The 288,358-nt window shown below is 28.0% G+C and overlaps 2 protein-coding genes and 1 long non-coding RNA gene across 3 annotated transcripts; 1 reads left to right on the top strand and 2 right to left on the bottom strand.

The window, feature by feature from the left end:
* Positions 1 to 32,328: 32,328 nt before the first annotated feature.
* Positions 32,329 to 36,585, bottom strand: LOC129966355 (homeobox protein HMX3-like). The gene is made up of 2 exons (XM_056080776.1): positions 36,093 to 36,585; positions 32,329 to 32,852 (listed from the first exon to the last, which is right to left on the bottom strand). Exons 1-2 carry the CDS (start codon positions 36,583 to 36,585, stop codon positions 32,329 to 32,331), a joined length of 1,017 nt encoding a protein of 338 aa, XP_055936751.1.
* Positions 36,586 to 105,496: 68,911 nt separating this feature from the next.
* On the bottom strand, positions 105,497 to 179,094 carry LOC129967007 (uncharacterized). Its single transcript, XR_008784337.1, has 4 exons — positions 179,041 to 179,094; positions 122,390 to 122,609; positions 114,028 to 114,160; positions 105,497 to 105,564 (listed from the first exon to the last, which is right to left on the bottom strand). It is a non-coding gene; the product is annotated as an uncharacterized LOC129967007 (long non-coding RNA).
* Positions 179,095 to 179,270: 176 nt separating this feature from the next.
* On the top strand, positions 179,271 to 240,504 carry LOC129967149 (T-cell leukemia homeobox protein 1-like). The gene is made up of 3 exons (XM_056081842.1): positions 179,271 to 180,493; positions 205,357 to 205,609; positions 238,205 to 240,504. Exons 1-3 carry the CDS (start codon positions 179,854 to 179,856, stop codon positions 238,488 to 238,490), a joined length of 1,179 nt encoding a protein of 392 aa, XP_055937817.1. The 5' UTR covers positions 179,271 to 179,853; the 3' UTR covers positions 238,491 to 240,504.
* The last annotated feature ends 47,854 nt before the right edge of the window (positions 240,505 to 288,358 follow it).

Below are 288,358 nucleotides of genomic sequence, written 5' to 3'. Positions count from 1 at the left end.
TTTAAAATTTCTAACAATGATTCATTTAAACTCTTTTTTTCGTATTTTACAAGCGCTTCTTATTTTGTGGGACAAAAGGTTTTTTTTTTAATTTTTTTCCCCTGAATTTTTCGTTTGGGGCAGATAATGTCTTTTGGAATCCTTAATTAGCTAATTTTCAATAAATGTCAATCCACTTAACATGCAATTTCCAATTCCTAACTTTGAACTGCTTAAAAAGTCGGTTATACAACTTTTAGCCTAATTAAACTAAAGCACATATATAAATTATTTCAGCTCATTAATTTAAACTGTACAAAATGCTGTTTTGGAATTTCATAACATATCATTGAAATATTCATTGGTATTTTAGTTTGCATTTTTCTATAGAGAACTTATACAGCAGCTGTTGGTATTTTTTTTTTTGGTTATTTGTTAATTACTTAGAAAATAAGCCTTCTTATATCCATTATATGTTGTGGGGTTCTGCCATTTTATCTTTAAATGACTCTCCGAAAGTCTTTGGTTGCTGATACTTGCACTGACCATAAACACCTTTGGGGCAATGGCTATACAACAGTGAAAAAACACTGCAATAATAGTGTTTTGAATATCTTGTAAGTTGCCTTTGTAACTACGAATTATAATTCCATAGTAGTTTTGCAATTTATGAATGTTGACAGGACATTTTTTTTTCTTTCACATTTAGCGCATTTGTGGATTTTTTTAAAAAAAATCTTTGAAGAAAAGTCCAAAATTCTCTAATTTTTTTTATACAATCACAATTTTTTTACGAAATTCCAAGCCATAAATTCCCACATTATATGCAAAAAAGGCTGAAATGAAAAAGTATTCAACGCTTAGGTCAGTTTCTCTTTTGGAATGCCACTTTTGGTTTGTTATAATAGTTATAACTTTTTATAATAACATTATAACAATCCCCCCCCAAGATATTTGGGTAAGAAAATGGCAAGTTATTTTTGAAAGAGCCAACGGGAGTGTCTCTCCAAAATATTTTCGCATACCCTGTTATAAATTTGTCATATTATTACCTGCATGGTATTATTGGTTTACAACAATTACGAAATATTAGCGTTTGGCGTCAATTTACTATTTTTACTGAATCTATCATGTCATCCTTGGCGAGTTTCTTGATGATTAATCCATGGCTTACGGTTAGTAGATTTCAAAATCGAATTCATATTTTAGATATGTTTTTCTCGCCCGTTTGAAACAAAGATTTGTCGCAAAAGTACATTTAAAGTCACAAAAATCCCATACCAAATTTCATATATTTAATTTATTGCATTTTTGAATTATCATGTTTAAATGTTTCTACAAGTGCAGGCCGATAAACTATCAAATTGTTGTTGGATTTGGCTCACAATTTGTCAAGTGTCCAGGCTATAGATTTAAATATGTGTACCGAATCTTATTTATCTAGCTCCCTTCGTTTTGTAATTATCGTGTTAACTTTTATTCGAACAGCTACACAGATGAACTTCCCCTGAACAGATTTTACACAAAATGTGAAAGATATCTGCAAACTTGGTGTAAATACTGTATACCAAATGTCAACCATCTAGCTCAAGGCGTTTTTGAGTTATTTTTGTCATAGGCAGACAGACGGACTGAATTTGGAAATTAGAATGGTCTGAAATGTGGAGATTTGTCAAGATTTTGAGTTCGAATTTTTGACGATTACCATACTTTTCCCTATTCTACGTATACGAGGAAGTAAGAAAAAAAAAAGGGCTATCTAAATAAAAGTATTTAATATACCTTACTTTATATGCACCTGCTCTAGTCTATTCCATCCGGTGAAGATGCCTTCGTTTTCAAGTTTCTGCACTTGTATGGCTTAGTTTAGTTATATTAACGTCCCGTTTTAACACTAAGCAACACTAGGGCTATTTTGGGAAGGACCTCGTAATTTTGAACCTTGGTCAGATGACGAGAACGATACCTGAGCTGGCACACCACACCAGAGGGAGAATGTCTGGCCTCGACGGATTTAACGGGCAGCAGACTCCTTTAGACGACGTTTCTTCGGTGGAATCGGGTCTCGAACCTGAAACAATACGCCTCACGAGCCGAGAACCTACCACCAAGCCACCGCGGCCCACTGCTCTTGTATGGATTTCACGATATATTATTAATTAAAGAAATAATTGCATGAGATTTAATAAAAGAAACTAATTGCACGAGATTAAATAAACGAAAATAATTGTACGAGATTAAATAAATGAGAATAATTGTATGAGATTTAAGTAGCTCATACGAACATTTGTACAGTATATGCGTCATTTATTTTTTAATAATGAGAGTATGCATTTGTAAGAAGTTGGCAATAAATAATAAGTCCTTCGCTCAGGTAAAGATCTAGCATGCAACTTTCAGAAGGATCCGTTAGGGTAATTAATGGTGAATTGAATAGTGGCTACGGAGCACATCAATGGGAGTTTTAGCGAATTAAAATTAATGTATTTTAGTAGAGAATAAACAGTAAAAAAAAACTCTTTCCAGTTTTTTTTTCAATATTATGTGATGACGTTCATTTACTTTAGTTGCAACTGTGTTCACAAAAAATTAAACGAAAACATTCGATATTTTTAAATTCTTTTTTTCTTCGATTATATTTATAATAAATTGCTGAGTTAGTTATATTACTTTGTATTTGACATATATATATATATATATATATATATATATATATATATATATATATATATATATATATATATATATATATATATTTCTTCGATATATAAAATCTAACGATTTCAATCAATTACTTCAACTTTGAATTTGTTTCCTGATAGAGGTTGATGTTCTCTGTTGCCTCTGATAATTTTCATTGCAGGTTAGTTGGGAACACGTTTTTAATGTAATAAGAACATATACTTTTTATTTTTTTGAAATAATTTATTGCATGACAGACGACTGTAAATTAAAACTAGTAAAGCGATAGCATTTTATCTGGTCCTTAATTCTTTCTTTTAATGTCATTTTAACAACTGACATTAAAAATTTTTTATCATGATATCTGCATTCTTATTAATTTTCAAATATAAAAATTGATTATTCATAATAATGTGAAGCCTTTGATGGTAATTAAAGAATAAAGCAATATAACTATGACGAGGAAGATGAAAATGTGGCTTTAATTGAAGAATATGAAAATAAGGATTTTCATTCCTATCAACAAGAAATGGAAAATGTGAATATAGGGAAGTGCACATCATTTATGGGTGATACACACACACAAAAGAGTTTGATTATATACACACACACATACACATACACTAGCACTCATAATTTAATTACACATACACACACACTCATAGTTTAATTACACACACACACTCATAGTTTAATTACATACACACACTCATAGTTTAATTACACACACACACTCATAGTTTAATTACATACACACACTCATAGTTTAATTACACACACACACTCATAGTTTAATTACACAAACACACATCATACACACTCATAGTTTAATTACACACATATCACACACACTCATAGTTTAATTACACACACACAATCATAGTTTAATTACATACACACACTCATAGTTTAATTACACACACACACTCATAGTTTAATTACACAAACACACATCATACACACTCATAGTTTAATTACACACATATCACACACACTCATAGTTTAATTACACACACATCACACACACTCTTAGTTAAATTGAACATACACAAATAATTTAATTACACACACATCACACACACTCTTAGTTTAATTGAACATACACACATAGTTTATTACACACACACACACACTCATAGTTTAACGACACACAGACACTAATAGTTTAATTACACACACACACTAATAGTTTAATTACACACACACACATGGTTTAATTTACACACACAATCATAGTTTAATTACATACACACATGGTTTAATTACACACGCACTCATATTTAATTACACACACACACACACACACACACACACACACACACACACACACACACACACACACACAAAGCACACATCTTGATTGATTGATGACGCTGAAGAGAATGAAATTTATTTCGCAGCTCATTGGAATGAAGATTCTTTCATATGTCTGCAGGATGGATAAAGTTCACGGTGGTGAACTGGATACAACCGATTTAAGGAACAGCAATTTCACTAAATCGAAATTTGTTTTTGTTGCGAATGACTATTTGCGATTTAGGAGAGTTAAATGAAAGCTGTTTTCCCAATACTTATTGTTGGCACAGATGGTAGAAAAGAAGCCTTTTTTAGACAGTGTAAATGCCAAAGAAAAACTGAAAAGTGAGTTGAAAACTTTACATGAAGTGAAAATTATATTTTCTAATACTAAATTCAACTACGAGTTGTTTTTTTTTTGTTAATTTTGATGTGCGTTTTAAATCTCACATATATTTTTCTAACACATCACAATATTCAGTCTTTTTAAAAGTTCGAATTAGAGATAGAAAGATTATTAGTACTTTTAAATGAAGGCATTAAATATCTATGATAGTTTATGTACGATATTCTAAGAAAACGAATATGCTTTACTGCAAAGACAGTAAAAATGTTCGTAACGACTGAGTTAATTAGGATGCAGTTTGAGACAGTTTATATTATTTATCATTTTTCATACATATTTTTCTTAAGTGAATTCGTTACTGAAATCAAACGCTGAAACATCTGTTATTGATTATTCCATAATTCTTTATGTAATTGGGAACGTTTCTATTAGAATCTATTTAAATAATAGATAGCCTCACTTATAGTTTAATTAATAGCAAATTATTTTAGAAAAAAGGGGCATTTTTTAATATATTCGGCAGAACATGATTTTAAATACAAAGTAAAAACACATTTTCTTAAACTCAAATTATCATTTTAAAAAGAAAAATTTCAGAATATCTGCAAAATGTGTTCTCAATTTTCCTAATTGACTCTACATATTAAAGATTTAAAAAAAAAATCCAAGTTTTTGTAAAAGGCTGATTAATAATTCAACAGCTGGCACTATTTAGGCCTACTTTTTTAATACTTTCTTTAATACTGATAATTTTTAGCAATTTAAAATAAATTTAAAATGATAAAGAATTGGAATACAATCGCTTTGAGAATTTGTAAGTCCAGATGTAACTGTTCTTTGTTTCACATATTTTTGCACAATGCCTCATACTTTGCTCGTAAATTTAATTTTACTATTTCGTATGCCACCCCAATTTTCGCGATTTCTTTTCTCTTATTAATCTTTTAATTTTCTACAGATCTTATGATTTTATTAATTTATTTAAGTCTATTGTTTTATTCATAGTAGCTACTTTTATTCAGATATACATTAAATATGGACTAATTGCATGATTACTCCAGTATAACTTTGTATCGCTGAACGATATTTTTTATTTTTAAAAAATTGACTTTCGTGTACTACTGCTTATTTCGGTTTTATGTATTTTATGAAACTCTCATATGAGGTTTGTTTATATAGATATCTTAAAGCTTAATGGTGCATAGCCAGAAAGGGTTTTCATGCCTAAGCTGGCATTTGCAAATTACTCCATCGACCAAGAAAGTTATGATTTGGATAGATTTCTGGCGGCATTTAATAGACGATGTTAATATTTTGCGCTATATTATCATGAATATTGGAACAAATCCGGCATTTTTGGTTACAGTTTTTCTTTACCGAAAATAATCTATGATTTGATACCACAAGTGATCAGGACAAGTTTTGGTGTACCTTCGCCACGTTCCCTGTTTTCAGAATTATGTGAGTATCTCAACAGTCCACCCCAATCAAACCAAAACGAGTAGATAATACACATACAGAAGTCAACATATAGAAACATCTATTTTTAAAATAATGAAACTTAATAAATATTTGGTTTATTTTCTCTTCAGACAACCTCATCTAAAATTTTAAAATATTAAACAGTATTAAAGTTGGTGCATAAATATTGGCTATAATTTGGATAAATTTTTGGCGATATGATATTTAATACACAAAGCAAACAATTTGCGCTATATTATCATGAATATTGGAACAAATCCGGCATTGTTGGTTATAGTGTCTTTTTACCGAAAGAGATCTATAATTTGATAAGCCAAGTGATCAGGGCAAGTTTAGTGGTAACTTCGTCAACATTCACTGTTTTCAGAATCGTATGAGTGTCTTTACAGTCCACTCCATTCAAAACGAAAAGAGTTGATAACACACATACAGAGTTCAACAAACAGAAAAAATTATTTCATAAATTAATGAAACTTAATAAATATTTGGCTTATTTTCTCTTCAGACAGCCTCATCTAAAATATTACGATATTAAAATGGTGCAGAAATATTGGTTATAATTGGAATAAATTTTTGGCGATATTTAATACACGAAGCTAATATTTTGCACTATATTTTCATGAATATCGGAACAAATTCGACATTATTGGCTATAGTTTTTCTTTATGAAAATGATTTATGATTTGATATGCCAAATGATCAATTCAAGTTTTACGTCATCGTCTCTGTATTCAAAATAGTGTGATTATCTCAGCACTCCACTCCAATCAAACCAAAACGAGTCGGTAAAACACACGTAATTCAACAAACAGAAACATCTATTTAAATAAATTAATGAAATTCAATAAATATTTGGCTTATTTTCTCTTCAGACAACCTCATGTAAAATATTAAAATATTAAAAATTATGAAAGTTGATGCACAAATATTGGTCATAATTTGGATAATATTTTGGCAATATTTAATACACGAAGCTAATATTTTGCACTATATTATCATGAATATAGAAACAATTCCGGCATTGATGGTTATAGCTTTTCTTTACCGGAAATGATCTATGATTTGATACGCCAAATGATCAGTGGAAGTTTTGTGGTACCTTACTCAATTTTCACTTTGTTCAGAAACGGTGAGAGTATCTCAATAACAAACACCAATCAAAACAAAACGAGTCGATAATACACATAATTCAACAACAAACGAGACAATAAAATGATGAAATTCAATAACTCTTTGGCTTATTTTCTCTTCAGAGGCCTCATCCAAAGTAAATTACACTTTACAAATCCCGAATATTATTTCCTACCCGGTGAAAGATTCGAAGATCTTTATGATTTTATCCATACAATCTGCTCCCACAGATGGGTGCAGTCTTTCGGCGACTCCATCATTACCAGTCGTTCATTCGTGACAGGTTGCCTCAAGATTAAGTGAGTGCAAATAAATTTGCTGGTTGGTAAGGCGTTAAGTTTCGGCGACAGATCGCACTTGAATAATACTTCCAACTGATGGATTGGGTTAAGTATTTTTAAGTTCTGCTCTCCTTCCTCTGCAAGAGATGGAAGCTGAGAGATGACTTTGTTGCTCTTTGGAATCCATCATAAATGTCTCCTTTAATTCAAAAATAAGAAAATCTTCCAGAATAGAGTTTCTGGAGTTTGCTCCATCTCTATCTCTACTAATAATAAAGTAGTATCTATGTCTTGGTGCGTTTTCTTTGTCTGGTATCCTGTAGGCCAAACCGTTTGATCTAGATGTTCCAAATACCCCACAAATGAACTTTAGATAGTAAAAAACCGCAACACTAGGTGAGTTTTATTTAATTAAATATCAAACGATAATTTCCAAAAATATTATTTTACAAATATAATTTTTATATCATTTTAAAATTCAAAAGATTTCTTTTTAATGATACAAATTTAATTATCAAGTGATTTTTTTTCTAATACTTTTACAAATTTAATTTGGCGTAATTTTCATCACTGTGCTTCATTGTTACTTTAAAACTAAAAGCATTTTTTTTAAATAAAATATTCAATCGCGTGCTTTTTTTCCATTGTTGAAGGTAAAGAAAGGAAGTCTTCGTTTACTGCTTATACAATTTGTATGACCTGGAATAAGAAAGTGAAGTTCCAGTATCTCAAAAACAAAAAACAAAAAACCGTTTAAATAGAAGATATATTACCGCACAGTCAAGATTTTAATGGCACTAAGTATAAGGAGTCTCAACATCATTAGAAATTTCATATACACGATAAACTTAACAGATTAAGAAACATAGGTTTAATGTGTATCACAAATTGATACTTAAAATTACTTTCTTGAAAGAATCATGAACATAATGTATAAATGATATAATAGAAATTAAACGTAATCAATATACCTGAAGAAATAACTAATCATCCAAGGCGGCTAGTGAAAAATAAACCTTTTTAATTCCAAATAGAAAGCCTCATATTCTGGCCTCAGAAAGGACTCGAACAGATAACAACTTCTAAAGCTTCTCAGAATTCAGAAAATTCTGAATATTAAAATGTTGCTATATAATGTAAGGTGAGCAAATTTGCATAAACATAAAAGGAATATGGTTCAAAGAAAATGCGAAACTTCAAATAAAGTGTATTTCAGCACATAAAAAATGCTTACATAGGAAAGTTCTTAATTCTTTTAGTTTAACTGTTATAGATAAAATAATATACTAAGATTCAAATAAGAGCAGCAACTTAAAAAAAAATAATATTGATTCCAAATGATCACTGGTTCCACATTTTAAAGAATTCATTTTTAAATACCTTACTGTTTAACTAAATTTCTATTTTGTGTTTTTTTTTTTTTTTTTTTTTTTTTTTTGCTGTTCTTATGATTTTCCTTCATTTAGCACATTAACAGCACAGATACTAAATATAATCTTTCTAAATTTATGTATAACAATGGAAGAAAAGTCCCCCTGGAAAATATTTGACAAAGGAATGAAAATGCATTGGAATTTTATCACAATAAACAAATATGTTACAAATGCAGAATGATAATTAAAAAAAATTCTCAAAAATTCAGAAAAAAAATGCCATACTAATTAAATGGTATAGTCAGAATGATAATTTTTTTAAAAAATTTTGAAATGGTGTAAAAAATCATTTTTTTTTTTGCAGTATTTTAAGAAAAAGCGAAAACGTTTCGCTTATTTTCAATTAATTAGAATATTAAAAATTCGATTCGAGATTCACATATTTGTCTCTAAGTATGATTAGACTAAATTTTATACGTCTAGGTCAAATGTCCTGGTCTTAAATAATATAAAATGATTATGTGAACGAATGTTAAAGAAGATAAAGGTTTCAATTTCGATTATTTTTTAAGTAAAAGTCTAATTAAAATGATAAGAAGTTATTTCACTCACTACTCATCAAATAAGTATGGGCCAAATTTGGTAGCCATAGGACCAACGATCTTTCCCGTAGAGTGCTTTGAACGGTTTTTTGCATTACGCGTGTCATTTCATTTCGATAATAGGCAAACTTACAAACATTGTTCAGACTTTTTTTTTAAAAAAAAAGTATTGTACAGAAACAAACTTTATAGGTTAATTAATTAATTATCAATACTTAAGGACTATTTTTTGTACTTATCAGATAAATATTCCATCTTCCATTCATTCTCAGTGCCATTGTCTTGCCGTTATATCCACCTGTACATAAGTGCTCATGCAAACCTACATCCCTTCTCCCCGTCCTTAGATCTTCGGACGGACACAAGAGGAGGGATGCGTCAGAAGCGGGTGAATGCAGCGAAAATTAAAATATCTCATCACGTCCATTTGACTGCAAATGACAAGCACCGTGAAAGGGTCACAGCCCCTACCGGAAGCCTCACAATGGGCAATCACGAGAGGAAAAGTTTCAGAGGAAAGACGACCCCCTGTTAATGAGTTTTCCATGGGCCTCCTCCGATTCGTTTGTTCTGATACCCGACTCTGAATTGATCGCAATTACCCGAAGAAGGCGACCTTCCGTTGACCATCGAGGAATATCGCAGGAAAAATGGAGCAAGTCGTTATTTCCGATTCTCGATGTTAAAATCAAAGTAGGAGCTGTGTCGATTCAGGTATACCTTCCAAAAAAGAAATATTGTCGTTGCTCTTGATATTTTTCAATATTATTCGGAATTTATTTTTAATATTTTAAGGACATTTTGCAAAATAGCTGCATTTTCTGGTAGGTTTATCATAATCAGGAAAGCACTGGTATCATGACTGACAAGAGTCGTGACATCATTGAGTTTCGGGATGAGGCTTGGTACATAGTTATCTATATACAGCAGTGTATCTATCTATCTATATATACAGCAGTATATCCTAAAATATATATCAGTATATCTTAAGATTATTCATTCATAATATTAAAAGTTACGGCATAGCTTATATTCTAATTAGTTATTCTGGTCTAAAAGTTTAAATGGCTAGGCATTGTGCTTTATGAATCGGTTGTTCTAGTTGGACCGCATTCCCAGAGGAGCTCCCTTTATGCAGTGGAAAGTTAGTTTAATTTTTTTTACATTAAAATCTATGTTAAGGCCACCAACTAATCCCAACAATCTAATTTTTAAAATTATATTTCAAAACTCTTACTAGACCACGCTGGAAAAGGTTAACAAATAAATGTGAGGTGAGGTTGGATACTGCAAAATGCCGAATAAGAGACCAAATTTATTTATTAAAGCTTATTTCAGCTTTTATAATTGATAATTTAAAGACTAATTAATTGATTTGACAATTAGTGCAAACAAAAACATTAAAAAAAAGAAGGAATAAGGAGAGTGGATACTACCATCTTTGTCAAAAAAGCAAATCATTTTTCATTTTTAGCTTCATAAGCAAACATAATCATTTTAGTCACATCAGCAAGCGACGTCATATTTCGCTACAGAAGGGGTCTATCTTAAAAATATTATGACAAATGACATCTTCAAGAACTCTAATGACTGAACTATACAAACCCACGTAAATCACATTATATCTCAAAAGTAATTAATTTTTGCTTGCAGTCTGAATATTATTTAGTTAAACTAATTAGCAAATAAATTTTATTATTCCTTAAGAAATTATCAGCTTATTTTATAACCAATCGGCTGATTATTATGCGAAATCATTTGTGACTTAACGGAATAAAAGTATTATGTTTCTTCAGTTAATCTAGTATTGCTGAGATGTTTGTCTGAGTACTAAAATAAGTTTTTAAAAAGTATTGCTAATATTGAAAAAATGTCTTGTTTTTGCTTTAACGAACGTTTAATTAACTTTGAGATTATCTTGATAATTGGAAAATGAAGTCTTTTTCTGAACTTGATTGGCTTAATTAATTATTAGATTACTAAGTTGATGTAAGCATTACCATCTTCGCCGTCTTACTTAAGGATTTTCTGTACCAGACTTAAAAACTTGCAGTTCTGGATTATCAAATAGGGAAAATAGACAAGTGTCTAGTGGCCCACAACTTTTTTAGCTCGAGACATTATTATTATTGCATTATTTTCAAAATAATTTAAATTTGTGATTTTCTTCAATTTGCAATAACTGTGAACTCAGGAAATATTCAAATCAAAATTAAGTATCGTTTAAAATTGACAGCACCATTGTTAGCATTTATTTCATACTTTTAAATTTATTTGCAGATTGCAGATTTGCAGTCCAATTCGTTTGTCAATAAACTGTTGTACTAGAATAACTATATTGAGTTAAAAAACTTTCACATATATTTTTTAGCATTTTGTTTAAATTCACTTTATAATTAATTTTTTTATTCATAAAATAATCAATCCATCATTTTTTTAAACATGGTTTAATTAAATATTGTATTATTTAATGTTGTCATAATTCTCGTTCCTTAAAAACTACTTGGTCCGATTTGGAAAGTTCTTGAATGTACTTTCCGAAGGGAAAGGAAGGATTACAAAACATGCGTTGTTAATAGGCTTAAAGAACTTAATATTCCTCCTCCAAATTTGAAAAAGAAGTGGATCAACCAGACGACTAGGAATATTATACAGGGTAAGAAATTACTATATTTGCGTCAGCGTTCAGAGAAATATCAGAAATCAAAAGATGGCTCATAAATTGCTAAGCATTTTAATAACAAATGTGCAGTAGTAAATGAAAACAACAGCCAAAGAAGCAGATATTTCATAAATATGGTCCTAATATTCATTAGAATAAAAAATCCAACAAAGGAGCAGGCCATTGTATTGAACCACCAAACTTGATCAACTTTTGCCCAAATGTCAATTTGCATAGCTGCGAACGCTAAGTTTGAAATGGAGGAAGACTGCTTCCTACAGGCACTAGAAGGAAAATTGCATCGATTCAAAAAGTTATTTGTCATCAAAAAGCTGTGTATATATAGTAATTCATTAAAATATCAAGATTTTTTAAAAAAATATTATAATACATTCTACAGTTTATACAGAGCAGGCCAAATTAAACAGGACAGAAAGTGATTAGCTCTCTGCTATAAAAAAATTGATCGATTGAATCACAACCGAATTTAGTACACATATATTCCTAAAGTAAGCGTTTCTAATAGTTTTACAAGAACAAAAATTATAATTTCGGGGGGGGGCGAGTTACTCATGGAAAAATGAGAAGTTATGAAACTCATTATCGCGATTCTCTACAATTCAATTGCATCACTGTAAAAGTCCCAAACCTTTCAAAATGCAGAATCATTCACCAATGGTTTGTATTCCCTAAGAGGACCATCGTGGAAATCTTGTACTTTTCAAAATGCCTTGAGTATCACAAAAGCATTGCTATTTCTCCAGTAAAAGAGTTTGGGAAGAAACGCACGATTTGGTTAAATTTGATCTACAATTACTAAAATTATAGTTTAAGGAAAAATTGTTTCCTGCATTTATTATATAAGCAGAAAAGTTTAAAATACCATAACATTCAGTTGTATACAAATTACTCCAATTTCTTCATATCGTGCTTATTTTATTTATTTATTTTTTTGCAGTCGAAGCCGCACACTTAAAAGAATATATAAGCAAAATATGATTATAAATTATTCTATTTTGCACAGAAGGCACCTAAGCATTTCCTGTTTAGTTTGTACTATTTTGTACATCATATACAAAATTAAAAAAAAAATCGTATAAGGATTTGAAGCATTGATTCTAACGCATAACATAGGATGTTACTGGAAATCCAAAAATGGGACTGAACTGTACAAATAATTTAGGAGGTAAAATATTCTCAATGGCTTCACTTATTTGGTTATTTATTAAAACCAAAGACAAATTTAAAACAAATTATCTCAATGCGTTAGAATATAATAAAAATCCATTTTCAAAAAATATTTTTTAACGCCACTCGACTCATACCATTTTGCGTCAGAATAGCAGGGAACTGATCTTTCACTCCCTTTATGTTGAATATGGAAATAAGGGGTCCTTGTGGTAAAGGCGGTAGAATGTACTTTAGAAAGTCTATTTGAACTCGATGGTAAGTGGGAGATGCTTCCGTTTCAATTGAAGTTTTCCGTTTGATTAAAATGGTAGAATAATTCCATGCTCTGTTTTTGATTCTGGAACTTTTCTAATCTAGAGTATTTGGTCGTTTGTTGTTAGATATTTAGTAAATAATGTAATTTTTAAGAGAAATTGGGTGAAAAAATTTCTAACATGTGAGTAAACATTACCAATGTAAATACCTCTCTTGAGTGCCTATCAAAATTCGGTAAAACTACAGAATTTGGCAGTATCAACTGAAAGATTTTGCAATCTCGTATTGAGCTCTTTTCTCGGTGAGTAAAATATAAATATCATCTATGATATTAAATAATTTTGAAAGAATGAAGGAAAGTCATGTCACTGATTCTCCGACCCCTCCCCCCCCCGAAGGCACACGGATAAAGAAAACTGAATGACCGGACCGCCGCAACAGCAATACTGGCTGAAACTAAGGTTGAGTCCTAAGGGCGATCACCGGCCACAGTACAACCCTTCCCGAAAGAAATACGCCCAGTCATCAATGGGAGGAGCCAGATCCCCCATCTATTTCTGTACCCTCCAGGGTGGCGATATCAAACCACCCTACCAGAAGCATCTCATACTCTTTTCGAAGTGCTCCCCCTGGGAGGTAAGAATGAAGAAAAAAGAAACTTGCAAATAAATCATCTGAAAAAATTTTTGAAAGACATTGGGGGACAAAGGAAAAGAATTTGTTTCTCGGCTTGATTGCATAATTGTGTTTACGTAGAAGTGCTGTGAACATAAGTATAACCTTTACTAAATACTTCAATACACAATTTACATTCCGACTTATGGTTGTAGCAGTTTTTTGTTAAATGAATTTTACAATTATGGCATTCACATGCTTATATGGTTGAACAAACAAAACGATTTTCAATAAAAGAATTTTGAAAAAAAAAAAAAAAAAATTACAGTTTTAGCTTCAAAGCTGCGCATCAAATTCATTGCATCGAATTTCTTGAGTTTTAGAGTTATAGTGTGTACAGATAGATAGAAAATGTCAAAAAATTTTTCCCGTATTCGAGAAGATCTAATACATGATGATCTATGAAAACAGTGACAGCACATATTTTCAAAGCACATACTTTCTATTGGTATACTTTGCATATAAAAGAGTGAAAAAGTCATCAGAAGATTTTTTTATCTAAAAGTTTTGATCATATTTAGATCATGAACTTGTAAAAAATTGATTTGACAATATAATTTTTCAATACTTTTTAAATATTTTTATTTAATTGCAGACAATGAATGTAATATTGTAAGGAAAACTATATTGTATGTTTTTACAATCAGCTATATTGTGTGTTTTTACCTGAAAGTAAGGAGATCTATTCAAAGTAATTTATACATTTGAACATGGTTTAACTTTAAGGTTTAAAATGATCGGTATTCTTTGGATAGGGAAACTCTAGAGTTGTTGTGTATTTTTCAATAGAGTTTATTCTATGACTTTAAAAATTCCAGATATATGTAGCATTACATTTAACCATGGTTCTGTCTTTTTTTTATTTTCTTGAGTCAAAATGATTTGGTACAGAACACAATAATTGGAAATATTAAAATTATCATTGTTTTTAAAATAGTGAAAATAAAACAAAAATACAACATTTTCCATTGTTAGCAGCAAAGATTAAATTTATATTCGGTGCATATACAATTCTTACATTTATCTCAACATGTCATATCATAACTTGGACAGATCCATTACCCCATTAGGGCTTACATAGAAAGGAAATTAAAAGGGGAAAAATGACATTGTTCTTTGAAATTGTACATAAACTTATGAATGAATGATTTTCTAGCTTAATACAGTAATCTTAGACAAATAAACTGACTAATTCTGACTCAAAAGTTTTTATCCGCCAACAAGAAAGTGCTGAAATTTCCCTTATTCCATGCATTCGGTCTTTATATATCACATATTTCGGAAACTTGCAATGACATTGGTATTCTGTACCATTGTAGTCCAGAAAAAGGATAATTTGAGAATAATTGGTTCAGTATTATTTATGTTATACTTATCTTGTATTGCTACCTGCTTCAGTTTGCATAAAATAGTATAGTTGATTTATATGATTTTCTATAATTGATGCTTGATGTTTGGCTTATGCACCTAATCGCCAATGGATTGAAAATATAACTAATAAATATAAGTTTGATTGGATTACCTGTGTTAACATCACTATCTCTATAATTTTCAAATTTTGAAGATCAAATATTTTCAAATCTACCCATTTTCGACTGAATTTTGCTAGCACATAATTTTGATTTACGCAAGTAATTTATTTACTTATTGGATTTAATTGAAATAATTACGTTATTAATGGGATTTTATTCATCTGAATATTTACTTCTATTAATTTGATTGTTTTTCGAACTACAAAACGGAAAAATTCATGGAAATCTCTATCATAAATAAAGAATTCTTAATTTTATCTGTTTGATTTATTATAAGCTGTTCTATAAGTTATGAATCAATTGCAATGTTATAAAACAATCTGGGAAGCACACTCATGTTGACGATAGGCAAACATATTACGGTTTTTCTTAAAATATGATAAAAGCAAAACAAAACAAAAAACACAAAGTGACATCACGAGCTTTTGCAATGGATAATATTTGAACAAACTATTCCATATTCCAAATGGCGTGCAGGAGACTCTATAAGTACCATTTGTCACCTCTCTACTGTCAGTTGTTGATCCATTAGGGTTACCACATTTGGCGAAAACTCGAAGACTTCAACTGTTCCAAAATAAAACTTTCAAATTCAAATCGTCTTTAAATGTGTCTCGGATTAATTACCTGACCTCTTATTTCATTACGTTTAATGTTAAAAAAAGTTATCAACATTAGATATTATAAAAATTTTCAAAAATAAAAAAAGAACAATAAAATTTCTCAGTATTTAAAAATAAGCAATAAAACATCAAAAAGTAACATTTTTGAGACGCTGGCCCTCTGTAGCGAAAACTATGTAAAATAGAAATACCAAAATGGCACATACATATATATACTTTAAAGAAATGAATTTTTTTAAAAAAAATTCAATTAAATTTTAATTAATTAAAAATTAAACCAGATTCTGGCTTTTCCCCGATAACATCTAAAAATTTACACACACACACACACACACACACACACACACACACACACACACACACACACACACACACAAATGTTTTACATCATCTTAAAAAAAATTTTTTTTAAATCTTCTAATATTTTTTTTAGATTTATTAGAAGCAATTATCCAGGCGAGAGAGAACAAAATTCTCACTTCGAAAAATGACTGTTGCCACGGTGGAACTTGAATGCTTTAAATTCTGATTCATCTGTAATTCGAATTTTTCTCTAGTCTTTTGAAATTTCAACTAAAAGAGATAATAAAATTTTGCTGAATTTATTGGTTTTCTTTTCTTAATTAAATTTGTAATTTGTATCTTTAAGGAGAGTAACTGAATATTCTTAAGACTTCCATTCACTTACATTAAAGGAAGTAGTATTAAAATTTCTAATTTAAAAAACTAAGTATTATCTATTTGAATTCTTCTATTTATTTTAAAGTTACATGGTACAACTACTGTATGCAAAATGTTTTGAGTCTTTTGGTTATTAAAGTTACTTATTTATTCACTGAAATTATTTTAAAAAATATTGAAATTACATAATGTTTGCAATTACTTATCAAAATTGTCGATTAAAAGATAATTGTTTATTTATGTTTTGAATTAACAGAAATGTTTTGCATACATTTTCTCAATTGCAATCTCTATAATATATTTTAAATGAAAATGAAATCCGGAAAATAAAAATTTTCCAAATTTCTTAATTTGGTTAAGATTTATTTTACGCTGCTCGAATCTTTATAAAATATTAGCAATGAAAATTTGGAAACGAAAATTCGTTTCCTACTAATGACTTCTTACAAAACATTTCATTTGAAAATTTTGTTTGTGAAAAAATTTCCTCACTTATTTTCTAATTTATTTATCCTCCTTAAATTCTCTACAACATATTAGAAAAGAAAATTTTTCCTTTATTTATTCATTTTTTATAAGATGTATCAAAGTATGTAAAATATTGATCGCGGAAATTTTTCACCATTATTTTTTAATTTCCCAATAATGGAATCGCTATGAAAATTTAAGTTACATAAAGTTTTCTTTGTCTCTTATTTCGATTACGGATTTATTTTCCGCTTCTGGAATTTCTATAAAATATTAGAAATGAAAATTTTGAATTTGAAAAATTATTTTTCACTTTTGGAAACTTTCGTCTCCGAAATTTTTTCCTCGTTTTCTTATTTATTTTCAAATATGGAAACTCTTTAAAATATATCAAATAAAAATTTGACCCCAAAAATTGACTTTTTACAAATGGAAATTTTAAAATATTTCAGATGAAAATTTTGATCAGAAAAAGTTAATGACGTTTTTTTATTTCTTTTTTTATTTTAGAGCTCCATAATAAACATAACAAATAAAATATTGATTATATTTATCACGAATTATTTTTTCTCGAGAAGATAGTATCTTGAGTGTAATTAGTTGAAGAAATTGTAGATTATTTCAATTGTAAAAATGCGTAAAAAAAAAGATTTATTTCGTAGATTCACATTACATATATTAAAATGAAATTAATTAGTACGGGTAGTATCTGTAAAACAATGAACTAATCAACTTTAAAATTAGAAATATATCGTTGCATAGAACTTCTTTTTTTTTGGCGATGAAAAAGCTCTTTTGTAACCCTTTCTGCAAACGTGCCTCCTTTTTATGCAATGTTAGCGGGTACCTCAACTTCGATTAAAAAAGGGGTTGTGCTTTTCCATTTTGCACGTTCTTCGACACCCCTCACGCAATCTCCATCCCCACTGAGAGTGTTCTGAGAATTCTATTTCCTCTTCTGCATATTCGAAAATCACGTTCAGGCGATCCAATTTCAGCCACAGAAGTTTGAAAAGTATTCGAAAGAACTGAATTTTAAATTATACTCAGACACAATTTCGATATAAGGGGAGCACTCTGTCGGTGAATTAAATGTAAATTCGAGAGAAAAACTTGGGACGATCTTTCATGTCAATTGTGTTTATTTTTGTGAATTGTAGTAAGCAACAAATAATTGAATTTAATGAATAAATAAATTTATGCAATTTAACATTCGCTGATGAACGGATGGTATTTTATTCTATTTTATTCGAGAACAAATGCGAATAGACTCGGTAATCAGGAATGCACGAGTGTAGTTTTCGAATTCGACTGGATAGCAAATGAATTAAATGGAAAGTTTTAAGAATACGATGGTATCGAAAATAATTAAAACGAAAGAGGAAAGCTTTCGAATAATGAAAATAATTTCTTTGAAAATGCAAAGTTTTTATTCTGTTCACTTAACATAGCAAGAAAATAGACTGAATCCCCCGAAAGTATAGTTTTAAACACTAACATTAACCTACAGATACACTAACGTTCCAGTACATTAAAGTACTAATTTACTGATACATACGCCTTAGGGCTTTGGTACGCTGATGATGAGAATTTGTCTTCATTGGCGAAGTGTTCCGAGTTCGAATTGATTACATTTAAGAACAACCGTTTGAGAGCACCTTAATGTGCACTGAATCTATCAGGATCAAATGGCATAATACTTTTCTGGGAAAGAAGTTTTGAAGGAGCTATGCTAGGTTGAATTTTCTTTCCGTTTCGTGGTCATGATTAAAAAATATTAGGTTCTTTTCTAAAGAGCCCAATATTTTTGCTGAAAGCAAACATTTTGTTAAAAATATGAGTATAGAAAACAGAATTCTTACCATTGAAATCTTATGTGTACTACAACATATAGTTTTTTGTAATTAATGTAATAATATATATATATATATATATATATATATATATATATATATATATATATATATATATATATATATATATATATATATATATATATATATATATATATATATATATATATATATATATATATATATATATGTGTGTGTGTGTGTGTGTGTGTGTGTGTATGTGTGTGTGTGTGTGTGTGTGTGTGTGTGTGTGTTTCGTTTTAATATTCATTTCAGGAAAGCGTAATTATTAACAAGAAGACGCAGTACAGCGCAAAGACAGAAGTAAGAAAAGGTACGAACAAATGATCACTAGTCTTATATAGCATAGGATTTCTGGAAAGGTGCCAATATATGTGGTGAACTTTGACACCTTTTCAAGGGCACAGAAGATATCACTTTCATTTGATACGTAGTACTGATGGCGCATTATTTTTACAAAGGGTAGGGTAGTTTAGAGACCTGTATGTTTTATTCATTCACATAGTTATGAGAATATTTATAAAACCACATTTCTGTTTCAATAATATTGTGTTCAAGCATAGTTGTATAAAACCAAATTTCTGTTTCAATAATATTGTGTTCAAACATAGTTGTATAAAACGAAATTTCTGTTTCAATAATATTGTGTTCAAAAATAGTTGTATAAAACCAAATTTCTGTTTCAATAATATTGTGTTCAAAAATAGTTGTATAAAACCAAATTTCTGTTTCAATAATATTGTGTTCAAAAATAGTTGTATAAAACCAAATTTCTGTTTCAATAATATTGTGTTCAAAAATAGTTGTATAAAACCAAATTTCTGTTTCAATAATATTGTGTTCAAATATGGTTGCGGGATAGTTTAGAGACGTAATGAATATTAAAAAAATAAACTGATGTTTACAGAATTAATAAAATAAAAATTTTAGTCCAAAAGAATTATTTAACATGTTAAACTGTTGAAATGTGACACTAAATTGACCATTTTATTAAAAAGGGTCTTTATAATGAGTCCCGCGTACTGCAGAAAAATACCCGAAGCTGTCAGTGTCTTTTTTTTTTTTTTATCAAGCAAATTTGTTTTTTTAAAAAGCAGATTTTTAAAAACATTATCATATTAAAAAATAATCATTTGCTTTGAAATAAGTTGAATTATCAATTGATAATAAACTAGAAAAATCTAATATTTAATTTTTTTCTATCTCCCTTAGAGCTATTGAAATATTGAAACTAATTATTTTAAATCTTACTGTTTTATGAAAGCCCGACTATTAACATCATTCAAAAGATAATTTGTTTAAAATTTTGAAATATTGTAAAATCTAATTTTGTACAATAATATTTTTGGAAATTATCACAAAAAAATACCGATATGCAGTTTAATTTTTTGTTAAAATTAAAATTCTAATTGAAATTTATAAAACTCGCTCCGAAGTACACTTTCTCTTCCTCAAAGATGTATGTATATCAAATTTTTTAGTTCTCGGTCTGGCCTGTAGAGTACTAACACACATACATTAGCCTTTATTATTGTTCAAATTATTAGTAGAAATTAGTGTCCAAAATATCAAGTTAAAAAAAAAAAGACTCTGAGCAAATTCAACGATGATGGTAATATTTCTGTTGATCCTGAACAGAAAAATTATCCTTTGCAGCATATAAATTATATATGTAAGTAGCTAATTTTATAACAGATGCCTATTTAATATTTGATGATCCTTAATAGTATTAAAAAAGGCATAGCAATAATTTATGGATTATTAATATTTAAGAACGAAATCTGTAGTTTATGCTCTGATGTCAGACTCTCATGATTATCACAACGTCTCATCATGTCAGGAAAGTCAAAATTAAAATGGAATTTAAAATGATTATAATGATTTTTTTTCAAAAGCAGCCATATACCAGATACGAGAAAGCCTACAAAAGTAAATAGATGTTGATTGCATTTTTGCAGAAATTCAGCTTAAAACTTCTAATGGTTTTCAGCATTTGATAGTGAGCCGTTTCAAAAGCTATTTAATTAAATATTCAATAGGGCTTATATCTAGCGATATCGGTGGCCATTCCATTCAATTACTATCCTCGGAATCGGTGACCAGCGAATACTATTCATAAAAAGTTAATAATGATTAACAGACCCTCTAAAACGTCACCCTACTATTTATATTATTAATTATTACTTTAAATTTTCTTGATATTATTATATGAGATAATTATTTGCTTTTATAATATTAGTAATTAATAATTTGATTACTTAAATAGAAATTATGTTATTTACTTTACGTTTTTCCCCCTTATTTCTGAAATATATTTATTACTTTTAAATATTTTTCATTTTATTTTAAGAGGTAGTTTTGGCTCTGCCACATCAAAATATTGCGATTTTTGCTCTAGTCATGAGGGCAAAAGAATTTTCATAATCGAAAATTAGTAATAAATGATATTTATTATCTCAGGAAAAATTTGATATTTATACTGTTTGATATAGTTTATATTTATTATCTCAGGAAAAATTTGATATTTATACTGTTTGATATAGTTTATATTTATTATCTCAGGAAAAAATCTTACATAAATGTAATTATTATAAGGAGATTAAAAAATTAGAATTCTGATAAGCATAGGCTATTGCCCCATTTCATCCTTCATTGAAACCCATGGAAAAAATTATATACTTAAAAATAGCATTTTGTCTTCTCTTGTAAATTTTTATTCATTTCAATTTCATTTTCACTGGAATTAATTAATTTTAAGACTAAGTAATTCAGGAAATTATTTAAAAAGCACCTAAACAATTTTCTGTGCTTACCCTATAATAGTTTCATAATTCTGGAAATTTATTAACCAGTTACTTTGTGTGAAATGTGTTTAAAATTGTGCAAAAAACGAAGAATTCTATTGAAGCCCTTAATGTCTTTCCATTATTTAATAAACAAAAATTATATAACAGGGCATAATTTTTTAACATCTTTTTTTACTTCATGTAAGCAAATGGGCAACATTTTTTTTTGTTTAAAATAAATAAAGAAAAACATGATTTTTTTTCCTTAAAATAACTATTTTTAAAAATTTGTAATAAAATCCTTTCTAAGAAAGCCGAATGTCAGATCTTTTAACCAAAAATGTAAACACTAACGAAAGAATAAATATAGAATGCTGCTTAGTCCTTTCCATTACGATTAAGAACAGATTTTAAATCCTAAAACTTTCGAAAAATAAATAAGTTGAAAAGCGTGTATTCCCATAGAAAAACCTCCCCCTCACATAAAATACCTCGAAAGCTTCTTTCAGCATTTACAGCTCTATTCAACGCATCACGTTGCCATAGCAACTGGAAAGAGGACGCTTGTCACTCGACGTTAACTGACGTTGATCCTCGCATCATTTCGGATTAGAGGACACTCCACCGTCCTTTAATTGCCTACCAGTCTTCTTCAGTTCATCGAGCAGTTAAATGGCTGTCTGTAAGCCCACAAATGAAAGCGTGTCTCTCACGGTCTCTCAAATCAGTATTACTTAATGGATGGGACAGCATCGAAATGGCCATAATTTCAGTTCCGAGGATTAAAAAAGATTTTAATCTCTGGCATGAGTTTGATGCATTTAATGCTATTAAGTAATGCTAGATATAATTAACTAGCTCTTATGACCTTTGCGCCTATGGATACTAGGCTGATGCAAACTACTAAGATATTGCCAGTATTATAACAAAAAAATTTTCATTTCACTATGTCCAGCTTAGAAAACTTACTAACCTAGTGTCAAAATATTACTTAAAATAAAACATCCATGGCACGAATAATGATGATTATGATATTTCTATAAGAAGGATGATATCATCATGATAAAGAATGATTTTAATTATCTTTATTCTTTATTCTAAGACATTCTTTGAAGACTTTTTCAGTACTTATTATATATATAATAAGTACTGAAGTACCCTTTCTTTTAATTTTCCCTTTCACTTTTATCGTTATGTACGCTGGAAAGATATTTGTTGTTTAGTTATAATTCTAACGAGATCGGTTTCTTCCTGATGGTTTAGTAATGATATTAATTGTTATAATATCTCCGTCTATTACCCTGTTAATAATACCCTGCTGACAATTATTTGAACATAGAAAAAGCAATCACATAAAAAAGCATAAAAACATAAACATAAAAAAGTAATATCTTGCTGAGTTGTTTGATGTCAAAACTGAAATTGAGATCTATGCATTCAATAAAGACGCAGAAATAAAATGGCGAGAATACTTTTAAACTCCACCAAGCTTTACAGAAGGCAGTAGATGATTATGTAATCTTATTAACTGGATGTACAATAATAGCAAATCATGATTTTAAAACTTTGTCTCTAGATATAACTTTTTTCATACTTATTTTCTTAATTTTTGCTTTTCTTGCTATCATTTGTGCGTCTCCAGGTAATATCTCTGCTTTTTCCTTTTTGAAAAGTAGGAGGAAAAAATGCTGAAATCCTGAAAAAAATTCAACCTTATTATTTCGTGAAATTTCTGCAACAAGAGATTCTTTAATCTGTTGTCTAAGCTTTCTGCGCTTCTGTTAACACTATTACTTAGAAAAACAACAAAGGACTCGATTAAAAATAGGAGCGAATTTTGAAGAAGTTGTTAATTTTCAATTGAAAAAAACAACATGAAAAATTTAAAAGTGGTTACAGATTTTTTGAAAATGAATATTAATATTCTAGAGGATTCCTCAAGTATTTTTTAAATTATTTATTTTTTAGCTCATTTGCAAGTGTTTACGATTGCCCTACAGACTATGGGATATCTATTCCCAAGAATTTATTTTATAAAATTATGTTTCAAATGATAAGAATAATTATATATTGTTTGAGACTGAATTTTTAATTTCTCTAAACAAATATATTTCAGCAAAATTATATTGCTTCATATCGCATAAAACAAATGAAACTATCATAAATATTTATAATAGCTTCATTCTGGAGTGTACAATAATGATTCGATTCCAAATTTTTCCTTGGAAACTCTGGAAATGAATTTCATAAAAATAGAAATGACTAACAGATGTCAATAATATTTTTTAGAAATACGTTTTAAAATTAATAATAACGTTAACAAATAAAATTAGAAGCAGAGTGAATTACCCTTCAATTACCGCCTTCATTTTTTATTTACATTTATTTTACACACGAAAACAAATTTTTCCTTCCTACTATCAAATTCAGTGGTAGGATCTGTGAGTAATTTTACTCACGGAAATTGAAACAAAAATTACTCACGGAAAAAACAAATTTTGATTTAGCAAAATACGTGCTCCATAAATCCATCACATCCAAGTCAACACCATCAGTCCTACCTTATATCTTGCCTGTATTCATTTTGAAGCCTTTAATTTTATCTATCAAAATATGCATATTTGTTGAAATACCAACCATGGATTATTCGAAATAAGGTTATGGAGCACGTAGCTTATATTTCTTGTAGAAAATAATCAAAACAATCGTCTTCAGATTCCTCAGTTAATATAACGCTTCCATCAGCTTAAATACTTTTTTCCAAATATATTAAAATATATTCCAAATATATATAAATATATTTGGAATATTAAAATATTCAAAATATAGGTAAGTTTTTGTTACATTAAAAACCAGCTTGTTAACTACCCCGTGTAGAAAATTATTAAGAGTAATGGGGACAATGTCTGTTTCTCAGAAGAAAAATCAAATCAAGACGACATTTCTTTTCAAGTTAAATTGTTGAAGTTTCCTTTCAATTGTTATATTTGACAGAATCAAGAAATATATAACTTATCAACCTGCAATAAATATAATTGGAATAGAGAACGAGAAATGAACTTACCAAAGACTTGTCTATAACATTATTGAAAATTTATGTTTTTTTAAACACATTTGGAAATGAAATAAACACATTTAGATAACAGAGCAAGAAGTGATAATATTTTTTCACACTTCTTTTGAAGCGTATCAAATAAGTACCATTTTCCATTTGCAATTACATATTTTCAGTGCGCTCTATAATCATAGTTCCCAATTACCTTGCGTAGTAATATTGTAATCATAGTTCCCAATTATCTCGCGTAGTAATTTTGTAATCAAGTTTTCAATTACTTTGTGTCGTAGTATTTCACTCAGAATTTCAAATTTTGAAGATTTGAAGTGATTTGCAGTCTTTTTAATCTTAAAAAAATGGATATTTCTTTTAAAAAAATTTTTAATTCATTCAATTTATAAAATTACTTGCCCTTGCAAGTATCTCACTTTCGTTAAAACTTTATAACAAAATTTTTTTTGAAGTTTACGTTTGAGTGTAATTACAATTATAATTGTTCAAGTATATTAAAAGTAATTCTTGCCATGAAAGAATATGGATAATACTGGATAATAATGAAACTTTCTGACAGATAGCACAAATTAATTTTGGTAGAAATACGAAATATTGTCTTCCTTTGTCAAAAATTAAGGAATAAAAATTTTAAGATTACATTGCGCGACCTTTTAATTGTTTTTAAACCATTATTCTGCACATTTGTTTACACAGATATAAAAATATCAGGAGAAAATACTTATGATGAAAAACTTTGGAACTGCACAAATTATATTGCTCCAATAAAATAATAACAGTGAATGATTCAAAATGAATTTTAAAAAGTTAAAAATGTATGTGATGCAAATTTGTGTAAAATAAGGTTACTTTAATATACAATAACTTGCTGTAAAATGATGTGATTCATACATAGAAATCAAAATATGATGCTGAAACAATTTAGATTAATGGTTTTTTAATCTTCTACTTTCTTCTTCATTAGTGCTATTTTTCTGAATTTGTGTTACACAGATGATATTAAAAATTAAATTTTATGAAATGTTTTATTGAAATAGTCCATAGAAAGTATAGTTTGAAGCTACATTAGTAAAATTAAAAATTAGATAATTGAAATTTCATTTTATAATCTTCGGAAACATATACAAAGGATTTACAAGAATAAATTACTCAAATAAAAATTGCTAAATTTTTAAATGAGACTTGAGAACAGAAAATTATTTATTGGATTAATATTACATGGAAGTAATTGAAATCAAAAGTACATCCAAAAATTCTTTTACTGAAAGCAGAACTGCTTAATAACAAAGACATAATTCCTTCTTCTATCTTTGTAGGATACTGAATAAAATATTCAAAAATTAAAGCAGAAAAAGTTCATTTTCATGGATATGCTTCATTTAAATTTCTTTCATAAATAGTATCACGAAAAGGACAAAATAAAATTTGAATATAGGTAAAATTAAGAAAAGAAAAAATGCTCATTTTCAAACAAACCATTCATGTCTAATTTGATTACGTTTATTTTGAATCAAATGAATTAATAATACCACGTTTAAATGAAAAAAAAATGAATTTTAAAAGACAATAAGAGAATACGAAATTCCCTATTATATACCACCAAACAGCAGAATTTCTTACTCCCATTACTCTATTTCTAAGTTAATATGCAAAAATGTTCCCCGATCTATCTACAAACATATGAGAAAATATTAATATAGTTGAAATATCATCTATGATCTCAATCACTTAAATGTCATGTATGACCTTTCTATGAAAAGATTTTTCTTGACCTCATATTTTCAAGTAAGTAGAGAGTTTAAGTTAGAAAACCCAGAATAAATTAATTATAAACGAAACGAAATTTACTTATAAATCTTACTTTTCCAATTTTTTTCATAAAAGGTTTTAAATTAAGAAGGATTTATGAATCATTTTAATTTACTATAGAGAATATTTAAATACTTTTAGAACGATATATATTCAATGACATTTTGAACTTTAATTTCAATTTAATTAATTTCCAAGTTTTTATCTTAATTTAGCCCATAGTAACTTCATTCTGAAATATTATCTTATTTCGTGAAATTCCACTTTCTCTTCTTAATTAACTCAAGAGTAGCTTCGTAAAATTGCTGAATCGGCTAAACGCCGGCACTTTCACACGCTCCACGTAAAAGGGTAGAAAAATGTCCAGTAAGCACATTCTTTTTAAAAGATCCCTGTGTGTTCCCTTACTTGTAATTGACATGCGTCAGAAATCACCATCAGAATCTTATTAATATATTAGCACTATGACGCAATATTTTCCCTATCAAAATCTCAGGTTATATAAGACGAAAGATAATTTATTTAAATTTTTTTTCCGACTTCTACTTTTGGGCCGCACTGTGGCGACGTGCCTTGTCGCATCTCTACTTGTAAATAATTATGCAATGGATGCAAATATATATATATATATATATATATATATATATATATATATATATATATATATATATATATATTTCAATTTTTCAAGTTGGCAAGCAAACTTTTGGAGCTCGACCGATTTTGAGATGAAATAACCGCTATGATGTCATAGTTCTACGTCAACCTTTTAAAAACGCATCTGCTTTAAAAGAAGCGTACATGATCGCGTAAGCGTAATAATGCAATACTGGTTAAGGCAGGTAAAAAAAAAATATATGCGATTAAAAGATGATGATGAAAATTGACATTTATGCTTTATTCATTGTCTACGCGATTTCATGCTTCAAAACCCCCTTACCAAAACAACATCAGGTTCTCATATGATAATAAAATGATAAACCAGGATATACAACTTAAAAAAAAAAACTAAAAAAGTAATGTTCACCAATTGTTGTCGGGACATATGGCTCGATGCATAACAATTTGCTTAAAGCTGTATGAAAACTATTTAACAGATGATGAATGGAAATACAATGGGACTTTTAATAAGTCAGGGGTTTACTTAAATGACTGCAACAAAAATAGGCCTATTTACTATCGAAAACAAAGAGAAAGAGAAAAAAAGGAAAAAAAAAAAAAACGCTAGTTCGTCAATGCAAAGAAAGCTTCATTAAGGGGCACATGACTATCCAAAATTCCTCTACAATGGGAAATTAAGAAGAAAGGAAAGAAAGAAAGAAAGGAAAAAAATCCGTAATCAGCTCAATTAGGAGAAAGTTTTAAATCTGATATTTACAGAAGAAATTTTAGCCACCTTCAAAGAGTGAAACTTCATCAAGGCAATGTTACCAGTCAGACTTCAAAAAGTACCACTGCATTCCTTGAAAATAAATGAAACAGATATTGCATCAGTTTTCGGTTCGATCCCCATAATTGAGTTATTATTAGATAGTTAGTGGAGGGACCCTTCAATATATTCCTACGAAGTCTCTTGAATTTCACTTATTGAATATTCACTATTGCGCGATTGGTAGTAAAAAAAAAAAAGATTTTCTAAGCTCAAACTCATCAAGGCTGATAGATTCTGTAAAGTAGTAGATGGGGAATGAAATTTCACAAACATCTATATCTTAGAAGTCAAGATGCAGGCTTCTAGTCTAGAAAAAAAAAAAAAAACCCTATCAGATCGAATATTTTAAAAGATGTGTTTACATTGTAATCATTAATTAAATGGCACTCGAAATCGTTCTAAAAATGTGCAAAAGTCCTCTGTAATGTCGTCGAGTATTGAAGCTCTTACTATTAATATTCTGACGATCAGGGTATTTCTCTTTTTGTCCCTATTTTGAAGCGAAGCTCGCAGTCTGAGAAATTTTGATTTAAAGACATATAAGTTTGAAAGATGATTATAAAGAAAAATTAGGAGGAGAAAAATTGTTTAGTTTATTTCTAGGAAATCAAATAAACCCAAACCGTGTGAAAAAAAAAATCAAAAATGTGTAATCAAAACATGAATTATACAAAAACTAAAGATATTGAATGTCTAACATACTGTTACTCTTAAATAACAACGTAACTGTATTCCTATCTAACTAATTAGGTAAAAAAATAAAGAAGTTTCATGTATAAAATGTAAAAAAAAAAAAAAAAAAAAAAAAATTCAACGGCATCATACAAGTTTAGAAAATTATATTTTAGCCATACTTCCCCAAAGTTATTCGAGACTATTATTTCCTTTGACTATTAATAAAATAGACATCAACTTAGAATGTTAAACAAGCTTTAAAAACTGCAAATGAGTAAAAACAATTTTTACCTACATTTCTATTTGACCATTAAAAATAAAGGTTTCGTTACAGAATGTTAAACTTCTAAGATACCAAATATCTGTAGAAATTTCATTATTTATTTATTTCTTTCTTCTAGTAATCTTATAAAATACTTTCACTAAACTTGTCCTGTTTCAAATTTGGATTGATAGACTTTCTGGATAGATTTTTTTCACTCATTTCCTTGCTAGAGTTTTCAAATTTTATATAGTTCTTTACTCCCGGTGGTAATGTAATAATGTTTAATAATTTTAAAAATCTTTTTTATTAAGTAAATTGTTAATTTCACTAAACATTGATTTCATAATGATGGCACGATTTGGTAATTGGATTTGAGAGATAATTATTTTAAATTCTATAGTATTTATAATCATTAATTATGAAAAGTAGAAAATAATATTTATAAAGAAATTAAGACATGTTATATGTCATAAGATTTTGTGAATATTCATTGAAAATTAAAAGTATAATGTAAATCTGATTAAAATTTGGAATATTCAGAATATCTCAATTGGAATCTTTTACTATTTTTATAAAAGTAACCAAGAAAAAAGTTCAGAATTTTTTAAAATATTAAAATTTAATGTTTACTATTAGAATAGGAAAAGTAATTATGTTAATTGGAATACTTTCTTTGCAATTAAGAATATTAATGATAATAATTGTCTTCAAGATAATATTTTATATAAATCTTCAAAACAGCAAGGAAATGGTTTGATTTGGTTTTGCGGTTTGCATACGCAATCAGAATTCCGCCGTCTAGTGATTTAATAGAGGAAAAAAGTAACATTTTTTAAAATAATTTCTATTTTATTAATAAATGACACACTAAAATAAGAATATACGAATTTAAAAAAAACTCTTTTATCAGTCTCTTTAACACTGAAAAAAAAGAAATTTTTTAAATTTCGATTACTATTTAATTACAAATCTAATTAAAACTTTGCAAATAAAAACTTCTTTAATCTGTACTTTCTGTCCAGGTAATAAATAAGTTTCAAATCTGATATAACTCTATATTGTACTATCTACACATTTTTTATATTGTAAAATTGATTATTTTTATTATACATGTTCAATGTTTCAATTTATAAATAATATCCAGTCGAAGTATAATAATATTATATTAAAGAAAAAGAATATTTATTTTTCACCAACCTAAATTATTTCAGCTGTAAAAGTCTGTGTTAGGTCATTAAATGCCATTTTTTTATCGAAGAAAAATTAAATAATTTGATACTTTCTAAAAAAAAAGAAATTTAATGTTTTAGTAAAAATAGAAATAATATTAAATTTCTACATTTTAATATTCCATAAACAGACAAGTATTTTGTAAAATTCTCAGTTGCATAATCACAAACAATTGTTTCTTAAGAAAGTTCATTGATCATTTACTATTTTAATTGTTTTATTTTGAATTGCAATTGCAGTTTTTTTTAATCTAGTTTGTTGATTATGATTTAACAAAGAAGTACATCTCCATTCTATAATATTTCTTTTCCCCCCTCTTTGAATAGAATAAAAAATTTCACTTAGAATGCGTTCAGTAATCTATGTAATTTTTATTTTGAATAAGATATATTTGACTATTCATTTTTAACACAGCTTTTAGATATGTTTTAGAATTTTATTAGTTTTATTATTTTTCTTTCATAACGAATAAATGTAATATAATTTTGAAATAATTTATGTCAAAGTATTATTGAAGAAGTTGTATTATACTTCCCATTAGGTTAATGCCATGAAAATTAAAATAAAGAACATCATAAAAATCCTGTGATATCTGTAACTGGTTGTTAATAACTTAGGTTTATAATTATATATATATATATATATATATATATATACGTTGATATTCTCAGTTTAAAAGATGACATTTTTAGTCTAAAAATTATATTATTTAAAATATTAAAAATTATAATGAAATATTAAAATTTAAAATATTAATATATTATTTAAACATTTTTTCCACTCTTTATCCAATAAATAATTTTAATGGTCGACGTCTATAAAAGCATCAGAGAATAAAGGATACAAAATATAATTTTATTGATTTCGATTTAAATTTTGAATACCTATATTCATATTTTATGCATTTTTTAGATTAATAATATTACAATAGTTACGATAAAAGGAGAGAGTAATAAAAATTATTATAATATAAGAAGTATTTTACTTAAAAATTCTCTTATTAAAATTAAAAATGACTTTTAAAATGATTTTTAATTAAAAAATAAAATGATTGATAAAAAAGATTTTTAATTAAATTATATTAAAAGAGGAGATAAAATTCAGAAGTAACACAACATGTAATGCATAATTTACCTATAATATATAGAAGAATTATGAGGGGGGGGGGGGAAATATATAAAAATGAGCATACATAAAAGCAGATAAAAATTAATTTTTATTTTAACAAAGTATTTTCAGTTCCCATTTGAAATAATTACGAAACATTGTGAAATTTTGAATTGATTTGATAAGTTGATCATTACAAGAAATTCGGCAATAAAACGAAATTTCTTCTGCTTAAAAGTATTTACATAGCATTTCTTATACTTTCTTACAACTAATTTTTTTAATAAATATAAAGCTGCAAATGTTCATCATTTATGACAAGAAAACTACAACAAACTAATGTTTTGGTAAGATTTTTTTTCTTTTTTGGTAAAAATAAATAATTGTAATATTGAAACTCACTAAACATTAACTCTATTTATATACCTGAATTTAGTTTCTGTATTCCATATGGCCTTGCCTATTCTTTTAACGAAATTTTAGAAAAATTTGATGTCATGAAAATAAAAATGCTTAGTTAAGATATTAAAAATGCTGTTCCTCTATTTAATCCTCAGATTTCAAAATCAAAAATATTAAGAAACTCATGCTTGGAAAATTGGAATATTAAGGTATATGTACAATACAAATTACTAACACACAAATTTAAACCGACTAATATTTAAAACAAAAGAACATGCGAATTCGAAAAAGATACCTATACAATGTTCTAATGAGCAATTAAATAGTTTATGCAGAATCATATATACATAAGTGCAAAAACTATACCCGACTAGCATATTTTCTCAGAATTAACTGAATAATCGTAATTTCTTTAATGTCCTTCACAGGTGTGGTGGGGGTGGTGGAGGTGGATGTGGAAATGGCCCTTGCCCGCATCCAAACAGCCACGGCGAATACAAATAACTAAACGCAAAACCAGGCATTGGGAATGATGGATATAACATTGGTGACCTAGTTCCTATCTCTTCAGGCTGATACAGCACTTGATCATCCTTGACCAAAACCTTGACGGCAACCCTTCTGGCCGACGACATGGATGCTCCAAGTTCTTGTTGGAGTTGTCTTCTCTTTGTTTTGTAGCGCCTGTTTTGAAACCAGATTTTGACCTGAGTTTCTGTGAGTTTGAGGGCTTGAGCCAAATCTGCTCGTTCCGCACCAGACAGGTAACGTTGATGGCTGAAGCGGCGTTCCAGTTCGAACACCTGAGCGTGGGAGAATGCGGCACGGGATCGCTTCTTTCGCGGTTTGGTAGACGGGGACTGTGCGGAGAAAGAGAGACCGTCTTCGTGCGGTTTGGAGCCGGCTGTGGTGGTTTCATCGATCGTTGTCGTCGAAACAGAATCGCCTGTAAAATTATACAATGATTATAACAGGTTTTGTTACATAACATTCAAAGATGGAATGTTGTTATTTTAGTATAGCTGCCACATTATGTGTTGTATTGTACAAGAATGCTAAATATTTATATAGGATTATTAAACAGTTGCAATGGCTCCAAATTTTATTTCAGCATTTATCATCTATTAATTAAAAAGAATGATACAGAAGCTTCGTTTCAATGATTCTGATGGACTGGATTTGATCAGAATCTTGAACTCATCAGTTCCTAAATTTCCTTGCAATTTCACTCGCAAAGTTTATTTCCTTTTTTCAGTGTTTGGGCTAATTGTCTATTTTTTTCTCTTTTTTTATTTTATTATTTAGTAGCGGGCTTTGGAAACCACCTTGCTCCCCACGGAATATTTGCTTTCCTAACTATTAAACATAATGTGGAATGGGCTCCATTAAATTTCAGCTTTTTATTTGTTAGATTGAAAAATATAAATAAAATCAATCTACTATAAATTATTGCACATGCAATTTAAATAAGCAGGAGACTGAATAGTTTGATTTTTATTCTTAGTATTGATAAATTATTCTTAGTTTGAAGGAGCAAAGAAATGAGTTTCAATTTTATCATAAGAATAAAAACACAGTTGTAGTTTGAGTAATAAGTTAAATAAATCATTAGTAAAATTTGTGAAAATAATTGCGAGGAAATAAAACTGATATTTTTAAAAAGTTATTTTTTTAAATTTTAAGAAAGTATAAAAATTATTCTTGTGAAATAAGTTTTTGGAAGACATAGCCAGAATGCATCCAAGACTTCATTAATGTTTAATGCTTACTTTTTTAACAGTTAAATCATGATATTTTTTCTCCTTCAAATTATTTATCTTTTTGTTCAAACAGTTTGCACTTTTATAGTTTGTACAAGAGTATCAGCTTTTTCCATATTCTGCTATTTTTCATTAATTTTTTTTCTTTCTTCCTGATTTTTCTATTTTCCTTTTTCAGTCAATACATCTCTTCAAGGAAGACCTTTTTTCATAATAATCAATAATAAAGGGTGTAACGAGTAAAAATGATATAATTATTTAAAAATTGATTAAAATATAAGTTATTAAGTAAAGTTTCAAGAATTTTTCTCAGTTATACGTCCTTATTTAAATATTTCTTCAATTAAGATTTTAAATAGAAATATTTTCACCAAAAAATGCCCTTTCTCATAAAATTTATTTACTGAGGACAAACTTATTTTCTTAGAAATATTTCAAGTTTCCAATAGCTTTTATTAAAAAAAAAATTAAGTGAAATTGCACTAGATTTTAATGTAGTTTCAAATCAAATTTTATATTGAAATGAATTTCAGAAAGAGATTTTTATAGAAATTGTCAAATAAATTAAAATTTAAAAAAAAACTAAAAACCAATGCCTAAAGGAAGATGACATTTAATTAAATATGATTTTGACAATTTTCAAAAAGGATTTTTTTTTCCTTCTTGCTCTATTTTTATGACCAAATAAATAAAAATGAAATACCTCTAAACAAATTTAAAAGAAATTTTAATTACAGATTAAAGATATTATTACTCTGAGAGAGTTGAATAAAGGCAAAACAAATCTAAAATTTAGAATTGTTCTATTTAATATCTAATTATCAAAAATAAACTTAAATATTATTAGTTATTATGAAGAATGGTTCCTTCTCTGAGATTTCCAAGCAATAAGGATAATTCCTTTTGTTCACAATATCTTATGACATTACATTTTGACTTTTTCAGTCCCAACTTCTATAATTCAAAGACTGGCTTTTTCGTTTGTTTGTTTTTTAAAATTTATTTTTACTAATTTATATATTTTTAAGAATGGTGAATGAAAGCTGAATTTTACGTGAGGTAGAATTGTTAATCAATGTCTTCATTTCAAAACTATTACAAATAAATCCCAAATTTGTTTACAAAATACATTTTGGAATGTATCAGAGTTACGTTCTCGACTGCATAAAATGCAAAATCTAACACCTATTTTTATAGAAAATTGTCTAGAATATTTTGAAAGCAGTTGATACGAAAATGTATTTTCACCGATTTGTGAAATATTTAATGAACTACATATAAACTTTAGTGAAGAATTAAATTTAATATCGTAGTTATTTAAATGTAATGTTTGAACACTTTTGTTCTTTGACTATTTTCTTTTATCTAAATTACTTATAATTTTAAATTTAGCTCATATTCTTTGTTACTATTTATAAAATTTAATTTCGTATGTTTAATTCTTTGATAAAATTCTCTAATTAGTTCTTTTGATTAATTATTAATTATTTTGATTAATTCTTTAATTCTTTGATTATTTTCTTATTTCTTGATTTTATTTCATAAAATGATGTTCTGTATATTTAAGGCTTTGTAACAAAACATTAAATGAATTTAAAATGTTTTAAAATATTTGTTTTCAACATTTTTGTTAGCTGTTTAAAACTTTTGTTTTCAAACAGCTTTTGTAATAGAATAATAAAAACCTTAAGGTTAGGTATTTTGACTAAATAAAATAAAAAACAGCCTGGATTTAATAAATTAATAATAAAAAATTGAGTAATAATTAATTTATTAAATTTTAGAAAGATTATAAATAAAATGTAAGTGAAAACAGAAAATTTATTTTCATTCAAAATTGAATAAAATGTATTTCATTTTTGCTGTTATATTCATTTTGATTTTAAGGAAACTGTATAAAAATATGGGACATTTTAAAGGAAGGGTAATGGAAATGTATAATTTAATATTGACCATTAATAATGAAAAATTATGGAGAGAATACTTTTTTTTTACTTCCTGATTGTTATTCCTTAAATCCATAGAAATTTCAAATAATATTAGGAAAGCATGATATCTTGAGCAATAAAAACATATACGTGCAATAAATATCAAATATTTGACATAATTTTTTAAGTCAGTTTTACTACAAAGTAAAAACATTTATCTTGTACAGAGACTAGTCTTTTGCTTAATTTGACAGACTTATAAGTTTAATGTATTAAACTGGTATAATAACTTTAACATTTTTATTCAAATAATTAAATAAGACATTTCTTAAAAAACAATATTCTAATTATTTATATAATAAGTTATTGGAATAGTTGGTTTTCAACAAATATAAGATTTAAATAAATTATAGAATTGACATTTTTCAAAAACTTTTTCCATGTAAAATTAAAGAACCAATTAATATAATTTAAAATAAGGAAAGAATTGAATCTTACCTGCTTCGTGCTGTTCAACATCTGACTGGGAATAAGAAATTTTCTGCTTAAAGTCTAATTCATAACGATGCAGTCTATAGTCACTATTTAATCTTTCATCTTTAACTGGAATTGCAAAATTATCTTGCCTATGCTGTGACTTCTCCAGCCTATAAGCTCTCGGAGACAAATCACATACCTGATATTTATTGAGAGATTCATTATCTTCCGAAGACTGGTACTCATCATCATACTCATGCACCAAATGACTCTCCCCGTAAGGTAATCTGGTCAATTCTTCATCAGAAGTCATCGATGACTGGATATCTTGCGGTTTCTGAATCGGGCTGTCTTTACTTTCTGTTGAATTAACTTCCAAATTGTTTCTGTTTTTTTCTATTTCCTGATGAATAGCTGGTTGACCCATCTGTTGATTTTTCAAAGCAAGTTGAGATTTCTGCTTTAGTATGTGAAATATAGAGAAAGGGGTTCCACTCAGCTCTCTGAAGGCCATTCTTGACAGTTCTGGTTGGATTTCGGAAGCGGAGAAGAGGGTGTTGTTTCTGACAAGTGCCGGGGGTCTTCGATTTCTTCCCCCTTGGGTTCGCAAGAGCCGAGGGGTCAGGGGTCACCAAGTGTGCGACAAGGGGGTCGACTTGTGCGGTCTATGTCTTTGCTTGACTGACAGAGCGCAGACCTCTTTAGCGATTCTTAAGACTGAGGATTGAGATTTTTTGAGAAGGGGTGCAGGTCAGTATAGTGTGGACACTTCAGTTTTTGGGGACAGTTGACAAGCTGATCACAGTTGTTTATATTGATAGATTAAATTCGAAGTTTTGATTGATTTAATTTGCCAACTTTCGAGGAAGATCGAAATTAGAGCCACAAATTCAACGATGCATTTTTGGGAATTGAAAAGTATTAATACCAACTCTTTAACGAATGACAATTATTTGATTTCAGGATCCATGATTTGATTTGGAATTTGCTGTTCAATAAAAATACTTTCTTTTTTCTAATAGATAAAATGTTCTTTGCCTTGCTGTTCTAGCTGAAATTGCCAATTTGAGTCAAGCGAGTAAAATTCTAAAATTCAAATAGAAAGATTTAACTTTGATATTTAAATTTATATCTATTCTACAATTTTATGGTTAATGACACTGGAATGAGCCAATAATTCGAGTAAGCAAGTGAAAAATCATTAGAATATATGGAATGGCATTTAGCATATTTAAAAAAAGATAACTGATGCGTAACTTTTTACTATGCAATTTTTCTTTCCTTGCAAAAGCTAACAAGTACTGAGCACTTTAGTACATTTATGAAATTACAGAAATTTGCACCTTCTCAAAGATACCTTTATGGAATCTGAAATTCTTCGACTATAGTTTTAAATCCGATTCAAATTGAGCCAAAATTTTAAATAAAGCACAAGCAGTTGACTATTGCGCGTAAATTTCGAATTTAGTCTCAGTAAATCAAATATCGAATTAATTTGTCACTTTTTAGTGACAATTTTAGAAGATGCAATTCGGTTCACAAACTAGCTCTCAAACAATTCCGTTCAGAATGAAACCAAAGAGCTAGTACAGCCAATTCTGCAGATCACTTTTTTCTTTTCTTTCAAGAATCCATCAACCCTAGGCTCTCACTTACTGCGGAAAAAGCCCTTACAAGATCTGAGCTATAAGGGACTTTCTGGCGATAATGTCACTAAACTAGTAAATAATGGCTTCGTAAGGGTGCGATATGGAGGGACAAATGGTCGAGAATGGAGTGTCGTTCGAATGTTCCGTGGGTGGAGCAAATAGAATCTGGAGGGTGTGGCTGAAAGGATTTTCATGCACGTGCTCTTTTTTTTCTGCCTCTCTGTCGCTCTGCGCTGATCGTTTGCTCAGTGATGAAATCGTCGCATGGTGAATATCGAGAGGAGGGGCTTTGTATCCAAGTGACAAATGCAAAGTTACCTTTGGTATATCTGTATCGGAAAAGTAAATCTGCGCAGACGCATTTTTAAAGGTATAGTTCATCTCTTGGATTCGTGGGTTTTGCTAAGTAAAATGATTCCTTTTTGCAGTTTTATATTTTAGAGACATTTCTTTTCTTTATATCATGATTATTTCCCGAAAAATAGGAATGCATAAAAATTAAAATGATTCAAACATTACGAATTCAAGTATTCCCTAAACTGAATTTGAAGATTTATTGCAAAATTATGCTGGAGCAGGCTTAGACAAATTCTTTCATTATATGATTTCTAATTCATCGAGAAAATCAACAGAACAACTCATACTTCTTATGAGGATTAATTTTCTTATACTAAGTCAATTATATGGTAGAAGTGTCACATTCATATGATAAATGAAATAAAAAAATTTTTATGGGTTTCCTCCAAAGCTGGTATGATCAGTGCAGTTAAAATAGCATTTCATTTTAAAGATGAATGAGAACTACTCGGGGTTGGAATTTGCAGTTTTTGGAATTTTTTCAGATGATAATGGCAACATCTGTGCAGGCACTCCGCATATAACAGCGAGAGAATATTTGACTCGATGAATTTACCTTTTACCCTTTTCTTTCAATGATTAATCTTTGGTACCAAAATTTTATATTTCGATCTGGGGATAAGAGAATGGCTTTAGTTCTGTTATCAGTAAATTAAAAAAAAAAAAAAACTTGGTGTCAGTATTTTAATAAAGACCACATTTTATTAGAAACTGTAGTTAAATTTACCACATGAAAGACAATTTTATAATGCTGCATATAAATAAGAATGATAAAATCAATTAACTGAAAGAAAATTGAACAGATTACATAAAAAATAATTATAATTGGAGAATGAAGTTTACAACGAGTTAATAATGATTATTTGTTTCCAGAAGACTTCCAAGAAGCGACTTTTCATGATTTTTGAAAAAAAAGTGACAATTTGAATGAAGCTATAAGTTTAGCGCAATGAGCATCTATAATGGTTATTAATTTGTACATTGTGAGAATTTAAACTAATACCATCTCTAGATGCACAAAATCATATTTCGATAATTGTTTTAATTACTTAATTGTATTAATCCGTTCTGTTATAAACAAAAGTTCGGGATTTAAAAAAGTCTAAAAGCTGTAACTGATTGCCTCCGTACTTTTCGACCAGTTAAATGCTTTATTTCTGAATTAGTAGAACAATATATTTTTCGTTATATATTTGGAAACAACTGAGCTCATCACTTTAGAAAATGTGAGCCTTCAGATAAGAATTCTTTGACCGAGTTCTTTAGTGTTTTAAGGGCTTTGTAAATTAAATGTGAAGTTCATGGTTTCTCTGATCAAGTGAATCTCCATGAAAATGTTAATAAGCAAAACACGAATTTGTATCATTAGTTCATGTAAACTTCCCTGACAGAAGGTGTATTCATTATCAAATTCAACGACCGAATTTTGTAGTGCTTTAGAGGCTTTATAAATTAAATGTGAAGTTCATGGTTTTCTGATCAAGTGAATCTCCGTGAAAATGTTCCAAAGCAAAACACGAATTTGTGTCATTAGTTCATGTGAACTTCCCTAACAGAAGGGAAGTCCCTTAAATTTAACAACCGAATTTTATAGTGTTATAGAGGTTTCGTAAATTAAATGTGAATTTAATCGATTTTGGTTTTTCTGATCAAGTGAATCTCTATGAAAACGTTCCCAAGCAAAACACAAATGTGTGTCATTTATTCATGTAAAGTTGCTTAATAAAAGCTTTATTAGAAATAGTAATGACTCTGATGATTCTATAAAATCTTATAAGAATATGCCAATAATTCAATGATCACTGTTATGTCTATGTAATAAATAAATGTAAATTCGAAAGAAATTCGAAAAAAAAAAAAAAAAAAAAAACAGTTTTATTATTATGAACTAGAAGAAACCTGCGATTCTGGGATAAAACAAATACCTATGTGGTCATTAAATTTTTTTAGGAGATCTGATTTAAAGATATCAAATCACATTAAAATATACATTATGCCTATATAAATACAATTTCTTGAAGAATAAGCTGAAAAAACAAAATTCAGGCGATTTTATGAAAAAAACTTCAGATATTTAGAATATTTCATAATTTTTTAGCAAAAAAAAAAAAAAAAGAGTTTTTAATTTAGTCACCTATCTGAAGCTATTACAATATGAGGAAAAAAAATGCCCATCTGACCATAATTCTTTTCATCACTTTAATCCAATGGTGAGAAACGGCGCGGTAAAATCTTTACATTACAAGGCTATTCCAGTCTGATATCTAAATAGACGTTTTGTTTATTTAGATATCAGACCCTTTAGACTAATGTTTGTTTGAAGACAAAATGCCAAAAATTAAAAATACTTTGGATTTTTGAGGGTAAATTTGAACCAATAGCAAAATTTTACGACTCATGCTGTTAACTCCTCATTTGGAGTCTATTTAGTACGAAAACTTTCTACCACACATAGTATATAAAGTTCTTTTTTTTTGCTACAATTTTTTTATACTAAACAGATTGCCTGTAGTGGATCTTACCGAGCATATTTTGTTCCCGAATCTTACTCACAATGCCAAACACTCGTCAAATGAAGCAAATTATTATATAGGAGCCTATGTAAAATAGTACAATGCATTCCATTTCGAATGAAAAATGCTCAAACTAATTTATAACTACCTGATTTATGGTTTATAATGTATGTTTTTATAAGAAAACGTAAAGACATCTGGCTTTAACTGTATTTCGATAATTGGTGAAAACTTCTTTTCACCAAATACAGCATCAATATCTTGTTAGGTGAAGCTTCTCAACATACTATGCAATATTTTCCCATTGTCCTCATTTTATTGCATGGTTGTTGCTCTGTAGAAACCATTACTTCTTCCACGTCAGGCAAAATTTCAAACGAAACTTTTTCTTATGATACAGAATGTAGATTCATAAGCTTTCGGTAATTCTGGATATGTTCTTTTACCAGCTGATTGATGTTGTTGCTATCCACCTCTAGCTCTATAATCTTGGCAAGAGGCCCACTCTTGTAGATTAAGGCTTCACAGAAATTTGCGTAAACTCCTCGCTATCCGATATCTTTCATGCAGAGACAAGGATTTCTCTTTGAACAAAGACTCAACACAGATTGATACCTATTCTATCTATAGCATTACGATTCTCCTCTTTACTCGCTCGGCGAAACATCGCTCTTTGGGATAGTCATATTTTGTTTTGTTATTTATTCGAATCATTCATTATGAGAGATGCTCTCTGAATGAAGTTTACTGTACTTATCTTATTTTATTCATTGCTTATTTTTCTTTTTGAGGTATCTTTAAAACCATTCTAAGCGGAGAATCTGTGTCACTTTCCCCCTCTTCAAGATAGCTAAGATTTCTTTTCTAATACAAATTTGGCAAATTCGTAGCAGCAGAAATTATGCTAAATATTCACCATCCAGAAATTTGAATTAAAGAGTATTTTGGGCATAAAGAAGATTACCATTTGATAAACTGACTATTTTTAAAATAAAAAAATAGTCAATTTTTATTATTTAAAAATATTAATAAGTTAGCTTTTAAGAAGTTAGACATTTTGTGACTGGAGCATATGTGCATATTATGAGACTTTTCTTTTAATAAATTGATCACTTTAGCTTCCTATTTCAAAACAGTTTTAATTTAATAAACTTATCAATGATTTATTTTAGGTGATTTTCAGTTTGGCGATTTCCTGAAAATATGTCTATTTGTACTTCTTATGATTCATTATAAATAAAAAATATACACATTTTCAGGATATATTTAAATGTACATTTTTACAACATTCACATTTGTTCACAATTTACTTAAGCAGAACTCGGTTTTTATGAATTATTGGAATTACATCTGTCGTTATTTTGTCCCTCTCTATGAACACGACAGCTCCAACCCTTCGAGCTAAAAGAACAAAATTTGGTATGTGGTCTTTACTACAGATTCATAGATTTCTATCAAATTTCGGACGAAATCCGTTCTGTGCAATTTTTTCTGTCTATCTAAGCGAGTACAATACAATAATTACAAAAGGGAAAGTGCCTAGTTTATAAAATTCGGTTCGAGATTTTAAATCTGAAATGCTGATCTGTATAAAATTTTCAATCAAAACCATCAAAGGATTGACTGTTTATCTTATATTCGCAAGATTGTAAGATTGACAATCAACAAAAATTCAATGACTTCAATAAATGAAAATTGTGTATGATCTTGTGATTTTTATTTGAAAAGTGAAATTCTAAATCAAATTTTCATTTCAGTTGTTTGCCAAAAAGGTTTCCAAATGTATATTCGGTTTTCTATAATTCGAACAAGGATCGAGATAAGGATAAAGGAACAAGGATCGAACAATTATCTGAGTACTCGTGGAATTTACTGCTTACTTAAATGTTCCATTTTTTTTTTTCGTGTAGGAGCATGATAGCATCTCTATTACGAAGTATGTGATAAAGTTTTTAAAAGGATACTCCCGTTGATTACAGTCTTTTGACAACTAGGCTGATATCTTTTTAATCTGCTAATCTGAGCACCTCCTTTCAGTTTAACAAGCGTTCGGCAAATAACATAGTTTGCTTAATGAAAATCCTTTACTATTAACATACGAGGGAGAATGGGAAAGTTGACAATCGGGGGAACGATAAAGAATAGATTAGTTCATTTTCATATTACTCGAATTCCACAATTTTCAAAATATCGCCAGCCCTACGCAATGTTAGAAACTAAAAATTAATTATATGGATTTATTATGAACTAAATTTTTAACAAAATAAACCAATCACTTCATATTTTTAAGAAAAAGTACTTAACAATACTTAACCATTAAATGCAAGACTTGTATCTCTTAAGCATAAAAATGTTTTTATTGTCATTCGAATTGTCATCTTGCCCCAGAATTACGAAAGATAATACATTTGCATTATCTTTTTAAAACATCAAAATTATATTGATTAAATTAAAACGAAAATTTATCCAATTAGAATTAAAATAAAATAGATGCAATTCTAATATTACATACATATAAAATTCAGTTTAGTCGAAAAACTAAATTTCTTAAAAATAATCAAATCTTAACATCGTCATTCTTGTCTCAAATTCCTTTTAATCAAAATAAAAATTAATTTTAAAATTTTATTTAAAAAAAATCATAACAATTTGTTTGTTGGCTGTGTTTGTAAAATATCTTTTTTGCTAATTTTAATTATTTTTAATTTTAAAATCTAAATTCAAATCTTCTGGCAATGGCTTTTTTGAACAAATAGTTTTCAAGACTTCATAATATTTATAATAAATCAATTATAACTTAAGAATGAAACAAATGCATACAAATAAAGTGTTCTAACTTTAAACACTCTAATAAACTCTAAACACTTTAAAATTTATTTTATTTAATTTTGTTTCTTAAGATCTAATACAAATGGATTAAAACATTTTAATAATTTGTTTTTGTTTCACATATTTTGTTTGTGCTTCAGAATTCATTTGCATTCAAACGAAATGTGACGCATCACAATACCATCTTTGAAATTAAAATTCTCTTATTCCCCCTCCCCAAGAAAAAAAAACCTACGAAAAATGCTTTTTCAATGGGAACTCCTTCCAAAAGTGTTTTATATTTGAATATCATAATATAGCAATTCATTATACTTCTAAAGTGCATATCAAAAGTAACCAGCGCAGTTGGTCTCCTCAATACTTTCTCGTATATTCTTTAATAAAAGTATTATATTTCCCCACCCCACCTGCATGAAACTATGGTAAGGCTGCGAACGCCTTGCATACCATTGGTGATTGATATTTAAAAATATAAATATTTGTTTCAATCTTACTTTTTTCGTAAATCTATTATGCGATATTAGCGATTAATCGTTGGCATATAATTAAATATAAGTACCTGAAAATAAAATTTGTATTTTTCTTCCCGACTGATTGAAACTAAAATTTTACATTTAATATGTGATTTTGTGAATACAAAAGAAAAAAAATTAATTTTAGCCACAAGATTACGTACCAATTACATTTATTTAAACAACTGCGTTTTTGAGTTACAACGTTTAAATCCCAGCGAAAGTAAAGATCAACATATGGCTAGCCTTTCTTCGGATTCAGTTCCAAATTTCTTACATATCTATAATTTAAATGTTAGATCTATGTACCAAATGTCATTCATCTAGCTCTCTCCATTTTATTATTATCACTACATTTGGACAATTCTTTTTAATGGATTTCATTAAAAATTTGATAGAAATAAGCAAATTTGGTAAGAAGACGTTACTTTGATTAGACATAAGAGGAGATGCGTTCACAGACAGACAGACATCCAAAAATATGTCTTTCGGACACAGGGAGGTTTGAAGCGGGGAGATCCTCTAAAATGTCAAATTCGATTTTTTTTTTATGACTACCATGTTTTCTCTCTGTATAGTAAAGAAAATAAAAAATAATAATGTTGCTGTTACTTATGGCGCGTTACAAGCCCGCGGACAAAATGTCAGCGATTTCAGCTGAGTGTGCAGTAGCTTCTGAGGGCAGAAGTCTGACTTCTAACTCTTATGAAGATGACACATACACATTCACTTGCACAACCCCTTTTTATAAGGGGGCTCTTTCACACATGTTTTTCTCTACCCTGTTCTCCACCTGTGAGGTGGAGAACAGGGTAGAGAACTTACATGCCCGAATCAGGACTCTAACCCGGGACGGCCAAATCATGGGGAAGACGCTCTACCCCTATGCTAGAAAACCCTAAAATAATATGGCGCTACCCCTAAAATAATATGTGGAATGAAAAGAGTAGAAGATATGCATATTCACGGATTAATGTAAAAATAGTATTGAGTTATTAACCGTTATTAAGTTTTATTAACCATAATTTTTTATTGTTCTCTATGACTTCAAAGTACTAATATCTTTCCTGAAGAAGCATAAATAACTACTCTTTCGGATAGCCGCCTTAACCATGAAAAAAAAAATTGATATTTAAAATTCTCCTTATTTTCAGATTTGGTAGCCAAATTATTAGGAATTCAGACCTCCAATTTCATTACGCTTTGCTCTCAAATTTATCGGCAGTCGTGGGGGCTTCATAACAGATTTCGACATTATGAACATATGCTCAGAGGTTTGAGACTCAATTCTACGATAGATGTTGTATTTATAAGCACCTAGTGTAATTTAAATCTTTTGAGGCCCATACACTCGCTTGTAAAAGATCAGAGAGATATATTCCTCCTCAGAAATCATTCTTGTCATCTGATCTCATGTTCAAAATTATGAGGCCCAATTTAAAATAATTATCATGTTGTTTCAAAATTAGATGTTAGACTAACTAAACTAATTCAGTTGTTACTTTAGATCCTAAGCTAAACACAGTTCCGAATATTTTTTTTTTTTTTTTTCTTCTTCATATTATTAAATATCGAATTTTTACTTGCCAAACAAATTTAAACTCTACTAAGCCGTGTTACAAATGTTTTGGTAACTTACAATTTTATCGAGAACATTATACTAATTTTATGTAAACTTAATTACCGTTAATGCATAATTGGCTCATTGTTGATTAATTCCTTATTTTAAGTGAATCATTTGTTATTACAAACCAAACAAATAAGTAAAACAATTTGTTAATTCTTCTTCTTCATTTATAGCATAATTCTTTGAGGATCTACCATTTCCCGTATTAAAAGACAGATGTCTTATCCAGTAAAACAACAACAATAATAATAATGCTTGGAAAGATAATGGAATGCCAATATCTACACAACCAGTTCGGAGTCATTTATATTCATATATCCGAAAAGCAGTTTTCCATTATCTCTCTAATAAACAGCCACAGATCTGGTAAATGTTATTTTAGGTTTTGCAGCCACTTCGCTAAAAGAAATAAATTCGATCCTGAAAAGCTACATATCTTGCACGGAGGACAGGGCAGGGCTTAAGGACAATAAACAATGGAGTGGGGGTGGTCCATGCGGTATATCCATTGAGCCAGCTGCAGAAAAGGGGTGCAAGACAAGGGGTGAGTGAGACAGCAGACATTGTTGGACGGTGTTTATTTTCTGAAGAAGCCAATGGATTAAGTTGCGTTGAAAACTAACTAAACAGGATGTGTGAAATGTTTGTTAGTAACTCTTGCAGGAATGGTTCTTCTCTTTCTGCATAGGTTATGCTATCTTATACACAAAGGTAAAATATAAAATGCGCAAAAAAAAAAAAAAAAGTCAGTTACTTTTTTGAGGGAGAATATAACAGAGGTAATTAATTCTTTAATATATTATTGGTGAAAATGAAACATAAAAAATAAAGACTTTGAAATTTTTTTAAATGTTAATATATTTCGAGGAATTTGAAGGATAATGGGAAAATTTTAGTTCCAAATTAAGAAGAGTGGCATATTAATATATTAAAATAATAAATATGAATGTATTAAAATATGGATTTGTTGAAATTTCATTATTATAATCAAAAAATTCCATTAATACGTGAATAAGAAAGCATTTTTCTAAATGATGAAATAATAAATTACGAAATTTACGATTCAAGAAAAAATATGAGCGTTATATAATTTTACGGAATGAAATAAAAGAATATATAAAAATAAAAATAATTCTGTTCAACAATTTTGGCAATAATAGTAAATTAAGATCTACAAATTTCCAAAACACTTGATTACTACTATGCTACTTTTATAAACTTTTTTTTTGTATTGATAGGATTTATAATTCTTCCATGAATTAGTATTATAAATTATGTAACGGATGTATATTTATTTAATATTTTATATTATTTAAAATAAATATTAAAGGAGCAATGCTTAAAAGCGGAAATAACATTTTGGACGTACCAAAATTATCCTTTATTTTTATGTTAAGAACGTAGTTTAGAAGATAATATTTTGTGATACGCAATATACAGAGTGGTTATAATTAAAGTGATCTTATTTAGACCCCTCTATAACCCGTTCTACCCATCAGATTTTGATGAAACTTAGTATGCGCATTATGTGGACTTTACCTGAGTTGAAAGCCAACATTACACGCCATGTTACTGTAATCCCACAAGGGTTCCTTCTCGCTACCATTTAAAACACTATAATGCACTTTCAGCGCATAATTGATGTCGGTGGAGCATACGCTGAGTACATTCTATAACTGAATTAATTTTAATAATTTTAACAATTTTTTTATCCTTCTTTAGACGCCACAATTCCCTCTAGTTGTCAAAATTTGAACTATTTTTTTTTTTATTGCGGAAGTCTTTTCCCTCATGTCTATAAAAGTATATACTAAATTTCATCAAAATCCAATAGGCAGGACGGATTTTAGAGGGATACTTTAATTATAACCATCAATCCAGGACGGATTTAGATAGGGTGACTTTAATTATAACCACCCTGTATTTATTGGAGTTTGTTCTCTTATAGTGAAAATTTTGAAAACAATATTCTATACATAAATATATAATAAAATTTATCAATTATTTTTCCAAAAAAAAAAAAAAATGCCACAAAAAAAACGTGTCAGGAGAAAAAGTATATTTGGCTCATAAAACATTTTCTGTGGCATTTTTTTTATATGGCACAGACACTTTTTTCAAACCTATAAATACATCTAAATTTATGGAGCAGGACGGCTTCTGAAGGAGCAACTTTTCTGGAAGTCAGCTTCTTTCAGAAGATAGAAGATAATCTTTTCTCTCTCTTCTCTAAACACTTTCGTGAATAACAGCGCGATAAGGATAATACTTCACCCTAACTTCAGATAAACCGGGCTAATCAGTGTCTTCTTATCCGTTGGTGTCACAGCCAAGTACGTACATTGTTTTTAAACATCTTTAGGGAGATGACTCCATTAGCCACTGGGTGGGCCTAGGGGATAGTGCTTGTCTTGTAAAGAATCATTCTTTCTTTAAGAAAGAGAGAGCACTTAATGTTTTTGTATGAGCCCGTGCCATCCTATTTCTTAACTACAGTGGAATTATAATTATAACATTCAATTGCTGGCGAGTTTTTTTTTTTTTTTTTTTTTAACTCTATATCTTCTGTTATGTAAGTATTAGGGATTGCAATACCGGTATACCGGGATACCGAATACCGGTATTTTGAGCTATTAGTACAGTTTTGTAATACCGGTATTCACAAGTTTAAATACCGGTTTTTCGGTATTTACTAGAAATTTTCAAAATTGTCTCCACTATATGTTCAGGGATCTCCAACATAACAAAATAGTATTCGTTTTTGTTTTTAGGTCTTCCTAATGGGTTAAATTAATTAATTAAAGGCTTAATTAATTGCTTAAATCTAAATTAATAAAACATGGATTATCTCTGAAAGATATTGTATCCATAACGACTGATGGAGCAACAGTTATGAAAAAAGGTGGAAAGTTGATTGGTGCAAATCAGCAATTCTGCTATGCTCATGGAATTCAATTAGGAATAGTAGATGTATTATACAAAAAATTAATTAAATAAATAAATAAAAATAATAAAGAACAGAAGAATCCAAATACTGTGGATATAGAAATTTCAAATTCCAACGTTCAAGAGAGTGAGAGTGATATTGACAATGAAGATAATAACAAAGAAGAAGATATTGCTAATGAGGATGAAATATTAATCCATCAAGAATTGCTTCCTATAATTTATAAAGTTCGAAAAATTAGTAAGATATTTAAACGTCCCCCAATAAAAAATAACATATTACTAAAATATATACTAACTGAAAATAAAACAGAATATATGTTAATATTAGATTCTAAAACACGTTGGAATAGTTTACTCCTAATGATGGAACGATTTTTGAAACGGAGAAATCCAATCCAAAAAGTAATAATCGACTTAAACCTGTAAATTAATTTTTCACATTCGACTTAATATCCAGAACTGTATTAGCTCTACTTCCAATAAAACTTATTATTTAAGCATTTTGTCGGAGAGATTCTAATTTATTAACAGCTAATGCAACAATAAATTTCCTGCTGCAGTCACTGAAAGAACAGCACACATCACTATCAGAAGAATTATATATTATATTGAAAAATCACACAGAAGAAAGTCATACCGAAACAGAAAATGTCTTATGGTATTTTCATAATTATAATGATTTTAGAAATGAAAATGAAAAAGAAGAAAAGAAAATAAGCAATTCAAATCTGATTAAGTTTATAGTAAATTTTCTTAAAATTTTTTACCCGCTAACCTATCTACATTCAGAAGAATTCAGTTCAGTTATCGAAGATTGTGATGATACTAATGTCGAAAGTGAAAAGGAATTGTCTCTTGAACAAAAATTAAAATTCGCTAAAAATAAAAAAAATTCAACGAACCAAAATACAATACAGAAATAAGCTGTATCCAAAGGCATCCAACGAGAAATCGATTTATTTGAAGATGAGGGACTTAGAGGTAAATACTTGGAAAAAGTATATCGCGCATTGCTAACAGTACCACCGACTAGCGTGGATGCCGAAAGAGCGTTTTCGACAGCTGGTAATTTTTGCACAAAATTACTTTTCAGGCTTAATGACAGTACAATTGATGCATTATGTTTTTTAAGATTACTTTTCAAAAATTTGTTATAGTACCAGACTGAATAGTGATATTTACACTTTTTTGTGATTTAAATAAATAAGATGTTCCTTTATTTTTGTGATTTTTCATATACTGTTATAATTTATAATTTACAAATTATTTTTGTGATATTTACACTCTCTATTAAAACTGGCAAATAAAACAACAACAACAACAAAAAAAAAACACCTGTGTTTCTTTCTTTTTCTAAAATTTCTATTACTGGTATTAAAACCGGTATCTCGGTATTAAAATCTAAAAAAATACCGAATACCGGTATTGAAATTTTGGTCCGGTATTTCAATCCGTAGTAAGTATGTATTTCTGTTCTGTTATTAAAAGCGAAAGTGGGAGACGCTGTTTCATCCCCCCTCCCTTATAAAAACACACAACACTTTCAAATTTTGTGGAATTTTCAGATTTTTGACGTTTTTGAATCCGATAAAATTATTTTTATTACTAACACGTTTTTATTAACTCGCTTTCTTTCCTGTCTATTTACTTGTTTGGGGCAAATTTTGCAAACAATTTTAAGTTAACTTACTGATGTGCTAGAGACTTTAAATATAGCTCAGAACCATAATGACAGCGCAATATTAACTAGCTTTCTTGTCTATCTGTTTGTTTATATATTCAGTAAAAATTTTGAAATCGATTAGAAACTTCCTTTACCAGCAGTTGGCGCCTTTGTTCATCGGGACATTAGTTGAAAATCGATTGCGAAACTTCACGGACAAAAAATTAAAAAGCCAAAAATAAGTATTTAAATATTTTTTTTAGTACACCGCAGTTTTATAACCGGATAACAGTATAAAATAATTTCTTCTCACCTCATACAGATTTATAACCCCATATAAAGTCATAAATTTTCAAGACAATCTGTATGGAATTAGGAATTTATTATAAATCTGTATGGAATTAGGAATTTATTATAAATTTGTATGGAATAAGGAAATTTTGAATCTGTATGGCATTAGGAGAAATTTTTTTAATTAATTTTAAAAATGTGGAATACTAAGAAAAATTTTTAAAATAGTTTAGGTTCGTTTTGACTATTTGTCTGACTACTTTTTCATTAATTGTTACATTAATTGTTTCAAAGACGGAATAAAACAGACTCAGGAAATTTGGCATGCTTTCTTAATATCAATATTACTATTATCTATCATCTTTTTGATGAAATACGTTTAAAGAAAATTTGTCTGTCTGTCTATCAGTCAAGGTACTTATGAAAGCAGTAACTCAAAAACACAATAAATTAGTTAGATGAAATTTAGCATTTCATCCAACTAACTCTGAGATCTAATCTGGCAAAGATCTACTAAAATTTAGTAGATATGTGCCAAATTTTGAGCTAAATTCTTCCAAGATTGACCATCTGTCTTTTTGTATGCAAATATAAAAAGTCCAAAATTCAATTTGTCACATAAATAAAATTTGGCATGTATTCTTGACATCAAAAGTATAGGTCTGTATCGAATTTTGAGAATAATCTATTAAAGATCAGAATTCCGAAATCCCTAATCGATTCCTTTCAAAGTACTACGAAGCTAAACACAAAATGCTATGCATGGTGTTAGTGTATATTAGGAATTCGAACAGAAAAACCTTTGAAAAATGTTAATAATTTTGTAAGTCATCTTTTATTCAATCCTACAAATTTATTTAAGTCTCTAAATTCATTTTATACTAGCCGTCATTAGCAATTAACAAGTTCGTCGAACTTAATGGCCGCTAGAATTTTCAATTAATTTCTTTTATATATCTTGATTTTAATCGCTTTCTCAGCAAAATATTTTTAAGCCACAAATTTTGATATTCTTATAATTCATATTATTTTAGAAACCTTGCACTGTTTAAAGTGTTATACATTTTCTTAATTTTCTGCCGTCACTCTTTAAATTTGAAATGGAAGAGATAAATCATCAATTAATATACAAACGTTTTTGCTGAAACCAAACAAGTTTTTCCAGCAAAAAAATATGGTTGCTGGAGATAGAATCATTGAGCAATCAAGTCTCTTGTGCATTAGAGATTATTCTTTATAATTTATGGACTGCCTCAGTAGATTATTCAAAAAAATTTACTTTTATTCTATATAAAATTCAATACAATACATTAGAAAAAAAATGTATCAAATATAATTCGTAGGCCATAAATTTTAAAATTCATAATTCATCAGAAAATTTAATGGCTTAAACAACATAAAATATAATTATTTTCTTCATTTAGATGCTTTTTCCTGTGAGATGTATGTGTCTATTTTTAATAGGATAAAAATTTATCCTATTAAATTTAATTATCCTATTTTTAATAGGATAATTGACTAACCTTATATATATATATATATATATATATATATATATATATATATATATATATATATATATATATATATATATATATATATATATATATATATATATATAACCTATTTTTAGTATAATCTAAATATATAACACATTTTTGGTTTAAGTAGAATGTAGGTTCGAAGCAGTGAAGAGACTTGGTAGTTTTAATTTAATTTAATTTTATTTTGAGTGGCAGGCGTGATTTTAATAAGAAGGCGCAGCGAAGCACAAAAACTGAATGCAAAAAGGGTGAAAAGGGACGAACAAATGATCACTACCCTTATATAACATAGGATTTCCGGCCACGCTCGGTTGGGATACATATAATGACCTTTGACAAGGGCAAAAGTACCAAATGAAGTATCACTTTCATTTTAAAAAACGTAGTTCTGATGGCGCATTAGTTTTACAGAGGAATTAATTAAACCGAAAGTGAAATTCGATCCTGAAATAAGAGAATATTTTTAGAACGAAGTTACTATGGGTTAAATTAAGATAAAGTTTTGGAAATTAATTTGGATTAAATTAAGAATTTAAAATATCATTGCACACACACACACATATATATATATATATATATTCGTGTCCACCTTTATTAATGCAGAATCCTTGAATCATAATATAAATATTTATGTATATATTTTTAATATATATATATATTATAATATAAATATATAAAAAATGTTCCCAGAGGGCTTGATTGTCTGTCAGTCTGTGGTTTTGCATGCATGTGGTGGCAGTTCGAAAATGTAGCAATTTGGATAAAAAAAATTTGGCATACTTTTTTTAGCAACAAAAGTGAAGATTCTTCTTAAACTTTTAACTAAATCTGTCTGAGTTCTGTACGTTCTCATACATATTAACGTGATGACTGAAAAGCAAAAAGAATTAAATGATTGAAAATTTGTATACAATTCTGTAACTATAATTATTGTTCTAAGTTGAATTTTCGTTGCAATCGATTGAGAAATAAAGCGCATAAAATACTTATTTGATTTTCTGGGATTTAGGTCAACAATTATTCTCTTAAAAAAAGTAGGCTGAAGTTCGCGTGTTAAGAAAAAATGCTAGATTCTCACCAAAGGTCGATCTTTCGCAGCTATCGTTCACCATTCCTTTTTTTTTTTTTTTTTTTTTTTAGTGCTAAACTTTGAAGCATATAGTTTATTTGTGTGAAGATAAAATTTAAGCAATCGTGACTTTCATGGCCTTGCTTAAATCCCACAATTATATTCGGGGGTTGGGGGGGAACCACTATTAGAGAGTTCACGAGAAGGTTTTGGAGAGAATACTTCGGCTCGTTCACCTATATAGATTTAGGTTTTTTTGGAGTTAGAGACAGAAATATAGAGAAGCAAAAAAATTGTCAATTTCTTATATCTAAGAATCAAAGGGACCAGTTTTTAATCTTGATTTCACCAAATTAAGGAGGAAATGTTTACTTCCTTTTCAAGCAATCGATCGATACCTTAAATGAATAGCTAAAAGGAATAAATAGCTAAAAGGAATAAATAGCTAAAGGGAAAATATACCTAACAAAGTAATTCGAAAATACTGTTATTACTGATTGCGTATCTTTTCTCTAGGAAGTAAGCCTCCCAAATGGAATAGTCGCGGGATTCTGAAACGAATAGCAAAAATGAAATTAATTAAGATAAATCTTGACGAAAATTGGTTGCATAATGGATAATAAGAAATTTATGAAGTGGCATTAATAAAATTTGTTATAGTTTTATCTTTGTTACTTTTTAGCTAGCATTTCATTTATTGACAATGCTAACAGCTTATTCACAATATACAATTTAAAATATTATTTGATCCTTTTTATTTTTTGGAATTTTATTTCCAATTAAGTGGGTATTGCATTAAAAAAGAAAGAGGGTTTTTAAATCAGTTTGTATCAATGAAATACTAACATACAAAAAATTTCTTTCATAGTCCCTTAAATTAGACAGTCAAACTCACAAGTTATATAAGAACCATAATAAGAAACTCATAAGCAATAACGCAAATAAATTATAAATGTGGGCAAAGAAAAAAAATTATTTAGTTTGTACAGAAATGCAAACTTTTATTCCGAAAATAAAGTGCAGAGAAGAAAAATTGCGTGGGAAAATTTAGTTGTCCCCCCCCCCCGATTTAAATCTGGCTTCTTTTTTTCATTATATTCTTTGTTTTTCAGTGGAAATATTTTTCATAGTGACTACTTTATTCTGCATTTTGTCTTTTTTTAATTCAATTTCGAAAGTTATAGGACAATTACGAATATCCGAAAAAAGAAAATTGATTTTCATTTACGAATAGAAAACTTATTAATAGACAAATATTTGAATATTTTAAAATTAGAATAACGTAAAGTTTTTTTTTTTTTTCCAAAAATCTTTTTTATGCTATTTTTTTCACTCACTTCCTGGCGAACTTAGAGATTCAAAGTTACGTAATAACGTTGTGCATTCTCGATTAAAGTTGGTCATTTTTAAAAACTTAATTTTATGTTAAACTTGTTTGAATTAAATTTTGGCTCTATATTAGAAACGCCATCTTGAAGCGAATTTCAGAAAAAAAAATGACTACAGGTGTTTATAGTATTTATCTTAATAAATCATAAAATATTTTTAAAAAGTGAAAAAATATATAAAAACATAATAAAAAATATTTTTGATGCATTAAAAAATTTGAAATAATTCTTTGAAGCCTTGAAATAATTTTATGACGAAATTAACGCGCAATGATTATCACAAGGCAGAAAATTATTAATTAAAAACCAAAAGCAATTTGAAATTAAAAAAGGGATTCAATCTATTTAACGAATTTGTATGTCTTACATGTTTGCAACTTTGCCTTGTCTTTAATGCTTTTATAAAATATTCATTTTTTTTCCTTTTTTGTGCTTAAAAAAGACATATCTTAAAGATTTCTTTATTGATATTTTATATATTTTTTTATTTCATAAATCTCTGTTAAATTATCTGAAATGGCAAGATAACGTAAGGGGACAATCTTTTTGTCTTACTTAGGAAAGATCAATTAATTGAAAATCAATAAATTTATTATAAACAAAGTCATAAGTCATAAGTGGAAGAATGACTATATATTATCATTTTTTTGCAAATACTCAAATGTGTTTCTGGTACAGCTCTCATGAACAAGTAACGCGATAGGATTGGTTTATATTCCCGTTCTTTCTTTATCCCCTCTTAATTCAGGTAATGTGAGTTTCCACTCAATTTTATTGGAGGAGGAAATCACGTGTTTACAAACAAATGTCGTCACACTTATAAAACGGGAACTATGTTCTAGGAAATGCAGTTAGAATTGAATTTTATTTGTGTGCGGGCGATCTGAGTGTTTTACAGCTGTGTGATAGGGGAGAAGGCTCATCTGTCAGCCGCAGAAGCAGACAAGTGGGCAGCATGTTTTCCATCACCCCCTCTACTCTGTGAATGTTCTTTTCAGTAGCTTTCACGGGCCAGTTCTCGAAAGTTGTGAGGGAACGTCTGAAAATTGCGCGTTTGTATATTTCAAGCTAAGCAAAGATGTTTACTCTCAGCAAATTCACATATCTTTCTTGTTATATATACAAGAAAGGGATTTTTTTCATGCAGCTTTTATTCCAAATATTTCAGCATAAAGTTATAATTGCATGTAAAATATATTTGTTCTTATTTTGCATCAAATTACGGAGCAAGCTTTAACTCAAATCAGAAAAAATATTCTTTTCTCGTAAACTTAGGGAATTAAATGTGAAATGCAATCTACAAATTCTAACCATTCTACAATGAAATCGTCAAAAAATTAGAACTCGAGATTTTGATGAGTCTCAGTTTCAGACTTCTATGAATCCTAAAGACGCAAATTTGAAATTATGTTCGTCTGTCTATGAACAGGATACCTGAAAAATGCCGTGAGCTAGATTGATGAACATTGGTGTAGTGTCTTCATAACAAATTTGTAAATTTGTATAATCTTTTGGACGAAATCTATTCAGAGAATATCTTTCCGGGTATACGAATGACACGATAATTATGAAGCGTAAAGAACTAACTAAATAAAATTCGATGCACAGGTTAAGACTTTAAAGTGCATATTTGTACCAAATTCGGAACTCGGTCAGTAAAAGGGTTGATCATCTGTAAGTTTGCAGTTTTCCAATAATGTAAACGAGATAATTAGAAAATACAACTTAGGTAAATAAAATTTGTCTCTCGATTCTAGCAGTTAAAGTTTTAAATTCTGATCAAATTTTAACTATATATGTAAAAGGGTTCATCGAATGTCGATATGTACTTTTACATGATTGTAAACACTCTGATCATCTGTCGGTCTGAGCTTTCACATGCTTTTAAACATTACCCACATTAGTTTAAAAAACATGACTTAAATAAATAAATTCAATATGTGATCACTACAGTAGCAGTTCTATGTCGAAATTTGGATTTAGAGGGTTGAAAAATATGGGTTCAAAGCACATATTCGGTTAAACACGTTAAGTACACCTTAGAACATAATTAACGGCAATAAAAGTTAATCATTAATACAATTCCAACTAAACAATATTATAATTATTCTTAGTCTTTATTAGTGTTATTCTTAGTATATTATTATTACTTTAGTTAATATAATAACTAAACAATATTATTATTATTAAATTATTATTAATGCTAAAAATATTAATTCTGCAATAACTTTTTAATATGAATAATTCATTGACAAAATACATTTTGTATTTTTACTCCTATTATAAATTAAAATTACAAATTATTTTAAAATTTAAATCAAATTTCTGTATACTTCTTTGACATTAAATTAGCTAAAAATGTTAAAACTACAAAAATAATTAATACAATTTTAATATATTGTAATTATTAAAACAATTAATGATTTTTAATGTTGAAATAATAGGTGAGTAAAATTTCAAAATCTTCAATAAATATAATAACAATTCTGATGAATATACAGAGGTATGAAATAATGTGAAATACAGAGAACAGACACAAACAGAGAGAGAATTATCTCTACTAAATCATGTTACTAATTTATTAATTCTCATTATTGAATTTAATCACCATTAGCTAACATGTTAGCAACTTCTGGTTCAGGGAAAGAGAGAGGAGCTCCCACAGCAGGCGATATTTTCTTTAGATGCAGAGAGAGAGAGAGAAAGAGAGAGATACCAGTGCGCAGTAGGATGGATGCCACTGGTCTTGACCTGAATGATTCTTCGTATTGATACATTTCTATTTTTACAGAGAAAGTGGCATTTTAATAAATATAGAAGGTTCATATTGCTTTTAAAATGTTATTATATGAATTTTAATGATATTTAAAATTTGTGTAAATAATCAAAGGAAAAATAAATAAAAATAAGGAAGAAGACAGTGTTTCATTTTGCTCATTTTATTATTGCATTCATGAGTTGGTAGATCCGTTCGTCTCAGAAATCGTGTTATTGTGGTAAGCCATCAGAAATGGGATCAGTAATTAATTAGTGCTAATCACTGGCCTGAGTCTTAATTTGTTCCAGGGCAAAGTCTTATTTGTATAGAATCATGCAGTTTAATTTTCTGTGAGGTATAACTGAAGATATTTCAAACAAGACACTTCATATTTTCCTTGAAAGATTTGATTCAGCACTTATAAACTTTCTTTTCTGACTGAGAATAGTAAGGCTATTGATTTTTAAATATGAGATGTTTTCCAGAGGTTACTTCGGTTTATATAGTTTCATTAATTCATAGCATATTCTGCCCACTAACTAGTGTATTCTGGTAACTGATTTCATGAAATTTTATTTTAAAATTAAATTTATAGTTTTGATTTTATTTAATTGAATTAAGCATATAAAATTATAAAACTTATTTTCAAGGTTTAATATATAATTTGCTTCAGTTTTGATTGTGTTTATTTTTTTTATTAAGTGCTTTTTAAGAAGAGTATGAAACCTTTACTTACAATTACACTAGTTGTAAAAAATCAAATAAATGAATAAGTAAATAAATGAGCGTATCAAAATTAAGCATATATAAATAAAAGGAATAAAAGAATAAAAAATGTAAATAAAAAAATAATAATTAAGAATATCCAACGGGATACATTTTTAGCATAGATATTTTTGAATAAAAAATGCCAACTTATTTATTTATTTTAGTTTTTATTCTAAAAGAATTCGGTCTGAATGCAATATTCTGAAATAAAATCGGACAGTCCGAATCATAACGAACTAATATATATTTCCTGTATCCTGTTTTTAATTTATGTCTAACCCCCTCTTTTCCAGCACGTTTCATTTCATAAACGTCAAAGCCAGTATTAAACCTACCACCGAGTTAAGCTGATTCCGTTCAAAAAAGCGAACGTCCGCGGGACACACTTCTTCCGAAATAAAAATGTTTCAAAAGAAAGGTGCTGGGGAGGAGTTTTTGCTCGACTCCCGCCAAATAAATTTGATTGTTATCGATCCGGTTTACGAAGTGAGCAGGTATCAGTAACGTTGCGCGGAAAACCCCCCATCATCCCCACCATCACTCTGGTGAAAAGTGGGGTAAATCAAAATGATGGGGATTTGATATATGAAAAGAAAACCAATATTGTGCTTTATTTAATTTATGCTCATTAGAGTATTATATTCTCGGAAAGGAATATTTTTCATTACTCAAATTAAAAATCGGTGGGAGATTATTTATTGTGTTAAGTTTCTATGATTAAGAAAGACGGTATCTTTGTATTTGATGGAATAGATGTAAAGCTTGCAATATTCATCAAATTAGTGTTACTAATCTCAATCTTTACTACTAATAAAAATGAATATCCGCTTGTAGGAACTCTACAAGCTAGTTAAACCTAGCCAACGTTATATTTAATTTATTTGAAAATTCTCGAATTTGACTCAAATATATATTACATATATCAGAAGGTGGAAATATAATACTACTCAATAATAAAATACTCAAATATATATTAGAAGGTGGAATTGTGCACCTTGGAAATATTGTTTAAAAATTTTAATTTATTAAAAAATAAGCAAGATTTCGGCGTTTATCTACTTCTAAAAATATTAAAACTGATTTTTTTTCCCTGCTACTTGGGATAGATATATTTTGAAGGGTGGGAATATTTATCTCAGAGAAAAATTTTAAAAATTTTTAAGCTAATGAAAAATTTATTAAAATTTTTACAAACAGAAGAAGTAATATTTCTGAAAATTTATGTTGAGAGAGAACAGACCGGGAAGAGTTCAAATATATAGGTTGCATTGTCTGCACAAATATATTTATAAAGCACCCTCACTATTATCATTGATGACTACATATAAAATATATGTTTTAGACATACATGCACATCACATAAATTAGATATGTAATGGTGCGGACAATAGAGAATGACTATAGAACCACGTTGATAAAAAATCAACTTAAAGAGCTCTAAAAATACAAAAAGTTTAACTGAATGATAGGAATATAAAGTATATACAAACAAATTTACGAAAGTTATGTAATTTATAAAGAAATAAAAATTGAAACGGAAGTGTTCCCTCAGATATTTCCAATCTCACGTTAAACAAAAAAATCTAAGTTTTTAATCAGCATTTTATGAATAGCCAATTTGATCAGATTAAAAAACTTTCTCAAAAATGGATTTTTTTCTTTCTTTTTTTTTTTTTTGCTTATGATCTGCTTTAGAAATATTTATATGCTTTCATGGATATAAGCAAATATAAGTGAACGGAAATTTTTTTGAACAATAGCGACACAAAAAAAAATAGAATCAGCATTTTTGAGTTTCCCATAATAACAATTTGAGTTCTTTAGTGTTGAAAGCAGATATGGATAGGAGTTGGAAACACAGGAAGATATGAGGGCATTTGATCATGCTTTATTATTACATTTAAGTATTTCTTCGGTCTAAATAATTTAATATTAATGTTGAGCAAAAACATCCTAACAAATACACCATTCTCAGAATTATTTCAATACATTCTCCAATTTAAACACATCTCTGGAATTTTTATAATTAATGAATTAAAAAAAAAGACAAATTTACGTCACACATCGGTGTGATATTTGCAAATTAATTAGCCAGCTCATTTTCTTGGATTGCAGTAAATGCTTTTATCCAATAAATGTGACAAATTAATTCCTTTGAAAATATAGGCTTAATTAGCCGATTTAAAACTAGATCTAATTAAAGAAGAAAAAAAAACAGATAAATAAACACCCTGAAAACTAAAGTTATTATATATAGTTTGAAACAAAACACAGGCATGAAAATACTTTTATGAAAGACACCTACTCAGATTCCAAATTTCTCTTCCACCTTTTATTCATCGGGGTGTACCAGAACATTCTTATCATCAAAGGATAATAACTCGAGAATTTTTTTGCCTAGAAACAATAGTTTTAATCATTAAGAAATTATCTAAAAATACTTGTATTGTGGAAATCTAAACAATTCCATGAACTAAAATTTTAGTTTGAAAATTTTAAAAGCATTGACTTGGGAATTTACATATAAAGAAGAAATATCCAACAAAACAATAAAAAGTTAGTAGAGGTTGTTTGAGAAGATTTGGCAAATTTTCAAAGAACTACTCTTTGAGCAGAATGGAATTTTTAACCTGAATTTTATTACAGTTCCATACCAGAATGCAGTCTTTCAATTAACAAGATGAGATTTCTGTTAGTATGATGAGAATTACTCTTTGGAGGCCTAAACTCTTCCAAAATCTAAACAATTTATATAATGTATTTTGCGATGAAAAATGTAGTTAGATTAAAGTAATTACCCTATTTTATTGTTTCATCATTTTAATACAAGTATATATTAAAAGACAGCATTTAATATTACTTAATTTCTTATCAGCATTTTTCCAACTAACATACTATTTGGCGTGTTCATACAATAGAAATAAAATGCGCCACACAGTATAAATATTTTGAATTAACTGCGCATTTTAGATCAGGAGATAAAGTGAAGTGACATTATATTTTTAAATAATAAGACAATAGGATAATCTTAGACATCTTAGATATTAATTAAGCATTATTTCGAATATGCATTTTTGTTTTCTTGTTCGTAATATCTTTCGTTTGTATCATTAACTGCTCAAATTTGCCTTTTAATTGAAAATGTCTCTTCATTAATATTACTTAGAATTAATTAAATGTTATTAAACTACAGATGAAAAAGAAACAAATTATTCCACTGAATTTATATGATGATTTTTAGTTTCTTTTGTGATTCAATTTTGCTCATAAAATTAAAAAAAAAATCCCTATATAAGGAAAATCCTCATACATTTCAGTTTTAACTATTTATTTCTATTTGTCCCTACAAACTAATATAAAATTTATATTTAAACTAATATAATATTTTTTCCTATGCTTAATATATCTTGTCAAAACATTTCTTATTTTTAATAATCATTAACTAATGTTTTGACTTAAAAAATAAAGCATTCCTTGCCAAATTTATTTTTAAGAAATCATCTGTTATACACTTGCAATTTACACCATTTTCCCCACCGATGGCGAAATTCCTTCCTAAGTCATCAACAAAACATTTCACCCCACACCTCTTTTAATAACGCCAATGGGTACCGCTGCGACAAATGGACACTAAGTCCGTGACAGTTTAAAAGGCTCAGAGGTGTTATTTGTCGACTTTCCAATTCAAAGGAAATCTGGACAGAGCTCTCCTCACACATAGTGGGGACACTATTTCTTTTTCTGTTCCAGTAATTGTGCTTGATGAATGCGTGTTACGGTTCTTTACTTAATGTTAACTACTGTTTGAAATGGTTGCCGTTAGAGACGGCCAATTTGGGTTACTTCCACACCATCGCCTCAATGCGGTTGATGCGAGATTGAAAAGTAAATACTACTTTGTGTAACGACCTGCGGACAATCGGAAAAGGTGTGACTGTTAGTTTGGGAGACTAGCTCGAGGTGATCAAACATGTTTTGAAACATGCTTTCTATTTAATTATCTCTTGGCGTGCTTTTTAACTGGAATAATTTGTTTCGTTTTCAATGAAACGCTCTGGCTGTTTTAAAGAAAATTGCTACATCTATGCTATGTCAGAAATCCGTCCCTTCCATTAAATATTTCTTATCAACTAAGCAATATATATATCTTCTTCTTTATGATGACATTCTTTATTAACAAGAACTTGTACTATATTTTATTTCAAATAAAATAAAGGAAATGTTTCCACGAATTATGGCCTTATATTGATTTTCTTTGAATAATATAGGACCAGGTTGGTCTAGAGTGTTATAGAATGGCTGGCAGGGGTTCAGTTTCGGGATATTAGGATTTCATGCTCAAAATTAATGTCATCATAAACAATTTTATACGCATATTTGATGTACTTTTAAATATAAAGAGATCAAGCAACTTTCAGCTATTGTAGATGGAAGTTATGTTATTGGAGGTTGCACGTTCAAATTAGATTCCTACAAGCCCCTCTTTATACGTGTACAACAAGCCCCTCTTTGTACGTAAATGATTTAATACAAATCAGGATTTAATACTGATGTGTATTAAATCCTTTATGGTCAAATGATTTACCATCAGTTGTCGTTTTAGAAATCTGGAGCAAGGATGTTGTCTTATGTATTGTCCTTGACATTTAACCACTGTTTGAAATTGTGATATTCCTTCCATAATAATATACTTATAACTATAAAAGGTAACTTTAATCGAACTAATTTACCAAATCATTAGATATTCTAATCATAAAATTTCAAATGAGCATTTATACAAAGGATCTTATTTATAAAATTTCAAAGAGGTTCGTAAAAGCAGGAGATCAGATCAGATGTAATCTTTTATTGTAATCGGTTTGGCAGGACAATAAAAGTAGAAAAGCGTCCAATATTCACCAAGAGCAGAGCTGAAATTCATCAGCTAGATCATTGTGGCTTGATTGCCCCATTGTAAATAAATAAATAATAATATTAAACACCTATTCATTAAGCTTAGTCTTTCAAAAATATATAGCAGTGTGCCAATATTTATTCACTTATAAATGAATGAAAGTATTGAATAAATATTTTTGATTGCATATATGGTGTTATATATTCACCAAGAGCAGAGCTGAAATCCATCAGCTAGATCATTGTGACTTGATTGCCCCATTGTAAATAAATAAATAATAATATTAAACACCTATTCATTAAGCTTAGTCTTTCAAAAATATATAGCAGTGTGCCAATATTTATTCACTTATAAATGAATGAAAGTATTGAATAAATATTTTTGATTGCATATATGGTGTTATATATTCACCAAGAGCAGAGCTGAAATCCATCAGCTAGATCATTGTGACTTGATTGCCCCATTGTAAATAAATAAATAATAATATTAAACACCTATTCATTAAGCTTAGTCTTTCAAAAATATATAGCAGTGTGCCAATATTTATTCACTTATAAATGAATGAAAGTATTGAATAAATATTTTTGATTGCATATATGGTGTTATATATTCACCAAGAGCAGAGCTGAAATCCATCAGCTAGATCATTGTGACTTGATTGCCCCATTGTAAATAAATAAATAATAATATTAAACACCTATTCATTAAGCTTAGTCTTTCAAAAATATATAGCAGTGTGCCAATATTTATTCACTTATAAATGAATGAAAGTATTGAATAAATATTTTTGATTGCATATATGGTGTTATATATTCACCAAGAGCAGAGCTGAAATCCATCAGCTAGATCATTGTGACTTGATTGCCCCATTGTAAATAAATAAATAATAATATTAAACACCTATTCATTAAGCTTAGTCTTTCAAAAATATATAGCAGTGTGCCAATATTTATTCACTTATAAATGAATGAAAGTATTGAATAAATATTTTTGATTGCATATATGGTGTTATATATTCACCAAGAGCAGAGCTGAAATCCATCAGCTAGATCATTGTGACTTGATTGCCCCATTGTAAATAAATAAATAATAATATTAAACACCTATTCATTAAGCTTAGTCTTTCAAAAATATATAGCAGTGTGCCAATATTTATTCACTTATAAATGAATGAAAGTATTGAATAAATATTTTTGATTGCATATATGGTGTTATATATTCACCAAGAGCAGAGCTGAAATCCATCAGCTAGATCATTGTGGCTTGATTGCCCCATTGTAAATAAATAAATAATAATATTAAACACCTATTCATTAAGCTTAGTCTTTCAAAAATATATAGCAGTGTGCCAATATTTATTCACTTATAAATGAATGAAAGTATTGAATAAATATTTTTGATTGCATATATGGTGTTATATATTCACCAAGAGCAGAGCTGAAATCCATCAGCTAGATCATTGTGACTTGATTGCCCCATTGTAAATAAATAAATAATAATATTAAACACCTATTCATTAAGCTTAGTCTTTCAAAAATATATAGCAGTGTGCCAATATTTATTCACTTATAAATGAATGAAAGTATTGAATAAATATTTTTGATTGCATATATGGTGTTATATATTCACCAAGAGCAGAGCTGAAATCCATCAGCTAGATCATTGTGACTTGATTGCCCCATTGTAAATAAATAAATAATAATATTAAACACCTATTCATTAAGCTTAGTCTTTCAAAAATATATAGCAGTGTGCCAATATTTATTCACTTATAAATGAATGAAAGTATTGAATAAATATTTTTGATTGCATATATGGTGTTATATATTCACCAAGAGCAGAGCTGAAATCCATCAGCTAGATCATTGTGACTTGATTGCCCCATTGTAAATAAATAAATAATAATATTAAACACCTATTCATTAAGCTTAGTCTTTCAAAAATATATAGCAGTGTGCCAATATTTATTCACTTATAAATGAATGAAAGTATTGAATAAATATTTGTGATTGCATATATGGTGTTATTTTTTATTCATTTTTAGGAGAATCAAAATTATTTTATTTAGACTATAACTTTTCGAAATTCTATAGTTATAATGAGGGGATTTGCATTTACATTTTATAAAAAAAAACGTATCAATATAGGAAGATTTGGAAAATAATTTTAGATTAGGATAATATTTTCGAATTTACTGTGGAAATTTGATATAACGTATTTATCAGTGCGGATCAATTGTACTTGACTAAGTAATGTATATAAATAATGAACGTTCATAATATCTGTGATTTGGAAAAAAATGCACAAAACCTGAGATCGGATTTAAAAAAAATCAAACTTTGCGATAGTTTTAAAAGACTTATTAAGCTTTATTTATGTATTTGTTGAAAGATATTTAAAAATGCATTTTTATTTAAATTCACATTATTTAATGACAATCATTGATTAAAAAATGATGGTATTTAAAAATCAAGTGAATTTAAAAAGTAAAATCTGCGCCCAAATTAGATAGAAATTTGTTTTTAAATGAAAGATTTAAAAATAAAATTCTTCTTATTTTACATTTCAGAAATTCAATTATTTTTTTGTGAGTTTTTTAGAAATATTAAAAGAGGGACGATATATTTGGTTTTAAGTGAAATCATATGCCTTTAACTTTTAATTATTATTCAAGCCGAATGAAAGTATCTGGTTCGTAAAAAATGATACAAAAAGGGAAATTATGATAACTATGATAACTGTATACAAACAGGATAGAACACCTCTAACGTTACTATCAATATTATTTCATGTTTTTTTCCAAATGCAACGTAGTCATAAAGTTATAGAGAAAATCTATATAACGATAGTAATCATTGTAGTCGTCGTCAAAGTGTAAATTGTAAAAGTATACTGTTGATTTCCCATTTGCTGTTACATGAGGAAATGCGGTTCATTTAATGTAACAAATGCATACTAATTTAATAGAGCCAATGCGTTTTATGTGTATAAGTGTAATTGCATATAAAACGCATGTTAAAAGTGAATCATCTTAAAACAATGATTTATGCGATTTTACGATTATTGTTTTATAATCTGATTAAGAATATGTTATTTTTAAATTGAATTAAATTCCAATTCTTTTAAAAAGGCTGTCTATTTGATCGAAAAGATCATAAAGAAAAGCTTTTTTTTTATTTAACCAACCTAAAAGTCTCAGGAATACTTTTAAATTTTCGTTGAAAGATGAATTTTTAACGATCGTTTTCGTAGAGATAAAATTGATTATTTCTGTCTCTATTCATACCTCAGATTCTATAAACCTATTGATAGAACTGAATTTTATTACCAAGATATTTTTCAGATAAAGTAAGGTAACATTCTAAGATATTTTCATTTACTTTTTAGTACACGTACAATGCATGTTAATCCAATATAATGTGTTGCTAATACTAAACATTTATGTTATTCCATTTTTCGAAATGTCTTTGAGGTGCATATATACATTCAAATGTTCATTCAAATGAACTGAAATAAATATTTGTTCAGAAAAATTCGGTTAAGTCCCCTTCCAGAAGGTATATGAGCTTTTACACGATTACTTTTCCCTTTTCTACCTTACTATGGTAAGCGCGTCGTTGCTTGTTCTTGAATAAAGAATTTTTAAAAGATTCAATAAACAATGAAAATTGTACATACTGCAATCATGAAGAAATGAATAAACTTATAATTTAAAGAAATCTCTTCTGTTTATTTTCTGAAAAAAATTTATCATATGCGTATATAAATTTAAAAAAAAAGTAATATATAATACTTCATAAAATTACTATCCCAATAATGCGGAATACCTTTAACTTCCGTTTTAAGATCTTCAGATTAGCACTTTCGAACGATTGTATTCCGTAAAAAAAGTGACACACAGAAAGATTTTTCAAATTTCAAGAATTCTATTAGGCCCTGTTTTACGTCCCGTTTGTTGAAATTTTTTTCAGTTTTTTTTTTTTTTTAACTTGTCATGATTTATTTAAATACAAAACTTGATATTTATTAATCACACGGCTAGTTCAAGTGGAAATAAAGGCTCCAGAACTAAGAATATTTTACCAAGATTATTGTATTAATAATTATTTAAAATATCCTAAATATAATATTACTAAATTATTGGGATTTATTATTTCTGTTCAACTTCTCACAAAATATGCCGAACAAATTGCTGGCATTTCCAATAATACCATTAAAAAATTTTTGCCAAACAAAAAAAAAAAGCCGGTGAAAAAATTAATTTAAATTTTGCTTCAAAAAAAAAAAAAAAAAACGTTGAAAAAAGATATTTTTGAAAATAGAAACATTAGTTGGTTAATAGTTAGAGAAACATTTAATTAAATCATTAGTTTCATTGATAATGTTGATTGCAACGTTATCAGAGAAACTGCGCATTTTAATAAAACAAAATGAAAAAAAAGCAACTTTTTTCTTGATTAAATTACTTTTTGTTTTCAGAGAAAGGCATTTTAACACAGAAAGCGAATTCACAAGTTTAAATACAGAAATATATTGTATATTGTGTAATAACTTTATGTTTATTAAAGTTATTATAAATAAAAATTGTACTGAAATATTTTCTTGTAAATTTGAATCTTTATCCTGTGATATTTCAACTCCACGAATAATTTGAATTCGTGCTTATGTTAAACATCTCGTCCACCATTTTCACCCCCCCTCCCCCCGCTGTTTTGCTAAAATCAACGATTCTTGGTGCATGAGTAAAATTTCAGAGGATTTCCATACCTGAGAATTGACAGTAAATAAGTTTAAATTTATATTAATAAAGTGGAAATTTGTATAATTAAATAAAAATAGTGGGAGAAATTTAATAATCATAAAATTAAATACTTTTTATTGACAGATTTGACATTGATTTGTTAGAAGACCATACGAAACAACGACATACACTTAACCAATTCCAAATTTTGAAACCCTTTGTGTTGGCTAAAAAGTTGATAGAAGGAAATCCAAGAAATCTTGACCACATGCAATAGCTTTTCGTGAATTTTTCATATAGCAATTTTTCACACGCCTTTACAATGTTTGTTTCTCAACACTGACTTCTGTTTTCCAGCAGTTTGTCTGTTATTCGTTTATGAAATAATTTAACATTCAAATAAGAAACATGCGCTACACAAAATTGTTGTCTGAATAAATTGGAATAAAAGAAGTTATTTTTAAGACATGATAAAGAATGCTGAAAAGAAAAAACAACACTTTAAGAAGTGAGGGTATTTCTGTATATTGCGCCTTCTCATGCCAAAGAAATTTTATGCACAAATTGATTAATTGGTGCATAAGCAAGTAATATCATAATCAATATTTCATAATGGTTGTATAAATATAATCCTAGAATCTTGTTAACTACTGGAAATGCTTGATTATAATTAATCACAGCCTTTTTTATTTTTTTATATTAAGATGGAACTTTATAAAATATTTTCTTAACTAATCGTCATCATTATAGTTACTAAGAAAATGATAATTCTCATTTAATAAGGTTTTAATTATATAAAATATTTAATTAAACATATTTTTCCGAATACTGTGATTAGTAATTTTACTTTATTTCATAACAGGGAGGCGGGATTTTGAGATATATTTGAAAATGCAGAATGCTGGCCACCTCAGAATCGACCAGCTCACCATTACTGTCACGAAGTGAGGGAATATCTTAATATAATTCTAATGAATATATATTTGGAATGAAGAGGTGGAATTGAACTCGTCTCGCACTCATTGCATCTTCCTAAGCTGGATGATATTAAAATAATTAAATGTTATTAGATAAAACATTAAATTTAGAGCGCAAAACTAGTTACCATCAACGAGTTGAGAACATCCTTTAGAAAGACAATAATCCAAATAAGGATTGACAAGCTTATTGTCGTTTTGAAATTATATCTACCAATTTTATCGACGACACTTTGAAACTAAAATTCAAGCATTCAAATACTTCCAATAACTAAACACATTTTACATTTGTAAAAATTTATTTGAATTTTATAGCTCTGATGTGTATTAATAATTTTTACGCAATGATTATATAAAATGTGAACATTTTTAGGAAACAAAATTTTTATAAAGGGATATATTTATATAGGGTAGGAAATCTATTATATTAGCATGAAAATTCCGTTGAAAAAAAACGCATAGAGTTTCAGGGAAACATAAAGTTTCAAACTGTACCCCTCAATTGAGAAAAATTCCTGCTCGACACTATTTATCTGCAATGTAAATTAATAAAAAGCTTTATGATTATGAATAATTTGAATAGTATTTTCTTTAATATTTTAGTTATATTTAATAATTTAATTTCTTTAATATTTTAGTTATTGTAATATTTTAGTTATATGTATCTTCTGTACTCTTTGACTTTTGCTTTATGATAGCTCTGATAATAAATTGACCTATTAAATGAATTCATAAACATGACATTCGTTTTTTGAAATTTTAATTTTTTCTTTAAAATTATTATTTAGATTTTTGCATAATTTTGTAAAAAATATAATTCATTATTATCAATCATCATGTTGATAAAAAATTATTCAATAAAAATATTATTTTTTGAAAAATAACGAAATTTTGGGATAAGAAACCAAATTTTCTAAAATTCATGAGGATTGAAAATAATGAATTATGTAAAAAAATATAATTCATTATTTTCAATCAGCGTGTTAATAGTTCTTTCAATAAAAATATTTTTTTTTTTGAAAAATAACGAAATATTTGAACAAGAAACCAAATTTTCTAAAATGTATTAGTTACAAAGCTAAATATAATTTTTATTACAGATATTGATAATTTCAGTGCCAATCAGTAAAATACATCCAAATAAATATTATCAAAAAATATCAATTTTCAAATAATAATTTTATAAAAAATAAAATGCATGTGTTATAAATTTGTTTCATTAATATTAAATTAAGTTATTTTCATTAAAATTAAATTAAGTTTTTTTCATTAATATTAAATTAAGTTATTTTCATTAAAATTAAATTAAGTTTTTTTCATTAATATTAAATTAAGTTTTTTCATTAAAATTAAATTAATTAATTAATTTCATTAATAATGATTTTAATACTTGCATGAAAAGAATATACTAATTCAAAGAAATATTGAGGATTAAAAAATTAAATATTATTATGCATTTGTATCTTCTTAACATCTTTAACGATTGAATTTTTGATATAGATTGGTTTTTCTGCTTTTTAAGGTCTTTGGTAGGAAACGAATGCAATCAGACAATTTTATTTGGTGCTGCCATCTATTGTAGAATACTGGATTAATTTATTGCTTTATTTTATGTTTTTGTCAAAAGATGGCAGCACACTCGCAAATAACCGTGGACTTGATATTCCTGACGGTTTCGAAAATTGAGGACTGAACATTTAAAGCAAATTACATTTGCAGAAATAATATATGTTAAAAGTTAATGTAAATAAGTTTTTCATTTTTTATTGATAATTTTTTAATGATTTACACTTATATTATTAATTTAAAATTCCATTAACATTTGAATCATAAAAGATATTCGCGTTAATTTGAAATTATTTAAATTATGAAATTATTGATACTGAAGTCTTTTTCAGAGAAAAAATGCCATTTACTAAAAAAATTACAACTTTCTTTTGTAAGTGAAGATCATATTTTCGGAAATTTCAAATACGATTTAAAAAGTGAAAATGCGCCCCCCCCCCGAAAGCTTTTAATGAATTTAGAAAGAAGCTTTAGATATAATATGTAAAATGATGATGGCTTTTTATTTCCACTTTTTAAAAATTTATTTTTAGAATTTGTTTATCATTTTTACTTTTCTTTCTCATTTTTATTGAGTTTATGAAGTTGTAAGTATATTAGTATTTATCGATACTCAAAATGCTTTTTGAATACAGATTTTAGTCTATTATTTTAAGCATACTTCATAAACAGGGAAGGATTTCACTCATGGAAGGGTTTTTTTCCAATATAGAGGGGAATTCTTATACTATCTTCTTAAATATATTATAGCATTATACCTTTTAAGAATATATGAAAAGAAATATAATTAATTGATAATATTAATATATTGATATTGATATAATTAATTAATTAATTTGATACATTAATTAATGTATCAAAAATAATTTAACAGTAAGCAATCAATTTAATTTTGGGATGTAAATATTATTTCATTTAGCAAATGATGCGATATATGTCTTGTATTGATTGCACTATATATTATATGTATGTAATATTATATATGTAAGAAAAGCGATTCAATCTGGATATTTTGTTAGATTGAATTGCTAATAATAAATGAGATTCTTAAGTGACTCCATTGTTTGCACTCTACTAAGTTTCATATAGCATAAAACAAATACATTCTTACTTCTAATACAAAACTGGTACAATCTTTCGAATTAAAATTAAATCCAAATGATGTGTCGATTACTGAAGGTAATTTAATGTATTTCCATAAGTTTTGATTTATATATAGGATGATAAAATACGATTCAATAAAAATTCTTTTATGAATAAATTTAAAGCACGGGAATGGAGGTTTTAGGCACTTTTTTTGTAGATGGGAAAAATATTAAAATATTGAGACTATTTGGATGAATACTCAGGAATGTTTTTAGAATGCATATTTAGTTATTGAATAATGTCTGAATTTATGCAATAATATATTCCTCCTATTTAATATATATATATATATTCATGATAATTTAAAGTTTCTTTTGTTAAAAATTTTTTTCTATCTTTCTCAATTTTAGGATAGTTAGTAGTTGACTAAAGTAATTATCTATCCTTACAGTATGAGATATATAAATACAGTTTGTATATCTTTACTAATGGCAAAGATGATTGTGTGTGGGGGTGTCTCTCAGTGTATATGGGCATTTCATAAGTCAGATCATTTTATCTACAGCTACTAAATTTGACATATATACATCTTTGAAATGCGATAATATACAGCTTTGTGCTATTTTTTTATTAGAATTTTAATTAATTAAAAATTTAGCTGAATTTTGATGTTTTCTCACGGTAACATCCAAAGATATCACTACATACATTTAAATTTTACAACGTTTAAAATTTTTTAAAAAGCATCTTTACTGTGGTGAAAATCTATTAGTTATGCTAATTTTTTCTGAATTTTGAAAAAAAAATTTCAAATATTTATAATAAATAAACAAATTATTTTATTGTCTTTATCTTATAAACAATAGATTATATTACTGCCCTGAGCTGTTTTCATCATTTCATCATATATTTAATCGTGCAATTTTCTTTCATTGTTGAAAGCTAATAAAAAAAGAATTGTTAGTTTACAGGATCAATAAGAAAGGGAGGATACAATGCAGTGAAATTATGAGTAATAGATGAATTCGTGTACGAAACAAACAAATCATACGTAAAAAAAAAAAAAAAAAAAAAAAGGTTTTAATATCAGACAATATGACGAATCCAGGTATGAAAATATGCATAAAAGATTTAAATGAAATTAAATATAACCAAGATCCCCAGCCAATCAGCTGCCCATCAAAGGTGACAAATATATGATAAATGTTACTAAATGGCCATAATTTTGAAACTTCTTTAACTAGTCATTAGTATGAGGTTATAAATTTTGAAATCTGAAAATTAAAATGTGAATATAGCATATTTCGAAGGTAATATTAAATACTCAATAGAAAATTTTAAATATAAATTTGAATTTTAATACTGCAGGTGGTTATCAAATTAATGGAAACACCTGTGAATAAAACTGACATTTTTTAATGTGTTTCGTAAGCATTAAAATATGATAATAGCCACAAGTTTTTTTATAAACAGCAATGTATATATTCCGACAGTATGTGTTAGCTTTATTGAAGTTCTGTTATTCTCCGATTTTTTTTTTTTTTCAAAAGCATAAAATGTCGGACTTCTCAGATTTTCAAAGAGGCCAAATTGTTGGAACCAGTCTAGCTGGAGAAAGTGCGAACGAAACATCCCAACTTTTTGGCATTTCTAGAAGTACTGTGTCTAAAGTCATGACAGCATACACACAGCGCGGCGAGACAAGTTCGGAAAAGCAAAATAGTGTTCGGAAAAAACGTTCAGTGGAATAGACTGACGGGTATTGAAGCGGATTGTAATGTCTAAAAAGCGAACAATGGCAGCGAAAGTGACCTTAGAACTTAATACCCATCTGGATTCTCCAGTGTCAGTGATTACAGTTAGAAGGCATCTTCATAAACAGAACATTTATGGCAGGGCAGCAATTCCCAAGCCACTTATCACAAATTTTAATGGTAAACCTCGTCTACAGTGGTGTCACACTCACAAAACCTGGTTGATTGATAAGTGCAAGAAAGTAATATGAATAAAACTGACATTAATAAAGTAATAAACTGAAAGTAATAAAGAATCGTGTTTCACACTTTTCCCTATAACAGGACGGCTGAACGTTTGGAGGACACTTGCACAAGCATATGATCGTGATTGTCTCCTTCCGTCAAGCATGGAGGTGGATATGTCATAATATGGGCACCCATATCGTGGTTTTCTGCTGGACTAATCGTAACCCCGAAAGGAAAGGTCACTGAGGAGAAGTATAGATAAATTTTAGCTGACCAGGCCCATCTTACGTCGCAAATTTCGTTTCCTGCAAGCGATGAAATTTTCCAGGAAGATTGTGCACCTATCCATGCAACGAAACTTGTTCAATCATGGTTTGATGAAAACGAGGATGAAGTTAAACATCTGCCTTGGCCCACACAGTCACCCGACCTCAATAAATTGAACCGCTATGGTATATTTTAGAGCGTTCAATACGAAATCGATATCCTCCACCGGCATCTCTCCCAGAACTTTACAATATTTCCTGGAAGAATTCTAAACACTATTCTGTACTTGTATGAATCGATTCCTAGGCGAATTCATGCTGTATTAAACGCCAAAGGCGGTCCTACACCATACTAATAAAGTATTCTTCATAATTCTGAGGTGTTTCCATTATTTTGATAACCACCTGTACTTAACTCATTAATGCCCGATTTAGATTTTTGTAAATTTCTATTAAATTACGTGAAGATGAAATTATGTCAAAATAAATTAACTGTTAAATAAAGTTAAATTCTGCAGAATTTATTGTTTTAAATTTAATTTTAACTTTTTAAGAGAAATCATCAAAAGAAGTGATAAAGTGTTACTTTAAAAATTTTTATTCATAAATATTTTTAAAAAATTTTTATTCATAAATATTTTTAAAAAATTTTTTAATAAAATGTCAAAAAATGAAAACTTTTGAGTTCTTTCCATTTTGTAAAAAATGAATCAAAGCAATAATAGTAATTTGACTTGAACATTTGGCTATTGAAGGGTATATACTCTTTAAAATCGTTTAGTAATTTTAGAATATATATAAAGTTCTTAAATTAACAAAAAAAGAAACATCGGAACGAAGAAATTTTTGTTTAGAATGTGAGAAAAATATAATTATCGCATAAATAAGCCGCTGGTCATTAACGAGTTAATAAAAGCTTAAAGATTAATAAAGTATCTAAAGGGAGGGCCATCTGTTTTCTCGTCTGATAAAACTTCAAATATGGTTTTGAAATCGAGCAAATATCAGTATTATCTAATAAATGACGTAAAAATAATCTATGTTTTCACCTGAAAATACATAGAAGCTAGAATAATGTCAAAGAAAAAAAACTATGGAATAACTTCTAAAACTTCATCTAATATTAAGAATTATTCTTAATTCCTAAAAATTTCTTTGGACATTTTTTACAATTTTTAATTAATAGAATAAAATATTAACATCCAAATAAATACTTCACATATTATATTGTGACATCATGTCTTGGTGCTGGTGTTTTGTACTACTGAATCCTCCTTTAAAATGCTTAATTTGTAATTTTATTAAATAATTCTGAATAGTTTAGCAGAATTAAAACAACGTAATTTAAAGATAATTCTTATAAAAAAATTAAAGTTAAAACAAAATGGTAAATTTTGATAAGTTATTTGAAATACTTTTTGTTAATAAGAATTTTAATCACATTTATAATATATTTTTTGAAAATGTTCTTTTAGATGCTATTCGTTTTAGTTTAATTTTTATTATAATTTTTTAAGAGTGTCACGCTTGTATGATTTTATTTCAACCTCCACAATTTCGACAAAATATTATTTCCTATCTTCAGAATATTAATAAAAATCTTTTTTACTTTTACTTTTTATTAAAATTTTTTTAACTTATTGTTCTTTATATATTATGTTACATATGTGCATATTGTTTAAAATTTGTTATTTATTTATTATTCTTTATAATAATTAAACACTCATACTTATAAATAAATAATTCATTACTAATATTTAAGCGTTAACTTTTCAAAAATTTTATTAATTCAGCCCTTTTTTAAAAAATTATAATAAAGAAATAATTGAAAAAAACATATATAACAACACAAAGTTCATTAAGAAAAATAAACTTAAATGAATTTTTTAGCTAAGCTCTTTTTTCCTGTGAAAATTATATTAAGAAATAAGTGAATAAAAACAAATATATTAACATAAAATGTACTAAGAAAATAAACTAAAATAAGTCATTAATATTTTGATTAAAGTCAAAACGTACTGAAATGTGCAATTAAATTGACAGAGTCTTAAAAAATGGGTTTCATAATGTGAATTGTCTGGAATCGCAAAATGGTAACATCAGCCAATGGTCATTAGGTGTACACAACTGTACATAATTTTGGTACACTAATACATTAAGAAAAAGACTAAAAAATGCTTTTTAAAGAATCCATTTATTTCTACACACATGAAAAAAAGTTAATTTACAAAGTGCTTGCATATAAAGCTATATAAAGACTGAGTTAAATGTTATTGTGTTATTTGTCAGAAATCGCAATTTTTTCACTAACGTTAAATAACGTTATTTGAATTTCATGGACTTTTAGAATCTGAAAAATCTTTTAATTAAATAATTGCTACGAGATAATAATTATTCATTTGAACAATCACATGAGATACATAAGCATTCATGATAAACATTCATAAGCATTCATTACATCATGATTAAATAAAAAAAAATTAAATAAAATTTCCTGAACTGGAAATATTATCTAATTATATGGTAAAGAAATCTAAAACTTTAAATGGATAGATCTTTGACCCATGAATCCATTTAACTTTTTTATTAAATGACACATTCTGCTCTTATTATTTCCATACCATATAAGATCATGAAAATACTTATATATGGTTCTTAATCATTTCCGTGTGATTCCAGTCTTTTAAACTAAGTTCAGGTTTCACTTATTTATAGCTTTATATGTCTCAAATGTGAGATTAAATATATTAGTCACTGTGAAGGAATTCATTAATCATTAAGAAGAAAATAGTTAAAAAAAATTCTTTTTTAGTTTTTTTAAAAAAGTGTTCACAATCACATTTAAACTGTAGGTTTAATAATTGCAGCATAATCACCAGTTTGAGTATATTTAATTCTACTCTCTTTTACTTTCATGTTTTTTTAAACCTTTCATTCAATCCACTAATAGCCTTAAGTTGGTTTTTTTTTCATTTTTTATGTTTTTTATGGGTAAAGAATGACAATTATCAAAAAGTCAATCTTCAATTTCTTTTAATTTCCACTAAAATCGAAACTAATCACTAATATCGTATTGAAGTAAATAGTAATCATTAACAGAAAAAAAAAATGCAATGCTAGTTGCAAAATAAAAACAGTGCTGAAAGAACATGTTAGCTATAACTTACAATAAATTTATATAAAAATCAAGGTATAAAAACTGCATATCTCCGTAAATGGATCTTTGCTACGTTTCAACATAAAAAATGGAAATAAAAGGCGAACTTTATGATTTCATAATTGATTTTATTCATATTTAGATTTATTCGCACACCAATAAATCAATCAATTAAAACATAAAAAGAAACTTATCTGAGTTACTTGATGCCAAAACGGAAATAGGAATTTGTGCATTCTTTAATGATACAGACCAAAGTGGTGATTTTTAAATCCGCTCAGGATTAAAGATGAGCTGGCCGTTTTTAATATCAATGCTTAATATAATCAATGTCTTTCTTTTTATTTTTAAGTATATAAAAAAATAAGAACACATCCGATTTATTAATGACTTTTCGCAACATTTCAAATATTTTTGTCTCAAGAATTCCCTTTCAAAAACTATACTCAGTTATTTCTACCCATTTGGAAAATTCGCAAAATTAAAATTAGTATCTCATTAAAAACAAAACTATTTTCAGACGATAAAATAAAATAACTTCCTATCACTGGCCAGATATTTATAAAAGTGGTGAATGTGTTTAATAAAAGTTTGTAGATGATATCCATTATAGATGTTTTTTAATTGCAACATTCAGAATAATTTTTTATTCTAGTAGTAAAGGATGATAACAAACCAACTTTTCCTCTTTAAAGCATCTGCAGTTAAAATTATTAATAAAAAATAAAACTGCATATTGCTGAACGCACGGCGGGAAAAGAAAATTACACACACACACACACACACACACACACACACACACACACACACACACACACACACACACACACACACACACACACACACACACACACACACACAGCTTCCTATAAACTATATAATTCAGAAGAAAATAAATAAGATATACACAGCATGTACTTACTACAGTTAATAACTTCATCAAATCTGTATTTGTCTATAAAAACTGCTTGATTTCAACAAGGAATTTCTTCCATTTCAGGTAAAGTACAACATAACAAATTATCAAGTTCCATTAAATGATTAATTAAAACAATTATTTATGAAAAAAATTCAAATAATTTCACATTAGTATAGTCTATTTCTATTAAGGATTAAGCGTACAAAAAATATTTTAAACCTGGATTTTATCTTCCAAAATGCTGGATGGAATTCAATATACTCCTTCATCTGATCCCACAAAAGTTGCCAATGTCATAATTTGTATGTTGTTCTAATGAGGATCATTTTCAGCGACTTTCTTACGGTATATAATTATTTTCTGTTTATACGATTTTTTTTTATCATTTGAGCAGTGGAATTGTGCATTGATGTCCCAAGCATTGTGCCTCAATTTTCTTCTTTTATGTGCCATTGTTTACATTTATTAGCAAATTAATTAATTAATTAATTTTGGGAGTTTCATCATCCTATGTCTTCCACAGACGGTGTATGAAATTTGATTTCATTCTATTCATTTGATCAATCTACAAATGTATCCAATGCAAAATAAAGGATTTTATGAATGCATTTTTAAAAACACGTAAATATTTTATTTATTTTTAAAGATACATTAAAGAGATTTTACCAGGTTATAAATCATTTTTATCCTTAAACATACCCCATTTCCTCTTACTCAATTATTTTTAAAAAAGAAAAACTTTTTTCTGTCTTCCATAGGCTCTTTCTGTTATCGTTGTCAATAGATTCAAAGCACTTACTACCTCACTAAAAATTACTCGCTATCTTACAATTTTGAATAAACTTCCTTTAAATTGCATGTTACTAAGTAAAAGATGAATGACCCGAGTTTCGAAATTTTCTTGATCTGAATTTCAAAGAACAACCAAAATACACATGATATAGTACACACTCCGATTTTTTTTTCCAGACTTATCTTTAATGGACATTTTTATTGGACTTCTTTCGATTTGGCGATGTCACAAGCATTAAGGAAGCATTTTCTGGAAAAGTTATGCAAAGCTCTTCTTTCCCCATTTGTTCGATAAACAGAAAGTAAGCAACTACTTTTTGTCCAAAAAAACACAAGCCAATCAGAAGTACAATCTGTCATATGATCAAAACACGTACTTATTTCCCAAGAACGGCTCATTAGTCAGAGTTTTTGGCCTTTAAATCAATCTTATCCTCAAGACTGGCCATTCTTCTCCCATATCTTTCAAGCCACTAACCTGGACCCATTCCGCAGCGAAAATGCCGCCTTTATAGGATGCGAAACACACCGTGTCTGAGACATTACATCAAACGGTTATCTCTGTCCCATTCTGGGAGATAAGTCCAAGTTCTTTTTAGCGCTCAGCTTTTAACAGTGTCCTCTTGCCTCTTTCAGAGATTTATAATGCTGATTGTGGCAAGCCATTACAATTAAGGCCGAATGGCGTCTAGTTTGTTCGTTGTCGCCCAAGTTTCGCGTTCCTTCTAAAGAGCTTATCACTTCCTAAGACTTTACGATATACATACTAACCCTTAGGGGGTTTCCTCGTAAGGTCTTAAATACACTTATTGTTTTTGGAGCTATTAGAAACTTTTTTTTCAATGTTGGAAAAAAAAGGGGGCTGTTTCTGAGTCGAGCGGTGGAGATATTGTTTCCAAATAAGTTCTTTGAAAATTATTTATCTAGAATGAATGAACACACGCTGTTATTTAGAATCGAAAAATAAGATGATAGAAAATGTTCAGTCAAAAAACTTCGGCCTGACTTAAACCGTCAATGATTATAGGGAACTAAGATCTTAAATATACTGATTTTTGTAATCATTAAAGAATATAAGAAATCTTAGATCAATGCAAAAAATTTGAAACTCGGATTGCTATAGTTAATTTATCATTATAAATCCCGCTATTAAAATGTAAAGCTTTTTATCAATCAAAAGTTATTGTTTAGGAATCGTCAGATTTCCAGGAACCGAACATTGGAAAGTTGATTTTTTGCAATCATGTAGGGTTCATTCAAGAGTCAGTCAGATTATAATAATTGCATTTGTTCAGTGTTATCACAAAAAATTTGTTATATTAAATCCTGTGATTAAAATTGCAGATTTTTTTAATAGCTGACTAAAATAAATTATTCAGGGTCAATAAATACTACGATTAAATGGGATGATAATTGAAAACTGATTTTTGTGATAATTGATCAATCAACAAAAAATATTTGATGAATACAGATTTTTTTTAAACAAATAGAAATAATAAATTTATTATTACAATTCCTAAGTTGAAATGCAATGCCTTTTAATGACTGATCATGTTTTGTTGTGCAAAATTAATCAATTATATGATTGACAAGAAGATCAGTAGTTAGCTTTTGTTATCAGTAGTAATTAGTTTTTATCAATAAAAAAATCATTGATCAGTGTAAATTTTCTTAACTTGGTGTGCAGCTGTGAATTTTTAAATAAAAATTTTATATTTAATGTGCAGATTTCTTTAAAAAGCTTACCAAAAATTAATGATTGTCAGTCAATTATCCAAAGAAATATGGTTTATGTAATCATAGGTCAATCCAAGATGTTTTCAAACTCAGAATATAATAACAAATTTGTAAACATGAGACCTGTGAAAAAAATGAAGAACTTTTTAATAGTTTACCAAAAATTAATGCTTAAAGTCAATCAATTATCCAAAAACAATCATCAGAATACTGATTTTTTCAATAATTGAACAAAGCGAGATTTTTCTAACTCGGAAGGTATTAATATATATGTTGTTACAGATAATATTAATAAAATTCTTAACTCTTTAAAAGGCTTACCAAAAAATATTGTCTGAGGTCAATCAGCCATCGAAGAGTGATTGTTGGCATGATGATTTGTGATCTTTGATCAATAAAAGCAATCTTTGATCACTGCAAGATTAAAACTTGGACGGTAATAATAATTCTGATACTACAAGAATTAAAATAGCACCAGTTTTGTTTAAGATCATAATGCAGCATCAGTTTTATTAAAGTAGTACATGCTTTTGTATAAAAAAGGAATAATTGTAATAACTGATAACTCGAAATGACGATAATAGAATGCGTCAAATAACCGAATCGCAAGTGGATGATATAGTTTGTATTTTTACACTTTTCATGATTATAGAAAGAGCCACAGCAAATTAAAAAAATTTCGTTCTCGTCACAAAATGTTACTACATATGAATCATTTTTTTTGTTTCAAAGTTTAATTTTATTTAAATATTTCAATTATTCTTAGTAATATTTCAATCAAACTTATTGATTATTAATTAATTAACTGATTATTTAATTAAGCTTACTGATGCAAATCGTAGTTTTCGCAATGTTTTTGGCTGTAGTAGATTATAAGATCCTTACCTGCAGTTACATTTTGAAATACCTATCATTATGTAATCATCCTGGGCAGTCAAAAATAACAAATAAAGCTAAAAGAATAAAATTAATACAAGAGTTGTAGATTATCGGGTGTAGCTTTCAATTATAAGCTATATTGAACTTACCACGAAAAATCTTATGACGTAAAATTAATAACTGTTCATATTAGCTGTTGAGACGTAAATCTCCTTTCTCCTTTTATGTAGATTCAAATTATGATATTTTTTTTCTTGTGAATCTTTTAATTCTATAAGTTTTATAAAGTAATGCATGTCTTAAAGGAAAAAAAATAGGAAACATTTTTAATTTTTAATAGGTGAACTTATATTATCAATGATAATGGAGTACTTTAGTTGTGGGAAGAAAAATGTGACATTATTAGAAAAATTCAAATTAAAAATTAATCCTTTATTAATATGACATTTATTCAAATAACTTTTATTTAAAAAGCACACTAATTCTCCTTTGTTTTACTAGCACATTGATTGCTAAGTCTGTTCCAAAGAAATATAGTCTGAGCAACTTCATAATATTACATACTAACATGTGACTAAACGATCAATTTGTGGTCGGCATGGAAGATCTTTCAGAAATTTTTAGTAACACAGTACCAATTTCGACTTATTTTACAAACAATTTCTTAATTATGTCACACATTAATTGATTTTTTTCTCAACCATTGAAAACAAAATTTTCAAATATTTCAAGTTTTTCAATTATTTTATTTCAATTATTAAATTTTGAAAAACTGATTTTTAAAATATTGAAAAATCTGCCCTGAAGAAGACGCCCTTGCAGAAAGTTCAAAGGCATAATATTATTCAGTATTATTCATAATTTTGAGATAGAACCTCCGAAGCCTTTGAATCATCTGAATGTTTAACTATAATATCACGCTGCTTCAGTTACGCAATCGCGGGACAAGTGGATATATAACGTGAGATATATAGCTTCTGAGTCTTCTGGACAAAATATTAATGTGTTCACATCCTTTTCTGTAAATAAAAAAAAAACTTGAAGGGGCAGAAATTTACTAACTACTTATTTTACTAATTCGGGTCATGAAAAAATTATATTATGCTCCGGGGGCCTGTTACCTTTGCTAAGCCATTGCTGTCTCTTGGTTTATGTTTAAAAGTACTAGCTAAGTTTGGCCACACATTAGAGTCAATGCGTATCATTTTTATAGGAATGGAAAAACATCACAGCGCAGACAACTCAGATATTAAGGAAAGAGAGCCGGCGTCCTGGCAGAGGGGTAGCGCATCTACCCCACAATCTCGGCGTCCCGGGTTCGAGTCCCGGTTTGGGCATGGTTGTTCTATCTGTGAGATGTGTGAATGTGCCCTCCTGTAAAAAGGGGTAGTGCAAGCGAATGAGTGATGCGTGAGAGCTAAGTCGTACTCTTGACCCTAGTTGGAGCTTCTATGAAAACAAGAGACGCTCCCCCTCAGGCTTAAATTGGCTGTCTTCGAATCGTGGGCTTGTCCGTGGCAAGTGCCATTTGAAACAACAACAGAAAAGTGATAATGCAGACTGGAAATTTTCAACCTGATATTGCCAAAAAACCCATGCCATTCAAATGATTAAAGAAATAACTTCACCGAAGACTTTTATTTGTCACTTAATTTAAAGTGAATTCGTATGAAAGTTATCAAACATTTTGAAAACTACACATAAAATGATTATTTGAATATTAAAATAATCATTTTTGCATTTCAGATTTAAAATAATAATACAATAGCATTTTACAATTTTTTTTCTAATTGAATTCTCGGTAATTAAAAAATCCACCTTTTTCTCGAAATTTGCATTTACACTACAATTATGTGCTGTCTGTATTTTGTGTTCAATGCTTTGTTTTATTTTATTTGATATTATTAGAATGGTTTTTAATTTGCATTTTTATAAACACCTCTTGCATGCTATTCATTTTTTTTTAATTTTAAAATTATATTTATCACTTTATTTATAAAAATTTCTTATTATATATTTATAAATTATTAATACTTTATTTAATAGTAACTATTAATAATAAACATTTATGGATTTTTAGCTCAAAAATTGTCATTTACCACTGCTGTATTTATTTTTAGAGCTGATTTTGTTAATTCTAAAAGATACATTTATTGTTATCCTATCCGTTTTGAATTAGTTGTGCTGTAAAAGCTTATTTCAAAATTAGAGCTTCTTCAGAAAACCTTGGAAATATCCCAAAATCTCGCCAGATCAGTTTTTATGTCTCTCCCCTATCTTCAGACTGGCCGGTATCTGTACGGGTAAAAGCATTGCTGGCATTTCCCGAGTTGCTACTTTAGAAATGCGAAGGTGTGTTGAAAGTAACGACCATTTTATCACGCTATAAAGCAATGAAAAACCGCTATCTGGTTTAGCCATTATGTAATGAATTAGGCCCCTAATGGGCCCCTTTAATGGTCCACTTCGATCTTTGACTGATTTATGCGTTGGGGGTGGTCCGATAGCTCGAATCGAGAAGTCTTAATCGTGCAGACTAACTCGTAAGATACCGCACTAAGAGCATTCCTAGCCGGTGGGTGATTGGGTGATATGAGAGTCATAAAGGGTTACAAACAACACGTCAGGTTTCTTTAATGTCGCTGGATCTTAACGTGAGGCTACTGTTAACTTTAAAATGGAAAGTTGATGTAGTTTTATGGGATAAAAGAAAGGTAACTGATAAAGAGTAAAATCTACTTAATCGGAGGAATTGCTGCAGCTTCTGTGAATATTTATTTTAAACCCATGCGAAGCTAATCCAGTAAAAGCAAAAGACACATGTGTGAGGGTAAATAAAAAACAAAAGATAAGTGTTTTTCGTTAGCACACCACCATCGATAACGTGCCAAGGTCTGACGCCTTTATTAGGTTTACTATTTAACTACGGCGACGACTATTTGGCAGACTGGTTCCTTACTTGCGTGGAACCAAGACTATCCCACCAAGTTACAATTTTGTGCCTCCAATGTAAGCTTAAATTTACATTTCAATTATTTTCTGCTAATAGTATGTGTTAATAAAATAATTCTTGCAAAAAAAAAAAGCTCCAATATTTTATCTTTTCGACGATAGGTTCCATTTTTACTTAAATCCAACATTAAGTATAACACATATTAGTATTAGCTACATGCTTGCTTGGAAATAGCAGTAATATTTGACTACCGTGTTCAGTCATTATTTATACCAAGTTATCGCCAATATTTGACCACGTGGATATGCTGGAAAATATTTTAACTTGACGATAATTTGCACTGAAAAGTGCCAAAATATATTTATTTTATAGTAGTGCATTTGATGACTAGCTAGTTCATCGGAATTATTATTTATATTTAAAAAAATTCAAATAAATATTTTGTACGAAACTTAGTATTAATGGTAGCATTAATTATTTTCAATTGAAATTTTAATTGGCATAAACATACAAACATATTAAAATACTTACACAATTATATTCATTGCAGTATTTTCTTACTTCATTTACTGTAATTTCACCAAAAATTTCATCTTTAATTTCAAAAGGAAAATGATTAAACTTTCAGTAAACATTAACATTCATGATATTTTATGGACAGAAAGTAAAGTATGTGTAATACATAATATATTTCATGATTCATGTAATATCATATCGGAATGTACAATAAAATACTCTCTTACCTAATATTTTCTAATTGTCTAATCTTCAGATTATGCTACTATGACCGGGAATCAAATTCAGAAAAATGGATTAATGATTCGATGATTTAACTGAGTCTCTGGGATTAAAAAAATGAGGTTTATTTGAATTTCAGTATTCAGATAAAACTTCCACTTTATTTAAGATATCCTATATTTTACGTTAATGTTCCAAATATCACTTTTTAAAAAATTAAATACTGTAGAAATTGATACTCAACCGTGGAGATTATATGGGGAAACCGTATTACTATAATGTTTTTTGATTACAAGATATTTATTTATACATATAAATGATATGTGTATGGGAAATGGAAGACAAATTTTATAACTTTTGCCTTTTATATCTCTTGAATTTTATATACCGTGTCAATATAAAAAAAAGTATACAGTTTCAATGCACTATAAATCAAGAGCAATGTAAGATATTATATGTCACTTGTAACAGAATTGTATGGGGTTATTTTAAGTTCCGTTATAGACAGTCGCAGATGCTCTACGTGTGACTCTTTAGATGGACCGTACTCTTTCGTCCTGGACTCTGCACAGAACAAATTTACTTTAGAGGAATCTCGCATGTGTTGCACTGTGAATCTGTGATTCACTCTTCCTCAAAAGGGAACATTGTGCTTGTGTACCTTCCCTATGATATGAATGTTGCTTCATCAATGAAAACTAAGTGATCGGCAAAATCAAAATTTTCAAAACAAAGCTGCAAATTGGCACAAAATTGAAAGCACTTTTGTTTGCCAAAGTCAACCAGATTTTACAACAACTGCACTTCGTAAGGCATTCGTATTTTCAGCTTCTTTTTCAAAAATTCTCCAGATGGTGAGCTGAGAAATCTGCACGACTCACCCTCTGCTTTGATTTTCCCGAGCTTCACTAAATGACGTTTTCTTGCGACACATTCAGTCGTCCAGGATTTATAATTTTGCACAAACAGCTCGTAGTTTTAAATTTTTCTTGCCATTGATAGATAGATTTTCTAACTGGAAATTATTTTCTAAATTGCGATAGTAAATGCTGTTGCGCAACAGTTGCGGATTCCGTTTTGCTAAATTGAAGAACTCAAATTGCCTTCCCCTTTGTAAACTCCGCCATTTCGATTGACTATAAAAAAAGTCTGTGTATTTTCTATAGGTGGTTCAAGGTCACATTTTCTACCTTGTTACTAGTACCAGACAACCAATAGTGAGGTAGAAAATGTGACCTTGAACAGCCTACAGAAAATACACAGACTATAGTCATAAGACACGCATGCTACTGCTTATGTGTATTCTGTCAAAGGCGAATACAAATTTTAAGAGCAAGTAACTTTTGTTCATGTCTTTGACTGTAACTGCTTTAAGAATCTGGAAAGTATATACTTCTTTATGAATCCTCCTGTATATTTGACACATTGGAATTTCAAATGTAATTCACTCATTATTTGACAGAGACTTAACAAAATTGTCAAATGGCCTTTGTATTGATATTGTTAAAAATCAATTACTCAATGGATCAGAAATGTATATCATCATATAAGAAGACTATTGCTTGATTGATCTGTTTCAGTGGTTTGAACTCAGTTTTGCTTACTTGCACCAGAAAATAAAAATCACTTTTGAGCTGAGATCTTCCTCGTAATGTTACATTCAAATAAAAGTAGGATCATAAAGATTTCAAAGACAAAGACCATTTCAACAGAGATCATAAACATTTGATATCAAAAACATGCTTTTACTGGAAAACCAGGAAAAACAAACCGATTTTAGTGATAGAGGGAAAAAAAAAAAAGCCTTTCTTGAAGATTGGTGGTTTTCAACCAAAATCGCTGCATCTCTTTTCTACATTTTCAAAATAGAAAAAAAGGTATTTGACTTTTTGAACATAACTCTCCTGCATAACCAAACGCTCGCATCTGAGGAATTTTTGGGTAATCCCGTAAAAAGGCACTAAAGGGTCTTATGAGCGCTCCCTATCTTCTCCAGAGAGAGATAGAAAGGAAAAGGAATCAAGAACGAAACCAAAGAAAAAAAAATACTTCAGCAGCAGCAACTGCATAAAGAGTTACGTTCTCATGTTTTTTCCCCTTTCAGTTGCAGACAGTCAAACGATGGTACATTTGGGCTTGGCTGGGACCTCTTAGATGGAAGACCCACCGCCAACCAGAAGTGGTACAAGAAAAAAAAAAAGGCAAAGATAAAAGGGAAATACCCCCTAAGCACAGCGAATCCTTCCGTTATTTTTATGGTCACTCTAACATAAGTGTCCCTCCAAATGGAATGGCTAATACAAGTGAGTGGGCCGTGTTTAGGGAAGAGAAATAAGGGAAAAAAGATTGGCGAAAAAGCTGCTTCCATGTCTAAGGTGTTCGGTGTTTTGCGAGATCTGAGACTTGGTAAGAATGCAAGATTTCTCATCGATTTAGGGGTTGCCGCTTTTAGAAGGAAGGAGAAAATTCGCCAATGGTGATGTAGGAAATTGGATGGCTTGATACGAAAATGAGCCAATAAAATCTTGATTTATGTTTCATTTGTACGTGATTCCATGGGTTCGAGGTCATATTGCGATAAACAATTTTTAACACATTTCGGGTTAATATGGTGTTGTCATTTGTTTGAAAGGGAGATGGTGAAATTTAATTGAGGAAAAGGTGTCGTTTCGAAGATTTTGACAGCAATATGAAATAAATTTATTTTGGAAATATAATTTGCTTATTTTCAGAATTATGATTAACGCTTGGAGCAGAAAATTGTTTTGGTATATTAAGATTATTTTTAATCTATATTCTCCTTTTTTTTTTCTCTCTTCATTCTCAATCCTTCTCATTTTTTCCCTTTTGACTTAAAAATAAACTAATCTGGAAATTATTTTAAAATTACATAACCTCTCTCTCTCTCTCTTTTTTCATCTCTTGAAATAATTATAGTCTGATCGGAAAAAGATCTTATCTGATCTTGGTAATTATAATTACTAATCTCATTCTCTATCTATTTTTCCTATCATTTTCCGAAGAAAAAATTATTAATGATTAAAAAATATTAAAAATCTGGAGGGATAAGTGTTTTGAACAATCATCGACAGAGTCTGTAATTAGAATTTATTATGGAATATTGCATGTGCCGTTCTGGAGTATATACTGGAAGGCTTAAAAATAAATATATAATATGGGAGCTGACTGTTCTTAACTTTACTAAGCATTGCTAAAAAAAATCAATCTTTTAATTAATTTTTTTTCTTTTTATATGTAATATATCAACAAATGAAACCATTTACAGTGTTAGCACAAATATGCAGTCTATCTGAATGAACCAGTTTGCAGTGATATCATCAAATTCTTGAAAAATTATTCTAATTATTTTAATATATCAACAAATGAAACCATTTACAGTGTTAGCACAAATATGCAGTCTATCTGAATGAACCAATTTGCAGTGATATCATCATATTCTTGAAAAATTATTCTAATTATTTTAATTCTTCTTAACTGTAATCGATGATTTCTAAACCACTGAAATAAATTGCTCGTGCATTATATCATCATATTTTGAAGCTTTCAAATTAAATTTGTGTCACCCATACACTGTATAATTCGATACAATAATAACATAGAATGCATGAATATCTTAATATTCTGTGGAATATTAGTTAAATCGAAACGATGTATTTTCAAAAAAGCAGTTTTCTTGTTAAATGACATAGAAAATGTAATTATTAAGTGGTTAAACTCTACATTCATTCATAAATCTTTTTACAGATTTTTGAAGGGGAAAAAAAAATTGAAATTATCTATTTCATTGTCAATCGAAAAAAAAAAAAGGCTCGACTTAGACAATGTTGAGAAAAATGCAAAGTTATTTTATCAAAGTTTATTACTTTCTCGTCATTTTTATTATTAAAAAAATAATAAATTTTAAAAGCAATGAATTATTGAAATGCCACATACAAATTTTTCATCCCAGAAAAATCATGAAAGATTATTTTAAAAACTAAATTATTCCTTTAAAAGAATTCTGAAAGGCTTTTGCTTTTAAATAATATGTGCTTATTTCTTTCAATTCATTAAATCGAAGAAGAAAAAAAGCGATATTTTTTACACTATATTGAAATTTAGTTTTTCGGATAAAGCATTCATAATTATTTTTTAATCATTAAAATAGCTTCTAGCTTTGAAGCCATACAATGGTTAATATGCTTAAATTTCATGAATTTCTACATACATTTCTACAAATATTTCTATCGGTATAAGATTAGCTAAAATTTAGTATAGCCAATTTTTATTAAGAATTAACCTATTTTATGCTTAAAGTACAACATATATAGCATAAGAATAATTATATTCATTTGGAATATTTTATATAGCATACGAATTATAAGTTAACTAATGCAATTTAGTTATAGGAATTAATTTAATTCCATTCTGGCAATTCAATATAGGAATTTATTTAAATTAATTCTTAAATTTATGCAGCATAAAAATATTTGAATTTGAATTTTCCAATTTATATGATAACAAAATTAATTTGATTTAATATCAACAATTTAGAAAATGTAAGAATTATTTGATTTTTAGAAATGATATAATAATTAATGTTGTTTCTTTCGTACAATAAATATAACAAAGGAATTAATTTAAATTTTCAAGATTTCTCTAAAAAAGAAATTTAAACAATTTGATCCATAATTTTTATACCCAATACTGGCTCACTCTGATATCGAAATTCTGGAATATTGGCTTTCCTATTATACAAAACCGTTTCTATAAATTACATAACGACATTAAAGAAACCTGGTAAAATTAAAAAAATAAGATAATTACTGAAAATTGAGAAAAATTACTTTTAAATAAATTTTAATAAATATTTATTGGGTTTATGAGTTAATTATCTATATATGATCAAACTTAATAGCAAAAAAATATAACCGTAGGTCAAAACTTTAAAATGTGTGTGTATTGCGCGAAAATATAGTTTAATGAAAAGTAAAATAAAATAAAATTAAAGTTCCATAAATGCATTCAAGAAAAATAATACAAACATCAATTAAAACCAATTTAATGTCAAAATTTTTTCAAAATAATTTTTCTTTTTTGTGAAGATTTAGAGGGTTTTTTTTTTTTTTAATAATTTTATCTAGACCAAAAATTCTTTAAAAAGTTGTTATCGACCAAAAATGACAGTAAAATTCTGTAATTAGTAAGCAAAAAGCTAAAACCGCGCATAACTACAAAATATATAAAGAATAGCAATTTGAAGTTGAAATGAAAAATACGCCATTATTTAGAACTTATCAAATAACATAAAGTTTAATCTTTATCTTTGAATTTTTTAAATGTTACAAAGTTCATTTTTGTGCATTAATCTTATATGATATAACCAAATTCTTCCTTAATTTTTAAACTTTAAAAAGTAGCACTTAAGTGCACTTTCTCATGTTAAAAAATATTTCCTTTAAATTTGGTCCGTAGAACTCTACATTCAAACACACGCCACACATTCATTGTTAGTCGAAGTTATATCTATATCTATGTTGGGAGAAAATGTTATTATTATTGATATATCTTTGTCTTATTTAAACTTTCGAATTGGGACCGGATAATTAAATACACAAAATAGGCAAGTGTCTTGGTGCCCCCCCCTCCTCAACTTTGGAGAAGGTTTTATGTTATGTTGTTTTTTATACTGAAAGAAAAAAAAGAAAAAAAAAATGTTTCTTTATAATTTAAGAATATATTATTTTAAAATAAAGTACTTTTGGATTGAATTAAAAATACTTTTATAACTATATTACTTTTTAAAGTACTTTTAAACTGTTAAATTGTCTTTAAAAAATTTATAATTTTTTTTTTTCAAAAACTTCATATACATGTTATGCACTTCATAGACATGGTATGCATAAAATCTCTTGAAGATGATCGCAATGTATATGCTTGGCTATTTCAGTTTGCTAAGTCATTTAAAATTTTCCATCAAAAACTGTTTTTAGAGAACTTGGATTTAAATCAATAAAACTTATTTAAGTTTGGAAGTAGTGGGATGCCAAAATGAAGCACTAAGACTTGCATTAGCTAAGGGCCATCACGAGGGTTAATCCGGTTGTCTTCGGATACTGTATAATCAAATTCATCTTATCTTTCAACTTTTTTTTTCCCCCTTTCAAATTTAGTCTCAAACTGAGCTCTTCATTCAAGTGATAACACAGCCAATCCTGGTAACCCTAGGTGTGTCTTCCTTGGGGGTGGGGCAGTCTCTTCATACCGGTGGGCTTCCGTGCAGTTTACAGCCCTTCTTAATTCAATTTTCTCCCCTTGGATGGGAATTCAGCCATTCACCGGGTTCATCAATTATTCCAGAGTTCTGCCGCTTTCTCCCAGATGAAGTCTTCCTTTCAGCTGTATTAAGGCACAATTCGAAAACTGACTCATACGCACAACATGCCTCAAATATTTAAAAAAAGCGCATAAAAAAATCCTCCCCGCTTCCTATCTTTTATGGTGATTTTTTTTTTCGCTTGGTAAATACAAATCGCCTAGACGGGCATTTCTTTCTGTTTTTTTAAATGCATTTAGAATTTTTTTTGTGGTATTTTCAACAATTTATTTTTTGGAAATTTTTATTCTACTTCAAAGGTAAGTCTCCGTGTGTTTTAATTTGGTTAACATGAGGTAGTTTGTAGGGGTTTTTTTTTCTTCTTTTTTTTGTGTAATTTTTCAAAATAGCAAAAAACGCCTTTTTTGAATTTTTCATGCGGCTTTTTAACTCTTGTCATATTTGTTATAAGTTTTTTTTCGAAGCAATTTTTTTATTATTATTCTATTTTTTAACGTAGAAAAAAAAGGGAATATGAGGGGAAAAAAAAAAAAGACTGTCACAGAATTATTTTTAATGCGCCATTTGAGATGCCGCTTTAAAAAAAAAAAAATTGTAATAACGCTGAGATTCAAATAATAGTTGAGAAAATGAAAAAAAAAAAAAAAAGTCCTCAAGGTTCTAAATTTTTTTTTATCACCTTCTCAATTACAACGACAGGCCCGTGACTTAAATTTTTATTTGTTGTGAATTGTAAAGTGCATTTTTTATCTAAAGAAAGATGGTTCAGAATCTATGACCTAACGATAAATATCCGTTTTCTTTAGAATTTAATTTCCATTTTTGGCCTTTATATCTGAAGTAGTGTTGTATCTTGCTTTCAAATTGCATTTGAATAGAATGATTTATGCAAAAAATAAAAGCTATAAATCTCGACTGAAAACAATTTTTCTGGGGCCAAAAAGTTTGTCACTCCATTGTAATAAAGTATTTTTTTTATTATTATTATTTGAAAAAGTTTTAGAATTATGTTTGTTTTAATTGAAGATGCATAAATATTATTAAAAACGGATTGCGGGAAAATTTTTTTTTTTACAGTTTTATACTTTATATTTTTTAAGGGATGTTTATGGATTCATGGAATAAATATTAAAAAATCATTAATTATGATTAAGAATGGTTAAATTCTGTCAAAACGATCATAACTTTAAAAAACAATGACATGGAAGATGTATGATATTTTAAAGTCTGACAATTGTAATGAAAAATCTATTTGAAATATGATTTCCTCCTCTGTTCGGGTTTATGTTATGCATTTATAATTGTTTCCGATATCAATTAAATAGAGAAATTTCTCTGATATATACATATAATTCATTTATAAAAGATGAATGCTTGCACATCCTTTTTTACCAAATTACAGTTTTTCTTAGATTTTGGTAAACTTTGACTTACTCTAAATGAGAAAAATGCCATTATAAATTTTTGAAATTCCAAAAGTTAATTCAAATATCAGTTAATTAAAAATTATTAAAAAAGATTATTTTTTATAAAAAGAATAAAAAAATTAAATTTTATTAAAATTTTTTAAAAAAAATAAAAATTTAAATTTTAGTGAAATTTTAAAAAAATAATGAAAAAACATATTTTTTTTTCCATCTGTATCTTCCGAAAATATTATCTCACAAAAATTAGTTTTACACTATCTGAAGACAGAAAAAAAATAAAAAAAAATGACTTTTTCAACTATACGAATTTCACTTACAAACATTCTTTTTTTGCGAATTTTAATAGTTTTTTATTTTAATTTGATACACAATGTAATTGTTGCGAAGCAATTCAGTTTAAATTCATTGTTCCGCAAACTAGCGAATTTGGCACTTTTGGCTATTTTAAAATTGAGATAAAAAGATTTCTTTTTGTGAACATTAGCTCTGAAATAGAATTCGCTCTACGGCTTTTATTTTGCTCCATAATCATTTTTTAATTTGTATGAGCTGTAGTCTGTTTAATAGTGGGTTGATACCATTAAATTCTTATTTTTCAATATTAATAAATATCAGGTTAAAATTTCAAATATATGCTTTTTAAATAATTACATACATTCATCTTAATACAATTTTAATAGTCAAATTGACTGTTAAAATTAAGATGAAATGTATTTAGCATACGAATTAGCTGGTCGAAAGAAAAGGCTAGCTTTTAATATAAAATAACTTTATTTAAAGTGAAATTTCTCCTTGTTGGGTGTTGCTTGAAAAAATTCTAATTTCGTCCTCTAACCGATCTTTATTTCGATATTTAACATAGCCGTTATGAAGAATCGTATCGAAATTATAAGCAATTAGGAGCGACCGGGGTAAGATGATGATGTTAATGGTTGATTAATTCAATTTCTTTTAATTAACCAATTCAGTTTCTCATTATTCCCATTTTTAATTAATTCAGTTTCTCAGGTAAATTGATTTTCTTTCTTATGCTATTAGAAGATCTTAACTTTAATTGCATCTATTTGGATATTTTTTTATTTTAATTTAATCGATATTATTATGCTATTGATTAAGAGATAATGCAAAAGTGTCATCTTACCCCAACACTATGGAAAGATGATAATCTTTATAAAATTTGAATACATTTTTATTCATAGAATTTATAATACAGCATACTAATTAATGCTGAGTACTTTTCATGAGTAGTACGTAATAAAATATTTCTTGTGCTTGAAACTCTGACTCGTTGTAAACTGATATATAACTCAAAATAAGTGGATATATTATTATCATAAATTGAGACAAAATACACCTCCTTGTACGAGCATCCTTCATACTGTCATATGCAGGTTTTACAATATTATGTTTTAGTTTATTGATGGAGAATCAAAATAAATCTCACAATATGTAGGCAATGTCAGTAGTACATTTTTTTCAAAATCACTGCTACTGCCATAAATGTCGGTTTTTATACTTTTTTTTCAGAAAACTTATTCATTTTATTAGTGATAATTCCTTTTTTGTATCCAGAGCTTCTTCCATGTGTTTATTAAATGTTCCTGTTCTACTTTATATGTTTTCTTTTTGAACAAGCATATTTTCCATAGATTACTGCTAAAATAATATTTGTAGGTTTACCTTACAATATAATATGAAATAGTTTGTGAATCCTAATAATCAAGAAAATCACGCAAATTGTGTAACAAATAAAATAAACGCCAAATAGAAAACAATAAAAAGCACTTGAAAGCAAGATGGTGAGGTCGTCTACTTGATGGCAGTGGACCCATTGCGCGAATTTTAGCATTTACAAATTTAAACTTACCATGATTCGAAAAGTTAAAAGTCTTTCATGTCTTTGGTTGGTTTCACAAGAATAAGATATAACTAAATAATGCTTACGAAAAACATAATGTCTTATTCAAGCATGGCAAAAAATAATTAAATATTTTCTCTGTTAATCAACGACATCTCTCTCTCAGGATTTTGAAAATCAGAGCACACTAGACTAAATGTGCGAGTGTTATGCTACAAATAAGATAATAGTGACAGTAGTTCGTCTAGCAAATTTTTAGTGTTTAGCATTGTGAAGAGTCAGCATAAAAAATCAACTTTTCTAGGTGGCAAATGCTTAGTAGTACGAATGTAAACTAAGTCATTCTTTATATTGCTGAGCTTGTCAATTTGTTCTTTCCAATTTCAATTTATCATGCTTCTTTTTACAATACGGCACTTTTTAAATCAAAATCTCCTTTCGTAAATATGATGGTTATTATTTTAATTCGTACGAAATTATTTTTTTTACTCATACGTAATTTCTAACTAAATCAAATCCCAATATTGTTTTTGCTATCATGTGTTACTTTACTAACAAATCCAGATTCAAATAAGCTACAAATGAGATTCAAATTACTTGATTACAAAGTCATTAATTTTAATCTTTAATATTTTTTAAATATATATCATATTTTCAATCAGAAGGAATACTTTTTTATTTTATTATTATTATTTTTTTATATAAAAGTAAAGAATAATTACTTGAGCATAATTTTTCTTCCGATGTTCTAGAAGTTGGGTGGAAATTAGGCAACCGCGTTCAAATAAATCTCTATATTCTGTGATGCGCATTAATTATTTATGTAATTTCAAGCAATTACTGTTTCTTTTCTTCTTTTTTTGAATAACAGGAATATTCAGGTATTCCTTCTAATGAATACTGTTTCTTTCATAATTTATTACTTATATTCCATTTATGTAATTACCGATGATTGGCGCTTGATATGAATAAAACTCTTAGAAAGCACTGCTGTAATGTTAACTTTCTTGCCACGAGCGACATAGAAGTTCGTCCCTATTATTTTTTGCAATTTATCGACTAATGGTATTACCAGCTAAATTGCATGAAAATACAGATCAAGAAGTTGACTCGTGTAAATCATTTGAGTTTAATTGCATTTTTTTTTGTGTGTATAAATAGTGTTAAAAACAAAAAATTAAGAAAGAGGAGTATGTGTTGATTTGATTTTATCGGAAAATGGATCGCATTTCGTAATTTCTCCCTTCACTCTTTTTTTGTTGCGAAATGATCATATCTTTTCGGGCTTCTGTAGTGCTCGGTTGTAGATGCTCTTTATACCAAAAGCATCCAAGTAATATGCAATCTGTCGAATCTTTTAAATAAAATATTACAATGTTATATCTATGAAAATAATAAATTTTTATAAAAAATAGATATCAGCTAAATAAATAGTATGGAAATTTGATAAATAAAGTATATTAGTTATAATTCACAAATTTTTATAATTTTAAACGAAATGAATTCAATATACAAATAATTTTGATAAATATAGAACTATAGCATATATAACTATGAATGCTGCAATATCAGACACACACATACAAAAAGAAAGAAAAAAACAACCAAGAATGAAAAGTAAAAACTGTTGAGACTTAAATACCAAAACATGCTCGGCATTGAAATCACAATATGATTTTGAAGTCACCATACTGACGTGATGTTATGTAATACAAACGTCTTGAATACAAAAGTACGAAAGTTTTCAATTACTGGCAATACATAATTGCAAATAAAAGCAAATAATCACAAATAGCACTTTTTATGCTTTTTAATTTTTGTACTAAAATTATAATTTTGTAGATTAATTGAATCATATAAAATAATTTAATTTCATGCTAATAGGACATTATAGATAATTTGAATTTCCAAAAAGTACGAATATGAATTAAAAGTCTTCGACTTTGCCAATTTCCACTGCAATTTATTTGTTCTTTTAAATGGTAAAATATTATTTAGAATAAAAAGAAAAATAATTCTCATGTTTTAAGAAATTTGAAAAAAATATAAATAGTTTAATAATATATATATATATATATATATATATATATATATATATATATATATATATATATATATAACGTATGTATAAGCTACAATCTTAAAATTAACGGAACCCAGAAACTTTCTTATATGCTCTCCCTCTTCATTAACATAAAATTGTGGACTTTGGGTTAGGATGTTTATACCTTGCATAGTATTGGCAAACGATAATTACGAAATATAGATATTTGGCTTATAATACCATTTTTACTGAATATATCGCCAGAGTATGTATTTTGGCGCCATTTTTGCCTCCCTATTGACACCAAAACTTGACACAGAGATACAGCTATAGTCATAAGATAATATAACTCATATATGCCTTGGCGTTTATGAATATTGCATTTATATATATGCGAAAGTACAGACCGAAATACCTTCAATCGTTTGATTATGTTTTTTAATTTTGATAAATTTTTATGTTTTAGATGATAAGCCTGTGTAACAAATTTTATTTACCTATTTCTTTGTATTTTTAGCTATCGAGTTCACTTGTGCTTGAACAGCTAGCCAGAGAGACTTCTTGCGAATGAATTTCGTTCAATAATTGTTAGAAATCTACAAATGTAGTCTAATTCCATAGACCAAATTTCATCTGTCTACTTCAAAGACTCTTCGAAATATATACATTTGCAGATAAACAAATATAGTGCCAAAAATGTGTTTTTAGGAGTCAGGGACATATAAAATGTAAAGAATCGCCAAAATCTCCTGTACAAATTTTTTAAGAATTACTTCCTCTGTTCTTCATTATGTTCTTTATTTATTTTATTTATTATAAATATAGCACTTTAAAAAATCTGTATGTTGTTTTGAGTTACATCGTCTTTTTTTATGTAATATGTTTATATAAAAATAAGTTTTTATTTTAAAGAAGATTACTGCAAATATTTATCAAGTTTCATAGTTAGTAGAGATTTAAAAGTCATAAAATCGAATTTAATTATCGATTCCTGCATGAAAGAATATAAAACATGTTAACTAACATTCCTGAAATTGCGTTAATAATTTATAATTTTCAAAGCCTACCAAAATAAAAAAAATGTTGATTACTGAAATTTTTATCTACATATTTAGCTATATTTATATAAAAAAAAATGTAATCTTGACCAAAGCACATTATTTATTTCCATCAGCGAATCATTATTGTTTTGAACATAAATCAATTTAATTAAACATCACATAAATTTATTGATTCGCTAGAATTATGTTTTTGAATTTTTCGGACTGAAACACAATGATAATAATAACAGTTCATCCAATTACGGGAATAAAAAACTTTTATGAAAATTAATAGTTGTCACAACTTTTAAATGAAAACTAATTTTAAATAAAATATTTAATATAATTGAAATTGAAGATTAAGTATTAGAAACTTTATTTATTTTCTTATTAATAATTAAGTGGAATATCAATTATTATATAATTAAAAGAATAATTGGTTTGTTCACTTAACTAATCTTGAAAGTATAATTGTTTTAATATTTGCGAACTAAATTTCTTAAAAGATATGAAAATTTAATTAATTCAGCATTAATTAAAATCCTACTATCCAATTGAGAAATTTAAATTTATTCTGTAATTGTATTATCTCTCCACAAATCATTTATCTGAGAAATGGCATTTTGAGTGTTGTTATGTAGCACACAGGGACTCTTTTTTCAACTTTCAGGTCTTCTTATTTCAGGTTCTACTCTTTTTCTGCTCCAAATGAAAAAAAAAAATTTAATGATCATAACTGAATATAAATATATGGAAAAAAAATTAATTTCGACATAAATGTGAAATAATTTAATACTTTTATTCGCAAATTTTTAATGAAGTATATCAAATCAAAGTTTTTTCTGAAATATTTTTATTTAACAGATATTAAAGAATTTGATAGAAGAACATTATTTTATCAATATTTTAATCAGCGGAGCCTAAAATGTTATTTTGCCAGAATATGGATTGCTTCATGAAATTTATAAAATACATTAAGATTCTTTGATTGGGATTTATTTTTTATTTTTCAGATATAAAAGGATAATTGCGCATGGCAATTTATTAGTTATGGACTACATTACATTTAAAGATATGTAAATGAAATACTAATAAGTAAAATAATTATCTTTATATATAGGTATTCATTCCAGTCATGGCATAGTAACTAATTTTTAAACCATTAGAGATACGCTTATGCTTTTAATCCAAACAATTCTTTAAAGGACGCAAGAATCATATTTTATATTACTTTAGTAAATAAGTGAATTTCCTTAAAAATTCTGAAATCGAAATTTTTATACAGCGCCCTAAGCTTGTCAATTATATTTAGCATTATATTTTTGACATACTCACTATTTCTACTAAGGACTACTAACATTTTCTTTAAAGGAAGTTCCAACCTTCTACGACTGAAACCATCCGAGTTTTATCATAATGAATATCATTATATTATATTATTTCAGATCATTTCAATGGCCACTTCGACGAAGATTCATCAATCAAATGGCAGCTTTTTCTGGAGGTGACCGTCGACTGGCTTAAAATGTTGAAAGTCAAGGTATCATAACTCTGTAAGCACTGGTCTTAGAAAAGTGCTAATCTTTTGTTTAAATTATTAGTTCGACAGTAATTATTGGGAGATATATTAAAGTTCATTAAATTTGGAATACCATTTGAACTAGTTACATTTTAAAGACATATAGACCACAAAATTCAAAGCGTACAATGATTTTTTTGCCAAAAAAAAAAAAAAAAAAAAAAAGATTGTGCAGATTTTGATTGGAAAACACAGCATATATTTGAAGCCTTCTGCAACTATACAAAGTAATTAAACATTTATGACGATAAATCTGCATTCTCTCTAAAAGGATTGTTTGTGATACCAAAAGTACATTAATATATATATCATAAATTAATAATATGAATGATATGTTAAAAATAAGAAAGTAAATTAATATTATTTTTAAATTTTCAATAAAATTGTTACTAATTTTTATTTTATTTTTAAAAATTGTTATTAAATAAAAAATATATATCTTGTATTTATTAATATTATTTTTCAAAAATTTTAATACGGCAACTTGATTTTTGAAAACTTAAATACATCCCTGGAATCTCGCTGAAATTGCAATTCATATTAATAGAAATAATTGCAGCTCATATATATATATATATATATATGAAAAGTTTCGTCAATTTTTTAAAGTGTGCGATATTCAATAAATTAGAAATTAACTAAGATTTTGCCACTTTTCAATAGTATATTTCAGAGCAAAATCAAGGAATATTTAAAAAAAAATAAATTAAGGAATTCGAGAAAATTTTGTTAAGATGGAAAGATCTTAACAAATTTTCAACTTTTTCAGTGATATCAAATTCCTTTATGAACAATTTCATCGTAAATTGCTCGTTTTTAAAATATTGTAAAACAATATTTTAACACAATTTTTTTAAACTTCTTTTTCATATCTTTTGGAAATTATTAGTTTAAAATAACCAATTCACAGTGTCAAAGAGAATTAAAAGAAAGAACCGATATCCACTTCATTTCCAAGTGACCAATGTCCAAGAGCTGTTAATCAGATAGTGTAGTGCAATGAAAGGATTGTGGGCATTATAATATTTTATACAAAAAGAGTTTTTACATTAAAACTGTATACATGAGATTATTTTGATAATGAGTAACATATGTGCATCAACTGATTCTTAAATAATCCTTGATGCAGACAATTGCTCATTTTGATGATATAACACAGTTTTCCCTTTGAAACTTTTAAAAACAAATCACCAGGACTTGAGAGAAGCCACAGAAGTCTTTAATTGCCCCTCTCTGTATTCTTCAACAAAATGTGACATTCCTTAGCTTGAGTCGACGCAAACTACTGTTGAAGATGAATTTGGAGGCAAGGCAGAAATAGCGCTTTCATGTGCCTAAATAGCCGTAGCATATTCAGGGAAAATTCTTCGCTACTTCGCCCAGATTCTGTGCCCGTTTGGAAACTCAATTACCGTAAATTAAGCAGCTAGTTTGCGTAATTAATATATTCAGTAGCCCCGCTTTAATTAGGAGGAAAGGAGTTATAACCCTTGAAATAGAGTTTGGGAAGAAGGCGTCGGTAGGACTTAATCGAGTTTGCTGTAATTACGTCCACTAATCACAAGAACTTGGAATGACATCATCACTTAGCCAGCCAATCAGTATTGCTCTGGGCACAACGTCTCTGCTGTGATAGAAGACATGGGATGGAGGAAAAAACTTCCCATGGGAAAGGAGTTACTCCGAGTTGAGTTATTAATATAGAGCTACTTGAAATTAAATAAGAAATTTTCGAAGAATATGTATATGCATATATATAGTAGTATATTTGATGTGGAAAGAGAAATTTGTAATTTTAATTTACATGAAAATTAATCATTATAATTTAATGAAAGCACATGCCTAGAATGCTGTGTAAGGAAATAATGAGTTTATTTGTTTTCGACTTAAATATGATATTAAAAAGCTAGAAAATCGCAACATAGCTAGATAGATATAAAATGTTGTGATTCGTTTCTAACAAAAGATTTAAGATATATTTAGGACAAGATTAAATTATTTCATGTGTGATGGTTTATTTGGCCTCAAGTTCAAATACAGAGAATTAATTGATTGATATTGATGATTCGATTGATATTTTATGAACATTCAAAGAAAAAGAAAAAAAAAGAAACAAAGAAACAAATTTGAAAGGAATAGTAAGAATAATCTTCTATGAAATATTTTGCATGGGTGCTTAAAAAATAACATAAATATAAGACAGATAAAAATTAGACTCTATTAAGTTATCACTTCTCTTTCATTGTAGGCTATGAGTTTTTTAAGCATTTTCTACTCATTGCCCTTTTTGGGGGCACAAAAGCTTTTCCCGATTCTATTTCTAAAAGAAATTTGGTTTTATTATGATCCTAAGTGTGCGCATGAATAAAATAAAATAAAAAAGACATATGAAGCACTAATTCACGACTTACAAAATGAAATTCAATTTCATTCATCCGTTTGAAAAATTTCAATAAATTGAATTTTAATGAATTTAAGAAATTTTACTTAAAATTATGAATTTTCGCTGCAAAATTTCTTGATTTTGAGCATTTTCTGGAGCAATCAGTCTAGTATTTTCCAATATTCATAAAAGAAGTCATGAAGACATCAATATATTGTGCCAATTTAATTGTGAATCCCGTTTCATATGATTTATTCGTTATAATGTGAAGACTAGGTACTGTTTATGAATGATAATGCACAATTAATTGACGTTTGGTGATTTATTTATGAGTTCTTATCTTATCTTAAAATTACACCACTGAGCTTTATTTCACGTGTTGCTGTTTCATCTGAAATCGATTTAAGTATCTCACTTCTGACAAAGTTCAATACAAATATCGTATGTTGTATTTCATAAATTTTTTCAATCATTCAACGAAAGAAAAAAAGAACATTAAAAAAATAGTTTAAATCTGAATTAAGTTTTTGAAAAATAGTTTAAATCTGGATTGCTTTTTCGGATAATATAAATCAGGCATTCCTTTCTTCTATATTAAAAGAAAATGAAGTATTTGCAATTGAACATTTAGTAGTAAATACATAAATAAAATTTCAATAAAAATACAATAATTTCAATAAAATAATTATACAATAAATAATAATTCAATAAAATAATTATACAATAAATAATAATTCAATAAAATAATAATACAATAATTTCAATAAAAATTTGAAATCTACTTGATTTTTCTTGCAATTTTTCTTATGAATAGACACAAATATTCTTAATAAATATGCTTAACACATTGATAAAATTATGAATCCTCAAAAGGCACGAATAAGCATCCTCTTGAATGCTGAAGAGCAAAAAACGTCGTCAGTGATGTATTGATACATTTTCTTTATGTAATAAATTGAATAAAAATTTGAAATCTGTTTCATAGCTGCAATTTTACTTATTAATAGACAATAAATATTCTTAATAAGTATGCTTAACACAATGATAGAATTATGAATAGTCAAAAGACACGAATAAGCATCTTCTTCGATGCTGAAGAGCAAAAAACGTCGTCAGTGATGTATTGATACATTTTCTTTGTGTAATAAATTGAATAAAAATTTGAAATCTGTTTCATAGCTGCAATTTTACTTATTAATAGACAATAAATATTCTTAATAAGTATGCTTAACACAATGATAGAATTATGAATAGTCAAAAGACACGAATAAGCATCTTCTTCGATGCTGAAGAGAAAAAAACGTCGTCAGTGATGTATTGATACATTTTCTTTGTGTAATAAATTGAATAAAAATTTGAAATCTGTTTCATAGCTGCAATTTTACTTATTAATAGACAATAAATATTCTTAATAAGTATGCTTAACACAATGATAGAATTATGAATAGTCAAAAGACACGAATAAGCATCTTCTTCGATGCTGAAGAGCAAAAAACGTCGTCAATGATGTATTGATACATTTTCTTTGTGTAATAAATTGAATAAAAATTTGAAATCTGTTTCATAGCTGCAATTTTACTTATTAATAGACAATAAATATTCTTAATAAGTATGCTTAACACAATGATAGAATTATGAATAGTCAAAAGACACGAATAAGCATCCTCTTGAATGCTGAAGAGCAAAAAACGTCGTCAGTGATGTATTGATATATTTTCTTTATGTAATAAATTGAATAAAAATTTGAAATCTGTTTCATAGCTGCAATTTTACTTATTAATAGACAATAAATATTCTTAATAAGTATGCTTAACACAATGAAAGAATTATGAATAGTCAAAAGACACGAATAAGCATCTTCTTCGATGCTGAAGAGAAAAAAACGTCGTCAGTGATGTATTGATACATTTTCTTTGCGTAATAAATTGAATAAAAATTTGAAATCTGTTTCATAGCTGCAATTTTACTTATTAATAGACAATAAATATTCTTAATGCTTAACACAATGATAGAATTATGAATAGTCAAAAGACACGAATAAGCATCCTCTTGAATGCTGAAGAGCAAAAAACGTCGTCAGTGATGTATTGATACATTTTCTTTGTGTAATAAATTGAATAAAAATTTGAAATCTGTTTCATAGCTGCAATTTTACTTATTAATAGACAATAAATATTCTTAATAAGTATGCTTAACACAATGATAGAATTATGAATAGTCAAAAGACACGAATAAGCATCTTCTTCGATGCTGAAGAGCAAAAAACGTCGTCAGTGATGTATTGATACATTTTCTTTGTGTAATAAATTGAATAAAAATTTGAAATCTGTTTCATAGCTGCAATTTTACTTATTAATAGACAATAAATATTCTTAATAAGTATGCTTAACACAATGATAGAATTATGAATAGTCAAAAGACACGAATAAGCATCTTCTTCGATGCTGAAGAGCAAAAAACGTCGTCAATGATGTATTGATACATTTTCTTTGTGTAATAAATTGAATAAAAATTTGAAATCTGTTTCATAGCTGCAATTTTACTTATTAATAGACAATAAATATTCTTAATAAGTATGCTTAACACAATGATAGAATTATGAATAGTCAAAAGACACGAATAAGCATCCTCTTGAATGCTGAAGAGCAAAAAACGTCGTCAGTGATGTATTGATATATTTTCTTTATGTAATAAATTGAATAAAAATTTGAAATCTGTTTCATAGCTGCAATTTTACTTATTAATAGACAATAAATATTCTTAATAAGTATGCTTAACACAATGAAAGAATTATGAATAGTCAAAAGACACGAATAAGCATCCTCTTGAATGCTGAAGAGAAAAAAACGTCGTCAGTGATGTATTGATACATTTTCTTTGTGTAATAAATTGAATAAAAATTTGAAATCTGTTTCATAGCTGCAATTTTACTTATTAATAGACAATAAATATTCTTAATGCTTAACACAATGATAGAATTATGAATAGTCAAAAGACACGAATAAGCATCCTCTTGAATGCTGAAGAGCAAAAAAAGTCGTCAATGATGTATTGATACATCTTCTTTATGTAATGAATAAAAATTTGAAATCTGTTTGACAACTGCAATTATTTATGAATAGACAATAAATATTCTGAACACATTAAAAAAGTTATGAATCATCAAAAGGAACGAATAAGCGCCCTTTTCCATGCTGAAGTACAGAAAATGTCGTCAACAATGTATTGATATACTTTTTTTATGTAAACTTCTTAATGTTTGTGAACTTTATTTTTTTAATGACAGCTATCTAGCAGAACATAAAAAAATTGAATTATTGAAATAGTTCATTAAAATTTGAAATTTTTGTAAACAATTAACAAAAGTTTTTGCAAACTTTTGAAAAAAAAAACTATGTTTACTCAGAATGCATTAAAAAAATGATATAAAATCCTTCTAACAGAAAAATAAAAATAAAAATAAAAGATATGCTCTGATTAAATTTGTTTGTAAATTATTGGATTTATTTAAAACTCTGAATGAAGCAGCAAGCAGGTACAAAAGTAGCACCACTCACAACATCAGCTTTTCAGGTATTTTAAAAACCACTAGTTTAAAAAAGAAAATTCCCTAGAGCCGCCAAGTTCCGAAACCCAAGATTATAAAGTAGTCGTAAAGTTAATCGCCAACAGCATCACTCAAGAGTGTAATTCAAAGTCCTTTTAAACTTGCTTTCAATTGACAGTCTAATTCATCTGCCGCCAAGTGATTGTATAAAAAAAAGATACCTAATCCGATCACAAAAGAAGTTTGTTTTTATAATACCTTAACAACCGCTTTACCAAAACCTGTGTCTTTGTAAAAAAAGCTATTTCCCCATTGTTAAATCATCGCTCATAAAAGTGCTCCTCCAAATTCGAGCGGTGCTCGGGCCTTTTAGCTACCCGCTTTCAGATTTCTGCCAAACAATCTGTTAACAGCTGAAAAGCCGCCAACGCGGCCTGACAGGTTGCAATTTGCTGCTGAATTGTGAAATAGAAGGGGGGTGGGGAATGTATCCATCCCCTTTTTAGTAGCTTTCCCTCAATGACTAGCGGTTTTATTTGCTGACCTTTAGAGACTTTTGGCTAACATCCGGGACAACAATGGAGCTCGACCAGTAGCATTTTATTAATGTACCGTTTTGCGGTTAAAGAGATCAACAAAAAACTTGCTTTCCGTCCAGTTTGAGAGTTCCACAGCTGAAATAAATAAATAAAACCATGGTGAGTAGTAAAATATAGCAAGGACAGTATGTTGATTGCGTTTTTAAAAGAAACTGAATAATTTTCCAGTGTTAAAAATGTTAAGCTTGATACAAAAAAAAAAAAAAAAAAAAGCTTTTCATAATTGAAACAATCTTTAAAGACTAATAATGTTCCTTTGTATGCTTTTTATGCAAATCTATAATTCTTGTCCAATCCTGAGAAAATTTAGTTTACGTGCTCTTCAAGACAAGAGGAAGATACAAAGAAGTTTAAAAATTAATAAAAATATTAATTAATTAAAAATTAAACAAATCCTCTGAATTTTTTTTCAGTTTCATCTTTTAAAATTATCATCTCACAAAAATGGTTTTATCAATATCTTTAAAATAAAATAAAAGTAACACACTTTTTATTTCCGTGCAATTTTTTCCTTAATTTTAATAATTTTATTTGAAATATAACCCGTATTCTGATAATTATTAGGTGTATACCAAAAGTGGCATTACCCCTAAAAAAAGTTCATAATTAAAATTTTTAAAAAATGGAGTTAAAATTGCAGTCAAAGAACTAGCCATTCAAAAAAAGATCTTTCATACGCTTGTGTACTAGAAACAAATGAAGCTAAAGACAGCAAATAAATAAATAAAGCCGGAACGAAAAAATTAAGGGGTAGGCATGAAAAGAAAACTTGGAAAAGCTCTAAATGACTCAAGCAGATGAGCTAATTCCATAGTAACAGCATGATTGAATCATAATTAGTAAATAATACAATTTACCAAAGACAGGCAACATTAAACTTGGAAAACAGAAAAATAAAAAAATATTAAGAAAATAGAAAAATATAAATTAATGAATTAAAAAATAAATAGGAAAAAAATTAATATACACATTGGCTTAATCTGAGGTAGACTCTTATGATCAAGAATAAAAGGCTTAAAAAAAAAAAAGAGTTCGTTTTGCCTTTTTTTCCCTTACTCTCACAAGATATTGATACAACCCGTAATAATATCTTAAAAGATATAAAAATATAAGATATTATAGTATAATAATACAAGATACAACCCGTAATAATATCTTAAAAGATATAAAAATATAAGATATTATAGTATAATAATACAAGATACAACCCGTAATAACATTTTAATTGTTACAATGGAATCCAAACTCATTTCATAGATACATCAAACCATTCAATCATGTGCTTATTTAAACTGCACGCTATTGAATACAATTAATTGCACAAGATAAAATTTCATTTCATGGTCAGATATGGATAAAGTAAATTTCGAACTCTTTCATGACATGCCAAATATTTTCTATGACAGACATTTTTTTATCTGCAAATTATTTTTTTACACCAAAGAGAGGTAATATTGAAAAGTAAGAAAAAATTAATTGTATGAAACAAATTGAAAAAATTTATAATTTTAACATGCATGCTATGTTGCAGAAACTATCTTTAGTTAATTCTTTTTTTTTTTTTTTCATTTTCATGATCATATTACTTCGGTTATGAATTTCAAATGAATATTCATGCATACAAGTTATTTTCACCAGGAACATAGGTTCGAAATGTTCACTTAAATCTGTGTATACTTTCTTGTTACATCATTCAACTTTTGAAAGATGGAGAAACAGATTTGAAGTAGTTGATTCTAGTAAGAAACATTCAGTACGATAATCTTATTTTTTGCAAGAAAAATCTTAAAAGAATTTATTTCAGAGAAAATGATTTCAATTAATCGTTGGATTTTATATTGACATAGAGAGCCATCTTCAAGATTGAGGCCTGCTAATATCAAGAGGAGGTCGCTTTATAGTTATAATGGTATCATATAGTGAATGGTTAGTAGGTTGAAGCAAAGTATTACGTTTCGTAATTATCGAGTTCATTTATAATCGAACAAGCAGACAGACAGATTTCTTCTGAATAGATTTCGTTCAAAATATGATATGCCAGAAAGATGTTTTTCGAATTCAGGAATGTCTGAAACGTGAAAACTACTTTCTCTTATACTTCACATAAGAGAAAGTAAAAACACTGTTTGGCTAATAATTAAATGTAATTTTATTTCATATCTAAATGTAAATCTGGAAATTATTTCTTGATTATCACCTTATACAGTAACATATTATTTTTTAATATTTATATGAGCCCTCGTGTCGTTCGGTTGGACTTAACTTGTCCCACTACACTCTAAAAACACATCGTCTGATAGTTACATAGCAAGAGTAGTGGTATCTTGCACTCGTTCACCTCCACAAGATTTCAGTCATTAACAAAAAATATATAAACGCAAAAATATTGACTTTTGGGCGTCCAACTGACGTATTGGATTTACTACCTTTCTTTCTCATCCTTTGCAATGCCAGTGTTGGAGGATTCTATAATTTGAATGAAACAGGCAATTCAGAACTTCTCCATCGTCACTTGACACCTCCATTAATACATAGACTTAGGAAATAAATACTTTCACGCATGCTATCTCAGTTATTAATCAAGAATATCCAGGATGCAGCTGGTGTTAACAGGACACCAAAAACACAATTCCCTACAAATTTTTCTCTTTTTCCATTTCTACCTATTTTCTTTCTTCTTTTTCCCACTTACAATACTAACCTGCTAGAAACACCTTTCTCTTTCGTGAAACATGAGACATCGTGAATACCCACCCCCTGATGTTTCGTAAACATGATATCCGAGTATCACGGATTCCTGCTGTACTAGCTTAAATAGTGTCTTCAAAAGAATGCATAATCGTGAATGAAAACGACCGGGACAAACCACGCTCATCGGAACGCCCACTAATCGCGTGTGCTGCCACTTTTCAGCTCTTAACTTGCGTCTGACGTGAGTGAAAAACCATTTAAGAAGCAACTCTGCAAGCGCAAGTGAATAGGAGAACACAATAAAAGGCTGCAGAATGCGAAGGGAAACCGTCTTTAAAACGATAATTACGTAAAAGGGAGCAAGCCCAGTTGAGGCATAAAAAGAATTGGCAATGCCATTAGTAGTACCGGAGAACGCTTAGGTGGAATCTTTAAGGTGGTTAACCTACAATCAGCGAGAGAATAGCGGACTTGGCTTCGTGATTCGGCGAACGGTTAGAGCTGTTTAAAGTTCGCGAGTTCCCACTTGGTTCTCTTAATTGAATGTCTAACCAGGGTCGTGGTCACGTCTGAAGCAATATTTACATGGATGCTTATTGCCATTGGAAAGCTCTAGATGTCTTGTTGTAACTCCTACTAAACTTTTTACGCAAGAATGGAAGGAAAAGAATCGTGAGCTTTCAGAAGCTGCTTTTAAAGAAGTAATTATTTATTCTCTTCAAATAATACTAAAGAAGAAAAATCCTTCAAAATTTGATATCCATTAACTTTGAATTATTGATTTTCGATTCTTCTAACAAGAAGTCTCTCTCTCTCTCCCTCTCTCTCTCTCTCTCTCTGTGTGTGTGTTTTCTTTTTCTACGAATTTTTTCAGATATCTTTTGCTGGAAGGCATTTTCAACGTCTTTTTGCTAGAATATATTTGCTGGTCATGATGGAAAAGTCGTGGCAGTGGTGTCGATAGAATGGACAAGAAGGGTACTGAGGTCTCTTCAGAAGCTCCTTTTAAAGAAGTAATTATTTATTTAGTTCAAATAATAAGAAACATAGAAAATCCTTCAAAATTTGATATCCATTAACTTTGAATTATTGATTTTCGCTTCTTCGAACAAGAGGTCTTTCTTTCTTTTTCTACGAATTTTTTAAAGACCTTTTTGTGGAAGACATTTACAACGTCTTCTTACTAGAATATAGTTGCCAGTCATGGCACTGGTGTCATTAGAATGGATAAGAAGGGTTCAGAGTTCCTTGGCGTCAATATGAGAGGGATGCTGCCATAGCAATATTTTTATTTATTTTACGCTATTGAGAGATTAACTAATGAAACAGAGGGTTAAAAAAATAAATATTATGTCCCAGGCGCCAATAACTGTTGCAATTTTACCCGAGGTAAAAGAGAGTTCATGAATACTAAATATCAAAATTTCACTCATTAAATCGAAATATGATGAATAGAGGAGGAAAGGTTATGCCAAAACAACATTTGCCTTTATTACGAAAAGAACAAAAAGTCATTTTTTAAAAAAAAATCATTTATCTTAAGAAAAAGATTTTCGAACTTTTTTTTATAAAAACCAAACTTATTGGTATCCATTTCATCCTCGGAGCAATGAATTTTTTTTCAGACACATTCTTTCTGAAACGGATTTATGAGCCCCAATTTAACTAAGAAAAATTTTTTTCATTAATTATAAAAATATGTCTAGCAAATGATGAAATGATACTGAAACGCTTCGAGATTAACGAGTACGTTATTGCATTGAATGCTCATAATAAAAGGGAGTTTTTGATTAGGTGGCCGAAGTGTGTGGTACTGAATGAAATCGTAAACTGAAGCGAAGTCGCAGATTGAAAACACGATAGAAGTATCATGTGCCCAAAGTCGATAATTTATATACGTCATCTGCACATTAAAAGGATGATTTGTATCTTTCTTTCTTGACATTCGATACAAATTTCTCGCTCGCGAATTGCGCTCTCGTTTTTTGTCCTTTCTCATGTATTTTAATGAAGATTTTAAGATTTTCCTACCATATTGAAGATTATCTAATTGTCAGTCTTGAGAAATGTCACGAAGCAAATTATTAATGCATTAATTTTATTTATTAAATCTAAATGAGATATATGGCAGGGAAGGCTATGCTTCAGACGAAAATAAGCCTAGCTACGTCACTTGTTAATAATGATTAGTTTTAAAGACAATTTTGAGTTAAAATATTCGAAATGGATAATGTTTTTGTTTTTTTCATTATAGAAAAATAAAAAGTTAATAGTTTATTTTATTACCTTTATTCTGATGATTCGGTTCAAAAGTTATACATAGGAAATATATATTAAATATTTCTGGTTCTTTTATCTCACATTTATTGTATATGAAAATGTTTGGGGACGTTATATCTATGATATTTATATCCAACTGTTCTATAAAAGACTATATACATATAGACAATAACTTGTGATTTAAAGCTTCTAAATTTCAATTGCATATTTTTTTATAACATTAGATTTTCACCAAAAGAAAACTAAGATTAAAAAATCAAATTATTGTTTTCTATCAACAAACAAAAGTTTAGAATGTTATATAGGAATACCTTAAATAGAAGGCGAGAAAAAAGAAACATTAATATTTGCTTTATATAAACAAAGTAATTATTATATTAATTAGAACATTTACATAAGAAAACAGTTTTTCATATATATATATATATATATATGTACGACGCCTTAAAAGCGCCGGATATACTTTTGTCAATTAAAAAAACAAAAACAAATATAAATGCCTGTAAGTCGAAAAGATAAAATTGAAATTGATGAATAATTGGCAAGTTTTTTTAATATTTTCTTAAAGATATTCCTAAGCATTTTGATTCCTTTTTTCATTAACAGATTAAGTTTTTAATACATATGAAATAACACTTCTTTAAAAAAAAAGTGAACTAAAGTTGAATTGCGCAAATTTATTATAAAAGATTTCTTTCTGAATTTCTTTTATTTTTCTTGCTAAAAAAATAGATACCTGCTTCTTCTTCTCTTGGTTAAGCCGTGGAATAATTTTCCATTGAAGAAAGGGCTTTCAAGAAATCTCTGACATCCGGATAATACGTCTATTTGTTCATTTCAGTGACATGTATTACGTTATTTTTATGAGCAATAAATCAGTGATATGTCTTCACACATTTCTCGAATATGCATTTTCTCTTCTAATGAGGAATGTGACCATGTGCGAGATCATTTGACTAGAGATACAAAATTTATTACTTGTATAATTTGGAGAATGGAAATTTGGATCTCGGAGCAAAAGTTTTGCTGTTTTTCCTCGGTAATTCCCAAAAATATTATTGCATAAAAATTATTTTGACACTGTTTCAAAATTTAAAAAATTGTCCTTCAAATGATACCAACTTAATGGTCGTGCAAATTTTTGCTGAATTTCGGCAATTTTTTAAAATATTTTTGTTGCTTATGTTTTAACAATAGATTAAATTGTCGAAATTCTGACCATTTTCATTCCAATTTTTCCATTTCTAAAATCTAAGGAAAAAAGATTCTGTTTAATATTTGTATTATTTTCTTAGGTATCAAAAAAGAGCTTGTAGCATCACAAAAATTGGTAATAATTGAACTGGACAGTTATGATTTCATTAGCTCTTCGATGTTATACTGATTTCCATTAGGAAAGTTCATGTATAACATGAACAAAATATATGTAAGACTACTGAAAGAGCATGACTATAAAGTCTAGAATAATTTGATGCTTAAATATAGTTTGTTGAGGGAATTACGTATATGAATTTATGTCTAAAAGATTTAATTGAAGCCAAATGCCACCAACATTGTCTACACGCCAACTGGTCGTAAAAGTCTGGATTAGTCTTTCAAAAAGCTACTTCAATAACTTAAAATTATGCATTTTGGAATTCTTCTTTTGTTTCCTAAACAGTTTAGCTTACTTTCATAAAAATTAAAATTTAATAAAAAAATTCAGGAAAATCATAGTCACATCGTAAACATCATTGAACATCTCATCTAAATTTCATCTAATATTTAATAGGACTTTGTCATATTCCATGCTTTGATGTCGTGCTTTTTTCCCTCCTGAATGATGTGCAATAGATGTGAAAATAAAACTGGAATAGTGCACTTGATCTGTATTATGTGAGTCTGAATAGACTTTATTAGCAATTTTATGAATTATTTTTGCATCTACGCTATCTCATTGCATTTCATGAAGGGAGTAAGTGTGTTATTACTGGCAGTGCATGAAATATCAGGCATATTATGGCGTTTTATAGAATTCTTGGTCTTTTTATGCAAAATATAACATATGAGAATTATTACATGCTTTTCTTACGAAAAGACAAAAGCATTGGTATTGAAATATCATGACATTTGGAAAAGCAAACTCTAAAGTCTTGAAATGGTCATGAAAGTAGTATGTTTTAATTTAAACCAAGAACATAATATACACGCATTTCTTTTCCTCCTTGGATGACAATAAAAAGTAATAATTTATAAATTTATAATTAGTAGCAACATCAAAGAATCAGACGACCATCTCAACTACTGGTCGGACTTCGTAGATTTTGATTTTATTTGAAAGCTGAAAAAGTCTTGGATGCATAATCAGTTGTCAATTGTCTTTCCTACTTGAGGGAATTTAGAAGTGAAGAATATTAAAAACAATATTTTATTGCACAAATCACTACTTATAAGAACCACTTATAAGTGGTCACATTGCACAAATCACTACTTATAAGAACCACTTATAAGTGGTCACATTGCACAAATAACTACTTATAAGAACCATTTATAAGTGGTCACTTTAAAAACCACTAAATAAGAAAAATATTTGACAAACTTTAACCACAGAATAGATTTCGCAAATTTTTATTTATAAGAACGTTATAACCTTAGATATGTCGTCATCAATGGGTGATTTTCCTTTATCGATTTACATTTTCTTAAAGTTAACTCTGAATAAAATTGACAGGACTTTCAGCCTCAATACCTGGACCGATTTCTGCAACTTTTCTCTGTCACTTTGCTAGTATAGCTGACCAATTAGGTTTCCCATTTATTGCACAAGTATAATTTAAATTAATATTTTGATTTGGTATTATAAGATGTCGTTCAAAACTAAGTGAATCTACAAAATTTGTTTGCACCAGAGAAATAATACAATATATAAGTGGGCAAACAGCTGCTCGCAGAAGGTGCTGTTCTTAAAAATGATTGGAAATGTCGTTTGATGAAACAATTATATAAATGAGACGTCCAATTTGGATTAAGTTTTCAAAGGCGATTTTGGAAACCGAGCTTGGTTTTTTTATCTTTACGCTTTAAGCGAATCCATTATTCAATTAAAGGATAACTAGCACACAAGACATTTATTTAAAAACAAAATTCTTAATAACAAGTTTATCACTGAACTAACAATAGATATAATTACATTCCAAACAATAGACATCTGCGCTTCAAATCCATTGTCATATCCTGCTGCTCTTCAAATAGTGAAAACGGTTATCAATTGGTCATCATCATTAAGCAAGAAAGGCGTAGAATGTCAGGACGTTCAATTTTTAATAATCATATTATCTAAACATTAAACCTCGTAATTCGATGGGCTTTTCGTCCAGCACACCCTTGGCAATCCAATGCTGAACTTAGTATTTTTCAATTCGAACATCTGCCTTCAACGGCAAATATATGATTTGTTAGTAACCATGACATTAACGATGATTTTGAGATTGAATTAAATGGTAATCTCATTGTTCGTGGAACAATCAAAATGATTTCCTTTCTTCTCAGACGCAAATATTAATTTTCTAGTTAAGAAAAGATTCATACCTATAATTTGCTGCTGAAGATGGTTCTGTTAGATTTGATTTGTTTTTTTCTTCTTTTTTTTTCAGATGGAGATTGAAATCGGCAGAGAAGTGGAATAGGATGGAATCATCACGGCAAGAGATGACTGCAGTGACTGAAATTGATGGTTATAAAGAATATAATATTTAAAATGGCGGTTTGTGAATACTGTCTTAATAGGATTTAGATCAAAATCTGATATCATAATCGTGAGGGCCAATAAATTTTTTTTCTATGTAGAAAAACAACCTGTGGAGAATAAGCATGTGAATAAGAACATTATCAGTCTAAATGGCGCTATTTTGAAGATTACATTGCTTAAGCTTCATTTTTTTTAATGCAAAAAACGTACTGAGCAAATTATCCAATCGAAACGTACCATCCAGATAATTAAAAATTATTGCTGGATGTTTTACATTAAAATGATGCTCATTAAATGGCGATAAATCAGATTAATAAAAGAAAAAAATATGAAATGCTCAGAATTATTATGTATATTAGTATCACTACGATTTTTGAGACAAATTCAGTAGTTGCAATTAGTATTTAACCTTGAGATTCAGTATCGAGACATATTTAGTTTTTAATTTTGTATTGAAATATAATTATTGAATAGTTGCATCATTTAAGCTTTATTGATGTTTTATAATTCAGTAAACTTCAATAAAGAGCAAATGATATAACTCTCAACATAGATTTCTGATTTGGGTCTTTTGGTGTTTTTGGGTTTACTAAAGCTAAATAAGCAGATCTATTTAGTTTTTAATTTAGTTATGAGACATATTTGCATCATCTATTATTTATTCATGTTTAATAATATAAAGAAGCCCTATTAAAGAATAAATGAGGTAAACCTCCAAAATAACACACCTGGTTTGAATTATTTGATTCATTTCAGTTTACTAAAGTTAAATATGCTGACATTCAACTTTGAATTTAGTAACCTAGTAAACTAACTCTCAATACGGAACGTCTGATTTTAGTCGTTTGGTGTTATTGGGTTTATTAAAACTAAATAAGCTTACCTATTTAGTTTTAAATTTGGTTTTGAGACATATTTGTATTATCTATTCTTTATTCTCTTTTTATACTATAAAAACAATAAAGAATAAATGAGGCAAACTCCCAACATAAACGCCTGATTTGATTTATTTGAACGATTTAGGTTTACTAAAAGTAAATATACTTATATATTCAGTTTTTAATTTAGTATTTTGATATGTTAGCTATTTTTTATGAAAGCTTGCTATTTTTATTCTTAATTAATGTTTTAAAACAAAAAAATCCTTCAGTAAAGGATAGAAAATGTAAATTTCAAGCATAATACTCCTGATTTGAATTGTTTGATGTAATTAGGTATTAATGCAATAAATATCAGGAAAATATCAAACAATGAAAATTTAATGTATGTTAAGTATTATGGTAGTTCTATTTGATGAAATGATAAAAATTAATATTAAAATGTAAGATAATAAAATGGAAGACACAGAGTATAAAATCTATTGCTATGGCATCTACTAAATACTGAAATCACTCCTGGTTGATTACCCAAAAACTATGGCTCGAAATACATATATCAGGGGAGATCTGCTAAATATTAAAACAGCTAAAAAGTGTATAAAATCTAGAGAAGAGAATAAGCTGAACATATCAATAAAATGCCTAAGTAACATGATACCTGCCGCACCTACAGAAGATGACGTTTTGCCAATAGAGAGATTTAAATGTACAATAAAAATTGGAATGCTCAAACTTTTTATACAATTCAGGTCTCATTACACTCAGGTGCATAATCCGGCAGGCATATTTGCAGATAAAAGTTGTTTGTTTTGTAATGAGTAGATAAATGTTTTTCATAAATACAAGTATTACTGACATTTTTCAGGGAAAAAAAAAGATAGTTCACTTGCTTTTTAAATGCAACAAATATCATTTTCACTTAATATACATAATTTTCATTATAGGTCTTAATGAATTAATTAAACACAATTTTAAAAATGTACTTTAAGTATTATATTAAAAGCAGATTTTTTATTTTAGCAGTTTTATACTTTATAGTCTTGATCTAGACTGATCCAATAACGAAGCAGAATTTTCAGACATTTCTTTATTTTACAGCCCTATATGTACAAAAGAACAACTTGTTCTAATCTTGGTTAAAAAGATAGTTGTTTACACATGTAGTAGGAGACACAACAGTCAAAGTCAAAGGGTTTTCTTGAAACTCAGTTGGTTCTCGGACTTCGAATTCGTGGGCGTAGCCCAACAGTCTGGCTGTAATTCGTTTCTTCTCTTCTTCTCAAAAAAAAAAAAAAAAAAAAAAAAAAACAATCTCCGCATTTTATTTTGGCGACTATCTCCGCCTTTTAATTTACATTGGTCATTTGAGCTGTCTTTCGGCCAATCGGGGTTCAGCAATATGCTCTCTCAGCGGCCCCAGTCGGTCGTGGGAAGGTAATTTGTGCGATGCAACTTTCATAACTGACTTTTCTTGAACAAGGAATTATCATAGTCCTTTCACAATAAGAAACATTTAGCATCCAGATGTTTGGACACCTCTTTCTCTTTGAAGGTACTCTCAATATCTCTTGGACGAGGAATTCACACATGCGGTCTTTCACTGTAGTCGCTAATGAACAGATGCGAGACCACCCAGGTGAAAATATCCTCCATCTGGCTATCTCGAGGAGGAATGTTGCAATAGACTTTAATTTATATTTCATTGTTATAAATATTAAAGAGTGTTGAAAATTATTACTTCTGAAATTCATTACCATATAATGCAACTAGTATTTTTTTAAAAATTTCATTGGATGAACAGATTAATTGAGAATTAAATTCTAAAAATATTAAAATAGAATATTGTCAACCAAAATGTATATGAGCACAAAATTTCAAAACCTTAGAATGTAAAGAAGTGAATAAAAATTTATTTAAAACATTCCTTCTTTGTAAATATGAAAGAAGTCAAATCATATTAAAGGAAACAAAATAAATATATGCAAAAGAACTGACTTTTAATGATAATAGGATAGTCAAATAAAAGTTTTTTAAAACGGAAACAAAATAAATATATGTAAAATAGCTCATTTTTAATAATAATACGATATTATTAAATGTTTTCCGCCCTTCTTTCAGGTTATAAAAATTTAAAAATGTTCCATTTTTTTAACGTTATTGCTGGTTTTAGATAAACTGCAATGGCAGGATAAATGCTTATCGTCATATTTTAGAAGTTAAATATGTCACAGCTTTTTTTAAAATCGAAACTTAATTGGTAGAAGAAATATAACAGGGGCATGAGCTATAAAATGTAAAAAAAAGCAGTTGAAGTTTTAACTTGAAATATGACATTTAAATATGGAAAAATTGTGCAATTTATCATGAAAACTCAGTGAAATAAGTTTGAAATAATTGAAAAATTGGAGAAATATATCAGAGTAGACAGAAAAAAAAACCTTTTAACTTTAAATAAGATATTTAAAAACTCAGTTTTACATTTTTTTAATTATTAAAAACTTCTAGTATACTGTAAATAATGCGCCTGATTAATAAATACAATATAAGCTTTCTTATAATGCATTAAAATACAAAATCTTGGCTCACAGTTCACAAACAAATGGTCTCTAGATAAAGTATCACAGAAATATTAAACAAGAAAATTCCACGACATAGACACGCAATCCAAGCTTTTCCTTCAAGTATTCAATAAAGAAAGTCACCCTAAACTCCTTCCATAAAGCGACATAATTCTCATTCCCATCACTTCCAATATATCATATGTCCCGGAGTCAACATCTTTATCCTTCCATCGTTCTTATTAAAAAGGCCATCTCTTCAAGATCTGTTAAGTGCGTGACCAAAATTCCGGAGCACTCATTTTAATATTCTTCCCCCCTCCCCCAAAAGCCAATCCAATAGACTCTCCTCTCTCCGAGATTACAGTCACTCGTAAACCAGCAATACCTTAAAACATCCAACCCCCACCATCTCAGCCTTCCAGATTTACGCGGATGGACTTGAAAAGACGTCCCAGTTCATATGCGCGTGATCTTAAACAATTTATCCGCTTTCCGAGCCATCGGGTGAGATGAAAAATGGTATAAATCGTTTGCCTCTAGGCTTTTTAGATCATGAGATTTTGAAATACGTTTCGTATTAGAGAGAATATTTAATTTTCTGATAATTTGTAAGAAATATAATCTTTTTTTAAAAAAAATGGAAATCCATATTGATCCCTCGATATAAGCTCTTTAACACTGAAATTAACCTCTGAAAATGGCTTCAAGAAGAAATCAGACGAATATTATCACGTCTCAGAGTTCAAGATAAATTGACATATTAATCATTCCCCGATATATGTATATATAATCATTGACATATTTATCATACATATGCCCTGGATCATATGTATGCCTTAAATAGCGCTATAGGGACAAAAAGTTAGCACGTTTGAAAATTAGCAATTATGTGAAGAAAGAATATTATTTCATGGGAACTACCATTTTTTGAAATAATATATGAAAAGAGGGAGGGTGAAAATTATTCTGGGTATCAATGACCTTCGCTGATCCCCAGATGACAGTTGAGAGCAGAAAAATATTATATCCTGTACGCTACTTGCCTTGACTATGCCACTGACCATCCTTGAAACGGAACTTCCACCTTATTAATACAAAATACCAAGCAACATTGTTACAATATCTACACGTTGTTGTCCAGCATTCAGAATGTCGAGTAAAAATGTAGAGAACGTTGTATCGAATGCTTTTTGAAGCCATCAGAGGATAGGGTTTGGTTTAGTTCAATGGATATTTTTTACCACAGAAGTCATCCTAGACTAAACTGTGCCATCAAAGGAAAAGATTAGTCCACTCTATATATGAAGTAAGGACTAACATAGAATGCATTAATTACTCTATTTGAAGTTAAGCAATTTTTATATAAGACGCCATTCTGTTATCTTTGTCTATATTCCATAGACCAATATATATATATATATATATATATATTTAATATTTTCATCATTAGATTATATATATATTGATTTTTATAATTATATTGATTCTTATTCACACACACACACACGCACACGCACGCACCCCCATCCCCCCACACACATATTGTTATTGAACACTAATATAATTTGCTTTGAATATTTCTAGTAACTTTTCATATTTGTTATGATTTTGTTTTGCCATTCATATTTTTAATAAAAATATTATTTTCTACTTTTTTTGTACTATAAAAATGGTGATATTAAAAACATTTTTTATTTTTAAGGGAACTGAACAAGAATAATTAAAGAATTCTTTATGGAAGTAATCTTATACTTCTTTAAAATTTTACTTTCTTTAAAATTTATACTCTTTTCTATCAATTATTTACTAAGATTCAATTACAATAAGAGATTACAATATCAATTTCAAAAACTTAAAAAACCATAAAAGGGGAAAATTTCTCTCGCAGTATATTAAATTCTCACTTGCTATTACTAAAATTTTGCAGATCCAAAGAGCAATACTTTAGCTTTCTGGGGACAGTTGAGACTCCAGTAACTGTCTTGACCAGAAAAGTTACCATTACAAGTTAATATCAATTGGCTCTAATTTGTGATTTTATTTGAACTAGATATGAGATAAATTTTTAAATTTTTGGCTTTGCAGCTTGTTGTAGTTCAAAAATAGAAAAATACAGCTTAGAATGGGTATGGTGAATCATTAGAAAGAATTGTATCGTAATTGTATCGCCGTTTGTGTTATAAACTTTTTCCTGCAGGTAAAAATTAAAATCAGGATTCCAAAATTAAATCTTTATTATTTAAAGATCGGATTGAAGTTTCATTTACAATCCCAAAGTTTTTAAGCTAGATATTTTTTTTTATTGATTCTTATTTTAATCTCTGTATAAGGATTTTTAAGTGATAGATGGAAATTTAAATGAACTAAGTTTTTGGCATACTAAAATAAAAAAGAACTTTTTTGTTCACTTTCAAAAAAGCTGATTTCATTATTTCACCTGTTAAAAAGATCAAAACAAATTTAAAAGATAATTATAAACAAAATAATAAATAAATAAGACAAAAATTTTTAACACATAACCTGAATATTATTTAATAACAGAATCGAACTTAAAAAAAAAAAATACATTGCAACATATTTTGTTAGAATAATAATATAAGAATTTGAAAAAGAAATTAATTTGGAATGTTGTTAAAATAAGGTTTCAATAGTTGAAAGATAGATGAATTTTATTCAAAGATGTTGGATAATGATTTGAGATATTGCATTAATTATAAAATAATTAGTTATACAATACAAAACTGGTGGAAAGTTAAAAGAAAAAGAAAGAGAGAAAGACAGGCTCAAAAAATATAAAAAATGGTACAGTTTTGTCCATTGCAATACAAAGTATTAAAAAAATATCCTCAATGAATATTGAAACAGTTATAATTTGGAATTCTATTTTAAACTGAATTCTTTTTTTTATCTTAAAAAAAATGTAAAGAAAATTTTTTTGTGAGAAACAAAAATGTCCTTCTTATTTGGATAATTGACTCTAACTAAAATGTTCTTACATTCTGTTTACTTTTATATCAATCAGAATAACTACAAATATGATCAAATGAACATTTTAATTAGATTGTTAATATTCCAAGCTTTGTATGTCATACAATGAAAACTACAGATTTTGCTGCCCCAAGAGAAATTTCCACAAATGTTTTTATTTAATACATTAAAAGTTTGGCGTACATTGAACATATGTATCCAATTAGAAAACGAAATTCTTGATGAATGTTGTTAATAAAGCTATTAAATTTGACTGTCCCTCCAACCACATTCAATAAACTTTCCAATTTCCACCGTTGCATTCCTTCAGTTGCGCCACTCTCCTCAGCAACTTTCCATCTTCTTAAAAGCCCTGGCCCAACTGCGCCCCACCACGGGACGAAAAGACCGTTAAATTCGGGGAAGCCCCTTATTTTAAAACTCTAACTCAACGCATCACAAGTTACGTGAGGTTATATAATATACTTACTGCTTCGCTTGTTTTCTGGTGCAATAACTGCTCTGCGTATGTCCTCTGGGGGATTTAGTGTTCTGCTTTTGGATATCAATTAGGAGAAGTGGGACCTTTTGCCTCTGCGCAAAATTCCCCTTTTCCCGTGTTCCCGCTTTCATGAAGTAGCTTGGAACTCCATATTGTTCCCGTGGGGGTTCCCGGGTCGCGGTGACTTGCCGCTGTAACTGGATTATATAAAGAGCCCGTGTTGTAACGTCTGTTCGACTTCAGAGCGGGGAAGACATGCCTGCTTGAGACCCTTTTGTTTTGCTAGGTTCTTCTTCTTTTAATCTCGTGTTTTTAGAAGGGGGAGGGGTATCGTAAAATTTTGTCAAGGAAAAGAGGTGGGTTTTACGATTTTTTGATGGGTGTTTGTGTTGGGCTCGCCCTCTCATCATCCAAATGGATTGTCTTTAAACGGAGTTCAAGAAGGCTAAAGGAGGGATGTGGGAGTTGGGTTAGAACGACTAAAAATCTTTTAAAGTAATGAGGGCTTGAATCATCTGGTTTGATGGACCGGAAGACGTGAATTAAATTTTTTTTAAAATGCGGAAAAGTGCTGGTTAAATTACATTTTTAGTTTTATTTCTCCTTGCACAATACAAAATATACCATGCAAATTTAAAAAGACATGTGGAAAAATCGATGCTACCGCATTAGTTTAATTGATATGGAAATTTTTTTACAGCAACTAAAAAAGATGAAACATTTATATTTTAAATAATCAAATTAAAAAAAGGTTTTGAGATATACAGTACACTCCCGAGTGTCCGGCCTAATGTGGTGGAAGGGCAGGCCAGATAACAAAAAACCCGGATAGGCCGGAGTTCTATGAACTCATCTCTATGCCTACCAAAATCAGAAGATGAAGTTTTTATACCAAAACTCACTATTTTAATACGTATTTTCTCGCTTCTTACTGAGTACTAAGCTTTCCGTTTATCTCAAGCCACGTAGAATGTGAACGCGGCCAGGTTGAATTATAGAAGCAGTTGCCGGTAGCGTGTAGAGTTAAAATACAAGGCTCTGTATTGGTAGTTTATATATGTTTATAAATTGCACTCCACGTTTCAAGATTTTTTTAAAAAAATAAGTTAAATGTATAAACTGTTTACATTTTAGTATAAATTTTGTTGTGCCTAACTTAGTTATGAGGGGGGGGGGGAACCTGGACCGGATAATTGCGAACCGGATACTCGGGAGTATATTGTACATACTTTCGCAAAGTAAAAATGCAGAAAAATTCAAAAATTTTCGAATGTTACTATTCCAAACTAATTACCGTGTTATAAGTTTCCTGCTATTCCGCTGAAAGCCAATGTGTCAAGGTGGTTTCCCTGCTTCCGATTCTACCAAAGAATCTACCGTCCAACTTTTGTTCTGTTCTATTTGTGGTCCTGATGCGCACCATATCTGACAATAGGATTCAGTTGTCTTCACTTTCATGTGCTGAAGAAGTCTGATGACAGGAAACAGATGTGCCAGAGCCTCATTGTCATCACCTGGTAATGGTTCAGTTTGATCAATCCATCCAAAAACAAAATTAATGTTACTTCAAAGCAGAATTTTAGTAAAACTAAAACAAAAACTTGTATTTTTATTCGGTTACAGTTAGTTACCCTTAGTTAGTAGTTACCCTTTTTAACGGCAAGTTATAAAACTTTTATGAAGTTTTCCGATAATAAATTTTAAAAAATCCATAAAATAGTAATTAATTTTTGGTTGCGTAACTGTGTTCAAATATAAACAAAATATTTGGAAAAAAATTTTTGGTATATATTTTTTAAAGTTTATAAAATTATTTCCTTCCTATTATATCCTTAACACCTGCAACCGTGAGTATTTAGTGGGTTACAGATCTTAATAAAGTGTATTGTTTTATGAAAACTAGTGTGAACTTTTATAAAAATGTATTGTTACGTTCAAATAATTTTAAATTCTATTAATTCATTTTCTATATTGTAAGCATGATAAAGTTTGAGGAATTTAAGTCATTTTCAGATGGAATTTTTCATTTTTAATATTTATTGAGAGAAACTAAGCCATCAGTGGCCAAAAGTGAATGAATTTCACCTTTAAAGAAAATGCCTTTATATGGTCAAATGTTCAAGAAATTGAAACAATAAATGAATTAATAAAAATCGTATCTCAACTCTTTGGGTTACCTTTTAGTTGATTCATCTACGAAGCATATTTTGTACTAAAAAATGAGTCACTGCTTTTTTTGTTCTTGTTCTTTTGTTTTAAGAAATATACTTTTAATTCATTGATGAAGCATATTCAGCATGAAAAAAAAATGAATAACTGTATTTAAAAAAATTATATTTTAGTAAAGTATCTTATTAAAAGAAACCACACAAATATATTTTTATGTATTTTATCTTTTAACTAAAGTAAGACGATTTTTAAAAAAATAAAATTAGGAGTTTTCTTTATCCTGTCATTAAAATATTGACTGAAATGCTTCATATAATCCAGATTTTATTTGGAAAAGAATCATATGTTTATTTTCGTATACTGCAATAAAATCGCATTGATCGTAAAAAACAAAAACAAAATTGCTTTATAGCTCGGAAACTTTGTCGCTGTTTAGAATATAATTGATAATAAGAATGAGAAAACGGGTTTATCGACAATACAATGCGAATATCAAATGCATTAAAAAAAACAAGCCCTAAATATGAACAGATTGCGACAGAAAGGGCTGTTGCTTTTCCTTGACCAACAACAGAACATCCACAAAGCGGTAAATAATGACCATTCTATTAACACCAATCACTTCACTGTTCGAAATAGAAGTCAATTTCAATCCTTGCTCACGTTTTCCCGCCACCTGTTCACAATCCCCCTTCCATCAAACCGTGATGTTTTTATCAGGGGTTGGGGGAGGTACTATGACAAGAGGCATGAAAATGAAACGCGTGCCAGGCCACGTGCCTTCAGAGGGGGGTTACCCCAAACGCGCAGATGCGTTTAGAGGAAAAAGTGCTGCATCCAATCTGTTCGGAAAATTTTCCACCGATCAGGTGAATTATTTTATGAACGAATTCCCGTGGGTGGACTTTGGACTTTGGTGGGAAATGTCAGTGAGATATTTTGGGAGATGTCCACTGTGATGGTTCCATTAAGTTGCGCGTGCCAAGAGGGCCTGTAATTCGATTTTCCGTCACAGTTTTAAGTAACATCGATGAAATTGAGTGTGCGAGAGAGTGCGTAAATAGGAATCCACATCTGCCTTGATGGTGGCTTAGAGATGCTTTCTTGCGATATGGTGACTAAGCTTATTGTGCCATGTCTAGATGGAAAGGGAAGCTTTTTTGATGGACGTGTGGTGGCGTTATAACATAAGATAGACATCAAGTAATGAGTTGCGATTGGTCTTCATGTTTCATGAGGTATATGTGAAGGAAGAATATTATTTCATGGGAGCTATTGAAAAAATTCAGTTAGAATAGCTGGTGCACAAATTTAATAAATATTAAATCTGATAGAAAAATGTTGAAACAATAGAAGTATGTTGGAAACATTTATTTCCTTAAAAAATGTTGAATTTTTTTTATGTAATATAATAAATTATTTGACATCAGGGTCATGATAAATGTGGCTCCAACGTAGGACAGATATCAAGTTATCGATTACGTTGCAGTCTTCATGTTTCCCATGGGAAAAATGTAAAAAATAAATATTATTTCTTCTTGGGATTGAAGGATTCTTTCAAGATGGTTAGAGTCAATCAAAAAATTCATTGGTAGATTCAACAAATAAGAAATTCATTTTGAATGGTGTCTAAGACATTGGGTCATAACTTTCAGTATTATTTCGAGAGGTTTTATATTAATTTATATTATGGAATTAATTTATTTGGTATTCTCACGACAAATGCTATAGCTTATGTTAACAAATATCAGTAGTTCGTTGTCTTGCATTTTTGCTGTGTTATATTTTATCTTCCCTGCGAACCGACACAATAATTTCTGGAAGCAGGCACAATGAATTATTTTGGAGTTGTAGATGAAATAGTTAAATGAAAAGAATAAAAAGTATGGGAATGCTTATAAAAAGCAAAAGAAAAAAAACGGAAAAAAAGAAAGGAAGAAAGAAAAAGAAAATAAAGATAGGCAGAAAAAGGAAAGAAAATAACTTAAAATGTGAAAAACCTATGACACGTTTAGTGAAAGTATACTTTGATTCTGTTAAATTGTGAGTTCTTACATCATAAGTTTTTAATTGTTAGTATAGTGATGGATTCTACTCATATGCTAACCCCTATTACTACATTTAACTTTGTTGTCAGTGTTCGTTTAAATTTATTGAATGTGCTTCTTTATTACTGTAAATTATAAAGTGCGATGTATCAGATACATCCTTTTATCAAAGATACCATCTCGGATGAGAAAAACCTATAGTGTATTTAGTGAAAATATTCTTTGATTCTGTTGAATTGTGAGTTCTTACATCATAAGTTTTTAATAGTTAGCATCGTGAATAATTCGACTCATATGCTAATCCCAATTACTGCATTTAACTTTATCGACAGTGTTCGTATAAATTTATTGATTGTGTTTCTTCATTACTGTATATTATAAAGTGCGATGTATCAGATACATCCTTTTATCAAAGATACCATCTCGGATGAGAAAAACCTATAGTGTATTTAGTAAAAATATTCTTTGATTCTGTTGAATTGTGAGTTCTTACATCATAAGTTTTTAATAGTTAGCATCGTGAATAATTCGACTCATATGCTAATCCCAATTACTGCATTTAACTTTATCGACAGTGTTCGTATAAATTTATTGATTGTGTTTCTTCATTACTGTATATTATAAAGTGCGATGTATCAGATACATCCTTTTATCAAAGATACCATCTCGGATGAGAAAAACCTATAGTGTATAGTGATGGATTCTACTCGTATGCTAATCTCGATTACTGCATTTAACTTTGTCGACAGTGTTCGTTTAAATTTATTGATTGTGTTTCTTCATTACTATATATTATACAGTACGATGGATCAGATACATTCTTTTATGAAAGATACCATCTCGGATGAGAAAAACCTATAGAGTATTTAGTGAAATTCTTGGATTCTGTTGCATTGTGTGTTCTTACATCAAAATTTATTTGATCGTTCTCCTCAGCTTTCAACAATAAGAAGAAATGTTTCATCGAGAGTACTTCCATTTTGACAGAACACCGGTCTTAATGATGGTATTTTATAATATTTTCTTTTATACGGTGTCGAAGTCATTACTTTAACTATATTCATTGGTTGACAAATGACAGAAATTCAATATGAGATAATTATTGATTTTTTAATCATGTCATCATGGCTTTATATCGGATTGAGATGTGCGAGGACATAACCTGGGACCTCGTGGTTCGCAGTCCAGTAACATGACCACAATACAAACGCAGTTGCTCAGGTAGCGTCGCTGTTAACTCGCTTATAAGCTTTCACCACAGACTCTATCTCCAGTGAGTCGGAGGTGAGACGGCTGATATGGCTGTTGAGCGGTGATGTATTAGCTGTTGATTCTAATGCGCCTGTACCCATTTGAGTAGCGCCAAGCGTTATGGCAAGCATGTGTGAGTAGTTGCTGATGCTGCTGCTGCTTCAAGTGAGTCTAACAACTTTGAGTTGCTGCGTCAAGTGAACATGATGACTTTTGGGTTGCTGCGTCGAGTATGAAGACTTTGGTTGTGGGTAGATGGTGCCACAACAACTGTACGAAGGTTGAATGTTCATCGTTTGAAGTCACCAATATTGCGGATTGAGATGCACGAGGAATGAACCAGGGACCTTGTGGTTCGCAGCCCAGGAACAGGAACACATGAACACAGTACAAAAGCAATTGCTCGGGTAGCGTAGCTGTTAACTGGCTTATAAGCTTTCACCACCGCATAATACATGACAAAGTCCAATATGAAATGATTATCCTTTTTTTATTTTGAATAGTATCTATACAATTAATGCTAATGGAAGAATATTAATTTTTGACAAGATCCAGAGAAAGTTCCCATGATTTTTATTCGAAGTGGAAAAAAAATTCATATATATAATCAGAATACCTATAGATACATTTCCATTCTAAAACTCGCATTTTCTTCGTTGGGTTACAAAGCTTTTAATTTTCTTCCCCTTGAAATTTTTAAAATTAATATTAGATTTACAAAATGTATGAATTCTATTTAAAATATAGTCGACGCAAAGAAAATATTTTATTATCTTTATTCCGAGTCAGGTGCGTTTGCTGGCTGCCCGTTACTCTTTAGATATCTGATGGTTAGAAATTAAGTTTCCCATTTTCGAAAAGTAAGGGAGAAAAATATTTACAATTTATTAGAATCCAGTAATGTATGTCAGAATATATGGTATGGATGACAAAAATAAATTTCTAAAATGACTATTAAGTGAAGGTATATGAAATAGATCCTTATTCAAAAATTAAATCATTATCGTATTATAATTCGAGACGTGATGCATATTAATTACAAAGTGTTAGAGGTATTGAAACAGTAGATGTTAACAATTTTCTTTCGCAATCAAATGCCAATTTAATATAAATAAGAAAGAATAACAAGCTTGCAGATAAATTAATTTTAAAAAAGCAATTTTATTTGTGTACTAAAAAATAATTTATGTTATTTTTAATATTTGCTGCTTTATAGTCTTTAATTTGTAATTCACTTCTACAAATATTATAGAACATTGAAACTTTTTGTTTTATAAACTCCCACTCGTTTAAAACAAAATTTTAGTTAATTTTTTCCTAATAATTTAATTTAGAAATCCAATGATAATCATTAATAAAATAGAAATAACAAGTTAGCCAATAAATTAATTTTTAAAAGGCAATTTTATTAGTGTACAAAATAGATAGATTTTATTTTCAATATTTACTATTTTATAGTCTTTAATTTATAATTCACTTCTACAAATATTATAGAATCTTGAAACTATCTGTTTCACAAACCCACCACTGGGAGTGCCACGTGTTTAAAATAAAAAATTTAATTAATTTTTTCCAAATAATTTAATTTAGACATAAAATAATAATTAAGTTCACCTAATATTAAAGCCCACACAAGTGTATGAAATTTCAAAACTTTGATTCATAATGAAATTGTATATGTATTTGTATGTATGTATGTACGTATATTATCATCATAATTTTACCACGTACTTCTTTTCTTTTCTTTCTTTCTTTCATTTTTTTCCTTTTTCTATGTACTGAATGCATCTTCTGGAAATAACAGTATTTTTATAAGCATTGAAATTCGTTTCTTATCTCTCAAATGCTCTTAGCATGAAAAAATTTAATTCCTATCAATCTTCAGGCTATTCTTTACTTCTTACGAAAGGATGTACATATAAGGAAGGATATAAATACTAATATTATGAATAATTAAGTCATATCTCGTCTTTGGCACTCAGTAAATATTTCTGATGGATGAGATATCACATCCATAGAAATAAATGGAAAGGATGACTAAGGAATTTCTAAAAAAATATGCTTACATCAATGTCTCAGTTTTAAATCTGCAATTCTGAGCAACATCCAGCCATTATCTAATATACATATACAAATCAGTTATTTGCCCATATATCGACTTAAAAAAAATATATATTTCATCTCATATTTCGAGAAGCCCACCCGCAATTCCGATACTCCAAATTAAGTAAATTATTGAGAAAGGATCTATCAGCGCATCTCTTCAACCAGCAACCATTAGGTTATCGGCCATAAATCGCCAATTTCATATAAACACTTCTGAAAGAGTTCTTGATATGCCAAGGGAAAGGATGCCTTCACACACTCGGAGCGTGTTAAGAAAAGGGTATATCACAAGAGAACTCTTAGCTTAACAGTTGAAAAATCACTCATCGCATTCGCTAAAAGAGGCATTTTGAAAGACAATATCACTCACGTCGACCACACACGCGGGCTGTAGGCTTTTCAACAGATGTCTTTTAATGTAACATCATATTGCAAATAGATTCTTTTTTTTTTTAATACTCGCATTTTGTTAGGCCTGTTTTCTCAATCTCTTTTCCCTTTCGCGTTATTATTTTTTTTTCCTCGTATTTCACTCTGTGTCGCAAGTGACAAAGATAACCTACCGCAGTTATGATTAGGAGGAACTGGTCTGCTTGCTTCTGTGCACTTTTTTAGCAAAAGCGATTTCGATTAAAAATAGGCTTCAAGAGCGGATGTTGATTTGTGATACGTATTTGATGGAAAAGACGTTGTTTTGTTGTTGAAAATTTTTTCATCTTCTATAAATGGAAAACGATTTATTAAGAGAAAAATATAGCTTAAAAGCAGTATGATTATGCTGAAAATATTCGTTTCAGCATAATCATCATAAATCAATACACATTCGTAGATTTTTTAAATTTTATTTTCCACCACAAATGTTAATTTAGTTATTTTTAATTATTATTAAATAGCTTAGCGAACAAAAATATTAATTTTGATAAAAGGGATAATTGTTAATGAAGCTTTTTTTTTGAAAAAATGTACATTTGTTGGGATATTAAAAGGCAGAATCAAAAAAATGTTTTACATAAAAAAATTGGAATGTGTAAATAAAAATTGTGAGACTGTAATGGAAATATTAAAAATGAATAGAATCATATTTATGATTCGGAAGTTTAGGATTTTTTATTATGTTTGTTATATAATTTTCTTTTGTTTTAATCTTCTGATGTTTTATTTTAAATAATCTATTTCTCATTTTTTAATACACTATTAAAGACTTTTTTTTAATTTTCCAGGTTACTAATTATTTTTCTTATTTTTTTAAATTTGTAATAAATTTTTATAATGCGTCATGATAATTAATATGGAATCTTGTAATTATTTTTTTTCACACTCACTATTTTATTGCGTTTTTCATGTGGAATCAAGACTTATCTGTTAATTCATCATTAAATTTCTTAAAATATTTAAATAGTCTTTCTTTTATGAAGCAGCTAACTGAATAAATATCTAATCTCATAATTTTACTGCAGATCAAGTAATTTTGAAAGGAGGTCAGATCACATTGAATACCGCTAAAATGGCAATCCTCTCTCCAAACTTACAAAAATAGCAATCCTCTCTCCAAACTTACAAAAATGGCAATCCTCTCCCCAAACTTACAAACCATACCAACGGGGCGATTTTGACCCATAATAATCTGATTTCAATACATAATAGGCTCACTGATGTTTTAAAGAAAGCAGATTTCCCACGGTCATCCAATTAGACCTATTACCTTCTAATGGGTTCAACTTCCTAGGGACCTTTTAGAAGGTCTCGAAGGTCTTCATATTCTATCTATTTAACTGGAGTGAAGTAGATGAAATATGAAGTTTAGGAGCCACTATCAAAGGACTCAAAACTGCTTAGAAAAAAAGAAAGCGACGCTTTTTTTTATTTTTTATGGACCAATATTCTTAGAGATTTGTTTTTAGATTTACAGATTCCAATATTTTTTAACGAAATTGATGACGAATACAGTTTTTTTTCAGCCAAGTCTTGGTTAAATTAACTTTTTTACTCCTTATTTTACATAATTTTATTTTATCATTTTTTTTCCAAATTCGATTTGATTGATAGGGAAAAATTGATTGATTCCATTGATAGGGGGAAAAAATCAAAGTTTATAAAGACAGATTTACACTCAAAGACCGAATTTATTTTTAAAAACTATTCAAATTGATACGTCAAAGCTAATTTCATCCAGATTATTTTTTCAAATCAATATTTTTTAAAAAATTTATTTCAAATCTGAAATTGTAAAGGGGATAAAATAAAAGAGAAAAGGAAAGAAAGAAGAAAGAAAGCAAAGGAAAAATAGAAAATCTATGAAGTAAGTTAACTGGAAATCGAGGGTGATTTTCATAGTTCCAATAGGTAATCTAAATTCCTAAGGCAATTCTCAACCCAACATTTTCAGAACCGAGATTTTATCGTTTGAAAACCAGTGCCCCAGAAATTTATAGGAAGAAAAGCTATGGTGTAAATTAACTGGAAACTCGGTTTGAATAATATTGTTTCAATGGGGAATAGCATTTCCTAAGGAACTTTTTAAATCTTCCAGCTCCAGAGCTGCGACTTTGCCATTTGAAGTACCCCAGAAGTTGATTGTAAGTCTTCTTTCAGGAACCCAAAAATTCAAATATTTTTCCAGAAAAATTGTGTAATTATTCCGTATTTACAATTTAGTACCAATCGTGGACTCAATATTTCTAATCATTTACGAATATATCTTATAAAAGGTCATACAAACAATACATCGTTTTGAAAAATATCTTGATATTGACAGTAAAGTTGGCTTGTAAACTAAGCTAACGTTGTCGGAAAGTTGGAAGAATTATTAAACTTTTAAAATTTTCTCAATGAAGTTCACCAAATTACAAAAATAAATAAATAAATAAAAATAAAGTCATGTTCTTATGACAGCTGTTTCAGATGTTTATGCTACAACCAGAAGATTATATTTTAAATATTTTGGTATATGTGGTAAATAAAACATATAATAATATAGAAGATCCTTGAATATTTAGACATTTAGATAAATATTTTATCCTAAATACCTATTGTCCTAAATAAATATATGATAATCATTTTTACGCTTGATTAAAACTCGGGTAATAAACAACAAAAAAATTTAATAAAATGTCAAAATTATTTTAATTTTATGCCTTTTCGTATTAAATGCCTTTTATTACATATATTTTTTAACTTTTGCTATCATTATCATTTTTAATTGGGTTTTTTTTCAAACATAATACCCTACCTCATTAAGTAAATTTCGATTATTAATTATACCTTTTAGTTTTTTTTAACTGTCTGAATGCGTTATCTTATGAGTGCACAAAGTGAAGTGCAAATTAGGCTTATTTGTTGCTTAGATAAACAAGGTCTCTTTCGTAGAAAGCTATGAGGATATATGAAAGGATAAAAAACAGAAAAATAATCTTTGTATCCTTTTAATGAAAGTGCTCGTTGTTGCATGTTTTATCTTGAAAGAAGAACGCTGCTTTTGATTAAACGGTAATTAATACCCCAAGAAAGTAAAGATGCGCTTATAGGAAGGAAAAAAAATAACGTTCTTCTAATAATAACAACTGTATAGAAGTTACATTTTTTTATCACATTCGCTGCATGCGTAGCATAGGGATAATGATAAAGTAATAACAGAATTAATTGCCGTTAAGTGGGTGACTCATTAAATGTGATTTGGCTGTCAAAAATGGATAATCGACTAAATGAAATAATGTTAAGAGTGAAGTTAACACTTTATGTGAACGTGTGCACGAATCTTCGATGAAAAAGATATTCTTGTTAAAATGAGTGACAGCTTGACAGAGATAAGAAAATTATTCTCAGAATACTTTTTTCCAGACATAAATAACGAATACTAAGTAACTGACGTGTGCTGCTGTTTGTTTTCATTCCAGGAGATGCATGAAAATGATCTAGCATATCTCCATGAAATCTGACTATATTATCACGTGTGAAAACGTTTAAGAATTTGTTCTATCTCTTTTTAAATTACCGTGCCACAAAGCTTCAACTAGAATGAATGAAAAATGGATTATATAGCAATATAAGCAGTTTTATCTATATGTCGAATTTTAGTAAATACTTGAGTAATACTTGTCAAAATACTTGAGAGTGTGAATGATAATAATCAGATAATTTTTATTGGCGAAAACGTTTGATAGAAAATTCTGGTAAAATGATTTTTGTCTCAAAGTTCGTATTTATGATCTGAATATTTTATATATTATGTATGTATTATGGTCTGAATTTTTTATAACATTATTTATGTGTTATTTTATAACAGAATGTGAACGATGTCATTTACTTTATTAAACGTTTGCTAATGAGTTGCTCAAGCTCATTCATTTATTGGTTAATAAATTGGATTTATTCCGAAGGTCTTGAAATATGATGATTTTCATTTATTATGCGCGTTATGATCTTACTAACAAATCTTGTGACGCAGTTGTCGAACATGAATCTGGCAATCGTCGGTGGTTCAAATCCCATTCATAATTATTCAGTCTTAGTACTCACATTTTAAATTTAAATATTGTTTATTTATGTTCTAGATAATCGTTCTAGAATTTTCTTCAAATATATGAATTCTGTGTTTCACAAATTGTAAGTTTTCTCTTCCTTTACCAGTATTTTAGTATTTCGTGTTCCTTTGAACTAATAAATACTAATAACTGGTTTATTGTTAAATAATGCTCAATAAATCATTCAATTCTTGCAACAATATAAGTAAAATGTCCAAAAGTATACTTATAAATCAAATCCTAAGTAATTAAGTGCATTTTAATAAATGAAGAATGCTCGTTAAGCTGTCATACAAGGATTATTTTGAGATGAATCTGCTCAAAAGAGGATGTTGCTTTGACTACCATCCGCTTTATGACATCACACCCTTAAAAACGTTTGAAATAACAAATTTAGAATGAACTAATTCCGCATTAATGATTAATCTGAAATAAAATTGAGTCGTTGTCCGTGAAGCTCTAGACCGAAATCCAAATCTCTGCAGTTTGAATAACAAGACCAAATATGTAACAGAGAAAAAATTGAGAAAAAGTATAATTACGTTTGTAATCTAAATGAATAAAACCTACACGTCATTTTTTGACCCGTGTACAATTCTGAACTATTAGATAAATTTATTTTAAAATTTTCTCACAACTGTTATGAAACACTAGAAATGTCTATGTAAAGGTTTCCTTATAATTAGATAAATATTTACTATGTAATACATAAATAAAATTCTTTCTAATTTGCATACATAATACTGCAAAATTAAAAAGGAGATCAAGGATTATACAAACATACATACACTTTTTTTTTTTTACCTTAGAAGTATAAAAATTCCATATAAAGTTATAAAGTTGTTCTACTAATGAACTTAAAAATTATTTTGAGTATTTCTGTTTCATAAAAAAATTGTTATCATTATTATATTGCTTAATTTTTTTGCATTAGTTAAACGCTAAAGTTAATTTTGTATTAATTTTCACAAATTAATTATAACGTAAAAGGAAAAAAATAATTTTTTACGACTTTCAAAAAAATTGTTATTTTTCCAGAAAATGAAAGATAAAAACTTTTTGGCCATGCATATTTGCTCGTTATCATTAAAAAAAAAGCAGAAGATAGAAAAGTGTTTCGTACATTTTGTACTGTGAAATTTTATATAAAAGAATATTTTACATAAATGTTAGAAAAATTATTTATATTTAAAAAACATTGGTTTACAAGAGCGTTAGAGTCCATCAAGTTCCAATTTTCTTTCTTTCTCATATACGAGCTTTCAACAACTGATTCATGGCTAATTAGATAGCTTTCAACAACTTATTTGATATGTGACATAACTTTGAGCTTTGCTGCAATTATTTGTTATATTTCGAATTTTGATCACAAATACTGATGTATAAACAAAGTTTTATGAATGTTTCATATTCAATCAAGTAGATTATATTTCATTGGAAAAATATGAAATATCCAAACCATTCCAAGAAAGGCCGTGTGTAAAATAATGCAAAGAAAAAGTTTCATTACAAAGGATTTCTAAAAGGAATCTGAAATGATTTCTTAGTTTAGTTGTATTAACGTCCCGTTTTAAAACAACACTAGAGCTATTTTGGGACTGACCTCGCAATTTTAAACCTTGGTCAGATGACGAGGACGACACCTGAGCTGGCACCCTCCTCTCCACAACACACCAGCTGGAGAATGTTTGGCCCGAACGGTTTAATGTGCACCAGACCCGCTTATAAGGACGGTATTTGGGCGGAATCGGGTTTCGAATCTGAAACCCTGACCTTACCACCAGGCCACCGCGACCGAGATGATTTCTAAATAGAAAACTTAATACAAATCATTTGATAAGAACATGATACCTATAATGATTGATTAAATATTTTTACATTAAATAAAATAGCAGATTATTAAGCAAATACACTCAGATACTAACTTATTTCCCAAAGGTTGGAATCAAGAATAGAATATATATATATATATATATATATATATATTAAGATTTTCTAAAAATACTTAACCGATTTGCATCATAAGCACAAATATGCGCAGAATTTTCATGATCATATCATCAAAGCTCTGTATGGGCGCTAGTTTTATGTGTATAAGAACATAACATTAGAGATCATAGCTACAATACGCAGTTAGTGGAAAGTCATGATTCCAAAGTGAATTAATTTCTCAACTTATTTCGATTGTATAACTTTATTGAACTAAATAAAATTATGAATACTTTGTATATGCCATTTTGCTTTTCGTTTTCTTAATCACTTTGAAATATTTTTATCTTCATACAATTAAAAACATTTTGGTGATACGGACCAATTTTTCACTTTTTCGAACGATGAAAATGAGCTAATGATATAGACAGTTTATAAAATTTTAAAATTACATACAGCACAAAGTATTTCATTCTTTTCGTTTTTGTGTTTGTGACCACTTCTCATTTTTTTCCCATTTATTGCATACAAAATTTAAATACCAGAAAAATTTTGGATGTAAAAATCTCTTTTAATCTTTTTATTTGATAACTACAGCATTTACAAAATTGCAAGTCAATATTACAACTTTACGATCCTACACGTACGGGCTTCTGAACAATTACTTTCGACATCCAAGACATATTCTCAAACCATATCTATTTCTACAAAGATAGTTTAAATTACAACTGTTACATCCAACTTGTACGACTTAGACGATCCGAAATCTTCTGCAGCAGTTAGATCTATGAAAATTTAGCATGTTTAACTTTAAATCATTAAACATTCCTCGTATAATAACCACATCTAAAATTTCCCACTGACCAAACCTGTCACGCATTTGCACGTCCTAACACACTTTAGAGGGGAAGATTTTAAAGCCACGCTACTTGTTTGACGCTAATCACCCAAGCAGTGGTTGCAAATGGACAGTGGTCTGCCGCATTCCCATTAGCGCCGGACGATTCGGACGGTTCATCGCCGAAATTCACTCGACAAGGCCAGTGCATAGTTGATGAGTTCTTAAATGCTAAATTTACCATCCTACTGCCATGGCCGGAGACAGCCAAGTTAATCTCCGTGACAGTTGCATCGGTACGTAACGACGTTTGACACTAATAACCTGGTTACGAGGAGTGTATTCGTAGGGATTGTGGCGGTGTTCCATCGACCTTTTTGATGATATTGGAGCACCCTTTATGGACTATCTCCCTTGAATCATAACGCGGTGACTAATGGCCATGTGTGTCCGATATTCATCGGTCTTCTGCCAATGGAAACGTCCGGCGACACAAGGGGCGGTGCTCAAATTTCCTTCATAGATCACTCTAATATCTCTTAGCAGTTGTTTGTAGATCTGTTTGCTTCGAGAGGTTTCTGAAATATTCATTAAAAATTTAGTTGTAAAATTTTTTGACTTTTTTAGAAGGTTTGCCATATTTCCCATGTATTTAATACTTAAAGGAAAAAAATAATAATTGAATTGAATTTTTCACGCACGGTTTAGCTTTTCAAGTAGATGGAAAATTCTATAGAGCGTATCCTCTCTTATTTAAAATCATATGCAACAGGAAAAAAGAAAAGCATTCGTTGGTTTATGATAGATATGTACGTGTTACAAAGATTTTAACCGAAGCTGAGAAATAAAAATATGAATTCCGTTCTTTGAAATTATGAAGATATCCATCATATTAAAATCTCTGTTAGTGGGATATTTAAATTTAAACAATCAAACAATAAACATGGATACCTCCTATAAATTAAATATAAGCTTTTTCTTTTAATTGTATGTTATATATAAATGAAATGATAATAAAAAGAAATTAGATATTTCTAAGTTATTTCAGTTTTTAATATTTATTTAATGCATTTTAGAAAATCAAAAAGAACAAAATTAGAATGTTCAGGAAAGTTCATTAATTCAAATAAGAAATATCTGAAAAAAAGTTTATACCACATAAATTAAATGAAAGCAATTATAATCTTCATTGGAAAATTTTTTTAAAAAAATAATTATTAATTACTTTATTAAATTTTAAATTATGCATTCCGCTCACTTTTTAAAAGCATAACAAGAGTTAAAAAAACAATTATGTCCATTTTTTTTTTTTTGAAAATCCTTATTTAATGTGTAAATTTTTGTTTTTGGTTTTTTTATTGCGCTCTTCTTTTCTTTTCTTTTTTTGTTCACAAAATATTAAAGCGAACAAAACATTATGCGACATTTTGTTTTAGGAAATGTCACAATCTTTTTAAACAATTCTCTGGATACTGAAAATGTCGAATACTTTCAACTAGTTTATGCTTTACAACAATTTTTATAAGAAAATTAATTTAAGTTTTCAGGATGAGAAATTCGTTAATCTCACTCCCGAGAGTAATTCATTGAAAAGAATCAATGAGAAGATCTCTGAAAATTCATATGTAATTTACTATAGTCATATACATATAAAGAGAATTTGTGATCTACCCACATATATATTATGATTACTCAAATGTTTTGTAATCAAACAGAAATACTTTTGAGGAACAGTAATCAAAGTTTTGCAAAAATTTGAATTATATCAATAGAATAGTAAATTTAGAATTGTGATCGTATTTGAATAATTATTTTAGAATTGTGATCGTATTTGAATAGTAATTTTAGAGCTATGATCCCTCCTCCCCCAACAGTATTAAAATACTGAAATATCTACTTTTATTGTTGAATTTGCATTAAGATTGAAATAAAACATATAGAATTAAATCAAACATTTACAAAATACTATAATAGGTCTGATCTCACCATTATCAAGCATTTTAAAAGCACAAGATCCTTTAAAAAGCACTAAATTCCTTAAATGAGACCAAAGTTAAGTTAAAAACTACTCAATAATGATCCGTTTGTTGGTAACCCATCAATGGCAATTTACAAAAGTTGGGATATTAAATTATCGATTTTGTTAACTCAGAAAAGTATGAAATGACCAAATTACCGAGGGAAAAAATATAACTTCAACTTGAAAAAGAAATGTATTGATTCACCGTTTATAATAGAGAAAAATTATATATGACATAGAGTAATGTTTAAAAATCAGATTAATTTCATTCTTTGTTGCAATTCTGGGGCGGGGGGAAGAAAAATAATGTGGTTGTGAAAAATTCAGCACTTTTTCCTTAATTATTTTATATTTTTGAGCGAAAAAAACATCAGTAACTTTTAAGTTTTAATAACATTTAAGACATTAATAACATAAAAACATTTAATAGCAGTTAAGCATTGGACATTAGAAACATTTAAAATTTGTTGAATTACCAACTTAAATTCGTTTAATTTTTTAAGGAGAGTTTTAACTTGTTTTTCCATAACTTTATTTTCATTTTCTAACTTTGATTTTCTGGTATAGTTTTATTTTTATGAAAAAATGCCGTTGAAAAAAAAAAGATTTTGAAACCTCTGCTTTAAAATTTACTGAATTGCCAACTTAATTTCATTTACGAGAATTTGAACTTGTATTTCCATACTTTTATTTTCATTTTCTAACTTTTATTTCCTGGTATAATTTTATTTTTATAAAAAAATGGCTGTTTAAAAACATAAAAAAAAAATGTTGAAACTCTGCTTTCCATAAATATATAGCTCCATTTATCGTCATTGTTCTGCTATTCAAAATAATCTGAAACATATTAAGAACACAAATAATTCATTCTTTACTGCAATCATGGATAGCATAAAACCTCATTCCCCATTAAAAGTGACAACAGCTTAATGGCAATCAGAATTTTACCAAATAATTCATTAAAATTAAAAATCCCATCCTCAGCCTTCCAGCGAACGTGAACCGAATCCAGCATTCTCCTACCAAAATTATTAATTCCCCGTCCCGTGTGAATGAATGGAAGCGAGTCGGCCGTCCACCAAATGACATTCATCACCGCGCTTTCTTTAAATATGAACGATGGCTTTCCTATGAGCGCTCTGTCATGCGGAATTAAAAGTCAAGTGCTTCCGTTTTAAGGCAGGGTCCACAAAGTCGTTAAGGGCAGGATGTTGGCCATGTCAGTGGATGATTAGGAGCGCATTCATTAATCCCATTACTTAAGATGATCCCCGAGTTCAAGAGGTCCAACGTCGTTTCTCAGCGGAAAACTCTGACAGCATTTAATAAAATTTTCATGCAATCATCAGCACCCGCAGAGAGAACGAAAGAAGGATTCGTTTCGGCGATCTCTTCGAACGAAGAGAGAGTGAGAGGATAGCGTGGGTGGGAGGATTGACTCATTCGATTTGGCTCTTTAAAAGTCTCCCACAGTAAAACTAACAGCTCGTTTTCTTTGAATTGATGCTTTTTATATATTAGGTTTTCGGTAATCACCAAATTAAAACTAAGAGAGCGACTCAAAGCTTTTATTTTTTTTATTGGCAGAGCAGTTCGAATTAAATATTCTCAGGATGATGTATTGATCTTTGATTCCTTCCGTTGGATCTTTAAATACCACACTAAAACTAACTGTCTATTTGTTTCGAATTTTTACTGTATCAGAAATTGTTAAGCTGAAGCTGAAGTAGCGATGCTACGATTTGTTTTATATGCACCATTTTTCATCAGTTAGTTTTCGGTAGTCACTAAATTAACACTAAGGAAGCAGCTCAAAGTTTTTATTTTTATTTTTGCTGGCAGAGAAATTTAAATTAAATATCCTCGAAATAATGTGTTGATTTTTGATTTCTCCTTTTGATTTTTAAATGTCGCAATAAAACTAATTGTCCATTTGTTTCAAATTGTGCTGTTCCAGAAGTTGCTAAACTGAAGCTGAAGTAACGGTGAAACGCTTTGTTTTATATTCATCATTTTTCATTGCTTTTCAACTACTAATTTTGTGGTAGTCGCTAAATTAAAACTGAGGAAGCGGCTCAATTTTTTTATTTTTTTATTGGCAGAGAAATTTGAATTAAATCTCCTCAAAATGATGCATTGATCTTTGATTCCTTCAGTTGGATCTTTAAATGCCGCACTAAAACTAATTGTCCATTTATTTAGAATTGTGCTGTTTCAGAAGTTGCAAAACTGAAGCTGAAGTAGCGGTGCAACGATTTGTTTTATATTCATCATCAAATATACTTTATATGTTTTTCATCAGTTTTTCGGTAGTCACTAAATTAAAACTGCGAAAGCTGTTCAAAGTTTTTATTTTTTGTTGGCAGAGCAATTTGAATTTAATCTCCTCAGAATGGTGTATTGATCCTCTATTTTTTCAGTTGGATCTTTAAATGTCACACTAAAATTAGTTACCCATTTGTTTCGAATTGTGCTGTTCCAGAAGTTGCTAAACTGAAGCTGAAGTAGCAGTTCAACGCTTTGTTTTATACACAGAGCAATTTGAACTTTCTCAAGATGATGTTGCATTGATCTTTTATTTCTTCATTTAAATCTTTAAAATGACACCCATAATAAAACTGACTGCTTGTTTGTTGGTTCTAATTAGTACTTTTCATCTCCTAGAGCTCCATTGACCCCCAAACTGAAAATAATCAAGAGGCGTATTTTGTTTTGTGTACAGAGAAATTTGAATTAAATTTCCTCAAAATTGATGCATTGATTTTGCATTTCCTCTGTTAGATATTTCCTATAGTAAAACTAATAGTGCGTTTGCTTCGTTTATTTTTCAGTAACTCTTAAAGTCTGGATTAACATGATAACAAATAAATAAAAATATATGGGTGAATGAAATATATAGGTAAAATTAATTTTGAAATTATTCATGACATTTAAGATTTTAGTTCAAAATGCTTTTGATTTATACATATTTAACAGCTACCTATGGTAGATATTGGTATGGTACCTACCTATTGATTTTTCTAGAATATTAGCTGCTTTTTATTTTGAATAAGCAAAATTTGATGCTAATTATTTCTTTTAAAAAAACGCTTTATAAGTATCATATAGTGGTAGACATTATAGCTCATTATTTTAACAGCCTTAAACCTGTTTTGTTTATTAGGAACTATCCTGATAAAATTGCCTCCTATGACAGCAGTGCAGTTTAAATTGTAACTCCCAGGCAATTCACCTTCTAACTGTAACTTTCATTATATTGAGACTTGTTATTCGTATATGAAATACACAGGGAATATACTAACAGTCAAACAATTCAAATTCGGGATTTTGAGGAATTTCCACATTTTAGACTTCCCTGTATTAAAAAAAACACAGCTTTTTTTCATATAGTCTGTCTGTCTGTCTTTGAACATAGTAACTTAAAAAAGCCTTTAGTCAGATGAATGAAATTTAGTATTAGCAATTATGACAAAAACTGTAGATTTTTATTTTAAGCGAAATCCATTTACAGGAAATCTATCCGCCTGTTTGTTCGAGTACAAGTAAACTTAATAACTACAGAATATAAAGAGTTAGATAGATAAAACTTAGTGCACAGATTTTTCATTTAGAATATAGATTCTTTTCAAATTTTGAATCAGATCTGTCCAACAGTTGAACATCTGCCGGTCTATATTCCCGCATGCATGTAAATGCGATTGCTCATAAACTCAATGACTTAAATAAATAAAATTCGGTATGTTATTATATGATTACAAATTGTAGTTCCGTGCCTACTGTTGTCACATTCAGTAAAAATGTTCGCCATTTGCCCCAAAGATCTATATTTTGTAACTATCGTTTACCAATGGCATGCAAAGCATTGGCGGCCTTATTCAAAGTCTACGATTTTACGCGGTGAGAAAGGGACAAAAAATTTATTCAGAAGTATGCGAGAACGTTTCGGGGTAACCATTACCACTGATTTCTTCCTGAACTAAAGGTAACGAGCATAATTTTCTTTTCTCCCCTGAATCCTCTTTTCTTTACTGATTTCTTGATCCTGATTCAATGCCATTAAATATTTGATGAAATAACAAAAACGAAGTAAATTCTATTGCAACAATTAAAAGTATTTTTTAAATTATTCATGAAAATGCTTTAAAAATCGCAAGATCTAGAAAAAAAATGTATGATACCTGAATTGGCAACATTACAAAGGCAACTTTTTGTTTTTTAAAATGGTGGAAGAATGGAGAATGCATTATTTTTGTTCAATAATGCTTTCAACAATTATGAGTAATTAATGCCAACTTCTCACTCAATTTTTCGAATAAAAAACTAAAAACCTGAAATCCTTTCTCTCTCTCTCTTTCGAAATTCTTTCTTCATTTTCTATTTTTTATTCTCGTTTAATGAGGTATCTCATTGTTTAGAAACGTCAGTTGTCGATATTTGATGCCTCTTAAATCTGCAAAAAAAAAAAAAAAAAAAAAAAAAAAAAAAAGGAAAAAATTTGGGAATGCATAAAATAAAAATTTTAAAAACATTGAATTCTATTCAGTTGCACAGTTTTCCACTGCGTTTCTTTTTCGGTTTTGTTCTAAAATAAAACAACTCTTGTTCACAGTTTTCTAAAGCAAATGAACTACATTATGTTATTTCTACTTAGAGCTGCAGTATAAAAATTAGTCTAAATTATATTTTTAAAAGTTTCAGTCACATATTTTAAAATTTTTATCTCATATAAAGAGTGCAATTTATTTGTTTTAGGAAATATTTGAGACTATTTTTTTTTTTTTTACTCTTAGTTTTTTCCATTTTATTTTTCTTCAAATTCATATGTCACTGCAATGCGTATTTTTCCTATAAAATGTCATGGTATATAAATGTACTCATTCAATCGCAGGGAAAGCATATTAGTCAAACATGCGAAAATACTCTGATTATTATCGATATTATTGTTCTTAATTACTGTTATTCAGATTTTATTAAAAGAATGCAGCTATTATCTTTTTGATAAAGAAAATTTTCAATAAAAACTTATCAATTATTTCAAAATTAAAATAATTTTTTAAGTCAAAATTTTATCAATGAGAAGAGAGTAATATTTCTGATATAATTTTTAGCATTTCATTTTATGTCAGCTTCTTTTAAAAGACACAAAATAAATTTCTGAACTAAATAAAGAAACGAAATTTTATTTATGCAATATAATTTTTCAATATTCTAGCCGTTATATAGTTTAATAAGTTTAAAGATCAAACATTATTTAAAAAAAAAAAACTTATTTAGTATTATATATTTTTTACTTAATTTTTATGCTTAATTTTTGTACAATAAAATTATATACATTTTTTTAATTATAATTTGTGCATTTTGTATGTGTGTTTTCGATATTCTTTTTTACGATTTTCATTGAACCAAGCAATCCATTATTCATTGTTAAAAATAATTTACGAATTATTTGACTATATTTATACAAGTAGTTATCTACAAAAATATATATAAAAATTTTCTACAATAAAAAAAAGTCCCGACACAGCAGCGCTGATTATCTTGTAACTGCCACCCGTTTTGTCATCTAATACATAGGCCCCTCCAGCTTTTCAAGGGCCCTACTCCATCACGTGTCCCAACAATAACTGCGAATCCACCAAACATGTCTATGGCGGGGGCCCAATTGAGAGATGGGCCACAACCACGCCGACTGACCAACTGCAACTGTTGCACCCAATGGTGCCATCAAGAGTGCTTGCTATCGGCCATTACTAATTCACTTCCACTCTGTCCACATGGCCGGTGGACGTGCGGCCACGCGTCACCCGTCCTTTCCGCCCTATGAGAAATTGATAGTTCCAATAACCGACTCGCCTGACCCATTAATGGGCCATCGGTGGCTGATCACAGGGCGCGAGTGGCCCACTCGGCCTGACGTTGATCAAGATGGATGCAGGGGCTGCACCATCTGGAGAGTGTACATCAGGAGTTGGGCACGCTTTTCGCTACATATCGTTAGCTTTGTAAGCGCCCCGGCGGGGAGGGGAGGGGAGGGGTTGTTCCGGTGGGTTAATACGAGGGGTGGGTAGTGGAGTGATTGGTGCGATTGATAAGGGCAATTTTCTTCCATCGTTTTACCGGTATCGCTTTGTCGATACTGATTCGAATGATTTTTTCGCTTTTAGACTGAAAGAGTTCGTCTGTCGCCCCCTCTCCCCAATTCTCCGATCGTAGGGCTGGATGTTATGAACGTAGCTATGGGCTGTCACGTCGGATAAAATAGTTGCCGCTCGTGGTATCACGTATATATTTCTTTCTTCCTGTGCTTCATTTTTTATATAAAAATTTTGTACTGCTTTTTTTCAGTGACAGGAATGGAAGACAAAAAAAAAAAAAAAAAAAGATGAATGATTAAAAAGTCTTTTAAAAATGTTTTTCTTCTTCTAGCTTATAAAAAAATACTTTTTTCTTCCTTTTATTCATTTTTCAAAAATTAGTCCAACCCGGAACTCCATCCTTGAAATAGCTGAATCTATTAATGTAATCGAGATGCCTCCCTTTAGGCTTACTTTCTTGTCAGTTTAAGTTGTCTATTAAAGTGTATGAAATTTAATGCAGGTCATGAATCTTCAGATATCTTGAATATTCTAATTTGAGAATAATAGAATATTTTTTGACGAGCTCTTGTACTAAAATTTTAACTATGCTATCAAAACTTCCATTCATTGAGAAAAAATTAAAACAATACCAATTAAATGTAAACGGAAATTTCCTCTGCCAAAATTACATGCAGCCATAATTTTAACTTTTCTTGAAATTACATGAAAACATGAAATATAATGTAATTGTATATGAATATTCTATGGTTTAATTTTCAAATTTCACAATTGTTTCATTTGTAAATTATTTGCATTGGAAAAGGGAGGGTTTTTTGCTTCCATGGATAATTTTTAGGAGTTTTGGGACCCCTAAAATAATTGATATTGATTTACATTTTTGATGTTGAATTTGTGTACCAAATTTCCTGTATTTAGATTTCCTATGTTTTGCAGTTATGGTGTTTACATGCATTCGGATAGCCGGACAGACTTCCGTTGAATGATTTTATTTCAAAGTTTAATATAATTTACAAATTTGGCATAAAGACTACTTATCAGATTTCATTCGTTCCAGCACAAAGTTTTTCTGAGTTTTCTTTTCACATGTTGACATAATTACAAAAATGCGTTTTTCAAAGACGCATTTGTGGGAGGGCGTGGATTTTTTTTCTTTTTTTCTCCTTCTTTCTGACGATTACATTACTTTCTCTTTGTTTACTTCCTTGTTATTTTGTTCTCTTTGTTTGTTTGTCGAGAAAGTAAAAATAAATGAATTTCTGTCTGCAGAAAGGAACCAATGTCGAGGTTTAAAAGATAGCCACTCGAAAAATATCTTAAATGAAAGATATAGAGAAAAGAAAAATGACCTCCAATCGTAGTAAAACGGAGCTCCATGGAGCGAAGAACAACACGTTCAAACTCGGATACATATAAAATAGCGTTCGGTAATGGTCCAGTTTCCCGCTCTATAAAACGTGCAGTTTTTCAGGTCTGCAGAAACCATTTAGTTTAATAAAATGGACGAAAAACAGCTTACCTTCCCGTTTTGTAGGGTACTTAATCTTTGACATGGCGGAACGCCTGTTAAGTCACGAAGAATTTGTGTTTTTCCTACTTCTTTACTCCGAGATAAGAAATACACGAACAGTTGGTGGAATGTTGTCTTATATTTTATCGTGTGCAGAGAATAACTTTTGTGAGATGGAAACATATATATATTTATTGTGGTAAAAATATACCATCCGCTATTTTTTACGTCTTTCAAAAACGCCGCATCTATCTCAATTGAGGTTTGAAAGTAACCATTTTCAGTTCATGACGGTTTTGCCTGAAGCTGCCTTTCTTTCTTTTTTTCTTCTCTTTTTCAAGTTCTAAGACATTTTAAAAACGAAGATTCTTTCGGAGATTTTTATTATGAAATATGCTTACTTTTTGAAGTAAATATGCTTTGGAATTTGTTTATGATTTTGTAAATAAAATCTTGGGGAAAAAGTGAGATATGAAGAAAATGAATGGTGTTCTTTCTGCTTTTTTTAAATAGATTTTTATCTTTTATTTAAACTTCAGTGATGGGCCATTTTATTATACTAGAGGGTTTTGAAATCTTTCCACTTGAGATAAATTATGTAAGAGCTTTTGTAAAATGAATTAAGAAATATATTCTTTTGAGAAAGGCCATTATTTTGCAGCTTCAGAGTTATTTTATAATTAAAATAGTTTATTTTATATTTAAAGTAAATTTCTAAGATTTTAACTAGACATGAAAGAATTGAAGACAAGAATTTCAAAATTTTGAGGATTAGAGCCACGATAATTTTCTATTACCGTAAAGTCGTTTTACGTTGCATTTTCTGTTGTTGTTGTTTCTTATAGCACTTGTGATAGACAAGCGATTTTAAGCTGAGAGAGCATCTTTTGTTTGCAGTAGCACCATCTAGAGTCAAGAGTACTTCTTAGTTAGCTACTCATAAGCTCACACACTCGTTTGCACAATAGCTTTTTACGGAGGGGGGGCTCATTCATACACCTCACAGGTAGAACATGAGGTCAGGAACAGCCATGTCCGAACCAGGACTCGAACCCGGGACGCCCAGATTAATGCGAAAAAAGTTCTACCCCTAAGCCAGGACGCCAGCCTTGCATTTACTTTTAACAAAAATACAATCTAATTAACTATGAAAGTAATTAACTATGAAAGTAACAATGAAAAACAATTAATTAAAAGGTCGTTCACTTTCTCCAGCTATAAAATTAGTGAAAAATATGACAAAAATTATGTATATATTAGGGACACTACTTCCGCTTAAAGAATATTTCCGTCATTTGCATAGGCAAAGTTAATTGAAATCTTTAAACATTTCATTCAATATCTAAATAAATATGTTTTCGGAAGTATTATAATTAGAGATTAAAGATAATAAATTTTGAAATGTTTTTCCTAAATTTGAAAAGCGCTGCATACTTCCCGAAATTAAAGATACAATTATTGTTCTAATAGAGTTTTACCAAAACTATAAAAAATTATTTTTAAAAATCTCATTTAAATTATGACAAATTGGATTAATTGCTTCTGAGAATGATAATTCTTTAAGCAATGAATATAAAATAAAGGTTCATAATAATAATTCATTCTATTTGATACATGTATACCGTGACAAAAAATATTTAAAAATTTGTTTTCCGTAGATTAACGTATAGAACTTTAATTTTGAAAGTAAGTATAAATGATTTTTATGCATTTATAAATTTTCGGAATCAAAATAATCATAAAATGTATAATGAAATTCGTGATTTATTTTTCATTATATTTTATAAAATAAGATTATAAGAAATATCACTTATCAACACTTTTATCTCTGGATTGTGACCTAATTTTTGTATAAAATAATTTCTACAAAGAAAAGTCTTTTTAGATTCCATATTTGTAGATTTAGCAAGTATAAAATTGCACACTACTTCAGTCTTATATCTTTCTTTCGAAAATGCACTTCTCTTCTTTTTAAGAATTTTATTAGTATTTACATGATTATTTTTCCCAGAGACGGCTTATCATCTTGCTTTTATTGCTAATATTGCCATTTATTTACGTTTTATATATATATATATATATATATATATATATATATATATATATATATATATATATATATATATATGAATGAATATATATATATATATATATATATATGAATATATATATATATATATATATATTCTTATGAATATATATATATATATATATATATATTCATAAGAATATATATATATATATTCTTTATTTTTATTATTATTTAAATAGCAATGAATATTCAGCATACTTTTCCAATTTTAAATATTTCAAACTTTTAATTTCCTTTTCCCCAACTCTCCAATTTCTTTCAATATAAAGGGCAGGCATTAAAACATTATTTGTGATTCGATTTCAAAGATATATAAATTTAAAGTGCCTCATTCTATTATAAAAAAAAGAAATAACATTTTTTTTCTTTGGCTATTTTATTCATAAGAATGATTAACATGACAATTAACAACTACTTAAAACTATTTTAATTATACAAACTATTCAGAATATCACTTTTATCTTTTTCTGGTTAGATACCAAGCTGGTAGTCTTGTTATTGTAGTTTCGAATTTCATAAGAATAAATTTTCTCAAAAAAAATTCATCAAAAAGAAAATTTTCAATATTTTTTATTAATATATCAATAAAAGTATATATATATATATATATATATATATATATATATCTTTTAAAAACCAATTTCAAGAAAATATAATGTTAGGAAATTTATTAATTTGAATTAATATCCTGCTTTTACATTTTTTTTCAAAATTTCCATTTTTTTTTTTATTTACATTATTTTATTTTCAAACAAATTTGGCATGTTTATTATTTTATTTCAAACATATTTTATTTGAAAATATATTAAATTATGAACGTTACAAGTTGTTATTTCGGTGAATTAAAAAAAAAGTTTATATCAGTTAATTTTAACGCAATCTGATACGATTATATAATGTATGAAACATTTGTCTAACTTTAAGTTATCTTGGGTAAATACGGTCTCAAAAACAGAATTTATAAAAACCATGCAATTCTGAAATACAGATGTGTTTTCAGATATAGTTTTAACTCATTTAATAAACTCCTTGGGAATTTCTATATTAAATTTACATAATAAATTATTTTTCTTTTGTTCGCCGAATCTTGTTTGATTGACTAAAACAGCCTTAATAAATAAAACGCAATCGTCTATGTAACAATATTGCAATCCTCAACTACTTCTGTCTAAAATTCTTTCTCAAGTCTTAATTTTATTGCTTTCAAGTAAGCAAAGCTTTAATTTCTGCTGTTCGTGATTTGCTTAACAGACAAAATGAAAAAAGAGACCTTGAAAATTAATTTTGAGAGATAAAGCTTCGCTTAGGTTTATATCTATTTTTCTACTAGTCTTGAATATGTATCAAATTCATTTTGATATTTATAGCGTCATGACAGTGAAATGAAATTAACACCAAAAGCGATATTGTATGGAAGCAAACTTCGTGAATTTAATTCTAATAATAATATTATATTTATAAATAATCCCGTAAAACAAACAAAAGTTTCATTTTGTTCTTCTTGACGGACATAAAATAATTTGTCTACAAACTTGAAGGAAAGAAAATTTACCACAAATTCCAAAGTAAAATGTTTGTTCTAGTATTTGTATTTGGTCACACTAATAAACTAACTAATAAAACACTACTACACTAACAAAATAATTTTTTTCAAAAGTTTTCCTTTTTATTTTTTGTATATGAAATACAAAAATTCTCGTCGAAGAATTTGAATTTGAGATTTTGATGAATTTATTACGTTTCAGAAACTCCTACATTTCGAAAGAAATATTTTTGAAATTACTCCTCTTTGTTTGTCTGCGAACATCATAATTCAAAAACGTTTTGAGTCAAATGTACGAAATTTGATATATGAACATCATAAAATTTTGTAACTTTCTGTCAAATTTTAAACGAAATCCGTTCAGAGGAAGTTTATTTATCCGGTTGTCTTAATATAAGGGAATATGATAATTACTAAACATGAAGAGCTAAATAAATAATATCTGGTATACAGATCTAGCATTTAAAATATCGATCCATATCAAATTTGGAACCAAATCCATCGAACCAGTTGCTAGTCTGACAATCTGTATTTTTATATGTATGTAAACGCAATGACTTAAATAAATAAAATTTGATATAAAATCTTGTGATTACAGTTTCAGATCTATATCAAATTTCGGTTTTAATCAATTGTAAAAAAGGTGTCTAAAATACATATTCGGATTTTTAATATTTGCGTATTAACCCCATGCCAATGATTAATCGACCAAAACCGATTAATTGCCAAAAACCGATATTTTGTAATTATTATTACCTAACGCGGCGCAATTAATATAAACTGTTCGCATCAGTATTCTAAGAAGGCCACTTATCGACGATTCTATCACAATAAGGGGTGACACGCGGAAGGATGTGCGCATTTCCGGAATTTACTTTATTGTTAAATATAAACATCTCCTCCTTTCCTCTTTCCTCTCATCCCTGTTTTGACGAATTGAACTTACCGTAACGCAAGCACAAAAATGGGGAGGGTTTTAGAATCCGTTGGCAAACAATAAGTACCGTTATTTTATTATTTTTATTATTATTTACTTTACTATTCTACGTAAAATATTCAGTTGCTGCTTTATATTATATTTTGGTTCCAATTAATTGAAAAAAAATTAAGATTTCCAAAATATGTATTCGCTTTTTTTTTTTTTTTGGTATTTGTGTAGTAACCGTAAGTGATTATATTATATTTTGGTTTCAATCAATTGAAAAAAAATTAAGACATCCAAAATATGTATTCGGTTTTTTTTTGTTTTTTTTTGGTATTTGTGTAGTAACCGTAAGTGATTAATCGTGCCCCCCCCCCAAAAAAAAATGCCAAAAAAATCAAAATTTCGTAATATTGCTTTCCAACGCAATACATTTATAAGTGCCGTTTTATATATATATATATATATATATATATATATATATATATATATATATATATATATTTACGAAAAGCATACAATTGCTGCTCTATATCATATTTTAATTTCAAGTAGTTTAAAAAAGGGCTTTCAAATTACATATTCAGGTTTTTGGTATTTGCGTATTAACTGCATGTCAATGATTAATCTTCCCCTAAAATTAATAAGTATCAATACTTCGTAATCATTGTTCCCCAATGCGACACAATTAATATATGAGTAAAGTATTTTTTTTTTTAATACTGCGAAGAACCTCTTGTAGGACAAGCAATATTCTAATCACAGCCTTGTCCAAGGTCGTTGTATAAGGGGGCTAACGTCTTATTATCTGAGACTATGCGAGAAAATTTTGGAGATACCACTTCCCTGGTTTAGAAGCAAAACTTATTTTTCTAAATTGGAATCGAATAATAGCATTATATTTACGATGTTTTCTGTGCGCTGTTAGGTTTTTAACACACTTTAGCAATCAACTGACAATGCGTTCTTTCCACTGTAACAAAGCAAGGCTCTTCCCTTTGCTCTTTGTGACTTGTTTAACCGACTAAAACCTCCTCAAGGAAAGATTCTTGAAGCAAGAGAGAGAGAGAGAAGAGAAGGTTCTACATCCTTTAATAAAACTGCATCTACTTAGTATCTCCCCCAGGGATGGCTGGAAGAAGAGAGAGCGCTCTCTCTTATCGACGTTCCATCACAACCGTTGCTTCCTTTCAGGCATCCAGCCGGATAATTAAATGAAGTCGAATCCCCATCCTCCAAGCCTTCCATCCAATGAAACGCGCACCGCACATTAATTCACGCCTGAATATTTGATGGCAAATCGTTTTGGAGCCGAAGAGCTGTTGGTCTTAATTTGGTTTGGGAGGGGGGGTCCCTGGACTATCCGGAACTCTTCTCCCGGACTCCGGTAATTGAACGATGATGTAGAATCCAAAAAGGCTCCTAATCTGATTTACAGTCATCAACATCCATTACTCGGGCTCCTACGAGGGATCCCGGTCAAGAGAACGAAGTTCTCCAAGACTTAATGGATATTGCTCGTTTAGGACTTTTGCTGCTCTGCTCTTTTAGCTGATGCTGTGGGCCTCCCACCACCCCCATCTTGTTTCTTGTATAATGCCTGCCCCTTCAACCTTTCTTATTAGCAGCGTGCAACTACTTCCCCCACCCAGGGGTTGCAGGTTTTTTTTCTTGCTTTCTTTCTTCCCGGCAGTTAGATATTACATCTTGTTGGTGGCTCTTGAGTGGTAAACTGACGTGATTCTCCCGAATGCTGCTTGAAGATGCTGAGGTTGTTGATTTAGATTGCAATGAATCTTAAAAATGAATCGTCATTTTTTTAGTATGTTCTACCATGACAGAGAAAAGAATTCCGTGCTTATAAAAAATACGATATAATTTGCAAATTTTGCATGGAATTTTGATTTAAATGAAATGAAAAATGGTGAATGGATGTTTGCCTTAATATATAAGATTCTTTTATTATAATATTAAAAGCATTTTTAAAACAATGCATACTCATGAAGATCGGAGTTTACAGCATGCAATTTTACAATTACGAAAATTCATGCTTAATTATATAATTGCATTTAGTTTACAAATAATTTCAACTATTTTATAATTAGCTTATATATGCCTAAATGTAAATCTAAAAATTTAATTTCAAAATCATGGCAGAATTTTTTTCTTTGTCAACTTTAATTTTGTATCTTTAAAATAATGGTTTCTTTTCTAATTCTAATTAGATAATAATAATAATAATAATTTCTAACTCTAATTCTAATTTAAATGGTTTCTTTTCTAAATTCTAAATAAAGTTTTAAAATATTGTTTTAGAGCTTATAGGAAACTCATAATTTCTAATTAACAGGATAATGACATTCACAATTTTAACATTTAGTAATATTAACAATTTATCATCTTCTTCCTCGGTCACAGTGTAGCTTTTCTTTAAAATGGTTTTAAAAAATTTAAAAATTTATTCTTCAATCGTGTGGAAGAGTAAGAGATGTTGAATCTAATCTGATAATTTTAATTACTGTCAATTTTTACCATTTGCAAATTGAACACTATTTGTTATTTTGAAAATTCATCTGCAGGATTTAGATGACTAAATTTTGATCACAATCGAAATAATAAATTCTATAATAGCTTTCAAATGGTCAGTTAATATTGCTGAAATAATATTTAAAAAAATAATCTAAGCATGGTAAAATAACTAGTTTATGAAACAACTAATTTTCTATATTTTATTTAAAATTTAAAATTATTAAATTGAAATTTACTGCATTTTTTTTGGAAATGCTAATTTTTCAATTAAAATAATGAAAAACTAATTTTTCAATAAAATGAAGTATTAACTTTTTTCAATAAAAATATTGTAAATGTATGTATTATTAAAATTGCCTTATATCACAAACCTAGAGACGAAATCTTAGTTTTAATGATATTTTCAAAACAGAAGCAAACATCCATATAAACGTTGCACTTTTGCTTTAAAATTTTCTTTTTTTCCGCAAAATTATAATTCATTGATAAAATTATCAACCTAAATTCAATAAAACATTGAAATAAGTTAAAACAATATTAATTTGAAAATTTTGCAAAACTTTGGCTGCATTTTAATATCCCAACAACAGTTCAGTTTCCAACTTAATTACGCATGCGAACAGAAGGCTGACTTAAGCCACTTTTTAAATAATTATATCACTTAGAATAACAACACCCCGATTAGCGCAATGTATTTCACCCACATCAGCAGCACACAGATTCCTCCCCACACGAACCTATTTTTTTATGCGAATATCTTTTTAAGAGTGTGACACTAATAGCTCTTTTTATGAGTGTTATTACAGTTTTTCTTAAAGCTTCCTAATCAGTTCTTGATACAGCCATGCATGATTTTTTTTTCATTTCTTCTACCCACAGCGGAAGATTAAAAAAAATAATAATATTATACATGAAGAACCGATCGCGGCAGTGGCGAAGTTTTTAATCTTGTTAACTGCCTCGTATCGTGCGTTTTCATTAGGAAGCTATAACTCCTTGATGGGGAGGGCACACTACTCCGGCTAACAAAAGACGACAACGCCCACTGACGGCAAATAAAAATTTATGGCCCTTCTTTGACCATTGAAGATGATAAAAAACAATAAACCTTAATTTAATGGATCTCTGCATTCATTTTTTCACTTATTGTTCCAGGGCAGTTTTCTTTAACGACTTGGGGAGGGTAAAAAAATACGAAGAAGAAAAGAACGTACGTTCCAGACCATCAAAGCTTAAGTGTGGTAATTTTTTGCAGCGCTCCAAGCCGCCTCAAGTATTTTAATTTTTTTAAATAGGGTGGAAATGAGGAGTTTGAGAGGCGTTTTTCTGATAAGGTGATACGATAAGAGTTATTGTAAGGATATATATTTAAAGACTTTTTCTTTGTCTCGGCTCGATAGAGCGGTGGTGTGATACATAATACTTAAATTGGAGGCACCGTTTGATTTGGTTAGAATGATCCCTTGTTTGAACGTTGGTAGATAACATAATTATCTGTTCGACAGACACTAACTTTTTTTTTCTTCTTCTTCTTCTTCCCCCCCCCCCTTTCTTACGAACTTGGTTCAAGGAATTTTTTTTTATCTTATCATTTTTTTTATAGTTATAGAAAAAAATTTCTGTCTTTTTATCTTTTAAATTCTTATCACTTGAGAGTGCATTTTTGCTTTGTGAATCAAGTGCTGTATTTAATTTGAAATCTCACTTTTTGCAGCTATTGACAAAAGGTACTTAACGAAATTAAACGAAAATTTACATTTAATGGCTTTAAATTTACGTTAATGACCGTTTGTAAAAAAAAAAAAAAAAATCTTTTAACAAAGTTTATTCTTTTAATTCTTATTTAAAAAAAAACAGCAATCTAAAAAGGTTTAAGGTTTAATATTTCTGACAAACTGATGCCATTTTGTGCCTCATTTATGTCTTAATTAATCAGCATGTTACTACTTTTTGCTGCAATTTATTTTTTTAAATCTCAGTTATTATAAAATGTTCAGTTTTAACTCGACATTTATTTATTAAACAAGATTTAATGTTGGGAAAACTATTTAGTTACTTTCAATAATGAGTTCAATCTTATTCAAATTTAGTAACTATTTTTATAATTTATGTTTCGATTTTTAATAGCATATTTAAACTCCTCATTATATATATTTAAATTTTTATAAAACTCATATATGAGCATTTTGAAAAAAATAAATGAAAAGTACTTGCATTGCTTAAAAATATTAAATGTCACTTTAGCAACTGAGGTTCTGTTAGTAAATTAGCGAGTTTATTATTCATGCAAAATTGATGTAATTGTTCAAGATCACAATTTGGTACATAAATCAAATTTAGTAATTATTTTTATAATTTATGTTTCGATTTTTAATAGCATATTTAAACTCCTCATTATATACATTTAAATTTTTATAAAACTCATATATGAGCATTTTGAAAAAAATAAATGAAAAGTACTTGCATTGCTTAAAAATATTAAATGTCACTTTAGCAACTGAGGTTCTGTAAGTTAATTAGCGAGTTTATTATTCATTCAAAATTGATGTAATTGTTCAAGATCACAGTTTGGTACATAAATCAAATTTAGTAATTATTTTTATAATTTATGTTTCGATTTTTAATAGCATATTTAAACTCCTCATTATATACATTTAAATTTTTATAAAACTCATATATGAGCATTTTGAAAAAAATAAATGAAAAGTACGTGCATTACTTAAAAATATTAAATGTCACTTTAGCAACTGAGGTTCTGTAAGTTAATTAGCAAGTTTATTATTCATTCAAAATTGATGTAATTGTTCAAGATCACAGTTTGATACATAAATCAATTCAAAATAAAGTTCACGTTTTAAAATTAATTCTTCTTTTTTTTTTTAAGTTTTCGCACATAAAAACCATTGCTAAAATTAATAAATATACTTGTTGCAGTATGCGCACTTTCATTCTATAAGGCCTAGGAAGAAGAATGCATGCAATAACACCACCTATAGGCAATACTAAAAAGTTTAATTATTTTTGGAAATAATTGTATAACTATTTAATTTCTTGTGTATTTATTTATTTAATCCAGTCATTCATAAACCATCTTTTAAAAGATAAAATAAAACATTTCTTTTTAGATTATATAATCGTAATCGTTATTTAAACATAGAATCGTAGCTTACATTCTATAGTTTTATGATTTTAAATTCTAACACATATTGCTGCTACTATTCCTCTGCAGACGTTCTCTCTTCAGTAGCAATATGTGTATAATAATCAGGCTTTTGTCAGTTACAAATAAATTTTGATAACACAAATTGATATCAAAACACTATTTGGCAAAACAATTGAATTGATAACATGCATAAATTACAAATTCTCACATTTTGATAATCAAATCTCAAGTGATCAATGCTTTTTCTTTTGCTTCATTTGATTATCATAATATGTATAAAGCATATTTATATCGAAATATCAAGTGTACTCTGTGTCGGATATTTGATATTGTTCATACTATTATTAGTTTAATTGATGTTTCTCGATTCTTTTATAATGATTATATAGAATGATATAGTTATATAGAATCAAACGAAGTAACCATCTCTATTTATCATTTGTATTGAAGAATCTATGAAATGGAAATATTTCCTAAAGAACTTTTCAGTTGAATTTTGAATTTATTATTAGCTTTTAGCAATGATAAAAGTTTGAAGAACTAGCTAAAGCATGCTGATTTGATTTTTAGACATCATATTTCTAGTCCTATACAAAATCCTCTTTTTATGCGATGTATAGTAGTAAATATATTCAACTAGTTTATTTTAGGGATCTAAAATTAGCTTAGAAGTATTCTTGAAGAATAATCTAACTCTAGATACACAGTCTAGTGGACATTGTTCTAAAGCTTCGAAAATCATTTAGTTTGATTGTGATTGACTTTTATATTGTTGTCTTGCAGTAACTTTTTAAAATTTCGGTGTTTAAAAACATTTGCAGAAATAATCGTTTTCACGGCTTAGTTACGGTTTAGTTTCACGGCTGCACTAATCCTTCAGCACAATTTACAGAGAAAACTGTAAAATCTATAACCGCCAAATTTATACGCTGTTACTTAAAAGATTTTCAAAATTTTAATTAAGTTTTTTAATTAATTCTAATTATAATTTTAATGAAGTAAAAATTTCTAGAGATTTTAATATTTCTATTTCTGTAGTTTTGGAGAATATTTTTACCATAAGTTTGGGACACAACGCAAATTTTATACCATTTTAAAATTTAAAATATAAGTTTTTTAACGGTAAAATTTTTATTTCCGTGTAATTCTTTGATGTTAATATTATTTTTTTTTAGTTTATCATCCAATTTCAATTGCTATATATTGTTTCCCAATCAATCGTTCTTTAATGATCAATATTCTTTTTAATTGTGGAATCGGTCTTCTCAGTTAAACCTTCCATTTAATTTAAAATTAATTAATTTATGTTTCAGAAGTATTTTCATTTCAAGACTTGCTTGCGTAATGAATGAATAATTTAATGAAAGTATTTTCCACTTCATTTTTTCTTATTATTTTAGAGATACATAAAGTGGATTTAGTAATAACGGTAGAAAGGTAGTAAAAACGCTAACGATAAAATATATAAAGCCTTTTAACCCTTGTCTGTAAATTTGTCTGTAAACCCTTGTTGTAAATTTGTCTAATATCTTCTCAATATGCGTATTTTTTCTCATGGTATTATGAAAAAAAAACATTAAAAATGCAGCTTAAATAGCAAGCAGTAGATATCAGCTAAGGAGAAATTAAAAAAATTTAATTATTAATTAAATAAATTGTTATTTTAATTAATTAAAAAAAAGTTTTTTTTTTTTTCACTTTCCTGGCCTATTCCAAAACTTAACTGAATGAAGTTAACTGAAACTTATGAAAAAAAAAAAAAAAAAAGTTGTAAAAGTGATGGTAAGCTAATTCGGTAAATAAAGGGTTAAACCATTTTCTAATCTCGAACATGGTGATAATATCACGTCTAGAAATTCTTTCATATCTAGACTAGAAGTTCATATTCCCTTTTTTTTTTTATGGGAATAAGATTGGATCAGCAAAAGAACGGAGCATTGTTAAATAATCTTTCCGCAAATTCTGAAAAAAAAAAAAAAAAAAAAACACCCAATGAAAACACACACACACACACACACAAAAATTCATGTAATTCTTAAATATGACTTAGGTTCATATATATATATATATATACATAGTTAAAACTTGGCAACCTTTCATTAACGCCATTGATAATACAGCAAAAACGAAAAGCACTAAAAGCGGCCAAACCTCCCAGTTATCTATCATAACGTTTCTTCAATAATTTTTAGAATTTAAATTTGCTTTGATATCCGTGATTCTATTCACTAGCCTGCGTTCATACAATATGCATCAAACTCGAAAGGCATGTCTTCACTTCTTTTCCCATTGAGTAGTTTTAACAATAAGGGTCAAATCTAATGAATTCCCTTCTAGAAGAACTTCCTAAAGCTTACAATTACCGCTCTCCTTAAAGTGCAAGAGGAACAAAGAGCGAAATCTCTTTTCCACTCAGTGTTCTGTCCTCACCCTTAACCCAATCCTAACTTATCATTAGACACGTCAAATTTTAAATTCTCCTTTCATTTCCTTAATGATCCCTTCACCCTCGTTTGTGTGGGAAAACAACAGAGGATTCCATTTATTCATTTGTCGTCGACAAGCACACAGTGACGTCGTGTTTATTATAGGTCTCTTTTCTCTCCCTTAATAAGCTGATGAGTTTGTGGAGAGTAGTCAGAGAACGCTAATTGAGATGGCTCATTTAATTGAAGCGAGCGGGAGAAGGATGATATAAGGGAGTCTAACTGCCATGTCAAACAAAGGTGGACGATCACTTAGAGAGTTAATGGTGAGCGCCCCGGAGAAAAACAGGGTTGATTGTTCGACAGTAATTGACATAATTCGGATAAGAAGACATCTTGAGGAGGAAGGTAACACCTCTTTAATATCTTATTCAAATGAAGTTTTTATTGTTGGAGCTAAAGTTGGGAATAAAGACGATTATAAATGGTTTGGTTTTAGTCGTATTATTATTCGCGTATGATACAAACACTGATAATGGACCGTTCCCGGAGAAAAACAGGGGTTAATTATTCGATATTAATTGTCATAATTCGGATAAGAAGACATCTTTAGGAGGAAGGTAACACCTCTTTAATATTTTATTCAAATGAAGTTTTCGTTGTTGGAGCTGAAGTTGGGAATAAAGACGATTATAAATGGTTTGGTTTTAGTCGTATCATTATTCGCGTACGATACAAACACTGATAATGGACCGTTCCCGGAGAAAAACAGGGGTTGATTATTCGACAGCAATTGTCATAATTCCGATAAGAAGATATCTTGAGGAGGAAAGTAACACCTCTTTAATATCTTATTCAAATGAAGTTTTTGTTATTAGAGCTGAAATTGGGAATAAAGACGATTATAAGTGGTTTGGTTTTAGTCGTATTATTATTAGCGAATTTTTTTTTTTTTTTTGAAACTGATTTTGGAAATAAAGACATATAGAAATGGTTTGGTTTTATTTGAGCTACTATTTTCTCATATGCAGTTTTAGCGAGAAAAAAGTTTTGTAATCTTTGAAAAAAAATGGTGTTTTATACATTTTTGTGCACAGAATTTTTTTTCGGGGTGAGGGGTGAGGGATTATATTCATGTTCCTATATATGTGTATATGATAACTTAAATGCGCGATGATCTGAAAGAATGAAATTTACTTTGCAAAATAAATTAAGAGAAATACAATTTCGTGCACTTCGCTCATTGTGATTAAAATGTCAAATGCGTTAGTGAGACAGTAATATTTGCCCATTGAAATTAATAATAAGTTTTGCTTAAATTCATTCCACACGATATTTTTTTAAATATTAAACATGCAAAATAATTCAAAATAATACGGAAACTGTTAATTGAGGTAGAAAGCACAAATACTAGCCAGAATCATAGAAAAACATAGGGTCAGAAAGGTCACCAGGCACAGAAAGTGCAGAAATGGCATGCCATTAGCGGTTTAAGATTTCTTATTTGGCAATATATTGCACATGAATAGTGTGTAAAGTATTCATTTTGTGACGCAACAATAATTCAAAACCCATACTATTTACACAATAATTCTCACATCGCAACAGCTGCACAGGAATTAACGAGCTCTTTCGAAATCGCGAATATTAGCATTGAATTGGAGAACTTTTTCAAAATTACGACATTTTATTCATATTATCACTGAATTGATGAACATTTTACAAATTATACATTTTGGAGACATAAGCAATTGTGACTCTTTTGATGAAGTTGCCATGTTTCCCACTCAATAATTGTAAAACTGAAGATCTTCCGCATAGATTTTAATTTTTAATTGATCATCGCTAAAATCCTATAACATTTCTATTGGAAAAACCTCCACCAGTTTATCCAATTGGCATTTTGTCGTCACATTTTCCTGCGTGAGTTTTGCTAGTTTGCATGTAAAAACTCATAAGCAAGAATTTTCTACGAAAATTACCCCCGCATAATTTAATAAATTTGAATCATATAAAAGATTAATTCATTTAAGTTGTACAAAAAAATTTTAAGTACTATTTTATCTTTCATAATTCACTTAAAATCGAGAAAACTTGATGAAAATCTGAGGGTAATCGATGCTGTTAAAACACAAGTAAAAAGGTTTAGTTCTTTAAAAAAAAACGTTGAGATCTTTTAAAATAGTACAATCCCTTTTAGAATAAGTTCCTATGATTGCATATGTGCAAATCCTCAACAAATATAGTTAAGTAACTTAAGATATTTATATCTATTTTTAAATCAAGAATTAATATAGTTTTTACAATCAGAAATATTTACATGATTAGTGTTTAATTTTTTTTTTAATAATAAATAAAAAAAAAATAGAGACCAAATTATGCAAGACGATTGAAAAATTGGGAAATTTCTTTAAATCTGTATGTAATAATAGTTTTTATATTTATTAATTTACAAAATATCTTCCGCTACATTTATTAGAGAAGTTGACAGAGAATGAAATTTCTAGTCGAGGAGAGTATTTGTCTCATGAATCTAAAAAAAAAAAAAAAAAAAAAAAATGAAATTTTCTTTCCAAAAATTTGAATAAGTTTTCCATTCGACATTTAATCGAGTAAAATTATCATGAAAAATAACAAAACGTAGACAAAATACATAACAAACAATTTTACTGTCATATGCTGTTGATCTCACTATTCAAAACAGGCCTTTAAGTTTACTGCCTGACATATTATCGGATTATGGTATGAGAAGAGTTGAAGTTTTTTTTATGCCGTTTTTTAATCTTAAATAGAAAAAAAACTTTAAACTTTAAAATAGAGCATAATAAGTGTTAAAAGACCTATAAAATGAGCTCTCTAGAGTGTAATGAATGCTTAATTTGGTCAGGAATAAATTTTATAAAATTGCAAAATTGGAAAAATCATTAATTTTTTTTTAATGGAATGAATTTTTATAATTTTCTTTAGGTTAGTGTTAAATATAAGGGAATCATTAATAAAAGTTTTAAGTCGATATCTGCATTTTTTTTTGAAAAATTCATTTTTATGAAAAAGAAACGACAAATGGTTATAAAAAATTTTCAATCCTTCAGGCCAAAATAAATAGTAAAAATAAATTCTAAAATTGTTATTCTATAATTTTTAGCAGTATCGTAGTGATCTATTTAAAAAAAAGAGACGGAAAATAAATTTGAAAAACAGAATGTTCCTACTTTGTAACGATAGATTCTCGGCAAACATTAAAGAGTAATGTTCGTGAGCTTAATAGTCACCGGAAAAGGAATTCTGCTCTGAGAAAAATGTAAATTTTAAATTTAATTTTCACAATGTTTTTTTTTTTTTTTTTTTTTTTTGAAAATTTACTATTATGATATAATTTGAAATAGCGGAATAAAAGTTTTAAGTAAAGCCATTTTTCAGTACAAAATTTTTGATTGATAGAAAAGTACATATGGCCATTTTTCATTCTTCTTTTTTTTTTTTTTTTCAATAAAGTTTTAATAAAATAATGCAAATATTTACCTGAAACTTTTACCTGCTATTTCTTTCAATTTAACACATAGAAATCAAGAAATTTCGTTTAAATTAAAGAAAAAATATCTTTCTAAATTATCAATTTAAAAAAAAATTACTCCTATTTAAATTAAGTTATCATTATATTCTATAGCTAAGTTTTAGAATTTTTTTAATTTCCTATATATATATATATATATATATATATATATATATATATATATATATATATATATATAGCTTTTAAACTTAACATTTTCTTCTCAGAATGATATCTTTTTTTTTATTTAAATGCGAAAAATAGGCATTAAAACTTCTATCCTCTTATCTGGTGAGATAAAGCAAACAAAAGGCCTGTATTACGGATGACCAGCTCAACAATTTCAATCAATAATAATGCTATTCTATAATTTTTCTACGGTAAAATACAATTCAACCTGACTTCATATACTTTTCTCGCATATCGCATTCAGTCAAAAACAATTCACTACTGAACATTCTAGATTGGAACAGATAAAACTTCTTTACAAATAAAACTTGTTCAAAATTAATTTCCTTATATTGAAGATTTACTTTTTCTTGTAACATTTTTCTCAATGATTTCTAGTTTTTTTTATGGCAATTATAGAAACTTTTATCCAAAAAAAAAAAAAAAAAAAAAAAAAAAAAAAGAGTTTTAGATCATCTTTTAATTTAAAAAAATATTCGTTCAAAGATTTTCTTTTAATTTCTGTGCAATTTTTTCCCTTCTATTTCCAATCATTAAATAACTAACAAATTACACACAATTAAATGTTTTTAATATTTTCACTAGATGAAATGGCATTTCTCAGATAAATAAAATAAAGCAATATATACAACAAATATCATTCGCACAAATAACAACATGTATGTTAAAATATACTTGAATACTTACGACAGCTGCAATTTTTATGAGGAAACGAAACCATCTATTTGAAAAAAGTATTTCTTCCCATTGTGCCATCCATGATACAAAGCCATTCCCATGATACAAATCCATAATATGATGTAAGGGCGGCATACTTGGTTTCCTCTAAATACCTAGTTGCGTTTTCCCTTTATTGTGTTCATGTGCTTATGTATATATATTGCTCAGATACGCAAACATATAGACACTTCCCAGATTTGGAGAGCTGATGATCCGAACATTCATAATTACTCCAGAGCATGTCCAAGTATGCCCTGAAATCCTCATACTTCATTGGCATGCTCTGGAGTAATTATGAAATCCTCAGTGCGAAAATCTGGTCAGAAATAGCACGAGTTGGAGCTGAATATTGGATATCATATCTGTTTTAATATCATCTCAATTTATTTTTCTTGTGACATTTGGATTTAGCGTTCGACCCACGCGGATGAAAGGAAAAGATGCGGCATTCAAGGATAGTTTGCTCTGACGCTTCCATGGAGTGCCTAAGTATAATTGCATCGCGTAAAGGGCACATGAATCACCGGATTAAAATATCAGAATTCATCATGCTGCATTTGCTGAAAAGGTTTAGCGGTAGAAGCCCTTCACACACTAGAGAGTAAAAGAAGTGAGTATCAAATTATTACACGAGAATTAAAGTATTAATATAACTTTCTTACACTTACAAAAAGAAACAAACAGAGACTTATAATTGAAAAATTGCACTTTATTCGGATATGAATTATTAACACTAAGGAAGCCGGAAATATATATATATATATATATATATATATATATATATATATATATATATATATATATATATATATATATATATATATATATATATATATATATATATATATATATATATATATATATATATATATATATATATATATATATATATATATATATATATATATATATATATTTTAAAAAAAGGTGATCAGATATCAGCTATCAATAGTACTTCTCTTGAGACAAATGATTTCTTAGAATTTAACTTCAATTTTATACACACCAGTATACTTGTTTACCATTTGTAAGGCCAATTATATATCTCTTGTTTTACCTCGGTGTGGCCTCATATAGCTGCTGCCAAAATAAATCTCACAAAACAACACATCCAACCAGCCTCAAGACAATCGACTTCTCTCTTAGAAGCTTTTCTTATTCTCTACTTAGCTGCATTCGTCCTTTTAAATGAAGTAAATGCAATAAAATTAACCCTACTAAATAATTAAAGTTTGAAACATTGAGATGCTACTTAGGAGTCACTGATTGCTGTTTTCCTTTCCAGAGTGTTTAAATTAATTTTGCTTTTTAAACAATGCTTTAAGACGAAGATTTAATAGACAACAGGAAGGAGACAACGCGTCTCACGACCTTGAAATATTTAGTTCAAAACTAACCTCTTAGAAAACATATAGAAGGCACTGAAAACTCTGTAACAGAGACGCATCAAAATTTATCTGCTTATTTTACGTCATATCACAGAATATTAAATAAGATTAGAAGGTTAGAGAAGATTATTAGAAAATAGAATTTTAAAAAATAGCCAATAAACACAATTTCTTAAGTGAAGCTAAAGATTTCTAGGTCAGTTGCTCAGCCGTTATTGATGAGCATATTTTATAAAAATCAAATGTAATAAATTATTTTCTCAGATGTTCTGTTTATCTTTCTCATCTAATAAAATCCCTAACAATAATACTGAATTCCTGTTAAGTTATTGACATTCATGTTGTCACTGTGGTATGAGAGTCTTCTATGTAAGAATAGAAAATATTGTCATTGTATTATCATCATATTGTCTTGAATCTTAGAATTGTAAAAACAAAACACTTTATAAGTTAAGAAATTTTAACTTAAGCGTGACTAGCTCAAACACGTAATGTTTATTTAATCAAATCCATATATTAGGTCATTGTACTACCTTATACATACTATTATACAATACACCCTGACATAATTTACTTCAGAAGGTGTTAAACTCAAAGGACGGTGGAGGAAGATAGTTTCATTAAGAATATTTTATATTCTTCAACCATGAACAAAAGTGAAATTTAATTATAAAATCATTTTTGGGATCCCCGTGCTGAAGAGAGAAGAAATGTTATCGACAGCTGCTCATCATACACATTGAAAATACAATAGTTATAATTTTAAAATATACAAAATTGAGAACGATATTAATCCTAATCTTAATTGGGAAATATACAATATAAAATTACAATAATCGTCAATTGCAAACGGGATGAATATTATTATGCATTTTTCTATGACATGTGATATGCAACAAATAAACTTTTATAGGAGTATATAGTTCTTAAAATATCTATGGGTTGTCAAATTCTTGTTAATTAAAAAGAAAGCTACTAAAAAATATAAAAACATTAGATTCTGAAAAAGATGTAAGTGTTATTGCAGTATTGTACTTTTTCCCTGCTTTTATTTCATGCTGTCAGAAAAGGATTAGTTTTAATGTTAAATTATTTTTATAGAGTCAGCAGAAAAAAAAAAGAGCAATATTTATTAATTTATCTACGTCGTCCTTGCAGTAGAAATTAAAGCATCCATTTTTACTTGAAGATTTAGGTGTTAATGATATATTATATTAATTTATTTCAATATATAATGGCGAGATTAAGATAAATAATATTTTAATACGATTAAAATATTATAGTTCCTAAATAACATGTTTTCATTTTTTTAGCAATATAAAATTACATACAATTTCTTGAACTATGTTTAAACGTTCATTTTTTTATTTTCATTATCAGTTCTAATAATGTCAAAGAATTTGATACACGATACTTACTCAAAGCAAAAAATAATTATAATAACTACATTTTGGCTCAATAAAAAATATTTTAATTATCTGTGCCTTAAAAGCTCAAAATTTTTTAGCAAGTAATCTTCCGGTCTTAATATTTGTAATAATAATAATACGCGAGATTATATTTGGAACCCAGTACCAAAAATGTATAGTTAGATCATTTTTATGAAAAATATCTTTACGAGGAAATTTGTTTTGTGAATTTGATATTATATGAGATTTAATAATTCAATATTGAATTAAAACTTATTTAATTACATGATCTTATTTGAAATTAAATTATATCATTTTCATTGATCTGATGAAAGAATATAGATATAAATTAGCATCTCTCTAAATTAAAATAATTTTAGATGAAAAAAAATACAATGATGGTAAAAGAACATACGATTTCTTTTAATGTGGAAAAAAGGTTATAAATACAGAACATTGGTTAAAAATAGCATTATTTCAAAAACTCCAAATATTCTTAAATTAAGTAATAATATATTTCCGATTTTTAAATAGAAGAACATTGGGTTTTAGAAAATTAATTTGCAATATGCTTCACCTTAATGAATTCATGCTTATAGCATTCTACTTTTCATGAAAAAGAAACAAGAAGAGAACTGCTACAAATATTTTAGTTCTAAAAGGGAAGAGAAGTATCTCTCATATGACACATTTTTTTTCTCATTCTATTATATTCATATAGGTGTTAAAGATTTCAATGAACCAAAAAGTTCTTGAAGAATAAAATTAATTTTAATAACATTTTTCAATAACTTAAAAATATGGTAAACAATGCCAATATATTTTAATTTCGTTTCACTATTGTAAAATATAATTTTCCACCTCAATGCATGGCGAAGAATTATTATGAGAGAAAAAGATCCTACTAAAATAATATGATTAGAATTTGGATTTTAAAAAAATGCTTCAAGTATAAGATAAATAATAGTAACATTTTTCAATGACGACGGAATTTGAAAATAAAGTCAATATAATTATTTTAATTTTATTTCAATACAATTATAAAAATATAAAAATAACAATACAATTTTCCATTTCAAAGCATAGCGAAAAATTAATACGATGGACAAAGATCCAATCATAATCTCATGATTAGAATTAAAATTATGCTTATTTAATTGATTTATAATAAGAAGAAAGGAAGGAAATTAATAAAATCTAACTAACAATTAATAATTAACTAACAAGAAGTTAAGTTAGAAACTATTTCTAAAACTCAAGGGTAATATAATTAATGAAATTCCCCCTATAATTAATGAAACATTGGTAAGTCGCTTTTTAACTTAATTTTGTGTTTCGAATTCTTTAGTTGAATTTAATCGCACTATAATTAATATGTTAATGAAACAAAATTTGAACTCATCTTAATAGTATTCAAAAATAACTTTATTTAAGGAGATAATTGATACTGAAATTAGGAAAAGAAATGATTTTTAATTATCTTCATCTAATTTAATTTTTATTTTATTTATATTTATATTTAATTATCTTTGAAATGAAATTAGCTTTGAAACGTTTTATTTCTACAATATACACTTATACGCGAATAAAATAAAATATGTACTGTTATATAAAATATACATTGTTTCATAAAATATGTAGTGTTACATAAAATATGTACTGTTATATAAAATATGTGCTGTTACATGAGTTAAATAGCTAATTCTTTTAGAGAAATGAATCTATTTTTGTCCACTCTTTCTGAACGGGATGTTGTATTTTTCAGATTTAAATGTCTTTGAAATGTTCAAAAAGTTTTAATTTTTGAGGAAATTATACAAAATCTGTAATTAAGATTATAATAAAAATGTTTCCTAAAAATGAACTTTATGGAATAGAGTACTCAGCTTCATTTAAAATATTTTTATATAATGAAATATTGAAGGAAAAAATTAAAAATTAAAACACTTGAAAAATTTTAAAATTTTTAAAATGTAGATTTAAAAAAAAATGTATTTAGCTTTGACGCATGCACATACGTCTTATTATTTTTCAGTCTTAATGCAAATGTAACTAATGCTCACCATTTAATAAACGTCATAAAAACAAGTTTACAAAACCGAACACCAAATTTATTAAAAGGATATTTAAATTACAGCTGGTTATCCACAAAACCAATCATTAATTTCATAATGCAACAATATACCTTATCGCACGAATGCTCTCCTGCATTTATTACATTATCCTTGACATGCAAGATCTCACCTTCATATATTTAGTCTCCTCTCTAATACTAGTAATACCGATAACTGTTTGTAGAAATTAATCATGATTTCTATAGAAATGATGGCACCCAGAAATCTCTAGGCTCCCATAACTAACTTTGATAGCTATACTTCCCGCAATCCCAGACGCATGATTAAATAGGCCAAAAAACGACACAACTTTTCAGATGTGAAACAATCTTCTCAGATCCATTACACTAATGGGCCAATGGAAAGCCATATTCCAAGGGGAACGTTTTGCAATGTCCCTTCCCCCATCTCATCTTTCCAATGACCATCGAAAGAAATTATGAGTTGTGCGAGCTCGACCTGAATTATGTTATGCTTTTCAGATGCTATGGATACTAATGGGTGACACTTCATCAAATTGTGCTGTGTGATGGGCGCTCCTCTTTCAAAAGATAGAATGAAACTGATATGAGCACAAATAGTAGATACTTGATAAAAAAAGATATTTTTCATGCCTTTCGTTTTGTATAACCTCATGATTGAAGTTTATGTAAGAGCGATAATGTGGTAATAAGTATTCAGGAAAAGTAAAACTTACTAATTCTATAAAAATGACACTTATGGTTATGCAGAACATAAATTTTTCACAACTCATTTTTTCTGTAGGGAATCTTTGATTTACTACTTGCATTACTAAAAAAGTTTTTAAACCAAGAAATTAAGCATTCAAGCAAAATAAAAATGATCAATTACATAATAATGGCACCGGCATGAATAAAATAACTTTTTAGTAAATCATTTTTCGACAGCCATTGTCTGAATGCTTCTATATTTGCCAAGAAGCGGCTTTAGGAAGTCTGTAAAGGTCATAAATTTTTTAACGTCATTGATTCCAAAATTAAATTAAAGAACGAGAACGAAAAAGTTATTAAACAAATTAATTAAGGCTTTTTATTCGGCACTAGGGCCAAATATAATGAAAGTATTTATATTCAATATAATTTATATGCAATATAATTGTCTAAATGCTTCTATATTTGCCAAGAAACGACTTTAGTAAGTCTATAAAGGTCATAATTTTTTTTAACGTCATTGATACCAAAATTAAATTTAAGAACGAGAAAGGAAAAGCTATTAAACAAATTGATTAATGCTTTTCCTATGACACCAGGGCCAAATATAGTCAAAGTATTTATATTCAATATTAATTATTGATTGGTTTTCTTATGGTACATGGATCAAAACTAGTCAAATTGCGTACATTGAAAAGGAAGTGCAAATGCAGTCAATTAAAAAAATTAAAAAATTATTCGAATATAAATGGGCAAATATATAAATCTAACTAATTCTTTCAAAATTTGTGGGAAGGGGATAATCTAGCTCAGCCTCAAGATATGAGAAAGAATTAAATGATTTGGTAGGCATTAGCGTTGAGTCATTCCAAAACAAACGTTGAAAATCACGCAAAATAAAAATCAATGACAAATATCTAAAACGTTAATCTTTAAAATGAGGTACATTCGGTCGTAGGCAAAGGGACAATTAAATAGCTACAGCATCATTATTGTTGGATCATCAGGAGCATGCTTTTTTAAACAGCAGCTTCTAATCCTCGTATTCGAGGTATTACTTGCAGGGAAAATATTTTTAATAAAACAATCTAGTATATGTTAACTCGTGTTTCCGAAAAGTGCATTCTTTTCGTTTATTAGATCTATATTGTATAGATTTATATAGTATACGTAATTAATTTGTTTCACTAAACAAGTTGTAGAAACTATTTATGCATTGTTAATAATAAATATACATTGCATATAATAAAAAGAATATTTCCTACTTCTCATTACTTTATGAACAATGAGAAGAACACGTTTCGCCATGTCAATCCATAAATGCAAGAAATAATGCATGTTTATGTAAAATACGAACTGAAATTCAATGTTTTTTTTTTTTTAGGTAAAGTTATGTTATTTTTTTCCTCCCAGAAATCGATCATATTTCTGAAAAAAATTATTAATTCTTATTTTAAATATTAAGTATACAAGAAAGTGTTTCTTTGAAAAACACGAACATACGGTTCATATAGACAATAAAAAAACATGAAAAACATAGAAGTTATTCAATCACCATTAACTATTTTGAGAAGCAAATGTAACTGATCATGACCGTTAAATCTAACAGTACGGATTTTCATGCTACGATGTAATGAAACAACTACTTTCTTTCTAAGGATATGTAAAGGATTGTAAAATAAAATTTTCTAGTCGCTTATGAGGTATTTCTCATGAACGGACATTGAATCCGTTGTTTATATTTTAACTGCAATATTATCATGAAATTCATTATGCAAACATAAAATGTTTGAAAATATTTACACACATTAACTTGAGAATGGCAACAACTATTGCCACAAACTTGATTTCTAAGTATAGTAAAGTGCTCATGCGTTAGCTACACAGTGAAATCGTTTATAGCGCTACCTGGTGGCAAATAGCGGATAGCGCTCCTATTCCTTAAACGGCACAAGGTACGGGGGAAAAGTCAATTTCAAAATTAGGGAGCGCCTTCGATTTAGCACAAAGAGACACCTTGTGCACATTAATACCAAGAACAAAATTTTTAAGAGTATATATTTGTTTGTTCTCATTTTATAAAACTATGATATCACAAGACATAGACGAAAGGAGAAAATGCTATATCAAAGAGCGACCCAGCATTGCAGGACTTTTCTGTAATATATTATTTTTGCTTGTGTTAGTGTACCAATCAATGTAGTAAACAGTATGAAAGATGAAATTCTTTTAAAGGTCTAAATCTGTATTACAGATGGTGGAAAACGTTTGAACACTCAAAATAAAAGCATCTTGTAATAATTTTTTGTTTGTTTGCTTCTTTGATACATTGCTTGATGACATCACAATCTTGGAAATAATGTCTAAACAAATATGGTTTTTTTTAAAACTTTGTTCTTAAAATGTTTCTTCATACTAAATCGAACTTTACAATTTTGTAATTGATAAAATTCACTTTACAACATAAAAATGAAGTTATAACTTCTTGAAAGAGTTCATAAAGTTCGAGCAATATTTTCTAGAAACGGCAATGGACATTAGTTTTAAGTAGTTAAGAAATTCATTATAATTTTTATATTTCGTTTAACTTTTATTTCATAAAATGTACTATTAACTATGCAGTGTAAAATATTTGAAACTTTCATTTAATAGCTATAATATTTTTATTAGTTTTCTAATCCATGAAACAAACAAACAAAAAGAAAAGAAAGGAAAACACTACAAGTGAATTTCAAACCCAAATGTTTGTATGGATGAATTTGAATAACCTTAAAATTTATTAAAGTTTTTAAAAACATCTTACAAGATTTCTTATCATCAAAATCATCAATACAACTATGGATAGTATTTTTTTATCAGTCTTTAAAGAAAAAAAGAGAAAAAAATGAAGGCACATCAAGTGAATTTCAAATACAAGTGTTTGTATGGATGAATTTATATCACCTTAAAGTTTATTAAAATTTCTAAAATCATCTTACAATATTTCTCATCATTAACATCATCAATACAACTATGGGTTGTGTTTTTATCAGTCTTTAATATGTGAAACAAAAAATAAAACATATGAATTTCTAATACAACTGTTTGTATGGATTATTTTATGTTATATCAGCGGTTCTTAACCTATGGGTCGCGACCCAAAATTGGGTCGCGAAGCATATTTCTTGGGTCGCGCTGAGTCAAACCAAAAAAGTTAGTAATACACCAAATTTCAGACATTTTAGAGATGACGACTTGAATAAATATCAACAATCGAAAATGAATGTGATTAACAAGATCAAAAAATATCAGCTGATTAAAAAAGCGAGAGCAAAAATAGTACGTGAGATGATAATAACGGTGAGAACTAAATGGAACAAAGCTGACGACTTTAATTTTGATGTAAGTGATTTGCATGAGGAATTTGTTAATATTAATCAATTTCAAGAATAATTAATAGAAATACAAAGTACTTTCTGGTTAAAATTAAAAACCGAAAATCCAATAATTGTTAAAGAAGCCCTAAAAGTATTATTGCCCTTTGCAACAACATATATGTTTGAGGCTGGTTTTTCGGCTCTGTGTGTAATCAAAAACAATTACTGGAACAAGTTAAATCCTGAAATAGATATAAGGTGCTCCTTGACAAGCATTCAACCGAGGTTTGAAGATCTTTGAAAATGTATTCAAGTACAAGGTTCTCATTAAAACTGTATGACTTGCATTTAAAATTTAAAAGACTTAACATATGCATTGATATTTCTTTTTTTTAGGAATAAGTTAAAATGTCAATTATTTTCAAAAAGTTAAATATACTTTAATTTGGTCAATAAAAATTATTAAAAACACTTGATTATTAATTAAATTTTCCTTGGATCGAAAAGTACTTTTGTTTATCTTTATTATTAAAAAAATAAAAAAAAATTGTAAGTTAAAAAAAATTATCATCGTAGGATTGAAGACTTTCTAAAAATACGATCTAAAATAAAGCAATGAAAAAATTTTGACTTTTTTTGGGTCGCGACATCAACATATTTCTCAAATTTGGGTAGCGGCTTAAAAAGGTTAAGAACCACTGTGTTATATTATTAAAATTCCTGAAATCATCCTAAAACTGATCTCATATCGTAATGTTAATTAATACCTATTATTAAAATGAATTAATACAGTTATGAAGCCTTTTTTATTAGTTTTTAATTCTGGGACATTAATAAAAACAACAGAAATGTTAAATACCAGTGTTTATAAGAGTGAATTCACTTTATATTAGCATGAAAGATCTCTAAATCATTCGACAAGATATCATTAACATTCTACATCATATTCATGATATGAGTATGAAAAGGGTGTACTGTAATTAAATTGGCTATATTCTGAAAGTATAAATCTTCTTAATATATTTATAAATAAAACTATATCTCTAATAATGAATATCTTATTTTATACATAGAATTCGAATCAAAAGATGGAATAACGTTTGGGAAAAAATACTCTTTATCGTGAAATGTATTTGTTGTTCTGTAATTTGAAGAATAACAATAAAAAGTAAAGAAACATATTATATAAAAATAATTATGCTATCTTTATTTTGTTAATTTCTATTAATTTTGTAATACTATGTATAAATTGTTTAAAATAACTTTTATTTGTAAAGGAGTTGAATCGATATCTTTTTAATTGAAATGGGCAATAAACTACTAAGCCAGACTGCAGACTCATATGAACGAAGTAGGGTTGAATCATTGTTATATAAAATATCATTAAATGTCAAAACATAAACACAATTTAAGTTGAAACTGTAAGTAACTTAAAAGTATAAAACTATTAAGTTTCCTGGGCATGGATAATGAGATCCAATGAATAGAATGAAGTAGAATAAATGACAATTGTAATTCTGAATGTGAAGAATATATATTTTTACATATATGTAGTTTCAAAATGTCAGAAACATTGAAAAATTTCCCTATTTTAATATCTTTAATGTATTTTAATATTGCTTATCGTCTGCATGCTTGCAAAGTTTGGATATCTATAGATGGCTACTTAATACAATGTTTAAATAAATCTGTACTACCACCCATTCTGACTTAATTATGTATATCTAAGACTAAATTATAAAGATTCACAAAAGTAGATACAATAAAATGATTATTACTAATTTATTTTATTATAATGTTATTGCTTTAAATGATGATAAATATTATAAATTTAAATAAAGGGTCGCTCGTTTTATTTATTTATTTCTGCACTGGAATTCTGAGTTCTAGTTTTTTTCTTTTGAAAAACTTTTTTTAAATTGAAATAAATTCTAATTAAAACTCATTACATTGGAAATGAACGATTGTGTTTAATTCAATCCATCGATTAATGCAGACATGGACAAATTCATTTCTTTGTGTTTTTTCACTCTCCAGCATACTTATATACACAAAAAATTATTGGATAAAATGTTTATAAAAATTTAGTATATGAAATTTTTTTAACGGTGAATTTATTGATTCAAATAACATAATGTAGAATTATTTATGCCATTTAAAGCATTTTTTCGATTTGAAATATATGCCTATCTACAATGAATTATAAATTAGCCACAATTTAAATGGACACCATGTAATTGCATTATTTTTATAGTCATATTTAAGTTCTTTATTTTGAAATGGAAATGCATTTATATGTGTGAAGCGATTCCGGGAAAGTGAATGAACTTTACAAAAATTGCAGCAATCATTTAATTAGATAATAAAGCGATATCGATATTAAAAATTCATGTAAAGAAAAATGTTGATTTCCGATAAAAATGAAGTTTTTTGGATCCCCCCCCTCGTAAATAAAATATCAATCAAGAAATTGTCTTGAATAGCGACACTGTATTTTAGCTTCAAATTGTATTATCTGTATCCATTGGAATTGTTCCAATTTAAACATCATTATTTCATAAAAAGAATAATAACAATAAAAAAATCCCAGTAATTTAATTTTATTTGATATTTATAGATATAGTTTTGTGAATTTGAGTTCATTCTTATTGAACTAGATGTTTATAAAGATATGAGCTTTATGAATATGTTTGCATTTTATTAAAACTGTAATTTTTCTTATGTATTCTGGAAAGATCTCAATAATATTTCATTAACTTTACATAGCATCATGTTATTTTCCATGGAAATTTGTGTTCATTAATTGATAAATGTGAGAAGCGCAGGAAAATAATTAGTAATTTTACTTTGAATATAATTTTTAATTCAAATTTACTCATTTAAAGATATTAATTTTTTAATTATTTCATCTATTCACTTTCATTTGATATTTTATACCACTTTTACGCTTGGAATATAATAAATAAAAAATTATTAATAAATTATTTAATCGTATGCTTTCTAAAAAGATCTCAGATAATATTTCATTAACCTCATACAGCAACATTTTATATCCCATGAAAATTTGCTTTAATTAATATATAAATGCAAGAAATCAAGAAAATAATTAATAATTTTGCTCCAAACATAACTTTTAATAAAAATTTATTCATTAAATACATTAGTCTTTTCATTATTTCGTTTTTTTTTTATTTTGTTTTCAACGATTTTATTTTATACAATTTTTATACTTGGATTATTCTAAATAAATAAATTCCCTAATCAATATTAATTAATCATATGTATTCAAGAAAGATTTCAGATAATATCCTATTAATCTTATACAGCATCATTTTATTTTCCAGGAAATTTGCTTTAATTAATAATTAAATGTGAGAAGCGCAAGATAAGAATTAATAATCTTTTTCTGAGCATAACTTTTAATAAAAATTTATTTATTGAAGATAATAATTTTTTTCCTTATTTCATTTCCTTTTCAACAATATTACTTTTTACTACATTTATGCTTGAAAAAAAAATTATTATTCAATTATCTAATTAATATTGATTAACTAAAATTATTTGAAAAAAAGGTTTTTCATTTATTATTAATAAAATCACATACAGAAATACTATCATCGACAATAGTTATATATATATATATATATATATATAGTTATCTACTGTAGTCAATACAGTTAACTAATATAGTGATCATCATAACTAATGAGATGTTGCTCCTTAATCACTTATGTTCTAAAGCATTTAGAGATTGTTTTGACAGTCCCTTTTCGTATCTCTAGGCGAGCCAGATTCCTTCTCTCCTAGTTGGATAACTGGAATAGAGTCAATTCATGCGATGTCACGTAATGAACGTAGCAATTTATGCCAAGCGAACATCCAACCAAATGTAATTTTAGGATATTACTATACTGTTAGGATATTATTATTTCCTGTTTAAGAAAAGCAAGCGAACTTAAACTGGTTGGTTCACATAAGATGAAAGGATCGTATGCCATGTCGTTTAAGTATACTATAGTAAATGCTTCAATAAATAGCTGATTTTTAGTATTTATATGCAATAGGAACAACATAGGTCCATAGCATTTTTCAATGACGTGAATTGATATACATTCAATTCTATAACTGTATGATTCAACTATGCAATTGCATAATAATATTTATTTAAATCATCTGAAATGCCATAAAAGAGAAATTCTGTGAGATAATCGAGGCAAGATTTTTGCTTTTCCCAATTCAGATAACTGAAATAAAACTGAAACTAAATTATTCTCAAAGAGATAAGGTAAAGTATGAACTAAAAATATCATATAAAATTAGTTGATCTCATAATTTTATTTGTAATTAGTTGATTCAAAATCTTAAGTCATATACTCATGTTAAAAGCATGTTATTTTATTTATTGAATAAAATAAAAATTTATATCGATTAAATTTTTTAAAATATTCGTAACACTAAATAAAAATTGAATTCTAATCAAGTTTAATTATTTATATATAATTTAGTCAATGTTCAGAACTTAAGAATATATTAATAACCGATCTACTCGGCGATTAAATTTCTTTCATATTTAATATCGTTATGTAAAAACTACTTTTATACAAATTTTTGTGATGTATAAAATCCTTTTATAATATGAAAACATATAAATTAGAATATTAATTGAACCAGAGTTATTTTTTTTAAATCTGCCAATACTAATTTTATTATGTTCGCATTTAGACATCTTGAAATCACTTCTTATAAACCTACAAAAGCAACGTGAAAAGATATGTTTCAAAATAAGACAGAATTTGGGGGAAGAAAAGTAGCAGATTAGTTCAAAGTCTTACCTTTGTTTAGGAAAAGAGCGTTTATATATTACTTTATTTTCAAAACAGCCCGCATTAATTTCTTTCAAAAAAAATTAATAATATTTTTATAAAAAATTACACAGAAATAGAATTTGTATCTTTGAAAAGGTAAAATTTTTAATTATAAAATGATGTAAAGATATTTTTTCTGAAATGTTTTCTCCTAAGTTACAGTGGATTAAAAAAAAAAAAAAAGGATAATTTCTATTAAATTGAATGTTTATTAACTTTTGTTTTTTGAAAAATTGACAGTATTCTTTCACATGTTTTAAATAATAAGCATGCAAAATTTGTTTGAATTAGGTTTGATTATTTAGGAGATGTGGAACATACGTACACAGCCACAATGATTTTTCTTTATATTAAGATTAAATAATTATAAAATTACAGAATCGTTTGGGATTAATTCCTTAAAATTCTTTACAGTTATAGCACATTCAAAAATTGAAGAAAACCCTTTATTGGAATAAACGTATTTTTGCTCGCTTTCAGTATCTAACAATATTAACTACTATAAGTAATCTTCTACCAAAAAAAAAATACATGTTTATTAAAATATACGTATCATGTTGTAAATTTTTAAAAATATTTCTTTCGAATAGAAAATATACAATCAATTCATTCATATTCAATACAATCGGACTTATATCAACGTTGTTATCTTCATTCTTCTTAATATATATTAAACAAACGACTTCAATAGGATTCCTAACTTAATTGCCATTACTAACAAATTATATTAAATTTGTGAAGTAATTTCATATAATTTCATTGCAGTTTAATATTCTTGATTTAAGGGAATAAATAGATCAATTATCTTAAATAAGGAATAAAAAAGATCAAAGATCTTATATTTGACGATTTAAAAACGAGCTTCCTTTTATCTCTTATTCCACCTCCAGAAACGCTGCAGAATAGCCGCTAATGGTTCTATCTATTTACACGTACTATTCGTTTCAGTATACTGAGACGACCTTTTTTCAATGATTTTATCTCATCAAGAGCTGAAACGCAGTACAATGTGCTCCTTTTCGGAATTGTTAAATAAAAATTTCTCCTCCTTTCATCTTTCCTTTCACCTCTATTTCGTCGAATTAAACGTATCCTAACGCATACGCAAAAGCGCAGAGGGTTTTAGTATTCATTGGCAAACCAATATATTTTGTGAGTAAAACACATCATAAAATTAAACAGAATTAAAGAAATAAGACAAGAGAGAAAACTAGAATCCCAAATTTAATTTTCTGAGACCAAACTGTTACGACTGAACAAGGAAAACTATTCCATTTTATTTCAAATCAGCAAGCGGGGGGGGGGGGGTATATCGGTTGAATTGCATTAAGAAGATATAAATGTCGTAAAGAATATTATTCAGAAGACGCATTTAAGGTCTTATTCTGCTAATCTGGGGTTCAACGGGGAAAAAAAATTCTTAAGTGCATAAAAAAAGCAATTTTGTTCTTTATTTATATTAGTTAATAATATTTGTTTAATATTAAATTAAGCTTTATAAAATATTAATAGACATTTATATTTAGTATTAAATTGTAAAATTAAAATAAAAATTAACTTTTTAATTAATTAAGTAGTAAAAATAATAATTAATTTAGCAGTAAAATTTTTTGTTCCGATATCATAACAACCAAATTTACGTTAACCGAAAATTTTTATAATTTTTCATTAATTTGATCATCATAAAAAATTTGTTCTCGGTAATATAAACTATCTTCATTTTTTTTTTTTTTTACTTCCTCACAATTTTTTTATGATGCATGCCAAAATTAGATCCTCTGTACTTTTTTTTCTTTGAAACCCCATGTTTGTTTCATTGATCATATTTTAAAATGATAATCCATTTTAAAATGAGTGCAATTATTCGATGAGAATTGTCAAATTTCTAATACCATAAGCTACATTTTTTTTCTTATATTTAGAAGTTTTTTTTTTCTTTTTAAGTGCCATTGCTTATATGTTTTCTTATATATTTATATAATCTTATTTTGCCAAAGTTTTATTTTTACCTATAATTGATTTTTTTTATTATTCCTTTTCATTCAAATGATTTAGTCGTACACATTCCTTTGTTTCAATCCGTATTAAAATTCGCCTTTAAAATAAATAAATAAATATTTAAATATTCTACCTCATTTGAAAATTGTGATAATTCAGAAAAAACATGCAGTTTAATATTCGTGATTATTACGAGAAATTAATAATTTCTCAAATTAAATTCAACCTTATTCGTGAATGAGACTCAGTTAATTACTTTGTAACTGCAGATGTCTTTTTACAATTGTTAATTGTTTTTTTTTGCTTCACTGACTCCAAAATAAACTCTTCATGCGATTTCTAAATCCCCGAAAAACAATTTATGGGCCCATTGGTAAGTTAAATTACAGGTGTCGCTGCTTCAGCTCCGATTATTTTCTACTTTTGTTTAAAATTGCTGTTGCTTTGACTGCAAACAGGTGATGTTTAGAGTTGGCCGGAAATAGAAAACAAGAAAGAAAGAAAGATGAAACAAATAATACTTAGCCAAGAGTGTCTTATTGTCTCCAGTAGACCACAAATTATTTTAAGGCGGTGAGACATGCATCCTTTGAAACGCAGAGAACCATCACCTATTTGGCAGTGTAGTTTGGCAACCAATTATCTCGTGCCGCCTACTGTAATCAATTGGTAAGTAGGGAGGAGGGCGGCGCCAACGGCGACCGCCGCCGTGTTCCCCGTCGCCAAACCCCAGGCGACCAATTGGGAATAGGAGATTGAACAACCATAGGGCGGGACGTTTGTTCGATGACTGCCTCCCTCATAAAGCGGACACAGTTCGTCGAGTAACCCCAGTCGGGATTGAACATGAGTGTCAGTTGTGTGATCGAAACTTGTTTGGATGCACGCTCATTGTTTATTTTGTTGGACACTGTTTGACCGGTCTTTCATAAATAAACACCTGTCATGTTTGCTTCGATTTCGTTGAAAAAGTGATCATTTGTGTGACTGTTGACAATATCTCTTTACTTTTTATCAAGCTGAAGCAAAGTTTATTGACTGAAAGTAGATTTTGGATAGAAGTTTGATTTGTTTAGAATTCAAGAATTAATTGATTGCCGGTAAAGTAATTTCCTTATTTGAATTGATTGATAGTCTCTTTATAGCACAATTTCATAATAATTAGTTCATCATTATCATCTACTTCATGATAATAATTAGGATCTGTTTTATTTTGAGTGTGACACTTCGATATACTGGCTTGGCACAAAATAATACAAAACTCTGAAAACAATGACAGGCGTTAATAATTGTTTCACTAAGATATAATACTTGTGCATATCATCGATAATATCATGCTTTGTGATCGTACTTCTCGCTTTCCTGAAGGCAGATCACCCCCTGTTGCTTCAAACGCTATCGAAACATCCAGTCCTAATACCAGGATTGGTGGTGTCATGGAGAGAGAATTCTTGGACACTGTTCCTATGTCAGCCAGCATAGGACATTCAGTTTCACCACCTGCATCTGAAAATCATTCATCATCATCTCCCATGCTTCACTCATCCACCAACAAACCGAAACTCTCATTCAGCATCAGCAGACTGCTAGGCGATGACTCTAAACCAGAGGACAATGACGACAACAACAATCTCAGAAAGGAAGACAGCAGGTCTTCCACGGACAATAATAGTGGTCATGGTGGGGATAGTAGTTCAGCAAGGACAACTCCAGCATCATCGACAGCTGCTTCCCCGATGATGGCGATGAGCTCCGCATGTTGTACAGGATTCCCACCCCAAGCTTATTTCTCGACAGCTGATCTGAAAGTCTCCTCTGTTCCTGTGATGTCATCTCCTTATGATCCGCTTCAAAGTGGAGCGAACGGAACTGTGATACGAGTACCGGCTCATAGACCGGGCCCACTGTCTTACCCTACGACGGTCAGTTTTCCATGGGTTGGATCCCAGGGAATGGTCAAAGATAGGATACCAGGTGAGTCAGAATTTATTTTCATTGTTTTAAATACCAGAAAGAAAAAAACTAAATTTCTTTGATTTCAAATCTTTAAATTATATATTTATAGTTATATTGTTAAATAGAATCATTATTAAAATCGAAAAGAATGCTTTAATGAATGTGTTCACATATATAAAGTTGAATTTCCAGTTAAACCAGAATTTAAGAAATTACAAAATATTAAAAGAACAATTTTAAAAGTATGCCTTATAATTAGTTTTTAAAATATTATTTGAATTATAAAAATATTATTGAATATTAAATGGAAAATTCACTGAACATCAAGAATTTGTAAAGTGAATTTATTGGCGAAACTGAAATAAATATGTGTCATAAATCGTCTTAAAAGTAACTATCTTTTGATTTTTTTCCTTATTATTCCTTATTCATTTCTAATCATATGAAAAAAAGTTGTTTCATATTCCTATCAATAGTTAGGGTTTCCCCCCCCCCCTTTTCTTAAGAATGGGGGGTGATACATGGAATTGATACAAGAATTCGAAATATAATATGCTTGTTGTTTTACAGCTATCTTCATATTATAATGCAGTATTTTGCACTTACAATAAGTTTTTTTAATATATAGATTGATTTAATTGTATAACAAAAAGTACATATTTCATGTTTCCCAAACATTTAAGATTAATATGTTATTCAATTTGAAATGATAAGCCTTTTTGATGTTTCCAAATGCAACATCGTTTTCTTAAGTATGAGTAGTATAAATTGACTTAATGCAGGTAGAATATAACAATCATGAACTATTACCAGATGAATCATAATCTATTACAACATGAAAGTGCTACACACATAATGGTTCTTGTTAGAAATGTATTCTACTATTGCACAAAATGTTTCTTCCGTATTTTAAATAAGAATAAAAAGAAGAAAAATAAGAATTTTTGCTTTCCAAAAATGTAAGGAGGTTATGAAAGAAGATAAAAATAATTTCAAAATATTAAATGCGAATATCAGACTTATTTTTTATTCAATCAAATTGCATTGGCAAGTTTTTGAACGACAGTTTAATGGTATTGAAAATATTTTTGCATTAAAATTCCCCCAATGTCGTCTTCGTTGATTTAAGCCTTTGTGAAAATTATAATGTAATTTTTAAATTAATTGAAGTTGTAATTCTTGGGCAACAGGCGGTATTTTATTTTTCATGAGTCAATAAAATTTATTCACTTAAAAAGAGTTAGTACTCAAAGAAGAAGACATAAAATATTTTCTGATATATATTGGTTGTAAATAATTGAAAATTATATATATATATATATATATATATATATATATATATATATATATATATATATATATATATATATATATATATATATATATATATATATATATATATTGTTTATTTTATAATAACTGTTTATTTATCTTTGAAAAATTCTTCATCTAATAATCAAGTTTGGTTTATTACATGCCAATTATTTCATAATTTTTTACTATGTTATGAAAATAATTATAGCAAAATTAATTTTAAATTAATATAATATTTTATTTTTAAATTATTCGAAATAATTTTTCTCAGCCATGTCATACTTTTTCATATTGATGTAGGAAGAAATAATATCATACATATTATATATTTTTATCTATTAAATATTTTATTTTGCATTATTTCAAATATTTTTGTTCAAAGCTACCAAGAGTTAGGTTTTTTTTCCTAGTTATTTACACTATCAGATAATTCCTATTCTTATAAATTATTATAGTAATGTTAAAAGCCTAGAAATTGTAATACAGTTCTTATCTAAAAAGATTAAAGAGTTTTTAAGATACTAATTTTCAAAATACTTTTTATCTTAAGAAATATAAACAATTATATTTTGAGATTCATGTTATATATTGATTTAATTTCATGATATTAATTTCAATAGTTCCGAAGAAATGAAGGATCAATCTAAACATATTCTAAATATATCAAACATATTCTGTGGTTTGAATGTTTGTATCTTTCTATTCTCCTAGTTGATCTTACGGAAACAAACTATACAAAATCAATTGAGTTAAAAACAAACTTTTTGATGAAAGTATAAATTCTCGAAAGAAACTCTTACAGTATTTTTTCTTGTTGTTTTCTTAGTTTTTAAACACTCGGTTTAGTTACTTATTTTCTATCAAGTCCTCTTTTGTTACGGATGAACGAAACGATTTCATAAAACAATTGGGAATTCTCAAAAGAAGGAAACAAAGATGAGCGAGTAAATATTCAACTTAGTGTATTATTCACAGATAAAAAAGATTTCCCACATTTTGTTTGTTTATAAAATTTCAGAAAATCTCTCTTGAAAAATAATTTTCTTTTGCATAAAAACCGTTAAGATATACAGTTACGAAGGAATTCTTTTTTAAATAGATAAATATATAATTTATTTAATATTGAAAGGAAATTGTATAAAAATTGATTAAACTAAAATTTCTATAAACTATCTGTCTGAGGTTTCATAAATAATTTTTGTAAATGAAATTAAAAAAAAAATTTTTTTTCATAACTAATTGTTTCCTTGAGAATGTGATTTAATCGAAAAAAGTTGACATTTTTAGACACTTAAAAGGAAACAAAACCAGAAAATTTTCTTTTTAAAACATCATATATCATCACTTAAAACCTTAAAAATGATTTATTATAAAGCAAAAAAAAAGTAAAATTTAAGTTACAAAATATATAAAATTGTTGTAAATAAGAATTGGTGAGAACTTATAAGAATTAGTGAAAATGATAACACTTAAAATTGCATATAAGCGGTGAAAAAAACTAAAGCAAAAACAATAAAATAATGTTGAAGTATGTTTTGCAATATTTCTTATTTGTGCTTCAGGTATGTAAATCAAAATTATTTCTTTTAGTGCATCTTAATTTTCTCTTTTTCTCAATTTTGTAATTCCCCCCAATTTGTAAAAAAAAAAAAAAAAAAAAAAAAAAAAAGCACTTTTGTTATTATGTGTGTGTGTGTGTGTCTTTCAAGGTGCATAATTTCAAAACTTAGGATCTCTCTAATGAAATACATCAACTTAACATTGAATAACGTTTTCAAAAGACAACAACAAATAAGTCAGGACTCTACAGCGTACAATTCTGAATTTTTTTTTCTTTTATTAAAAGATGATTAAACAAAATTTTTCATCAATGATTAAAAGAAGCTAATTTTTAATCAAGGGAGTAAACTGATGTCAAGTGCATAAATAATTTTAGAAAATTTTAAAGTATATATAAGTCAGCTTTGTTTGAATTTCTAAGATCACTTTTAGCCTGCAAAATTTAATCTATACCAGTATTTAAAATTTTCTTTATTTGTATGCCAATTTTCTCGCAAACAACTCTAAATATAAGTTTTAACAATGAATGAAAATCACGATTTTTCCCAAATTGTTTAGTCTCATAATCTGTATTAAACGAAAGAATAAAAGCGACTATTTTATGTACAGTAATAATATATGAAAATTTCTTTTATATCGGTAAAATATTTTTCACATGACAAATGTTAAATAAGCTGGTAATAAAGAACGGTGGGTCACGATTCTTCACAAAATCTTCTAAAAATGTAATATGAAAAAAAATATTATATAAATAAAAATATTCTTAGAATGTCGTCCTAAATACATGAATGTGCTAAAAAATTCAATACAAGACTTTCAGTAAAAATGGGATTTCCTACTGAAAACCAATTTCAAGCACTTTCAGCCAACAAAAATATCATAAGTTAAAAATGAAAATACTAGCAAAGGGATTTGTCATGATTACGCAAAACTTTACCTATTATTATTATTTTTTAGTTATTCAATAGTAAATTTCAAAAAGAATAAACTCAATTCAAAGAATGACTTAAAAAATTAGTCGTGATGCTATGATTGTATATTAATGAAAATGAATGGGAAGCAAAGAATGCCACTAGAGAATTGCAATTATTTTTTATTTGATCTAGATTGCTATGACAATCGATATGTGATTTAAACATGTTCGCGTTTAAAATTACATTAAGTCCTGAATGTTTTTAAAAACTTAACTCAGCATGGCAGTGATATCAAAAGAAATCTTTCATTCTCTAAACATCCGCATTTATTAAGACGCCAACAATCGCTCTCAAGAAAATTCATATGAAACTCAAAAAATATGAAATCAAAAAATAATTTCGCGTGCAATTTAAAAAAAAAATAATTTTGCTTAAAACAAGCGTGAAGATTACCTCTCTGGTTGTGAGATGTGTAATTTAACTATTGTAGGTCAACTGAGTTTGAAATTTAATAATCTCATCAAGATTAGTTTAAAAAAACATCCACATAATCAGTTTTTGGAAGATCGATTTCACAAAAGAATAAAAACGCAAATAATGGTCATTGTTCAAAATTAACTCACAACTAAAGGCATTCTTAAAAGTCAATATGGATTTTAAAAAAGTACTAAGTTAACCTATTTCATCAGTCTTACTGTTTAGTCTGTTGAATGCATAATTTTCTGAACAAATAAAACTTTAGAAGACCAAAAAAGAAAAAACAAAAACCATTGAAACTTTCATAATCGTAGGTCGATATTCCCAAGATTTGAGTAAGTACACAATGGATTTCGATTTTTCTTGTTTTGTTTCTACACTTTTTGAAATAATAAAATGTTAACAACTGCTTTTAGATGAAGTTCTCTTTATATGAAAGGTTATTTCCGTTCAAACCAGTTAGCAAACAGTTTTATTTTTAATTCACATGTAAACTTTTAAAACGAAATTCGGGAAATGTTCAAAATAAATAAATGAATGAAAGTAAGGAATAAACATAAGATTTTAATGAAATTTACTTTTATTTTTTATATATAAATTTATTTTTAAAAAGTTATCTTTTAATTTTCTTTTAGTAAAAAGATATGATGAATGAATGAGTTGATTTTATACAACTAATGCTTGTTTTCAATAATTTAGATTAACGCAAGAGTAATAGAAATTAAAATTTTTTAAACTGAAAAATGATAATCTATTAAATATTGTAATAGAAAATTTCTGGAATTAATAAGTTTTATCTATACTTTATTTACAAAGCATTAATAAATTAGTAATGAAAAACAAGTATTTGGTATAATTTTGATGAGAACATCTGATTCGGTCTATATATTATTAAAAATCAGATATTAAAAAAAGTATTGTGAATTTTTGTACAAGCATTTGGAATTAGTCTTACTTGATAAGAAAGAGAAAATATGGTAAAATAAAAGATGGAAAATGTCATATCATAATCTTCTCTAAGAAAATTATTTCAATATTTTATAAAAAGATAAAAAAAAACTTTAAAATATTTGCTGAACATGGAGAAGACGATAATTAAATAACTTATTTCAGCTTTAGAAAGAAATTTTAGAGTTTAACCAATTTCTGATAAACTAATGACGTATTATTGCATTTGTTTTAAAGAAAATTCCAAGGAAAAGAATCAAATATTACATTATAAATAAAACTAAGATGATTTGAAGCTTAGATTGAATGCCGGAATCACCATATTTTATTAAATTAATTTATTTATGATTAATTATTTTTAATTGATTTGTTTAATTTTTGGAAAGTAGATATAAACCATTTTAAGAATGTTTATTTATAATAGATATAAATTTTATCTTATAGGGTTTATATCTACTTTTAAGAATGAAATCTGTAAAATTGCATACTGATATTTTCTTCCGATTTTATACTCTGTCCATTGAAATAAATTCTATTTGATTAGAGTGAGAAAATCTGGTAAAATAAAGGATAGAAAATATGAATATGTATATGTAAAGATCATTAAATTCAAGAAGAAAATGATTTAGATAGTTCATAAAAAGATAAGGAGGATGTTAAAAATATTTGCTCAGCAGAAAATGTTTCCACCTTAAGAAAGTATAATCGCATTTTCGGCGCTATTTTATAAGACAATATTTCTTCTTGTACAAATCTGTTCTTAATCCCAAATCTTTGAGATTTTCACAGTCTAATGATGTTTCCCTTTCTTTTTTTAAATGCTACGAGTTATGAAGCTAATAACACAAAAATTTAACTTCTTATTCTTCTTCAACGTCTTTTAAATAATATGGAACAGATTAGAAAAAAGAAATAATTGGTTTCTTTTAGAAGTCACAAGGAAGAAATTCTTTCTCAACAATCATTTTGAGATAAAATTATATTTTTTTGCACGAAATGATTCAATTCCTTCAATTTTATGCCATTCAAAAAATTATGTATTTTTTAATATCAAAGATTTTTTATTTTTTTATTAAAATAAATAATTTGAAAAAAAATACCATATCTTAAATATGTTCTCACTGCAATTTTTATTAAATAGCTTCTGATAAAAAAAAATTTCTTAGAAAAAGTGAAATATTTTTATATAATTTCTATTTCTTATAGATTGAATGGTTTTTCTTAATTTAAAGGATTTTGAAAAAAATAATGTTTTCTCTAAAATGTTTGATTTGAACAATAGATATTTCAACCCCATCTCTTACATAAAATAAAAATCCCATTTCTTAACAATTATTTCCAGACAAAATTGCCTTTTAAAAAAACAATTTTTTGTATGGTATATCAGTTATGTATATAAAGTCCTGTGTGGTTTTCAAATTACTAAGTAACAGATTACTTACAACTTGCATAAATTTAAAATTTCAAGGATTGTGAAAAATTAACGTTTTTCCTAAAATATATGATTTTAGCTATAATATTTCAACTTCATTTCTTATATTAAAGAAAAATCCTATTTCTTAACAATTATTTCCAGATAAAATTGCTTTTTAAAAAAAAAGAGTTATTTGTGTAGTATATCAATTATATATATCAGCCCTGTGAGGTTTTTGAATTACTAAGTAACAGATAACTCGCAACTTGTAGAAATTTTTCAAGCAATACAATATTTTAAGGTTAAAGAGGTCTTGCATTTCATTCACATGAAGAACAAACATATTCATCAAAAACATCACCATAAAACTTTTCAGAAACCGCATGATGAAGACACTTATTAAAGGCAATAAAGGACAATAGCTTTTAACCACTAACATCAAGTGTTATAAAAGACAAGTGTCAATTTTGATGTATTCCGACTGTGGTTTATGGTAGTCATAAACTCGATTTCAGGAAACACAAGCCTCAACGGATATTATAACTTCATTCAAAGATAAGAGAAAGATATTAAAAGATTTTCGAAGCTATATATCTTCTTATATTTGCTAAACAACGCTAACATTTTCTTTGCTTAGAATTATTGTGTGTTTTCGACTATCATTTTTATTACAAGATAGCTCTTATATAAAGATAATAGTACTATGTTTCAAATAAAATTTTAGAGTTTTTATATTGTGAGCTTTATGTGAACTGGCATTTGTGAGATAATATAAGTGCCAACTCTTATCGGGAATGTTCACCGAACTAACAGCTCTTTATCTTATTTCTCCTCTTTATTTTTGTTAAACTCTGTTTAAAGTCATTTATATGTGAATATATTTTTTAATTTGCGTTTTTTCATTTATTAGATATATATAAACTATTTGATGTTGTAATGTTCATAAAAAATCAAAAATAGAATATACATTAATGAGAAAAATGGAAATTTGTGAGTAAGTAGTGTTATTGTTTAGCAATTTTCACCATAATAAAGCGATTTTCCAACACATAAATTGACCCAAAATAGCTCTAGTATTGCTTTAAAACGAGAAGTTACTATAACTAAATCAACACATAAGTTTATTCCTTTATATAAATAAATTTCTTATCTAATTAATTAATTATAGATAGAAAACAATTAATCTTTTTGGAAAAATAAATTTTTTGGAAAATTATTTAAGTCATTATTTTTTTATTTTTTTTTTGTGGAATTTTGGTCTTTTTATTAGAAATTTCAGTTTCAGTCAAAAAGATTTTTGGAAAATTATTTAAGTCATTAATTTTTCTTTTGTGGAATTTTGGTCTTTTATTAGAAATTTCAAAGAAGAACCAAAAGGAATAAAAATGTTATTGAGAATAACCAAAATATTGATTACTATTTACCGGAATTTATTAAATATCACTGCAATACTTATATCATTTCATATTCTTTAATTAATTAAGTAAAATTTTAAATTAGTATTAAAACTTCATGAGAATTAATTTAAAATATATTAAATGCTTTTTTTCACTGCTTGCACCTTCTTTAAATTTATTTTCAATGAAACACAATATGCTTTTGCTAAATTATCTTGGTTTTTATTAAATATATAAATATGCGTTTCGTCTAATTTTTTGAATTGATATTTTCATTCATTATTAATTGAATGGAGAATTTTATTTTCGATTTCCAAAGATAAAGCAATCTAATTAATCAAAAGAAAGAATTAATTTAAAAACAATCAAAATGCAAAATCAATAAAAAAAAATCAATCAAATTCTAAATGTAAGAAATGATTGCAATAAAATATCTAAAAACCAAACAATTGAAAAGGTCATAACATGTTCAAGAAAGTAAAATTAAATTAATTGAATTGAATGATACACTTCGAAAATCACTAAACAAAACTAAAGTTTTCATTAAATTTTTCTAAATAAGTTTTTGTGATTTAATTAATGTTTTCTAATTGCCATTTCTGAAACCCAATTAACGAAATGTTTCTGAAACATTTTTGTGCAATTTACAATTAAAATGCATTTTGAATTTAATTTGATTAATTTTAAAAAGGAACAATATCTTGCGTGTTCTTATGATATTATTAATTTTGTCGAAACATCGAATGCAAATTTCATAAATGCATTTTCAATAGTCTACAATACTTTACATTGCAATTTTTGGTACAGCAGGAATGCATAAAACAGTTGTAATGAGAATATATTTTACTCACTTCCTAGCCATTCAACGCAATATTACTTAATACTCCTTAGGTTGGTAACAGTTTTTCCTATATAGCTAAAAAATATATTAGATTACATAGAATACGCGTTAAAAGGAAAAAAATCCTACGCCTTCAAATTCAATTTTCTTTTTGTCAAAAGAAAATAATCGATGTTTATTTGGCATAAGATTCATTTGATCACTGATTTTTGCATAAGGAAATAAAATATTGGTAATATACACAAAATTGAGAACACTGCTTTAAAACAAACAAACAAACAAAAAAAAACCTATGAAAAATTATAAGTCAGATTCGAATGCAAAATTGAACCAGAAATGAATTTTTAAAAGTCAAAAATATCTGTAAAAGGGGGAGTTTCAGCCCCGCTATTATTACAAAGTAAATACGTTTTTCAAAATGTGTGTGTGTGTGTGTGTAATACTACTTGAAAAGATAGTTTCATGACAATAGATATTCTTCGTCATATGAAAAAATAATAATTTTCGTTTAAAGCATTAACAGAAGGAAAATAAAACAAGTATAAGTAAATACAATTATAGAACATTTTCATTAAATTCACATTCTTCCACTCTTTAAGGATACTTAAAAACGTGAACAGTTAAGTTTCAAAACTTCTGAGGAGATAAATTAAGCAAACAATATGAGGATTCGTATTAAATGCTTTTTCTTGTTGTTTATTTGATTCGATAAATTGAATAAACAATACAGAGAATGCTTATTCAGAAGTTACATCTTTGCTGTTTCCTTAATTCGAACTTATAATTACATCATTTTGTTTGACGCAGTAGAGCAAAAGCATAATTCTTGTGCCATTAATTCAGCAATAAAATTAGATAATTGAATTAATTATCAAATTTTATTGCTGATAATTCTAGTAATTATTATCATAGAATATAAAGGAGACACGTGTTTTCAAAATTCATCTAAAGCTGTAAAAATTTTTGCGAGATTTTACAGGAATAAGGGGACAGAGTCTTACAGAGTTTAAAAATGGAAAATTATTATAATTTTTTTTAAATCTTATATCTGCAAATATACCTATTGATAATAATAGATAACATAGCCCATTTTTTGAATTATTGAGATGATATTTGAATTCACAAGCGTATGCGCCCATTAATTTTGCTTTTTTTCTTCTTGAGGCTTTTAAGAGTGGCCTCTGGTAGTTTATTGTAAAATAATAAGCAGATACAGAGGTTTCAGTGGAGAATCGTTAATTTTTTTCAAATATATTAATGATTATGATATAAATGAAATATAGCCCTATTTTCGCATTTTTATATATATGCAGATCGAAAATGAAGCTAAAATATTACTAAACAAGAAAAATGAAGTAAAAAATTTATTTAAAAAAATATGCTTTTGGTTTCGTAAACTCTTTTAACCAGCTACCGAAAAAAACATGGTTATTTTTGTCTCAGTTGTCGATTCAAAAAACAGATTATAGTACTTTACTTTTTTATGATTCTTATCATCTGGAACTCACATAAAAACAAAGACCTGATAGTATATAAAATGCCCCATAGAGAACCTGTTTCTTACAGAACGACATCTCGATGCAATTGAGTTAAAAGCACTTTAGAGTTTAGTAAACAAGGTCATTTTGTCAGAAAGGTTTTCCGATACAGTAAATGCACCCGAAGACTGCCAACTTAACTCGATAACCAGAAGGAAATATTGGAGAATTGACTTAAAATTGCCGATTCAGATTGAACGACTTTCCACCTTAAACAACGTTTCATTTCTTTCATATTTTTGCCTAGTAAACCAATTTATTCAGGGAGATGATTCTAGGCAGGTTATAGTAAAAATATTCCTATTTGTATATTTGTTGTAATTAAAATTATATAGTAATATACTTGCTATATAATACAATATTATATAGTAAGTATATTCCAAACTCTCAACTTAACTCGATAACTAGAAGGGAATATATTAGTGATTCAGACTCAAAAGAATCTTTTTCTAAAAAGCGTGTCATTCTTTTTCCAAACTTTTGTTTTGAAAACTTAACTTTAGAAAATGAAACTAGATATGTGTTATTCCAACTTATAGTTAAAACATATTTCTATTTGTATATTAAATACATTTCTTTTCGAAATGATATTTAATTATTTTCAGAGTTTTGTTTAGAAAACGACAGTTGATATTAAAAAGACTCTAGATATGTGTTGTTTCAGGTTTTAGTAGCAATATATTTCTATTTGCAGATTTATTATACAATAAATGCTCCAAGAATTCAATAACTAGAAACAAATATTGAAGGATCATTTTAAAATAAATGATTCAGATTGGAAAATTTTTTCCCCATAGCAATATTTGATTTCTTTCTGATATGATTTAGCATATTAGCATTCTGATATGATTTAGCATATTAGCATTCTGATATCATCAGCGTATCGTTTAGCATTTAGCTCATTGTTAAACTACATATGCTAACAAGTGTATATGGTTATTTCACGAAATTAGAATGAACCATGAATAAAACAAAATGAATGATATTAATTTATTTCTTCAAAAAAATTCTCACATTCAGACTCTAATTATTTATCTAGTTGTTTTATTCATATTTCAGAGCAAGAAAGTCCTTAGCTTTATTAGAAAATTTAATTGTTTTGTTTGATTAATTTTAAGAGTGAATGATTGATATGATAGGATGAAAAAAAAAACATTTTATAATTTGGTAGGAAAATTCAAACATTAAATAAGAAATTAAATTTAAGCAATCATCAGATTAATTTCCGGTTTAGTTGACTTATTTTTTTCCCTTGTTCATATTTGATTGTATTTGAGACAAAGAATAAAAGTTTATTAATATAATATATCATAAAATCTTCGAAATTTTCAATAACTCTTTTTTTTCATTCTGAATATTTTTTTTATTCCTATCTTTTTTTAATTTTAAATTAATTTCATGTTAACCTTCGTTCTATTTAATTATAACTAGTAATAATAAATACAATCTTTACTTTGAAGGATTATTTTCGTTTGAAAAACACCCCTTTTAATAATTTAGTTGTCTGTAGGCCAGGCCGTAGCAGCTGTTTTTATTGTCTAACAAATTTCAAATAATAAATCCAAAGTTTATTGAACAAACTATGACGTTCATTAATGAATAAAACAGCTTTGAATATTTTGAATAAGTCATTCATCATTGTGCATAACCATGATGTTGTTTTAAAAGTAACTGAATTTCAAGCGATCAGTTATTTGTTTTATGACTATTTTATGAAAATAATTACAAGAAGATCTCCGAAATTCTGTATTTTCCCAAGGTCAGTAAGAGCTGAATGAACTTTACATTCTATTATAAATTTTTTGATACATTTTAAATGCTAGAAATTATCTGAAATCATGGGGTTTATATAAAAATAAATAACCGTTACTCTTATTTGAAAAGCTAATAATTATGGTGCTTATTTAAAAATAAATAACCGTGATGCTTATTTGATAAGCAAATAATCATGGAACTTATTTGAAAAGCAAATAATTATGGTGCTTATTTAAACAGAAAAATAATTTTCAGCCAAACAGTTATCTTTATGACTATTTTATGAAAAATAATTACAAGAAAATCCCTGACATTCTGTTTTTTTTCCCAAGGTAAGAGTAAAAGTTGAATGAATTTTACATACTATAAATTTTTTAAAAAAAGATAAATTTTAAATGTAAGAAATAATTGTTACTTGTATATAGAGATATACCAGCCTAAAGAGGGGATATTTGGAAAATATTGGGCTTGTAAAAATTCTCATAAGTTTTTTTTTTCTATCAAATATTTAGCATTCGAAAATAACAAATCTTATGGAAACAAGTTTTAAAAACAGTCTATTAATTTTTTTAAAACTTTCATTAATCTACTGCTTTACTACATTTCTACTTTTTATCAATCAACTTTTTAATTTTAATTATTTTCTACTTTTTTTAAACTTTATTCTGTAATTCATTTCTATAAATATTATGGATCCATAAAAAAGTGTTTAGTAAATTCACTTTAGGGTGGTGCCATTATTAAAAGATCAAAATTCATCGAAGCCAACAACCGTTTAAGTAATAAATAAGCTCTGAATAGTTTAAAATCGAATATAATTTTCGAGAACAAACAAGTGCATTCTAGCACTCTAGCACAACAAGAATAAAGTAGAAAAACAATTATAAAACTCTATTTTACAAACATGGGTAAGTAAATGAATTTAAATAAAAAAAAATTGAAACTATATATATATATATATATATATATATATATATATATATATATATAACTAGGTAAGAAAAATCACATTTTCCTGAAAAGATTACTTTGAAATTTAATAGAAAAATCTATATTAAATTACTTTGAAATTAGATAGAAAAATCTATATTAAATTACTTTGAAATTAGATAGAAAAATCTATATTAAATTACTTTGAAATTAGATAGAAAAATCTATTTTATAAACTTGTTTAAGTTAATCAAGTTAAATAAAAATTTTAAAAACCATATAAGATCCCATTTTCCGTAAAAGGTTACTATGAAATTTAATATTAAAATCTATATAAAGAAATTTTCTGAGCTATCATTTATTTCAAAAACTGGAGTCGTACCACCACAAAATTTTTCGGGTGAAATCTGCTCTTTTCAATCGAAAAGTGTTGGAAATACAAAATATTTTCGCCCTTTTATTTATAGTTCTGAAATACAAAACTCGTATGTATATGTAGTATCAAAGTTTAAATAAACAATATCAATATGCTTTTTTTTACATATAATTTTAACAAAAGCATTATTTGCATACAACAAACATTCATTTAACAGTATTCATAAAATTACTCATTGAGGATATAACAATTATTAAAATCAATTTAAAGAAAACAATTGATATTTCTCTCTGAGAAAAAAGTAATATAATTTCTCTCTTTCCTTTTTCTCTTTTTTTCATTGTAATCTTCAATTTGCTGATGCGGGTATTTACTCTCAAATAAAGACATCACAACAAAGGAGTATTGTTTCTCACGTGAATTGTACTTGTGTATTCTATATAATTAGTAGCACATACAATGCTTCAATTAAAAAAATGTGTGATCTCAATTTCATACTTTCCATTCGAGTCCAAAAATGTTCTCGTGCTCAGTGAAGCGAAACTCCCTCCCCCCCCTTCCCTTTTCTTTCCACGAATTCCTCTGAGAAAATGAATTTATTTGCTCTTTTTCGTTTTTAGTGTTCTGTTTTCAGGTATTATTTTCGGTAAAAAAACGACGAAAACGATAAAAAAGTATTTCACGGAAGATTTGACACCGAATCTTTTGTAAATTTACTTCTATAGAGTTCCCATTAACAGCATGTACTGTACATCAAAGGATTCTATTAACACCGGCAGCTAAATGTCCCTTTCTTTTTACTTTCCACTTGAATTATTTAATGTTCCCCGGTTATTTCCATCTCCCAAGTGAAAACAAAACGGTGTTTATTTCTGTGAACAGATTTCGGAGAAAAACAGTTTAAAATCTTCTTGGAATCGTTTGAAATGTTTATAATTGTAATCGAAGTAATTTCACGCTCAATCGATTAACATTTGCTTCGATGGATTTTTAATCGTCTTTCTAAAATCAGAAAATTCCACCAGTATCCCTGTTTCATACTGATTCTTTCTTATAAAAAGTATTTCATTAAATTTTTTCCCCTTTTTCTTTACAACCGTTGCTTACGGTTGGACGATTTCGGAAATTGAATGAATATTTTATTTTTGAAATATTTTTGAATTTCTTAACAAGAAAAAAATAATTAAAAAAAATTCTTGAATGTTATAATGTTTGAATAAGTTGAAGCATTTGCTTTTACTTATTTTTGTTATTCTTCTTCTTCCATGGAAGTTAAATGAGAGAAAAAAAAAGAGCTTAAGTATTTTTGAAGTTTAAAGAAATTATAAGTATAGTATCAAAAAGACTCGGAACAATTTGTTTTCATTCTAAAATACTGCAATACAGTACTATTTCTAAAATACAAGTAATAAAATTTAGATAAACTAAGAAGATTGATGTATTTTAGATTCTAATGAACCAAATTTTTATTGAGAATTCAGTAATTAAAGCCTCTTATTATTGGAATTTTTTAACTAAAAATAATTGAAAAAATCTTGAATTTTATAATATTTGATTAAGTTGAAATGTTTAATCTTCTTCTTCTTCTTCTTCCAAGGAAGTTACTTCAAGTTAAATGAGAGAAAAAAAAAAGAACCAAGCTATTTCTGAGGTTAAAAAAAATTATAAGAATTTAAACATTATAAAGATCTGGAGCAAAGTTTCGTTTTTCTTCATAATGTCTAAAATACTAATAATAAAATTTAGGTAGAATGGACAAGAATGTTATATTATAGATTCTAATAAACCAAAATTGTTTTCCAGAATTTAGTTATTAAAACACCTTATTAATGGAATTTTTCCATTAAAATTTCTGGTACTTTTATGTAATCATTGTCCTTTAAGAACTATAGGCACTAATTGCAAGATTTCATACAATGCTCAATCGGCAATGAAGTGATACAAGGTTAAGGATCGTTGAATTACTATGGAGTGTGAGTGTTACATTTTCGCCAAAATATAATAAAAAAGTTCACTTGCTTTTCATTAAACAAATTAATTTAATTTTAAAGTAATATTTATAAATATATTCTATGTTACATATATATATTTATATATGAAAACTCTTATGCTCTAATGCTTTCATGGTAATGTAAAACTTGAAACTAAACATCATGCATTAAAAATTATTAAAATCATATAAAAATATTATTTTCCCAAAAAAAAGCCAAAAATATTAATATTAAAAGAAAATGAACACATATACTGGAAGACTAGAGATAATTTTTCTTATTCTTAAAATTTTAAGGAAAAAGTATAAATCCAACCGAATCAAAATCTCTATGCATAACTATTTATTTTTGACTCATTTTTCTTTTCTTTTATTTATTTTTAAGGATTTATAGCAGCTTTTTTTTATAGAGCAGGCTTTTAAAAATTCATTAAATGGAATTCGAAAATGTTTTTAAAAAAATTCTATAAATAGTTTCATTTAACAGTGGAAAAACAGTCGAAGAAAATTTAGAATTTTCTAAAAACTTTCTCATATACGAAGTATAAAGGAAATATTGTGATCATCAAAAAATTCGAACGCTCATTTTGACGAATTTACACATTCCAAACATCCCTTATTTCGAAAAACAGATTTCTTTCATTAGTCGATTTGTGAACAAAACTCCATAACGCTTACATTTAGATTCGTGAAATTTGGTATATGGATTAACGACTAAATTTGTAGATTGTCTATCAAATTTTAAATAAAATTCACTTACAGGAAATTTGCTTATATGGAAGTTTGATTAAAAATCAATTCGGGCTGGCGTCCTGGCATAGGGGTCTTCCCCGTGATCTGGGCGTCCTGGATTCGAGTCCCAGTTTGGGCATGGTTGTTCTTTCGTTGTTCTATCTGTGAGATGTGTGAATGGGCTCTTCTGTAAAAAGGGATTGTGCAAACGAATGAGTGATGCGTGAGTAGCAAAGTCGTACTCTTGGCCCTAGTTGGCGCTACTATAAAAACCAGAGACGCTCCCCCACCGGCTTAAATCGCTGTCTTTGTACAAGAAGGCTTTTCCATGGCAAGTGCCATAAGAAACAACAACGAAATGAGTTCGATAACTTTAAAACATGAAAAGCTTGCCAAATAGAATTTGGTACACAAAAATATAGAGTTTTATTTAGCATCTAAAATATAGATTTTCTTAAAAACAAATTTTGAACCAAATTCATCAAAAGGTTGAATGGCTGCCAGTGGGCGTCTATGCATACATATAGATGCAATAATTCATAAACGGAATGATTTAAATCACTGAAATTCGATATGTTACCTAGAGATAACAGTTGCCGTGTTAAATTTTGTTAGTGCCGTGTTAAATATTGGTTTCATTCGACGGGGAAATAAAAGGACGTTCTAAATATATACTCACACGATAAATTCTATAAAAATGCTAGATTCATGCTAAAGATCTATGTTTTGTACATATTGTTAAATTTCGTTATTGCATTAACGGCCGGCCTTATTCAAGGTCCATAATTTTATACAGGAAGAGGGGGAGAGACTTTAATTGGAAAATATGAGAATAAGTTTCGGAAAGATTACTCCCACCGTTTTTTTAAGAGAAATAGACTATTTAAATTACTCTGTTTCTGCAACAAAAACAATTTCACTTTTCGAAACTTAGAAAAACATTGTTTTTCCATTTCCATGTATGAGGCATTCTTTCTTCAGAAGAGCAAACTAAAATTTCTTTAATTTTGAAACAATCTAATTTTTTATATAAATGTCGACGAATTTCTGTTATAAATGATTAAAAAAATAAAGACTTAATATTATGCGTTCGAATAGAGAAAATGAAAATCAAATTATGTTATATTAGTTCCTATTTTGAAATAATGAAACGGATGCAAGCATTTGTTAAGATAAATACTATTAAAAATCGCATTTTAATATTTTATTTTATCGAATTGATATTCTTTTTCATTTGAGGATCCGTTATAGATACAATTTCTTAAACAAAACCTTAGTAATTAGCGAAAAATAACTGGGCAAAATGGCAATCTTAGTCTTGATTTCTTTCGAATGTTCACAAATAAAGTTTTCACTCATTAATGTAATAATAACATTCATTTTAATGCATCAAGTACTATCTTTCTATAATCAAAAAGCATTTTAAGACACGATTTTCTCTTCTTTTATCAATTTTATATCCACCAATTTTTCCACCTGCATTTTATACAGGTGATCAGAAAATTTTCATCGTATGCCACAATTACTGTTTTTGGTACAATAACAGTAACTGAGCTGAATCAAATTGCCATGAATAGCTATAAATAACAGAAAAATAAAATGCCTATACAATTGGAACTGTAGACAAAACATATTTAAGTAAAAGTTGAAACATACAGCACTGCGCAAAAAAATTAAATTGCATTCTGCAATCAGTTTTGGTTCGAAAAAGTAGCTTTGCTGTTTACAGCTGTCATGAACTGCTACAAATAATAGAAAATTTTTATATAAAAAATTAAACTATTATATTGTATTTAAACAAGTGTTGGAACTATAAACGAAACATATAATTTAATCTAATTTAAAGAATCATTCATGTGGATATTTAGGAATAAAATACATGATAACACAATTCATTTAAAGCTAATATATTCCATGCTTAAAATGAATTCAAATATGTATAAAAACTATATACAATTTAATTCATATTCAATTTATAGATAATTTCAAAGGAATTGAAGAATACTTTTTAATATTTTTCTTTTTCCGAAATATATTAGATACATTTTCTATTTCAGAAATTATTTTCAGTTTTAAATTCTTACTCTTGTTTTAAATTAACAAGCTAAAAGGATTTCTATATATATCATTTCAAACAACATCCGGTGCTTTCAAATTTGATGCTTGAGAACACACGATTCACGGTTAACTATTTACACAATATATATTCAAATGACTTAATAACTGAAAACAAAAAGAATTGTATGCATCTTTCGAATGATTTCATGAGCATTATTGGACTGTGATATCACGTCGCCGTGACGTGCAGCGCATGCGTGACTTTCCCCGGTCGGTTAAGCACCGTCCCCCTCTCTGCTTCAAGCCTTATTAGATAATACCTGAAAGGGAAAATAAGAAAGCGCGTAAAAAGATAATATGTATGGATTTGTGTGTAACAAGACTGACTTTCGATGACACAGTGTATGATTTTCAATCAGCCATCTGTTACGGCTGTTAATTGGGATCAAATGATAATGCGTGTTAGGGTGCAGCGGGTATCGAAAGATAGGAGTGTTGCTAGTGTAATGGAAAAACATAGTGAGAAATGCTTGAATCATTAGACTTTGGGCTGTTAAAGATAATTAAAAATGAGCAATTCTAATTACTTGATTTTTGATTAATCTGATAATATCATTATTTTGCTTCGCTTTAGAAATAAGAAAAAACTGATATCTAAAACTGAAAAAAGAAGCATATATAATTGTTCTTCCTTCCACGGTGTGTCTCGGCAAAAAATATGACCGTCAATAGAAATATAGGAGGACCTCGATTATTCGTGATTATTGGGATCATAATCATCTCGGATAATCGAAAATTCGGTTAATAGAAGTTATATTTTGTATCATAGTTTCCTTTCATTTAACTAAGTTTTTCAAAATTATTTACTTGAATTTACTTTCACAATTATTGTTGCTCGTGTAAAAAAAACACACATGCTTGAATCATTAGACTTTAGATAAATGCTTGAATCATTAGACTTTTGCTGTTAAATATAATTAAATCTGAGCAATTCAGATTATTTAGTTAATCTGATGATATCATTATTTTGCTTCGCTTTAGAAAAGAAGAAATAACTGATGTATAAAAATAAAGTATGAAGTTGGATAGATAAATAATTATTTTTCCTTCCACGTTGTGTCTTAGCAAAAATATGATTGTCGGTAGAAATATATAGAACCTCGATTATTTGAACTTATTGGAATCATAATTAAAACGGATAATCGAATCCTAAGTTGATAGAAGTTATATTTTATATCATAGTTACCATTCCTTCGAGCAGGTTTTTCAAAATTATTTACTTGCAATTATAAAAGAGAGTAAGTAATACTATTTATTAATATTTTAATAATTTTTATTAATTACCAAGTTTGTAACATGGATTACAAAAAACATTCATTAGATTCGACAGGGACTCTCAAATATTACTGATTTTCGTTGCTTAATGTGTATTTACTCTATGGCTCTTTAAAGATAGTCTTAAAAGAATTTTGCCGATCAAAAATTTTTATAAACACATTTATAATCCTTTGTTTTCGTGGTATTTATTTACATCCTTGTTAAAGTGCTTTAGAATTCGACCTCCAAATATAAATAATTCTTTCGATTATAAAAGATAATTTCCAAATAACGACCTTAAACAAGTCTCCGCATTCTAAAAAAATCAGTTTCAACGTCAGCTTTGACATATTGCTCAGAAAAAAATTTCTCGATTTTATTTTTTTAAAAAATATAGATCGATTTTCTGGAGACAAAAAGGTTAACAGAAATTTAGATTAATAAAAATCCGAATAATGGAAATTAAATTAATGATTCTCATCCAAAAGGAAGAAATTAAACTTAGAAGAAATGATGAAGAAGGAAATTCAATAAAATTTTTGAAAGAAAGAAAAGACGCATTTAAAGTTAACATGAACATTTCAGCAGTAAACATATGATGATTGTTATTAACTCGTTGCCACTGCATTTTTATTATAATAAAATATTTAAAGTTATACTTTTTCAAATATACATCTCCATTTTCGAGAATGGGCATTTTTATATGCAAATTTTTAAGAATAAATGAAATAGATCATTTATAATATTGACAATCAGATTACTTTTTAACTATGAAAGATAATTTCAAATTAATAAAAAATATTTATCGAGGAAAGATAGAAAAATGAGTGAAGCTAATGTATTTCTAAATTATTTTACACTACCAATATCGAAAATACTCATTCTGTTATCATTTCTATTGATACTTCCAACATTCAGTTATAGCTAGATACGGTCCAATTTGTTATTTTTTTTATTGGAATAATACTTTTGAAATAAAATTTATCCCTAACATGACTAAGAATACGAATGAAAGTGGATTTTCTGTCATAAATCTGAAATGGAGAAAATTAAAAAGGGGAAATTCTGCAATTTCACAATCGCATGATAATATTTTTTATGCCCTCAAGCATCTAAAAACATTTCATCTTGTGTTGTATGTACTCTGGTCCTTTTTCTTCTTGAAAAATGCACAATGACTTCCAGAATTAATTGACTTTACGTATTTGACATGTATGATGAGAATGGACATTGACATCATACCAAAGATGAGTGAAATAATGAAAGCTTTCGAGGAATTCTAAACATCTGTGAAATACATATAAAAGGCTTTCGAGAATGACTTGATAATATTACAAAAGGCAATTTCCTGACTTCAATTTCAGAATTTTAATGACAAATTCGCTTTCTAGATATCCATAAATCGTTTTAGAAATCAAGTGAATGTTTTTATAACCGATAACCTTTCCACCTGGAATCTAGAAAGGGAATAAAAAAAGAATTGCCCAACAAGTGATACATTGTATGCCTGTAAAAGGTATGAATCTATGCATCTGAAGGTGGTTGAGATGAATGAGTTTGGCGTCACCTGAATAACTGATGAAATGGAATTGTCAAATTGCGTGCATAGAGGACATGCTCTCACTCTATCTTTATTCTTTTTTTGCGATACGTCTTAAGGAATTTTCACATTCAGTGCTATTTCGCTGTGCAGATAATAATTTAGGAATTCGTTTTTATTTCTTTTGGACTAGCATTTACGTAGTGTAAATCGTACCTTTGGGTTTTAATAAATAGTTAATCTACTCAATTTATGTGATTAGTCTATTTAATATAATACCCAAAACTGGGACAGGTACACTCCCTTACTAAAAATCGCTCTAAGAAAATTATCATTATTGTGTAATTGCTAAGAAAGTGATCATTATCGTGTTTGAAACTTGTTGCTAAATAAAAAAAAAATGTATATATTTCTAATAATTTTGCTAGATAATTAAAAATAAAAGCTGCAGTGAAATTCATTCTCATATAAATGCGGGAAAAGGCAACGACTAGCATTAATATGTGAAATATATTTATTAAGATTAAAAGGCAAAGGACAGAACATTACTAAATTAACATAAAACATAAAAAGATACACGAGTGTAAATCGTACCTTTGGGTTCGATTGGTTGGATTTACATGAGTGTAAATCACCTTTGGGTTCGATTGGTTGGATTTACATGAGTGTAAATCATACCTTTGGGTTCGATTGGTTGGATTTACATGAGTGTAAATCGTACGTCTTACAGTCTCACCGCCAAGCTCTCGTCTGCCAATAATGGCGGGAAAGCATCATGTTATTAATGACGCAACATAGCACCATACAGAATATGAGAATTGTTAGCAGCTCCCACATAAACATATAGAGTACACTCCCGATTATCCGCGGAATTGGGTGGCGGATAACAAAAATCGCGGATAATCTGAAAAAAGCTAAAAACGGGTATAGCAAAAGAAAAAACAGTCATTCCAACTTTGAAAAATCGTTTTATGTACAATAAAACGTAAAATAAACAGCAGGAAATGTTTAACTAACGCTTACTATTTTAGTATATCACTCAAAACTAACCTAAAATGCATTTTGTTAATGAAAACAGAAAAGTGCTTTGTACTTATGAGAGGCGTCAAGAATACACAGACAAATTAATACATATGTACTGTTTTAATACTATAATGTATTATGTAATTACAAAAGCATAACTGTAAAACTACACCTTTTTGAAGAAATAAGTCATTTGTGTTTGATTCTTGCTTTGGAAGCATTTTCTCTTTGTTTGGAAGCAAAAAAAAAAAAAAAAAAAAAAAAAAAAAAACTTAGTGCGGCAGGCGCGGATAATCGGGAGTCTACTGTATTATATTAAAAAATTAATGACTATAAACAAGAATAGTAATACTAAACACAGCATAGGTCTGATGATTTGGTGATTGACCTTCGAGTTCAGACAGACGAGTGCATTTGCTGAGAGGAGAACGAACAAAACGATGCGAAGAAATAGTAGGGTTTTAATAAGAAGATTTGATATATATTCACTTGCTTACATTATTAATATATCTTCAATCACATGTGTGAAGAAATGAATCGAAGTCAGATTCGATAAGTTTTGGTAATGTCCATATCTCTTTTCTTATCAAAATAGATTCTATTGATATCATGCAATTTTTAAATTATACTCGTTAACTTATTGCAGCCAAGAAACAGTAAACCGTAAATGTAATATTAGATTGTTTGAATAAATCTAAACAGTAACTGTAATAGATTGTTTGAAATTAGAAGCAGAAATAGCGGTAGTAGAAACTGTTTTAATCTTTATTTCACTTTAAATGTTAGTTATGTTTAAATCTTAATCTACTATATTCCAAAAGCTTTCATATTAAAAAGAGCATAACAGATATAATATGCTGTAATCTTGAAACGTTTCATCTTAGAAGTAATTATTACTTGATGTTGATGGGGAAAAAATCATGCTCTTCATTGAAAAAACATTCCTAAAATATTGCATGGAGCAGTTAGCTACGATTAATTTGCTTTCTTTTATTATTTTCAATATAATAGTGAATTTCGAAGATTGCAAATGAACCAAGTCAAGTATACAGGAAACCTGAATCTTTGATCTGTCTAAATGCAGCATATTAGTTTAATTTTTCGTATAAAAAAAATCCAGACACAAGGAATATTTGTTATAAACTCCCTGTTTAAGCGGATAAAGAAATTATTTGAATTTGAAGAATAAAATGAAATGTATATTTTTTCATAAAAATTACTCAAAGAAATTGCCTAGAATCAAAATTTGGAATTTAGATCAGATTATTTAGCAAATAATTATTTAGCCTTTCTTGCTTATACAAAAACGATTATTTCCATCGTTTCAATTTTTTGATGCACCTGTTTATATATTTCATTTTCCCGAAAGACCAGAAAAATATTATGAGATTAACAATATTTAATAATCTATTTTAAGAATTACTATTAAGTCTAAATACATAAACAAAGAATACATAGTTTTTAAAGAAATTATGTAATCTAAAGACATTACCACCATTGTATCACATATTGACGACAGAGAATTCAATTAGAAGAATTAAGAATGTAAAATTCATTTAAATTTATATCTTGAATAGGGATAATGCCAAATTTATCGTTTAGAAATAACAATGTTTCCATTTCATTAAGCAGCTTTTGTAATTCTTATATAGAGCATAAAATTATTCAGTGATTTCTTTATGCAACGTTTAGTTCAATGCCGTGCGTAGTTACAAATTCTTGAAGTATTAATAATATTATTATTATAAAACCATGGATAAGATTCACAATCAGAATTCTAGCTAAGAAATTGAGGATTGTAAATTTTTTATAGCATTGCAAAATATTACCTTCATAATGTTGTACCTGCAAATACAAAGAAATCTCGACTGATAATAAAGGAGTGTGTGCGTGTTGGCGCTTTATAGGGCAAACCGTTTCACCTAGAACTATCAAACTTCTCATACACATAGAAATACTTCGCAAAGATTTTGGAGTATTTCCGCAATAACTTCTAAAAGTGTTTCAGCACAAAAATATTTTGATATCATCATAAAATTGAAAAAAAATATCTTTTTAATGATATCAATTTAATAGTCGCGCAAATTTTTTCTTAACTTTGTCATTTAATTTTTTTCTTTATTTTCAACATGAGATTACATTATGGCACAAAAATTAAAACTGTTTTCATAGATTCACAAAATATTTAATCGTGCGATTTCAGAGTTGAAATTTATGTAAAAATGTTTTTGTTTAATTTCTAATTAGTTTACAAGACTAATAATTGAATTTAACAAAAATTGGGAGATAGATGCAAGAGACAATTGCATTTTTAAGAGTTATGACGCCATGGGACTTGAACTCTTTTAAGATATATATATATATATATATATATATATATATATATATATATATATATATATATATATATATATATATATATATATATATATATATATATATATATATATATATATATGAGAAACAAAACAGATATCAATCTATCAAACTAACACAACTTTAATTTCTGTCTAAAGTATTGAAACATTTTCATAAATAAGTAAATTCCTGGGATAATTATGATTGTTAAATTAATAAATTAAGATATCATGAATATATGCATAAGAAATTTAATAAAAAATAAACACAGCCAAAATTTATGGCTAACCAGTTGGTTAACAAAGACGTTTAATAATAATGAACATAATGTCAAATCTATCACAAAAATATTAAATATTTATTTCCATCATTTAAAAAAATAATGTTCTTCCTTTACAGTGCCTTTTCCTCTGGCCGCAGGCCTACCTCCTGTTCCTCCGAGACGCATCGGGCACCCTTACCAGAACCGGACGCCCCCGAAGAGGAAGAAACCAAGGACCAGTTTCACCCGCATGCAGATTTGCGAGCTTGAGAAACGGTTCCACAAACAAAAGTATCTGGCTTCAGCGGAGCGGGCTTCGTTGGCGAAGACACTAAAAATGACCGATGCTCAAGTTAAGACGTGGTTTCAGAATCGAAGAACTAAGTGGAGGTCAGTGAATTCGAATATTAAAGAAAGAGATACATATTCACAAAACACATTCACCTCGAATTCAATCTCACATTTAATATTTGTTTCAGATTTTAATATATCACATTAGAAATTTTCTGTGCTAAGTCATGAACTTATTAGTTTTGTTGTTCAGGTTTAATTTGATTTTGAATTTGGAATTAGATGAGAATCATTTTGAGACAAACTTCATAATTTTGGCAATTTTATTCAAAACAATCTTAAACATTATATCTCTGCAAGAGAGTTAATGTATACCTTTGCGACTAATCATTAACAACAAATTCTATAACGTAAAATATATGATCTACTGATATCGACTCAGTACTTAACCATACGCAATTGTAGATAATTGAGATCCAATTCGGTGTATTCGGATATGAAAGAAAAATTCAGTTCTTTTCGAGTTTTACAAATATTTTCCAACCAGGTTTTAAACACTCGAAAAATTACTTTTGAAATTAATCCTTTTTTTAAGGTAATTATCGGCAAAAGCAATTATTTTTAATTTTTAAAGGAAATATGTTTAATGTTAGATCCGGAATTGTTAAGATTCACTTTGGATCAATTTTGAAACTAATTATTGAAGACAAGATATCACTTTAAATAATAAAGATGGTAACAGAGAAGAGATGATAAACGTCAAAAAAGAAACAATATTGTTAGCATTTCCGTTGCACTTTTTTATTTTACCAGGTTTTCAAAATAAATCTAGTTATTATAACAATTGACGATGAATTCAGTTGTTCACAAAAATTTAGACATTGTATTTTTGGCTCTTATTTCTTAGGAACTAATATCTAAATTTAATTATTAGGAACTGATAACTGATGATAAGTTTTTTTTCTTTACTGGGTTTTAAGAAAGCTTTGTTATTTAATTTAATATCCAATTTATATTTGTAAGTAGTTACAGTTACGATTTTGTCATAATTTTTTTCCTCACATTTATATGTTTCTTTTTTCTTCTTTATATAACTTTGAAACCTTTAACGCCTTTTTAAGTTTTAAATAGAGTTCTCCAAATTACAAATAGCAGTATACTTCTGTGAAGATATAATTTATTTTATCATGTCTATTAGCATAGGGCTTCTCAGTTTATTCAACAGAATATTGAAGTACAACTTCATTATACGGGAAATATCAGGCATATCTCTATAATTTGTTGCATGTTATAATTATTTTCCAATACATATTTTTGTCATTATTAGCTCAGAGTTAGTTACTTTGACTGCACGGAAGAATGTTGAAAGAAAATCTCAAATGCTTCCAAAATAGAACTTAGTCGTATCGCTAGTTTCACGTACAATAACCGTTTCATAGAATATATACATTTTTACCCTACTTATTAGTTAAAAATTTTCATATTGCCACAAAATAAAGCCCAAAATTTCCGCCGCATGGAAAAATAAAATATTATCAATATTTCTGGGTCTTTTTTTTCCCCCATAAGTATTTTCTCTCCCGATTTAGTTTCATTCACCATGTCCACTGTCCCAAACTTGCTCAAGTTGTTCCAAAGAATGTTTTCAAAATGTATCTATTGCTCAGAAAATGAAATACCGAAGATATGTTTGTTTTTCATATGACACGATTGCAAAAGATTTCTGTCTCAAAATCTTTGATTAGATAAATTATATTTTAAACGTTTGCCAGAAAATTAGGAATTTTTTCTAACTTTTTTCGATTGTTTAATATTAAAATATCTGATAAAATATTAAGACATCAATCTAAAGAAAAAAGTTTTGATATAAAATGTTTGATACTATAACATGTTAAAATTCATGAAATTAATAATTCTTGTCCTCCATGTTAAGATTATTTGAGAGACAAAATAAACAAGGATTAAGGACTAATACTTGCTCAAATTCGTCATCATTAAACTATCAATAAATACTGAAACGATGGTAAAATATCCCGACACAGATAGCACTAAACCATCGTTCCGTTAAACGTAGGAAGTTTTTACTTCCAAAAAATAGTTCTTCGCTTTTGGGTTCAACGACGTTGACAAGTTATCACAAGGGAATCACTAAGGTTCAAGCGCTCTTTATACTTGATAGCTGTCCATCCATATTTAACGCAATGAAAAATGAAATCTTCACGTTTTTACAGTGTCTTGCGGCGGCGAAACTCGTACCGATTTCTCTAAGGTCCACTTTAGCGTGTCAAGCTGTTTTCTGTTATCTGCTCCCGCTCGTGGTTGATGTTCCGTGATGTTTTTATAAGGTGGTGTTAAGGGAGCACTTAGTTCAAGGCATATTCTTTTCTAGGCACTAGCAAGTGTTTCCTGGGCCTTTCTTCGGTTCCAGCGAACCTAGAGCAAAGGGTTATGATAAGGAGGTATCTGCAAAATGAAAGGTCTTAAGGCTACAACTAAAATATTTCTTCTTTGGGTTATAAAGTATTCTCTGGTGTGAAAGTGGCAGTGTTATTTGAAAACTTTTTCTAAACGTGCCGTGCTAATGCCTCGGTGAACAACGTGGTAACGCCTCGGCTATGGGACTAGTTCGAAGCCAGGTTCCATTAAAAACTTATAAAGTATATGTATCTGGTATATATTGATATCAAAGGTGAAATATACAACACTGATGAAGCGCGAAAGTTTGCTGAATCAGACGTCATCCCAGTTATTTGACCTCGGTTTAAAATTGTGAGGTATACTCGTGATGCTCCAAAGCGTGCCAAGCTAAGATTAAACGTAGTATTTAATATAAAAAAAAGTTGTAGACACTTTCTTATTACTATTAATTACAGTTATTACTATTAAATTAAAATGTCGGCTTCTTATTGATATTTCTCTATCCTCCTTTCTGATATATTTACAAAAATTATATTGATATTCTTTTTTATTTACTTTAATAAATTAATAAAACCATAAATCATAACAAAATTATTATTTTCAATATATTTGGTTTCATGATACTGAATAAAATAATTTTCTTTATTACACATTTGAAAGAAAATAATAAAGATTTCTAATGAAAGAATTTATCAATATTATTAATTGATTTGTTCCTCGATTTGTTGGATTTTAATTAAAATATAATTTAAAAATCAATATCTGCAATTATAATTCCTATTATTTTCCTCCATCACTCGCATTGATGTAAATTTAAAAATCTATGCTTTAAAAATTAAAAACTTGAATACAGATTTTTTTTTAGTTTAAGCCCAGGAAAATAACTAAGCTGAAAACTCAAAATGCATTGCAGTGTCTTTAATGTTGTTTTGTATTTTGAAACTGAATTTATTCAAAACCATATGTTTAGCTTTATTTGAAATTATTTTTAAGAATCTATAAAAACAACTATAAAATTACTTATCTATTTTTAAATACAATTTTTTGTAAAATTGTTTAACTATAAATAAACTCACGACGCTTGTTGTTTAGTGTCATAAAGATTGGAAAACATGCTTAAAATACTGAAATAGATTGGAAATTGATAGCTTCATGTTGTCTATGATTATTAAAAGTATATAGAAGAAGAACGAATTTTATTTTCCAATATAAAATATGGATAAATAACTATTCAATTCCTTTCCCCGTTAAATTAACCTAACAGCAAATTTTTTAATATATGTATATATTTTAATACCCCTCCTCAACTAAAAAAAAAGATTTACATTTTTAAAAATAAATCTATAGAAACCTCTCATAATAGTTTATTTTTATAAATATAATTATAGAAATTTTCTTGTAAATCTCAAACATAATTTCAAAATTCATTCAATACGATGATGAAATTTTGTTTAAATTTCATCAGGTTATCGAATGGGTTTGAAAGATAAGTTTGATTTATTGTTTGGTTGAATCAATATATTCTTATACATATTTTTGATTTAACTTATTTTATTTTCCTATATATATTTTAAGAAATCATCTAATGGAACATGTATTATCAATGTAAAAGTAATGAGGACAACCATTTTTCCTCATTAAATATACAAGCAGGGGAAAAGATCAGAAATAAAATTTAAAAAATTCTTTTTGTTGAAATAAGAATCATAAATAAAATTTTAGAAATTATATTTCTTTACTAGAAATAAAGAGTTTAGATCTAAAAACGAGTTTGATTTTTCATGAATACATTGCATCATTTTTAAAGCAATGGGCTGAGTTAATTTCTAAAAACAGCTTTATCTTTAATAGTTTACAACAGTCATAGTATATAATAGTTAATAATAGTTTAACTTTTATTGTTTTTATTTAATAATAGCTCCTTGCAAATAATAGAAGTAATTACTGATTTTAAAATACAATAAAATCCAGATTATCCGAATCCCTATCAACTGAGTCGATGCCAGACAATCGGATTGTATTTATCATTTTTTTTCTTTTTTAATCAAAACAACAAATTGTTCAGAATATCCACCAACATCGGCATTGGAGTCGATATTCACAATGCAAAGAATTGTAAAATATTGTAAGTAATTTTTTTTTAACATTTCAAGAAGTTATTTAAAAAATTAAATAAAAGAAAAACACAGTTTCATTCTTTAACACTTTGAGCAAAAGTGATGCTGCTGGAAAAAAATCTTACTATAAATGCATTGGAAAGTTTCTATTTTTTGAACGGAACGAGTTTCTCAACAAATGAGTGGGAAAATATATAAAGAAAACAATCAATATCTCTCATGAATTCTTTCATTTATAATTTAATTTTGAGTTTTTTGGAAAATCTTGTAGGAAAATAAAAATTTTCCGATTTAAAATTTAGTCTTTACTAATCATTGCTCTAATTTTTTCAAAATAATTACAGTTCCAAATAACTAGAAAAGCAGTTCTACTGTATGCGCCCATCGATTACGTCGCTGCTTTTTCTAAGGAATGCTTTGAACAATAGCAAGTTATGTTCAGAATTTCGATTTGAAGATCAGAGTTTCGTAAGATAAAAGTATGATTTATTACGAAGTCTAGCATCGGCAGATGTGTTTATGAAACTATAAAAGCTCGAAATACTTTCTCACATTCTTCCCTTCTTGCTTTCTTGCTTCTTATTAAATATGATAAATGGCGCTCGTCATTTTTTTTAAAAATTTTGATTATGGATAAAGATTGGATTATTTCGTTAAACAATGAAGACTTTTTAAAGAACTCCGTCCTTGTTTCTTCAAAAAGTTTTTTTTTTTTTTTTACACACACACACACGCGATTTGTGTATCTTTTTTAGTTATCAGTAAAATGTTTGGCATTATTGTAAAAAAGAATGTTGAAAACAATGGTAAATTTCCAACCATTATATTATTAAAGTCTCATCCTAGTAAACTGATTCAGAATTATGTATTTCATTCGAAAATAATTCTTGTATGGCTTCAAATCGTAAAATCAATCTGACATTCCAAATCAAACCTGAATACATTTTATTAGAATTCTTTTTTTAAAATTGGTAATTGGTTTTGCTTTAATTGCTAATCATAATTTAAGAAAATCAAAAGTGCAGAACTGAATTGAAGATTCTCAAAATTTACTGGATATGTAAATTTTCACCGCAGTTTAAATTAAAATTCGACCAGCAAGGTATTGAAGTCTTAAAATTAAATCGCTTTCATGCGATATCTCAGAGTCTTCAAATATTTAAATGGGCATTGTTAATCAGTGTTAGTATCAACCTTATAAAGTAGAAAAGACAGCTCTCAATCAGCCATTCACATAATGCTATGAATATCAAGTAGTTTCATATCTTTTGTTTCTGCTGGTCGACGTAAAAGCATCGGCAACGTTCAGAAAATACATTAAACATAAACTAGTGCTTTTAATGAATCGTTTAAGATTAGAATCTCCCACGAAAACAGCAGCGCCAATCAGAGAAGCTCAATTACGAAAGACAGAAATCAAGTCACGGAATATGCTACTTCATCTTAACAGCCTCAAGGCTACTTGAAATTAATACTGCTGGTCTCTTGGAAAAATTCTGGGTTTTCTGAAGGGGATAGGGGCATGCAGGTTCTCAGCATAGTTTGATTGGTCCTTGATGGTTTCTTGTTTCGATATGACGTCATGAAGTAGATGACGCAATTCATCAAGACACGCCCTTTCGAAGAATTTCACAAGTTAGATTGATTTTATGTTATATTGGGTTTGATTAGAAAAAGATTATGTGTCAGAATTTTCCGAGGATATTATGAAATGTTTCTTTGAATATATGTGAATAATATGGATAGAGATGCTGTTTTAAATTTCTATTGCGTTCTGATTCTATTTCTCCCACATATATATTTACAATTAATAATCATAAAATATTACTCATCTTTTTTTTTTTTTTTTTTGACAGAATGCAAATGTCAATTTAAGTTTTAAGTGTAGGAAATGTTAGCCTTCAATGTTTTTTCTTAAGTTTTTTAACTCTCAAAAAGAAGTTATTTAGGATTTGCATTCTTTGAACCTATTGGTTATGGAAATTATTAACTAAATATTAGAATTTTAAAGCTTTGTGTTTAATTATTTAGCGTTTTTATGACGTTCATTAGCGTTCACATGACATATTTTACTCGTTAAACGATATAAACATGCAAATATAAGGTATTATCCTACCAAATTAAAATTTTTGAAAAAGAATTACCCCATTCCATACTGTCGCTATATCCTCTTTCCGGAATATTTAGTGCAAAACTAATATGCGTGTTTCAAAAATCTTACATTAAAACTGAAAATGAGGGAATATATTAACTACAATTACAAATAATATTTTGAGAAGTTTTTGAGATCATTGAGTTGCAGTTCAAGTTGACGTAATCGGAAAATTTTTTGTTCAGTAAAAAATTACGTCCAGTAAAATAGTTTTGAATTACTTTAATTTGTTTAAAGTTGTTATACTTAAACGTAATTTTGTTCTTGCTTTATTTGAATAAAATTTAGTTTTTGTTCTACTTGAATAGAAACGAATTATTGTTATACTTGAAAAATTAAATTTTTGTTACATTTAAATAGATTTTAATATTTGTTATATTTTAAAAGTTGTTTTGTTTGTTGAAAAGAATTTAATATTTGCTTTATTTGAATAAGTTTAATTTTTGTTATACTTGATTAGAATTTTCTTTTTATTATATTTGATCAAAATTTAATTTTTATTATACTTGATTAAAATTACTTTTTCTTTTATTTCTTATATTTAAACAGAATTTTTATTGCAGTTGGATACAATTTAGTTTTTATTATGTTTAAAATTAGTTCTAACTCTATAATCAAAGTTTGGTTAAGAAATTTTAATTTTATGATGAATAAATTTAATTCTTATGAGCTTTATTTATAGTTCTAAGCTATATGGAAGTACGTGCTACAAAATTTATTAATCTTGCCGTCATGCCTAGTTTTTTTTGGTAAATTCCAATTAAAATGTCATTGACAATAACTGATTTGCTGGTTAATAAGATGGAAAAGGTTATTAGATGTCACGCATCTATCTCTATCATTTCTTTTTAAATGTAAATAATGATCGATTTCACAGTCTTTGAATAAACGAATAAATACATCTTTGTCTCCCTTTTAATCAATATTTGTACTTTTTTCCCTTCGATTTTTTTAATTATTTTTTTTACTAATATCTGGAGATATGATATGTAAAAATTTTTATTTCCAGATTTCAAGTGGCTAACTATAAGCTGACTAATTAATTTTAAGCTAGAAATGTTGGTTTTAGTTTACATAATTGATATTTGAACAAAATGAAGAATATCCCTTTTTTTTAATTATAAAGAACCACTCTTTATTCTGCTTCTATAATGAATTTTTTTTTGCACATTTGTGGTACTGCTTGCATGATTGTTAATGTAGCGGTATATCCTCTTGGCTCGATTGCAAGAGGGATATTCGCAAGGGTGTTGAAGCGTGGGCACCTTCTAACATCTGAAAAAAACTATCACCCTTTGGGCGGACAGTAAGTGATAATTTTACTGACATTTTGTTTCCTGATATGCCGCGCTCTATCGATCATAACACTGTCTCATTTGGGCGGCAATTATGGTGAATAATGGTACGATTGTGTTCAGAGAGTCGTCGTTTAATGTCAAATACATAAAAGGTTTATACCATTCATCACTGGAGGCGAGGGGACGTGCTTGTTGTGAGTTACACGGTCTCTTTCATTTTAAATAATCACCTTTGCTTCGTATCTGTGATGAGCATTTGATAAAATGGTGATTCAGGAACAGTGATTTAAAGCGGTGAAACTGTGCCTGGATTTTATTTTATATATTTTTGACATATCTGTGAAATTATCGAATCCCATTCATCGTGGGAGTTGAAGCGACCTGCTTATCATGATACGGAATGTTTTCCTTTTTAAATGGTCATTTTGGTTACGAGGTTATGATAAATTGGTGAAGCAGGAGAAGTGATTTAGAATACTATAATACTTCTCGGCCCATTTTATGTATTTTGTTCTAAATTTATAAAAGCAAATAACACTCTTGGGATCTAGTGCTCAGTTATAGCTATTTTACCTACTTTAACTGTTTTGTTCTTTAAATGAATAGAAGGTATGTTATATCAAGAGTGTTAAAAATATAGAGCCTATTGATTTTGTTTCAATGCCATCTAGCATATATATTCTTTTTATGTAGATATTAAAATCATTTGAAAGCAAAAACTAAATTTTAATTAAAGAAATTAAAATGAAATGAATCTTTTGTTTCTTTTTTCTATCCCTTTTTTACGAAATTTGTTTAGTTGCTCTAATATAAATAAAAATGAATGGCTTGGTATTGCTGTGTATATTACTTTTTAAATGATCAGTGTGCAATTATTTGTGAAACTTTTAATGATTTGCTTAGCATTTTAATAAGTGAAAATAAAAGCTTGGAAAACAATCATTGGCAAACAGAATTGTTTGAAGGTTAATAATGTGTAATATTTTGCTGAAAAAATTTTATTCAACACATGCATCGCGAAAAGAATATTTAGTTTCATTTTTTCTTACAAAGGAATTACTTTGGAAGGAATAAAATATTGACTTGAATTTCACTTAAAAAAACGTTGCCGTTAATTTAACCTTTCTTCAAAACAAAATTTTGGATTTAATTTTGTTAATTTTCAATAAATTTTATATTTTATATTATTGAGTTGTTGTTAGTAATTGAAACCCAATCTTAGATAACACATTAAAATAGGAATAGTACAATAATTCTACTTTCGATAATGAATAAAAAAGTTATGTCTTTCGATCTTGATCAATAAATGATATTTAAAAGTTGGAATGAAATAAATGAAAACATGGAACCAAATATTGAAAATGAAAGTAACTAAGTGATGAAAGAAAGTGATTAGCCTTTTTGAGTCAGCAAATTCTTAAAAATTACTTATTATAAAACGGAGTTATTTTGTGTCAATGAATGTGACACTCAATATTGCTCAACTTAATTTTATTTTTGCCGGTCCCTCTAGAAGAAATACTCAGAAACTCACATCATAGATAAAACCATCAGATTTCGTCAATTAATTTTTGCCAATATTTGGACTGAATAATGAAGAAGAATCTATTTTAATGATTAAATATGTATCGCGAATTTGACTGGGGATGAAAAAAAAAAAAAAAAAAAAAAAACCAGAAAAATGAGATTTTACACTCATTATTACAAAGTTAACTATTGTTTTTAATTAAAAATCTCTAAAACGATAAAATAACAAATAAATTATTTAGAAAAACAGAAATCGTATAAATTAATCGTTAATTTATGCAATGTTTATTCATTGCTCTTTGTATGTTTTATTCAAATATTATAATCAAAATCAAAAATAAATCTTGAAACAAAATGTTGAACATGTTCTAGATAAATACTTTATACTGTCCTACGCAAAATAACGCGAATCACGTTTTTCTTTAGGTGAGGGTTAATATAACACAGAACTATATCAACATCAGGTTCAATAACAAATTATATCAAAAAATCTCTCGCTGACGCCCAAATCTCATGCACAAAAGGTTTTAATAAACAATTGGGATCCGATTGTTGCAGCCTTTTAATGAGCATAACATAATTTTTCTTGCAAAATGTCAAAAAAAGAAACATTCTGCAGCACTTGGAAAAACTCACCGCAATCAAAATGTAAGAAAGAAAGAGGAAGTGAAGTAGATTTAACAGAAACACATAAGAAAAAAAAATCATCCGTGAATAAATACAATACGCGAAAGGGCAGGGCGTTTAAAAACTTGGGATCTTTTTTTCTACGCTGTGCTTACCAAGAGAGTGCAATTCACCGTTCCACCCAACTGTGATGCGGTCGTGCATTTTTTCTTCTTAAAAGACGGCTTTCTTTGTTTGTGTCTTTAGCTTATACCACCCAAATGCAGCTGTCTTCTGAAGCACTTGATTATAGGGTCTTTTAAGGGTGTTCCGCGACAAGTGCAAAATGATTTGCAAATTTTTCTAACAGATTGTCCGTTGGTTTTAGCCTCAATTGAAGAAGAATGAATGGCAAATCAACTTTTAATCTTTTATTTCATTGTGATGTACGTGATTACTTTATTTGCAGTTGAACCTGTTGAAAATAATCTTCAGTAATAATGTTCCTTTGGAATGTTGCCTATTCAGTTGAGGTTGATTTGAAAACCACAAATTACCATTATTATGTATTATGGATACATATTATATTTTATGAGGATGTCAAAATCTTATTTTCAATCCAGTTACTTATTTAGGATTTTTTATTTTAATTGTATTTACAACATATTTGCATAAAAAATTGTATGCTTAATTTTTGTTTCATATCTAAAAGTCTATTTCATGAAAAAATATTTTATTTCGTTGATATTGGTATTATGTGATTTAATAGCGGAAAACCTTGTTTTCACTATATTTACACATAGTTTAATGTATATTAATTTTTTTTATATTAAAACTGCAATTCTCCAAATAAAATTTAAATATCTTTTCCTTTCTAATTTTATATGCAGTATAATAATTCTATGCATATTTTAGAGACACTCTTTTATTATGTATTAAATCATAATTGCTTTATACCTTATATAGGTTGCGAAAATTGGTTAAAATCTTTTATTTAAAATCATTGGTACTTCGAATTTTTCTCGTGTTTCTTACGAGAAAATCTAACATTAAAATATGGTCTATACAACATATTTACTTCGATTAAACGAAATAAAAGATTAAACGACTAAACGTAACTGAAAGATTAAACGAAAAGATGTAAAAATTTACTTTTTTAATTAATTGTTTTTTTTTCTTTTGGTTTAATACGTGTTTGTTTTGCCTCCAAATTCGGAAATAAATCATTATATAATTCTTAATTTCAATGAAGATTTTTTTGCTAAACATTGAATTCAATTCTAAAAGCAACAGAAATTTAAAATTCATATTAGATGCTATTTGCGCAGTTTATTTTGAATTACATTTAAGTATGTTTTTCCAAATTCTGTACACTATTTATTCATTTAAATAATTTATTATTTTAATTTAAATATATATTTTTAGATTATAAAAATATTTTAATTTGAACCATTATTATTTTTTATTAAAATTGTTTTCTCTTTGTTAAATCTGAATTGTTTATTCAGATAAATAACCAAAACTCATCTTTTTTTCGCCATTTTTGACTTTAAAAATTTCTTTTTTTTTTACCATATTCATTTTTACCATATTCGGATTTAATTTATTTTTTTCCATAAATGAAATTTTCATTTCTGCCCATAAATTACTATTTAACCAAGTCTCACTTTAATTACATAATTAATTAAAATGCAGATTGCATTAATAATGTAGGTACGTTAAATAATTACAAATTTATTTTCTAACTATGCTATAATCATAAAAAAACAATCGGACACTACAATTTTATAGGAAGTTTTCATATATTTAAGGAGGATGTGATGTTTAATGAATTTCATTATTCAGTTTTAATACATCTTTTATTTATAAAAACAAATGCTTTAACTATATATATATATATATATATATATATATATATATATATATATATATATATATATATATATATATATATATATATATATATATATATATATATATATATATATATATATATATATATATATATATATATATATATATATATATTTCTCCGTTAATGAATTTATTTTAATTATACTATAAAAATATTTCATGCTTAAATTGCCAGAATTTAAGTAATTTTAAAGGTTATTTTATTCAAAAAAGATTTTTATTCTCATCGTAAAAAAACAATGATGATTCCCAATCGAGTTAATTTGAATTAAATTTACCAAGTACTGATAATGTAATTATTTTAAGATCTATCAAATAAATTAGAATTCATTCTTTAGAAATTAAAAGAAAATATGTTATAGAAATCAAGGTTGTTAGCTATTTAATTGCTTAAATTAAGTAACTAGCATTTGGGTCACCTCTTCAAACAAGCATTAATCGCTACGTTAAAAGGCAAAAGAAAACCTTTATGAATCATAAAATTATTTTGTAAAGAATTTTACTTCCTTTTTGAAAAAAAAAAATGTATCATTTAGAAACATCTGTGCTATTATTTCTATAATTATATATTTTATAGCAAACAAGAGGGAAATAAACATTACTGATGTAAGAATACTTTAAATTATTTAATAAAGAGTAATTAAATTATTTGCAACTAATTACATTTAAAACTTTTATAAATACTATGTTACTTAAAAATTAGAGAAAAAAATATTTTTATTAAATTATGTGATCTTAGATTATAAATACTTTAATTTAAAATTTATTTTTAGAATTTGAAAACAGAACAAGCTAGATTACATGATAGAAATCCCTTTGTTTGAGTTTATTAAACTTTAACCACTTTTTTTTCTATTATTTGTATACCAAATATTCGACGTTTTTTTTGTTTATCAAAAAATAATTCTATTCCTTCAGGTTTAAAAAACAACCGATATTTATGGTTTTATCTAGACATTTGTTCAGAATATGCGTCCTTTAAATAGTTTTCTTGCTTGTTGTATGATAGTTTCTTTGAAAATCTTCCAAAGCTTGTTAAAAGATAAGTTTGCGGTTTACAGTTACATAAAATTATCTTTATAATATAAAAATCATATTTTTCTTTAAAAACTACGATCTCGAAAATAAAAACGATTATGAATAATTAGAATTTTATTATTATCTATTGTGATAAAAATAAATAATTAGAATGTTTTTTTTTTCATTATTCATGATTTTTTTTGGTAGTGCCTATTCTGATACATTTTTGCTAAATATACTGAGTTGGTTTTAGAGAGAAAATCATTCTATTGATAAACAAATTTTATATGACGTGATGATAAAACAAAATATTTGAATAAATATTGAAATTATTGAATTGAATAAACTGAAAAAAATTAGATTCCATTGTAATTTTATAGAATGATTAGTTAGATTCTATGAATACGCATAATCATTTCATGTGAAATTTGTACAAAAATTATTCTTGCATTTTTGATTTAAGAAAGATCAAACCAAGAAAACAAAAATAATAGCTGAAAGATTATAAATTTGCTACTAGAAACTAAGCATGGCATAAAAGAAATAAAAATTCTTTTATCTGACACAAAACAGCTAACGTTTTAAGCAGCAAAACATTTTATATGTTATGATAAATACTTATTAATATTGGCACACAAATAGTCTTATTTAAACATTTTAAATTATTTCCAATTATTTGACTAAAAAGAAAAACCTGGATTTACCACTTTTCAGTGACGTTTTATTTTCTTTTATTTATTTCTGCTTAAGCAATGGAACTTGTGGACGTGTTTGATAATATAAAACTTAAAAGCCTAATAAAATAATATTATAATAAAAATTAAGCTAATCATAGTTCAAAATTATTTGATTAAATGTGATGAAAATTCTTTCTTTTATATTTCAATTTTGTTATCATATTTATGTAATATTTTATTAAGAAATTAAATAATAGATTTTTGTCAAATAATGAATTAATAATTAATATGGCATTTTTTCATCATTATTTACAATTATTTTTAATCGATGTATATTTTTAATCTCTACTGGATATAATCTGGAGATTTTTACAAAGAGATTAAAGAGATTCTACCAAGAAATAGATTCTATCTGATATTATTGAATAAAATATTCTTGTCGTGTCCAATGCATTTATAAAGATGAAACTAGTTAACCAAAAAATAATAGCTAAGGAAAAAAATAGCTAACAGTTGATACTAACAAATAGATGTAACATTAAAAAAACAATAAAAGCTCATATTATTAAATACAATAGCCGCTTTTTTAAGCACCAAAACATTTCATATCTCATCATAAATACTTATTATTATCGGTACACAAGTAGTTTTATTTTAATATTCCGAATTGGTTGCTTTATTACTGACAATCCCCTTTTGTTTTATCCATTATATCATCCTCTTAAATGCTCACACTCATGTTTAGAGTCACACCCATTCTAAAAGAGAGTAAACAATCAAGCGAAAGAACTGTAAAACATGTCCATGAGGATTTAAATGACTTATACATTGTTCTCCACGCAGCGTGCATTTAAGTGAGCAAAACTACAGGACTCAAATTAAATGCACGGCTCCCTGAATACAATTTGCGACTCGACTTGTCTGTCTTCCGCAGGGAGAAGATTATGGTGATAAATGATGGCTATGCTCTCTCTCCCTGTCTGTCCATCTTGCCTTGATGCATTATTTCCAGCGCGTCTTTGGCGATGAATAAATGTTTTGGAAATGAACCTCTTTAATTCTACCGCGGTTTTTAAGTGGCTCCAACAGAAAAAGAGAAAGAGAAAAGTGGATATGGGGGATTTAAGGCTCATCATACCGGCTGCTTTTGATTTTGTAGTTTCACATTGAGATTTTTTTTTTATTTCGCTTGTTTGTTTGAGCCATAAACTTTGCAGAAAATGTTAGTTGCTTAAAGTGTCTTTGTTAAATATTTGTTTTAAAAATGGAGAGAAAATAATTTAACTGAGGCATTTTATAGTTGTGATTCTGAGTCTGTACCTTCTATACTAATTTAAGTCCCCCCCCCTCTTCAATTTCAATAAAATCTGATATTTTATTTTAAATGAATAACATTAATATAACTACTGTATTTATTTATATGCATGAATATAATTATAAGGAAAATATTTTTTTTTCTGCAGGATGAATTTATCTTTATTAAATAATAAGGATAATTCAATAATTAGTTTTTGAATTTTTTATTGCTCTTTTTAATCTATTCTATTGTTATGTATTTGGTTATTTCACGTTACAGTTAAAAAAAGTATATCTTACGTATTGAAAATAATTGATTTTAATTTTATTTGGTGTGCACTCTAAGACTCCCTTTTTTATGGTTTGATAAATTTTTAAGAAATAATCACATTCGCAATTTCTAAGAAATTCTTCTAATATAATTTGAGAGCAGTCGTGGCAGGAAATTCCAATCTTCGCGGAATAAAACTTTAGCAAGCTTATATTTCAAGAAAATTATAATTTCTTCGAAATGCAGGTATTTTAATTAATCATGCTTATAGCCAAACATAAGCACATAATTATCATAGTTATATCCAAACATACACACATAATTATCATAGTTATTGCCAAACATACACACATAATTATCATAGTTATTGCCAAACATACACACATAATTATCATAGTTATAGCCAAACATATTCACGTAAGAAAAAAAAAAAAAATTCTGAAATTAAACTGAATTTTAATTAAATATTTATTGATTCTGCTGAATTATTGCTGCCCTATAATTCAAAATTTACAAATCTGAAAACAGCGAAACATGCTTAGAAAGTGAAATACACCCTAAATTGTGTTGTTGAGATCAAATATAATTTTCACAAATTCGTAGTGTTATGGTGCGTGACTAGCATCTAAAACTTCAAGAATTTCTGTCGCAACTTTTACTTATTATTGTTTTACTTCATATTCCGTGACTAATTGCGGATAAAAACAAAAATATATGGTAATAAAAGGCAACGGTTATTGACAGTTACCTTTATTTTAACCTTATTACCAACAGGTTATTGACAGTTAAATCAGATTAACTGTTTAAAAATGTTTCAGCAGAATAATATTCCGTTTTTAAATACGTGTGCTTAAAGGCATATTACAAAGCTTCATATCTATGATTAAAATTTGGATCTAGTCTATTCTAGAGTTAAGGCTATAATAGACAAAAAATATTGAAAGTAAAGCCTAGGCAATGAATACCACACTATGAAAACGGAGAATATCCATTGCTGAGATTCTTAAATAATACATTGAATTGATTTTTAGTAAATGAGTTGATTCATTACAGTAGATTGTTATTAGGTTCTCAAGTGATATCCCGTTATCAGTTTCACATAAAATGCTGCCAATTCATGTTTCATCAAATATTACCTTTTGATATTGTCAAACAATTATCCAAAAAAATTCCATATAAAAATGAATCAATTCATGGCCATTTATTACGAATATTTCCAGAAGAAAAGTTTCTTTATTTTATTAGATATTTGGACAGTTATGTTGGTTATATGGTATTTTGCCATTATGCGTATTGAACCCCCAAAAATATTCAGTTATTTTGTTTCGGTGTTTATTTCTCATATAAAGAAAATGAACCAGAAGCGGCTTGCAATCAAAGGCAACTGAAATTAGAAGTGCAGAAAAATAAATGCAAAAATAAATTACACTCTTATATGTTCTAATATATTTAAAAGAATTTAACATCCCTAATAAAAATTAAAATTAAAGACAGCAGCTGGTATTCTCTATAATAAAGATACACTTTAAAAAAAAAGAAGTTGTTAAAATACATAAAATTCTTTCACATATCTGAAGAAGCATATTACATTTTTTATCTATGTTTTACAAACGTTTGAAACATTTTTTTTTTAATATTTCCATATTGAATTGCTTAGAAATGTAAGAATGTTGAACAAGAAATATTTCTTTGTTTTCAAAATAGTTTCTTTCAAAAACAAAATTGTTCACTATCAATAATCATGTAAATAGTGTTGTATAAGTAACATAATGCATCCAATACGTTTATTATTTTCTTGTTTTTCATTTTTAGCGATTAAAATAATTGAAAAAATATCCTTTTATGATATAGTAAGTTTGTTGCATTCTTGAATAAAAACTGTTTTACGTGGGGCTAATCGCTGATATACCTGAATTCTATCAATTGAGAATATATTCGGAAAGAATTCGGGTTTTCCCAGAAGAAATTATTGCCCAAATCTTCTTTTGGCTACTTTATATCCGTGTTCTTTTCAGTTAAAGAACTAATTACCACTAACTTAAGTTTTGCCAAGGAGTTTCATCATTAACAAATGTTTCATTTAAATATATTAATAATTAAGAAACAATTTAACTTGGTAAGTTTCAATGATTATTTTTAAACTTCTTAATTATTTTCTTAAATTTATCGAACATTCATTATTCTATTATCACTAATAGCTTAGTTAATAGTGTCGTTTTGCATATATTATGAATAGTTTAATTATTCTTAAGGTTAAAAATACAAAGTAAGGAAAAAAGGGAGATATATATAATTAAAAACAAAAAGTTGGAGTTTAGTCGTTTACAGATTTTGTTGTTGTAATAGAGAATTTGCTCTCCTTAATTTTGAACTATGTTTGAAATATTCGTAATTTTAAATCATTTTATTTTTTAATTTTTTAATGCGTTTTTAAAGACACGGCACAAAGAGAATTCCAATAAAAACATCGATAAATAAAGGACTGAACAATAAAAGATTGATTTAGTTCAGTACAAAATAATTATTTTATTACAAATACATAAAGTTTCTCGTTTATTCTTAGAACTCTGTATATTATTACTATGAATTAAGCTAATGTGATTATTACAATCCGTCTTAAGGCTTTCTTTCCTATTCCCGATCCATTTCGAATTGAAAACATTTTTGTTACAGAAATTTTGCAATAACCCTGAAATTTGGGGAAAAAATTTGATAGCTATAAATAAAACTATTTAACACTTTAAAACAATTTTGTGATATCAAAGATATTTTTAACTTTTTTCACTTACATTTAATAAAAAAAATAAGCGGTGGTCCTTCGCGACACCAATATTTTTTAAGTCATTTCATTTGGGTAGTTATAAGCTATTTAAGAAGGCTATGGCTTAAGCAACTAGTATTTGAGGTAGGATTTAAATATATTCAAGTACAGGACAATTTTAAAACTTTTAGTTCCTAAAAACTGATGTCTTGCAAATACTTTCAAACATTGAAAAAATTCCTACAAATGATTATTCTCTTCCACATGTTTGAAATGCTATCTTTCTAATCTTAAAAGCAAAATTTTTAAAGATTTTGAAATTTTGTTAATCATTTTATCAGGAGATATTTTTTATTATCTTAACTTAAAATTAAAATAATTAGATAAACCCTCACAAAATAATGCATTTTTTTAAATGTTGCTTTTTTATTTTTCGATTTCATCAGTTATTAATGGAAAAAAAACAATTAGATATAATTTTGTTACCTAAAAGACAAAAATGTAAACAATGATAAAGAAATAAATCATTTTAAATAGTCATTTTATAAATTAATTTTCAAGGATGGTTTTTCTGCTGTAAGATCCTTAATTTTAAAATCATCATCTCATATTAATAAATTTCAAAGAAATAAAACTGTTACAAACTCATAATTATTGCTTTTGAAAACTGAGTTTCATTCTAATAATAATTTTATTTCTTCCTATATTTCCAAAATGGCGGAATGAAACAAATTAGCAAAATTTAAACATTTAATTTATATTAATATTTATTATAATCAATAATTATTTTACTATGATAAAGAATTTTCCCTGAAGAAAGGAAAGAAATAGAAAATAAATTTTGAGAAATCGTAATTTATAAATTGCTGATCACAGTTTTCACATCCATAATTTAATTGTTAAGAACAAAACAGTGCATACTGATGTTGCATCTAAACTACAAATGTATAGCTAAGTTTAATAATTTTACCACTCATAGCAGTTAAAAAATACTAATATATATAATTTTAATGAGATTTTGGTTCAATCTAATTATATTCAGGACAATAAAGTCTTTAAGATTCCTGCCTAATATAGGTATTTTTAAATATCTTATGATAGATATTAAGTTTATATCTATCATATTTAAAAATCTAAACGTCTTCTCATCCCAAATAAATCCGTATTCGAGTTTATAATATATGCAGCTATAAATATTATCATTTATTTTTAAAAAACACTTGCAATGCTTGTAATATTAGTGCTTATAATTATGTATTATAATATGATGAAGTATTTTGTTCCTTATTGTTTGTAATATAACAGTTAGCCTGGATTTCAAAGTATTAATTTTCAATTATAATGTCATTAAGATAATTTAAATTCCATTCTTGTGATTAGCGATTTTTTTTCTTTCATGCAAAATGTTTGTGACAAGAAATTTTATTGAGCTAATTTGTTATTTAACGTTAAACGATTGTGCTTCAAGGCAAATGCATCATATCATTATCATTTAATTGCATTTATATCATTCCGTTTAAATGCATAGTAGCTTTTCACATTTGAAGAGTTGTACGAATTGCTTAATCCTAAGTACTGTCGCAATAGTTTCAATTAGGATATACAAAAAATTGAAATGAGACCAAATTATAGGCTTAATAAATGTGCTTTTTTCTTTTCTTTCTAAATTTAAAACTGTTTGTCATTCAAGACTGTAACCGATGTTTAAACCTACCATGATAGGCCAATTGATCATTTTCAACTGTATTTATAAATTAACAATCAGCTTATAGTGCACGTTCTGTGAAGAAGACAAAAATTTAAACATCGCTTAAAGTTAAATGTATCTGAATTATTTTAATTATAGGATTAGTTTCGTAGGATAATTAATGATTAATAATAAATGCTAAATTGATTTCTGTTCATTAAAATATATTAAATAATGATGAAAAATGAAAAGTGGCTCGTTTTCCGTAAATATAAGAAAATTTTGAGGAGAATCGAAATCAATATATATAGAAAGAGAAAGAAAAAAATTTCGTACAGTTGAATAATTCAAAACATTTAATAACGTTAATAGACATATTTAATACGTTAATTAAATTCTATTCCATTAATGTCACAAATTATAGAATCATCTTATACTATCTGGAACTTTAGCTAGACTCTTATAGAATTATTCCACTTCTGTTCCATGACATTTTTTTTAATTAAGCTATACCTACTATTGAAAATTTCTTTCATTCAATAAAAAAGAGAGAGAGAAATTTTGGTTGATAAAGTTGAAGAATTCTAAACATTGAGAATCGAAGATATATTTAATAATGATAATTAAATTCGATTCCATTAATGTAATAAATTGTAGAATCATCTTATATTTTTTGGAACTTTAGCTAGACACTTATAGAATTATTTCATTTTGGTTCCATGAATTTTTTTTAACTAAGCTATATCTACTATTGAAAATTTTCTTGATCTAATGAATTTTAAAGAAGATTTCAATAGTATTTTGTTGTTTAATCTTTATTAAGATTCAATTGATCCTATTCCATTTATGTGTGATTTTGAAACAAAATATATAGTTAATGGCATATATTATAGAATCATTTTATGGTATTTGGAACTTTAGCTAAAAACGTACTGAATTATTTCAGCTCTGCTCTATGGCATTTTTTAAAAAATTGATATATCTGCTATTGAAAATTTCCTTGATCAAATTTGATTTTAATGAAGATTTCAATGTCATTTAATCTTTATTAAGATTCAATTGATCCTATTCCTTTTGGTTTTGATTTTGGAACAAAAATTAAATTTATGGCAAATGCATTCTAAGCAAATGACTATCAAAATAATTTTATCTATTACCCTCCTAGATAAAGAGAGAATATTAGATGATTCCAAGTGAAATTTAATCTACTGAAATGCACATACCAGAGATTACGGAATTTTCTTATTCTCTCTAGAACATTAGTAAGCGGGGTTTTTTTTGACATTTGATCCATGATATTTTTTCTCTAATTAATATATATTTACTTTAAGATAAATTGAATTCTTCGTGAAGAAAATTAATCTTAATGACGAATTAAATGATTTAGTCATAGAATTTCTATTGTTATCTTTTAAAATATTTCTATTATATCCACTTTTTTAAACAAATGAATCAAACCCAACTGTAAAACAAATATATTCAAAAATGAAAATCACTGGCCTGACTACTTCTTTCTAAATACAGAGTGGGATAAGACCAAAGATACTTTTCAATGAGTGCAAGTCTGATGATTGTGGGCCCTTATTGCCACATCCCGCATTAGTGTGTTTTTAAATTTTGGTTGAAGCATTTGCTTCGGGGAACAAAGCGGCGGCATTTCGACTGTTCTCCAAAAAAATTATCTCCAACCCGTACAAAGGCGTGTGCTCTCGGTGGTGGTTGTGTCGCGATTATCGGAAGCTAGCAGAAAATACATAACCGCGTCTGGCATTTTTTCCAACTGGACATTCCTCTTGCCAATAATCAGTCAGTTATCTCTTTCATTTCCGTACGTTACCTGCAAGACCGAAGGCGCCTTACCTAGGCAATGACATAAGCCCTGAAGCAACCTTCTATCTTATTGCCGTGTGGCACCGGCAGTTAAAAGAGAGAAAGGGAGGGGTACTGTAATCAAATGGCAGACTTCGGGCGCCAACACGCTTTCGGTAAAAAGTGCATCATCTGCTACAAGTGGATCTTTCTTACCTGGCAAGGGATGGTTAAGATGGATGGGTGTCCATCAATGCTGTTGCTGAGTTTTTTTTAAAGTTATTGTTTTGTTGGTTCTCAGAAGATAACTGCTTTTTCCAGTGGAGATTAAGTGAACAGTTCTTGTTATCACTCACTTCTAAAAAAAAGTGGTTAAATGATCGTGTCCAACTGCTTTGTTGTATCGCCTAACTTAACAGTAACTTAAGCGAAATTTAATGGATGTTACTTTTTCAGAGATATTCATTAATATAAAACAGATGATGTTTTAAACGCTTGAATTAAATTGATGAATAGAATAGGCGGATGCTAAATTGGTTCATAACAGTTATAAAAAAATCCTGAATGGAGTCATTTTATTTTGCTGTAAGGATTCAAATTTAAAGATGTTCATTAAACACGACATCACCTATGTTTTCATTAATAATGGTAAATTAATTTCGTTTCCTTCTTTTAGATTATATAAAATTTAATACAATTCTAGGTAGATTTTAAGTGAAAAAAAAGCATCTTTTACTTCAATGGAAACTCTTATTAATTAGGAGTTGTTAATATCACTAAATGCTGATACTGATGTTTTTGTAATTTTTTTAAAAGCTTTAATCTCAATCTTTCCGGACTATATTTCCTTTTCCTTTCAGAAAAACTCTTATTAAAGTCTTGAAAAGTTTGCAAAGTAAAGTATAGTTCCGATTATTTTGTTTCATTGTTTAATGATAATTAAAATTTATTCAAGGAATTTTGTAAGAAATATTTATAAAATTAAAATTGGAAAATTTGCTGTTGAGATTTGAACAGAATTATTTGTTTAGAAAATTTTGTCATGTATATTTTTAAGTAATTATATTTATTTAAGATTTCTTTTTACTTTGTGTGGATGATTTAAAATGATGGATTTTATTTTGAAAATGTATGTTGTTTTTCTTACACTTTAAAAGTAGTCTAAATTGGTTTGCGCCTTTAAAATAATAATTTTCATGATATTTTTTTTAATAAAATACATTAAAAATACAGGAGGATTTTTTTCCATACGGCGAAAAGAGAAATTTAGAGTGAAATTTGCAATCTTTCATTTTTACTGCAAAATGGGACGCTTTAATTACTTCAGAATCTACGTTTTTAATAACATGGCAACTAATACTTTTAAAGATCTTCTCACAGTAAATATTTAGAAATGTAAAGGAATATAATAAATCTGTTGAAAAATATCTTTCATCTTGCTGTAATCGGTGGGAATCTCTTCTATTTATAGATTGTAAAAGATTAATGTGCAATAAAATTGAACTGAATTGGTGAAATAAATAATTTTATTTTCGATCTTTTTATCTGTTTTTGGAACTATCGAGTTGAACGTAACTGAACAAAAGCGAAGCATTATAATTATTCCAAACACAAGTTTAATTAAATGAGATATATATTTATAAATATAAAAATACATTTAGGAGGAAATTTCTGTTTTTCGTCTGGTTTTTTTCTTTCTTTCTTTTCTTTTCTTTTTTTAATAAATCAAAACTTTTTCCATTAGATATGAATGCGAGTAGATTTGCTTTTTTTTAAAGAAATGTTTCTCATAAATATAATTGCTTATTTGCATTTAAAATTTTCCATTCATCTATTCATCATTATCATTTCATACAATATTATTCGTTCCCTCTTTTGAAATTATGAAAACAATAATTAATTCAACGATTGCTTAGTTTGTGCTTTCAACAAATTCGTAGCTTAAGGTTATATGTGATTCTCTGATAAAGATCAACCTTGAATCCAAAATAAATTGTTTCCTTGAATATAAATTTAAATTTAATTTTTTCAACAACATGAAATTAATATTAATGCCTGAAAAGAGGCCACTTAAGGAAATAATACGAATTTATCTTGATAACAAGTAGATTAAATTAATTATTTCTTAATGGATGAACAGTTTTACTTAGAATTACTCACCTAATTCATTAGATTTTCTTTTAGAAATAATTAAAACATTCTGTTTTGTGACAAATGATTTTAAAAATAAGTGAATTAATTCTTGTCTTAATTCTATTAAAATATTTTCACTAAAATTTTTTTTAACTAATTCTAGTACTTTATTATAAGTCAAATATAATTTATTAATTTTCTGTGAAACTCATAACATTGTCATATTTTCTTAAAAGAGAGAGAAATAAATTTGGTCAATATTTATTTATTGATAAATATTTGGAATACCTTTTTATGTTTCATTTTATATTTTTATTCGGAAATTTAGGAAATTAATAAATATTTAGAAAACCATCGAAAATTTTCATCTTTAAATATTGCTTTTACTATAACAGATTAAGAGATAGCAATGTCAAATATTTTTTTAATATTACAAAATTTATATTTAAAATAGCTCATGTGGTAGAATTATAACTTTACATATTAAAAATAAAATATTTTGTATTTTTAGTACGTGCTTTTTTTTATATTGAAATTAAAAAAATGTTTAAGCATCTTTATTGCTATTGCAATTAATTATTAAATTAGAGCAGCTTAGAAAAATATATTGAAATGCTTATTGTTTTTGGTAAAATTGTATTGGTTTAATCCTACTTAAATTGCTTTGATGATCAAGCTTAAGTATTTTTAAATGTAGATTCATTCGATCATTTTTCACCTATTAATTTCGCATCTTTTGCCCAATGTTGGTGGATCTAGGTATAATAAGGTATGATATTCTTTAAATGTCCGACAATCAACCTAAATTTAATTTTCTTAAAATTAAATTTAAATTTCTTAAAACTTTTCATAAATTAATGATTTTTATAGTTATAAATTAACATAAAATGCAAAGAAAAAGCACAGTTATGAAATAAATGGTTAATTTTTTTCAAGAATTTGTATTGATTATCATCTAATTTTAAATTATGCCATCACTTAAATTATTCATTGTATCCTTATTAAGCATGTTTGCGATAAAAACTGTTTTTTAGCTTTCTATAAAGTTGTTAGTTATGATTAGCTAAGCATGGATTTAAGCATTTATCATTGCGAAATTAAATTTTATAATATACTTAATTTTCATTGTTGTGCATTCAATGAGCGCGCATATTCTTAAGCAACTAATTCTATATTCTAAGTCTCCAATTAGATTACTACCGTCTTATTATATTTATATTTTTTTTAAAGTAGAAACTATACAAAATCTTCATCGCCACTATTATTGAACAATGCAGAAAAATAAAAAAAATGAAATGATTTTTTCGTAAAACATATTGCTTTGAGTTACAACTTATATAAAATTTCATCTGAATTGTTCAATAGTAATAAATCTCAATTGAAATAAAAGGTCACTGATTTTCAGTTGACTCATTGATTTTATTTATTGCTTTGAATCAAAAGCATTTAGAAAATGTACCTAAATATTACAGGATTTATAAAAATATTTATCGCCGTACTGGCTGTCTATTTTCGGTTTCGAAAAACTCCGTGTCTTTACGAATGAGCCAGTATTTTTTAATTTAACCAAAATAAGTGAGAGCTAAGTGATAACATAGAACAACATATGAAACATTCTATACTTTCGAATTAAAACAATATAGTGTAATACAAATACTTAATGGAAATCAACATAAAAGAGCATAGCTAAAAAAAAAAAAAGCGCTTAACAAACACCTGTAAAGTGATCTTCTTACTCAACGCATCAATCACCTCTCTTTGGAACAAAATTTTCGAAAATGATTGGCGCGGTATTCTAATGCAAATAATATTTTATTTACTACAAATATACCTTGAAGATATATATTAGAGAAAAAAGATTTTTGCAACTGTCCAATTAGAATAAAGGGACTCGTTTATAATTATTTCTGAAAAGACTTCTGTATCTACTTCGAAATTCTTCATCAACTTCTCTGTGGCTTTTTATTTCTTTTAGTTCGCGGCATTTCAGACAGATTCTCAATAGATAACCCGCCGCTGGTTATTTTATCTATACTTGCGTAATTTGACAGCTCTTACCAATCGGAGAATCCCATAGCACTTATAGAGCTTACCCGCGATCGTAAAAATTCTTATCCCGCAAGATGGCAGAAAATAATTTTGCTTCGTATCGCTGCGTGTTATTTTCATCATCATCATCATCTCATCTGCCTCATTGAGAATGTACGACATGACGCTTATCTCTTCAAAAGTCTCCATGCATCAATGAGTTCGTCAATGTTTTCTTCGTTTCAACAATTGCCTCCAGACACAGCCGAGACTTAGAACAGACATCGAGACATGCGGGCACAGTAGCTCTCCAAACCAAGTTATTACCATTTCATTAGGATTTTTATAGTTGTATCTTCCTGATGAGGTAGATTGGCAACATCATTTGGGTCTTGGCATTTCTGTATGCTCTGGCTATTAAGTCTCAGCTGGTAAATGATATCTGTTTCTTATTCACCTTTTGCTAGCCTCGAGACTGCATAAATTGCTGATAGTCTAGCGAAGTTGTCAATCAAGCACCTATATTACGTAGCTGTTGGATGACTCGAAATCATCAATCGATTTCGTAAATGCTCTGTAATTCTAGCAAAACAATGTAATTTTTCGAAAAAGTACTAATCTTGTTCACCTGATGAAATGGTAGATATGTATAATTTGTGCTAATAGCTCAGCAATTAAGCAAGTTGGGAACTGGATCTCACGATACTTGGCAAAGTGCCTAAGCGTAGTTAAGGTTCAAAACAAATTATTGCGCAAACATATTATTTATGAGCATTTTGGTACTGTAATCTCAAATTGCCATAGTAAATTTTAATATAAGATTTGATAATGGACTAGAATTTTGCAAGGGAACTTTTAGTTCTCTTAATGAATGGCAGGCTATGTGGAATGGAGGATAGGAATAGTGGGGCCGTTGAATTTCGTGAACATTGTAGCTATCAAAATGGAATTGTGAGAATCCCTTGAATCTAAAATTATTTTGTGAGAAGTGAAACACCTGCCTGCAATTTTATCTTTTAACTTGTAACCTGTTTAACTATTTAACCATTTAACCTGTTTGTAAATTTTTAGTCTTACTTGGGAAACATTTCTGTATCTAAATTCAACAAAATTCTTACAAAAAATTATACGATAAAAGCGCCGCAGGAATATAAAAAAGAAACCGCTAAACGCTTTTGTAAATGTAAATAATTTATATCCCTAATTTACAAGATTTTAGCTGGTTTTGTTCATGAATATGTGATTTTTACAACATTTGATAACGATGATGTTTCTATATGAAATGATTCATTTCAATTCTATTTTAAAAAATGTGTGAAATGGTAAAATCACAGTAATTGAATACGCAAATATTGTTCAAACCAAATCTTTATTAATTTTAGAAATAAACAAAGATGAGAATCAGGCAGCAAGATAACCTTATTTTCCACAATGAGAATACATAATATTTTAGGCTTATCTGAAAAATATAAATTGAACTACAGAAAAGTTCCATAAATGAAAATAAGATAATAAATTTTAATTTCATTTCTAATTTCAGTAAGAAGTCTCAAACGTATACAAATTGCTTGTGAAATAAAGTTAATTCTTTCAGCGACCCAATATTTTATTAGAGATCATACCCTTTAAAATAATTTTTATCATCATGTGATTTGTGGTTTACGATAATAGTATAATATTGACAAGTATTCATAATTTACATTAGAAACCATAGACAAAATTTCTATCAGATGACTTAACATAATTATTGTATTAAGGATCGATTCGTGTTTGTTTGTGCAAAAAATTTAAAAAGTCTCACTTTAGCATCATTTTATAACTAATTATTTTATTTAATGATATATTTTGTGCAAGAGATCTGTGTATTTTAAAATTCCCAACGAAAATTCATACATAATACACAGATTCATACATATTTTGCAATTTTGGAAACGAAATTTATCAAATGATTGTTGGTACTAGCTACGCGCTGAATCGAATCATATTTGTTTCTAGTAATGTGAAACAATATAAATTGTAAAAGGTATACATTTTACAACATTTTTTTCTTTCAAAAATCTTTGAAAATGTTCCACAGTCACCCAATTTAACAGAAATCCCCCCCCCCCAGAAATCGTAACTTATTCTATAGCTATCTCGTCTTGAGAATTGCGATCCTAGAAGTGTCTTTCAAATAGTTTTACCCAACGATCGATACAACGCTAGCTAGCTGCAAGAAATCACGAAATAAAAATGCATTTCCACATTTTTACGACAATCTTAGAAATAATATAGCAACACACATAAGAAAAACCGAGCATTCCAAATATAAGGAAAAGACCTTACCACGTAGACTATTTGCAAATATCAATCCATCCCAAAACAGTCAGGAGCAGGGAATACGATTCGAAATGTAAGAGTGTTTCCCAAAATGGATCTTTCAAATATTTATCCTAACTACATTCCATATGATCACATAGCCATCAAATGCCCGTTTCGGTGCAGTCATTACGTCATAGCCAAAAGGCAGATTTCTATGGCCTGAATTCACTTTGTTATATGTCCTACAACAATGCCGATGCAAGGAATTTTATGGATCAACGTTATTACTTGTTTGCCACGGTTCTTCAATGTTTTCGTGCTTCAATTTCTGCAAACCATTGGTGGAAATATTGCTCGATTATGTGAAGTTTCAATCCATTTTTGAACAAAAAATAGAATTTTAGATACGTTTGCTATCTTTTAGTCGTTACGGAAGAAATTTATAAAATAAAAAAATATGTTGCCATAATTTATCAGGAAGTTGCTCTTTTGGTACAAATCCAAACTTTAAAGTTTCTGTAAGTATTTATTGTTATTTCATCGGTAAAATAGGACTTCAAAAGATTTTCGAAGCAATTTTCATAAAATAAATAAATAAATAAATGAAATTCAGCTATTTAGAACCATAAAGATTGTCTTTTTTCGAAAAATATTTTTACATTTTGCTGCAATTTATTCTGATAAAAGTAGAACAAATTTATATATATATATTCAAATGAATCTATTTAATATGTGACATTTAGAAAATTAAACTTTATTTTGTATAAAAGGAAATGAATTGGGAAAAAATCTTTATGTTTTAATAACATATGTAAAAATATGCACTGAAAACGGATATAAAGCATATGTTTATGCAACAAGTTTTTTAAAACGCATTCCTAATTCTATCGTGAGTATGAAAACTAGCTCTCAAAAAATAATATCGTTTTAATAAATACAAATTTAAAAGGTTATTTAATCTTTCTCATTTATAGTTAGTCTTTTTTCATAAAGATGTATGTTTGACATATTCATTATATACAGGGTGTTTATTAATAATTGGTCCCAATAACTAATTTCTGAAAATTTGAGATGCACATTGTTTGATTTAATAAATTTATCAATTAGTCAATCAATTTACTTCTAAAAAAATTACTAAATTTAAATTTTTATATATTTTAGCTATACTGATAATCAAATTCAGCGAAATACTCTAGATAATTTTGACAGTTTATCGATCAGATAAGTTTCAACACGCATTTCAGTAGTATGCATTTTGAAACTTGTTCGCATTCCAGTATTTCCTGCATTCAGCGCTTGCATGCATTATAAGTCGCAGAATATTGGAACTTTTTTTAAAATGTTTCTATCTCAAAAATATTTTACTAAATATGGTTATTTTAAATGGATTACTGTCTTAATATTTAGACTTAGTAAATTTTTCGAAAGTCCGTTATTTCATGTAGTATAAAAATAATTTTTTACATCAATTGGAACATTTTTTTGAAATGGAAATATATCCTCTCTGAAATATTTTAGAAACTAAGCACTGAATTATTACAATGGAATCTGTATTAAAATACAATTGACAAAATGCTTCATACTTAGGTATGAGTGGTTATTAAAATACAACATTAAATTGCATTTAAGAGCTTTAAACGTCACATGAAAATAGTGCACGTGGGGAAAAAAAGGAAACTGGTTTGAAATGTTTCTTTTTTTTTCTTTCTTTCTTTCTTTTTTTTTTTTTTTTTGTAATTTACTTTCATACAATAAAGGTACATAATACATCAAACTTCATTAAAAATTGGTTGAATAGATACTCTGTCATGATTAGAAATGAATACTTGCTTATTATTGATTTTTGTGATTAAAACAATATTCAGCTTAAGTTCCTAAAATTAATAATTTAATTTCAAGCCCGAAAAAAAATTCTTTTAACAGAGGTCCATGGAACTTGATTAGGGCTACTTAGAAATATAAAAACTCACGTTTTTATGGCCAAAAAATATAAAAAATAATGGGCAGCAGTAAATGTATCCATCCACGTTTTCCTCGTACATGGATTCTTCAATTGCTAGACTAAGACAAATAACGACCAGTTTCCAATGTATGATATAAAAAGAAGCAGCGACTGTAGTAAAAACCAATTAAATGCCATAACTTTATATTCACATGTAATAGTCCAATTACATGCTTCATTACCAAACTATCTACCTTTTATGTAAAAAGCCCACCTATTAGTAATGTATCTTGCGACACTTAAAATAGAGTTATAAAAAGTTCAAATCTAGTCCCATAAAATCGCTTGGAACAAAGGAAGCTTGTGCAGAATGGTCTGAAATGCAGTAATACGCGACCGAAATCTTTATTTGTTTTTTTGATTGCGTTTTATTGGGATTTTGATTGCCAATTTTTTTTATTGCTACCGACTATTAATTAGGATATATATTTATGTATTTCTTGTTACTAAAGATTGCAACTTTTTTTGGAAAAGCGTAGCGTATATTTTATGTTGTAATAGAGAACAATCAATGTGATAATTGATCACATGATAATCAATAAAATATTCTGGATTGTATTGCATCGAAATACACGTTACTTTGGTTATTTGAAATTGATTATTTTGTATCTACATTAAAAAAATGTGAATTTTTAAGGACGCTAATATTAAATATGATATAATTTCATATATGTGTTTTCATAATATTTTACTATAGATTACAGAAGTAAGTTAACAAGGATATTTTCATATGTTTTTGTATGAGAAATTTTTATAATTTCATTTTTACTTGGACTTATTTTCAACTCAATTTTTGCTGATGAATATGTTTCGATTCATATTCAAAGATATTACATGAAGATTCTAAAAGTTTAAAAATAAAAGTGGAATAAAAAATTAAAATAATGGAAATATTGTAAAAAAGCAATAACATTTTTTTTATATAATTTGCTAAGTATCATCCGGGATTTCATTTTATATATATACATAATTCGGCCGATTATAAGTTTTTGCATGAATCAAATTTAATGAAAACAATATAAAATATACTGTTTTTGTCATATAAATTGCAATTTTTATCAAGACAAAAAGAAACACCTCCTATTAGTTAATATTTGATTATCCTAATGATTTTTTAAATAAATTTACGAAAATAATTTTCAGTATTTTGTGATATCCTTTGAAAGAATTAAAAAAAAATCTTCTCTATCATCTTATTTCTGTGATTGCATTCCTACATTTCTATGAAAAATCCACATTAAATATTCTAATAAAATGTATCAATAAATGTTTAAATAATAAAAATCTAAATAATTTTTTTCTCTGATTGTTAAATTTAATCCTGTAACCCTCCGATTACTTCTGTGTATGGTGAAACTAGAGGAAATAATTATAAAAATTATGTATATGTTCTTGAGTTAATATATACTTTGTGGTTAAAACAGACAATCTATCTCAATTCGATCGTTGTGTTTAAAACGAAGTAACGATTTTAATTTAATCATAGTATTTAAAATGAAGTAAGCATCTTAAGAATCAGAAATATTTTAAAGATAAAAATGTTTATGTATTTCAATTTCTATATGAGAATTTAGATTCAAAATAAATCAACTACTTTAAAACTTCTGTTTTATAGCATATCATCCTTGATTCCATCGTTTTATTGATATTACAAATAGAATGCTTGTTTATTTAACACTTGAAAGCTGAAATTTTTATTGATTTCTAAAGATCTCATCTATCATTTTAGCCATATTGACAAACTTTAAACAGTAATAAAGCGAAGACTGTATCTGTTTAGCATTTTATTTATCAATTTAGTTATACAATTAATTATACAGTTTTAAATATGCAGTTTATTGTAATATCAATTAATACTACATATCGAAGACATTGATTTCGCATTGTTATGAGAGTTGAAATCTTTCATTGGATCATTAAAACTTTTTTTGTCAATTTATCCACGTAGTCTTAAGTGAAACTATATTATAGTTAGATAAAACGTTTCAGTCCTTCATTCAATGCACGTCACTTAATACTCAACGCTAACTAATGACTTAAAATCTTATCTTTTTAAACACTCTTCTGAATTTACTGTTTTCAAAGGTAATTATTTTAAAAATAGAATACATGCTCATTTTGAACTTAAAGAAAGAAATCTTAATTGATTTCAACAAAACTTTCTTTTTCAATTTAGTCACATAGTCTTAATAAAAACTACAATAAAATTAAAAACATTTCTGTCCTTCATTAAATACATAGCACTTAGTATTTAAAGCTAGATAATCACCTTAAAAGAACTATCTCGCTGTAAAAGCTTTGTTGATTCCATTGTTTTCCAACGAAATAGTTTCAAAAATAGAATTCATGTTTATTTTAAACTTGATAACTGAAATCTTCATTGATTCACCTAAACTTTGTCTTAATTGAAGCTGTAATAAAACTAAAAACCATTTCTGTTCTTCGGGTTATATATACCACTTGGTATTCAAAGCGAACTGACTGCCTTGTAACTTCGATCTTATGGTAACAACTTTTCTTATTTTATTGTTTTCTAAGGAAATGATTTAAAAATAAAGTTTGAACATAAACTAACTCAATTAAAAATTAAGTTCAAAGTTGAAAGTTAAAATCTGCATTGTTTTCCAAAGCATATCATCTGCTTTTTTATTTATGCAATTTTTATTTTTCTTTATAGGAGACAAACGGCTGAAGAACGAGAAGCTGAAAGGCAAGCAGCAAATAGGCTTATGATGTCTCTTCAAGCGGAAGTGGTGTCTAAATCGATTTACGACCAGACCAGGGATCCCTTGTGCATCAGCAACGCATCATTACATGCGTTACAGACTCTACAACCATGGGCGACTGAAAGCGCTGCAGCGGCCCATGCAGCAGCCGCGGCGGCGGCAGGGCACCACCAGTCCGGGGTGGACAGACCTTCTTTTCTGGGACCACCACATTCCTTATCCTCACCTATATGCTGAGTCAAAAGACAATATATGAAAGATTGTGATCTCTCGCCAGGCCCAAAATGGCACTGGTCTTATTTGTCCCAATTTCAGCAATAATAATAGACTGATGACAACATTAGTAGACTTTTGAAACTGATACAGAGAGAAGTGCAAAGTAAAAAGTTGATAAATAGCAATAAATGCTGTGAATATTGAAATATAATTCCTATTTAAAGATTATTATGAGAAGATTAATGTATCAAGGTTTAAAAGTGCATAATTATTTTTTATTAGTAAATTGATTTTAGATTTTTAGTAATTATTTTTAAATCAGATAAATAGTTGAATTTTTTTTTGTACGTAAAAAAGCTGAAATTTAATTTTTTTATATTAATTCATTTCTTTTTTGTTTCATAATATAATAATAATAATAATTAATTATTTTTAATATTTAAAATCAAAATATTAGGAATCATTTGATTAAGCCCAAAGGAAATTTATTGATTTAACTTAAATTACCATTGCATATTTGTCAGTATGAAACTGATGATATCTGCAATAGAATTAATTCAAGCGGCTTCGCAGTTCTGTGATAGATGCAACGTTCGAATATTATTTGATAGCTAATTGCACGTTATCTATCTTAAGCTGTGATGTCGAATTTTTTTCCTTCTGTAAAATATTAAATATGTTTCAAAATTCAGCTGGAGTAATGAATTGATTCTGTTTCTACTTATGCAGTATTTGATTGCGTTATTTTATTTACTAAAAAATAAATGCATGCTGTAACTTTATTTAGATTAAAAAGTGAGGATTTGTCATAAATTTCTCAGCTGTATCGAAAAGCTGATGGAGTAATGCCAAAATAAAGAATAAGTTTTTGTTTTATCTGTTTAAATACATTTAATTAATATATAAGAGGCAGTTTGTCCAAAATATGCATAGTTATTAAACTTTAACAAATAAATGATTCATTGTTTCGCACAATTGATGAAATAAATAATTTAGAGATAATGATTAGTTTTGATTTTCAAAATTTAAATGCAAAATGTGATAACATTAGTGCAGCTAAAATGTCTAAATCATGTTGAAATTTCTTTGAAATAAAGTCGCATTTGTTATAACAAAAGTTTGGAATAATATTTTAAATTTTATCGGAATTACAGAGATTCAAGGAACGTTTGTAATAGAAAGCATTAATTCGCTTATTTAAAAAAAAAGAGCTCAAACAACAGAAGACATTAGAAATAATATTAAATTACTAAAAAATAATTACTATTATGATAAAATTAATAACAATAAGGATAATGGAGTCAAATGGACCATCATCACAATAACATGCAAAATGTCAATGCACGTACCATCTAAAGCATATTACGTTAATCTGGATATGACATCACATCCTTTAATCTCTTGCACAATGTGCAATACATTTCAAAATTAAACATTTCATACATTTCAATTTCAAACTGCGCATTTGACACGTATCACGTGAGCATAAATTGGCTCTATTCTACTCCTTTCTTCCTTTTAAAAAATAATCTTTTATCAAAAATATTGCATTGCTTAACATCGGAAAACAGATTTAAACATTTTCTACTACATATTCGCTGCATAAGGAGTTTGTGGAGTCAACTCAATACAAAATTTTATTTGATTTTTTCTTTTCTTTGGATTCTGTTTTCTTATTTATATATTGCTCTACGAAAAGTATTTATATTTATAAGATTAAAACAACTCTTAGAAAGAAAATTCACAAGGTTTAGCTCTTATTTTTGCATTTTGAATCGCAAAATACTGAATGATTTTTGGTTCTAAATAATAGCTGTGAAAATTTTAAATGTTTATATTGAAGGTTTATTATTTATTATATATACATAAATGCATTATTTTGAATAACAGTTTTTAAGTGCTCTTTAGAATTCGAATGATTTTTAATAGAATGGGAATCTAAAAATGCCTTCACTTATTTCCTGCTCCTATTCAGGATACTAGATTGTACAGTACTAATAAAACTTTGCACATTGTGAACCGTTTTTTTTTCTTTAATGCCATTGTAATTATGTTTCTATAACTTTTGTTTAATATTAAAATAAATACTTATTAGAAAAGTGAATGAAATTATTATGTGTGTACTTACTTCATAAATAAGTTTTATAACAAAAACATCACACGAAAAAAAACCCTCTCTATCAACTCTGACTATTCAATTAGACATTGTAGGCAATGGTACTAGGACATTTCTAAGTAAATACCCGATTTAAAAGTCCTAAATGTAATAATTTTTTATTCAAAATCTATTGAAATATTTGAGTAGAATTTAGCTACAAGGTAAAGTTAAAGCTTTATTTAAAATTACAATGAAATATGTAAATTTTTTTAAAAATATCTTTCCTTTATAAAAGGCATAAGAACATTTATGATTGGTTACGCAGTTCTTTCGAATATTGAATTCATAATTTAAAAAATTATGCATCATCACTAAAAGCAATATATAATCATTTTAGTTTTAGTATACCATCATTCAAATCATGAAGCAGAAAATTATAATTTTATTTTTCATTATTATCATATAAGAAGAAAGGAAATGACCTAAAGGAAATGACTATGGTTCCTTCTAATTTTAGATGATAATACGTTTATAGAATATTAAATTATATTCCACAATTTCATTTTAAATGCATAGAGAAGAAAAATTTACAAAACTTTTATAAGCAATACCGAAGAAAATCAATGAATGCAACTGCATTGCTTAAATTACAAGCGTTAGTGCTTTGATGTTAAGCAGATAGTTAAAGTATCCACATTGGAAATTACCTGGAAATTACCCATGTAATATAGAATTTCCTAAATTATGATTCCACAAACACACACACTCACAAAACCGATATATCTAATAAAAATAGTTTCGTAAAATCAACTTTGCGTAAAACTAAAAAATTGAAAAAAAAAAAAAAAAAAATAGAAATATGTATTTGAAATAGAACTGATTTCTAAGGAGTTTATTATTTAGATTGAAAATAATAGTGAGAGAATTAGTGTCTAATTGGGGTAGTTTCATCATCAACTCCTCTACAAAATTTAAGCAATTATTTAATACAGAAAAAGATGGCACAATTATAATTATAAATTCAATGTTCTAGTTCAAAAAAAAAAAAAAAAAAAAAAAAAACCTCGTACACAATCAGATTTTGATATTCTAGAAATATTTATGCAATGCTAGAAAAAAAATTGTCATAGATTGACTACTATGACATTTCAATCATTGTATAATTATGAAATCATTGTGTGATAATTTTAACATGATCATCATCAAAAAAAAAAAAAATTGTTCCATTTTAAAATTTAAAGTATTAAAATTCGAAAGATTATATTAATTTTTAATCATAGATACAATCATGCGTTTATTGCTGTTTACACTGAGCAGAGTGCCAAAACGCATGTGTATGAAAAGGTTAAAAGAATTTCATAATTTCATGCTATTTTTAAGTTGTATTTTTAAAATTCAATCATTACATAGCAGGCTGGATACATTTTTAAAAGAATGCGATCGATCTCTTATTATTGCTTCTATATTAAAATGTAAATTGTAAATTAAAATGTATTTATTTGCAAAATTCATTTATAGATGCAAAATATTTGTACATGTTAGTTGGGTTTATTTTTCAATTTTTGTATGTGATATTTAAATGCTGTTATTGCTACAAAATGTCACTAATAACAAAACATAACGTAAAAACTTCCAATGTTTACTTGTAGTGATTTTCAACATAGGATATTTTGACAAAACAGCAACAATACGTGTAAGGTTTAAAATAATGTCCCGTGAAATGATTTAAAAAAACTATCAATTTTATGTCAAAGGAGAGCTGATTTCATATAAAAATGGATCATTTATGTTGAAATTATAAATAGATGTGAGAATAAAAGTCAGTAACGAACTTGCATTTATTGGAGATCATTGTTTCCTAAATAAATATTCTACACTCAAAAAAAAAAAAAAGATCGAGATATCTAATAACAAATAATTTCGTAAAATCAAAAATTATAAAAATCAAGGCATTTAAGAGGTTTAAACTTTTAAAAAATGAGATCTTTTTCTTTCTTCTTTCACTTAACTTTAATTAAAGCTTCTCTATTCAAAATTATTGTGTTAGTCGTTGTGCTTAAAAATGACCCAATAAAGAAATTTGTAGTTGAAAAAATTGAAGCAAACCAAAGGAAACACTGTGATATAAAATAAATTGATCGAATTCAATTGAATTCAGCGTTACCAATAATAGTGAGGAATTTCAAGCAGATTTTTTGTTATTAAAAAAATTGATAGATTTTTCCCTTATGTGAACATTTTTTTTTGAAGATTAATTTTGAATATAGTGACAATTCAAAGCATTTCTAAAGTTCTTGTTGCATTCATTCCTATTTTGGTTATTTTTGGTTTTGGTCTGATATGATTCATTGAATAATTTAATAAGTATAGTATCATTAAAATTCTGAAAGAATTTCAAGCACTTGGAAAAAAAACAAGTGAATCAATTATATTATTTCAAAAAAAAAAAAAAAATCCGAAGTTCTGAGAGCAAATAATTGATTTCGTATTATAATGTATGGGCTTTTGTACATTTGTTTACATAAATGGATTTTGCTTCGATAAATTATATAATTAGTAAGTTAAAATTATTATGGAAGGAATTACGGATGAGTGTAATGTTACTTGGATGCATGAAGAGCGTAATGAAGTTCTAATAATTTTTTATTTTATTTATATGTATGAAAATATCGAAGTAACTTTGATACGTAACTCCCAGAAGCAAAGTAATGAGACACAATAGAGTAATAGTAGCACATTAACGCATTTAATTATTAAATAACGCATAATAAAATTAACGCATTATAATTTATAAATAACGCATAATAAAATTAACGCATTATAATTTATAAATAACGCATAATAAAAAAAATTACAACCACAACAATATCTTCGCAACTGCATATTAAAGGATTAACAACTGTTGTAAACTTTCTTAATATGGTTTGAATCAAGTTCTCTTTCCAAAACACGACGTTTCAAACAAAAGATGGAGCTCAAAATAAAAGCTAATCGCAAAAAACGATCGAATATAAAAAGCTTTTTGATTCATTCATCACATAGCGATCAGACGGGAAAGCCATGATTGAAATCAGTTAACTTTTCGTCCACATTAAAGGATTCACCTCCCAATCCAACGCATCAGCGCACAAGCACAAAAGGCGCGTTGAATGACGTCACGCACAGAAGCATGTGGCCTGCCTGTGATGACGTCTATTTGCATACTGCGCTAATTGGGATCTGTAAATAAATTGAAGCGCTGTCACGAAACTCGTTTTTCTGGCTCAGCGCCTGTTAATTTTCTCGCTCAACTCGTTGCGATCAATAATCACTTCCGATAATTACTCAGGGCGGAAGGCCTGATCACCCAAAACTCACTCCTTTCCTTTCCTTCGCTGTTGAGATTCACGATGAAGATAACGAAGAAAAGAAAAATGAAATATGCGAAAGATGGGAAAATACATAATAACGTGATTTCGAACGCGACAATTTGCGATGGTTTCAGTTAAAGAAATTAGATATGATTCTTAGTAAGAGAACGTAGTATTGAAATAAAAAGAAAATAATATTTTAAACGGAAAATAAAAATTTTGGATGGTATAATCAGTAACTTTTGATATTGCACTAGATTTTTTCTTTTCATTATTTAATTTTGAATTTTTTATCAGCTTATTAATAATACCATTTAGAGTTTAGCCTTTGGCTTGAAGAAGAAAAAAAATTAATTATGATGTTGGCTGAAATGAAATATCTATTTCATCCAATTAATTTCTTATCACTTTTAATTATTCTTATTAAAAATGAATTTAACTTTATTAAAAATTGTAATTATTCCTTTATTCATCGGTTTCAGCAGCTCAACTGTTTTTAATAAATAAAAGATATATTCTATACATATACATTTGAATATTGATTTGCATATTTGATATTACATAGAATCTGAATTATTTAATGAAAGCCATTATTTAAGGTTATTCGGTCGAGAGATATTAAATGCAAATAAAATTAACGAGATGCATAAATTGTTTTATTCAAAATATTTAGACGTTGAGGAGTTTTACTTTGTTCTTCACTACGCCCTTAAATAATTTTACTATGCATCTTTGTACGTAATAAATTACACTAAATGAGATGCAACGTGAACTAATCTTAGAAGTGTTGTTAAGATTTAGCTTTCAGAAAAGAATACACATTAAAATAAATATTTAGAATGTAATTTTTAAATACTTAGTTGTTTTCTCTAAATTTTAACTTCTGTACATACTTAATGACCTCACCTTTTTATATAAATGCTTAAAACAGGAATATTTAAGATTGTTTGATAGGAATTCTTACAATTGAAAGAAGCGCATTAAAATATTTTGAAAACTTTACAATCTATGGTAAATTTTTCAACATTTTAATTCTTTCTGAGAAGCATTTAAGAAATACCTATTACAGTTAATTGTACTGACAGTATTTGATGTTTTCAGATGAACTATCAGAATATAAGGAGACTTTTAGCATTTCCATGCATTTCCATCCTGTTTTCGTGCGGCTTTTTTTTTTTTGGCAACAATATTTCCATATTGTTTTTGTCCTTTTTTTTTGGTAGTCTATTTCACCGATAAAAAGAAATTACTAAATTACATTAATTATTTTTTTACAAAGCGCGATAGAGGTAATTTTAAACTCATCTTGACAAAGTCACCCTTTAAAACATTAAAATTACATTTTAAATTGATTGAATCTAATGTGACATTATATTCTGTTGAATTTTGGTGCCCAATAGTATCCCAGGAAATGACCGGGATGACACTTCAGCAAAAAAAAATGCTATCTCAAATGAGGTCCTTATTCTGATTATGGATCAAATCCTCAAGCAAAACTTGCTCCTTACATGGCAACGTACATGAGATTCGCAACTAAGCAGCGAACTACACTTCATACAACCAATTGTTCCTGGTTTTAAAGCTGAAACTCTCCGTCATTGACGGAATGTTAAGTTAACAAGACATCGTCTGGGCCATACATGTTTTACACTAAAACATCTACTGCTTTAGGAACCAGATCTGAATTGCCGAAGACATGGTACAATTCTACCTGTTCTACATATTATATGTGAATGTCCTCAATATCGCTTTCACAAAGAACTTTGGAAGGTTTTATCCTAATTTGAGAGATATAGTTATGGAACCTTATCACACCAACGTATTCTGTATTGTTCGTGATATTGGTTTTATGAATAATTTCACGTTGCATCTTGCACAATTTCCTCCCTTCACACGGCTTAATTCTGTGGTAACGGGGTGACTGGCTATAATTAAAGTAAAACATACATAATACTATTGTTTTTATTAATTAATTTTTGAATTTGAAATTAAAGTACGTTTAGGGTAGCTTGGCCAGTATTAGCTCTTGTGTCGCAAAGAAAGTCAATCATCAAACAATGTAGATTCTTCAAAATAATTCTTAAATTTAAAAGCAATAACGTTTAATTCTTATAAAGTAGACATTTCGTGTTTGGAGTCAAGTACTACACGGCCTTTGGTTGTTTATCACCGAAGCTTGTAGATATGAAAACTTATTTTTCCCTCATGACGAGTTTCAGTTAAATTCATAAATGTTTTTATTTTTTATTTTTCTAATTTTAAGTTTTCTGTGTGGTGCTTATTCAATTGCATATTCTGAGATGTTATTTCTTAAGTAGAAATATTATCTTGAAAAATATAGAAAGCATGCAATATTTCTCAATGCATCGCTTTGTCAAAAATTTATTTTGATAAAGTGATTTTAAAATTCATTTGTTTTAGGTGTCCTAATACGCTTCTGATATGCCAAAAAATATATGTTAAGAATCCTCTAATGCAACTTTGCTCCATACATGTAAACCAGTAAAAGTTTGTTATTTACAAGAAATTTCTATCTCCATTTTTCGCATATTCTCTAACAAAAGTGTTATTCTCTTTTCCCCCGTAAGAAATTGGGGACTTTATGCAAGGCCATTAATACCACGAGTGAAGATTTTTACTTTCAAAGTTCCGCAAATAAGAACTGAGAAAAGAAAACCGGATATGTATTTTGGACGCTTTTTCTTGGACTTATTTGAAACCAAAATTTGACAAAGCATCCCAATTGTAGTCGCAAGGTAACATACCAAATTTTGCTTACTTAAATCACTGCATTTTCGAGTTACCGCGTTTACATATATGAGAAAGTACTGACAGATAAATAGTCAATACCTTAATTGATTTGGGTTTGAACTTAATATGGATCTAGATTTTAAATGGTAATTAGTGAGCCAAATTTTATTTATCTAATTCTATGTTCTATATTTATTTTGTTTTCCTGTAAAAGTAATAAATTTAGTTTAAAATTTGATAGAAATCTGCAAATTTGCTTATTGAAGTCATTGCATTTTTGTTACCTCGTTTATAGGTGTGAGAAAGTACAGACGGATAGATGGCCAATCCCTCGATTGATTTGGCTCTGAACTTGATATAGATCTACATTTTAAATAATAACTTGTGTGCCAAATTTTATGTATCTAACTGTACAATTTATAGATATTTTTTTCCTGTACAAGTAATAAATTTAGTTTAAAATTTGATAGAAATCTACAAATTTGCTTATTGCATTTTTGCATTACTGCATTATTCATTGCATTTTCGATTACTACATTTACATATGCGAGATAGTACAGACAGATTTACATATGTGAGAAAGTACAGACAGATAGATGGTCGATTCCTCGATTGATTTGGTTCTGAGCTTGTTATAGATTTAGATTTTAAATGATAAACTGTGTGCCAAATTTTCTACTTGACTCTACGTTTTGCAGTTATTTTGTTCTCTTGTACTCGGGATAAATTTAGTTCAAAATTTGATACAAATCTACTAATTCTAATTAGAGTTCACACACAAAATTTCATCCATATGGCTTAAGGCGCTTTTGAATTATGGTGTTATGGTACACTGATGCAACTCTAAAATTATGTTTTTACCAGTCACCTAGACATAAAGAGTGAGAATTCACCAGAATCTTAAGTTCGAATCTTTCAAAAATAATAATTTCCATTTCTATACTTCGAATGCAAGAAAGTAAAAATTTCAAGAATTTATCGATGCCAGTTACTTGAATATTAACATAAAAATCTGACACTGTTTCAGTAGACGAAAGCTATCATTAATGGAAAGAAAAAGTCATTAACTCAAATGTTTTGTTTCAGCATATTAAAAAGGTACCATTTAAGTCATGGGAGGAGCTATTCATTTATTTACCTTCAAGATTCTTCTTTTTGATCGTTAAGAACTAATATTAAACGTACAGTCACCGGAAACAGAACTCTTTCACTACTGAGGTGCAAAAAACTTGTTGAGGACATCGGCCTCGTCGTGTGTCTGTCTGGCTTATCAACTTTGGTATCACATGAAATTGCTTCTTGCTTTAATGGTCCTTCAAATGTCTTTGGAAAGACAATTGAAATTTATAGATTTGCCGTCATATTTGCCTTTCTTTATAAAGATAGAAGAGTGCTGAAAGCAAGTGGGCATTTTTCAGTCTTTGACTAGATTAAGACGTAAATAACTTTGTCTTTGAAAACTACATGGTTATTATTCCGAATAATGATAGTTCATACTTTTGAAACAATACAATAAATGATTGAAAAATCAGTGAAGCTTACATTCTTAAACCAGTTTGAAATCTCAACACATTGTTCTCTTAATGGGTTCGAACATAATGTTTTTTTTATTTATTATATTTTATGCTTCTTTCGATCTACTAAATTACCATTGAGTCCAATATCTTGAAATAAGAAAATAGCCTTAAATATTGAAAATATTTGTAAAAATGACTTACGCTCCTGAGAAATTAAAGAATATCTATTACATGTAAAAGTAAGTTCAAGTTGATTAAAGAGCCATCATTTAAATGATTGTATTATCGTGTGGAAGAAAAAAAAAGAAACTAAAGAGTGATTTCTAATGAATTGAAGAAACAAAAAGTTATGATTTAATGATTTAATTTATTTATTTTGATATGCAAGAATGAAGTATGAAATGAGAAAAGTTACTAAAAAGAAGTTGAAATATTATCTACAATAATACAAAAACAATTATAAAATATATTGACTGTGTACATTTTTTACAAAATTTGAAAATATGATCAAACTAATAAATCTCAATCAAAATCAATTAATTATTAATAATTATTGGATTTTTTTCTCTTACATGCTTAACCATTAAAATGTAGTCTGAACTTTTACAAAGATACTTTATTTTCATCAAAATTTAAACTGTTTTAACTGTGCATGTAATTATTCACTAAATTCTGTTTCATATTATTCAATAAAAATCGCTTTTAACAATCTGAGATTGTTTCCTGAGGGAAATGCTATGCAGTTTTCGTTCAAAATGAAATATGGTAATGACTTTATCTATGACTATCATTCCATACGTGAGCATTTTAATAAATTTCAACATCATTTTAACAGATTATTATTCTTAAAAATTCGTTCCCGCATTCGTACATTTTAAATCTATTTTAAAATTTCAAGTTTTTAAACAATTAAACATTTAATGATTAATACAGAATTTTTATTCTTATTATTGTCCTTGAATAATCATATATTCAGGGTGAATGGTAAAATATTTTTTAAGCCCTTTAATTTCTAAACGGCATTTCGTATAGCCGTAGACGTAACATGTATCTACAGTAAAGTGACAAGGATAAATCGTTACATTAGGTTACAAAAACCCCCTAGTTACATTAGTCATTATTTAGGCCCTTAGAAGGAAAATAAGGAGGTCAGAAAAGTAACTAAAAAAATAAAGGAGATAGCCCAAAGAAAATTCAATAAGAAAAATATACAATATACCAATAAAAAATTGCAGGAAAAAGTTTCTTGGAATTATCTGTAAAATTGACAGAGATATTTGCAATTAAAATGATCAACTTTTGTGACTTGATAAAGGGTTCTTCTTAAATTGAAAAATGAATAATCATAATCTCCAGTATCATCATTAATTTTTAAGAGTTGAACAATGCCGAAGTGGAATTTAAGTAACTAAGAAAGTAAACAAAAATAATAAAAGATCTGAAAAACGCACAAAATGGGAAGAGGATACAGGAGAATACATTTAAATTAAAAAGGCTTAAAAAGACTTTATTGATCATCCTCTGTATATATATATATATGTCTGAGTATGTGTGTGTGTGTGTGAGTGGTGTTATGGTTAATGTGATGAATCTGTTACTATCAATAATAACCATAAAAAATGATTAACCTATTAAGCATGTGGTGAAAGCTTATAAGCCAGTTAACAGCTACGCTACACGAGCAATTGCTTTTGTATTGTTGTCATGTTACTCGGCTGCGAACCACAAGGTCCCAGTTTCTATCTACGCTCTTTCCAATTCGCTGCAAGCATATTAAATGATTATTAGTTATAATTACTAATCATTTTCAATATTAATCAAGGTTTATATTAATTATAATCAATTTACCATACAGCAATAATAATAGGCGATTAACCCTTTAAAAGGCTAATTTTTTTTTTCTTTTAGCCCTAAATTAATTTTAAATTTTATCCCTTTTTATTTGACTCTTTTAAAGGCCATGGTGTACTAAAATATTTTTAGAATTGAGATTGGTTTAAGAAAAGTGATTTATTTAGCTTATTAGATAAATTTAATTTGATTTATTAATTAATAACTAAATAACAAATCAAAATGAATAATTTTACTTAAGATAAGAAAAAAGCATCTAGGATTCTATCTGATTGAAAAATTTGAGAGAACTTAGGCCGATTTACATAACTTCATTCAGAGATTGAGGAATTTAGTAGTAAACATACTTCCCATAGTCCTTGAAAGGGTTAACCACACATCATTGATAATAACTGATTAACATTCTTTTCAAATTTTGTATAGCGCAATTTATGAAATTAACAATAATTCTCTTAATTGGATATATTAAAATATTCTTTTTTTAATTATTTAATTCCAATATATAAGAATTAGAAATAGCTACCTTCATTGCAATAGTTCATTGCAACATTATTTTAGAGAAGTCTGCAAATAAATGTTCACATTTTATTTTTATTTCGAAAGTAATCACCTTAACTTTGATATTTGAATTTCCTGTTTGTGATGATGACTTTTAATTTAATCTCTACAAATTAAATTTATATATTAAATTTTTTTTGCTGTTAGTTAACTCGTTATTAAATATGTTTAACATTATAAAGATTATTAAGGCTGAAAATAATAAGGTGAAATTAAGATTATCAGAAATGACGTGATAACGAAAATAGAACAAATAGATTCAAATACAAAAAAAATTTCCCGTTTATGAAATTTGTATAATGGGAACTCATATAAATAAATTATAATTTTACAATAGAAAATAGCGTATTAAAATATTTATTTTAGAAAAGACTTGCGTAAAACTTTTCGAGCTAATAGATCACCCTAAAAGACTAGTTGTAGATTATATATAAACTAAAAATGTCTTTTATTTTCCTCTCCTCGATTCAAATCATTTAATTTATCATAAATATACGACACTTGATAATTGGGTTCAAGGTAAAATGTCACATTAACGAGAATAATGTAAATAAGACATTGTGAAGATTTTACTGAAATATTTAATGAAAAGAAGATGAGCTCTCATTTCAACAACAGACAACTAACTTTAATATTATGAAGATTAATTAAGAATACAATTGCTTTTAATTTTACGAGCTCGTTGATAGCTGGATAATAGTTGAGAATCTGTAAAAAATAAGAAGACCCTTTCATTTTTTTTTCTCCCAAGCCAATTTGTTTTGTTAAAAAAATTATTATTCTTTAAACCTTTTTTCACGCTAAAAACAAATCATAAAATGATATTTCCCCTCTTTAAAAATAGCAAAAGATTCTACTATAAATGTTTAATAACGACAAACACTTTAATCACTTAATTGCGGAATTTATTTTATAAAGTGCTCAACCTTCCCCCTTTTTAATGTCAAAAAATGATGCAGATACAAATAGAATGCAATACAAATGGTTGTATACTGAATTTTGCAAAATAAATAAATACATAATAAAGCGAAAAATTTATTTAAAAAATTACACACATCGATTGCGCCAAAATAAAAATTCGAATAAACATGCATACACGTCGAACGCACTTCACTGATTAATTATGTCGTTTTTATGTTAATTATGTTATGCCTTAAGATGATTGAAATGGAGAGACAGGAGAGTTCCATGCACAAGCATTCCCCCCCCCCCAAACAATGCAGTTGAAAACTGACGTTCAAATGATAAACATATAGTTCTAATTTTAATTCAGTTACTTTGAAATGAATTTATTTCAAAAGAATATGATTTATTCACTCAGTAACAAGTCTTCATCCATTCATTATTATTTTAGGTGACGCACTATCGTATATTTGGAATGGATAAGGGCCAAGGTAAAACGACGTACTAAAGAGGTTTCTCTCTCGCCTTTCGGTGAAGGAAACTGATGTAAATAAATTTCACTTCTGTAACAGACGACTAACTATAGCATAAAGATGTTTACTCAAGAACAGGCCTGTGTTAAATTTTCCAAGCTAGTTGATAACTGTCAAAGAGTAGTTGAGACTATATATAAACAAGAACAACCTTTTATTTTTCCTCACACGCCATTTCTTTTGATTGATTAGAAAAATATGACTCTTTAAAACCTCTTTCCCACGGTAGCAGAGGATCGTAAAACGACATATTCCCCTTTTAAAAGCAGCAAGAGAATCCACTATAAATGTCCAACATCATGTAACACCTTAGATAACTCGCACTAACTGACAAACGCTGTTGTTCTGATCTAAGCACGTTGTAATGGAGAGAGAGCTAAGCCTACGTATACGCATTTTCCCGTAAACACCGCATTTGAGTACTGACGATTGAACGGTATACTTTTCAGTCTTACTACTATCTGGAATTGAAGTTGAGAGTTTCTCTGCTTCCCCTCCCCCCGCCTTTGCTGTGTGTGCGTGGTTGTATTTAATCGCCAGTCTCACATTGAAAGTTGCGATGACTGACAAGTGACATTACACGGGTGTGATGACCCCTTCTAGCTGTGTGGTCTGTGATATGCTCCGATGAAATTGTGTGAGCGATATAGATCGATCATAAATCGAGCCGTGTTTACGCAAAAAGTTTATGAAGAATACATTTGCGAAAGTGCTGTGTTATGAAAAAAATAAAAAAGATTCTCTGTTTTTCAAGAGGAAGTTTATTGCTTATCGAAAAATTTCAAAATGATAAATATTAATCAATGCGAAATTTTTATAATATTGTGAATGCAATTCCTCTTTCTTTTTTTATGATATACATTCCCTTGCAAGTGCTATTTCTGATGATAAAATATAAAAAAAAATATTAATCAAAGAGAAAATGTTGAAACGTTTTTACTATTATTCAAGTATTTTATTTATGCATTAGCTCAAGACACTTACATATGTTGATCATATCTTACACCTTCATAAAAAAACAATTAAATAAACAGTTTTAATAATATCAGTCTAGCAATTGCAATATTCATTACATCGAAATAAAAACTCACATTATTTCGTTTAATACATTTTAGAAATACATTTTAGATTTTAATAGGTTTTTTCTGAAGAAAATTTTCTGAGGGAAATGGAATGTGAAGCAAAAAATTTTAGTGGATTCTTTATAACTTTGTTCTTTACTAAAAAAGAAAAAAAATAAAGGATTAAAGTAAAAAAAAAAAGAAACAATTAATATTGCTAAAACTAGTAGTAATTTTTAAAAAGAAAAAATGCAGTATAATTTGAGATCTTATTTATTACTTTAATTAGTCAGAATTTTTTTTTTAAATAAATAAGTATTTGTTTGTAGAGATTTATTACAAATATATTTATTTGTTAAAATAAAATTTTGTATCATTACATTGCAACAAAATGAACTCTTTGCTTTTTAACGGATGGAACTGAATCAATACTGCTTGTTGTTACAGACGAGCAAAACAATAGTTTGTAAAGCAACCACTACTTTTACTTGATGTAAAAATTAATTTAAAACAAATTTGGATTTTTCTTACAAATTTAAAGAAATTTGCAAGCAAAGCGAATGCATACTAGCAGAAGTGGTATCTCCAGAACTTCATCGCTTACTCATTAATACAAGTTTTATCCTTTTCCTTCCGCATAAAATAATGGATCTTATCTAAGGCCTACAAAGCCTTGCATTGCAGTGGCGAATAATAGTTCCAAAATATAAATCCCTGGAGCAAAATATAAATCCATGATATGATCTATGGTGATTTTTTGGCTATTATATCCCTGGCATGCAGATAATACACAAGTATCCGAAAACCAAATAGAAATTTTGGATGCTTTTATTTGACCGATTGAAACCATGATTTGATGTTGAGCTACAATTGTGATGGAAAGATCACATACCAAATTTCACTTATTTATGTTATTGCGTTTTTAAGTTATTTGGTTTACATGCATATGAAAATGTAGGTCGATAAATTTGCTTTAAAATTTGATTAGAATCTAAATTTTAGATGCTAAACTGAATGCCATATATCTATTATATATTTGTCTCTTTCCTGCTCGAAATTATCGTGTTCACTTGTACTCTCACAGTTTATATTTGAATAGATTTCGTTTGCAAGTTGATAGAAATATACAAATTTGATCTTGAGTCCATATATCAAATTTCATCCATCTAGCTTACGCATTTTTGAGTTATCGAATTCTCAGGCAGACATAATTCCAAACGCCGAATTTGTTTTTCCTATTCAAAGAGGTTTGAAACGTGGAGAATGGTGAAAACATCGAGTCCGAATTTGTTTGCCAATTACAATACTTTCTGTTTCTTCACTTCACATGCGAAAAAAAAATGTCGCAATTAGAAATCAATGCTATTTCATAAACAGAAATTCAGATCTAATTAAAGATCTTAAAGACCTTTAGGCCTATTAAAGGCTTTATATTTATGTTACGGTGTATTTCAGAAACTGAACTTGCAGTGTTTTACGTTATTTAATAAGTATAAAATTTTAGCATCCCATAAGGTGTCTTTTAAGATACAAAAATTATTTCTAAATCAAAACAAAATTCAATTGACAGATGAATATTATTTTATCGATCGAAATTCCGATTTAAATAAAGCTTTTTTCATGAAATGGTAAATGGATTTCATTAAGTTGTATTTTATGGATGTAGTATATTTTAGAACCTAGTGCTTCAAAGCTTTACATTGTTTGATAAGAATAAAATGTTTCTTTCTTTCATCATCCTCTAGCAAAGAATCTGTCGAAGTACAAAAATTATTTCTAAATGAAAGAAAAATCGAAATTTACGTCATAATTTTACTAGAGAACATTTTCTTCCCATCATTTGAAAGAATAAATGCTAATGTAATTAAGTGTAATGTAAAAATATTTGTCTCCTTTACATAATTTTTGTTCATATAATTCATGTAATTTCATAAATTTATAATCAATACTTTTGATATAAAAGACAAAAAGTAAAAATCAGTTGCAGGCTTAGAATATTCCAATTTGAAAAATCAAAATATCAATATTTATTGTCTTCTTATAAGTCAATTTATATAGCAGCTCTTCAACTTTTAAAGTAAGATAATGCGTAATATGTTCGATTTTTATAATTTTTCATTATTTTCTTTTTTAAAAACAATATTTTTAATAGGCTTAAAATATTACACCGGTTAGCACACTAATTAAAAGCTAAAATAACCAAATTGGGTATATAGTTGCTTTTTAAACTCTAGCTATGAACTTCAGAAAGATGTTTTTCAAAATCCTGATTAGATTTTTAATTAAAAATGAGTCCAAATTTAATATTCCTCCTCAATAAGTTTGGAGTATATCAATACGCAAAAAAAAAAAAAAAAAAATTATATCATTTGTAAAATTTAAAAACTAAGCTTTCAGTTTTTCATTTTTTTTCTCTGGTCTTATATATTTTTTTATTAATTATTAAATATCAATATTTAATATTATTAATATTTTAATAATTATTAAATCTTAATATATTTTTAAATATTAAAAGTAATTCATGATAACACTTTTAATTGTTTTAGTTACTGGATTTATATTTATTTGTGTAAACTTTATCAGTACTATATAAATAAGAACAAATTTTAAAATAAAAATAGGTTACTTTAATTTAATTACTTCGATGCTTCAGGTACAAGAGGTTTGATTCTAATTTACTTTTCTTTCCGAAATGTTTCAACTCAATATTTTTTATTATACTGAATTGATGAGTATCTCATTATTTTTCTTCTCCTTTTATCTCTAAAATTATACTTTTCATGAGCTCTAAAGAGTGAAAGTATAAGCATCTCAAAAAGTATCTTCTTTTCTAAAACTATACTTATTCAACATCTCTAAAACATTGAACCATGTAGTATCTCACCGTTTTATCTTTTTTCAAAAACCACACTTATTCAATATCTCTAAAATATTAAACCATCATTTCCACGATTGCATTCACCAAAGAATACAATTTAAGCGAAAACAGATACCAACTCGAGCAAAATCAGCACTTCTTTGAACCCATCTCAGTGATTCTGCAGACCACATAATCACTGTAATTTGATCAGTTCTAAAAGGATGTCTACTTCCACAATCTACGGAACACACTCTATGTCCTGCTGTACCTTAATAGTTAGAGGCCGATCCCTCGTTCCAGGCACCAAAACGACAATTTTGCCTTTCTTAATAGTTGACTACAAACCCCTTGTTGCAATTTGTAAGGCAATTCTGTTTGAAGCAGAGAAAAAAGAAAAACAGATGGCTCTTTTGAAGTAGGTGTATTGTTCCGGCTAATGGCTAACAATGGATTTGCGTGCCATGCACACGTCTGAAATGGCTTTTTAACTGTTTTCGGGGAAAATAATATGTAAACAGTTTCGAGATCACTGATAGTCCAAGTTTAGTATGCATTCAGTCTTAATAGAATAGGGGTTGTTCACAGTTTTGGATGTACAGAAAATGCGTGCACTCGCAAACTGGTTGATAACAGTTCTTTGCGATTGATATTTAAAAAAAAACCCCATAAAGTGCTAACATGCCCTAATGTGTTCATCCTCGGAAAATTGATAGATAAAGATTTTGGCATTTTTAGTTCAATTTTATATGTATTTGCATGTGATAAAAGTGAAATTACCTTATTTTTAAAAAAGTGAATTTACCTTTAAAAAGTGAAATTACTTTAAACGAAAGGCAATTTTGTGCATTTACATTTTATTATAATATGTCAAAGTAGATTTTATCATTTAGTAAATTTCAGTTGGTAGATTTCATTATATTTTGGTAAAAAGGTTATTTAATGATGATTCCCGTTATTGCCAATAGAGCTTGATGATGTCTGCATTATAACAACATTTTACATAGTGTCCATTCAAATTGTGTCCTAACACTTAATTTTTAAACCATTAGAGAAAGGCATAGAGTACAAAATGGAGAAAATGCTCTAAATGATGTAAAATATTATATTTTATATTGTTTCAATCAATAAATGTTCTTCTGTAAAATTTACGAAAGCTGAATTTTTAACGCTCTTCGGATAAGTTATATTAAATAAAATAGTTTTAGCGCACCGACATTTTAAACAAAAAGAGAGAGAGATAGAGAGAAATTCACTCTTTTGATACTAAAACTGACTAGGTCTTGAAGCTTTTAATTTTATTATTTTAGGTAAATAATATTTACCATAAAGAAACGGAATCTGTTGATTGATTAAATGATGTTCCTTGAGGCAGCCGTTGATATGATAAAAAATCTCCGTATTTAATGATATTTAAAATTCTATAACTTGGCAGTTTGAGTTATAGATGAATGGAAATTTTTTTAAATGTTAGTTTGTAAAGAATATTTCATTAAGTTTGATCAATAAAATAAAGAAATGTAAAAAAAAAATTAGAATTTGTAATAGTATTTATCATTTGAAACAGCATAAAATATAATTCTTTATGTCATTTATAGCCTTTTTCTCATTAAAACGTGTTTGTCTCTTTTTCTCATTACACATGCTTATCTCTAAAAGATTAGTGATTAACTATTCCACAATGATTGAGCGGGCATCCTTAATAAAATCAGCTAGAAATTAATACTTTAATAATATATCATATAAAAAAACGTGCTCTTTTAGTTCACTAATATATTGAAGTTTGCGTTGCTTTAATTGTCTTTAATTCTTCTTTCCATAATTTATTGTTATAAATATTAGAAAAATCTCGAAATTAACTTAGATGATTCTATCTCTTAGATTCCGTCTCTTAGATGATTCTACCCATCTTGAATCAGAGTTCAACTAAATGAAGCAATTGATTAATAATTTAGTTTTGTCAAGTATTAAAATAATGTCTTGTCATCAAAAACCCACACATTTTTAAAAGTTCAAAGCTCTGGAATACCAAAAAGTAAGAAAAAATTGAAGTAGCGAAATTCAATTTTTTTTAAAAAAAAAGAAACAAGTTAGACAGAAATGAGTTACAAATATAAACTTGCTTGAAAGTTTTAAGCTGATATTAAAACAAGTTTTTATTAACGCAAAATTTCAAATCCGGGGATGCCTATCAATGGTGGAATATATTTTAATTTGCATCCTTGTAAGAGCTGATAGCAAATACTTCTTTTTAGCATTTTAAAATAAAAAAACAACAAAAAAGAAATGAATGAGTGAAGTAAAAAATGTGTTCCTTTATTCAAAATTTTTATTTTATTGTAATTATTACTATTGTTAATTCATACAATTTTTCCATCAATATTTTCTGAAAACTATGAAGAAATAAGCATATCACAATCAATCTTTTTATTTTATCAATTTATTTTGATTTTGCTTCAATATTTAATTATTACGTTGACATTTTGATCACTATTTAATCCGTAGCCTTAATAATCAGGAGCATATATATTAATAACAGCTGCAGTTGAGGGAATTCAAGCAGAAAGAGAATGGTTTATCGAATCTGAAGAATTCCATTACACTTTAAGGATGCTCAATAAATTATTCCTAAAAAAATTATCCACACTACCAACTTATGTCTCGCACAAAAATTTATTGCATATTTAATTTTTTTTTTGTCATGTGACAATATTAAGCCAAATTTTTGCGCAGTAGTTTCCGAGGGTAAAGACCCCTGAGCACACGAGGGCAGAAATCTGACTTCTAGTTCAAATAAAGAGAACGCTTGCACAACTCCTTTTTACAAGAGGTACGCATCTCACAGACAAAAAACAGGGAAAAAAACAACCATGCCCGAACCAAGACTCGTACACGGAACGCCTATTCCTAGGCCAGGACTCCGGCGAATTTCTTTTTGTTTAATTAAAATAAACGATGTTCCATAATCTGCAATATATGTTGGCTATTTAGGTTCAAAGATATTCTTAAAATATCATATTAATTATTTGATTGTCTCTTCCATATTATTATTCTTAAGTAATGTATTTAATTTCGACTTTGAAATTACTAGTTTGGGGACCAAGTAGAATAAGTGAATATCAAACAATTTTAATTCTCTATATTCATATTTTAAGGATAATATACATCTCTGTCTCGGTTCACATTATAAAACTTTTTTTTTAATTCAGAAGAATTTAATTTAATGAACTGAGACAATTCTGCTTAGATAACACACACACACACACACACACACACAAAAAAAAAAAAAAATCTACTTGGTGACCGTTTAAACTATTGCCGAATTGTATCAATCGAAACCGGACGGAGGTAAACTTTTAGTAGAAGAGCATATATTTTTCTTTCTCTAAGCTTGTTCTTTAGTGATAAATTTATTCTAAACAGAATTGCGAAAGAAAACATGTTATCAATCCGCAAATCCAAAATTTTCTATTGTCGGACTACACTTATAGGTGGTATGTGGAATCTTTTATTGCATAAGTTTGGCACTAGCAATATACAATGTGACTAAAAACAATTTGCTAATGATAATGCATTTGCATTTCGCAACTTTAAGAATCCCCATGTTTTTGAAAATAAAATATCAGAAAATTCTATCTAAAGCCAGACCACACTCACTGATAGTATTTATAATCTTTTATTTTTTGACATTAGCACTAATAGAAAACTATATGACAAAAAAGATAAGAGGAAACTTTTTTTAGATACGCTCCCATGATAAATAATAAAAAGTTTCAGTTTAATGGCCCGTTTAAAAAATCTGGAATTTAAATTTTTAAGTCTTAGTATTTTAAATGAGCATATTAGATCTCATTAGTAACTGCTTAAAAAAATTAAGCAAATAATGTCTACCCTTATTAATATTCTTGCATATAAATGCAGCATCATAAACTTGATTGCTAATTGCGAGTAAAAGCTTTAATAAATTTTTAATTGCCTTCCTTATTATGTTCATTTCGATGTTATTCATATGAATAATAATAAAAGGGCCACACATAGAGATCATCAAAGACTTAATAACAAAAAGAATAAGCCATCATTTTACTCTTTGAACAAGTATTTTGTGCTTACTGTTCCATTTGAATAAAAATGATGACCGAAAACAATTAGATGAATCAGTTAAAAGGCAAAAATTGTTTTTAATACCATTCAGAGGTCCTCAAGGCCATGTTTATACGAGGAATAAGCTCCTGTCTTTAGTTAACGCACAGTACTTTTTCAAGAATCATTTTTTATGGCAGACGAAATATAGCCTTGAAAAATCTAAAAACGCTAGTAAAAACGATTTCCCACAGTTTTAACGACTCCGGATCATAAGCTATTATAGGATTTTCTGGTCACGATATAGAAATTAAGTCAATATGTCTTTGTAAACATATACCGCTACTGTACATATTTATACTTTAAAGACTGAATTTCAATAAACATTGCCGCTTATTCTTGGCGACCAGCCGGTGTGAATAAACTCTTGAGTAAAGAGAAAAAAAACACGATTCAAAGACTAATTATATTCTCATAAAAAGGAAAATCAACAATGATTTCTTTGAGCTAATAAAGGTAATGAACAGTCAACTGTAAATTAATTTTAAAGCACCGCTGCAATTAGACGCGCATAAAATGGGAAATTTGGAGCGAAAAATGGCACGCTTTGCTAAATTGGCTATTAATTCGGCGACTCTAATTTTACCAGGAAAATAAAGTATTTGTCGTTAGGAGCAGAAGGCAGCGCTGGAAAAGGTTATAGTCGTCGTAATTGTGCATTAAAATATTTGAAAGATCACGGCTGTTTGGAATATGAGTTATTTTTTGTGCCGCTTTTTATGCCAAATGAACATTTGCTTGTTTTGCCATATGTTCACCATAGAGAAAAGTAAAAAAATGGCTATATGTGCATAAAGACTTGTGCTTTTTTTATTGTTTTTAATTCACTTTTGTAATAATTAGATAATTCATTTTTGAACTAATAATTCCCCCCTTTTACAGAATTTACCCCCTTTGTATTATTAAGGTTCATTCAATGAAAAAGTGTTACTTAAGTCACCGGTGGCTCGAAAATTATGCTTTAATGGTATATTTAATCTGTTTTTTTTAAAAATCCAAATTTTAAAATTAGCATTTTTTTGTTATTTTTTTTTTCCTGAATTAAAAAATCATATATCGAATGATGTCCATTTTAATAATAATTTTGCGCATTTATATTTAATTACTCCCTTCACTGTAAATATTTATTTATTTCCAATACCGATACTTCGAATTCCAGAAATTTTGATATTGAAACGCCAATTCAAAGCAAGTATTTGTTAAAAAGATAAATTTCACTGGGATAACCAAAAGTAACTAAGGTTACTTTATGCTCATAAATAATAATAATTAATTATAATAGTAGTAATAATTAACTTAATTGTAGAAATAATGCATCTTACAAAAAATATGTCACCTGATTCGGACGTTAAATAATTTCGTAAAACAAGATATTAGAATATTCGTTGGATAAATATTTACTGCTATGAAATTAATTAAGTGATTCGAAATATGAAGCTATATTAATGACGTAATAATGAAACTCTATTACGACTTTGAAAAAAGATAATTTGAAATTGTGAATTTTCTGTGTGTAAAAAACGTCACAAAAGATTTTGCATTACAAAATGAATTTGTTAATGCAAATTTTGCAACTTTAAGGGAGGGAGACAGGGACAATTTGACGACTGGGGTAAGTTAAGGAATGACTTGATTTACAAATATTTAATTACGAATCAAATGGTTTCTGCATTTAGAATATAAAAATTTTTAAAAATTAAATTAGGAGATAATTTTGTTTAAAATAAAAATAGTAGTAATAATAAAATGCATCTGAACCTCGAATGAATTTCAAAATGTAGAGAAAGAATGAAAAAAGTATTCCGAATCTTGAACAATGCTTTATATGAATATGAATGAATGCATGACCTTTGAAAATCAGATGAAAGTAAAAATTAAAATAACCAGGAACAAACCACAGAAACAACAAGAAATCCTAGGAATTTTCAAAACTTGCGAAACCTCTGAGCAGTTGCCTATTTTCTGCTGCTGATAATCAGAACTTGAGTATGTGAATTTTGCAAATGATTCATCTGATTCACTATTTTGTTTGTGAAAATCAGACAAATCAGAAATCCGTAGAGTAATAAATATATGATTGGCGACAAAGCACTTTTCAGCACTTTTTGCAGAGTCATAGGAATAAACAATTTCTGCTATATTTCGCTGTTTAGTTTTCCTAACCATACCTTAAATCTTTCCCTTTTTGTCAGAAGATATAATTAATAATATACAGGGTGGTTATAATTAAAGTTCCACCTTGAAATGGTCATAAAAGGAAATTATTGTACCAAATGTTATCAAACTTGGCAATAGTTTAAAGGAGGTCAGGGAAATTTCTGTCCTTCCAAAAAAAAAGTTCAAAAACTCGAAAAACCAGTAGTTTTCTGTTTATGATCATTTCAAAGTGGAACTTTAATTATAACCATCCTGTACATTAAAAAAAACTTTGGAGAAGTTTATTTCTTACATAAACTGGATATGTAGTAGTCGCTTTTTATATTTTAATGCATGATAATAAAAAAAATTAGCAAACTGAATACCTGACTTAAAAAGTCATTAAATTATCAATAACTTATTAATCTAGGATAAGCAAAATATTAATATGAATCTTTATGCAATGCTATGATAGCAATGGTATTCGGAGCAGCATTAAAAAAAAAGACAATAGAAACTACTTTCATGTTCAGAAATTAATTAAATCTGAACGAAAACAAAATCGAGAAAAAAGATCTTTTGGAGCAAAGATTTATGACGAAATAGAATCACATATCTTCTAAACTGATTTAATTGTGAATAGAATCTGATATCTTCTTACTCGTTTTTCAAGGTAAAACAATTCTCTAAATCGTGTAGAAAGTCCTTCATAACTGTTATAGCTGGAAGAAGAGTGCATAAAAGTATTCTTTGTTGGATTTGTGCAGTTACAATTTGTATGGCAAGAATTTTTACATCATTCGCTTGACTACAATATGGCCGGAAGCAGCTGGAAATAATACAGAATGTCATATCTATGATACAATTGGATAAATGTTGTTCAGAATCAGGATATATACCCGATACTACAACAGACAAGTTGCTATGTTCACATCAATAGAAGGATTTTTATATCATTTGTTAAGTAAGAGTATGGTCAGAAATAACTGAAAATAATATAGTGTTTCATATCTAGGCTTTGGCACGGAATTTTAGAGGACAGAAATATCTTCTTGATGCTTCAGAACTGGATGTCTTAGGTTATAAGCCAAAAATTGTTTCGTACTTTGCAATAATAATCGAAAGAAACAGAATGTACAAAAGCAAGAATCAAACAAAAGAAAAAATAATAATTGCTTTTTATTAATTATCTTGCAGATAGAGCTTATAAACTATCAAAAAAGTCATTATGCTTTCAGTCTTTCAAGACTAAACATATATTCCATTTTCCTTCCTAGAGACGCCCTTTCTTTTATTTGTCACACGCAGTATACTTTCTGCTTTGTATCTACTTCATATAAAGCAAGCTTCATGTTTAAAGTATTTTTATCATGTGAGAATATGATGTTGTTTTGATTTGAGGGTTTTGAAGCCACAAATTGTGCGGGCAGAAAATTGGCGATTTATCGCTTTTGAGACATTAATTTTTTGCTTCTGAAATTGATAAAATTAATAAAAAAAAAAAGGTTGTCACATTTGGAGACTTAACGTCAACAAAAAGTTATAACTTGGCGCGAATGACCGCCATGTACCTGATTCTCCTGTCTGGCTAATAAAGGGCTGGTCGTAAGAATTTATCGCCCGAAGAAGAATCTCACAGAGAAAGAAATGGGAATGAACGTGAAACAGCGAGGCAAGGTATCGAAAGTTATATATATATATATATATATATATATATATATATATAGAGAGAGAGAGAGAGAGAGATCATTCCAAATCAATTTAAGCCGAATTTTTTTTTTGGGGGGGGGGGTGGCTTCGAGAAAAAGTCTTGGAGCTTGAGCGATTTTGTGATAAAAGAGGGGAAAAAACATCATTTTCTAAATGTCGACGCATACGTAATCTGACAGCCATGTGATTTTTCAAAACGCATTAAAGTGGTCAATGACTTAAATTGTTTCAGACAAACAATGATTTAAAAAATAATAATGTTTTCACATGATAGCATGAAATTTACGATAGCAAATTTTAATTAAAAAAATTTTTTTTTTTGTTCTTTTTTAAACCAAATTTGTACGAACTAAACATTTTTCTTAAACTATGGACATGATTGCTTAATTGATATAAAAGCAGATAAATGACGCCCTTCATCATAAAACAGAAGCTATATTTTTTAGTTAAGTAAAAAGTTATGCACTGAAGCCAAAACAGGAGTAAATTCGGCTATTCTCAATCATCGGCGTATTGCTGAAAGTGATATTCTAAAACGCAGTAACTAATTGGATGAATTTATTACTATAATTAGCCTTTAAAAATCTACTGGTTTGTCAAAAAGTGAATAGAAAGAAAAAAATTAGAAATGAAATTTAAGCAAGTCGTAACATTTTTTTTCCCAGGCTTTTTTCTATCACCAATCCAGAAATATAGCCAAGAATAATGAAGATAAACGACATGAATGTAAAAATTTCCTTGATATGCCTTTTGATTATAGAAAAGAATAATAAATTCATAAAATGTTGTTTAATAATGTAATTTCAGTCCAACCAATATTAGAAAAAATAAATTTAAGACACTCTTTTATTAATATATTATAAAGTAAAAAATAACCTTTTTTAATAAAATGTGAGGGAAATGTTTCATAATAATATGGTTACTAGTCACAGATGTTAAGAAATATTAGTTCATTTCAAAGCGATGAAAGATATACATTTTCCTATTCGTAGAGCAGATGTCCGAAACAAACAATAATTTTCACACCATGATTATTACAATCATTAACACCGTATATCATTAGCATCACAATCATAATAATTACAATCATTAACATAATACACGATTAGCATTACAATCATGACACTTATAATCATTAGCATACATGCATTTCAATAAAATACACTTTAACCGCAAACAGACATGATTATTTTTATTTTGTTTTTTATTGGACCATGTATCTACCCATGTTTAAAACGAAAAGGTTATATAAAAATCGCTGAAAAGGTTATACAAAAATAATTAATGAAATTTCCACTAATGATACTTCCACTTTGAGTTATTTTCAGTTTTTAAATTATTTGGAAATGATGTTTGCAAATTGTACGTTTCAGTGTGAAACGTAATTTATTGTTCGAATATGAAAGAGTATAATGTGAATTCATTAACTTTATTAATTTTCAGTCTTTTTTAATGATTACACTTTGATTTAAAATGATGATGAAAATTAATTTATTAAGCTTTTAATCTGCATTTAATGCAAGTTTAGCATGGGCAGCTCTTGCCACCTGCGAGCATAAATGTTTTTTTAATGAATTAATTCAAATATGTTTAAAATCAATGCCTATTCTTAATGTTCACATTTATGCAAGAAAAAAATATTTAGTTTTTTTACATATTCTGAGCAATTTTCAGTTTAAAAAATATTCCGAAATAATATTTGGGATTTGCAAATTTCAGTCCCACAAATAATTTATTGCGTTGTTTAAAAAAAAAAATAGGAAATGAGTTGTAATAAACTTGATTAATTTTCAGTTATTTTCCAATGTTTGAACTGATTAAAAGTGATAAAACATGTTCAAGACTTAATTAAACTTTTCAGCTGTGCCCAGTGTTTATTTAGCATACATTTGATCTGAATGATTGTTATCATTTGCATTTGAAATTGATTAATTTATTAGTGAAAAATGCAAATAACATTTTGGAAGTAAAAATGACGGTTTGTATATAAAGAAATGGTCAAATTAAGCCAAATCCAGTGAATAAATCGTGACAATCTTGAATAAAAGAAGTGCCAGATACAGGAAGTGAAGAAGATTTGTGCAGAATTTTATTTATAAGTAAATAAAATCATCTTTTAAAGATTGGATCGATTTGATTTTTTTCACAGTTCTTGAAGCGAAATTGATCTTTTCTTAACTCGCTCAGCTCAGAGTTTATTTAATAATTTTTTCATATTTGATTCTGCAATTATATTCATTGCAGCTTTGAATTTTATTTGCGTGCTAATCCTTTTTTACTATCCATGTTTTTACATCAAATGGCTAAAGTTTAAAAGCTTTTACATTTTAATTCTAAGTTTTACATATTATTCTATTCTTGGGATATTATGGCCAAATTTGAATTGTGTGCCAAAACTCCTTAACTATCAACCCACTTTGCTATTCAAGTAAGGAAAGTACAAATAATCCCTATTTTTACATTTTGCAGCGGATGAAAAAATAGTCCTTCGAACTTGAATTATATATCCCGAACTATCCCGTTTTTCATTCATCCTTAACATCATATTAAAAAAAAAGGATTAACTAGCTTCATTTTTCGAAGATGTAGTTTCTAAACAATTCTATGCATTTTTATTATGCATGGAATACAGTCGCTATCCTGTATAAAGTATGGATGGATCTACCTGAAGGAAAGATTGTAAAAATATCATAATGTATAATATTCATACCTTTCACATTTTTGGCAAAAAAATTATTAAGTATATTATTGTTCTAGGATTTCCAGCCTCGGTTTATTTATTTATATGTTTTTTGGAATTTGCCCAATGTTATCCTCCCCTCTCTTTGTCAAGAGGATGTACCAGATGAAGTTTTATAAAAACGTTTTTGCCACAAAGCCAAAAGGAAATCTTAATTTAGTTGCTTTACCTTGCTATTGTTTCCTGTTTTTGGAGCAAACTTTTTGAATGAGTAATTGGTTTGATAGATGTAGACATTGCAAAAATAAATTAATATGTAGACGTAGTCTACTTATATTTTATACAGTCTAGATATATTATGTGTACATAATAAATGTAGATAAAACATGATATTTGTAGTTATAGAAACATATATACAGCAGAAAGGGGGGGGGAAACATGACATCTAATTAATGAAATAAAAAATAAATGCATTTAATGCAAAAATATAACCTCGCCTTTAAAGATATATAAACAAATACCAATCTCATCAAATATACTTTTACGTTAATTATTTAGAATTTATTTATTCATTAAAGTGAAGTATTAATTACAGTGTCGAAATAAATATCAGTCAATACATTACAAAAAAAAAATATCAGTCAAAGAATCAGTATATATTGCACAATAAATATCAGTATATATTTATTACAAAATAAATATGAATCAAACAAAAAATTTGAAAATTGTAAATACTTAATTTTGGAAATATTTAAAGACATTAAAAATATCAAGGTCTTCTGAAAATATGTTGAACATTTTATGAAATTAAAAGGCATATTATTTTTATTTAATTAAAATTTAAAGATATTTTATAAAATTTAAAGACAATGCAATTAAATAATTATATTTTTAACTAAGCAGCTTCTCTGAAAATTCGGTTCAGTACAGCAAAACAATAGAAAATAGCATAAAACTAATAATTTTACAAAAATTAAAAAAAAAATGTGTGTGTGTGGGGGGGGGATAAGTGAAGGGATTGCATACTTGAAATATAAAAAAATATTGCTAAAATAAGAAGACGAAACATCATTAGGAAAAACTAAGATCAGTTTTGTTGTAAATGCTCTAAAAGTTTGTTTTTGTTTATATTATGGTCCCTTAATAATATAAAATATTGCTGAATTCATCAGAGGACGTAAGAGGATAAAAATTTTTGCAGAATTTATATGACACACTCTGAAAACAGCCGCTTCTATAAAGCAAGTAATGATTTCCAAGTCATGATATAGACATTCACTTTAAAAAATTCCATTTATTCTACTTCAAAACTGAAATCCACTCCACTTTTCGCTACTTATCTAATCGCTTCTACCCTAATTTCACGCGCTTTTTAAACTCCCGGTCGAGTGTATTGGGAGCCTTTGAATAGTGGGCGTCAGTGGCGAGCGTCGATCAGGGAGTGATCAGGAACGTTTAACGAATGATTTAAGCGGTTTGTTGCGAATCACAATAGGCCAGTAAAAGTGCTTTTTGCGGTGGCGGATCACTTAATAGATTAGGAGCAGGTTCCCTGGGGAGCTCTGCGGCAGCCATTTAGAGGCAATGCGCCACTCGCTCTTTCTACTGTAGGATAGATATGCTGGCAGGGTATCATACGGCTTATGAATGAGGATCAGGGAATTCCATTCGATAAATTGAATGAGAAGAGTCGATGGGATCTTTCTTTGGAGGGGAGATGCGGTTTCCGATTAGAAGAATTATTAATATTGTAATATGCTAGGACGGGAATTTAGTATTTGCATTCAATAGCTATGCAGTAGGAGAATTTTCAACATTCTTATAACTTTTTTAAGAGATTTTCACATTTCTTTTCAAAAGCAATGCGCTATTTTTTTTTCTCAGAATTTCCAACATTCTAATAAATTTGTAAAGAAATTTTAGTATTTCTGTTCCACAACAATGCACCATTGTTTTTCAGAATTTTCAAAATTCTAATAATAAAGTTAAATATAAATAAAAATTAAAAATAAATACTAATAATTCTAATAATAAAGTTTGCAAAGAGATTTTATCATTTCAGTTCAACAGCAATGCACCATTTTTTCTCAGAATTTTCAACAATCTAATTAATTTGTAAAGAAATTTTAGTATTTCTGTTAAACCGTAATGCACAATTGTTTCACAGAATTTTCAACCTTCAAAAAATTAGTAAAGAAATTTTAGCATTTTTGTTCAACAGCAATGCATCATTTTTTTTGTCTCGAAATTTTGAACATTCTAATAAATTTATAAAGAAATTTTGATATTTCTGATCAGCAGCAATACGATGTTGTTTGTCAGAATTTTTAATTTTCTGAGAAATGTGTAAAGAAATTCTAACATTTCTGTCTAGCAACAACGTTACATCGTTTGCCAGCATTTTTTACATTGTAATAAGCTTATAAAGAAGTTTTTAGTACTTTTAGTCATCAGTCATGCACCATTGTTTCTCAGAATTTTCAGCAAACTGATGTTTGTCAAGAAATTTCAGCATTTTAAGTTCAAAAACAAACATCTATTCACCAGCAGTGTAGCATCTTTTATCAGAATTTTCAACATTCCTATAAGTTTGTAAAGGAATTTGGGCGTATTTTAATGCAACCACAATGCAAAATCTTCTGTCGAAATTTTCAGCATTCTGATAAGCTTATGAAGAAAATTTCATATCTCTGTTCTGTAAGAAACGTAGCATCTTTGCGTTTTATTTTGCTGATAGTGCAAGTATTCTGACATTGTGTAAATAATGTGTAGTTCTTTCTTTATGCAACAATCTTTATAATGTTTTCTTGGAGAGGGGATACTAATAAATATATATATATTTTTTATTTTTGTAAATATTTTCAATTTCTTTTTGAATTGGAAATCGATATTTAGGCACAATGAAAACCCAAGATTTAAAAATTATTTACAAGTCAAAATTTTATATTTTTGTATTAACAATATAAATGCTAATAATGTACATACAACTTGCTAATACGGTATCCTAATTATTACTTATAATAAAGTCTTCAAATCGCCAGAAATATGAAATTGCCAATGATGTCTCTCAGACGCTATCATTACAATAACATCTTATTGATTAAATGTCTTTCCTTCGGTAAAATCATGTTTTTTTTTTCCATAAATACAATATATACACAAATTATACCGCTGGTTTTTATTTTATTTTTTCAAAGAATACTTTCTAAGAAAATTATTAGTTATTTTAAAGTTTTTAAGGGAATAGATGCTTTAAAAAATGTATAACATAACAAAAAGTTTTCAATACAAAAATGAAGTTGGAATTTTCTTATTGATTTTTATAAGAACAAAACTCACAATATCATGATGAAATTATTACAAAGGTCTTTGGATCTCTTCTCAATGCTGAAAATAATTTATTATTTTTTTCATCTTTATTAATTCATTTTGTAATTATTACATATACATAGAAATATTTCTTTACCATTCGGACTAAATTTCTACTTAAACTACTCTACTTATTCATTTAAACTGAACGTGAATATATATATAAAAAAAAAACATGAAACAATTCACACTATTTTATATATTTGATACTTGAAGTAGTGTTTTATGATGAGAATTGCGTAAATCTACATTTTCTTAAAGATCCTTCATTTGCTTTCAATGAATTTATGAACTTATATTCCAAATAATATAAATCCCATTCAAGAATCAGCCTTTAATTCTGATGTATTATGATTAAATGCGCCAGCGTTTTGGCTTAGGGATAGCACGTCTTCCCCTAATCCCCTTTCTTTTGATCTGGACGTCCTGAGTTCGAGTCCCGGTTCGGGCATAGTTGTGTTCTTCTGTGTTCTATCTGTGAAGTGTGTGAAAGAGACCCCCCCCCCATTAAAAAGGGTTGTGCAAGCGAGTGTGTGTGTCATCTTCATATGAGCTAGAAGTCAGACTTCCGACCTTGGGTGCTCAGGGGGCCTTTACCCTCAGAAGCGATTGCGCCATTTTTCCGTGATAATGAGGGCACGACATCATCATCATCAAGGTTAAATGCATATCGTCATAAATGCTTCTGTTTTCTTTTCTTTTTTTTTTTTTAAATTTTAGATAGAATAGTTTGATGAGCTCTTTTGTGCTTTTGATTACTGATTATTTCTTTTAATTTTTGATGCATGCAATTGTTTAGTTAATTAATATTTCCTTTATTACTGCTTATGAATTTGAAATTATCTAAATTTATGATTCGTGAATCTTGCTCACTATCAGTATATGAAATGCTTCATATGAAGTCTTTATTATTATTATTATTTCATATTATATTTTTACTTCTTAAAACTTCCATTTCATGCATAGGATTTTCTTTCATTTAATCAGGAATTAATTGTTTAAATTTTACTTAAATTGGAAACAGATTTAAAACTTTTTTACAATGTATAAAAACTGTACAAAAATTTCTTTTGAAACTTTGTTAAAATTTTTTGGAACTAATAAAAATAACTTTTCGTAAAACATTTTCCAAAAAAGAAAAAAAAAAAAATTGTGACGAAGAAAGATTGTGCACATATATACGTGCACACACACACGCACACAAGAGATTTGAGTGTATTTTTTCTCTCTACTTCTTCTTCAAATGAAGAAGACAATCGAAGAAAACGCATCACATTTTGGCACATTTTTTCAACCAAAAGAAATACATATTAGAAAATGTATTAGTTATAAATATAATTATAATTAAAGAATAAGCATTATATTTGCTTCTGAATCAAATATTGCACCCCTTGGTAAAATATATTATAATGACTCATAAATTTTTCTTCAAGGTTTTCGATGAAATAGTCTCTTTTCAATTTCTCCAACGTGACTACAATTGCTTTGATTACTGAAAAATTACATAACAGAGATACAGATACAACAAATAGACTAATTTGGTTATTAATGGACTAATAGTTTTATTAATATAATATTCTATCAATACAAGGAATTTACTAATAAAACTCTCATAAAACCTTTAGCGGTTTTTAGCGCTCTAATCAAATCATCAAGGCAGCAGTTGATTAAATTATGTAAAGTTCATTGAAATAGTCTCCTAAGAAGTATATGGCTTATTCGAAAATAAGAGGATCACAATAAAAATTTAACTATTTAAAAATTCGAGTTAAGAAGATTTGAGTCTGAAAATGAGAAAAACGATAAGTTTCCAAATAAAATGGCCTTAAGGATTTATTTTTAATGAGCCAAACTTTGATAAATTACACATTATTTCTAAACTAAGAAATTTTGACAAATAAAATAATAATGATAAAAACCAAAATATTAACAAGTATTTGAAGTAAATGATTTCAGTAAAATAACTAAGTAACTGTAATGAACAGTATTCAGCAGTTTAAATACTAATATATATATATATATATATATATATATATATATATATATGTATGTATATATATTCAATTAAAATCCAATAAAAACAGTACAGTTCACATATTTTTTTATCTATATTTGACGGAACACACTGTACAACAGCCATATGTTTGTATGAAGAAAGCATTACAAGAAACTAATCACTCACGAAGAAGTTGAAAGGTAAGGGTATAATAACCAATAAAAACAACTTAGAAATAAAACCAGTTTTTAAAAAAATTCTTTCTTTTAATTTCGAATAAAGCAGAAAGAATTCGAAGTAAGGATAAGATTTGAACATTTGATAAATAGAAAATTCTAAAGATTATTGAAGAAATATTCGATCCACTGTTCCAGAATTTCACTACATTAATATATTCATATTTTACATTATTAATACTTAAAAAGTACGAACAATTAAGAAATCAATCATCAATTTTGGGCTAAAGTAGGGGAAAAAGAAAAACCATCGCAATTTGTGGTCAGTCCACTGCCAGAAATGCTTTAAACTTGATTGCCATGGCAAAGTCAGTAAAGCCCACTTGGGACATCCTAAATACAAAAGCAGAGATAACGGACTTGGCCCCACCAGGGAATGGTCAAAGAGCACTCTGTATCGCTGCAACTTTCCATCAAGCGCAAAAGAGAATTCCCTTTATTATTATTTTTTTCTGTCTTTGGCTCTTTGTGGCCAGTCCTGTGCTAGAAGGTTCTAATTAATAACGGTCAAAGAGCTCGATTCCAGTTGTTAGATATAAATATAGCATCAAGTGTCCCGCCGGGACCAGAAGCGATTATCCGAGAGTGCAGGCCTTCGAAGCAGGGGTCATTAAATGGCTATGAGAGAGAAGTTTGTAGTGAAGATTGGTCATCAAATGGTGCATCTGATTATCGTAGTGCGTGTTTTAATTTTCGTAATTTACTCGGATCTCCTTTTATAACTGTGATGAAGTGGCTTTCTGGAATGAAAGGTAGCTTTAATTGAGACCATTCGTCAACTGCTTTCTAATGGTTAACTCGAGTTCCCATTTTTTTTTTTTTTTCGTCACAAAATGGAGTTTGGACTTTTTCCATGTATAGTATTAAAATTTCAATATGCATCAAGATAGTTTTTGCAACGTTTCCGTTATAGATTTATTTGGAATTTTTTTATATCATCATGTATACCATACCCGGTGATTAGATAAACGGAAAAGTGACTCTCTTTTACAAATGGTAAGATTACTTGACCCAAAGCAAAGCAAGTTCTTCGCACCAACGTAGTTGAAACTCGACATTTAAGTATGCCAAATAATTTGATTTACATTCCACCTTCCTTTAACATGTATTATTTCCTACATGTTATATGAATCTTAAGTTATATTTTCCACGCTACTAATTTCCATGCAAATATGAATTGATTTCATGCTGATAGCCCTGACACAGTGTTGTTATACAGTCCAAATAAGCAACTGTGTAATGTTCTCGAGTTTATCTATTAGATTGTTTAGATGTTTGAATAAATGAAAAATCTGAGAGGTCAAATTTTTTTTTAAGCTAAGCAATTTGAACAAAATAAATGTAAGTCATGCAGTTTCGATTATAAATTGAATTTAAAACCAGGATACATTAGCATGTTATAGCGAAATTTAGTTTTAATGGAAGGTTTGTGCAAAGAATTAACTGAATTGTCAGCAAATTACAATATAAGATTATGGCGGCAAATGCATTAGTTCTGCAACTGCAGAGATATATTTTATACTAGCCGCCTTTGGCGACCAGTCGGTTCGCCAATCTTAATGCTCGCTAAAATTGTAATAATTAAATATTTTATGTAACTCTTATTTTAATAGCTTCTTCATCAAAATATTTTAAAGCTACAAATTTTGATAGTCATATAATTCATTCATATTATAAAGGCCTTCAGCTGTAACATAATATGTATCTCTCTGATTTTCTGTGAGCTCCCGTAGAATTTATGCTTTAAATTAAAGTGGAAAAGTGGTTAAATTAATTTAATTAAGTTAAATTTAATTAAGTTAAGTTAAATTTCTATAAGAACATTTTTTACTGAAACGAAACATTTTTTAAAAATATGAGTACTGAAAACAAAGTCGCTGAGTATTTAAACCTTATGGGCACTAAAGTATATCTTTCTTAATTTATGTAATATCTCAAGAAATTTTCTACAAAAATTTCTCTGATTTATCATGAACAGATCAATTAATTAACAATGTTTAGTTTTAAATGCATGAAACTCTAAGAAAATAAACAGAATCATTTGAAATAATCGGCCGAAAATATGTTATCCTATCTTCATTAGCGTGGGAAAAAAAAAAAAACTGAAGCCTTACTCATTTGGTGGTGAGAAATAAAAAGATTTTTTGGCGGGAAAGTTAGTTTTTAATTAATAATTAAAATTATTATTAAAAATTCAAAAAAAGGACCCCAGGTGCACATTCCGACCTCCAAGGTATGCTTGTACCAAATTTGGTAGCTGTAGGTCTAACAATCTGGCCTGTAGAGCGCCAACACACGCACACACACACACACACACACACACACACACACACACACACACACACACACACACACACACACACACACTGAGCTTTATATAAGTATAGATTAAGGATATCTTTCATTCCTTCCTGACATCAATGCGCATTTCAAATTCAAATGTCAATCGTTTCCATTTCACCCTATCTATAGCATGATAGACAATAAAGTCATTGAATAGCCTTTGAAACTATTTGTTTGATGCTGAGAGATTCTGTTTTAGTCCTATATAAGCTTCTCACGAACTCTATTATCGAGACTATTCCTCTATTTGAAGCGACTTTTTCGCTCTAACGAAATAATCACTTGTGTCTACCAAGAAGTTTTAAATGATTGATTTCTGAATGATCTGTATAACTTTGATCGTCAGAAATGTTAAAACTTTGTATTATATCTTTCAAATTCTAATACTTACCCACATGTAAATATTAGAAATAGCAGAAAATATTAAGTTTAAAAATTCATGATTAATTTTTAGAAATGAAAATTGATGAAAAAAAATAATGACAATAATTCACACTTTGCATAATTTGAATTTAGTGATATATGTACTTATAGCTGCATATTATATAAAAAAAAAAAATGCATAAATTTGTGGAAAGCGAGTGAAGGGAACTAGAATATTAAGGTTAACTTAAGGGTTAAGTAGGAGCTTAGTGATTCTTAAGTTTATTAGTTAAGTTTATTATTAGTGTTTTGTACGCTATTTTTCAATCCCTTCTAGAGTTGTATGTTTTAGATTACAATACAGTATTTTAATATGCTCACAACTGAAGAATTGATTAATCTATCCATTTAATTAAATTTTAATTCCTTGTGAATGAAAGAAATATAATTTTAATACATTGTAGAATTTAAAATAACGAATTAAAAATAAATGACTAAAAACATTAGTAAAAAAAATGGAAGAAAATAATTGAAATTCAATATATATATATAAGTACGCTAATACAAGCGTGTTCTTTCTAGCATATTTATTGAATTTATTTCGCGCTTGAGTGCGCCTTGAAGACAAGGTAATCATATTTTTGTTCCATGGTTTAAAGCACTAATGGTTGCGGATATCATTAATAATAATATTTTGCGCCGGGTATCATTTATCTTTGCTACTACATTGTATAGAAGTCTGCAAAGAATCTAACGATTTTACATTCTGTTATATTAGGAAACGAGATTGCTGATTATTTAGTCAGATAACCCACTCATGATAATATTATGAAAATCAAAATCTCCCCCGCCCCATTGGATTTCAGAGAGATCTAACATGTATTCCCTTGAAATCTAGAGAAATAGATGAAATGTTTCGAAAACTAGAAGTTTCGCTGTTTTCAGATCAAAATTTAATCAGTTCATTATAAAACATGAATTCTTCTTGATCTATTTTCATAGATAAGGCTTAAATTTTCTTGCTCATTGCATCATTGCAGCAATAATTACAAAGGTGATCCAAGCTCTACGTAATTGGTTCTATAACAAAAATCTTTCATTTTATCAAATCCAGCTTAGGAAACTTATCAATCTGGTGCAAAAATATTATTCGCTGTAAAAAAATCAATGGCACATATAGCAAGTTCGTATGAAGATTCTGCAAAAACGAATCAGGCATGATATTAGAGACTGAATTCTGATTAGGCAGCTGCCTAGGACTGCAAAACGGGTCGATTACAAATCTTTATTTTTCTTAGTTTTAAAAAGTACAAATTCAATGAACTATAAGGTATTTGTAAAATTTTAATACTTTATCAAGAAAAATCAGTTACGTTACCTTTCATATGTTTACGTTTCTTATTCATTTCATTACTTTCTTTTACTTATTAGAAAATTTATATACACCAAATGCCTGCTTGTACAATAGTTTGTTGTTGCGTGACTTATGGCACTTTACAACCCTTCTGACATTTATCTGTCAGCGATTCAAGCAGAGTGAGCCTCTCTTGTTTTTTCAACAAGGGCCCAAAGTACGACTTGATTACTTCATGCGTCACATTCGCTTGCACAACCCTTTTTACAGAAAGGCACTTTCACACACCTCACAAATAGAACATAGAAAAAGAACAGCCATGCCCGAACCGTGACTCGAACCCGTGACGTCCAGACTGCAGGGAAGACAAGCTACCCCTATACTAGGACGCCGGCACAGTCCGGAGTCATAATAGGTAATATAAAAACGAATATATTTTTGTTTTCATAAAATAAAAGCGATTCAATTAAAATAAAAATTAGCATGCTAAAACTTTGATTAAACATAAAACTAAATTTCCTAGATTATAATGTGCACTACTTAGGACCACACGATGTTTAAATTCGTCACAGCATGATATTATTATTGCTTCAGAATGACTTATTCACCTTAGCTCTAAAATGTCGTTATTAATTTGTAAGACATTCATTGTGGACTTTTTCACTGTACGCTGCGTGTTAACTTCTAATTTATTTTTATTTTTCTACTTATAACCTAGAATCTCCTTTATCCTAGATTCTACAGTGTTGTATGACCTTAAATCTTATCAAGGTCGATTCTCTCCCAGTAATTGAATAATAAAAATATGACAGTTTATTGCTCTCATCTAGTCGAAGGAAGACATTAGCATACATAATGACACCTTTCATTGACTCAGTGTAATGAATTAAAATGCTTACTAGAACACAGGCGAACACAGAAGAAGATAAATCTTTTTTCACAAGTATTTTTTTGGTCTGACCCTCCTATTGCTGCAAAATGGCATGTTAGCTACTCTTAAATTATAGAACTAATCAAAGCAAATATACATCGTTTGATATTGATCCCAATAAATATGAAAATACCTAGTAATACTGTCATTCAAGTGCTGCGCCATTTTATTTTAGCATTCAATTTCCCCTTCTTCTTGCTCAATTAAAAAAAATCATAATTAAGAAAAAATCAAGGAATGTTTCAAAACGTTTGAAAGCATAGAAAACTAAACGCGTACTGTTGTTACGTAATATTACAATGATGTTAAGTAAAATCTAAATTGCAAAATACTGCTGAAGAGGAATTAACCTCCTATTTGCACGTAATTTGTTGCCATATAAAGTAAACCGCAATGATAATTTCCATCAGTTTTCATTACCTCCTCTTTCTCCCTATGTTATTATTATTATTATTATTATTATTCGTCATTCTTATTATTAATCCATAGATGAATTTATTATTCTTATTATAAGGTTTACGATGAAAATACACCTTGTTGGTAAGGATATCTATGATATAAATAGAAAAAAAGAAAAGAAATGTAACACACAACGTGTACAACAAAAATCCACAATGAATAGCTTAACATTGAATGAAGTCGTTTAAAGTCATTCTTCGTAAATGATGATATAATACCTACCATGAATCTTTTATTTTTAACAATATCTGGCTCAAGGTCGATATTTTCTTATGCTAAATAAAGATTTCGCTATAGGGCTGTCAGTAAAGTAGTGAAGAAGATCATCTTCGTCACCATAGACGAAACAATTATAGCATAAACCAAATCTGTGGAAGCAGAATCACAAAAGCAATGAATACTACATGAATTATGATGAGGCTATCATTTCCAAAAATAACCTTTTAAAACCTTTTTACACTTATAAAAATTTTAATCGACGGACACTAAAACAAAATCAAATATTGAAAGAATATCTTTAATTATGAAATGTGACAGTTGCACTTATAAAAATTATTATGTATTAAAAAACGATAAATAGAATATTATCTAAATTTTATTTGAAGGTAAAAGACAAAGAAGACAATTTAATTTCGATAGGTAGAAACTATTTCACAATATGCAGGTATAATATATGTGCCTAAATTTTTTTGAATGAAAATCTGATTTGAGTTTTGTCAATAACCTAAAATCCCTTTATTGTATCCACGTATTGATATTAGTCAGTATTTCCAACTTTTCCTTATAAAACCTTATTCTATTAAAATAGTTAAACTTTTCTTGCCATTACTGATTCTTAAAGCCAGCAAGCTAATTTTTAACTACTTAGTATAATAGTTACAATAATTATAATTTATAATAACAGTTGTATCGATTTTAAAAATTTGATTCTGAAATTAAAAGGTTTAAAGTTATTATAATAAATAATAATCCACCTATAAGGATTTAAGTTAGAATTTTTATTTTCCCTTATTTCTTACAAATTTATTTATTCTTTTAAAAAATGGATTTACTTTCCAGTAGAAAAGCTACAAATAATTAATTAAAATTCTAAATATTAAAGTTTTTGTTCGAAATTTTATTTTATTCTAATTTAGAGTATTAAATCAATTTATTGAATAAAATTTTCAACAAATTCTGTTAAGTTATTAATTAGTTTCTGGCACTTTAAAAAAATGCACCAATTAAAAATGATTACAATTCACTGAATAATCTTGTTTGAGTGAGAGTAACGGTGACAAGATTAGTAAAGTTTAGCCTGAAATGTATGTTTCGATGCAAAGTTGGAAGGGAAATATATTATTTATAGTACCTATTTATAATCTAGACTTGTACTATCATTTCCAACCATAATAATAACAATAATAATAAATACAATTTAATATTTAATTTCATTTACGTTGGCATCTTATGTATTAAAACACGTAAAAAATACTTTAACATTAAGCCTATGGGGTTGTTTTGTTTGAGTTTTTTCAGTCCTAGCAGTCATTAAAAATCAATTTAATGACAAAACAATAAATTTTTGACTTTGCAAGATATGATGATAAAATCGCATATCGTTTGAAAAGAAAATAACTACATAAAAGATTATTCATGTTTTGAAAAAAAAACGAAATATATATTTAAAAATTTAAAACAAGATCAGATATATAAATATCATTTAAAAAATTAATTATTTTTAATTTAATAATACAAAAGAAATCGCATTTGGCCATGTTGTGTTAACTATTGAAAAGGAATTCTTTTCATAACATTGTTCAATTCTTCTTCCAATAGAAGACCATAATAAGAAGTCACTCGATTCCTTCAAAATATTCAAAAGAATTGAAATTCCTTATAGAAATAAGCGATTCCACCATTTGAATTCATTCATACGATTTTTTGGATTTTTTTTTTTTTTTTGGAGGGGGCAAATATAGAAGCATTAGTTACTATCTCTTGCAACGATTGCCATGGAATAAAGTATACGTTTTGGAAATTATACCATGAAGTACATGCACAAAATATGTATCTGTGAGCGATAATTTCTCATGGTTGGTTAAAAAGTGTAGACTTATAAATAACCTTATCTGTAATATATACCGCTAATTCTTAAAACATTTTTAATGATCATTGCATATGTAGAATTTTCAAATGTCTACCTGTAAAGGGAAAATTTATTTCCAAATCGTGTATAGAATATATTATCGATTACTTTCTAATACGATGAATCTTAAGTAGGAAGAAAAACAACTACAGCCTAGTTGAAGGAAATTTTACGATTTCTAACTCATTTCGCATTCATCAGATTCATTTTAATTCCTAATAAGTGTACAACGCAGAAATAAAAATTGATTTTTTTGGGCTTCAATTCTTTTTTTAAAAATGGATCATATTGCTATTTTTAAATAATAATAATAATAATAATAATTAAAAAAAACAGAAAAAGAAACCTTGCGTGAAAAGTTTTTATCATTTTATTAAAATAAATATAAAACTTTAAATGCATACTGCTTTGCATTAGCTATAAACAATCTAGCTTATCATTTTCAAGAATTTTTTAAATTCTTTCTGACTGCTTTCGTTTTTTTTAAAAAAAAAAAAATTATAATTATAATAACAGAAAGTATGTAGTTTTGTTTATCTCTATTAATATCACGTTTCGAAGCTACCCGAAAGCTATTTGGGGACATATCTCATTATCTTAAACCGTATCCATAAGGGTAATATCTAAACGCTTTCTCCAAGTTTTTGTCCTATAACATTGAGATAAAAATTGCCCTTCAATATTTATTTATTGAACATGAAGCCAATATACACGATTGCCGAATCTTTATTTTGAATTTGGTGCACTCCGGCCGCTACGGCAATATCTTGTCAATACGCCACAACATCTTCAGAAACAAGGTCTCAATAACATTTCCGTCGCTACTAACAAGAGAAATGAATGAGTGTTTCAACCTTTTCGGGTCAGACCGCTTGCTCTATATTTACCAAACTTGGCACATATGCATTTTGGACAGTAAATGTGTGGAACTCGGAACAATTTATTTTTCTAAAAAAAATGTAATTGAAATTTTAACTGTATAAAAATTAAGAAATTTTCTTTTTTTGTGCCTTTCTGAGGTACCTCTGAAAATATAACAGCATAAAACTGATTTTTACATCATTTAAAAATGCCAATCGTTTGAATATAATTGAATCAGAGAATCAATGTTTAACAAGGAATATAATTGATGTTAAATAACTTGAATCCGTTAGATTGATTCTAATAGACCTTGAACAGGACAAAAGTAGACTATTCACTTGGCACAGCTTTAATGTGCTTTTGATGTTTAAGGAATTTAATTTTAAGAAATACTTGAGAATTTTTTTAATGGAATTATGAAGCTGTACACAAGATATTTAATTGAAAGTAAACCTCCTACCATTAATTAAAACAACAAGACTACCATTTTGTGACGTATCATAATCTTCAACCTTGGTCGGAAAACGAGAATGACACCTTCGAGGGCCGCTTTTAGCACTTGACCACTTCCAACTTTTCATTTTATACAAGGGGAACTGATTCTGTTCTAAATGCATCCACGCTTTTCAGTAATGGAATTGGATTTCAAACTTGGAGTTCTCGAAGACCAGACCTAATCAACTCTAAAAAAATATCACGAAATATATAAAAATTTACTTTTCGATTATTTATAATTTAATTGGATGACTAAATCGAATAGATTTAAATTCTTAATCTTTTGTTTTTAATATGCAGCGTATTGAAAGCACTTGAGGATTTTGCATTAAGTGAACATTTTATTTCTTCTAAAAATAAAGCACCTATTATTTATTTCTATCCCATTTTCTGGAAAACAAGCATTCGAGCAAAATTTTACGATTTCCAACTCATTTCATATCGGTCGGCACCATCCCGATTCCTAATCACGTCCGTAGCCTTGATCTCTCGTCACGTAATCAAATCGCTCGGTCTACAAGAGATTTTATCACGAAATTCATACTCTCTTAAAAGTTAAAACGCGAGAAAAAAGCGGGGGGAAGACATTGAGTACCTTCGTGTGCGGTCGTTTGTGCGGAAACCAGAAGTCTGGACTGTATTCATTTTCGCCACTCGAAACTGTACGCTAAGGCATTGCGATAAATGGCCTCACCCGAATTGCGATGACAGACGCGTTTATTCATTTTGCTCGTTGATCCCGTCCTCACTTCGGAGGGGTGGTGGGTGAAAAAAGCGGATAATGTAGTCCTGTTTAGAAAAAAATATAATAAAAATAAAAAGAGTTGCTTCGCTTGCTTTCCACTGGATTCGGAGTAAAGATATAAGATTTTTTTAGGGAATAACGAAGAGCTCGGTATACAACAGGACCTGGTTAATAAATATGTGAAGTAGACAATTGCGCAGTGGTGCAGTCGAATTGGTATGTTAAATAGCAAAATAAGAATAAAATACATAACAGCAACTTTATTGGTTTTACTAAGTTGTTGAGCTGGCTACATTTCGATGACTCCATCTCATTAAGGGGGTGAGACACGGAACGATGAGTGTATTTCTGGTATTCCCTTTGACCTTGGATTTCCCCTATTAGATACTAGTAAATGTAAACATCTCCTCCTTTCATCTTTCTTTTCACCCCCATTTTGACAAATTAAACCCATCCTAACGCATGCGCAAAAATGCTGAGTGTTTTACAATCCGTTGCTAAATAGTATCCAAAATACGTCTCTAAGTTTGCATCAGTATAAGTTCCTGGATGAAGGATAATGATAGGTGGAAGCTTGAACATCAGTTTTCGAGTTTAAATAAAATGCCAACAGGCTGAAAGGAAAACTTTAAATTTAAAAATTCTAGGATTAAAAAAAGAATTTATAAAATGAGATGTAGAACCAAATGATTATTTAATTAAATAAAGAGTAAATCTTTAAAAAAAATGCAAATTAAAAAAATATCTTGCATTTTTTTAAAGTTTTGTAATTTGAGGGCAGAAATAGAAATTTGAAAAAGTGTTATACTATCAAATGTATTATAATATCCAATTTAAAAAAAGACTGTTAAAATTAAACTTTTACAAGAAAAAAGTTGTACTTTGTGTCGATTGATTCTCAAAAAAGCATTAAAATGTAGTGTTCACAAGTGTAACTGTCACCGGATAATGTATTCAGGCTAAAGAGCTGAGACACGTAAGTGTTAATTTCTAATTTATTTTTCACCTCATTTTTTGAAAATTGACCACCAGTCCATTTTGATATTATTTGAAATAGATAGCTCTGAGAAGGAAGATTGAGACTTAATAACCATCAACCGCCATGGTACAACCTCTCTTATAGGAGGTATGTTCCTCATTGGTGTGGAAGTAACTCGGGCCTGCTCCTCAACTATATTTTCCAGGAAAGCGAGAATCAACAATCGTGCCGGAAGTGTCTTATTCTCATATCCTTTCCCTTTATTGGGAAAATGTCGGATTTAAATCTGACAAATATCTTATTAGCAACGTTGCACGCACGTTTTCTAATAAAATCGTTTCTGCTCAGTTTCGTACAGTTCTCAGTACAGTCAAGAAAATCAGAAATGTTCTTTGGAAACATCTTTTTTTTCTTTGAGTAATTAAATTCGTCTTTTTTTAGATGCTAGCTGGTGATAATTACAACATTTCCCTCATTTCATGCCAGTATTGAGCCTGGACTAAAAATTATATTTGATGTTCTGTTATAAACATTAAAAAAAGTCGCATTTTTGAATTGCAAAAAATTAATAAAATACCAGTAAATGCCTAAATGCAACAACCTATCATTTTTAGAAGCTTCTTTCAAAGTAAAAGAAAATATTACATCGAAAACGAACACTCAACAAAACTCAACATTCAGCATCACCCAGCTATTTTGTTTTAAAAAGAAGTAGTACCGTAAGACCTGAGGCTTAGATAGAATTTAGGGAAAAAAATATGCTTGCATAAAAGAATATTAAGATCGTGTCAGCTAAAAAGACAAAAGTTGGTCATTTAAATTATAATTCTTTAGATAATAAAACAGTCCCTGCCACTGAATGCCAAATTTTTAATCAGGAAAAATATATAAGTATTATTGCTTGTTATAGATTCCATCACAGTAGACATTTTGTATTGTTATTTATACCTTCATATGCTCGGATGCTTCATATGCATCATGAATGAATGAAGATTTATGAATAAATTATCAACAAATATAATTTTTTTCACTTTTATTTCGAAAAAAATCATTTTAATTAACATCCTACTTGTGACTGAATACGTTAATATACAAACATCTGGCATTGAAATATCATTTACACATTACCAATATATTCGTATTTCATATTTCAAAAAATTAAAAAATTCTGCAAAAGTTACCAAGAATTTTTTTTTTTTTTTTTTTTACTTGTGACATTTTGTATTTCGAAAAATAGTAACTATAAAGTGATCGCATAAATAATATTTTTCCATTTGGATTTCAGAAATAGTATTTGTTTTCTATTAATGCTATATTTAGTTATTATATTTTCAGTCAAGGGTGCGGCTAATGTATATTTATATTCCAATTAAGATGATGGTAGAAAATATTAAACATATATGCAGCTATTAATTATCCTGTTTTGGGAGAGGTGACGATTTAATATGCATCTTCTAAATGAAAAGGCGAGCAGTTTATCTTCATCGCACAGCTGACAGTTCACGACTTCCTGTAAGATTCTGCCATGAATCATCTCTTTGAAATTTTCACCGCAAACGCAGTTCCTGAGTTTTCATTTCATCGCTTTAAGTAATAGTCATTCGTCTTTCTTGTTCTTACCTACAGTGAAAAACAACATCGTTACACAGTTTGAGGATCTTCTACAGCTTTTGTTCGACTGGAAAACCACAAATCATACTGTTTAAGCTATAAAAAAAATGAAATGAATTGAACTTTTTTTTTTTCTTTTTTCAATTTTTTTGTCAATAGGAATAGAATGACTCTCATTGGTTACCTGGCTTTTTGGCTCTTTCACTGAGACGGCGTTCTTTCTTTTGATGAATTATTTTTGATTTCATTTGCAATCCTTCATTTAATTTAATTTTTCTAATAACACGAAAGATATGGCAAATTGACCTCGTAATTATACCATTGTCGGAGATGTGTTAATTTGAGAGAGGTGTGATGGCTGTGGCGATCCGTCTGTCTTCAAGTTGCCATCGTAGCAAAAAAAAAAGAAAAAAGAAAGAAAGAAAACGAGGAAATACACCTCATGCATATCATCATAAATCAGAGAGAGCGCTCTTTTTTGAACACGCTTGTCTACGCATAACCACACTCTTGTTTTTAGTCTCAAAGTAAAGTGAAAGGATTCGAAGGTTAATAGCTAATTTCCCTTCTCTATAATACTGTGGCCAAAAAGTACATAGAATGATTGATGTAAAATACATATACAATAACTATTGACCACAAACTTTTATCAAACCTTTTTATATCTTCTATATATATCTGGAAATGATTAGAAATTTGTTTCATTTTATTATCAAAAAAATGTTTTTAATATGATATGAATTTTTACTAAGTCGATATTTTCCAAAATATCGAATGTAATGGAATAAAGAATGTGCATTAAAGTTAGTTTATATAACGCTACTTTTGATACAAAATTTATTTGAAATATTTCGAAAAGCCTTTAATCCTCTGACTGTGTAAATTTTTAAAATCATTCATTGGATGCGATGTTTGCAAATAAGTTAAAATATTTTTCAAATGAAGTGAACTGATACTTTACGTTACTCGATAATAATACAATAAAAATCTGTAATCGCAAAAATAAGCATTCTAAACTTCGAAAAACGCTGGATGCAACAGAAAATGAACTGATTGTCAGCCCACGGAAATAGCGGAATAAGCAGCTGGGGGGTTTAAAAAAACTTTTCAACAATAAAAATTTTTGAGTGGAACAAAATATGCAAAAGTAGAGAATTTGTGACAGATGAATCACTTTCTGAAAAATTATCAAAATGTCAGCGAAATCAGAGAATTGGAGCTTAGTGATTTCAACAATTAGAAGCATTATTGAACAAGTTCGTATACCTAAAATGTCAAAAACAGCTAAATTGAGGAGGAGTAATCCTTGAGCTTTGCACCACAATATTATGTCTTTTTATAATGCTTTATTTTTCTAATTAATTCGATAATAATGCTATTATTGTTCAATTTTTGACAAAAAATTATTAAAGAGAGATTTTCAACCGTTAGACTTTCTCTTTTTCCTCGGTGGAAATTTCTCTTCGTGATCCGCATTGTGAGACCAATAATTCAATAAAAAATTTCATTAAAGAGGTTTTACAAGAATGACTTTAAATCATGTTTTGATGGTAGGAAGAATTGTCAGAAGTGCATTGTATTCGGTGGATTTTACTTTAAAGACGATAGAAATATTTCGACCAATAAAGTAATACCTTTGTATTTGTACAACCATTTTGGGTGCCGTTTAGTTTTAGTTTAGTTTAGTTATATTAACGTCCCGTTTGAAGCAACACTAGGGCCATTTTGAGGCAGACCTCGTAATTTTGAACCGCGGTCAGATGACAAGGACGACACCTGAGCTGGCACCCCCTCTCCACTCCACACCACACCAGCGGGAGGACGCTTGGTCAGGACGGATTTAACGTGCAACAGACCCTCTTATACGACGGTTCTTCGGTGGAATCGGGTCTCAAACCTGCAACCCTCCTGTTCCGAAGCCGAGACCTTACCACCAGGCCACCGCGGCCCCACCATTCTGGCTGCATTTTGATTCCAATAGTACATATATGCATCGATAATTTCATTTTCTTTGCATTATGGAATTATCATATGGATAAATAATCAAATTGAAAGTCAATCCCTTGTTACTTTTGTCCAAGATTATGCACAAATTTGCTATTTTAGGGCAAAAATGACGAATTAAATTTATCCTACTCAGCTCGATTCAACAAATTTGCAGACATTCAGCTCATTTACAGATTGGATCCCAAATTTGGCAGATCTACGATACTAATAGCGAAGCTTCATGTCAAATACTTTTTTAATTGCTTGTTGTGTTTTTACAACAGTGCTTATATAGACAGGAATTGATAGAAAGACAGACTTCTCGTAGATGGAATTCTTTGAAAAGTTGATATACATCTACCATTTTAGTGCAAAAACCAAGTACTATATTTAATCACTAGTCGAACTTTTCGGTTATTATGCTTTTAGATGGAAAAACAGACACAAATAGAAAAATATAATTGTTTTTGACTGAACAAAGAGATATAGTTAAAGAAATTCATCGAAATGAATTTCCTTGCAGACTTCAGAGAATTTTTACAAATCGTCCTTTAAAACAAATAAAAAACATTGTCAAAATATTTTTAAATAATAAAACAGTAGTATCAGAAAATAAAGGTAGCGTCTCATCTTACTTTGCAACAAAGTATCTACACAATTATATATTTCAAAATCGTCTGTATCAATTAAAATATTAAAATTTCAAAGAATAATGATCGTAAATGAAATTGATATTAATAAAATGATATACAAATATGTAAAATAATTTGCTCTGAAATTACGTTCGAAAAATCATAACACTTTTGTCATTTTCACATTATGGAATATTTGATTATTTTTTCACTTTGAAAAGTTAATAATATTCTTGATATTTTCTTAGATAATAAGTGTGTAATGATTCGTTCAATTTAGCTTGGTTTTAAATGTGATTAAATCATTTAAGTGATTTGAAATTAAGAAAAAAGAGCTTTTAACGTTTCTTCAAGTTCTTTCTAACGTTCTTCTAACGTTCTTTCAAAATAGCAACTATCAATAGCAATGTAAATAAGCATTGCGTCTGGATATACTTGTGCGCTCCATATAGAGACTCAATTAAACTTTTAAAAAATGCGAAAGTATAGGATCAAATTAGAAGAAAAGAAGAAGGATCAAATTAATTGTAATTATTTTAACATGTAAAGGAATTGATTTATTTGAAAATTTTCTTCATTGCGATTGAGCTATATGAATTTGTTACAAAACAGCAATTTATTGCGTTTATTTACATATTTGCTAGAAGAAGTTTAATGCTTTAAAAGAGTAGATAAAATAATTGTGAACAATTAATAAAGTAATTATAAAGGAAAAATATGGTATTAGAATACTTGAGATAATTATCTTATATGTAATATCATTAAGCGATCGGGTTGTTTTAATGTATAGCTAAAGAAGCAATTGCTTTAATTTTTTTGGAGATAGAATACTTGACAAAGTTTAATGTCTCAATGAAATGGATTATTTATCATGGTGAATACTTATTAAAATAAAGGATAAAATCATGATACTCTATTACAATAAATCAGATTATTTTACATCTAATACCATTAAATTATGCGATAAGAAAATACTATAAAAGAAACACGGGGCAGTTAGATACATAATAGCTAATGGATTCGCCATTCATAGATTCTTGTTGTTGACAGACCGAATACTAATAATTACGAAAAATAGTATTTTGTTGGGTGTTTCCGATGAACTATAATTTTCAAATTCTTTCTTCATCATAATTTGGAAAACCATAATATGGGTGATTAGGAAACAAAATGAATGATATAATGAGCGCTATAATCTATCATAAATAACGATAAGTGCAAAATAAAATATTTGCTGCATATTTCTGTTAAAAATA

Source organism: Argiope bruennichi, chromosome 4 (assembly GCF_947563725.1).
Source record: "Argiope bruennichi chromosome 4, qqArgBrue1.1, whole genome shotgun sequence".
Lineage (NCBI taxonomy): Eukaryota > Metazoa > Arthropoda > Arachnida > Araneae > Araneidae > Argiope > Argiope bruennichi.
The sequence above is the reverse complement of the archived record's forward strand: the minus strand, read 5'-3'. Positions and strand labels throughout refer to the sequence as shown.

Coding starts and splice junctions, on each gene's coding strand:
- LOC129967149 (XM_056081842.1), top strand. CDS start 179,854: ATGCTTTGTGATCGTACTTCTCGCTTTCCTGAAGGCAGATCACCCCCT. Junction 180,494..205,356: donor GGTCAAAGATAGGATACCAG/GTGAGTCAGAAT, acceptor CTTCCTTTACAG/TGCCTTTTCCTCTGGCCGCA. Junction 205,610..238,204: donor AATCGAAGAACTAAGTGGAG/GTCAGTGAATTC, acceptor TTTTCTTTATAG/GAGACAAACGGCTGAAGAAC.
- LOC129966355 (XM_056080776.1), bottom strand. CDS start 36,585: ATGGCCTTCAGAGAGCTGAGTGGAACCCCTTTCTCTATATTTCACATA. Junction 32,853..36,092: donor TGTTGAACAGCACGAAGCAG/GTAAGATTCAAT, acceptor ATAATTTTACAG/GCGATTCTGTTTCGACGACA.